Source organism: Suillus subaureus (assembly GCF_016647635.1).
Source record: "Suillus subaureus strain MN1 chromosome Unknown BJ212scaffold_47, whole genome shotgun sequence".
Lineage (NCBI taxonomy): Eukaryota > Fungi > Basidiomycota > Agaricomycetes > Boletales > Suillaceae > Suillus > Suillus subaureus.
This window is the reverse complement of record NW_024538603.1, coordinates 1-282,937: the sequence shown is the minus strand read 5'-3', so window position 1 is coordinate 282,937 and position 282,937 is coordinate 1. Positions and strand designations below refer to the sequence as shown.

At 43.9% G+C, this 282,937-nt stretch overlaps 58 protein-coding genes across 58 annotated transcripts; 26 read left to right on the top strand and 32 right to left on the bottom strand.

Moving 5' to 3' along the window:
• Positions 1-1,665: 1,665 nt before the first annotated feature.
• BJ212DRAFT_1485982 (uncharacterized protein) lies at positions 1,666-2,333 on the bottom strand (the record flags this gene model as incomplete). Its single annotated transcript, XM_041341060.1, has 3 exons — positions 1,666-1,781; positions 1,825-1,977; positions 2,042-2,333. The coding sequence occupies 3 exons, from the start codon at positions 2,331-2,333 to the stop codon at positions 1,666-1,668; spliced, it is 561 nt and encodes a 186-aa protein (XP_041187730.1).
• A 299-nt stretch (positions 2,334-2,632) lies between these two features.
• On the bottom strand, positions 2,633-3,717 carry BJ212DRAFT_1485981 (uncharacterized protein; the record flags this gene model as incomplete). Its single annotated transcript, XM_041341059.1, has 4 exons — positions 2,633-2,737; positions 2,784-2,867; positions 2,911-3,552; positions 3,625-3,717. 4 exons carry the CDS (start codon positions 3,715-3,717, stop codon positions 2,633-2,635), a joined length of 924 nt encoding a protein of 307 aa, XP_041187729.1.
• Positions 3,718-4,065: 348 nt separating this feature from the next.
• On the bottom strand, positions 4,066-5,731 carry BJ212DRAFT_1485980 (uncharacterized protein; the record flags this gene model as incomplete). Its single annotated transcript, XM_041341058.1, has 5 exons — positions 4,066-4,581; positions 4,642-4,946; positions 5,003-5,176; positions 5,231-5,618; positions 5,672-5,731. The coding sequence occupies 5 exons, from the start codon at positions 5,729-5,731 to the stop codon at positions 4,066-4,068; spliced, it is 1,443 nt and encodes a 480-aa protein (XP_041187728.1).
• Positions 5,732-13,658: 7,927 nt separating this feature from the next.
• Positions 13,659-14,104, bottom strand: BJ212DRAFT_1485979 (uncharacterized protein; the record flags this gene model as incomplete). The annotated part of the gene is made up of 3 exons (XM_041341057.1): positions 13,659-13,709; positions 13,760-13,912; positions 13,961-14,104. The coding sequence occupies 3 exons, from the start codon at positions 14,102-14,104 to the stop codon at positions 13,659-13,661; spliced, it is 348 nt and encodes a 115-aa protein (XP_041187727.1).
• A 107-nt stretch (positions 14,105-14,211) lies between these two features.
• BJ212DRAFT_1303731 (uncharacterized protein) lies at positions 14,212-14,584 on the bottom strand (the record flags this gene model as incomplete). The annotated part of the gene is made up of 2 exons (XM_041333475.1): positions 14,212-14,271; positions 14,342-14,584. The coding sequence occupies 2 exons, from the start codon at positions 14,582-14,584 to the stop codon at positions 14,212-14,214; spliced, it is 303 nt and encodes a 100-aa protein (XP_041187726.1).
• Positions 14,585-17,587: 3,003 nt separating this feature from the next.
• On the bottom strand, positions 17,588-19,860 carry BJ212DRAFT_1303730 (uncharacterized protein; the record flags this gene model as incomplete). Its single annotated transcript, XM_041333474.1, has 7 exons — positions 17,588-17,754; positions 18,157-18,353; positions 18,613-18,631; positions 18,709-18,992; positions 19,043-19,180; positions 19,235-19,374; positions 19,417-19,860. 7 exons carry the CDS (start codon positions 19,858-19,860, stop codon positions 17,588-17,590), a joined length of 1,389 nt encoding a protein of 462 aa, XP_041187725.1.
• A 4,590-nt stretch (positions 19,861-24,450) lies between these two features.
• Positions 24,451-25,087, top strand: BJ212DRAFT_1485977 (uncharacterized protein; the record flags this gene model as incomplete). Its single annotated transcript, XM_041341056.1, has 3 exons — positions 24,451-24,663; positions 24,715-24,788; positions 24,841-25,087. 3 exons carry the CDS (start codon positions 24,451-24,453, stop codon positions 25,085-25,087), a joined length of 534 nt encoding a protein of 177 aa, XP_041187724.1.
• A 9,698-nt stretch (positions 25,088-34,785) lies between these two features.
• On the bottom strand, positions 34,786-35,477 carry BJ212DRAFT_1303728 (uncharacterized protein; the record flags this gene model as incomplete). Its single annotated transcript, XM_041333473.1, has 5 exons — positions 34,786-34,837; positions 34,869-35,058; positions 35,112-35,140; positions 35,261-35,413; positions 35,461-35,477. 5 exons carry the CDS (start codon positions 35,475-35,477, stop codon positions 34,786-34,788), a joined length of 441 nt encoding a protein of 146 aa, XP_041187723.1.
• Positions 35,478-43,670: 8,193 nt separating this feature from the next.
• On the top strand, positions 43,671-44,207 carry BJ212DRAFT_1303727 (uncharacterized protein; the record flags this gene model as incomplete). Its single annotated transcript, XM_041333472.1, has 1 exon — positions 43,671-44,207. The coding sequence occupies one exon, from the start codon at positions 43,671-43,673 to the stop codon at positions 44,205-44,207; it is 537 nt and encodes a 178-aa protein (XP_041187722.1).
• Positions 44,208-46,353: 2,146 nt separating this feature from the next.
• BJ212DRAFT_1303726 (uncharacterized protein) lies at positions 46,354-47,558 on the bottom strand (the record flags this gene model as incomplete). Its single annotated transcript, XM_041333471.1, has 5 exons — positions 46,354-46,499; positions 46,527-46,540; positions 46,674-46,753; positions 46,812-47,149; positions 47,399-47,558. The coding sequence occupies 5 exons, from the start codon at positions 47,556-47,558 to the stop codon at positions 46,354-46,356; spliced, it is 738 nt and encodes a 245-aa protein (XP_041187721.1).
• Positions 47,559-59,667: 12,109 nt separating this feature from the next.
• Positions 59,668-60,294, top strand: BJ212DRAFT_1303725 (uncharacterized protein; the record flags this gene model as incomplete). The annotated part of the gene is made up of 2 exons (XM_041333470.1): positions 59,668-59,968; positions 60,095-60,294. The coding sequence occupies 2 exons, from the start codon at positions 59,668-59,670 to the stop codon at positions 60,292-60,294; spliced, it is 501 nt and encodes a 166-aa protein (XP_041187720.1).
• Positions 60,295-61,627: 1,333 nt separating this feature from the next.
• On the top strand, positions 61,628-62,360 carry BJ212DRAFT_1303724 (uncharacterized protein; the record flags this gene model as incomplete). Its single annotated transcript, XM_041333469.1, has 3 exons — positions 61,628-61,885; positions 61,937-62,068; positions 62,175-62,360. The coding sequence occupies 3 exons, from the start codon at positions 61,628-61,630 to the stop codon at positions 62,358-62,360; spliced, it is 576 nt and encodes a 191-aa protein (XP_041187719.1).
• A 2,399-nt stretch (positions 62,361-64,759) lies between these two features.
• BJ212DRAFT_1485970 (uncharacterized protein) lies at positions 64,760-65,208 on the bottom strand (the record flags this gene model as incomplete). The annotated part of the gene is made up of 2 exons (XM_041341055.1): positions 64,760-64,938; positions 64,986-65,208. 2 exons carry the CDS (start codon positions 65,206-65,208, stop codon positions 64,760-64,762), a joined length of 402 nt encoding a protein of 133 aa, XP_041187718.1.
• Positions 65,209-68,735: 3,527 nt separating this feature from the next.
• Positions 68,736-69,141, top strand: BJ212DRAFT_1485969 (uncharacterized protein; the record flags this gene model as incomplete). The annotated part of the gene is made up of 3 exons (XM_041341054.1): positions 68,736-68,747; positions 68,799-68,999; positions 69,049-69,141. 3 exons carry the CDS (start codon positions 68,736-68,738, stop codon positions 69,139-69,141), a joined length of 306 nt encoding a protein of 101 aa, XP_041187717.1.
• A 5,792-nt stretch (positions 69,142-74,933) lies between these two features.
• BJ212DRAFT_1303722 (uncharacterized protein) lies at positions 74,934-75,865 on the bottom strand (the record flags this gene model as incomplete). Its single annotated transcript, XM_041333468.1, has 7 exons — positions 74,934-74,984; positions 75,131-75,316; positions 75,388-75,421; positions 75,455-75,498; positions 75,533-75,568; positions 75,619-75,649; positions 75,792-75,865. The coding sequence occupies 7 exons, from the start codon at positions 75,863-75,865 to the stop codon at positions 74,934-74,936; spliced, it is 456 nt and encodes a 151-aa protein (XP_041187716.1).
• Positions 75,866-82,630: 6,765 nt separating this feature from the next.
• Positions 82,631-84,821, top strand: BJ212DRAFT_1303720 (uncharacterized protein; the record flags this gene model as incomplete). Its single annotated transcript, XM_041333467.1, has 8 exons — positions 82,631-82,666; positions 82,801-83,272; positions 83,364-83,383; positions 83,474-83,854; positions 84,016-84,122; positions 84,222-84,408; positions 84,460-84,570; positions 84,744-84,821. 8 exons carry the CDS (start codon positions 82,631-82,633, stop codon positions 84,819-84,821), a joined length of 1,392 nt encoding a protein of 463 aa, XP_041187715.1.
• Positions 84,822-96,702: 11,881 nt separating this feature from the next.
• Positions 96,703-97,326, top strand: BJ212DRAFT_1485962 (uncharacterized protein; the record flags this gene model as incomplete). The annotated part of the gene is made up of 2 exons (XM_041341053.1): positions 96,703-96,723; positions 96,778-97,326. The coding sequence occupies 2 exons, from the start codon at positions 96,703-96,705 to the stop codon at positions 97,324-97,326; spliced, it is 570 nt and encodes a 189-aa protein (XP_041187714.1).
• A 3,063-nt stretch (positions 97,327-100,389) lies between these two features.
• Positions 100,390-102,556, top strand: BJ212DRAFT_1303718 (uncharacterized protein; the record flags this gene model as incomplete). Its single annotated transcript, XM_041333466.1, has 10 exons — positions 100,390-100,643; positions 100,852-100,903; positions 101,167-101,314; positions 101,486-101,521; positions 101,570-101,634; positions 101,753-101,768; positions 101,825-101,891; positions 102,005-102,238; positions 102,311-102,428; positions 102,482-102,556. The coding sequence occupies 10 exons, from the start codon at positions 100,390-100,392 to the stop codon at positions 102,554-102,556; spliced, it is 1,065 nt and encodes a 354-aa protein (XP_041187713.1).
• Positions 102,557-113,931: 11,375 nt separating this feature from the next.
• BJ212DRAFT_1485955 (uncharacterized protein) lies at positions 113,932-114,528 on the top strand (the record flags this gene model as incomplete). Its single annotated transcript, XM_041341052.1, has 2 exons — positions 113,932-114,321; positions 114,388-114,528. The coding sequence occupies 2 exons, from the start codon at positions 113,932-113,934 to the stop codon at positions 114,526-114,528; spliced, it is 531 nt and encodes a 176-aa protein (XP_041187712.1).
• Positions 114,529-122,890: 8,362 nt separating this feature from the next.
• Positions 122,891-123,184, bottom strand: BJ212DRAFT_1282775 (uncharacterized protein; the record flags this gene model as incomplete). The annotated part of the gene is made up of 1 exon (XM_041331704.1): positions 122,891-123,184. The coding sequence occupies one exon, from the start codon at positions 123,182-123,184 to the stop codon at positions 122,891-122,893; it is 294 nt and encodes a 97-aa protein (XP_041187711.1).
• Positions 123,185-123,505: 321 nt separating this feature from the next.
• Positions 123,506-124,372, bottom strand: BJ212DRAFT_1282752 (uncharacterized protein; the record flags this gene model as incomplete). The annotated part of the gene is made up of 1 exon (XM_041331701.1): positions 123,506-124,372. One exon carries the CDS (start codon positions 124,370-124,372, stop codon positions 123,506-123,508), a length of 867 nt encoding a protein of 288 aa, XP_041187710.1.
• A 3,144-nt stretch (positions 124,373-127,516) lies between these two features.
• BJ212DRAFT_1485953 (uncharacterized protein) lies at positions 127,517-128,163 on the bottom strand (the record flags this gene model as incomplete). Its single annotated transcript, XM_041341051.1, has 3 exons — positions 127,517-127,552; positions 127,598-127,888; positions 127,936-128,163. 3 exons carry the CDS (start codon positions 128,161-128,163, stop codon positions 127,517-127,519), a joined length of 555 nt encoding a protein of 184 aa, XP_041187709.1.
• Positions 128,164-133,191: 5,028 nt separating this feature from the next.
• Positions 133,192-133,356, top strand: BJ212DRAFT_1219507 (uncharacterized protein; the record flags this gene model as incomplete). Its single annotated transcript, XM_041329354.1, has 1 exon — positions 133,192-133,356. A coding segment is annotated over one exon (165 nt), but the record flags the coding sequence as incomplete, so codon positions are not given.
• A 745-nt stretch (positions 133,357-134,101) lies between these two features.
• On the bottom strand, positions 134,102-134,434 carry BJ212DRAFT_1303714 (uncharacterized protein; the record flags this gene model as incomplete). Its single annotated transcript, XM_041333465.1, has 2 exons — positions 134,102-134,226; positions 134,251-134,434. The coding sequence occupies 2 exons, from the start codon at positions 134,432-134,434 to the stop codon at positions 134,102-134,104; spliced, it is 309 nt and encodes a 102-aa protein (XP_041187707.1).
• Positions 134,435-144,410: 9,976 nt separating this feature from the next.
• BJ212DRAFT_1485950 (uncharacterized protein) lies at positions 144,411-144,924 on the bottom strand (the record flags this gene model as incomplete). The annotated part of the gene is made up of 3 exons (XM_041341050.1): positions 144,411-144,440; positions 144,502-144,685; positions 144,761-144,924. The coding sequence occupies 3 exons, from the start codon at positions 144,922-144,924 to the stop codon at positions 144,411-144,413; spliced, it is 378 nt and encodes a 125-aa protein (XP_041187706.1).
• A 2,823-nt stretch (positions 144,925-147,747) lies between these two features.
• Positions 147,748-148,344, top strand: BJ212DRAFT_1282743 (uncharacterized protein; the record flags this gene model as incomplete). The annotated part of the gene is made up of 1 exon (XM_041331700.1): positions 147,748-148,344. A coding segment is annotated over one exon (597 nt), but the record flags the coding sequence as incomplete, so codon positions are not given.
• Positions 148,345-150,530: 2,186 nt separating this feature from the next.
• Positions 150,531-152,732, bottom strand: BJ212DRAFT_1303712 (uncharacterized protein; the record flags this gene model as incomplete). The annotated part of the gene is made up of 9 exons (XM_041333464.1): positions 150,531-150,824; positions 150,882-150,940; positions 150,998-151,087; positions 151,367-151,475; positions 151,527-151,579; positions 151,640-151,664; positions 151,698-152,122; positions 152,413-152,462; positions 152,524-152,732. The coding sequence occupies 9 exons, from the start codon at positions 152,730-152,732 to the stop codon at positions 150,531-150,533; spliced, it is 1,314 nt and encodes a 437-aa protein (XP_041187704.1).
• A 1,761-nt stretch (positions 152,733-154,493) lies between these two features.
• Positions 154,494-155,560, bottom strand: BJ212DRAFT_1303711 (uncharacterized protein; the record flags this gene model as incomplete). Its single annotated transcript, XM_041333463.1, has 3 exons — positions 154,494-154,711; positions 154,998-155,430; positions 155,477-155,560. 3 exons carry the CDS (start codon positions 155,558-155,560, stop codon positions 154,494-154,496), a joined length of 735 nt encoding a protein of 244 aa, XP_041187703.1.
• A 9,089-nt stretch (positions 155,561-164,649) lies between these two features.
• On the bottom strand, positions 164,650-165,401 carry BJ212DRAFT_1303710 (uncharacterized protein; the record flags this gene model as incomplete). Its single annotated transcript, XM_041333462.1, has 5 exons — positions 164,650-164,721; positions 164,743-164,832; positions 165,091-165,118; positions 165,158-165,222; positions 165,309-165,401. The coding sequence occupies 5 exons, from the start codon at positions 165,399-165,401 to the stop codon at positions 164,650-164,652; spliced, it is 348 nt and encodes a 115-aa protein (XP_041187702.1).
• A 3,154-nt stretch (positions 165,402-168,555) lies between these two features.
• BJ212DRAFT_1282724 (uncharacterized protein) lies at positions 168,556-168,933 on the bottom strand (the record flags this gene model as incomplete). The annotated part of the gene is made up of 1 exon (XM_041331698.1): positions 168,556-168,933. A coding segment is annotated over one exon (378 nt), but the record flags the coding sequence as incomplete, so codon positions are not given.
• Positions 168,934-169,424: 491 nt separating this feature from the next.
• Positions 169,425-169,854, bottom strand: BJ212DRAFT_1282787 (uncharacterized protein; the record flags this gene model as incomplete). The annotated part of the gene is made up of 2 exons (XM_041331706.1): positions 169,425-169,492; positions 169,545-169,854. Coding segments are annotated over 2 exons (378 nt in total), but the record flags the coding sequence as incomplete, so codon positions are not given.
• A 761-nt stretch (positions 169,855-170,615) lies between these two features.
• BJ212DRAFT_1282785 (uncharacterized protein) lies at positions 170,616-170,936 on the top strand (the record flags this gene model as incomplete). Its single annotated transcript, XM_041331705.1, has 1 exon — positions 170,616-170,936. A coding segment is annotated over one exon (321 nt), but the record flags the coding sequence as incomplete, so codon positions are not given.
• Positions 170,937-180,983: 10,047 nt separating this feature from the next.
• Positions 180,984-181,822, bottom strand: BJ212DRAFT_1282681 (kinase-like domain-containing protein; the record flags this gene model as incomplete). Its single annotated transcript, XM_041331695.1, has 2 exons — positions 180,984-181,499; positions 181,547-181,822. Coding segments are annotated over 2 exons (792 nt in total), but the record flags the coding sequence as incomplete, so codon positions are not given.
• A 1,162-nt stretch (positions 181,823-182,984) lies between these two features.
• BJ212DRAFT_1248984 (uncharacterized protein) lies at positions 182,985-183,214 on the bottom strand (the record flags this gene model as incomplete). Its single annotated transcript, XM_041329693.1, has 2 exons — positions 182,985-183,071; positions 183,125-183,214. Coding segments are annotated over 2 exons (177 nt in total), but the record flags the coding sequence as incomplete, so codon positions are not given.
• Positions 183,215-183,466: 252 nt separating this feature from the next.
• BJ212DRAFT_1282693 (uncharacterized protein) lies at positions 183,467-183,927 on the bottom strand (the record flags this gene model as incomplete). Its single annotated transcript, XM_041331696.1, has 3 exons — positions 183,467-183,586; positions 183,637-183,751; positions 183,803-183,927. 3 exons carry the CDS (start codon positions 183,925-183,927, stop codon positions 183,467-183,469), a joined length of 360 nt encoding a protein of 119 aa, XP_041187696.1.
• A 5,588-nt stretch (positions 183,928-189,515) lies between these two features.
• Positions 189,516-190,169, bottom strand: BJ212DRAFT_1485940 (uncharacterized protein; the record flags this gene model as incomplete). Its single annotated transcript, XM_041341049.1, has 4 exons — positions 189,516-189,576; positions 189,625-189,713; positions 189,770-189,813; positions 189,866-190,169. The coding sequence occupies 4 exons, from the start codon at positions 190,167-190,169 to the stop codon at positions 189,516-189,518; spliced, it is 498 nt and encodes a 165-aa protein (XP_041187695.1).
• Positions 190,170-190,307: 138 nt separating this feature from the next.
• On the top strand, positions 190,308-190,610 carry BJ212DRAFT_1207598 (uncharacterized protein; the record flags this gene model as incomplete). The annotated part of the gene is made up of 1 exon (XM_041329177.1): positions 190,308-190,610. A coding segment is annotated over one exon (303 nt), but the record flags the coding sequence as incomplete, so codon positions are not given.
• Positions 190,611-195,348: 4,738 nt separating this feature from the next.
• Positions 195,349-196,610, top strand: BJ212DRAFT_1303706 (uncharacterized protein; the record flags this gene model as incomplete). The annotated part of the gene is made up of 6 exons (XM_041333461.1): positions 195,349-195,386; positions 195,534-195,697; positions 196,091-196,246; positions 196,299-196,426; positions 196,487-196,527; positions 196,577-196,610. The coding sequence occupies 6 exons, from the start codon at positions 195,349-195,351 to the stop codon at positions 196,608-196,610; spliced, it is 561 nt and encodes a 186-aa protein (XP_041187693.1).
• Positions 196,611-206,298: 9,688 nt separating this feature from the next.
• Positions 206,299-206,616, top strand: BJ212DRAFT_1282715 (uncharacterized protein; the record flags this gene model as incomplete). Its single annotated transcript, XM_041331697.1, has 1 exon — positions 206,299-206,616. A coding segment is annotated over one exon (318 nt), but the record flags the coding sequence as incomplete, so codon positions are not given.
• Positions 206,617-214,639: 8,023 nt separating this feature from the next.
• On the top strand, positions 214,640-215,166 carry BJ212DRAFT_1303705 (uncharacterized protein; the record flags this gene model as incomplete). Its single annotated transcript, XM_041333460.1, has 3 exons — positions 214,640-214,888; positions 214,964-214,979; positions 215,039-215,166. The coding sequence occupies 3 exons, from the start codon at positions 214,640-214,642 to the stop codon at positions 215,164-215,166; spliced, it is 393 nt and encodes a 130-aa protein (XP_041187691.1).
• Positions 215,167-217,150: 1,984 nt separating this feature from the next.
• Positions 217,151-217,507, top strand: BJ212DRAFT_1303704 (uncharacterized protein; the record flags this gene model as incomplete). The annotated part of the gene is made up of 1 exon (XM_041333459.1): positions 217,151-217,507. The coding sequence occupies one exon, from the start codon at positions 217,151-217,153 to the stop codon at positions 217,505-217,507; it is 357 nt and encodes a 118-aa protein (XP_041187690.1).
• A 9,243-nt stretch (positions 217,508-226,750) lies between these two features.
• Positions 226,751-228,438, bottom strand: BJ212DRAFT_785104 (uncharacterized protein). Its single transcript, XM_041344071.1, has 5 exons — positions 227,926-228,438; positions 227,708-227,875; positions 227,451-227,646; positions 227,302-227,385; positions 226,751-227,238 (listed from the first exon to the last, which is right to left on the bottom strand). Exons 1-5 carry the CDS (start codon positions 228,392-228,394, stop codon positions 227,199-227,201), a joined length of 957 nt encoding a protein of 318 aa, XP_041187689.1. The 5' UTR covers positions 228,395-228,438; the 3' UTR covers positions 226,751-227,198.
• A 34-nt stretch (positions 228,439-228,472) lies between these two features.
• Positions 228,473-231,957, bottom strand: BJ212DRAFT_1389179 (glycoside hydrolase family 31 protein). Its single transcript, XM_041336946.1, has 8 exons — positions 231,142-231,957; positions 230,460-231,088; positions 230,135-230,404; positions 229,974-230,075; positions 229,716-229,914; positions 229,420-229,663; positions 229,222-229,363; positions 228,473-229,162 (listed from the first exon to the last, which is right to left on the bottom strand). The coding sequence occupies exons 1-8, from the start codon at positions 231,827-231,829 to the stop codon at positions 228,587-228,589; spliced, it is 2,850 nt and encodes a 949-aa protein (XP_041187688.1). The 5' UTR covers positions 231,830-231,957; the 3' UTR covers positions 228,473-228,586.
• Positions 231,958-232,001: 44 nt separating this feature from the next.
• Positions 232,002-232,806, bottom strand: BJ212DRAFT_1538538 (uncharacterized protein; the record flags this gene model as incomplete). Its single annotated transcript, XM_041341828.1, has 3 exons — positions 232,653-232,806; positions 232,368-232,604; positions 232,002-232,313 (listed from the first exon to the last, which is right to left on the bottom strand). The coding sequence occupies exons 1-3, from the start codon at positions 232,653-232,655 to the stop codon at positions 232,002-232,004; spliced, it is 552 nt and encodes a 183-aa protein (XP_041187687.1). The 5' UTR covers positions 232,656-232,806.
• A 2,183-nt stretch (positions 232,807-234,989) lies between these two features.
• BJ212DRAFT_785023 (uncharacterized protein) lies at positions 234,990-235,299 on the top strand. Its single transcript, XM_041344070.1, has one exon. The coding sequence runs from the start codon at positions 235,048-235,050 to the stop codon at positions 235,201-235,203; it is 156 nt and encodes a 51-aa protein (XP_041187686.1). The 5' UTR covers positions 234,990-235,047; the 3' UTR covers positions 235,204-235,299.
• A 2,154-nt stretch (positions 235,300-237,453) lies between these two features.
• Positions 237,454-238,161, top strand: BJ212DRAFT_1282772 (interferon-inducible GTPase-domain-containing protein; the record flags this gene model as incomplete). Its single annotated transcript, XM_041331703.1, has 1 exon — positions 237,454-238,161. The coding sequence occupies one exon, from the start codon at positions 237,454-237,456 to the stop codon at positions 238,159-238,161; it is 708 nt and encodes a 235-aa protein (XP_041187685.1).
• Positions 238,162-238,563: 402 nt separating this feature from the next.
• On the bottom strand, positions 238,564-239,125 carry BJ212DRAFT_1303700 (uncharacterized protein; the record flags this gene model as incomplete). The annotated part of the gene is made up of 2 exons (XM_041333458.1): positions 238,564-238,896; positions 238,949-239,125. The coding sequence occupies 2 exons, from the start codon at positions 239,123-239,125 to the stop codon at positions 238,564-238,566; spliced, it is 510 nt and encodes a 169-aa protein (XP_041187684.1).
• Positions 239,126-246,600: 7,475 nt separating this feature from the next.
• Positions 246,601-247,571, bottom strand: BJ212DRAFT_784925 (uncharacterized protein). Its single transcript, XM_041344069.1, has 2 exons — positions 247,343-247,571; positions 246,601-247,293 (listed from the first exon to the last, which is right to left on the bottom strand). Exons 1-2 carry the CDS (start codon positions 247,415-247,417, stop codon positions 246,769-246,771), a joined length of 600 nt encoding a protein of 199 aa, XP_041187683.1. The 5' UTR covers positions 247,418-247,571; the 3' UTR covers positions 246,601-246,768.
• Positions 247,572-251,914: 4,343 nt separating this feature from the next.
• On the bottom strand, positions 251,915-253,613 carry BJ212DRAFT_1538536 (uncharacterized protein; the record flags this gene model as incomplete). The annotated part of the gene is made up of 5 exons (XM_041341827.1): positions 253,362-253,613; positions 253,159-253,303; positions 252,678-253,108; positions 252,003-252,638; positions 251,915-251,953 (listed from the first exon to the last, which is right to left on the bottom strand). Exons 1-5 carry the CDS (start codon positions 253,467-253,469, stop codon positions 251,915-251,917), a joined length of 1,359 nt encoding a protein of 452 aa, XP_041187682.1. The 5' UTR covers positions 253,470-253,613.
• A 1,442-nt stretch (positions 253,614-255,055) lies between these two features.
• On the top strand, positions 255,056-256,277 carry BJ212DRAFT_1449432 (Lactonase, 7-bladed beta-propeller-domain-containing protein; the record flags this gene model as incomplete). The annotated part of the gene is made up of 4 exons (XM_041338692.1): positions 255,056-255,379; positions 255,451-255,689; positions 255,725-255,753; positions 255,802-256,277. 4 exons carry the CDS (start codon positions 255,056-255,058, stop codon positions 256,275-256,277), a joined length of 1,068 nt encoding a protein of 355 aa, XP_041187681.1.
• Positions 256,278-258,661: 2,384 nt separating this feature from the next.
• BJ212DRAFT_1580536 (uncharacterized protein) lies at positions 258,662-259,036 on the top strand (the record flags this gene model as incomplete). The annotated part of the gene is made up of 2 exons (XM_041342282.1): positions 258,662-258,795; positions 258,850-259,036. The coding sequence occupies 2 exons, from the start codon at positions 258,662-258,664 to the stop codon at positions 259,034-259,036; spliced, it is 321 nt and encodes a 106-aa protein (XP_041187680.1).
• Positions 259,037-259,103: 67 nt separating this feature from the next.
• Positions 259,104-260,109, top strand: BJ212DRAFT_784349 (uncharacterized protein). Its single transcript, XM_041344068.1, has 3 exons — positions 259,104-259,612; positions 259,668-259,915; positions 259,972-260,109. Exons 1-3 carry the CDS (start codon positions 259,360-259,362, stop codon positions 260,023-260,025), a joined length of 555 nt encoding a protein of 184 aa, XP_041187679.1. The 5' UTR covers positions 259,104-259,359; the 3' UTR covers positions 260,026-260,109.
• Positions 260,110-260,709: 600 nt separating this feature from the next.
• Positions 260,710-261,015, top strand: BJ212DRAFT_1201535 (uncharacterized protein; the record flags this gene model as incomplete). Its single annotated transcript, XM_041329080.1, has 1 exon — positions 260,710-261,015. A coding segment is annotated over one exon (306 nt), but the record flags the coding sequence as incomplete, so codon positions are not given.
• A 1,860-nt stretch (positions 261,016-262,875) lies between these two features.
• BJ212DRAFT_1485921 (uncharacterized protein) lies at positions 262,876-263,726 on the bottom strand (the record flags this gene model as incomplete). The annotated part of the gene is made up of 5 exons (XM_041341048.1): positions 262,876-263,209; positions 263,281-263,338; positions 263,397-263,474; positions 263,525-263,639; positions 263,688-263,726. 5 exons carry the CDS (start codon positions 263,724-263,726, stop codon positions 262,876-262,878), a joined length of 624 nt encoding a protein of 207 aa, XP_041187677.1.
• Positions 263,727-265,869: 2,143 nt separating this feature from the next.
• On the top strand, positions 265,870-266,307 carry BJ212DRAFT_1282769 (uncharacterized protein; the record flags this gene model as incomplete). The annotated part of the gene is made up of 1 exon (XM_041331702.1): positions 265,870-266,307. The coding sequence occupies one exon, from the start codon at positions 265,870-265,872 to the stop codon at positions 266,305-266,307; it is 438 nt and encodes a 145-aa protein (XP_041187676.1).
• An 8,158-nt stretch (positions 266,308-274,465) lies between these two features.
• On the bottom strand, positions 274,466-275,017 carry BJ212DRAFT_1282666 (uncharacterized protein; the record flags this gene model as incomplete). The annotated part of the gene is made up of 2 exons (XM_041331694.1): positions 274,466-274,687; positions 274,868-275,017. Coding segments are annotated over 2 exons (372 nt in total), but the record flags the coding sequence as incomplete, so codon positions are not given.
• Positions 275,018-280,342: 5,325 nt separating this feature from the next.
• BJ212DRAFT_1303694 (uncharacterized protein) lies at positions 280,343-280,681 on the top strand (the record flags this gene model as incomplete). Its single annotated transcript, XM_041333457.1, has 1 exon — positions 280,343-280,681. The coding sequence occupies one exon, from the start codon at positions 280,343-280,345 to the stop codon at positions 280,679-280,681; it is 339 nt and encodes a 112-aa protein (XP_041187674.1).
• Positions 280,682-280,690: 9 nt separating this feature from the next.
• BJ212DRAFT_1282726 (uncharacterized protein) lies at positions 280,691-281,385 on the top strand (the record flags this gene model as incomplete). The annotated part of the gene is made up of 2 exons (XM_041331699.1): positions 280,691-281,023; positions 281,074-281,385. 2 exons carry the CDS (start codon positions 280,691-280,693, stop codon positions 281,383-281,385), a joined length of 645 nt encoding a protein of 214 aa, XP_041187673.1.
• Positions 281,386-282,937: the final 1,552 nt, after the last annotated feature.

Sequence of the window (282,937 nt, the reverse complement as noted above, 5' to 3'; positions counted from 1 at the left end):
TATCAATTTGAGGCATTCCTCATCAACAATCTTGCACCACTCTGCTGCAACTCTCTCCCACAGCTGAAATAACCCCTATTGAGGATCTTGATAGACTGTAAGTGATATCTTGAGTAATTACCAGGGCTGTTTAATAAGGTTGAGGTCTGAGGACTGAACTTGCCATGATAGAACACTGATATCATAGTTTTTAAACCATTTATGGTCAACTTGAAGTATGCTTAGGGTCATTGTCTTGTTAGAAGATAATGTTTTCTTCATCAATTCTTAATTCTTGCATGCTTCTGAGCAGATACTTTTCCAAAATTGAAATGTGCTGCTTCACATTCATCCTCCCCCCCACCTTACAGAGAATTCCTACTCCATTCCACCCCATACAACACTATACCATCAAGTTTCATACTCCATATTTTAGTGTTTTCTTGACCTTTCTTTCTTCTAGTAGTTCTTCTGCATTTCATTACATATATTCCTAGCCATCTGACCCCATCCTATTGATTTTTGTCTCATGTGACCAGGTAGTCTTATTCCAGTCCTCAACAGTCCAATATTGAGGCTTTAAAGCAAAGGCTAATCTCCTTCCTATATAGGCTGAAGACAGGAAGGGCTTTTCTGCCTGTTTATAGCTTTAAGAATGGCTGCCTTAAGAGTACCCCTGACTATTTGAGTGGAGAGAGCAGTGTAGATGATGTAATTGATGAATTTGGTGGCTTGAGTAGCATTGGCAGCCTGCTTAGTTGGAATATTATGAACAAGAGATTTTTTGTTATATGATATAAGCTTGAAAGGACAATCTAGTTTGATATTTTTCTTATCTGGAATGACTTTTTATGATCCTAATGATAGCACCCAGCTCAGACCAGTTTTAGTAGCAATCTGCCTGGTATACAGATTAGAAGAGCTAATGATAATAACAATAGGGGCTATTTCAGTTGTGGGAGAGAGTTGCAGCAGAGTGGTGCAAGATTGTTGATGAGGAATGCCTCAAATTGATAGATAGTATGCATAGAAGAATGGCAGAAGTAATTAGAGCAATGGGAGGAAACACCAAGTACCAGAATTATAGAGATTGTGTTGGTCAAACTGAAAGTCAAAAAAGTGTCTCAATGAGCCACCAAATCAAATTGATCATATTCTCACTTGATGACATAATTGTCTCACACTAGAGGGAGCAAACATAAAGCTTAGAAGCTGAGCTTTCCCACACCTCCCTATGGCTTAGTCATATTCTCACACCCTAGCTCATAATACAGAAATTACACAAAAAGTCACAAACATTGAGACACTTTTTTAAGCCACTGTATATATTGTAATGAATGAAATTGTCATGTGGGAGTCTGGTGTTGCATTGGTCCAGCCAGTGTTGCTAGTGGCACCAACCAAGTCCATCCATCCAAACTCCTCTGTTGGTGAGTTCTACATGATGTGTACTGTATCTTGGATATGCCATCTTCCAAGGTCAAGTACTTTAGTTACATTATCACATTGTCTGCATGCCCATTAAACTTTATGTTAGGAGATGGACAATTTGGGAATCACCAATGCAAGGAGGATTGCTGTTCAGATGTAATTTTGAGACTGTTCGCTTACCATTACAAACAGAAAATGTATGCATACAAGGACAAAAAGGTGAACAGATAGTGATGAAACTCTACTCCCTATGAATCAGCCAAGCTGGCTGGTAATGTCATTGGTCTCCTGGAATTGCCTAAGTGTGCTGCTTCCATAGTGTCCTAGGTCACCAAGCTGCCTACATTTTCTCCTAGGTTTATGGCTGGAACCTGTTGGTTAGTGATGCAATTCTGATTTGGTGCTGTGGCTTACCAGGTCTTTCATAGTGGGGCTCATTAGAAGATGTTGAGGAGCTATGACAGTGCTTTTGAGCTTCTTTTACCATAGCAGAGCCTATGGTGGTGCAAATTTTTGGAGTCAGATTGACCTCCAAGTTGACACAGGTGTTCTTGTCTAGCTCAGAATCTTGTATATATGATTGTAAATAAGCATCATTCACTGTCACTGTAGGAGAGGAAGATGTACATACCTGAGGTAGCAGCATGAGGCACCAGATCATCACTGATGCTAGTATCATATCCATCAAGGCCCCAGTTGAGCAGCTGGGTGAGTGGAGGACCAGAAGGCACCTCTGTGCAGATATCCTCTAGAATCTGAGAGCTGTTGGTATCAGTTTTAACGCATCCCTCAGCACTACCAAGATTCTCTCCACATTCTCTGTCATGGCATTCCTCCCCTTCTTCTCCACCATCATATTCCTCCCTCTCATTACCTCTCTCTTTGTTCTCCCAGTATTCTGAATTGTCTCTCTTGTCTGCCATTCCATGACTGTCACAGGCCGCATCATCATCCTTTACCTGACAGGAGTTGTCTTATACAAGACTTTGAGTGCTTGCGCAGCAGAAAATAGCCAAGTAACCCACCATTTTCATTATTTGTGAAGTCACCCTCTCTCCATTGGCCCCTTCCCAGTATCCTCTGCTCTGTTCACTAGCTTCCACTTACACTCATGGGCCTTTGCCTCTTCAACAAGGTGTAGCTCATCTTCCTGTGAGGAAAGTATGATGAACTTTGTGTTTTTCATGACAGATGCATCATTGGCTTCCTCCATGTCAGAACACTAGTAAGCAGCTGCCAATGTCTCAGAAGATGGAACTTCATTCTGGAAGACCTGCTTTTTTGACTTAGAAGACTGACACTGTGTGTATGCATTGGCATTCAAGAACTGATGACAGTAAGCACTAGCATAGTGCATTATGGCTACAACTCACCTTCACCAAGTTTTCAAGTGCACGTTGCACCTCAGGCCTAAGGAGAGGTTGCTCTTGTACATTGACAGCTCCTGTGGTATCCTCCTAGGCTATGGGACTTTTGCATAGTGTTAACAATAGCCTGTACTTGATTGGACTGTCTTGAGCGCATGACATCATGCTTGTGTGCAGCTGACTCAAAGCCTAGATCAAAGGAATGCTCTACTTTGGTAAGCACATGTTGGTTGACTGCCAGCCCATCCAGCCATGTGAAATTAACAAGATGTGGGATCAAGGCCTTGGTGTTGGTGAGTGTTGTCTGCCTCTTTGCACCAGGAAATACAACATGGTATAAGGCAGTATTCTCCTCCAGAGCAAATCTGATTACAGCAGCCTCTCCTGCTAGATCCTCTAGCAGCTCTGGCCTATATGCATTGATGACTGCCTGTTCAGCTATTACCATGCAGGCCATAAGGTGCATGGCACGGGAGTGTGAGGCTACTAATTTTATCAACAACTCAAAGGTGTGGAACTGGATGAGCCTCATGCCTTGAAAAGTGCCCTCAGTGGCGTCACTAGAAATCTTTGACTGGTGAGTCCAAGGCTGATAGAGATTGCGTGCCTGCAAGATGTTGACTTTGGTCCTACCATTCAAGATCTTTTGAGTGTCCAAAGCCTCAATATATAAGTCCTGCCTGCACCTCCTCTCCTCTTCATGAGCTGTAGCCCTGTGCTCAGCATGTTCATCATGACTCCCATCATCTTTATCATCATCATCAGCATCAGAGGACTCTTCACCACTCAATGGCGATAAATCTTCTCAGTCATCCTCCTCTTTGCGGTTCTGCTGTCCCTTTGTCACCTTCTTTTTCTTCTTTCCCTTGTTACCCATAGGACTATCTCCAAGGCCAAAGGTAGCCAGAAGCTGCTGCTGGTTGGTAATGCATTGGGGCATATTGATCTTAGCCAACTGCCATTCCATGTTTATGTATTTGGCAAACATTGAAAAAAATGAATGGTGAATCTGAGGCAAATAAGTATGCTGTGAAAGATGACTAGTAGTGAAATCAAACCTCAACAACTGCTTCACACCTGCATATTGGGTTGAAATTTGGGTGTCCCATGATTGCTCATATCATGTGTGCACTTGCTGACCCAGGCTCCCAGTCTTTTCCATGTCCCTTTGCCATGTATAGCATTGGAGAGAACCATGAGGAGACCTATGAATATTGAATGCTAGGCTAAAATAAGGAATAAACACAATACTCACCTTAACAATTGACCTTTCAATCATGCTCATGTTTCAAACCAGAGTCGTGATTACTGAGTAGGACATGAATGGAAATGAGCAATAGTTGACCCGATTTGAGTTATATAGAACCAGGGCTGCCTTGCCAGCACACCCTAGCAGTGTGGAGCAGACATCCAAGTCCAAGTCCTTTGTCTCATTAGCACTTAGGACCTCATTGGCATACTCATCCATGGCGGTGACCACTGCATAGCTGTACTCCTTGAATATGGTTAACCACATCTCATCCTGATCATCACCAAATCTATATGAAGCTGGAGTATTGTTGCCCAAGTGAGTGTCAAAAATACTTTTCAGTTTGTCACATAGAGGATCAGAAATGGCATTGAGGACAGGCATAGCCCACTTCAAATCCTCTAATATTTCTTCTTTCTTGATCTTCAGTTTCTGGAATGATGTGCTGGTCTTGCTCTTTGCTTCTATTTTTTGATACTCAGCCAGGGTGTCAGACACAGTATTGAAGCACCAACAAAGCTGATTTTCAAGATGAGCAGTTGCATAGGCAATGAGCTGCATAAGTGACCAACAATGAGTGCTATAGTATATATGTAGAATCTAGAACATACACACCCCTCCATAGCCTGACAACATAACCTTGTGGAATTGATTCAGCTGCATCTCAGGGGAATGGATGTAGTAGGTACCTGAAGAGACAAGATTCTTGAGGTGACCAAAGACATAGTCCTGAGACAACAGCTCTGTCTGTTTGGCTGCTGGACCTTTGGCCATAGGGATGCATTCTATGTGCCATGATGTTTTGTTGTTTGCTTCTAACATCTTGTACCTCTGGATTAGGCCCTCCTTAGGAGACTGCATATAGATGTGCTTGGTCTCATTCCTGGAGATGTGTATTCCTACTAGATCATCTACCTGATCTATAGTGGAACATTCAGTAGCTGCTGCACTGCAGCCTCAAGAGTATACTACTCACTGGCATCAAAGACTATGACTATCCATTGGCCATAATACTCAAGGACTTCCCTAAGCCTGTGCAAACATTGTTTGACTGTGGCCATGTTGTCAATATTGTTAATCTCTGCTGCTACAATGTCTTCCACTGCCTGTTTTTCCATATGCCACTCCTCAATTTCAAGGGCATAGACATCTCTCTGCATCTTCAAAACCCATTTCTAGATAGCTTCAGTCTGATGACACCCACCAGCAGCCTTTATTTTCCAATCCTTCAGTGCCTTGTCTGAAATACATAGAATAGGAAGCTCATCCCTCTTCTTGTGGTCCTTCTCCATGGTGTCTTTAACTATCCATTCCTTAGGTAGGACCAAAGGAAATGCATGTATGGGGTTGAATCTGTTCACACCATTTATCAAGAATGATTGATACAGTGACTGCACCTGGTTTTGCATGAGAGGGCAGGGGTTCCAGCCACCAAAGGATAGGCTGTTGTAGTTTTCCATGAGATCAAAGTGGGCATACCCCACAATTGCCTTATTTGCACTCTTATCAAGCCTAGCATCCTCCTTGACATTATGATCCAGTGATGCAGTACCAGATCCCTGGTGGGAGTCCAGCAAGGCTGTGTTTCCAACCTGTTCAAAACAAATTGTATCAACATTATTTGGTGCAGGGTTGAATTACTCACCTTCTCTCTTCCAGCCTTTGTTTTAGCTTTTTCCCCATCCTTGGTCAATCTCAGAGGCATGTTTTGTCAATTTGGGGTGCTGTGCAAGCAAAATTGTTGTGGAATACAGACCAGGGATAATATCTGGGAAAAGCCTTGGACTGCTTGAAGCTGTTGAAGTCAGAGTCAGAGTGTCATGGGAAAACCTTATTTCCAAAGCAGTTTTCTGTTGTAATCAAAGTCACAGTATGTGGTAATATTACAATTATTCTCTATAGTCTGGTATATGCTTAGTATTTTCATCATATTGAAGAGAAAAGAAGTTGGCATCAGCTTACCACATGCAATCTATGTCCATTTACCTCAAGCAAACTTACATTGTTTATCCTACAAAACTCAAGGTATATTTTGTCATTTTGTTTTCTCTTATTGAACTAACATTCAAGAGTTTCCAAATTTGTACAAAAGAAAAATTATAGGCCATCATATGGGAGACCAATGATTTTGGAAATTTCGTTCAAGTTCCCCTGAGGTGCTTAACTTAAGTACCTTGAATAGCTGAACTTGTCATATCCTGTATGCCAGACATAGATCCCATCATATTCCCACACTTTCTGGACCTATTTCCAGACCCCATATCCAACTCATTCCTGGATCCCCTATCCTGTCCACCCTACACACATTCCATCCAGCAAGACATCTGGACTTTACCTCCTCTCAGATTCCAGACTACATCCACCACCTCACATATCTCAGTCCTGTTTCTGCCCTGCCTTCTGGATCCCCAGATCTCTGGACCTATTCCCACCCTCTGTCCAAGATCCTGCACCTATCCCCATTTAGGCATCTCTGCCTTTCTGGTTCTCGGTTATCTCTGTTTCCGTCTTGCTGATTGATCCTTGTATGAGTCTTCATCTCCGAGTTCATTTACTTATGTTCCATCTTACTTACTAATGTGTTTCCACATGCTCATACATAGCCTTACTCTGTTGCTTACTGATCCCCTCAGATATTCTCCAGTATATAACCCTTGTAGATACTCCTGTAGTTTCCTTAGTCTGAATATCATCTTAGATCCTGTTCTACTTGCCCAATCTTCTTCCAGACTTCAGTCGATCTGAGTCTTGTCCTTTTCCATAAGGCCTAGGGATGGATTCCCTAGGCCAGAATTCCAGACCTTCAGATTTGTCCCCTATGTCTCTGTCCCAAGTCTAGGGATTGCTTCCCTAGGCTAGAGTCTTGCCTTTCCAGCACTTACCCTCTCTCTGGACATTGGTCCACTTCCTGTCTCTCCGACTCTACCTAAGAGTAGTCTACCTCTGTTTGCTTCTACATCAGATAAAGTCCAATGTAGCCCCTATTCCTTCTGGACCCCCAGACATCCTGTCCTGTGTACCTCTGGGCATCCTGCCCTTCAGACATTCCACCCCCTGTACCTTCAGATGTCCTGTCCTCCAAACCTTCAGTCCTCCTGTCCTCCATACTTCCAGACCTCCAGACATCCTACCCTTCCATCCCATTTCCTGTAGAAGTACTACCCTGCAGTGGGGACTCTCCTGAGCACTTCCTCCATTCCTCCGGAAATCTCCTGCGCTCCTCTGGACATTTCCCATGCTCCTCCAGACTTCGTCAGACCATCATCAGACTTCCTCTAAAATGAAGGGCACATACTTGGGTAAGGGGCACAGCATACAAGCTGAGGCCAAGCCCCTCTGAGTCAGTCTCTCTCTCCTTTGAGCATAGTTCTTAACAGAACTGACAACTATGTGACAATAGATAGGAGGTTGAAGAGGGTGAAAGGAAAGAAGTTATGTCATAGAATTCGGTGACCATGTCATTGAAGTTATGGAAGTCTGTAGCTATTTGGGACAAGTTGGGTCAGTCAATTAAATTAAGGTGAGGCAAGTCAGTCATTGATCCATACTTTGTAAGCAAATCACAAGTCCTTCTCTATTGGTAAGTTCTCCCAGGGGTTTTACTAAGACTCTGAAGAAGAGAACCAAAGAACCAAAGGAAGGCAGCAAGAGAGGTTGGTTCTGAGCTGGTAGAACAGTGGAATGAGATTGAGAGAAACACCCTGCAACTGTGAGGGACTGGCAGGTCTAGTGTGAGCACTTGAATGGGGAGAGTGTGTAAAACTTTACAAAAGAGAACTGGAAGAGTTGATATCCCAATAGTGCTGATTTTCCCAGAATGCCATAAATTATCATCCCAGGATGACATTTTGATCAGCCAATTGCATTAGAACTATGTCCACTTACATTGAGAAAACATACACCATATATCATACAAAACTCAAGGTATCTTTGGCTCCTCCTTTTTCTTACCAAAGTAACATCTAGATGTTTCCAAGTTTGTATATATGAGTGGGCAGCCTCATATTTCACAAGAACATGTCCATAAAGCAAGTGCACCAGACCTAAAAGACTGAAATGCCAGCCTTGATTTCTTGGCACATCGCAAAGCATGCCAGTGAGCCTTGTGGTTGCAAGTGTAACCATAAGTGAACAGAAGGGGTAGCATATGAAAGTGCAAGGGGAGGAGGCAATCAACACTGAAAACAGAGGCAGCATGATGGAGGGTGATCTCCAGCCATTGCCAGCTAGTCTTTTTCTCAGTGGAAAGAGCATGTGTTATTTCACAAGTGACTATTTGAATGGTGGAAAGATGCTGAAGGAGAGGACCTGTGTATTTGAGCTCCATGTCATCCAGGGTGGCCACAATCTGTAAATACTGAGACAGTTCAAATCTCAATTCAAACATTTCCTTGGGGTCAGGATCTTTGTGCTTGAAATCCAATTTGACCTCAGTGGCAATGGGATACACTGTCTGCATGGCCAAGAAGAGGACCAAGTTGGTCTCTCTCAGGTAGAGAAAGTTGCAGTTGCTCATAGGTGATCTGGACTGGATGTTAGAGAGTTTGACATGGTTGGTGAGATCCATTACTTACATGGTTGTTGTGGAGGGAGCATGTAAGGGCTTGGGAAGTGCATTTGCACCTTGCTGTTGAGCGGATGTCTGCATCAAATTATGAAGCAAAGGTCTTAGAAGTAGACTAATATTGGACCTGTTGAACATGCTGGTTCAACAGTCAATAGCAAGTCCAAGTGAATGTCAAACAGAACATCTGATGTGGCAACAAAGTGAAGAGCAAGAAATGTGGAACACCAATATTTGACAAGAAGCAAGGTATGGTAGTGGGTATGTGCTTTTGATCATGCAGAAGTGTTTTCAAAGGACTTGAGTAAGACAATGCAAAAGACCATAAGTGGGATGTGGTGATCCTGGCCTTATATAATAATTGACACATTTTCTGGACTGAACATATCAAGATTCAACATAATAGTTGAGCTAGACTGACTTGCCTGACTTAAAGACAGAATCACCAATATTGAGACCTACTGAATTCACAGGTGATTGATATGATCAAAGTAGCAACCTGAATTAGTCCAGCAGTGAGCCATATACCTAGGTAATACAAAAAATGAATTTCATGAGTACACACATAACATGCTGGGGAATATCAAAATATACATGAAAAATGATCATCCATGTAATACATGTGCAACATCCAGTAATTCTGACCTACAATACCAGGGAAGTAAAAGTACAACAATTGAAGTGACAGCAACAAGGTCCCTGATGCAAAGGTCCATCAATCTGAGGATTCTATAGTGGGTGACTTTAACCCAAAGGCCTCTTCATCCATATTTGTATATAGTGGTGCACCCTGAAAGAATGTGATGAGGAGGTCAGAAGAGGTTAGGGTTTGCCTTGGAGAGTGTGGAGGAGTGTGGAGAAGACTTGAAAGGCTAAGGGGCAAAACATTTTTGTGAGCTGGTCATTTCGTCAACATCTGGTTCATACAAGAGGCAGACAATGGTGTCTTTCAGTATGGGAATTGAAAAGGTTATGAATGGAATCCCTATGTAAATATCTTGCAAGTCATCACCATCACATCTAATGGAGAGAAGGGGTGCTGCTTCTTGAAAGCGATGTCCATTGCTAGCACATATTTCCTCTATGGTCTGAATCTGGGTAATTGTCAAATGATGGGGTTCAATGATAGGGATTGGGACAACAATTGTCTGGTCTGACTTACATACTAGAGATCTTGGATCTAGGTAGAGTCAAGTGTTAGGTAGAGTCAATGCTTGACAATGACATAGTAAGGACAAGGAATGTAATGTTGTTTGTAAGCAGCACCTGACTATGTTCCATAATGTCATATGCCATTCTGGACCCTCAACTCTAAATCCACTTCTCCAGATATCTGGTTCCGAGATCTGGATCTCCAATGATCTAATCTATCTTTATCTTCCTTCTGGAATCCAAACCCTCTATCAGTGCCCAACCCCATTTAGACTTCCTGTCTCCAGACTCCAGTTAACTATGTTTCCCTTCTGATTATTGATCCATTACATGCATTTCATTTCTGGTGTTCATTATTTGTGATCCATCCTACTTACTAATAGACTTTGCATATGCTTCATACATAGCCTTTGTGTTTGCTGACTGATTCCTATATGATACCTACAGTATATAGACCTCCTATAACTCTCAGAAATACTTCAGTTCAAATATCATCTTAGTTCCTGCTCATTTCTGTGTCCTCCAGACTTGAGCCAAGTCTCTTGTCATATTCCGAGTCTTAGGATTGTATCCTAGACTACATCTCTGGCTCTACCTTAGGGTAGTATATCCCCTGTTAGTTTCTAGTCTGGACTTCATCTGGATTAGTCTTATCTGCTTGGCCAAGTAACATCCGGATATCCACCAGATTTATCTCCTGTTTCAGACCTGGACGTCCATTGTCCACCCTAGTCAAATCCCAGAAACTCCAGACAACTGTTCTAGCCCCTGGAAATTAAGGGCACATACTTGGGAAAAGGACACAGTGTATGAGCTGAGGCCAAGCCCTTGTGATCTGACCCCCTTGAGCACGTGACCTTAACACATAAGTAGATCACATGACTGACTCCAACTACCACAATGTTCTTTGTAAGCAGCACCTGGCTAATGTTCCATGAGTCACTGACTGACTTTCCTGACCTGAATGACCACCCTCCATAATTGGTATGGTGACTTAATTAACCTGACTGACCACTTTCCATAATTGATATCATGACCAACTGACCACCTTCCATGTGCTTGACAATGAGCAATATTGATGTAATGTGCTTCACATTATTCCATAAATACTATCCTTTACTATTCATGATGAGCCTGTATTTCATGAGTCACGCTCATGTCATGAATAGTAATGAACAGTCACACTGGCCGAATTTACAGTTCACTTGGCAGACATTAGATTTGTGATTCATGAACTTCAACAGAAATTGGTTAGGATGTTACTAATAAAACTTGTGAGATATGGTATGTATGGAGAATTATATAGAACCAAATTCAAATTATTAACACAGTGTAAAATATTGTTGAGGGAATGTATGTGGATGTGAGTATTGATACATAGATGGATCATGAAGTCTGTGACTAGATTCCATGGCTTGTGAGTAGAGATAGACTTCTTCTGATAAGCAAGGTAACAATGATGCCAATTCCTCCCAGGAAGCCTTCCACTAATCTCATTGACCCAGGAACATAGATCATGAGGGTACACAGTGCATGCAGCACCAGATTTGTGAGCCTGCCAATCCTTCACAGCATCCTCTTCAGATAACTGGAGGAGTTGCCATAACTTGGCATAATCCCTGCAAGATACATGCAGACCCTTGCTTTGGTCTTTAAGAGTCTGTCATGTGACCAGTACAATGAAATTAGCATTGGAGGAACTCAAAAAATACATATTCATACCTTGTGTACCCTTGCAGCTACTGAGATATTCTTGCAGGTGCCTGTTATGAACTTGGATAGAGTGTTGTTCCAATAAAGGAATCAAGATCAAGGCCAATCAAGGACTAAGCCTTATCAAGTCAATGCCTCCCTCAGGAGCGATCATCTAGACTCCTGCAGGATCTAGAGTTCAAATGGGACAGATGGCTAGCCTCCTTCCCAAGGAGCTAGAGTTCAAGTATCAGAGAGAACCGAGTAGATTCAAGTTAGAGAAAATACAAGTGGTAGCTAGGGTTTATATATGTAAACAAATTGTGCACAGACCAAGCTAGGCAAAGGGTAACTAGTAGTAGAAATGGAAGGTTCATGGGAAAACAGGGTGTGAGTCAGAGATAAGAGAGACCATGAGGAAGCAGCACAGTGAAAAGGAAGTGTTAGAAGTACAGCCATGTAGGGGTCTGCAGTGATGATGAGAAAAAGAGTGGGGCACTGTAACAGTGCCATTTGCAACATCCATGAATGCAGCCTGGATCTTAGACTCATACTTGTGGTCAGTAGATGACAACAGCTTGCCTTGGTGATGCCCCATGGCATGGCAATTGAGCCCTGCTCAGTGCTTACCACTAGCTCACAGAGTCACAGACTGCAGCTGCAATGAAATGCACTGTTAAAATTGAATGTCCGATGTCAGCAGCCATGGCAGGTGACACCAAATCATGATTTTTGCTGCTGTCACACTGAAAATGTGATCTCCACATTTTACAATGGATTTGTATCGTTTCACTTGGAGTATGCTAGTATAGTATGTAGATACTCAGTGAAGGAGCTAAGCAATGACTTTAAAATAGAGTGCTGTAGACAAAATCACAAATAGACCATAGGGGATAGTAGTAATGAGTATTATCCATGGACTGTGGTAATGTTTCAACAATAAAATGACTGACTTGGCTGACATAGGACTGACACTTGCCTGACGGAGTTGCCATCCTTGCAACAAGTTATGTATTCTGTGATCACTAATGACTATAAAAACCATTTATGCATGTGTGTTATACAGTCTGTGGATAAAAATGAACAAAGTAATAGGCTATGGTAATAAACAAGCTTGCTGCCCTAAGCTAAAGTTGTGAACGAACCCATGAAAGGATGCAGATCATCAACCTGTTTGCATAACCACCACACATGAGCCTCAGTTCCAGCTGTACTCTCTTCACTATATGCAATTGTGGTGTGTCAACAAGGTTTTTTGAACCAGTCAGCACAGTGGATGAACACAAGCTTACTGTGATTATGAATTGTGGCAATATGTTCCAAGAACTAGGTCTCCCAAGTCGGTGACCATTCTCCTTCCCATGACTGGTATATCTCAAAGAACTTCAGAGGAGGCCATCAAGAGTGGTTGTTACTGGTGAGGCCTATCAGAAAATTGATGTGATCTTCTGTCATTGTATTGTTGATGTCCATGCCATTGCGATCAATATTGCAGTGTATGGAAGCATCAGTGGATGGTCCAGACAAGGCAGATGAAAACAGGTCATTGGGCCCATAGTGCACTGCAAGCCACCACAGCAGACCACCCATTGTAAACACACACTGGGAAAATGGAAGGCAGAAAAAGTATTTGGCCCTATCCTCATACTGGGTAAACACATCGCTGTCCATATGTTGAAGGTGGGGATGTTTGGCATCGAGATAGATGGGGTGAGGAGCCAGGATACCATAATGAGGGCTGATGAGGTGATGGGGGTTGACAAAAACCTGCCAATTGAGTCCTTGAGAGAGACATTGAATAGTAAAATACCATAATGGTACGTCCAGATATTGCACTCTTCACAGATGCAGTCTTAATTTGGTCCTCTTAGAGACGACCAATCTACCATGAGAGATGACATTTAAAAATGTGTATGAAGGATTGCAAATGATGTGGAGAATGTGGTTTTTAATATGGCAGTTTGTCAGTGATGAGGAAAGGGGACTGGGAAGGTTGAACTGCTTGAGGCAGTTGGTATTCTTGATGATCCACTGAGTAGTTGTTGTCTCAGCAGGTCAACTAATGGACATGGCTTTGATTGGTTTGCGAGGTGCATTACCATGACTGACCATCAGAGGTCTGACTGCTGGCCTGTTTTTATGAGCCATACTGCAGAGAAGATATCTGGAAGTCAAATGAAGTGTTCAATGTTGTGTAAATGGATGACTAGCTGGAAATTACAAGCTAGATATCCATAGAGAGAGATCCCAGGCCAAAGTCAAATGAAGTGTTCAACTGTGTGTGTGTGTGTGAGAGAGAGAAGAGATCCAAGGGCGAAGTCAAACAAAGTGTTCAACACAAAGATAGGGAAGATATCCAAGACCAGAATGAATAAGAATATTGCTAGATAACGAGAAATCAACTGAAAAGGGTACTGGAAGCTGAGGGAGAAAATTGAGAGCAGGAGAGGAATAGAAGAATAGAACAGAATAAAATGCCTGGGCCTGGGTGTCAGTCAAGCATTTGTATATGTCACATAAGTATACATGAGTGAGCAGAAAGTTGAGGGAAGTCCCTAGGACCATGAAAATGCAACCAAGGCAGGCTTTGAGTGGAGGTAATGCAGAAATCAATATAATAACCCACTGATGAGAGGGCACATGCAGCATCCAGAGAGTATAGTAAGACATTGTCAGAGTCATATGATCCACCATACCTGGCCATAAAATGGGTGGATGAAATTCATGGATCAAAACAATCCAAACATGAAATAACAAGCAGAGATTTACCTGTGGAATCAGAGTGCAATACTGGTGCATAGGATGGTGTAGAACTGTCCTTGAAGCACTGGCAGCAGCTGGGAGTGTATGTAAAGAGAAGAACATGCTAGTAACAAGATGGTTAAAAATGCGAACCATGGAACTTACCCTTACCATACCAAAAGAGGTGCCCAGCACTTGTCTAAAGAGCAGGGAAGCCTCAGAATAATGAAGGTCATCCTCAAGTATTATTATAACAAGGTAAAAGAGCTCTGATCCAGAATAGAGTGAATCACCAAGCAAATATTGGAACCAGACTTGACTGACTTTAAAGACTGACTGGATGGACTCTGAGCCAGCCAAGATATTTCTCAAGACATTCATGCTGGGCATATTTGTCACCTTAGACATCTTTTCAAACAGGGGCCAAGGTCACTTATTTGTGCTAAGTGTGAGGAGGATGATAATTGTCATTATTGTGAATATTGTGCAATTTATACAGTGAGTGAAGTATGAGTATGTGGGGAGTGTAAACATCATGGTTTGTATGAATCAGATCAGATGAGAAAGTGCACATGATTGTGCTACCTCATATGCAACCAAGCTCCCAAGCAATAGCACTCCGCCAATGGATGTTCCTGAGGAAGAGTCAACTAGCATCATTTCATGAGGTGCCAGTGTCTGTCAAGGCACAGAGGGTATAATTGTTGAGAAGGTTGAGTGGCAGTATACTTGTGGTGGATTATCACCATATCTCCCAGGTAGTAGTATGGAAATCTTCCTGTAAGAGTCTAATCACACTCATAACTATATTATCAACATGTCAGCATTAATTGGCACCTGCCTGCAATATGTTACTTTGTTTTTGTCAGCCATACAGGGGATCCATTGCATGTCTCTCTGAATAACTCAGGAGCCATCCATGACAAGTTGCCTTGTAAGTTTGAGGTCCAGGAGGCAATGACAGACTGGGTGATGGAAAGGCCAAAGTCAGTGAAGTGAGCTGCACTGTACAGTGGCTCAAAAAACTGTCCACATGTTTTTGCATTTTTTACTATTTACAATATTGTGTGAGAATACATAAAGACCTCAGTGACATGCTAATACCATATTGTAGTGCTGCTTCAGGGCTTTGGTGTTAAGGTCGCGTGCTCAAGGGGGTCGGATCACAAGGGCTTGGCCTCAGCTTGTACGCTGTGCCCCTTTCCCAAGTATGTGCCCTTAATTTCTGGGGGCTAGAACAGTCGTCCAGAGTTTCCAGGATTTGACTGGGGCAGATAACAGATGTCTGGATCTGAGACATGAGATAAATCTGTCGGATGTCCGGATATTACCTGGGCAAGCAGATAAGACTAATCCGGACGAAGTCCGGACTAGAAACTAACAGAGGATGGACTACCCTTAAGGTAGAGTCGGAAATATAGTCTAGGATGCAATCCTAAGACTCGGAATATGACAAGAGACTTATCTTGAGTCCGGAGGACACAGGAATGAGCAGGAACTAAGATGATATTTGAACTGAAGTATTTCCGAGAGTTACAGGAGGTTTATATACTGTAGGTATCATATAGGAATCAGTCAGCAAACATAAAGGCTATGTACGAAGCATATGCAAAGTCTATTAGTAAGTAGGACAGATCACAAATAATGAACACCGGAAATGAAATGTATGTAATGGATCAATAATCAAAAGGGAAACATGGTTAACTGGAGTCCAGAGACAGGGGCAGTCTAAATGGAGTTGGGCGCTGATATAGGGTTTGGATTCGGAAGGGAGATAAAGATAGATCAGATCATTTGAGAAGCGGATTTAGAGTTGAGAGTCCGGAATGGCATATGACATTTGGATTGAGTACCACATCGTGAGAATCAGAGGAGATATGGTGGAGATACAAGGCTTACAAAATCATGACTCATGCGAACAGTTTTTTGAGCACATATTAAAACTATATAAATCATCATTTATGACACCATAACAATCATGCCACCATTAAATAAATTATAAAGTGGTGTCATTATGTCATTTTAAAACCATATCTAACTATACAAACCAAAAATTTCCATATGTCATGGTTATATTCACCATGAAAGCCACCCCCCCTGCTCAAAGGGATAATATCCTCTCTCTTTCCTATTCTGGCCTCTCTGCTTGTCAAATTTCCTCTAGAACTGGAGTATCTAAGTCCACTGTGGCCAAGTTCATCAAAGAAAGTCACACAGACAAGGAAAACTTCTGTGAAGGGTGTCTATCCAAGCTCGCCTCTACTTATAGGAGGGCTATTATTCAACATATCACTACAGGAAAGGCTGATAATGCTGTCCAGGTCACCTATTATATCAATTCCACCATCACATTCCCTGTCTCTTCACACACTGTGAGAAACATTCTCAAGTCTGTGGATGGTTGGATGAGACTTACACCAGTGAGGTCACCATGGACGATGTTGTTAACATGTACTGGCAATGAAAAATTAGGACACAGAGTAAGATGTGTTTACCATTGGACATACAGTATTGGAGGCCACCTACAACATCTCTGAGCTGAGAGTGCCATCAGCAGGCGGTCACAACAAGGGCAAGGAATGGTAAATTGATATAAAGCTGCTGTTAAGCCCCTCTTCCTGAGGAGTGGGAGCCAGAAAGTCTGATTCACTGTCTTGGAAACTTCTGTGGTAGTGGGAGTCGTGACAAATTTCATGGCTAAGCAATGGCAATCAATGAATCATGGTTGGTCCAAATTGAATCAAAATCTAGTATGAACACCATCACCTTGAAGCTAAATGTGACTTTTCATGATTTTTTTTTCCTTATCACACCAATTTTGACAGAAGTCCCATTTTCAGCATGCCTGATGCCTTCCGAGACTCATGTTCACTCTTGATATGGAGAAAGAGAATTGGGTATTGAAACCCATGAACTGCCCAGGTCAAGTATGCACCAATTCAGTTGGGTCAGTCTGAATAACTCTGAGTGAATGATGTAAGATTGAGATTGCTAATATTATGTAGAAGGTCAGTCAAGTCAGTCCAGACAACTCTGAGGCGATATAAGATTGAGATCACTATATGTAAAAGGTCAGTCAAGTCAATCTGGACAATTCTGAGGCAATGTATGAGATCATCATGTGTAGAAGGTTGGTCTGGCCAGTCCTGGACAACTCTGAGGTGCTGAAAGATTGAGATTGCAAATATATGTAGAAGGTCAGTCAAGTCAGTCAGTGGAGGCCCTGAAGGGGTAACTAATAATTTTGCACTGATGAACCTTTCTTATGAACAGGTGCAGAACCCACCCCAATATGCACATCCAAGCAGTTGTTATTTTTGCCTGTCCCCACAGATAGAAGATGAGATTGGCACACAATTTTATTTCATGCAATGCACCTATGGCCTTCATGGTTTCATGTTCCACCTTGAACTACTCACTCACCCCAACAACTATTTCAGCACCATCGAGACTTGGAACACTGTGGAAGACCAATTCTCCAAAGCACTTGATAATCAATTTCAAGGAACATGGCAAGTCAACCCTGGAGATGGTGTGTTCTATGGCTCCAAGATTGATGTCACCATCCGCAACATCCTCTACCGATCATTCCAGAGAATGTATTATAATTTGAATCTGATACCGCCATATGTACACACCAAAGTCAGGTCATGTGAGTGCCCACTGTCATTGAAACAACAAACAAATGCTAACTCTAAAACCATACAGGAAACCCTGGACTGAGTTCCATTGTTCAAACATGGAAAAATATGATGTTGGTCAATGTTTTGCATCAGTGCACAAGTACAGTAGGTCTGCTGTGCGAGACCTGGTCAAATGTCTGGCTGGTGGCTATTGTATACATTATTTCTGACATTTGGAATATAAGTAGTATAGGTGGTATTAGTTGTACAATTGGATGACAAGAAAAATGTAATCATCAAGTGAGAGATGTAACAGTTGAAGACATGATGAAAGTTCATCTTGTGAAACCAACTCACCTGGGTCACTTTGATTGCTGGATTGGTAGGATTGCTGCATTGTGGCCATATCCTTGTAGAAATGATGAATGATCACTGTGGCGATGGTGACCACTCTTTTGGTGCTCTCTGATTCAATGATTTTGTATCCCTGGTCATTGTTCAAAGCCTTATACTTGTCACAGTTGATCACCATCAGGCAGAGGCCAACAAGTGCCCTGTGATGTAATTCTTCAAAGCACTTTAAAACCACAATGCAAGATAATTTGGTGACTTACTGACATTAGATGAGAGTTGTGGAAGAGCTATCATCATCCTCTGGAATGTCTCCAGAGCATTGTTGTGCACCTGATTGGTAAGAAACTGTGCCTTGTGAGCATCAATGTAGTGGAAGCTCTCAGTTAGATGTAAAGATCCAAAGTTATGCAAGTGTCCACCAGTGGTGAATGATTTGTTAGGAGTATACACAGCACGAACTTGGCCAGCAGGTTGAAAACTTGAAATTATAAGGCAAACTCCAGAACAAGTGTCAAAGGACACTTATAGCAGGTCTCTGTCCAACAGTGTGATGACCTCTGCATCTGGCAAAGTTGGCAAATAACATCTGTGCCTTTTGAAGGACTGTTTGACTGAGCACATGTTTGGGGTGGAAGACTACCCAGAACTTGATACCCATTTTGATCTGGACAAATGTTATGGCACTATCAGCATTGTGATGAGGGTAGGACATGAACCCTGCCTGGTGAAGTAATATCCAGGACTTTGTGGTGAAGTTGTCTGGGTGCACTTTGCTGCTTTCAATGGGACAATCAACTGTGGTCTTGTTCCAGCCATATATGAGGCCATGGTCTAGAAGGCTAGAAAGTGGGCAGTTAGAAATAGTCATGAAAGGGAATGTTGAACTCACTGGAGCTCTGGTGGGAGACCTACATGGGAAAGAGGTATGTTGAGTATGTATTGGATTTTGGATGGGTTGTTTATGTCATCTAGGAATTGCTGTATTGTCCCTTTCATGTGGGAATGTGCGAAATCCATTACTTGTTTGCTGACATCTATTGGGAAAGTTGAATTGTAGGGTAAACAAAACAAGCAGACTGACCATGTATGGTAACAGTGTATCAGGGGCAATATCCTGAAATTAGTCTCTAGATATTCTACATCCAGTGCAGGGGCACTATCACTACCACTTCCCCAGATAATGACAGGTTTGTTATGGTGAAGGGCCTCACTGATGGATTGCTGTAATTGACATCTTGTCAAGCCATTGTGTTAGAGGTGAACAATGTTGTTAGAGGTGGGTTTCGATTCCAAAAACTTGGAGAGGAACTGCACCATGGCAACATCTGTGTCCTTGTATATGTTGATGCCTTTGCTCATGACACAGGGAAGCACTGTCCTGCACCCATCAGCCCAAGTGACCATTTTAGATTGTTGCAGTACTTTGACACTGAGGATGCCAGATATCAAGTCTAGATTGGGAGGAGATAGAGGTTGCAATGCATCTGAGATGCATTGAGGTGGATTAGTCATGACATCAGCATCTACCATATGACAGGGTGGCACAGGGCTCCTGAGTACAGGATCTATGAGGCTATCTTCGATAGATATGAATTGGGGAAGTGCAGGAGTAGAGTGCTGAACAGAGGGAACTCCAGGAGGTGTAGTCACTGGTATCTGCCTATGAAATTGAGGAGGTGGACCCTGGCCAGGGGACTCCTTTAACATTTTCTCATGATGTTGCTGAGCTCATTTGCTTGTGCGATTTTGCACCCTGATCCTTTCTGCACTCTCAGGATCTTCCACCTATTGGGCAAGCCATCTTCTTTTCTGTTATGCTTGCTTCTCTTTGGGGTCAAGGCCTTGCAAGTTGTATTTGAAGCATAGAGGCATGATTAAACTACATATATATTTAAGTTGATATTGTGGTGATGGTGGTGAGAACTTATCACATTTATTTACTGTTGTTTGTTGGTTAGTAATATGCTTTGTCAGCAACCAGAGGGGCAGGCACTCAGACAAACACATAACATGATGGTGTAGCCCCTACAACATTCGAAACATGTCTTACATCTACTTGCATGCGATCTTATTGGTCTTGACCTTTGGAATCATCAGACTAGCAGTAGCAGTAAACCCGATAAATATACTCACCTTAGGGTTAAGTGATCTTATTGGTCTTGACCTTTAGAATCATCAGACCACTGGCAGTGGTCTGATAAATATACTTCCCTTAGGGTTTTGGAGGGTGTGTTATTTGGAGATGGGCCAAACACTTACATTAAACAATGGGGTAGTGAGAGTAAAAAAATGCCAAATGTTTGCATTCAATGCAGGGATGGTGAGATTTCAAATACCAAATGTTGATGTTTGACAAGAGAATACCAAAAGGGGTAAAATTCCAAACATATGGTAATGAGTCACAAAATGAGTGAAGAGACTATCCATTTGATACCATTCCCACTCAATCTATAGTACTTTGTATTTATACTATGCTCCACTAATAGAAATAACTGGTCCATAGTATTACAAAACCTGGAAGCTATGGTTGTGCTTGCATCTTATCTGATGCAAGTTCCGATTCCAACCAAACATTAACATTTGACTCAGTGGTAGCACAAAAGGATTGGAGTTGTACACCTGACTAATTATGCACAGTTTCCCCATTGGGTCACTAGATTGTGAAATTGATGTCATGAATTCAGTAACTATGTCATTGAAGTCATGGAAGTCAGTCAATTAAGTACACTGAAGTTATCCATTGGTTCAAAGGTCAATCAAGGTCAGTCAGAGGTAAGGTCAGGCAAGTGAGTATCAGAAAATGTATTCATTCATTCATTCATCCATCCATCCATCCACATATATATGTAGCATTAAACAAATCATAAACACTAGAGTTTTGTAAGATCACAAGTTCTTCTCTATTGATAAACTCTCCTGTGTGTTAGACTATGACCACATTGAGGTTTATGAGGCCCATAATGAGATGCTGAACTTGATTAATTACACATTACCTAAAGTTCTCAACATCCACAGGTGACACTGCATGAACCCAATGTCTAATAATATCAGTATGAATGAATTGTGGCCACAGCTAGAACACACCTGATGCCTCCAGTACTAATGTGTTCTTTGATAATAGCAGAGCTAATTGCAAGTTAGGTATGCACAAGAAGAGATAATCATACTTTTCTTGTGGATTTAAAAGGGGACTTTGGTAGCCCTCTTTCAAACCCAAGGCAAGTGATCTAGGCTGTCTCTGAGTAGACTGTGTCTGATCCACTCTGAGATGAACCAAAGCAAGATTTGAGATGTAAGCCACAGCAAGTTCAATTCTAGGACTCAGATTACTCATGGTGAGTTACAACTTACAGTAAGCATGTGGAAGCTGCATGACCACCATGTGAGAGCTCTGTGGTAGGTGCCAATTACCTACTTGACCAGTTAAGAGAACTAAGTATTGATTCTTTACCAGTCCTTCAATGCATCACATGCCACCTACTGCTAATATCTGGACATCACTGTCCACTCAGACTATCACTGAGCTTATAGATTTGCTGCCTGAGATTATCAATTCTTATCTGTCATCTGGTGCCCCAACACATCTCTATGAATTCCTGTTATCAAACACAAAAGAGCCCAAATGTGAGGACCACCATATATCAAACCATTCTTCTACCACTACAGAGAGTCAAGAAAATCAGTCAGAGAGTATAGGAAATGAGATGGGGAGACGGCTGCACCCTAGGACCAGCATTCACCCCTCAGCCAGTGAGTTTCTGTCTATACCAATCTGTAACTTGTCAAATTGATTCTCTTTAGCCCCAAGCCAGCTGCACACATTACTCCAAGTTTGTCCTCCAGAGTTTCTGAATTGAAAAAGACAGAAAGATGCCAACCATCCAGAAGAGCCACAGGTGCTAAAAGCAAGTGCTGCCGCAGAAATAGAAAGAGAGTGGAACTTTTTGAGGGTCCTCCTAGAAAAAGGGTCCATATCAATAATGGTGAAGAGAAATCTGAAGAGGATATGGGCAATGAAGGGGAAGAGGCAACCTGGCAAACCAATGGATCTCCTCCTCTGGACCCAACAATGCTGACCAGAATTGCACAGTTAGCAAACCTGTCATCCTCAGATAATCTCAACCATATCCAGAATCTTCTGGCTGTTTGTCATATCTCACAATCCAGACTTACATTCCATAATATTCCCACACCTTCCAAGCCTACATCTAGACCCCATATCCAACTCATTGCCAGATCTCCTTCCGCTGTGTGCTTCACATCTCAGTAGGATTGATTCCACTCCAGATTTACCCCTGAGCTCTGGACCTCTGGATCCTCACTGCTAGCCTGATCCATACCACCCTATCCTGTCCACCCTATGTGCACTCCATCTAGCAAGACATCCAGACTTCACCTTGTCTTGGATTCAGGACTATATCCACCTCATCATATCCCAGTCCTGTATCTACCTCACCTTCCAGATCCTCAGATCTCTGGACCTCCGGATATCAACCATAACTATCTCTGGATGTATTCCTGCCCTCTGTCCAATATCCTGTGCCTATCCCCATTTAGACATCTCTGCCTTTCTGGTGTTTGGTTACCTCTTCTTCCATCTTGCTTATTGATCCTTGTATGAGTCTTCATCTCTAAGTTCATTTAGTTATGTGCTGTCTTACTTACTAATGTGTTTCCACATGCTCAGTACATAGCCTTGCTCCTTTGCTTACTGATTCCCTCAGATAGTCTCCAGTATATAACCCCTGTAGATACTCCTGTAGTTTCCTCAGTTTGAATATCATCTTAGATCTTGTTTTACTTGCCCAATCCTCTCTCAGACTTTGGTTCACCTAAGTCTGTCCTATCCATCAGGCCTAGGGATTGATTCCCTAGGCTGGAGCTCCACCTTTCCAGCACTTACCCTCTTTCTGGACTTAGGTCCAATCCCTGTCACTCCAACTCTACCTTAGGGTAGTCTACCTCTGTTTGTTTCTACATCATATAGAGTCTGATGTAGCCCCTATTCCTTCCATACCTTCAGACGTCCTATCCTCCTGTCCTCCTAACCCTTGGACGTCCTGCCCTCCTGTCCTTCTGTCCTCCATCATCCTGTCCTCCTGTCCTCCTGTCCTCTGGACCTTCAGACCTCCTATCCTTCTATCCTGTTTTCTGTAGAAGTATTACCTTGCAGTGGGAACTCTCCTGAGCACTTCCTGTGTTCCTCTGGAACTCTCCTGTGCTCCTCCAAACATTTCCCATGCTCCTCCAGAAGTCCTCTAGCACTCTACCAGAGTAGCCAGCCTCCGGAAGTCCTCTGGACTTTGTTGGACCATCATTGGACCTCATATGAAATGAAGGGTCCATACTTGGGTAAAGGGCACAGCATATGAGTTAAGGCCAAGCCCCTCTGAGTCAATCTCTCTCTCCCTTGAGCAGCATGGTTCTTAACACTATTATCCAGAAGAAAACATGCACCACTCTCAATCCTACCTCTGCACAAGACCTCACTTTGCAAAAGCTGATCTGCAAGTGCCAGACTAATAATGAAAACAGCCAATATATCTCCTTTATCTCCATGCTAGACAATATCCAGTTGGCATTTCATTTGGCTTTGTATGCTCTTGATTATTCCACCATTGCCTGTCTATTGACTTAAGTCTGTCAATTGGTTTTCAACTTTCACCCAACACTAGCTTTACCCAGCTGGAGAAAGATATGGGGCTATCCAGGGGGTCAGTCTCTGATATGTCAAAGCAGGGACAGCATCTAGCCTTTATTGCATGTGCTGGTGGGCTGTGTCTTTTTGTTTTCTTTCGGATGTATTAAGATTATCATTATCAGGGACACCATATATTCTGCTACTTATAGCAGTAGCAGGAATGGCTGGACAGCTTATTCATTGAAGCAAGGTGACTCATGATATGGTAATCATCTTTTCAAAGATTCTTTATTCTCCCAAAAGTATGTAATGTTATGATGTCATTTGAATAACTGCTCAGCCTACATAGTGTGGACCAAAGAAGATGGGACTGTAAAGCATGTGGCTACTATAGTCAGGCTCTTGACTAGAATACATGTTCAGTCTCAGTCTCAACTTTAATTCCTTATCTTTGCAAAGGGGCTGGACAGCTGCTCTAAAGATATCATTTTAAACTTCTTAGACATATCAGCATGTGATGATTTACTATCTACTCTCCCTTTCAAGTACACTTTCAAACTTGCGATTGATGGAGTCATCTAAAGATCTGATTTCTTCCAGTACATATAATCTTCCCAAACAAGACTTAGATATATGGTGTCCTTTACTGTCTCCTGATGTTTCTCTCTCCCAACTACCTCTCTTCTATTAATCAATCTTCTGTGGAGATGGCTGACCGTCAGCTTGTAAAGATTAAGTCACCTCTTTGCATGAGTGCTTTTGGTCCATCTCCTGTTAATAAAGAGAATTATTCCTGGTGGACTGGTCAGGAGAGACAGAAGGCTATGAAGACTACCAGGGTCATTGATCTATGTGATATTCAGCCCAAGGTAAGCTATCTTGTATAATGTTTCCAATCCAGCACTAAATTTTGGTATTAGATGAATGAACTCTTTGCTGGTGGCATTAGAAAAGACGGTCAGTATCTACACATCTCTCATGAATTCATCCAACAGTAAGTTTACTTACTCTAATCTATTCTCATATATTCATGGGAATGCTTTCAGCCAGGATGTCAAGTTTGTTGACAAGGATGGGAAGCTCCTAGGTCTTTTTATCTCACAAACTTCTCCAATCATCAATGACCATCTCAGACAGCTCAAGGATTATCTTAATTTGGAGATGCCTAGTCATATGGCCCCTATCGACTCTTCCCTCAACTCAGGTGGAACATTTCCAACGATGCACTTCAACTACTTTACCAGATATGGTGAACAGGTATATATTTTCTCTCTCACATCTGGTACAATCTAATTCACATCCCAGGGAAATGGAGCTCCTACCAGTGTAGAGACTTGCTCCTCTATATCACTGCTACTGGATGACATACCACCCCTTTCCACTGATACTCCGGTTCTGATCCTCTGGATAAGACACTCATGCTATTGCACACTGACATGCGACTGCTGCGTGCATGTGAACACACTTGCATATCCTGCATGCCCACTCTAGGTCCTCCGCTACAGTCCATCCACCCATCCATGTCCTCGCTAAAGTCCACTGGTGCATTTTTATCATACTCTTATCACTCTGACATACCTTCCAGGCCAATTATAGCACTATAAATGTGCAAGCATGGGCTCAAAACACTATTACATACAGATATCGCTACCTACTCACTTCACCTCCATGCAACAAGCATTGCCTAGCACCCAATATAGAGAAGGGACTGAGAGTTTTTTAAAGGACCTTATCCTAGTACCTCCCACCTCTGTGTAGTAGCAGTAGTTTGTGCATTTGAGCCAGTTTGAAAGTACTAAAAATTGGAACTTGCACACTACCTTCATAGATGCAATTGCCTCGATTCTCTCTCCACTGGATTTCATTTCCAGATAGCTCTAGCACCTACACTTTAGACCCCCATTGTGCATGCTCTTGCTTTCTATCACAGTAGCACGCTTCTGTGCATGTCTTCTTCACACTTTGCGCATCCTATAGCGCCCATTCAGTTTTGGAGTCTCCCTCAGTCATTTCAAGGACCTTCTCTCAGTAGCTGTCATTAGGGTCAAGTTCTGTCTCACATCCAGGTCTTGCTTTAGTTTCCCCCATAGTCCAAAGTCCTCACCTTCACTGGTATCCATCCAGACCTGCTACACAAGATGGGCAAATCCCGGGTCAATCATATACAAAGGATTCCCTATGCATCTAGTACCATCCATGCCAATCAAAAGCAGTACTCTATTCTGACAGAGATTGTTGGAGATATATGCAGGCTCATAGCACAGGCAATAGAAAAATATCCTCCTGATGTGTACTCCCAACTTGACTTAGTATGCTCACTGTTACCAATGGGTGAGCACCTGGTCACTGCACCCTATACTAGCTTAGTACTTAACATCCAGTGCAACACTGCCAGTCATTTGGATGCCAATGATGATTCAGTATGCTGTGTCATTTCCTTTGGTCAGTTCAGCAGTGGACAATTTGTCCAGTACAAGACTGGACTTATCTTTGATATTGTGCCAGGTGATTTGTTTATTTTTCCATCTTCGAAAATCACCCACTTTAACCTTCACTTCTCTGGTTTCAGAGGTTCCTTAGTATTACATCCAGACAGACTGACAGATTCTTGGGTGAAGGACAGAAATGGATGGAAGAATCATATGAATACTACTTTCAATCCCTCAATTCTACTCTAATAGGTTCTCCTACAAATTATGTCTGCATTGTCCTTGTCCATATCTAGATGTCAAAGAGCAAAGATATATAAGCAACCAATTCAATTGATTCCCTGGCTTACCAGGAAGAAATATATGACACTTTGGAGGACATTAATTACCCTTCTGGCTCTACCAAAAAATCTAATTGTGGCCCATTGATAAATGACTCTGACATGAAAGGCCAGTCAATCCCTGCACCAGTGTTTGAGAAACCTTCAGTACTTCCAGAGCAGGATTGGAGCTTGTTGATTGCAAAACTGACACTGAGTGCTGGAAAGCTTGGGTGAAACCCTGCAAAAGAGAACTAGTGGAAGAAACCCAGCATAAATTTATTGTTGATATCCTAATAGCACTTGTTTCCCAGAATGCCATAAGTTATCATCCCAGAATGACATTTTGATCAGCTAATCAAATGAGAACCATGTCCACTTACCTTGAGAAAACGTGTGCCACACATTACAAAAAACCCAAGGTATCTTTTGGCTTTCTTTTTGTTCTTATTGAAGTAACATCTATGTGTTTTGAAATTTGTGTTATAACATGTTTTGAGGCTGACTTGCCTGAGCTTTACCTTTTTCAGTTACTACATAACCAAGTCTCTCAATTCATGAGTGCCAACACAACACTGTTTACAGTGCCGAGTTATAATATCATGCCCACAAATAGTTCTTCCCACACACTAATCATAGTCTGAGAAAGTCCAGTCCACAATTATTATGTGAGGATGAATTCTTGTCAGTCAGTCAGTCTAGAATGAGTGTTGTGGCAATCTCATATATAGAAAGTCAGTCAGCTCAGTCAATTAACCAACTAACCAACTTATAATATTAACTACAAGACTTGTGCATCAGCAAATCACTGGGTTCCTTAACATCTCCTTATCCCAACTCATCTGCCTTGATTTGCATAATAATAAGATGTAAGAAAGCTCATTCACACTTAAAACAAGGAGAATAAGGAGGTCATGATTCTCAAGGTGGATAAATCAGAAAAGGCAGCCAAGCATACTATTATTCAAGACCTGTAATGAGAAAAAAAAGTAAGCTAAGGGAAAAAAATAAGGAGGTGGATGAGTCAAAGGACAAAAAGTAACAAATGATATCAAGGCAGTTCACGAGTGTAAGCAGGTCCAAAAAATATAGAAAAATGCATGATAAGTGCAAGTGGTAATTGTGTGAAGTTCAGAAAGAAATGAGTGTACATTGGCATTCAATGAGAAATATACACATCTCTCACATTGCCTCTAGTCTTGCCTGGGCTGTTTGCATGCACTATGTCATATGCCATTCCAGACTCTCAACTCTAAATCCACTTCTCTGGATATCCAGATCTAAGATCCAGATCTCAAATGATCTGATCTATATCTTCCTTCCGGAATCCAAACCCTATATCAGCACCCAACCCCATTTAGACTTCCCCTGTCTCTGGACTCTGGTTAACCATGTTTCCCTTCTGATTATTGATCCATTACATACATTTCATTTCTGGTGTTCATTATTTGTGATCTGTCCTACTTACTAATAGACTTTGCATATGCTTCATACATAGCCTTTATGTTTGCTGATTGATTCCTATACGATACCTACAGTATATAAACCTCCTGTAACTCTCAGAAATACTCCAGTTCAAATATCATCTTAGTTCCTGCTCATTCCTGTGTCCTCCAGACTCGAGACAAGTCTCTTGTCATATTCTGAAGTCTTAGGATTGCATTCTAGACTACATTTCCAACTCTACCTTAAGGTAGTCTATCCTCTGTTAGTTTCTAGTCTGGACTTCGTCCAGATTAGTCTTATCTGCTTGGCCAAGTAACATCTGGACATTCACCAGATTTATCTCCTGTTTCAGATCTGGACATCTGTTGTCCACCCTAGTCAAATCCTGGAAAATCCAGACAACTGTTCTAGCCCCCAGAAATTAAGGGCACATACTCGGGAAAGGGGCATAGCATATGAGCTGAGGCCAAGTCCTTGTGATCTGACCCCCTTGAGCATGTGACCTTAACACATCACTTGTGAACCAAAATTCAGATGTATCATGCTGCATTTAACTCTGATCATATCTCACCTTTAGCACCATCAGCACTGATCATCCACCTGGTGTCAAAAATCTCCAATATGCCATTCTTTGATAGAACAGCCATCACAGCCTCATCAGACTGCCTGAATGAGAGCAGTTTGGTGCCCATCTTAACAGAGTATAAGTGAGGGTGATAAGCATCAGGGCTGATGCAAGGCAGCAGCTCTTGTAAACATGAGTCAATAAGAGAAACAGCCTACTGGTGACACCCTAATACTTAAACCCGACTTGCATGGATGAACCTTTCTGCATTTGCCATTCAATGACTTTGAACCAGAAGTCATGTGATGCATGGGAAACCTTGAAAATGCAAATTTGCCCAAGTACTCCTTGTGTGCCCCTAGTGTCAGGAGCAGAAAGGAATTGGCAGAAGTAGGCAAAAAGTATTGTGAGCTCTTTTCAACTATGTTTCTACCATGGCAAAAATAGTTCTGACTACTACATTGAGGCTACACCTTCTGATGTCAAAAGTGCATTGATATTCCACCCTGATGCACTCTTTGAGCCTTGACTGAGTACATCAATCTCTTCAATGAAGCCAGTTGGCGTGACACCTTTGTCAAACCTCTCTAGCTCACTCCAGTCAATGATGCCGCCATCCAGAATGTCTGGTACATCACTGGCAACCAAACTACCACCTGCCCCATCATTGTCTTGCAGCTGGTCAGCTTCCCATGTGTTCAGCCTGTGTTGGTTACACCATCACAGGTCAGGTTGTGTGGGCATGGTTTTTGGCAGGGTTGCATACATTTTAAAAATGTCAAGTGAACTCTGCTGGGTTGAGCCTGTGAACTGAGCCTAGGAATTGAGCAGCCCTAATGTATCAAGATTTGTCCAACAATTAGATGCCCCTGAAAATTTGAAGTTTTCACCAGTAACAGAATGTCATGACAAAACTTCAAGTTTTGTCTGCAGATAAAATTAATTGCCTGGTCATCACCCACCCATTGCCCACCCATCACTCAATCATAGCCTGCTCATGGCCCAAACTCATTACCTGGTGTAGTATGGCAGTGTATTGTCATGTCTGGCTATTCAGGCCTTCAGGAAGTGAGTTATGGCACATTTTTGTACATACACACTATACAAACTATGTCAATAACATACCACTAATGCCCAAAGGTTTTTCAATAAAGAATAAATCATTGCCTGTGCCCATTCCTCATCACCAACTAGCCCAGAAACCTTCATAGTAGCAACCTCCCCTATTTCAGCAGGCATGAATGGACATAACCTTTCATCTCCCAGGAACACAGCACATGAGAACTTGAAGTGCAGCACAGAGTGACTTCAAAGTATCCCTGATGACTTCTATTGTAGAAGTAGACAGATCTGTACATAGGTAGGTTGAGGTGAGTGAGAGGAATATAACAATGAGGAGGAGAAGTGACAGTGAGAAGGAGCTGGCTGCATGAACATTATATGGAGTCAAGATTTAAATCCCTCTCACACATACTGTTTATAATTCTGTCACCCTTGGACATTTTAGAAATGAATGATGCATTGGATTCCAGGACAATACAAGCCAGTATGAGCTGCTAAGTGGAAGAAAAATCAACCCCCCATGTATACTGGACATGAGTCCCACGTCTGTTCAGAAGTGCTAGCTTGCCATCCTGGCACCAGTTCACACGTCTGACAGTAGTTAACCAGAACATGACTATTGCTGGGCCAAAGAGTCAGACAAGGATGAGGGATCGGATGAATTTGTTGGCACCTCTTAGCAGTATGAACTGCTGGGTGGTTGAGACTGGAGCAGGTTGTGGCCTGCAGAGTGGTGAAGTCCAATGGTCAAGAATGGCCTGAGGTAGTCCCCTGAGAAGTACTTTACTGACCCTAACTAGACATACATGACCATACATACAGTGGCTCAAAAAACTGTCTGCATGTTTTGACATTTTTCACTATCTATGATATTGTGTGAGAACAAACAAATGCCTCAAGGACATGCTTATAGCACATTGTAGTATGGCTTCAGGGCTTTCATTTGAGCCCTACACCGTGGGAATAGGTGGAGATATGGTGGAGACATAAGGCTTATAAAATGATGACTCATGTGAACAGTTTTTTGAGTGTATATTAAAACTATATAAATCATTATTTATGACACCACAAAAATCATGCCACTATTATATAAATTATGAAGTGGTGTCATTATGTTATTTTATGACTATATCTAACTATATAAACCAGAATGTCTCATGTATCATAGTCATGATCACCATGAAAGCCATCTCCTCTGCTCAAAGAGATAATATCCTCTCTCTGTCTTATGCTGGCCTCTCTGCTCGCCAAATTTCCTCTAGAACTGGAGTATGCAAGTTCACTGTGGCCAAGTTTATCAAAGAAAGCCACCCAGACAAGGAAAACTCTTGTTGAGGATGTCCATCCAAGCTTATCTCTACTGACAAAAGGGCTATTATCCAACATATCACTACAGGAAAGGCTGATAATGCTGTCCAAGCCACCCATTATATCAATTCCACCATCACTACCCCTGTCTCTTCACAAACTGTGAGGAATGTTCTCAAGGCAGCTCATCTCAAGGCAGTAACAAAGAAGAAAAAGCCTCTTCTCTCCATCAAACATAGGGAGAGAAGACTAGCCTTTGCCTTAGCTCATCAACACTGGACTGTAGAGGACTGGAAGCATGTTATATGGTCAGATGAGACCAAAATCAATAGGATTGGGTCAGATTAGAAGGTATATGTATGGAAAAAGAAGGGAGATGGCCTAACAGACAGAGAGGTTAATGGGACTGTCAAGTTTGGAGGAGGTTCGTTAATGGTATGGGGCTGTATGGGATGGAATGGTGTGGGAATGCTTGCTGAGGTTAAGGGGAAGATGAATGCTTGCTGAGGTTGAGGGGAAGATGAATGCTGAGCAGTATGTGGACATTTTAAATGACCACTTGCTGCCTAGCTTGGCAGAATCAGGGATTGATGAAGAAGATATCATTTTCCAACAGGATAATGATCCCAAGCACACATCTAGAAGAGCTAAGGAATGGTTTGAGGAACATAACATCAATGTTCTTGACTGGCCAGCACAGTCTCCTGATGTCAATGTCATTGAACATCTCTGGGGAACACTCAAGAAAAAGCTTCAAGCCTATGAAAACCCCCCTAAAGGAGTATGGGAATTTTGGGAGAGAGTAGCAGTGGAATGGGGGAAGATCACAGCTGAGGATTGCCAGAAATTAATTGAGAGTATGCCTAGAAGGATAGAGGCAGTAATTAAAGCCAAGGGAGGTCATACAAAATACTAGAATACCTGGTTATTATTGTAAAATACTTAAGTCAAAAAACTGTCTGCATGAGTCACCATTTTGTGAGCCTTGTATCTCCACCATATCTCCACCTATTCCCACGGTGTAGGGCTCAAATGAAAGCCCTGAAGCCATACTACAATGTGGTATCAGCATGTCACTGAGGTTTCTATGTATTCTCACACAATATTGTAAATAGTAACAAATGCAAAAACATGCGGACAGTTTTTTGAGCCACTGTACAGTCATGCCATGTGGAGGGGGGGGAAGACCATGGGAGACGTTGAACCAGGGATTAGTGAAGGATTTGGAACATTCAAGGCAATGAAATTGGGAGAGAAAGGTGTGGACGTGGCCATACAAATAGTCATGCTATAGGGAAGAAAGTGACTCAGAGCATGACAAGGAAGAAGGTGGAAGGACACCTATGACGACAAGCTCAGCAGTACAAACTGTTGAGTCTGTGTGTAAGAAAAAGTTAAGGTAAAGGATGAATGGACTTGGAACTTTGGCAATGAAAAAGCACAACAATGCTAGATAATGTATGTTTGGGATTTGAAAGTGCACAACAATGATAAATAATGTTAATGTATTATGTAATAATTCCACAATTCTACATGTCCTTCCTGCACTTCATTAGACTTACTGTAGTACTATTTCCATCCCCTGGTGTGACTGTATACCATCAAGTCCTTCTCCCTTGGCTATGGCACAATGATTTGTATTGTCATGTCTTCCTTCCATTCACCTGCAACCAACTTTGTCAGGGTGGCCATCGACACATGGTGAAGCTTTCATCACCTGGAGCTTAATGGTTTGTACCATCAAGCTCATAGCCTGAATCCTTGATGACCTTCTGATTGACCAAATCTTTGGCTACTCCCTGCTTTGCGGTCATTTTGCTCTAGAACAATTGTCATGTTGTATTTGGTCACCTGATTGTCCTCCAAACTTCAATTGGTCATATTGTCATATTCCCTTCTCCCCATCATTTTTCCCTGTCATTGTCATTACATGACAGAACACTGTACTATACAAATTTACCCTTGCTTAAATTTATCCTCAATCTAAAGAGTTGTGCCAGCCATTTATCGCTCTGCAATGCAATACATATATTCCTCGACTTCTTCAATTCAAGTTTAGTGGTCTTCATCCACATATTCAATTAAAACCCCACATGTCACTTCAGAGTCCACCCTCTATTGTTATGCTCCACTTCCACTTTTCACGCTGACCTCCATTGTCATCAATCCCTTATAATCCCAAGATTCAGTCTGCACTTCTTTTCCACCCACCTGTCACATTAAATCAGTTTGTACTGTTGCACACTTCCCTCGCTCTCACCTGCTTTCTCCGTTGTCTACCATATTGTTCCATGCGTCAACCCATAGCTGCTACTAGGTCTAACTCTTTGGTTCATACTGTTGTGGTAGTAATCTGGTCATAGTTTTGGTCTACCATGTCATTCTACAAGTCAACCCAACCCTTCTGACCCTTCCATAACTGCCGACCTCAAAGTCTTTGTGTGTGATGAGAAGGTCTTCACTTCTCTCACTGTGCACTTCCTGCCTGAAGTGATTCCCTACCAGCCTCCCTGGAACCCCTGCAATGATTGTGATTATTCTCCCAATGACAGCAATACACCACTCAGTCCTTGCTGGGTGTATACATTGTGTCCATGGTTTCCTGTTGTGCCTTTGAACCTGAGCTTCAATGGGCCCATCTTTGAATGCCTGAACCATACCAGGTTTTCTCTTTGCACAGAGGTCAATGCACAGGGCAAGCATGTGCTCCATCGCAACATCAGAGAAAGAAAGATGGTATGAGCTTGAGAAGAAATTGATCTAGTGCCAGGAGTGTTTGGATGCTGGGATGTTCATTCTGTGGGAGACTATACTTCCACCTACTCCAGCTACATTTGGGTATCTTTGTTCACATGAGAATGCCAAACTTGCTATAAAGGTTGCACTGAAGTCATGTAACACATTTTTATGTACATAGTCAATTCCTATCCCCATTGCATTATGACTGACATTTTTCTAGTAATTGCCACTGCCTGTACATGGCACATTATGAGTCATTGATATCATGGTTCCAATCGCCCCTGGATGTCTGTCTTGATTGATGACCACGAGTGCCCCATACTGGCTGAATGAGTTCTCAAGTTATTACATTCATTTGTGGGAGATCTGTCAGCCAATGTTCAATGCACTGGAGTGTTCATCTCCTCTGTCCACTGCCCATATTTGAACAGTTCTTGATCCCAATATGGGTCCACTGTGTCAGGGGGGCATCTGTCATTGACTCTATGTTGTGTCACTATACTCCCTCCTGGGAAGCTCTCACCTCTGTGACAGAGGCTCTAAAATGGGGCCAAACACCAGCTGACGGCACCTGGGGCCATACTAGCATATCAGGTCCCCCTGACAATAGGTGTCAGTATCTGGATGTCAGAGAAATGCAACCAAACACTAGAAGTTTGTGAACCATTGTAAGCACTTCACAAGTTCTTCTCTATTGACAAGCTCTCCTGGGTGTGTTAGACTCTGGACACCTGGGTGTTTATTGGGCCCAAAATGATACACTGAACTTGCTTTGTCCATGTCATTCCAGAAATGTTTGATGATCAGTTTAGAAATTGTGAGCATGGGCTTGGTTATACTTGTTGTGTAGGACTTTTTCTTGTCAGCACTGGCAGCCATGTATTTGTTTGCATTTATGACTATCATGCAGAGAGCAATGAGAGGCCTAGTGAATAGCCCTTGTGATAATTTTAAGATGGTCTATGCAGGGAGATAGATGCATTACTTGTGCAGGAAGATGCTCATGGTAGATAGAGGATCATTCACTCCAGTGTCTTGATTGAGTGTTCATGCACTTGGTTAGTGAGGAAATTTCCTTTATTTGCATCGACATGTCAAGATAGCTCAACCTCATGCATAAATTCAAAGTTTAAACAGTGAGCTCCCTTGGAAAATGAGGCTGTTGGCATAAAAGCTGCATGGTACTGTCTGGGAGGTTGACTCACAATAAGTCCCCCTCCAGAAGAGTGACCACCTCCATATCCTGGTTGGCCTTGACCTTGTTGCATTTTTCAAGAAGATTTGTTAGCTGTAAGGAATGTTCCAAGAATGTTGTGTGCAAAATCTTGTTTTTGGGGAAGGCCATAATCCACATTTTTTTGCCCAGTACTGGCTGGACAAAAGTGACACCTCTGTCTGAGTCATGGTGGAAATTTGTCATGACCCCAGGGTGATGGGCCAAAGCCCACCCATTGAGGAGGAAATTGTCAGGATGGACCTTGGTGCCAATCAGGTAGTTAGCTGTGGTTTGATTCCATCCATGAACAATACCATGATTGAGTTGTTTAATGAAACAAAGGTTGAGAATGATAATGTCAGGGGACAGACATGTGCTCACCACAAGTGTCCTGGGATTCCCGCTCCTGTATATGGAAGGTTGAGGATGAACTGTATCATGTTTGGGTTGTCCAAGTTGCAGATGAACTCTTCAATTGTTCCCTCAACTTGGGGGTATGTGTAATCCCTTGTGCATTCTTTGATGTCTGTTGTACTGTGTAAGATTGATTGCAAAGCAATGTATCCATAAAAAAGACTGACTATGTATAGAGACACATGCATTGGTCTGTTGGAGTTGGAGCTTCCACTTCTCATGTGATTTTCATTGGTCATTTCTATTTTTATCCCTGAGGCATTGTGCTTCAATGGGGTCTGACATCTTCTTCTCACACCATTTTCTTTTGCTCATGGTATCCTTAGACTTTGGAGAGAGGTGAGACAGTTCAGGATACTTGACTTGATGCAGCATTGTATTGAACCATTCAATGTTGGAGTAATGTATGGTGATCTAGAGATTAATAGCTAGGGGCCCAGAGAGAGATCCCACACCAAAGTCAAACAGAGCATTCAACACAGAGATAGGAAGATACACAAGGCCAGAGTCAAACAAAGCATTTGACAAAGAGAGAGAGAGAGAGAGAAAACAGATCAAATACTGCAGTCAAATGAAGCATTCAATGTTGTAGAAATGGATAATTGTATGTCAACACAGAATTACTGGGTTAAGATACAGCTGTTCAAAAGTACAAGGGACATAGTTAGTTGACAAGTAAAGTGTTAATCAATGAATATGGGGAAGGTCACATATTACATAAGTTGCCACTTAAGGTGGGTTTAGATCCACATCAGCAAATCACTGAGTTCTATTTCATACCTTATAAACTACTTAAGAATAGTATTAAGGGTGGCCAAGCAACATAAGGCACTGTTTTTGCAACTATTCACATCTCTGACTTGATGATTACATTTTTCTTGTCGTCCAATTATACCACCTACACTAGTTATATTCCAAATGTCAGAAATAATGTATGCAATAGCTACCAGTTGGACATTTGATCAGGTCTCACACAGTAGACCTACTGTACTTGTCAGCATTTGAAGTGCCCATGGCAGGCCATTGGCTGGCCAGGAAAGAAGACATGGCAGTTGGCAGCACCACATTCATATCTATGGCTTTTTCTCACCACGTGACAGATGGCTACTGCACTGTGATTGGTGAATCAGATCAAAGCAGATTACACTGTACTACACATCCAATATCATTGGAACTTTGCTCATCCTCTTCACCTTCTGCATCCAATTCAACAAGCTTGTAAAACTCCAGCTCATCATCCAGGGATGTCATGCCTATCCTCTCTGTCAATTTCATCCAGGTATCATCCAAGAAATTGAACAGTTGTTGTAGCATGATTTATTTGAATGCTAGGGTTGACTTGCCATGTTCCTGGAAATTGATTATTGAGTGCTTTGGCAATTGATCTTCCATGGTGTTCCAAGTCTCAATGGTGCCAGAATAGTTGTCAGGGTAAGTGGATGGTTCAAGGTTGAACTCAAAACCATGGAGGCTATATATGAGTTGCATGAAATCAAAATCTCATCTTCTATCTGTGGGGACAGGGAGAAATAACTGCCCCTTGGATCAGGGTGGGTTCTGCACCTATTCATAAGAAATGTTCATCAGTGCAAATTTATTAGTGAACCTTCCAGGCCTCCAGTGACTGACCTGACTGACCTCTGACTGATTTGACTGACCAAGCTACATATGGCTATCTCAATCTTACATCATTCACTCAGAGTTATCTGGACTGACTTGTCAGACTGACCCTTAAACTATATATGGTGATCTCAGTTTTACATGATCATTTCAACTGAGAGTTATCCAGACTGACTTGACTGACCTTCTACATATATTGGCTATCTCAATCTTACATGATTGTTCACTCAGAGATTTCCAGACTCACTTCACTGACCTTCCACATATATTGTGATCTCAATCTTACATGATCATTCAACTCAGAGTTATCCGGACTGACCTGACTGACTTTGTGCATACTTGACCTGGGCAGTTCATGGGCTCAATTATCTTTCTCTATGTTGAGTGTGAATGTGAGTCTTGGAAGGGATTGGAAATCCATCAATATTGGTGTGATAAGGAAACAAAACCATGAAAAGTCACAGTTCAGGTCCAGACAGCACATGTGTCACTGGGTTTCTTGAGATAGTTGGGCAATGTTGAAGTGCAATAGACTGATCAAAATATTGTCCTAGGACAATATTTTACATTACTCACCAGGAGTCCAAATTATATAAATGATTTCTAAAATAAGTGATTAATTAATGTGTCACTGTTGAACCTGAACTGTGAACTTGGCCAAATTTGGCAGCCTGATCATGCAAACCCCAACATTTGACAATGGGCCACCTGCAAGACCTCTGCTTCATAATATGACAGACATCAGTACCTCAGTCCAAACCCTTGGTTTGTTGAACATTCAGTGTTTGACTGTCCTGACTGCAACTTGTGTTGAACATCAATGTTTGGCAATTGTTATATGTGCACTGCTCTCATTGAATGTTACCTGTTTGATATTTAATTTCAATCCATGGCTTCAAAGTTATATTTGGATCAACAGGACGCCTTCACAACACTGAATTGGACAAGTATGAGTTTTCAAACTAGTCACTCCATTTGAGCATCATGCATGGCTGCCCTCTTGTCAAACATTGCCATTTGATGTTTCTCAAAAACAACTCTGACCACCCTCTGGTCAAATGTCTCTGTTTGATCCTTCTCAAAAATAAATCTGGCTACCCTCTGGTTAAACATCACCCTTTGGCTTTTCTTAAAAACTACTCTGGCCACCCACACCACTCTCATCAAACATTACCATCTGATATCTGCTCCTAATCCATGGCTTCAAAAGTTACACTCCATGCATATTTCAATCAATAGGACACCTTCATAACACTAAAGCAGTCCATTCGACACTTGTGCATTTCCCTGATGGTTAGTTGGCTCCAGATCATGCCTGATGTCCACTTGGAAGACCTTTATTTTGTAATATCAAAGTAGATGTCTCATCATCGTTCCACAGTTTTGGCAAGAGAGCACAATGCCCTCATTTCAACCTGAAGAAGCATGCAGCTCCATACATGACTTCACCAATCCACGACACTAAAACCTGCTGTCTCTGATAGGCTCAACACCTACACCCTGGTAAAGACATGATGTGTACCCCAGCAAGTCCTGGAACATCATGGCACAGGGTATATTCTAACTCTGGCAGATCAACCAGGTCAAGCATTAGATGTGCCAATACCTGGGGTAGCAGCTAAATGTGGGAAGGATGTCATATCCCATATTCCCTTGAACAAGGTCTGGCTTCAGCTTGTGCACTGCCCCTATTTTCCACTCACACTGTGTATGGTGACCTTGCAGCTGCACTTTGTAACACTTGTCTTTCCTCTGCACTTGGGCATGTCCAGCTGCTGACATATCCACTTTCACTGCTATCAGTCACCACTGGATTTACCAGGACTATATATACCCTGCATCATCATCACTTGCCCCAAGATCATTTTGGGACCATGCTTCACTTACTTGGATTGTCATCCATATGCCATGTCAGTAGTGCATTACAGTATTTCATACACATATAAATAACCATCTATACCTAGCAGTATTAATGGGCCCAAGGTTGTTCTGGGACCATGCTTCACTTATTCATCATCACATGGGGTATGAACTTTGCCTGATAAAGCAGACAGAAAGGGGGACCCACCAGTGTATGGTGTATGAGTCCAGTTTTGACATGGTGATGTCCAAGTAAATTTATTAAAAGGATAAAAATGAGTGAATTATTCAGCATGGTCACATATGAACATCAGTCTATCTATGTGCTCTACAATCACCACATTCAGCAAATTGTACACATAGAGTCATACAACACAAAATAAAACTCAGGAATCTACCATGCTACACACATGTTCAGAACATTCAAGGTGCCAGTGTAGATTGCAGGGCTTCAAAATGATGTAATGTCTTGTGGTGGATTGTCACACCAGATAGCATCTCCTTTACTGTGCATTGGTAGGACTGGCAAATCAACTTCGGACATTGTTATTTTAGCTAGATATCAGTCAGTAGAAGTGTTCCTGGCATTTCTGAGGGTGAAAGTGGTGCAAGTTTGCCTTTCTGACACTGATAAGTGTGCCAAGATGTCCCCAAACTGTATATATTGTATTATAACACTCATTCAACACAATTTTTTGAGAAGAAAAGTACATAGAACTATTCATTGACATTGCAGGACTATTTGATTCTGAAAGACTCAGTGAGGCGATTCATGATGATTTGTGCTGACTATGACAATGAGGACTTGGTAGTGTATGTACTACAGGTGTTTTGCTAGTGTCCATACAAATGACTTGTTACCTTATTAAGCAGGCAAGAAGTTCCTTCCTGTCACTTTGGTAAGTTGAATAATGCAGGACAGATAAGTCTTATTTCTATTGTTGCCACATGTGGATATTATGTAGATCATCTTGTCATTGTATTAGTCACCTTCATGAGTTTCATTTTGACTTGTAGTTGACTCACCAACAACCTCAACTCTGGACTTCTAGCTAGTAATTTCCAGCTAGTCATCCATTTATACAACTTCAAACGCTTCATTTGACTTCAGCCATGGATCTATTTTTTCTCTCTCTCTCTTCGTTGAATGCTTCATTTGACTCTAGCCTTGGATATTTTCCCTACCTCTTAAGTGGCAAATTATGTAATATGTGACCTTCCCCACATTCATTGATTAACACTTTACTTATCAACTGCACCCCTCACACTTTTTGAACAGCCATATCTTAACCCAGTAATTCTGTGTTGACATAAAACTATCCATTTCTACAACATTGAACACTTCATTTGACTTCAGCATTGGATCTACTTATTCTCTCTCTCTCTCTTCGTTGAATGCTTCGTTTGACTCTGGCCTTGGATATTTTCTCTATCTCTGTGTTAAACACTTCATTTGACTTCACCCTTAGATCTATTTTCTCTCTCTCTTCATTGAATGCTTCATTTGACTTCCAGATATCTTCTCTGTGGCATGGCTTGTGACAAACGGCCAGCAGTCAGACCTTCAACGGTCAGTCACAGTAATGCACCTTGCAAGCTGATCCAAGCCATGACTGTTAGTCAACTGTGTCCTGTTGAGCTGCCTGCTCTTGGTCAGTCCACAAAGTCATCCTGTATTTTTTGTGTCTAACTACCTGCTACAGACAAGAGCACAACATCATCCAAAGCTTCACCCTAGGGAGACACTGACCCATGGCAAAGCATGGAGCCCATTCCTAAGCATCTACAACATCCCCCTCTGCATATGTCAGCTCCACAATTCTTCATTCTCATCTAACATTTCCTGTTAGTTGTGATGGCACAGCCTGGTAAATTCTGGCCAGATGGACAAGAACCCCCCCTCACAGGCCAAAAAGTCAGCAAACGCACATTTGTGACAGACAGCAAAGGCAAGCCCAGCAAGGAGATAACTCACAATTACCCTGAAATAGGTCACCTCAAAACCACGCAGTGCTTGAAGCAAATATTTCACCCAAGAACTGGTGACATTCTGCTGTACCACAATTATTCCGACTACAAAGACAGCAAATCTGACTTTGATGATGAATACTTCCAAATTTTGAATGGTATTAAGATCCATGTTGCTCAAGGGGAAGAGAGACTGACTCAGAGGGGCTTGGCCTCAGCTCGTACGCTGTGCCCCTTACCCAAGTATGTGCCCTTTATTTCATATGAGGTCTGAGGATGGTCTAAGGAAGTCCAGAGGACTTCTGGAGGCTGGCTACTCTGCTGGAGAGCGCTAGAGGACTTCTGGAGGAGCATGGGAGAGTTCCCACTGCAAGGTAATACTTCTATATGAAACAGGGTGGAAGGATAGGAGGTCCAAAGGTCTGGAGGACAGGAGGACAGGAGGACAGGAGGGCAGGATGACGGAGGACAGGACGTCTGGAGGTATGAAGGACAGGATGTCTGAAGGTACAGAGGGCAGGAGGATAGGATGTCCAAGGGTTAGGAGGACGGAATGTCTGAAGGTATGGAGGGTGGAACATCTGAAGGACAGGATGCCCAGAGGTACGAGGGACAGGAGGTCTGAGGTCCAGAAGGAATAGGGGCTACATTGGACTTCGTCTGATGTAGAAACAAACAGGGGTAGACTACCCTAAGGTAGAGTTGGAGAGACAGGGATTGGACCTAAGTCCGGAAAGAGGGTAAGTGCCAGAAAGGTGGAGCTCTGGCCTAGGGAATCAATCCCTAGGCCTGATAGGTAGGACAGACTTGGGTGGACCAAAGTCCAAGAGAGGATTGGGCAAGTCTAAGTTGATATTCAAACTGAGGAACTACAGGAGTATCTACAGGGGTTATATACTGAACAATATCTGAGGGGATCAGTAAGCAAAGGAGCAATGCTATGTACGAGCATGTGGAAACACATTAGTAAGTAAGTCAGAACATAAGTAAATGAACTTGGAGATGAGGACTCATACAAGGATCAATAAGCAAGATGGAACAAGAGGTAACCGAAAGCTGGAAGGCAGAGAATGCCTAAATGGGGATAGGCACAGGATATTGGACAGAGGGTGGGAATAGGTCCGGAGATCTGGGGATCCAGAATACAAGAAGGTGTATATAGTCCGGAATCCGAGATGAGGTGAAGTCTGGATGTCTTGCTGGATGGAGTGCACACAGGGCAGACAGGATAGGGTTGTACAGATCAGGCTAGCAGTGAGGATCCGGAGGTCCAGAGCTCAGGGGTAAATCTGGAGCATAGTCGATCCTGCTGAGGTGTGGAGTACACAGCAGAAGGGGATCTGGGAATGAGTCAGATATGGGGTCCAGACATAGGCTCAGAAGGCGTGGGAATATGATGGAATGTGGGTCCAGATTGTGGGATATGACAGATGGTGTACATGTCAATCCTGGCCGAGCCGCTGATCTCTTGTTGGGTTCAAAAATCACTCTGGCAGGTGATGACACCAATAGTGCAGAAGTTAATGATGGTGTTGTCACAATGTCTTCCAAGGCAACCACCCATTGTCATCCACCAGAATCCATGCTCCTCATCCAGTCACATGCACTGCACACATCAGCACACCTTTAAACAGCTGGCCATTGGATCAATCAAGGAAAGAAATTCCCACCCACTGCACTGTTCACACCATATGCCCTCCAGCAGCTGTGCATGGCAGTTTTCACTGTTCCTATGCAGATACTAGCACCATTGCTCCTGCCTCAGGACATCTCCATTGAGGACCTGATTAATTTCCCCTTACCTGGCATTTCAATGTGGCAATATAGATGTGCTATAACCTTTGAAGACAGTTTACCTACAAGGCAGGATTTGCCTTCCAGGGAACTGCCTTGAATGGTGGACATTCAAGTGCTTTGTGATAACTTTGGACAGGCCCTCCTTGATGGAAAGTGCTTGATACTTGATCCTCACTTCAAGAATAAATTGCTGCCTTTGTGGGTGATCAAGTTCTGGTGGCAGTTGCACTGTGTATACACCAGCAAGACACAATGGGAAGGTGCACAGCATTGGCTACAGGATCTGGTAACTGCAAATAGGGATGTGCAGATGTTTCACGAGGCAGCAAAGCAATTATGCAGATTGCCTGCAAACAAGCTCCTCTGCAGTCCCCTGCACACTCTGGCAGATGCACTCATTTCCTCATAAGCTTTCTATTGATCTCCCAGTGGTTATCAGAGCCTGTCATCAACACCATGGTAGCCAATCTAGTCGCTCAGTTAGATGTCAATCAGTGTGACTTCGTTATCACCTCTACCAGCTTTATTGATGCCATCCTCTCCACAAAAGACATTTCATACCATGAAAAACCACATGACCAACTCCTAAAATTTGAGAAGGCTGCAAAGAAGTATAGATACCTTTGCGCTCCTGTGCATCTTCATCTGATAGCACATTTCATTGCTTTTGAAATTGACTTTCATGCCAGGACTTTTAGATATGGTGAGTATCCACATTTGTTAGACTTTTATTTCATGCAAACCAACTTTGATACAGGTGATTCTCTTTATCATCAACAGAAAAGCAGTTCAGAATATATTATGATGAGGCTCCAATGGTGGTTCAAGAAATGATTCAATGGCAAATTCACCAATTAATAACTACTGCTTGTGTGAGCTGTTTGTGATCAACACAATCGAGCATTGCATCTTTGTATATCCACTGGGTGTTCCTAACCCTACCTTTGAGAGAGCTAGGTGGTTCACCCTGATGGCAGAAGATCAGAATTAAGATTCAGAAATCTTGCCAACTCCAGTGACAGCACCTGTGTCTGGTGAGAAATTAGGGATAATGAAGCCAGCTACCAAGGGTGTGTTGCTGTCATGCCAAGTTGGTATGAAACAGGAGTCTGATATTCATCATGTCACAAACATGAAATTCTCGTATCTCAAGAAAGAAGCAAAATGGCAAGTGGTATGGAATGAGGCCTCAGCAGTGTCTGAGCAGGAAAGGTTGAAATGTGAACAGGCTGAGTGTCACAAGGCCCAGAAAATGGAGAAGGAGGAGATTGAGATTGAGAAGCTCAAGAGGGAGAAGATGGAACTTGACAGGATTGAGAAGGAGCAGGAGAAGCTGGATCTCAAAAGGATCAAGAAGGAGAAGATGGAACTCCACAGGATTGAGATGGAGAAGGAGAAGTTGAAGCTCAAAAGTTTCAAGAGAGAGATGATGGCACTTGACAGGATCGAGAAGGAGAGGATTGAGCTCAAGACTCTCCAACAAGAGAAGGCACTGTGGGATCATCCTGTGGGTGGTGTTTCCATGGATGATGGCAATGACATGGAAGTTGATGTGCCCCCCATGTCTCAATCTCTCAATATGGAGGTCGAACCTGGCAAAATTCCATCATACTCCAATGCCCCCTGTCTCCACAAAGGCAAAGGCAAGGCCATTGATCACAGAGATTGATCTCCTGATTTTCACCATACAGAACACCTGCGTTATTCAAAATCTCCTCACTATAGAGCCTCATCCTACAGGGACTCCAATGTTCATCAGCCAGTCTCTCTGCCTCATTGACCTTTGACCTACAGAGACTATTCATCAACACAGTGGCACCATGGCATCTCCACTCATTGTGGTTGATCATGTTCCCCAGTTTTCTCTACTTGCCACAGTCGTTCATGCTTGCCAGTTGGAGCTTGAGTAAAATATCAACAGTCCATGCATTACCAGAGTCTGAGCTGTTGAAGAATCCATCACTGTAAGTTTTCATTGACTTCCATGCTTATCTACGACTAACATTAATTGTTGTAGCACATTCTCCTCATTATGGCCATCTGGGTACAACACTCCAACAGACCATTGCTGTGAGTTTTTAATATCATTGGTCTGGCTATACAACTAATTGTAATGTGTGTAGCTCTTATCTCTGGGTCCTCTGTTGCAGGTCCCTCAGTGCAAGTATCATCCACTGTGCCATCAATTCCTACCCACTTCCATTTGCCATAAGTGTGATATTGAGTGCAGTTTTTGACTGTTATGGTCATGTATGCCCCTATTCATTTTCTCCTTACTATCCTTGTATTATGTCATGAGCTGCATGATGCTGCCACTAGATCTGTCTCATTTGTATTACATCACGATCACCATTGCCATTGCTAGATGACTCATTTCTTATCTCTGACTCATTGTTGACTTATGCCTGCCCTGAAGCATCTATAGTTATATATATAGTCAACAATGTACTTAGTAGTTCTTTACTTTAATCTTACTAGGTTTTCACCTGGACATTCTCTTGCTTAGGACCTCCAATCCTAAGTCATCTGAGCCAATATTCAAGCCGGAGACACTCTCTTTGTCTTGTCTTATGACCTTTGCATTTGCAAGGTCTTGACTATAACTTCAGCTGTTGCTCTTATTGAGCTGCTGTTGTTACAACTATCCTAGTTTGTAACATTGACAGGATACCACAGTACCCTGCTGAGACAACAACCACTCAGTGGATCATCAAGAATACCAACTGCCTCAAGCAGTTCAACTTTCCCAGTCCCCTTTCCTCATCACTGACAAACCACCATATAAAAACCACATTCTCCACATCATCTGCAATCCTTCATACACATTTTTAAATGTCATCTCTCATGGTAGATTGGTCATCTCTAAGAGGACCAAATTAAGACTGCGTCTGTGGAGAGCGCAATATCTGGACATACCATTATGGTATTTCACTATTCAATGTCTCTCTCAAGGACTCAATTGGCAGGTTTTTGTCAACCCCCATCACCTCATCGGCCCTCATTATGGTATCCTGGCTCCTCACCCCATCCATCTCGATGCCAAATATCCCCACCTTCAACATATGGACAGCGATGTGTTTACCCAGTATGAGGATAGGGTCAAATACTTTTTCTGCCTTCCATTTTCCCAGTGTGCATTTACAATGGGTGGTCTGCTGTGGCGGCTTGCAGTGCACTATGGGCCCAACAACCTGTTTTCATCTGCCTTGTCTGGACCATCCACCGATGCTTCCATACACTGCAATGTTGATCGCAATGGCATGAACATCGACGATACAATGACAGAAGATCACATCAATTTTCTGATAGGCCTCACCAGTGACAACCACTCTTGATGGCCTCCTCTGAAGTTCTTTGAGATATACCAGTCATGGGAAGGAGAATTGTCACTGACTTGGGAGACCTGGTTCTTGGAATGTATTGCCATAATTCATAATCGCAGTAAGCTCATGTTCATCCACCATGCTGACTGGTCCAAAAAACCTCATTGACACACCACAATTGCATATAGTAAAGAGAGTATGGCTGGAACCAAGGCTCATGTGCGGCGGTTTATGCAAACAGGTTGATGATCTGCATCCTTTCATGGGTTCATTCACAACTTTAGCTTAGGGCAGCAAGCTTGTTTATTACCATAGCCTATTACTTTGTTCATTTTTATCCACAGACCATATAACACATATGCATAAATGGTTTTTATAGTCATTATTGACAGAATACATAACTTGTTGCAGGGATGGCAACTCCGTCAGGCAAGTGTCAGTCCTACGACAGTCAAGTCAGTCATTTTATTATAGGTGATTTTTGTAAGTGGGTTAGGGTGAGGCACAGGTGTTCTTCCCAATTTTGAAAACATGAGTCACAAATATGTGAAGTCCTGGATGTGCAAGCCAGGATTCTAACTTGCTGCTCCGCAGCATCTGCCCTGGTATGTTGAATTCAGAGAAATGCCCTCCTCCATCTGGATATGCACTGCGATGTCACTCACCTTTTTTGATGTCTCTAAGGCCATGGAGAATGGTGTTGAGACCAATTCTCATGCACCCTCACATAATCTTGCAAGAACAGCACTTTTACAGGAGATAGTGCCTGACCATAAAATGCACTTGGCTGGCTCAGTGTCTGGCACAAATACTTTGGAATGGGGCTCCCAGCTCCCACAAAAGTGGAGAGGATTGTGATTTCATCTGCCTGAAATGGCCCAGTCCCTGGAAACTGCAGTATAAAAGTGAATAATCAGGCTCCCAATGGGATGACACCAACTGATATCCACATGTGCCACATCAATTGTCTCCAACTCCTCAATCTCAGCAATATCAATAAAACTCTGCTTGATTGCGCATGCATACATGCCCATCTTTTGCACATCTCCTCTAATATTGGCATAGTCAAATGCAAATGCAATAGGTAGGGTGGCCAGCCTGATGCTCAGATACAGAGGGTAGCATCTTGAGGTAGCAGGCAAGAAGTGTGTGAGGAGGATGTTTTGTGCATTCACGCTGTTCACCACAAGTTGAGCAAATGTCTGGGTGAATAGCAGGTGAATGCACCTCTTGCCTATGTCAATTGCCTGCCCAAAGGTGCTGTGCATCTTGGCACATGTCATGTCAACTTAATTATGAGTTGTAGTGGCTTCATGGATGAGCAGGGTAGCTCCAGTGCCTGCCTGCACAAGCTCTTGAGTTAAGGCTGTGTCATCCGAGAACCTGGGCATGTGGAGTCAGTAACACAACAAGTCAAGAAAAAACAATGCCATACATGATAGGTGGTATAAGGTCTACAAGGCTTTGGCTGTGCAAGAGTGACTACCAAGGGGAAACCACATTGGTATTCATGGCAGACAGTTAAGTTATAACTTACATGGCCATAGCAGATACATGAACCAAGTCCTCATAAGGTCAACTTGCTTGTAGATCTCTGGACATGCGCAAATAGCACAGGCAGTATAACGCTCAGATTTTTCACCACCAGTTTGGTGAGTATTCCTCAGCATCATGTCTAGAACCCTGGATGTGTCCATGTTGTTCACATGTGGTGGAGTTTTGATCTACCTGTTTTGCTTTGTCACTAGCTGGTCTATGATTTGTCAAACCTGCTCCACATAGGTTGCAGTGGATATATCAGTGGTTCACATAGACAGAATCAGGTTTGCTGATGATCTCACTCAGGTCGATTATATTGTTCATGGTTTGTGGTTCGCAGTGAGTAAGGCATGCTAGAGGATAAGGTATAAGCTCAGTTTTACAGTGGCAACAACAAAACCCAATTAGGAAATTTCCAACATCTTGATGACAAATTTCATTCTACTTATGCACATGGTTCAATCATTACTTTTCTCTTCTGTTTTCACAACTCCTCATGACATCTTCACTTAATGCCTGCTCTCACTTCTACTCACAAATGAAATCACCTTCAACACCCATCTGACCATATCACTCATATGGTCATTGTCCCCATCATCCTCCATCCCAACCAAAATGTAGATTCAGGATGTCAGCAATTCAACAACCTTCCAGCCCAATATATACCATTGTCAAGTCCTTTTTGCATACAAGTCCTACTGCTTCATTTTTGTGTGTTTGTGTTTGGCTCAATTATTTGATTCTGACACTGCTGTCTCTAGCTTCTACTAATCAGGACCAAATTACTGATCCCCTCCATCTGCAGCACATCTATTCCTGCTTCACAGGCCTGTGGTTTACCAACTGCCAGCAAGACCTCAGTTCTCTCACCTTTCCATCTGCAGGCAGCATTCTCAGTCAAGTGAGGACAGACTGGAGAATTCTGGGGATGAGTGACCCAGTGAACAGCTTGGCACTTCCTCCATATAACTGACATTCTCGAAGTATCATCATGCAGCAGGACAATATTTTATTGATGTAGGTGATTGGTCTTTCACTATCTATATGAGTTGAATCATTATGGGTGTAATGTTTTCCTAATAACAGTTTTACATAATTAATGACTGTCTGGTCCATAATCCTGACTATGATGCATAAAGCTTTAAATTGACCAAGGTAGTCTCTGAGGACATCAACCAATGCTACACCATTAAAGATGCATGTTGTGATAATTCTTTCAAAGTGGCTCTAGTAATGGTAACTACATAGCTAGGATCCAAGGGCCAAAGGATGATCAATGATCCTTGCTCATGGATAACTCACAGAAACATAGGTGGTACTTGGAGTTGTATCAGAGGAGGGCCTCCTACATGTTGACATTCCACAATAGGTCATGCATTTCATCTATGTAGTGACAGCTGATAGATGTGCCAAAAACTGGATCATCTTGCACTATGTGCAAGGACAATCATTCCCCTTCTCAGATGTGTAGGTTTTGGTATTGACAATTTTTGACCTGACATCATAATCATCCACTAAGTCAAATATACACCACAAGGAATACCAAGCAAGGCCAAGTTGTCAATGGATAATGGATCAGGACCTGGGGAACCAATTCTTTTTGTCACACTAAATGAACTCCATGTGTTCGGCTTCTTTCTGAGTGTCTTTGGGCACCAAGTTCAATAGTGTTTGCAGTTCTACAGAGTTCTTGACTGTCATATAGATGGTTCAGCAAGTCCTTAATGTGGGAAGATCAGTGTGCATGCTGGTTGATAAGAGGGGGCGACTCACCATAAGATTTCATGTATGGAAGAAAACCAAGAAAATGGCAGGCACAACTCCTCTACAATAGGGCAAATACCAGTGAAAAGTATCAGCCCATGACAGGATGCTGATTCTTGGTTCATTATTGAGACCAATTGAGAAGACATAAACAGTTCTGTCCTTGTGGTGGCATTGTCCAATGACACAGATTGCTGATATTCAAATTACCATTTCATTGACGTTATCAACCTCAGTGATGAACATTGTCTTCATCAGATTTGATAGGTATAATGAGTCAGTACTCAACTAAGTTACCTCCACCCACTGTGCTCTGGAGATCAGCTTCAATGCATCTTCCTTGAATCCTCTTGACTGATTATACTATTGCCACCTCAATCCTTGTGCTGGTGTAGGGATTTCATTTACTGTGGGCTTGTATAGGCAGATATTACTTAGTGTTATGTTCGCATTTTGGTGCTCACATAATCATCATAGTTTTCACTATCTACCAGTACCAGTCTGAGACTGAGAGTTATTAGCATGATTTCCTATCCTCTCTGAGTACTGAGCTTAGTCCAGAAACCCTTTATGGTTGAATAGCAGCTAGGCATAGCACATTTAGCCCAATATTAAAAGTCTACTTTCCAGTTCTCTTCTTGTTGTGTTTCCCACACCAGGGTCTCAGACTAGCATATTAGCACCCTGTGATATGAAATGAAGTCTGGATGGGCTGATTGTGTACAGTCCAGCCATAGCAAACTGGTACCTGTGGCCCTTGAATATAAGGAAAAAGACTAAGACATGAACAACACTAGTACTGCTGAGCCAGCCAGCCCTGTGACAGTCACGGCTGTGCCAAACAAGAAGAGAGAAGATAATGAAAAGATGCTTGACTCCATAATCCTTTAACATGGACTGACAAAAACTTTACATGTCACGCAGTCATTAGATCAGGATAGCTGAGTTGTGTGGACTTTACCTTTCTGGCCCAGCCAATTATTTGCAATTACCTGTGGTTAAGTGAGTATTTGTTATTCTCTTCCAGAACTGCAGGACAAATCTCAATCAAAGGTATGAGTAATAGTGCTTGTGATTGATGAAGAGATGAGGTTCTGGCAAAGCTGTCATATATTGTGTGACAGCTGACAGGTAGCTTTGTCATGGCAAGGGCTAAAACAGTCCCTTGCCATGACCAATTTTTCCTTTATTCTATGTGTCTGTAACTATGATCTATCATGTGCATCTCTTTATGTAATAGCAGGGCAAAATGTTCCTTGCTTTGCAAGGTAATACTCAGCCATTCCATGACTTTGTATACATTGCTCTGGGCTAATATTTAGTGCTTTCAGCATTGAATCAACCAGAAGCTCCTCCTTATGGCAATATTATGTTACTGTCAGGTTTGCTATCAGTAGCACTGACACTTTGGATGCTATAATATCAGTGCCATGGCAGACTTGACTAATAGATTAATTCATTGAATCTTAAACCTGCCAAAAATTTCAAAAATTTTGGTCTTACATGTATGGTATCATAACAAGTTGTTGCACATTTTTTAGCTTTTTACTGGTGAGTTTATCTAGGAACCCACTAGTATGATGTGCAAATGGTGCCAAGATGCATACCATTGTGATACAGCTTCCAAGTAGGTTCATCTGGAGGCACCTGCCAATTCTAGCCCTGGCTCGAACTCAGAGGACTTCAATGGTTCACTTGAAATCTGGTTATCCAATGGGCAGTCTATAGTGTGCTGCAAACGATCACATACTCCAGTGCACTCTTCTTGCCCCCTACCACCATCTGTCCCTTGTTAGCTGGAGTGAGAATGTCATTTTGGCAGTATGGTATTGTCTGTGACATTACTTCTAGTCTTGTGCCTGCTTCTCACCTGTCAGTTCACATGAAGCACCTCCACCACAGGCAGAAGTTAAGGAATCGGACACCTTCAGCAATTAAATCAGTTCTAGTTACTCACCTCCTCAACAGCCACTATCTTGCATCAACAATGCCCTGTCCTAGCCTCCCTAGTGATTTATCTAAGCCCATTCAGGGTCTTCAGCCAGAGTAGTCATCTTATTGTCCACACCTGGGGTGTCATCATTGGTATGCTGTAACAGCAGGGAAGTCTTCCACTAAGGGTCAGTATGCCCAAACCAGAGCACACATCACTGTAGCCCACCCTGAAAATGCCAAAACTTATCTGGCTGGGGTCTTTGAAATGAGATGGATCTACTGTTCATTTTGCAAAACTGTCAATCATAAAGACCCATTATCCTCAGTGGTCTGGCCTTTTATCAATGACTATGCTCCTATATCCTTGCTGCAAGCTGGTGTTGTGGTGAGGTCCTTTCACATGCAATGTACGGTTTCTGTCCATAGTCAATACTTCACAGACCTTGGGTGGCAGAAGTTTATTGCTAGCCTGGGCCTACAACCAGGTGTCCTTCATGGGTTGACTAGGCTTAGAACAAAGAAAGAGGCACTATCCTTGGAGGGAATGGAAAGGCAGTTTGAGCTCAGTCTTATTATCATTCAGAAGCTCTACAGGTCATATATTGTGGACATCCAGAGCTATCTATCTTCCAAAAATGATGCACAGTTTCATCAAGCAGTAACAATGAAGTGAGCACTCTTCATCTTCGTTTGTGCATAGCTCATAGTCTATTTAGCACCAAGGCACACTTCAGACCATTGGGCCAAGTGTCCTACTACACCTACTCTAGGCCTCTGTCTCACTGTGTCTGTATGCTAATCAGATGGACCCATGCTGAGCACACCAGGGCTTTGGCACCATTCAGTGCTCTTTATATCAGATGGAGTCTGGCCTAGGAGTATGCTACCAACATGCTTTATCATTACCTCATTCAAACTGAGGTTCCCCATCCTGCTGCACTTCTCCAACTTCTGCATCAACTGCTTGTGACCCTCATCAAGCAGAAATTTACGAACCTAGAAACAATGGCATGCCCAACAGACTAGACCCTATGTATCAGCTCACTAGCTGACAATGGTGGCTTTCTACTTGCTTCCACCACCATCAGGATCTGTGCTATGCTGCAGCACAACTTCTATTCCATTATCATTCACTCTACTTGACTTGAGGACATTGGCTACTAACATTTAATTCCATTTCATTTAGATAATTTCACCCTGGTGTCATATCCTGTATACCAGACATAGATCCTATCATATTCCCACGCTTTCTGGACCTATTTCTGGACCCCATATCTAACTCATTCCTGGATCCCCTATCCTGTCCACCCTACACACATTCTGTCCAGCAAGACATCCAGACTTTACCTCCTGCTCAGATTCCAGACTACATCCACCACCTCATATATCTCAGTCCTGTTTCCATCCTGCCTTCTGGATCACCAGATCTCCAGACCTCTGGATATTAACTAGTTACTATCTCTGGACCTATTCCTGCCCTCTATCCAAAATCCTGTGCCTATCCCCATTTAGGCATCTCCACCTTTCTGGTTCTCAGTTATCTCTGTTTCTATCTTGCTGATTGATCCTTGTACAAGTCTTCATCTCTGAGTTCATTTAGTTATGTTCCATCTTACTTACTAATGTGTTTCCACATGCTCATACATAGCCTTACTCTGTTGCTTACTGATCCTCTTGGATATCCTCTAGTATATAACCCCTAGTACAACTCCTGTAGAGTCCTCAGTCTGAATATCATCTTAGATCTGTCCTTATCACCTTAGATCTGCCCAATTATCTTCTGGACTTCAGTCCATCTGAGTCTTGTCCTTTTCCATAAGGCCTAGGGATGAATTCCCTATGCTGGAATTCCAGACCTTTAGATTTGTCCCCTATGTCTCTGTCCCAAGTCTAGGGATTGCTTCCCTAGGCTAGAGTCTTGCCTTTCCAGCACTTACCCTCTCTCCAGACTTTGGTCCACTTCCTGTCTCTCTGACTCTACCTAAGGGTAGTCTACCTCTGTTTGCTTTTACATCAGACTTCATCTGATATAGCCCCTATTCCTTCTGGACCTCTGGACCTCCTGTCTTCTGTACCTCTGGACCTCCTGTCCTTCAGATGTTCTGCCCTCCATACCTTCAGACATTCTGTCCTCCATACCTCCACATCCTGTCCTCCTGTCCTCCAGGCCTCCTATCCTTCCATCCTGTTTTCCTGTAGAAGTATTACCTTGCAGTGGGAACTCTCCTGAGCAATTCCTGCATTCCTCCAGAACTCTCCTGCACTCCTCTGGATGTTTCCTGCACTCCTCCAGAAGTCCTCCAGACTTTGTTAGGCCATCATCAGACTTCCTCTGAAATGAAGGGCACATACTTGGGTAAGGGGCACAGCATATGAGCTGAGGCCAAGCCCCTCTGAGTCAGTCTCTCTCCTTTGAGCATGGTTCTTAACACCTGGATCCTGTACCAGATACAGATGAGGCATCTCAGCCTATGGAGGAGCTGGTTGCTGCCCCAGATGAATGGAAAGGTGCTGATGATAGTATGGTAACATGATTCCTGGAAGTGGAGGAAGAGTTTGTAGATGGTCACAATGATGGTATAGATGCAAAGGAGGGAGAGTCTATGCTACCACATAAAGCTGAAGGCAGATGGGACTTTGAAAAAGAGGAACCTTCTCATTCTTACTATCTAAATGGTGACACTGCAGAGAACCTAGGTGAGGCATGAATTAAGGTTGGCATACAGTGCACTAATATGGGTGACATATTCAGACAAATATTATGACCTGCGGTCTTCTCTGCCAGCTCGATGATGTCCATCAAACTTTGTAGCTCAGGTAGATTGCAATCCTGGGTCATCATTGGTCTTAAGGTAAGCTCTCCTTTCACAACTGGGATTACACTTAGCTGCATGATCTAGCATTTTGGCAGAGAATTCACACCATGTTCAGCCCTTGCTTACCAGCCACCCCTCATTTGCCATACCTTACAACCAAATCAAGACTGTCTGGTTCCATTCAAGGCCAGTGTCACTCAAAGAAAGACAAGACTACAGTTTTTTCTTCACTGAAGACGGGACTGCCATTACCATGCGAGACAGTGACAACATCTCATGGAGTATCCTGTTTTCAGATATTGGGGTATTGGCCAAGACCATGATAGCAAATATATCAGATCAGATAGTCCAGTGCTTGCCACATAGTTGCAAAGATCTCCTTCAACAGTTTCATAGAATCTCCAGTCAGTTGGTCAACAACCTTACTAGTCCTGATGCTATTTTCCTTCAGCCTTCCAACCGCATTCTTATACAGCCATTGTTGGATGTGATGTTAAAGCATCTGTCTGACCCAAAAGAACCCAACCATCACATTATGCTTTTGCCCTCTGTGATTACCAAAGAGGCCACCAGAAAGTGGTTGGCCTTTGACAAGTGAATTCTTGGTCAAATCCTAGTCGCCTTTCTCCTGATATATGGGATACCTCCCCTACACTGGCAATTTCAGGACCTTTCAATTCCAGACAGATAGTGAGACTGGCATCCCTCGTAATCTCTATCTTCTAGGCTCTGAGCTTGTTATAGGTCACCTGGCAGCTATACAACTCAACCAGGTCTTGCAAGAGTGGCTGTGGGCCTTTCCTTCTAGTCTCATCCCACTTGTTCTGTTCTACCTTGCAATTATATAGCCTAGTGTCATTCACATCACAGGCCTTCTTCATTATGTTAATGACTATCACAAGACTCATATATTTACTCACACCTTTCCTACTACTTGCCTTGAATTTCCCTGAGTTTGGAATGGAAGCAATGTCAATAACTTGCTGCAGATTCACACATCCTCTCTCCCAGTTCTGTTATCATGTGGACTTCTGTGAAATGTGATATCCGCCATGTACAATCAACTCTTCCTAGCTCTTTCCCATGTTGGACCCTCAGACAACTCTATGGTAGATTCCCAAGCCCACCACACAAGAACAACAGGCAACATTCATTATGGACAGTCTGATCATGTTCCCTTTGCTTTTGGAATGACACTTGAACAGGCTTGCAAATGCATGGCCTCCAGCTAGGCATTGCATGCCTTTTATGGGTTAGGCAGTCTGTATCATCAATGGGCTGAGTGCTTACAAAACTCAGTGTTTCTGGCTGACCTGAGGAATGAGAGTCTGGCTCTTAAAGAAGCAAGGGTTCTTGTCAGAGAGACATATGACTTACACTCCTGTTGCTTGAATTACTTAAGATTGTCAAAGCTGTGGAGGAAGTAGAATGCGGAGGCCAGTTTGATTCCCTAAGACACATAGACATCAGCACGATCATTCACTTCGATGAAGTAGCAATACAAGTTCAAAGACATCTTGCTGCACTAAAAGATGACTTTCCTACATCATGGGTGAAACTATGCACCAACATCCATTGGCTCTATCAGAAGCCAGGATTGGCGAGAGAGATGTCTTGGGTTATAAGAGGAGTTCCTGGATGAAGCATCAGTAAATTGACAAGTCCTTGATATGGTAGCTGTGCAAACTATAGAATGATATAACTCAGCTCCTGCTAAGCATAATCATTTATAGTGTGACAAATTTGAGTTGGAAATACATAGCCATCAATGCCTAAAAACTCAGAGTAATATGAGCAGTCTATGACAATGTGATAACATTCCTCCCTTGCAGCCAAGGAGTGGTGGTAGGGTACTGGCGCCAATTATTTTGACCATTGCCATTTGGGAAGGTGCCTTTGGCACTCATAAACAAATGTACAATAGTGTGGGTCCAAGAGGCAGAGAAGGCAGCAGCTAATTGTGTGATTGTAGCATCATCAACAATAGAAAGCGAGATTGAAGGGGAAATACACAAAGCACGAGAGACCTCTGGACTGTATATGCATTCTAATTCTGCAGTGAACAATGTGGCACAATTTCTTGGGCAACCAGGTGGGAGTTGAACAAAAAGATGATCCAGCAGATGTTGGTCTGAAAAGTCTGAGAGGTCACATCATAGATGGGTGAAATGATGTAGAATAGCTTGGACACAGCTGCCCTTGAGGTGGATTTCTGTATGTGCACATTGCAAAGTTTCAGCAGTAGCCTGCAGTACCAGAGCAGCCAGGGCAGTCAAATTCTCTTCATACATTACATCTGGATATGAAAACTAATGAGGCTCCACATTTAACTGCGAAGGAAGGATCATCTCCACAGATAACGGGAGGCTGTGTGATAAGATAGAACACAACAGAAGACACTACAGTGTGTGTACACTGAATTCTCAAAATCCACTGGAGAAAATGACAAGTTCACACTATCAATACAAATGGAAATGGCTATGCCATTCAATAAAATGGACACAGGGTGTGTACAAGGCTGGCATCAAAAACATGACCTACTGTGAGATAAAAGAGTGCACTGTAACCATGAACAGAAGCCTGCACCAGTCAAAAATACATTGGGATGGTACTGCAGATAGTATAACAGATTATAAAACAGGGGATATGAGGATAATGCATGTAATTCATTGTGTGGGGGACAATCTTTAAAATCAAAAACTCGGCAGTATGTGCTTGTGAGTTTGTTCACAAACACCATAATCTAAGACTGCCAAAAAAAATCATCAGAAATAGAGTGTAATGAAAAAGAGCATGAACACACCAAAACAGAAGTGAAGGGCAGGCAGCAGGCAGTGAGAATGACAAAAGGGAGAAGAATATAATAAGGACCAAGGGGACCAATGAGGAGTGGTCTAATTGTGTAGTGAAGTGTTGCCCTTCTTAGACAGATGCATGTGAGACTGTAGTTTGAGACAAAGGCAATATGTTCTAACACACTGAAACAGGAGAAAAAGGCAGGCAGTGGGCAGTGAGAACAATGAATAGGAGAAGAATATAATAAGGAAGTACTGGGGGGAAGAACAATCTAATGTAGTGAGGCATTGCTTTTCTTAAGTGACAAATGCATGTGAGACTGCAGTAGAAGAAACAGCCAATATGTTCCTGCACTGGCAGATTTTCTTGTAGGCGCCTGGCTGTTTTCATCCTACATAACCCTATCTACTCCATAGAGTTGGGGATTATAGTCACTCACTGTACATCACATGCCCATAGCAAAGTGCAGACAGCCTGAGAGTGTGCAATATAGCAATAAGGTCCCACAGCACCCTCATTTAGATGTGCCTACTTGTTGTGAGCACTCTCATACCCCAATCCACTCAGGACTACTCTTCTCCCTTCCTACCTCCATTTGGGCCATATGGTTTTATCTGTGAGATCAGTTCTGCTCTAGTGCCAGTCTGCCTTCTAGGTGGCCATGTGGGGCATAATCACTATAAATGTAGGCTCCCCAACAGAACAACAGTGTATAGAGAGGGCCTAGTCAAGCATCTACTCGATAGCCATGGACTAGTAGCAACAACACCCTGTCCTAGCCCTACTAGTAACCTATCTGGCCCCATCCAGGGCCTTCAGCCACTCTGGTCATCAATGTGCCTACAGTGGCTCAAAAAACTGTCTGCATGTTTTGACATTTTTCACTATCTATGATATTGTGTGAGAACTCACAAATGCCTCAAGGACATGCTTATACTACAATGTAGTATAAGCATGTCCTTGAGGCATTTGTGAGTTCTCACACAATATCATAGATAGTGAAAAAATGTCAAAACATGCAGACAGTTTTTTGAGCCACTGTATGTCATATCCCATATGCCAGACATAGATCCCATCATTATCCCACGCTTTCCGGACCTATTTCCGGACCCCATATCCAACTCATTCCTGGATCCCCTATCCTGTCCACCCTATGCACATTCCATCCAGCAAGACATCTGGACTTTACCTCCTCTTGGATTCTGGACTACATCCACCACCTCACATATCTCAGTCCTGTTTCCACCTGCCTTCTGGATCCCCCGATCTCCAGACTTCCGGATATTAACTGTCCTATCTCTGGACCTATTCCAACCCTCCATCTGAGATCCTGCGCCTATCCCCATTTAGGCATCTCTGCCTTTCCGGTTCTCAGTTATCTCTCTTTCCGTCTTGCTGATTGATCCTTGTACTAGTTTCATCTCTGAGTTCATTTACTTATGTTCCATCTTCCTTACCAATAGTTTCCACATGCTCGTACATAGCCTTACTCCTTTGCTTACTGATCCTCTCAGATATCCTCTAGTATATAACCCCTGTACAACTACAGTAGAGTCCTCAGTTGGAATATCATCTTAGTTCCTGTTCATCACCTTAGGCTTGCCCAATCTTCTTCCAGACTTCAGTCCATCTGAGTTTGTCCTTTTCCATAAGGCCCAGGATAGACTCCCTAGGCTGGAATTCCAGACCTTCGGATTTGTCCCCTATGTCTCTGTCCCAAGTCTAGGGATTGCTTCCCTAGGCTGAAGTCTTGCTTTCTAGCACTTACCCTCTTTCTGGACTTAGGTCCACTTCCTGTCCCTCTAACTCTACCTTAGGGTAGTCTACCTCTGTTTGCTTCTATATTAGACTTTGTCCAATGTAGCCCCTATTCCTTCCGGACCTCTGGACGTCCTGTCCCTCATACCTCTGGGCATCCTAACCTTCGGACATTCCATCCTCCATACCTCCATGTCCTGTCCTCCATACTCCAGACCTCCGGACATCCTGTCCTCCTGTTCTCTGGACCTCCTATCCTTCCATCCTGTTTTCCTGTAGAAGTATTACCATGCAGTGGGAACTCTCCTGAGCACTTCCTGCATTCCTCTGGAACTCTCCCGTGCTCCTCCAGAAGTCCTCCTGCACTCTCCACCAGAGTAGCCAGCCTCCAGACTTTGTTGGACCATCATCGGACTTCCTCTGAAATGAAGGGCACATACTCGGGTAAGGGGCACAGTATACAAGCTAAGGCCAAGCCCCTCTGAGTCAGTCTCTCTCTCCTTTGAGCATGGTTCTTAACAGCCTACCCCTGGCTGCTCCTTCTGGTCCTTGATGCAGATATCGAGAGGTTCCATCAAGAGTCAGCAATTAGGCACTAGAAGCCATGTCACTTCAGTTCATCCTAACCATGTGTCCACTTATCTAACTGACATTTTTGAAACTCAATGGATTTATCATCCATTCAACAAAATTATGGATGCAAATGACCCACTGGTTTCACTTGTCTGGCCATTGGCTAAAAGGTGTACTCTGGTACTTGCCATAGAAGACATACAGAGACCCTCCCCCTTGCAAATGTCCTCGCATTCTACACCAACAACTCCTCTCTACCCCCAATATTTAATGGACCTCCAATGGCCCAATTTCATTGCTAGCTTTGGTGCACAAGTGGACTCTCTTTGTGGGCTGATAAAGCTTATGTCTAAGAAGGAAGCACAATCCTTGAGGGGAGCAGAAAGGCAGCTTTAGCTTGGCCTCATTACTGTTCAAAAGCTCTACAGGTCATATCTAGTTGACATCCAGACCTACTATCTTCCAAAGGCAATGTGCAGTTTTGTCAAGCAGTGACATTGCAGTGAGTACCCTCCTCATCCATTTATATGTAGCTCATGGATTACTCAGCACGAAGGCACACTTCAGAGCACTGAGCCAACTTTCCTACTATACCTACTCAAGACCTCTATCTTGCTGTATCTGTATGCTCATTAGATGGATCCACACAGAGCACACTGGGGCTTTGGCGCCATTTGGCACTCTTCACATTAGATGGAGTCTAGCCCAGGAGTATGCTGCTAACATGCTCTACCATTACCTGATTACAACCAATATTCCCCATCATGCTGCACTTCTCCCACTTCTGCATCAACTGCTTGTGACCCTTGTCAAGCAGAAATTTACAGACTTAGAAATGATGACATGCTCAACAGACTATTCCCTGTGCATGGGCTCACTGGCTGATAATGGCGGCTTTCTACTTGCTTCCACTAACACCAAGACTTGTGCAGTGCTGCAGCACAACTTCTATACCATCATCATCCACTCAGCTTAGCTTGAAGACCATGGTTACCAAAGTTTTATTCCATTTTGTTTATATAATTTCACTCTGGATGCTGTACCAGATACAGGTGAGGCATCTCAGCCTATGGAAAAGTCAACCACTGCTCTGGATGAAAGGGAAGGCACTGGTGATGGTGTGGTGGTTGTGCAATTCCAGGAAGTAGAGGAAGAGTTTGTAGATTGTCATGGGGATGATATGGACTTGGAAGAGGGAGAGTCTATGCTACTGCATAAAGCTGAAGATGAATGGGACTTTGAAAAAAAATAAACTTTTCATTCTTACTATCTAAACAGCAACACTACAAAGAACCTAGGTGAGGCATAAATTAAGGATGACAGATGGTGCACTAACATGAGTGACATATTCAGACTCATAATATGACCCTCTGTCTTCCCTTCCAGCTTAATGATGCCCAGCAAAATTTGTATCAAGAAGTAATCAAGCTCCTGGATCCTCGTCCATCTTAAAGTAAGCTAGTTTGTGATGATTATGACACTTACCTACTTTACCTACAGCATTTTGGCGGAGAACCTACCCTACCTTCAGCCTTTGATTGCCAGTCATCTCTTGTTTGTCACACTATACAATCAAATCATAACTGTCTGGTTTGCTGCAAGGTTGACAGCATTCAAAGAGCAGAGAAACTATGGGTTTATCTTTGCTGAAGATGGCAATGCCATTACCATGTGAAACAGTGATGATGTCTCCCAGGGTATCCTGTTTTCAGATCTTGGGAAATTAGCTGAGACTGCAATAGCAGATGTATCAGAATAGATAATGGAGTGCTTGCCAGACAGCTGCCAGGGCCTTCTTCAGCAGTTTCATGGCATTTTCAGCCAGTTAGTGGATGATGTCAGTAGTACCCATGCCATTTTCCTTCAGCCTTCCAACCATGTTCTTCTACAGCCACTGTTGGATGTGATGTTACAATGTCTGATGGATCAAGAAGAACTGAAACATTGTATCATGTATTCTTCCTCATTGATCAATGAAGAGTGCGCAAGTCAATGGCTGGATTTTGATGAACAAATTCTTGGTCCAACTATTGTTGCATTTCTCCTGACATGCAGTATTCCTTCTTATCACTGGCAATTTTGATCCTTACTATTCCAGTCAGATAGCAGCACCAGTAGCACTCGTAATCTCTATCTACTGGGCTTGGAGCTTGTTATGGGGAATCTGGAAGCAAAGCAAATCAATCAAGTTACATAGAGAGTGCCTGTGGGCATTCCCTCCTAGCCTTGCTGCATTCATCTTGTTCTACCTGGCTATAGTATGACCTTCTGTGATTCAGATCTCAGGCCTCATTCATCACATTAATCTAGCTCACCAGATGCATATCTCTTCTCATACATTCACTTCAACTTGCCTCAAATTTCCTCATGTTTGGAATAGTAGTGATGTTAATGCTGCACTGCAGGCACACACATTCCTCCCTCAATGTTCAGTTAACATGCAATCTTTTACAAAATGCAGTCACAGCAATGTACCACCAGTCCCCCCCACACTCTTGCAATCTGAATCCATAGGCACTCAACCAGTTCAAAAGGTGGGCAGCAATTGCCATTGACCTTCAGGATATGTTCCCCCTGCTTTAGGGATGACATTCAAACAGGCTCAGAAATACATCTCCTCCAGCCATACATTGCAAGTGTTGTATGGGCTGTGGTGTCCTGATAATCACCTAGTGGATGGGAATTCAGCCATTCTTGGTAACCTGAAGCATGCAAGCCTTGCTTTGAAGGAAGCGAGGCTTTGCATCCAAGGAGAATATGACCTATGCAATGCTCACTTGCCTGCTATGTCAGGGAAGGCAGCTGGCATCTTGGATACTGCACCATACATACATGTCAAAGAGGTAAGCAGGGAGCCCTGACTATCAGCTGAGTTCTCACACGACCTTACTCAGGGCATGATTGGTGATGAGGTACTTTGGTGGGTATTACATGTAGTTTTATTTGGTAATTTGAAACCCTCTGTTTTTGATTGTCCTCCTCCAGGAGGGTACCTGATTACTGATGTATCATGTGCAGTAGTTCAGGTGAGAGTTAAATTATTCATCTTTTCATAAGACTTAGGTGGCTCCCAAGATCATACAAGCTATTGAAGAGCAAGAGCACAGGTTCGAGTATGATTTGATTTGACAGACAGATGTTGATGCAATCATCCACTTTGATGAAGTAGAGAAGAAAGCACAAACATTTCTGGTGACACTAAAAAATGACTTTCCTAAGTCATGGACTGAGCTATGCTTCGAAGTCCATGGGCTCCATCAGAAAGCACCAGGCACAGATGGAGAGAGGTGTTGGGTATTGAGAGGTATTCCTGGATAATTGTTTTCATGTACAACTAGGACACTCACAATTTCACAATGTTAGCAATCCTTAGGTCATGGAGTTAAGTGTGTAACCTGTGCATGCAGTGGATCAAGGGAAAGATGTAGGAGTCTGGTTTTAAGGAAGCCCACTTCACAACAGCAAGGCTGGCAGAACTACCTCAAAATGGCATGCTCTTCTCTGAGTTTACCAGTTCAACAGGCATGTTTGGAAGGTTGTCACAATAAAATACATTAATGAACAATCAGACAACAGATAACATGGATGAGTGTATGAATTTGGCTGTGCAACAAGAGATAAGATACAAGTAGTCTAATTTGTTACATGTAGTAAGCATATGCTTACACCCTTTCCCATCCTTCTGATCTCTCATTCTACCAAATGTTCCAAGCTTTGCAGTCCTTCAAGTTGACGATGATTTGTTGCAAGCATGACATGGTCATCTGTCTGGAAGATAATCAAGGGGGCACAATTCTTGTTGACATATGCAGCCTGAGTGACTTGTGCTGCAAGTAAGTTGTCCTGTACTTCTAGTCATGGTGTCATGTTGTGCCTCTCAAGTTAGTTAATGAAGATCACTTCTTAGCAGCAAACAATGCAGCTCTTGAAGCTGTGCTTACTCATGAATTTGTTACTGAAGAGATCTGAGAGACCATCCACAGGCAAATGGATTGCTTGTAATTAGTAATCATCTCAGGTGCATGGCAATCAGTGTATGGATGCACCATGCTGGCACTCAGACTTGAGTGCTTGAGCTACCATCACTAATGGTCTCTGATATCCTTATCCTGCTCTGCAGCTACACTCCTCAAGAACTACTGCCTGACCTTCTCAATCTGCATTTCTACCCAGAATAAATGTGCACACTGTACATGTGATCAGTGAATTATCCTTCAGTATATCAACAAGATGGCCTTTCCTGGTTAGCTGTGTGGTTTGGCCTGTATAGATATTGACCATGGGAGGCTGGATGATGGGCACCATTGTTAAGGTCGCATGCTCAAGGGGGTTGGATCACAAGGGTTTGGCCTCAGCTCATACACTGTGCCCCTTTCCCAGGTATGTGCCCTTAACTTCCAGGGGCTAGAACAGTCATCTGGAGTTTCCAGGATTTGACTAGGGCAGACAATGGATGTCTGGATCTGAAATGTGAGATAAATCTAATGGACATCCAGATGTTATTTGGATAAGCGGATAAGGCTAATCTGGTGTCATATGCCATTCTGGACTCTCAACTCTAAATCTGCTTCTCTGGATATCTAGATCTGAGATCCAGATCTCAAATGATCTGATCTATCTTTATCTCCCTTCCGGAATCCAAACCCTATATCAGCACCCAACTCCATTTAGACTGCCCCTGTCTCTGGACTCCAGTTAACCATGTTTCCCTTTTGATTATTGATCCATTACATACATTTCATTTCTGGTATTCATGATTTGTGATCTGTCCTACTTACTAATAGACTTTGCATATGCTTCGTACATAGCCTTTATGTTTGCTGACTGATTCCTATATGATACCTACAGTATATAAACCTCCTGTAACTCTCAGAAATACTCCAGTTTGAATATCATCTTAGTTCCTGCTCATTCCTGTGTCCTCTGGACTCAAGATAAGTCTCTTGTCATATTCCAAGTCTTAGGATTGCATCCTAGACTACATTTCTGACTCTACCTTAAGGGTAGTCCATCCTCTGTTAGTTTCTAGTCCAGACTTCGTCTGGATTAGTCTTATCCGCTTGCCCAGGTAATATCCAGACGTCCTGTTATCTGCCCTAGTCAAATCCTGGAAACTCCTGGATAACTGTTCTAGCCCCCAGGAAATTAAGGGCACATACTTGGGAAAGGGGCACAGCATATGAGCTGAGGCCAAGCCCTTGTGATCTGACCCCCTTGAGCATGTGACCTTAACATCTGGATGAAGTCTGGACTAGAGACTAACAGGTGATAGACTACCCTAAGGTAGAGCTGAAGATGTGGTCTAGGATACACTCCTAAGACTTAGAATATGACAAGAGACTTGGCTTGAGTCCAGAGGACACAGGAATGAGCAGGAACTAAGATGATATTCAAACTAAAGTATTTCTGAGAGTTACAGGAGGTTTATATACTGTAGGTATCATATAGGAATCAGTCAGCAAACACAAAGGCTGTGTATGAAGCATATGCAAAGTCTATTAGTAAGTAGGATGGATCACCAATAATGCATATCGGAAATGAAATGTATGTAACAGATCAATAATCAGAAGGGAAACATAGTTAACCAGAGTCTGGAGACAGGGGAAGTCTAAATGGGGTTGGGTGCTGATATAGTGTTTGGATTCTGGAAGGAAGATAAAGATAGATCAGATCATTGGAGATCCAGATCTCAGATCCAGATATCTGGAGAAGCGGATTTAGAGTTGAGGGTCTAGAATGGCATATGACAACCATAGGCCATGGGCAAGCATTGCTTTTGCCTGTGCAGTTATGCCAGATTGTTCTTTCACACTAACAGACTCTGTCCATAACATCTTGTTTGCCAGATGGACAAGCCATCCCTTCTCTAGCAACATGTGACTGCCTCCTTCAGCCACTGCTTGCATGTAAGTGGCACCTTGTGTTGCTGGAGTGCCCAGACACCAAATTTGATGATATTGTCCACCAGCTCAAGGTCCATATTTCTAGTTTCTAAAGACTTGTCGGGGTCACCCATGGCCTCTTGCTCAAGCAGGCATCCAGCAGTAATCAAGATCTTGTGCAATGTAGGCACAGCCTTGTGGGCCTTGTTGAGGATGGCTGTGGCACACTCTGGGGTTTCAGAATGTGCAAGAGTGAACCAGAGCTCAATGGAAAGTGAGATCATGTTAAGGTCGCATGCTCAAGGGGGTCAGATCACAAGGGCTTGGCCTCAGCTTGTATGCTGTGCCCCTTTCCCGAGTATGTGCCCTTAATTTCTGGGGGCTAGAACAGTCATCCGGAGTTTCCGGGATTTGACTATGGTGGATAACAGACATCTGGATCTGAAACATGAGATAAATCCGACGGACGTCCGGATATTACCTGGGCAAGTGGATAAGACTAATCTGGATGAAGTCCGGACTAGAAACTAACAGGGGATGGACTACCCTTAAGGTAGAGTCAGAAATGTAGTCTAGGATGCAATCCTAAGACTCAGAATATGACAAGAGACTTATCTTGAGTCCAGAGGACACAGGAATGAGCAGGAACTAAGATGATATTCAAACTGGAGTATTTCTGAGAGTTACAGGAGGTTTATATACTGTAGGTATCATATAGGAATCAGTCAGCAAACATAAAGGCTATGTACGAAGCATATGCAGAGTCTATTAGTAAGTAGGATGGATCACAAATAATGAACACTGGAAATGAAATGTATGTAATGGATCAATAATCAAAAGGGAAACATGGTTAACTGGAGTCCAGAGACAGGGGCAGTCTAAATGGAGTTGGGCGCTGATATAGGGTTTGGATTCCGGAAGGGAGATAAAGATAGATCAGATCATTTGAGAAGCGGATTTAGAGTTGAGAGTCCGGAATGGCATACAACAGATCACCTCCATGGTACAGAAGAGTATGTGGGCATCCACAGCTGATTCTTCAAGGTTGACACTTTCCTGAACAGAGTTAGAAATATTCTCTAGTGCTGTGTAATGTAAATGAGTAGCAGTGGATTCGATGATAAAATGATATACATGAGTTTCTTCAATTAACATCATGTTCAAGGTCAGCTGCTGCAAGCCAGATCTTGATGCTCTGACTGACATGTTGAACAGCATTTGCAAAAATGACTTTTCTATCATTGTTATTCTATAAGGGATGTTAGTGACCAGGCAGAGGGTACCATGATTCACATACATGTAACCTTGCCACCCCAAACCATATGTTGTTGCTCTTGGAATGCTATTTGCAATCTGCTTTATGAGTTTCCTTGCAGCAACTGTATGGCTAGCATATTCTTCCAGACATGCAGCTGCAATCCAAGTGTTTAGGATTTGACTTGATGAGTGAGTCAAACAACATAAGGGCATGCTTGATGTTGCTGATTTCAGCTTCAACCTTGAGGACCTCTTAGTGATGTGAGATAGCCCTTTGGATCGACAGAGGTAACAGGGCGAGAAGTAGCAACTGTCCCAGAAATCTAAGATGCAATGAGTATGGTACAATGAGAACTATGAAAAGCAGAAGTACTTGATCTAGCTTCAAGGACAAGATCTTATCATGAGTTTGAGGTCATAGTGCCAGTGTCAGCAGGAGTCTCAGAGCCATTTGGCTTGCTAATGTTGAGTGTCCAGCAAATTTTCATATTCAGACCTGGATTGGTTGCTGAAAATGATACTGTCAGGAATGACAAAAGTCCTGTCTTTTTGGCACTTCTTCCTGGTGAGATTACCCACTTCTGGTAGGCTTCCCCATGCCTGGTCAATAACAACAGATAATGAAATTGTTCTAGATCAATTTTGGGCTCCTCACTGTGCAAAGGATTTGAACACATGCAACAACTTCTATAGATGGACCCTCTCTGGCAGCTCCGGTATCTGAATGAATTCTGAATAAATGGTGAATATGGAAGCACTATCATAGAATTAGGCCAGGGGATCCAATGACAGATGAGAGATACTGATCCTCAATCGACACCAGCAACATATGATGCCAGAGCAGGCATCAATTACCCATTACTGCACCAATGATAGTGAGTGTAGTGAAACATCGTCAGTGATGATGAGCTCATACGTGCGTGTCTGGCAGATGGAAACAAAATTAAGGTGATCAAGTGTTGTTTTGAGCATAGACCAGAGACAGGATGTCTTGTTGTATGCAGGGATGATCATCATCAGTGAATTCATGACTCCTTGGTATTGTAGCTGTGGGAATTACAGAAGGATGTAATTCTGCTGCTGCAAAATATAACCATACAAGTTGTTGATACATTGGTATGATAGTCTGCAAATTTAGACTACAATGAGGAGTTTGTGACAAGGTAACAACATCACAGTGGACCAGGGGTCTCAAGGGTAAGAGCCTTGCACCAAGAGTCAGTCAGCCTCTTCCATAGCTTAGTCAGCCAGTAGCCCGCAGATAGCTTACACAATCATCATCTCAGCCCATGATGTCATGTTATTGGAGGTAAAATTTGTTTTTGTAGGTTTAATCTGTGAGGCAATTTCAATGACTGTGACTACACATTGACATGGTCTGTGCACTGCTGTGCTTACATGGCTTCAAGTCCCTCTCTTGATGTATATCTGGGCACCTGCACCCAGGTAAACCACATCTTTTCTGCTTTACTGCCATGAAGCAGAAAAAATTTCACTAATTTGAACTTGCTTCCCTCATCATGTATCCATTAGGTGCATTGGCCATGCTACTGTTCATGAACACTGTTCTCAACATATCTTAGAGGTTGGAGTCATTAATCTCATAGCACAAACTGCATGTTTTGTCCCTTGCCATCTTCAATTCTGTGCTTTGCTGAGTAGGTGCAGGTGACAGTCAGTTTAAGGGTGTCTCAATTTTCATGTTTGAGATGCTTGAGACTGCTTCAATCCTCTGAGTAAGTAGCATCTACTCAAATATTTCCTTAGTTTGACTGAGCAAATCAATGTTAATGAAAGTTGCCACAGATCACTGAGTTATCATATACAGCAGTGTGGCCTGGGAGGGTCAAGGGAAGGAATGTGAGCAGTATCACAGAGCAGTGCACTGGAATTTGCAGGGAGTGGTAAAGTAAAGATAGATTATACAAAGGTGGCCTCTCAGCCCCAAGACAAGGGAATGGAGAATGAAAGAGTGGAATCAGGAAGATTGATCCTAGTAACACTAGACATGGTGAGTGGTGGGCTCAAGTAAGCATTGGAAATGAACAAACAATAATAAAAGACATACCATGACTGAGTGGCATGAGGATTGTACATGCAACTATGAAAGGTGCTGAGTTGCCATGCACAAAGGGGATTGTTGTTAATAGGGATAGGATTATCAGATAGAAGTGGAGGCCAGAGCCTTCAGGTAGCAACTTTGGGGTATGCTGTGCATTGCCACTGTTCTGGGGGACCAACTTAACTTCTTGAAGCATGCAGCACAACCAAATGATTAAATCCTTGCTGCTGCAGCTAGCAGCAGTATCATATGATGCCCAATGTAAGAAGCAAGTTATGAGCTCAAGTGCTAGTAGTAGCTGCATTATCACTCAATGCTTTTCTCACATGTCCGAGTCACTGGAACATGCTGAATCCATGCACCTAGTTGATTTCACATCTGGCATTGGGCCTGGGAATACTATATGAAGCTGATGCTTCAAATCTATCATATTCCCTGAACATGCAAATCAAAACTTTTCATTCTCTTGTCCTGATTTGAGTCATCTTCACAATGTCACAGACTGTAAGTGGTGTTTAGCTATCATTCCTCAGTGTGATGTTAACTCAAAATCAGGTGTTCATCACACCAGGGCCTGCTCACAATGGCACAAATATGTGCAATGTCATCATTTTCGGAGAAGCAGGAGCTGGTAAAAGTTCTTTGATTGATTTGATCACTAGGGAGCACATGGCATGGGTATCCTCCAATACTATGGGATGCACAACTGAAACCAATGCATATGAGACTGAGATTTTGATTCCATTGAAGTTGAAGGTAAAGCTTTTTGATACTGCCAGTTGGTCCAGTTCACTGCCTTTTGTAGCTGTTACTGAATGAGATTGCAGGTCTTGATGAGGGCCCTGAAGGTACAGTTCCTAATATGCAAGCTCAAAAAGTGTTAAGGATGCTCATTTAAACTCTGATAATGCAAGGTGGCATTCATCTCATCATGCACTGTATGCAGGGTGTTAAGGTCACATGCTTGAGGGGGTCAGATCACAAGGGCTTGGCCTCAGCTCGTACACTGTGCCCCTTTCCTAAGTATGTGCCCTTAATTTCATGGGGCTAGAATGGTCATCCGGAGTTTCTGGGATTTGACTAGGGTGGATAGCAGATGTCCAGATCTGAGACGTGAGATAAATCCGACAGACATCCAGATGTTACCTGGGCAAGTAGATAAGACTAATCTGGACGAAGTCCAGACTAGAAACTAACAGAGGATGGACTACCCTGAGGTAGAGTCAGAAATGTAGTCTAGGATGCAATCCTAAGACTTGGAATATGACAAGAGACTTATCTTGAGTCCAGGAGGACACAGGAATGAGCAGGAACTAAGATGATATTCAAACTGGAGTATTTCCGAGAGTTACAGGAGGTTTTATATACTGTAGGTATCATATAGGAATCAGTCAGCAAACATAAAGGCTATGTATGAAGCATATGCAGAGTCTATTAGTAAGTAGGACGGATCACAAATAATGAACACTGGAAATGAAATGTATGTAATGGATCAATAATCAAAAGGGAAACATGGTTAACCAGAGTCCAGAGACAGGGGCAGTCTAAATGGAGTTGGGTGCTGATATAGGGTTTGGATTCCAGAAGGGAGATAAAGATAGATCAGATCATTTGAGATCCGGATCTTGGATCTGGATATCCGGAGAAGCAGGATTTAGAGTTGAGAGTCTGGAATGGCATATGACAGTATCTCCCCCTTTAGGCCGAACCCTTGAGGCACAGGGGGTCAGAAATGAGGGTCCTGAAGAAATGAGTGTGAGACAATGGAGAAGTTGATGGGGGATTCCAGGGAATGGATTTCACAGATATAGTGTTGCCAAAGTGTCCTATTTGATTCTTACCCCCCATATTCTTCCATCAGCTTATTCACTATGTCTGGCAACTCTTCCAACCAATCTAACAAGCCCAAAACTGCCAGGGAGGAACTGGAACTGCGTCAGGCCCAGATGAGGGTGGAATTAGCTGAGGTGGAGACCAACATCCATCTGGCTGATGAAGCAGAAGAGCACCAGAAAGTGGAAGAGCTCTGGAAGGCGGAAGAGCGGAAACATCAGGAGGATGAGGAGAAGAAGCAGAGGGAGTTGGCTGAGATCTAGAAGGAAAGGGCTGAGAAGGCCCGGAGGGCGGAAAGGTGAGTTTCCTGTGGTCTGGACTGTTCTGGAATTGAAAATGTGCTTGTCCTCAGATGAAATATGATCTGGAGGCATGCAGGAACTGCATGACTAAGAGGAGGGAATGCTGTTGGGTTGAGGCTGGTAGTAGGTCCACTGTAAGTGTCTATTTTCTGACATCCGGATCCGGTATTTTGACATCTGGACAGATAAAGGCTTGCGATGCCTGCTGGAAAACCAAGGAGAAGTGCTACGGACGTCTGAAGGGCCCTGAGGAGAACTGGAAATACTTTGACCAGGCCTCATCTGCGTCTTCCAACAAGAAGAGGACTCGTCCAGGAGGGGACTCCTTCTCCCAAAGGCAAGGGGAAGAGACGTCAGCACAGTCTGGATCTGGATTCCGGAGATGAGGTGACCATTATCTCTAATCTGGCTACTATTATAGGGGCAGAAGAAGCAAATGTGGAGTATGATGATCAGGCTTGGGTTGCTGTGGCCAACAGTATTGTGGCTGAGTTGGTCCTGGACTAATGGACTTCTGGAGAGGAGCATTCAGGCGGCGGAAGGGAGTAGAGCTGCAGCAGGACCGGATGAGTATTGGTATGGCCAGATTCCTGGACCAGCAGAGGGAGTTCCAGAACACCCTTATGGAGTACATCTGAGGTGGATCCGGATTCCGGATCCAGAGAGGAGAGTGCTCAGGAGGATGAGGGAGTGGGAGAGGTGGAAAAGGAGGCTGGAAATGAGGCCAGCAGATCTAGAGATGACATGGAGACTGATGCCTGATTCTAGACTTCCACTCTTGCCCTCTAAATGTACTCATATATCTGCATGTATCTCAAAGTAGTGAAATGGGACTGGGTTTGTTTGGGTATGCAGAGTGAAAGTTGGATACTAATTCTGAGGCATTTCCGAGCTCTGTGGCAAGTAGCCAAGATGTTTCCTTGTCTGTTCCCTCATATCCGGACCACCGGATGAGGTATAGGAGCTGACAGTGTCGTCTCCAGCGGTCAAGTTTAGAGTCCAGAATTTCGGAAATTTCATACTCAGGCTCTCCGTCAACTTCCACTGGAGGTGGGGGTGCTTGGATGCAATTGGGGATGGTGTTGGGAGTTGCGGGTTCTAACTGGGAGACATGGAAGACAGGGTGGACAGATTTCATGGATTCCAGAAGACATAGGGTAAAGGAGTGGGATCCGGGATGGGATATGATCTCAAAGGGTCCTAAGTTCTTTTCTAAGAGTTTCTTTGAGGGTCTAGTGGACTAGAAATATTGTGCTTTGACGAAGACTAGATTTCCGACCTTGAAGTCCTGGAGCAGGGTTTCTGCTTAGCATCTGCAGGGCCCTGATAGCGCTCCTGCGCATGGGACATTTCTTCTCAGAGGAATTGATGAAGCTTGTTGAGATCTATAGCATAATCACAGGCACAGGCAGAAGAGAGGTCGCATTCCGGATGGACAGAAATGTTCAGATGGTATCTCTTGTTAGTGAAGAAGGGTGAAACTCTAGGTAGTAGCACTCAGAGCATTGTTGTATGTGAATTCCACCAAGGATAATAATTCTGACCAATTATCCTGCTGGTAGTTGCAGTAGATCAGGAGGTATTGTTCCAGGGTCTGGTTGGCTCTTTCCGTCTGTCCATCTCCTTCTGGATGATATCCGGATGTGAAGTGGAGAACCATATCCAGTGCTTTCCCTAGGGACTGGAAGAAGTGGGACATGAATTCCGTACCTCAATTGGAAGTGACATGGGATGGGATGCCATGCTTAGAGAATACATGGAGTAGGAATAGGCATGTGAGGTCCAGGGAGGTAATGGTGTCATGAGTTGGAACAAATATTGCTTGCTTGGATAGACAATCTATGATGACGAGGATGGCTGTAAAGCTGGATGAGTCCAGAAGTTGTTCTATGAAATCCATGGAAATGGAGTTCCACAGCTTTTCTGGGATAGGGAGCTGTTTGAGCAATCCATAGGGTTTATGTCTCAGAACCTTGGCTTGGGCGCAGGTAGTACAGGATCTAACATAGTCCCTAACATAGATGCGTATTCCGGGCCAGGTATATTCACGTTGGATGAGTTCTAATGTCCTGTTTTGACCAAAATGTCCAGATAGGGGGTGGTCATGAGTATTCTGGAGTACACAAAGTCATAGATCATTGGATTCTGGAACATATATATGATTGTCACAGCAGAGGAGACCATCAACATCCACCATCCATCTTGGATCTGAGGGTTCCAGAAGATGTATGGAGGCAATAGGGTCATTAGGGAGTGCGGTCAGGATGTCAGTCCGGAGTTGTTCTATATCCATTAATACAGCTGCTCTGAGAACTGGAGTTGCTAAGGATGAGGCTTGTAGGGACAAAGCTAGCTGTTCCGTAGTGAATACCAGACGGAAATTGTGAGGGTTAACTTGAGCGTAGTCCTTATCCCCCTCTTTGGGATAGACGTCCCAACGTCTAGTGAGGGAATCTGGTTTAGCTCCAAGTTTTCCAGGACGGAAGCAGATAATGAGGTTGAACTGATGCAGGAATTCTGACCATTGAGCCTGATGGCGGGAAAGGAGTTTTGTGGTTGAGAAGTACTCAAGGTTTTTGTGGTCTGTGACAAAATCCACAGGCTCGGAAGAGCCTTCCAGGTAGTGTCACCAGGTCCGGAAAGCTTCATAAATGGCTAGGAGTTCCTTGTCATGGGTGTCATAGTTGAGTTCCGGAGTGGAAAGCATACAGGAGTAGAACGCTACTGGATGAAGCTCTGAGTCCGGACATACAATGGAAAGTATTCCGGCGATAGCATAATCAGAGGCATCTGTTTCCACAACTATAGGAATGTCCAGCATCCAGTGTGTCAGCACCGGAGTGGAAGTGAAGGCTTTCTTGAGTGTTTCAAAGGATTTCCAGCAGTCCTTGGAAAAGTTCCAAGGGACATTCTTGCGAGTTAACTGGGTGAGTGGGACCACAATATCTGAGTAGTTAAAGATAAATCGACGATAGAAATTTGTGAATCTGAGGAATGATTGGACATCTTTGACTTTCCAGGGTTCTGGCCAGTCAGTGATAGCTTGGATCTTCTCGGACGACATTGTAAGGCCGTCTGGAGATAGGAGGTATCCAAGGTATTCCACGGATGAGGAATGGAATTCGCATTTTTCTGGTTTAGCATATAGGCGATGCTTCCGGAGTCGATGTAGTACTTCTCAGACATGTTCCTTATGGGTTGCAAGATCTTGGGAGTAAATGAGGATGTCGTCCAGATACACAACAACACATACATCCAGCATATCCGCAAAAATGCTATTGACAAAGTGTTGGAAAGCTGCTGGGGCATTGGTAAGACCTTCCGGCATAACCAACCATTCATAGGAGCCATAGCGCATCCGGAAAGCAGTTTTCCACTCATCTCCTCCACTATCTGGACAAGATGATAGGCAGACCAGAGGTCAATTTTGGTGTAAACTTTAGTGCAGCTCGGAGAGTCTAAGAGGTCGGAAATGAGAGGCAAGGGATAATGGTCTTTCTTGGTGATCTGGTTGAGGCCTTGGAAATCCACACAAAGTCATAGGGAGCCATCCTTCTTCTTTACAAACAGGACAGGGGCTCCGTGTGGAGAGGATGAGGATTGGAGGAGTCCAGTTGCAATGTTCTCATCAAGGAACTTGCGGAGAGCTGCAAGCTCAACTGGAGAAAGGGAATAGATAGTTCCAATGGGCGGATTAGCTCCTTCTTCCAAATCGATCTTCAGATCATATGGACGATAAGGAGGAAGTTGACTAGCTTTGCCCTTATCAAAGACATCTGCAAACTCCTGATATTCCAGAGGTATTCCAGAAAGGTTAGGGGCTTTGGACGAGAGTGAGGCAGACCGGAGATCCAGTCCAGAGGGGTGGAGATAGATGCTGAACTGCTTCGATCCTTCCATCTTGCAGGCCCAGCAAAAGGCAACTGCATTAATGAGGGAAATATGCAGACCGGATTTATCAGCAGAAGGTTCTGGTGTAGTCAGAGGAGGGATTTCTGCTGGAGGAAGAGTATCACACAGGCAAACATACCAGGTGATATCATGACACATCTTGATGACAAACTGAGGGAGCACATGATGCCCCAGATTGCTAGCTGTTCCACTGCACCTGGTCAGTATCTACCCTGTGTGTCATCCTGTACAGAAGCTAATTCTTTACATTATAGAGCCTGGCTATGAATTTGAGTTGAATGGTATAATATACAGCTTCTCCCATTATCAGTGTGGCCTCCCAGAGGCTTATATGTTCTAGCATTATGAGGTGCAAGTCCACCACTGTATGTAGCCCTGCCAGTCTGAAATCTGCACAGCATTTCACATACAGACAGGGACATATGCAGCATATGCACTCTCCTGGTACATTGACTGCCAAGCCAGAGCTGAAGGGCACAATAAATACACAGGGGATTCACACTCTGCATTCCTAGAGGGGGTGGGAGTTTTGTTGACCTTTCCCTGAAGGTTGCTGTTAGGCCAGCAAAAGGGACATTACTTGCATTCAAGCCAGAATACTCCCATGGAACTACCAAACTGCAGGATTCCTAAAGTTGTCACACTACTGCTGCTTTTTCAAACCACATTCTTCAAGCATATGAGAAGGCAAAGCCTGGCACACAGGTAGAGTCAGGGGAAGGAGCAGGGGTGGCAGCTAGGTCTGACCCTAGTGCATACTTCAGGTAATCTGCTGCATAATTGATTCTTTTGGGAAGCATTCTTCATGTCACTTTTCTATAGCTGACCAGGTTTACTCACATATGGCAGTGTATCACCTGTAATTTGCACTTTCACTCTCTGCACATGCAGTATACTGTACCATAGCTCCATTGCATGCTGTTGATTAAGAATGAGGTCCTGGCTCATTAAGTCTGTAAGATTGACAGGTATCCAATTGTTCTTTTTCTTGATACCCACTGCCTCTGCATAACTTCTCTGTATCCACTAGTGACCATCAGTTAAAGTCTGCTATTCAGGAGTAACACTGCTACTGCTTCCCATTGTGGTTGCATCACTTTCAAGATTATCTTGATATCAGTCCTGGCACACCTGGTTTGAAATGAAAACTAGAGTATAACATACTCTATATAGCTATGTTTGACATGTGCAAATTCCCTCAAGTAAACCTACAATACACACATGAACAGGTAGTAATTACACTCTTATATTCTCATCTTCCTCAAATGTGTCCTTGACCTGAAAATTATAGTCAAAATAAAATTACTTGAAGAATGCACAACACTTACTTTCTGGAGGAATGCATCATCAGGTAGCATTCTATACCACCAAACAAGCATTGTTGGATACTTCAGAACATGCAGCTTCTGTGAATCCTAAGGTATAGTTCCCACCATCTGGAATGGTCAGGCTTGCTTGCAAAAACAATTAGTATGGTTCATTCAGAATCTGCGCTACTTACAAGAACCAGAGTGAAAACCAGGTATCACTGATGTGAAAGAACTTCATTAGCAAAGGTCGCCCACTCCCAGTCATGGAGTTAGGTGCACAGTATGTGATATTCTCATTTTTGGTTTAAAGCATCAACTTCATTGCACTTTCCAGATGTGCAAAACACTCACAAAATCAGTAGAAGCACTCTTTATGCCCCAGTCATAATAGATAGGTGCATCATCCACTGCAATGGATGTATGGAGATTTATCTAACTCTCTAGCATCCTCATCTTGCACAGCACACCTCATCTCTACATATTAGCACTGCCATTCTTGCCCATCAACTCTGCACTATCCAGAACATTTTTTGCATGGTTTCTGAACACTCTTTGTGTGGCATCTGGACAGCTATTCAGACTGTGATTGCTAGGCACACTAGTGACATTAACTCATCATCATTCTCACTGGATGGGACTTGCATTGCAATTGGATCAGATGATTGCACTGCATGGCTATGGGATGCAGCAACTGGGCAGCCAGTGGGCAAGTCCTTGCTGGGGCACACAGAATCAGTTACCTCAGTTTGTTTCTTGCCGGATGAGACACACATTGTACCTGGCTCAGCTGATCAGACTGTGCAGTTGTTCTCCCTGAACAGAAGTGACAATTCTCATTTCATCATGAGAGATGAATCTATTATACTACTTGATTTTATGGAGAAAAATATTCCTCATGCTGAGTTTGTGTTCTTATCAGCATGTCATACTGCTGTCAGTGATGGGAAGATGGACACTCAACAAAGTTATTCACCTCCCAGCTGGACTGCAATTTTCAGGGTCCAAGAGCATCATTGGTATGCTATGGGAGGTCAATAATATTGTTGCAAATCATACAGCGCTACACATGCCATGAACGCAAAGGTTCCAATTCTCTCTTATTCCAGACAGTTGATAATTTCATACATAATGTCAAGCTCTACCATCAGGCTCCAATTGTGACTAGTAATAGACTACTACAGACCACAGTGACTATCTTACCAATACAAATAAAACTAGCCTAAACTACAGAAGTTGTAAACCTAGGGCCTTCCATGAGGACTCATGAGTGAAGTGAGCTATAGAAATTCTCTGTCCATCAAAAAATGCCTCAACAGTGTGGGGGAGGATATGTCCATGAAGCAGAATTATTATACCAGGCTCATACCACAGTCTAAGATTAAGCTGAGGTATAAAAAGATAACCACCCATGAAATTTCCTAGGGTCACTAACACTACCCAATACTGGGGGGGATCAGTGCTGTCAGGATACAGTGGTGTCTGCCTATTGAGCTGGATGGACCTACCCTCCCACAAGAGTCCATCAATGACAGACTATGCCTTAACATATGGGTACTTGTTGCAGAGACTAACCACAAACTCCTGCATAGCTAAGAATTGTGGGGGATCAATGACCTCCAAAAGAGCATTAAGTCTCAAGTTCAGAAGCTTGAGTTCAGATATAAGCTGGGTAGAGAGGGAAAATCATTGGCCACTGGCAATGACATCAGTGGAGATGACTGGCTCCTTTTTCTACATAAAACAGCACATTAGATAAATACCAGAACTGTTAAAGTGTATCACCTTATGGCCCACAGTGTGCCAGGCTGAAACCAACTTCACATTACCAGTGAGCTGACCCTCAACTATCTGATATGACTCTTCTCTATTTCATCCTTTTTTATCAGCACCTTTCCCCATTTTAAGTGGGACATTCTGTCTGAACCAGTACCACTGACTGACATAATGCCTCCTGTGGTTCATAATGAGTGTCTCAAAATGAATCAATAAATAGCCATACCTGTCCTCATCCATAAATGGCATTAGGAAGATGTAGGACTATAGGGATACCATCTCTACTAATAGCCAACTGAGGTTTGTCAGGATCTAGCCACTTACATAGCTCCTCAGATGATTCATTCCAATGAGCTGGAGTGTGGTGCTGGTGGGCCCTTTCTTTCACAGTGTCATGAAATTTGAAGCTGGAAAATTCAATCAATGTTCAACCATTAGCCCTAGTAAGAGAACAACATATAAGATTTACCTTGAGCAGCTTTTGCCTTTAGCACCATCCTTCCATCAATGATTGAAGCCTGGTCTGAAATTGGCTAACATCAGCTTTCTGGGTGCAACTACAAAGAAATCAGTAATATTGCAATGAGAGTTGAAACACATATACCATTTTTTACAGAGGGGTGGAAGTTTGTCACTTCCCTTAACTGTTTGGTCCTGGCCCAACTCATGGGAAGGCTCATCTCTAACAGTGGATAAGTTCATATCCACCTAGCAAATGTAAGGTTAATCCTTACCTGAAGGCTATAAATATATTTTCATCAGTCCAAACATTGCCATCAGTATCAGCTCCATTGATGTTGCTATACTCTTCTTCAGCAATGCTAGATGCCACCATCTAGAAACTCACAACAGCATCAGAGAAGAGTTATTGAGGTAGATAATATGAAAAAAAGAAACAGTACAAGAGGCCCGTACCACACACATAATGCCCAAATAACCTACAGAAGGCTGTCCAACCATATGTGGTACTGAACTAGCTCCTACAGAAGGCCAACAAGGACAGTAGGGGATGGGCCACAACAAATGATCAAAATAATAATGGTCAAAAACTTATGTTTTCTGGCTACCATTTGAGGTTTTCACACCCTCTGCAGTCACTGCAGGTATCAAAATGTGGATGTGGGTCATTGCAGAGTGTCCTAACATGGAGGTGGTCATCATGTGCGAAATACTCACATCTTGGTTTGGGACTGTGAAGGAGTAGAAGGGTGTGTTCTCGGCCTCATCAAAGTTTGTCAATTTCTTTTGCATTCTAAATTGCCAAGTGATTAACAACCTACAGCTGTGATGATCCATTTTACCATCCCATCAGTTATACATCAGCAAAACCCTAAGTTAAGGTCCCCCCTTTTACAGTGCTGTATGGTACTGTGTGGCACTGTGTGGTATCATGTAGTGCTGTAAAAGGGGGGACCTTAACTTAGGGTTTTGCTGATGTAGTCCAACCGACAAGGATGAAATCAATCAAGCAGCCACTCATGTTGCATACCTTAGTTCTACAGATGTTCCTCCTGTTGTATACTATGCTCCATCCATTCTGTTCCCTGCATCTTTGCTTTTCATTTTGTTGAGTTCAGTCACTTTGCCCATTGTGTACTTGCTGTTGTCTTATTTGTGCTGTCTTCCTTTCTTTCTGTTCATTTCTGATGTACTACCATGCACATGCTACTATGTCTTGCCATAGTCCAATGCAAGACTCAATGCACTCACATACTGCAAACAGTGAGCAACAACTCATTAGCATATCTTGAGCTTGAGAGAGAATCAATACACTCACAACCTGTGAACAGTAGTTGATGACTCAGATCAACATATCTTGAGGTAGAAGGGGTCTCTCTACAACATCAATGCCTGTGGAGTCATTCTCTCCAATGTAGTCATTGGCATGGCCTGCTTCTGTGGTGGTCTTGCTCAGCTTGTTAAGGGTGGGTGAGTTCTTTTTTCATTTTGTAAAGTCTCTGCTCACCTATAGTGCATGCAGTCACACCACTGGCTCAAAATATTATTGCATGATTGGATGCATTCTGTTGACTCACCAGTATATTCTCTAACTTTTGTCATATTGTTTTAGCTAGTCTTTGTTTAATTTGAACTGTTTCTTATTTTTCTTTTGGCACAACTCATGAGTATCTGTTCTGTGTGCTGAGTCTCCCTGTCAAAGCCTGATTGACTCTGTACATATATGCATTTTTTTTCTGACCTCAATCTTTCTTGGTAGCTAACACTATCAAATCTCTCAAAGCACCTGACTTCAAATGGAATGCTTCTACTGACCTCATTACTTTCAGCATCAATGCTCCTCCCAGCTTCTTTCTTACAACATCTTCCTCATCTGATACCTTCTCTGCCAAAGGCTCCACACCCACCAAGCCAGATCTCAGGCCTAGCAGTGCAGGAGAGGTGATGGAACCTCTGGCACTAACCATACCTCTTCTGACCCCACCTTCAATGAGAACAGTGCTTCTTCCTCTCCTATGAAGGACTCATCTTATCAAAAACACATGGCCTCATATGAAAAACTTCACCTCCCTCCCATTTTCAGTACTTCATTTGGCCCAGTAGCTCTCCCCCCACTGCAGGAGAGGTGAAAGAACCTCTGGCACTAATCATACCTCTTCCAACACTGCCTCCAATGAAAATGGTATTTCTTCCTCTCCTATGAACAAATCATCTTATGAAAAATACACACCTCATATGAAAAACTTCACTTCCCTCCTTCCACTCCTGATGACCTCCCTGTTCCTGATGACCTTCCCACTCCATTTCACATCAATCTTCTTTGTCTGACTCCAACAGATAGAGAGTGAAGTTTTATCGTCCAGAGGATAATCACCTTACCCTTCTGACAGTATACAGTAGCTAGAAAGGCACCAGCTTTCTAATCCTTGGTGCTACAAGAACTTTGTCCAGGCAAGAAGCATATGGCATGCACAAGATATTCGCAGGTAGCTAGTGGGCATCATAGACAGGTGTGTGCAAATTCTCGATGAGTTAATTTCATGACTCTGATGATCTTCTCTTGTACAGGCATTATGTTCTGTTGGCAGGGAAGGATTACAGCTGTGTGCAGAAGGTGATATATTCTAGTTTCTTCTGGAGCACAGTTGAGAAGGATCCTCAAGAAGGTTACAGGATGCTCATTCAAGGAACACCCATATATTTCATCCATCTTCTGCTCTCTTCAGCTGCACACCTGAATGGCCAGTCTATAACTGAGCTGGTGCTGACCACTCATATATAGTGTCATGACATCACTACTATAAGGCCAAAATGGCTCATGGAGGCTGCACCTCAGTTTTTCACAGCCACTAACACTAGTAAGATCAGTAAGCAGAAGAGGCAGGAAAAGATTGAACCATTGTACAGCAGGATATAGTATCACATTTATATGAGACATGCAGCTCATGCATTTACTAGTACAAGAAACCTGACAAATGGCAGCTATTGAAAGTCAAATGAAGTGCATGCATGGCATGCCTGCTTTGATTATGCACTGATCCTATCTATGTGTTGTATTACATTCACACCATATTTTATCCTTATCTTGAGGGCCTTACCCTGCTCACTTTGCCTATAGCAGATGCTCACAAGACTCAGACATTTTGGGCCATTTACAGCCTGGCCTGGAGTCATCAGATGGATAGATCAACTGCCTCCTCATGAGTACAGCATGTCTGTGGAATCCCAACACAAACCTAAAGCTAGACCTCCCCTCCAGCATGAAGAAAGGGTAGAATGCACCATCCTTTCAGCTGATGGAATAGTACTAGTCACTGGCAGTGGCAAAGATGTGTATGTGTGAAACATCCATGCCATTATTAAAAAGATGGCCCTGAAGACCTCCCACCCCTCCCTCATGTAAATCTTGTGGTTCTTCAGTAAAATACATGCTAATCTCCCACTCACAGGTCCTAGCTCAAAAGCTGCCATTGAACATATGTGATATGTTCCTTAATGTTTTCAACCATTTCAAAGTCATAACTCTAGAGCAGTGCTATGTGGTGTCCACCTATTCCTACCCTATCAAATACACCAAGGTTTTTTGATGACATACAGGGCAACATTCATGTGTGCTGTTGGTATTTTTTCATCTGTTCATGATCTCAGCTCTTACAATGAGTTTCTACATTCATCACCCATCCTCCTATCACATTTTTGCACTCTCTATGGGGAACCCACATGTGCTCCTTGTTCACACTCTGTCACTCTTCCACCACCCTCATTCCCATGCCAATGAAGCAACTGAACTCCAACAAACACAAATGCAAAGGCAAGGGATCTTCTCTTGTTACAGTCCTCACACTGTTGAAGTCACTGTGGTATGGGACAAAAAAGGTATTCATTCCTCACATGCATTTTCATTTACCATGGCTCAATAATTCCACTGTAGCCTAGAATTTGAATTTGGTGAGTGTCAGCCCAAATGCTATTGAGCACTTATTTGTGTGTTCTATTTGGGTTTGCAACTTCATATAGACCACAGATGTGGTTGAAGTCCATATGAAGTTCTCCAGTGGAATGTTATATTAGTTGGGCACTGGGTTACAGCAGTGATGAGCAGAGGAGCTGGGGTGAACAAGCATGGGTGGTTTATATTGGTATATTTCATATTGTATGTTGAAGTGCATCAATTTCAGTACATTTGAGTGAAAGAGAGAAAGATACAAAGAGGACATAGTTATACAGAGATGTACAGAATTCTATTGTTGGGTGTGAAATGAATAATGTATTACAGTGGCTCAAAAAAGTGTCTGAATGTTTATGCATTTTTAAGTAATTGGATAATAGCAAGCCAGCACCTGAGTACAATATAAGGGCATAGGGACAAATCTAAAGGCTTGACATCATAGCTATAATCTGAGGTTTTGACAATCACCCATGCATCACCCCAGACAAGGATAAGAGATGCCATACCACAGACCATGATTATATAGGATTTTTGTAAGTAGGTTTGCTTTTGGTACAGGTATTCTAGCCATTTTCACAATATCAAGTCTCATGTACACCCCATTCTAGATGCGCAAGTCATAACATCTATTGATATATATATTTGATTTTAAGGGTGCTATCTTTAACAACCAGTGGGATTAAGTGCTGATAAATGTATATACATTACATTAATGAATAGAAGTAATGGTGAAAACATGAGGCACTTTAGGGCAGGAGGAAGACAAGTGAGTTAGATGCATGTGTGTAATCAGATGCGACATTGTGCAACATATAGTGATTTACATACCACCAACATCAACTTATCAACATGCCCCACAAATCAAAAAACACAGCTGATGGTGGTGTAAGTGCCATGTGATTGCAATGCCAATACAGGAACTGATGTACCCTAAATGAACATCATTCTAGAGCAATATGTTTAAGTTGGACACACATCCTGTGTAAGCAGCATCACTAAATGATGATCTTACACATGAGAACCAAGAGTTAGATATTGCAGTGACAAAGGTGAAAATCAGAATTGGGAAAATCAATATTCTTGAGATTGCGAATAAATTGCAATTTGGTACTTACAATGACAGAGCACAAAATTTGAGTGAAGTGAACAAGATGATTATATTATTCAAGAAGCACAGACAACAGTGGTACAAGGAAAGCAATGCTCTCATGATTGTCATTGCATCAAGTCATCTCCATGCTGGCCAGGAGTTGAATGGGAGCTGGAATGATCAGGAGAGTTTGAATGAGATGAAGTTTGTCAACAGGAAGCCACTGATACTAGCATCAGGCCAACACTGGGTGGCCACACTGAAAAAGATGGTGCAGGCCTTCATTGATGAAGAAGCCATGCTTGAGAAGAGGATCACACACATTGAGGGGGTGAAAGACCCCAGTGATGATTCAGTGACAGAGCACATTGAGCTATGGAACTGCCTTGCCATAGTGAAAGGTGAACATTGAGACCTTGGAAACTGGGCCGTTATCCTGTATAACCAAGGCACATCATGTACAATATACTAGTGGTCTAGTTGTGCATCTAGAGTCATATCTAGATGTGCAGGTATGTTCCCTGTGCATCTGGACATGAGTCCAGATGTGCAAGTATACACACCTGTGCACATGTTATGTGTGCATCTAGATACAACTCTAGATGCAGGGACTTAGTGTGACATATGAAACTGACAACTCACCAAATATCATTGATGCCAGAATGGGTAACCTTGGCTTGCACCTAAGTCAAAATCAAACCTTGCACATATATGCCAAGACACAAGAGGAGGAATTGGTGTTGAAATTGCATGATTTTTATGATGTCTACCAAGAGGAGGGCAAAGACACTGCCTTGGAGCTGATCCAACAAGAATATGAGAAAGGCAAAGATGACAAGAATTTGAAACTAATAAAGATATGGAAAAATGAACAGCTTGTTATTACATTGATGTGTGACATCCTCCTGATGGGGGCACATTATCAACACCAGAGTGAGCTATTGGTCCACTGGCTGTTGGCCAATATCTCAGTGATCATGGGGGTATGTAAACATTATTTCTGAATTGCACGAAGTAATAAATGACATATTTACAGATCTATACCATATACATGAGGTGCAGCATGAGCATGCTTTAACAACTTGCATCAACAGATGAATTCCCATCTTATCATGAAGTATGCACACTCATTGAGAAATCTCAGGGGAGTAAGGACACATGTGAGTGGGTGCGAGAGTTGCATCAGAAGATACTCTCCAGCATGGCTGGTGAGTTCAAGACATTCATTCCCTATATCAAGGGGATCAATGAGTGAGCTGTGACATGTTTCAACATGTACGCTGGTAAACTTGGCACAGACACATAAATCTATGTTGCTGCCCTTGATAAATATTCCTGTGACATCTTGAGGCTCCTTGAGCATGGGCTGGGCCAGAAATCAGAATCAGAAGATGACAAAATATGGTCAGACCATGTGCTTGCACGCACATACATATACTTGTTGTCATTGGACATGATCCCAATGCTGTTGATGATGGGCATGGTGATGGACTGGGTGTGGAAAGAGTTAGATGATGTGAAAGAGGGTGATAAAGAGGTACAGAAGTCTAATTTGTATGGATGCAAAAGATCCTTACAGTGCATTCAGGTGTCCCAGTGGTATAAGGCCATGAGCGACACTATGAAGATCTCTTGCCCCCACACACACACCATTAACAACTACATGGAGGCATTGTGTTATGATCAAACTAAGTCTGCGGTGAGCAAATGAAGTGAGTGAGTAACATAGAACTTGGATTGGGGCTCGCACCAAGCCTGCTGCAACCAGCAAGCATTTGTAGGTATGAGTTCATAGCAATTGATCTAGCTGCAAGGGCTATGATCAATTATTGATGATTATGATGGCAAGTCATCAATCGTTCTCTTCACAAGGCTAGAGACATTGGCAGCGACAAGATCCAAGGAAAGTACTTGCTAAAGAGGAGAGCTTGCTTAGGGCTCAAAGGGTAGGCAGTATGAACCAAGTAGATTCAAGTTAGAGAATACAAGTGCTACCCATAATGTATATATACCATTGGAAGGGATAATGGCAGGTCTGCTGTATCAGTGGTAAGGGTAGAGGGTGAGTTGAGTCACAACAAGTCAAGATACCAAAGTACAGTGGCTCAAAAAACTGTCCACATGTTTTGACATTTTTCACTATCTATGATATTGTGTGAGAACAAACAAATGCCTCAAGGACATGCTTATAGCACATTGTAGTATGGCTTCAGGGCTTTCATTTGAGCCCTACACCAGTGGGAATTGGTGGAGATATGGTGGAGATACAAGGCTCACAAAATGGTGACTCATGCAGACAGTTTTTTGACTCAAGTATTTTACAATAATAACCAGGTATTCTAGTATTTTGTATGACCTCCCTTGGCTTTAATTACTACCTCTATCCTTCTAGGCATACTCTCAATTAATTTCTGGCAATCCTCAGCTATGATCTTCCCCCATTCCACTGCTACTCTCTCCCAAAGCTCCCATACTCCTTTAGGGGGTTTTCATAGGCTTGAAGCTTTTTCTTGAGTGTTCCCCAGAGATGTTCAATGACATTGACATCAGGAGACTGTGCTGGCCAGTCAAGAACATTGATGTTATGTTCTTCAAACCATTCTTTAGCTCTTCTGGATGTGTGCTTGGGATCATTATTCTGTTGGAAAATGATATCTTCTTCATCAATCCCTGATTCTGCCAAGCTAGGCAGCAAGTGGTCATTTAAAATGTCCACATACTGCTCAGCATTCATCTTCCCCTCAACCTCAGCAAGCATTCCCACACCATTCCATCCCATACAGTCCCATTAACCTCTCTGTCTGTTAGGCCATCTCCCTTCTTTTTCCATACATATACCTTCTCATCTGACCCAATCCTATTGATTTTGGTCTCATCTGACCATATAACATGCTTCCAGTCCTCTACAGTCCAGTGTTGATGAGCTAAGGCAAAGGCTAGTCTTCTCTGCCTATGTTTGATGGAGAGAAGAGGCTTTTTCTTCTTTGTTACTGCCTTGAGATGAGCTGCCTTGAGAACATTCCTCACAGTTTGTGAAGAGACAGGGGTAGTGATGGGGCAGGGGGGGAGGGTGCCACAACTCTGAAATATGATTTTTATGGAGGAAATAAGCATTGCCATCACATTCAGATGGTTAAATAGCCTTGGTCTCAAGTTCTATTTGAAGCCGGCCAAGTCACATGGAGGCTGAAAAAATCAATCATTTACACAAGCAAAAGTGGTCAATTCAAACACAGGGAAGCAACTTTGGAATACAACCTTGACAGATCAAATGGTTGTTGCTGCTGGATATATATTGGTTTAATCACCTCAGTAATTAGTCTGAGACCAATCCATGCAAGTCATATGAAGGCTGAACAGTTGACCTTGGGATGGTTTATAACTCTGAAGCATGATTTTTTGCACCAAACAAGCATTGCCATCACATTTAGATGATTAAATGACCTGATGTATCAGGTTCCATCTGAAGCCAGGCAAGTCAAATGGATGCTGAAAAAATCAATCATTGGGTAGGCAGCATTACAGGGGTGACACTGCTCACATAAGCAAAAGCGATTAATTTGGACACAGGTGGGCAACTTTACAACAACTTGACTTTGATGCATCAAATTCAAATTGTTGTTCCTCCTGGTTCAATTGCTTCAGAAGTAAGCCTGAGATCAAGCCATTTGAATCATACAAGGGCTGAAATTTTGACTTTGGGTGAGGGCCTTGGCACAACAGGAATTTATAACTCATAACTCATGGCTCATGGCTTTGGAACATGATTTTTTGCACCAAACAAGTGTTGCTGTCATTTTCAGAGGGTTCAATGACTTCTGGAATGAGTTCTATCTGAAGTCAAGCAAGTCAAGTGAAGGCTGAAAAAATCAATCTCAGAGGGTGAAGCATCATGATGGGGCAGTCAATTTTTGAACACAATTTTTACACATGAAATGGGCATTACCACTAGATTTATATTTTTCAGTGACCTCAGAAACAAGTTCAAGATCATGCCATATGGGTCATATGAAGTCCAGAAAAATCAGTCTTAGAGGGAAAGACAGCATGACATAGGTGGTTAACTTTAGAACATGATTTTTTGGACAAACTGAGCATTTCCAGTGCATTCAGATGGTTTTATAATCTTGAGAATGAGTCCTAATTAAAGTTGGATGACATGTACAAAGGCTGAAAAATCAACTGTAGGGTGAGGGCCTCAACACAACATGGAATTTATAACTTTGGAACATGATTTATCTGAAACGATGAGTGCTGCTGTTGGATTTAAAATGCTCATTAACCCATAAAACAAGTTCCATCTGAAGCTGGGCAAGTTGTGTGAAGTCTGGGTGCAGTAGGCAGGAGGAGGTAGCACGACTCTGGAACATGATTTTTTTGGACCAGATGAATGTTACCATTGTGTTCAGATAGTTTAATAACCCCAGAAGCAAGCTCTGTTTGAAGTTGAGCAAGTCATATGAAAGCTCAAAAAATCAATCATTGGGTGAGGCAGCATGACAGGGGTGACATTGCTCACATGAGCAAAAGCGGTCAACTTGAAGATAGGTGGACAATGGCTAATAATTTGGACTCCATTTATGATGGACAAATGACCACGTTTGGTGGTAATGGATCACAGGTGTATCACAGTCACTAAATGGGATTCCATGACAGCCTTCACTCTTGGATCAGCCAATGGGAAAACTGTGATTCCTTACATCCACTCACTAGGCTTTGGGATGGCATGCTCAAAAATTGAGTGAGACATAGATGGAAAGAAGAGGAAGTCTTTCTGACTCCAGGACAAGAAACCATGCTCCAGGAGCTACAAAGTGAGCTGAAGAAGCTACAACTAGTGACTGCTACCAAATCACCCATTCTTGCTGTAGAGGCAGAAAGAGGTCCGGAAATCCATTGTATAAGCAGCAAGAATGGGGATGTAAGCTAAGGGATGTGAAAGTAAGTGAAGCCTCAAGCCTTGCTCTGACTAAGCAAGTGAGGCTTTTGGATGAGCTGCTTGCTTTAATGGCACAATTTGATTTACATTGTTCAATTACCTTGGGAATAAATCTGATATCACACAATGCAAGTCATATGGAGGCTGATATAACTGATCTTTGAGTGAGGCAGCACAACTGGGAGTGGCAAACTTTGGAACATGGTTTTTATAGATGAGATGAGAACTTCTGCTCCATTTACATAGTTCGATGACAATAGATAAAATGCAAAGATCAAGTCATAAGCACAGTTTATCTACTCAAGTTGCCTGTACTGATGTAAATACCCCTTGGTATGACAATGGGTTTTTGCCCATTTGAGCTCTGTAGTTGAAAAAGACTTATACCAAATGGAGTCCTGGGGTGAGATTCACTTCAACCAGGTAAATCCTTCCTGATCATGCCAGGGCTTAACAACTATCTTATCTCTGACTTGGAACAGCATTCTCCCCTCCTTGTTCCTATTTCTTGAGCCAGGGCCTAGTTAGAGACACTTTAGGGTCAAGCACCACCTCTTTAGGCATAGCAACTAGGTGGCCAAAGACCAAACATTAATCTTCCCCTCTACAGATTTGTTGTTTACCATACCACTATCAGTAACACAACAAGAAGAGAACTAAAACAATCTTCTAATGTTGGATGTCTTCCGTCATCCATGAGGGTCAAACCATTGTTATTTTCCTTTGTACATGGAGCATGCAAAACTTGAGGGACACCCACAATTGTCATATCCCACAATCCAGACCCACATTCCATCATATTCCCACGCCTTCCAAGCCTATGTCTGGACCACACTTCATATCCAACTCATTCCCAGATCCCCTTCCGCTGTGTGCTCCACACCTCAGCAGGATCGACTATGCTCTGGATTTACCCCTGAGCTCTGGACCATCGGATCTCCACTGCTAGCCTGAACCATAACCCCCTGTCCCATCCACCCTATGTACACTCCATCCAGCAAGACATTCGGACTTCACCTTGTCTCAGATTCCGGACTCTATCCACCTTCTCATATCCCGGTCCTGTATCCACCTTGTCTTCCAGATCCCCAGATCTCCAGACCTATTCCCACCCTCTGTCCAATATCCTGTGCCTATCCCCATTTAGGTATTCTCTGCTTTCTGGCTTTCGGTTACCTCTTCTTCCATCTTGCTTATTGATCCTTGTATGAGTCTTCATCTCCGAGTTCATTTACTTATGTTCCATCTTACTTACTAATGTGTTTCCACATGCTCATACATAGCCTTGCTCCTTTGCTTACTGATCCCCTCAGATGCTGTTCAGTATATAACCCCTGTAGATACTCCTGTAGTTCCTTAGTCTGAATATTGACTTAGACTTGCCCAATCCTCTCTCAGACTTTGGTCCACCTAAGTCTGTCCTACCCATCAGGCCTAGGGATTGATTCCCTAGGCTGGAGCTCCACCTTTCTGGCACTTACCCTCTTTCCGAACTTAGGTCCAATCCCTGTCTCTCTCACTCTACCTTAGGATAGTCTACCTCTGTTTGTTTCTATATCAGACTTTGTCCAATGTAGCCCCTATTCCTTCCGGACCTCCGGACCTCCTGTCCCTTGTACCTCCAGGCATCCTGTCCTTTGGACATTCCATCTCCTAACCCTCAGACATCCTGTCCTTCTGTCCTCCATCCTCCTGTCCTCCTGTCCTCCTGTCCTCCTGTCCTCCTGTCCTCCTGTCCTCTTGTCCTCCTGTTCTCCTATTCTCCTGTCCTCCTGTCTTCCTGTCCTCCTGTCCTCCTGTCCTCCTGTCCTCTTGTCCTCCTGTTCTCCTGTCCTCCAGTCCTCTGGACCTTCAGACCTCCTATCCTTCCATCCTGTTTCCTGTAGAAGTATTACCTTGCAGTGGGAACTCTCCTGAGCACTTCCTGCATTCCTCCGGAACTCTCCCACGCTCCTCCAGATGTTTCCCACGCTCCTCTGGAAGTCCTCTAGTGCTCTCCAGCAGAGTAGCCAGCCTCTGGAAGTCCTCTGGACTTCGTTGGACCATCATCAGACCTCATACAAAATGGAGGGCACATACTCGGGTAAGGGGCACAGCGTACGAGCTGAGGCCAAGCCCCTCTAAGTCAGTCTCTCTCCCCCTTGAGCAACATGGTTCTTAACAACAATAAATAAAACAGGACATTGAAGGGAGTGGAGCAAATTAACTTGGTATCACAAAAATAATTTGGGTCACACAAAATTATAAAGTTTTTCTGCCCAGCAACAGAGAAATGACTGTGCCAATGAGCATGCCAGCATTTTCCCGAATCGCCAGAAGCTTAGTATGCATCTCTGAAGATATGCACCAGCCTCCAGGCTCTGAAATGCCCCAATCACCACCTAGAGGCCAGGCAGTGGCAATCCAACTGCCATCCAGGAACAGTCAAGTATTTGGCTGCTCACTGGCAGGAATGTATAGTTGGTACGGCCTCAAGTTGTCCCAGTGATCTGGAGTGGTTGACCAGTCATGGTCTTGGAGGGCTTTGTTGCTGAACATTTTGTTTGTTCTCATGTTAGGTCATGGAGGGGCTGGTCCTACCCTTGGGTGTATCGCATTGATGGCTACCCAAACATACTCCTAACCATTGGTTTTCTTACTGGTCACTCTCCACCACAAAGATTGTTTGTCTACCAATCACTGAAGTAGTGAAGATTGTCCTCTATGCGCATTGGACATCATGATAATGTCAGGGAGAATGAAGTCAACAAATTCACAACAAGTCACAGAAAGCCCAGGAATGTCATCATTCCAAGGTTATTGACAGGAAGGCTATGAAGCTTGGCATGAGGGAAGAATGAAGAAACAAATTCGCAATGAATAACTGAAAGCCCAGGAACATTGTCATTCCAAGGTTCTCAACAAGAAGCTATGAAGATTTGAGGAATGTCATCAGTTCCAAGAGTCTGTGTAAAGGTGAAAGGTAAACTGAAGGGAGAGTGAAAGGCTTGCAGTCTCTATATATATCTTGCTCAGGCAATTGCCAGTGAACAATACTTGTGGAAGTACCACAATGATTTAGATCAATTGAAAGTTATATTTGGTCAGCTAATGAAGATCCATAAAAATCACATGACTTATGAGTGACCTACAGTGGCTCAAAAAAGTGTCTCAATGTTTGTGACTTTTTGTGCAATTGCTGTATTATGAGCTAGGGTGTGAGAGTATGACTAAGCCATAGGGAGGTGTGGGAAAGCTCTGATTCTAAGATTTATGTTTGATCCCTCTAGCGTGGGAAAATTATGGCATCAAGTGAAGATATGGTTAATTTAATTTGGTGACTCATTGAGACACTTTTTTGACTTTCAGTTTGACCAACACAATCTCTATAATTCTGGTACTTGGTGTTTCCTTCTGTTGCTCTAATTACTTCTGCCACTCTTCTATGCATACTATCTATTAATTTGAGGCATTCCCTCATCAACAATCCTGCCCCACTCTGCTGCAACTCTCTCTCACAGCTGAAATAGCCCCTATTGTTATTATCATTAGCTTTTCTAATCTGTATACCAGGCAGATTGCTACTAAAACTGGTCTGAGCAGGGTTGCTATCATTAGGATCATAAAACAGTCATTCTGGACAAGAAAAATATCAAATTAGATTGTCCTTTCAAGCCTATATCATATAACAAAAAATCTCTTGTTCATAATATTCCAACTAGGCAGGCTGCCAATGCTACTCAAGCCACCAAATTTATTCATTACATCATCTACACTGCTCTCTCCACTCAAATAGTCAGGGGTACTCTTAAGGCAGCCAATCTTAAAGCTGTAAACAGGCAGAAAAGCCTTTCCTGCCTTCAGCCTATATAGAAAGAAGATTAGTCTTTGCTTTAAAGCCTCAATATTGGACTGTTGAGGACTGGAATAGGGCTACCTGGTCACATGAGACAAAAACCAGTAGGATGGGGTCAGGTGGCTAGGAATATATGTGATGAAAGGCAGAAGAACTACTAGAAGAATGAAAAGTCAAGAAAATACTAAAGTATGGAGTAGGAAACTTGATGGTATGGTGTTGTATGAGGTGGGATGGAGTAGGAATTCTCTGTAAGGTGGGGGGGAGGATGAATGCGAAGCAGCACATTTCAATTTTGGAAAAGTATCTGCTCAGAAGCATGCAAGAATCAAGAATTATTGAATAAGACATTACCCTCTAACAAGACAATGACCCTAAGCATACTTCAAGTTGACCATAAAATGGTTTAAAAACTATGGTATTAGTGTTTTATCATGGCAAGTCCAGTCCTCAGACCTCAACCCTATTAAACAACCCTGGTAATTACTCAAGACACCACTTGCAGTCTATCAAGATCCTCAATAGGGGTGATTTTAGCTGTGGGAGAGAGTTGCAGCAGAGTGGGGCAAGATTGTTGATGAGGAATGCCTCAAATTAATAGATAGTATGCATAGAAGAGTGGCAGAAGTAATTAGAGCAACAGGAGGAAACACCAAGTACCAGAATTATAGAGATTGTGTTGGTCAAACTGAAAGTCAAAAAAGTGTCTCAATGAGTCATCAAATTAAATTAACCATATCTTCACTTGATGCCATAATTTTCCCACGCTAGAGGGATCAAACATAAATCTTAGAATCAGAGCTTTCCCACACCTCCCTATGGCTTAGTCATACTCTCACACCCTAGCTCATAATACAGCAATTGCACAAAAAGTCACAAACATTGAGACACTTTTTTGAGCCACTGTATGTACTGTTGCCAGTGTGGCTGGCTGCCAGGCACTGCTGACAGCAGCAGAGACTTGGGAGTGAGAATATGTGGAAGGTTTCACTTTGTTGGGTTGGAACCAGTTATATCAATTGTGGTGTCTCATACAAGCATAAGATTCTGTGGGTTTACAACATACTTAGCTACTAGAAAGGTACATTGAAATGTGTCTGTACATTTAAAATACATTAATGTGTCTGAGTCATTGGCATTGTCAGATGTGTGAGCACATTTCTTCCCCTTTGCCTTGCTTCACACTGCAGCTTGATCATTCTTTATCTTCATTTTCATGACTTGCCTGCAAAACACAGATGCAGCCCCCCTCAACATTCCAACATCACTAATGTAAAAATCAGAGTCAAAATCAACTGCAGCTGTTAGATACATGATCCCTTGATGGCACAAAGTGCTCAAACACTGATTGAAGTTCATTGCTGGAAAACAATGGTTGAGAATGTTGATCACATCATAAATTGTCAGCTGCAACTCATCATCAGATTCATCATCTGTCTCCAGCACATTATGTGCGAGCATTTGACACTAGAGTGCACTTGATAGTTTTGACTGGCTGCATCACTCCCACCAGTGAAATGGATGTGATTGTGAATGATTGGACTTGGCAGGGTGACTGGGCCAGTTGAAACATCAGAGGGGCTGCTTCTGCTATCTGTTTCTGCTCTAACCCTCTTTGAGATGCATTTCTAGGAAAGAGATATCATGTTAGAATGACCTCATCTCATAGCAGAACAACATACAAGGTTCAATATCTTGATGTTCATGACTTTTTCATTCCTGCCTGAGTACTGCTTTGCTCTCGCTGACTTGAATGCATTTTCAAGGTCAAAAGAAGTCTTCAAATGAGCTGGGAGATCTGAATGACAGTTCATTAACAGTTGCCAACCAACTTCACTGTCCTGGGGTGAGATATCCATATAGGCATGGATGTGGTCAAACATGTCAGAGAAAAGGGTATTGTCTGCAAACCCAACATCAACATAAGCAGTTGCAATGTCAGCATTGGTTGTATGCTGGGGAATGCAAAAATTATCTGGTTATGAACATACATTGGTACACATTGAATGATTGAGCATGAAGCTTACACATGAAACCCTGAAAGTTGGCATGCACATCAGGGACATCCTCAATGTAGAGCTTGGGGGGTTCTTGTCTGGCCCCAAGCAGATAAGCAGTAGTCTGTGCTTGTCTGTGTTGTGTGGAGTTGTAGATGGCTTCAATGGTTTCATCAAGGCTTCAATTTGACAGTATTTCCTGGTCTAGAGAATTTATAGGGGAGGGTGACTCAGACATCGTGCAACATTATTGATCATCCTCAAGTTGCCCCTCTGTTATATCATGAAGTGGTGTAGTGATGACGCATGTCCAAGGTAAGATCAGCTCCACTTGCACTAGAGGTCCAAGAGTGCTGTAAGACTGTTATGTATCGCCAAGTTGTCGTTTTGGAGTTGTTGCTGGTCACATGGGCAAGGTCCCCACCCTCCTCAATCAAATCTGAATCTCAGCATTGTCATCTTCTGGTGTCAAGTGTGGAGTGCTGCTGTACTTCTGGTAGAACAGCAGAAGTTATTGTTGCTTTTGCAAAAATTTAATCAGTCACCACTCAAACTGACAAATCTGATCTCAGCTTTTAGTGGCACATAGAGCCAGACTACCAGGTCCCAAGGAGGTTGATCAAAGACACATCCTGACTCTGATGAAGCGAAGGACACAAAACAAAGGTAGGATCTCGTAGAGAAGTAGATACACCACTGTTGTAGTTGATGGGCAATAAACAAGACCTCTGCAGCCTGCAGGGCTGAAGAAGAATATAGGAACACCAAGTTCAATGCAAAGGGATGGGCTGTAGGGAAGGAGGCATCTGTTACTGAAGCTATCCTTGACTGCTTCAAATATGTAGGTATCCATGTTTGTACAACAGGAAGTTGGAATGAGCTTAGAGTGAGGATTGCAATTTTATCCATTCATGATGGCTATGGAACACCCCAGTTTGTGTTTGAGATGGCTATTTGAAGACAATCAAAGACCCTGTGCGGAAAGCCTAGCCTCTCAAACATGGTCAAGAGACTGAGTTGAATGTGAATGATACAATGCATGACGAGCACCCCTCAAAGATTCAGCATACTTGAAGCTTGAAGCTCCAGGACTGAAGGTGATCCTAGCAAGTGGTGTGGTAAGAGGTGTAAAAGTTGATGCTGGTAGATACATCAGATGCAAGGTGGTGCGCACATGTAAGATGTCTGAGGGACTGTTAAGGTCATACTCAAGGGATAACTGGATCCAAAGGGCTTCGGCCTCAGCTCATGTGCTGTGCCCCTTACCTGAGTATTGCCCCTTATTTCAGGAAGGCAAGACTAATGCATCCGGAAGGTTGAACGAGTATCATAACAGATCCAGATGACTTCCAGATGCAGGATAGGTATTGTAGGGCTAATCCGGATGAGTCCAGACTAGAAACTAACGGTAATAGACTGTTGGAGACAGAGGCAGATACAAATAGACTATAGGAATCAATCCTAAGTCTTGGAGGATGGGAATGAGTAGAACTAAGATGATATTCGAACTGAGGTGCTACAGAGAGTTACAGGAGGTTATATACTATAGGTATCTAACGGAATGATCAATCAGCAGGGTCCGAGGCTATGTACAAAGCATATGGGTAGTCTATTGGTAAGTAGAAATGGATCATGAATCATGAAATGGAAATGAAACATAGGTAATGGATCAGGGAGCAGGATGGATATACAGATAACCGAAATACCAGAGTTAGGGGGTTACCAAAAGGGGACAAGCACTGGTTGTGGATTCAGATGAGTTGTGGACCAGACTAAACAAGTGGACAGATTGAATGACAAGATGTTGGAGGGAGATAAGATGTGGATAGGATCAGAGATAAGATGTGGATCTGAGATGAGATAAGGGTCAGATCTGAGATCCAGATATGCAGATATGACAGGGACCCAGAAACACCTGGCATTCCAGGGGGTTTCAGCAAAAGGGAAGTGTGCTGAAGATAATGCCTTTGACTTATAGTAAATGATCTAGGAGCAGTGTTCATAATCAAAGCTATCCTTAGACTGCTTCAGATGGGTATGGTCCTGTCCATACGATAGAAAGTCAGAAGGGACAAGTGCATGCAAGATCTGCAATATAATAGTACTAACACCTCTGTGACAGTCATGGAGCACAGATTGAGTTCATGCTGAGTTAAAGACAATAAAGGACCCCATGCAAAAAGCCAGGCCTCTCACACAAGGTCAGGATACTGAGTTTACTGCATATGTAATTATATAGGTGGCACAAGAAGCCAAAGAGCAAGCCGAGAGAGAAGCTGCTCAGGAATCCGGGAACATTGTCATTCCAAGAATCCAAGTCAGTCATGGAGGAGTTGGTTAAGGAACCCCAGGTCAACATCAATGTTACATGTCTGAGGAGGTTTGAGGAGGAAAATTTAAGAAGAGAAGTTGAGAGAGAAGCTACTTAGGAATCCAGGAACATTGTCATTCCATGAATCCAACAGAGTCATAAATAAGATCCAACCACATCATGAAGTCGGAAGAAGTCACTTTTTCAGCTATCACTGCTGCATCATGTAAGTGGCACATGTCTAGCTATTTGATATTATTATTGCCAACTAACCATTTCCTATGCCAGTTGAGGCCTCATAAGGTGTTGTTTAGAGTATATTACATGCCAGGGGATTCAGGTGTTTGGTGGTTTTGATGATATATGTAATATGTAATCTGGCTGTATTATGTAGTTGATAGTTGTAGGTGCCAGTGAACACCTTATTATCTAATTGCCACATGTATCACAACCACTGGGTGCAAAGAGAAGTACGAAGGTTGAATTAGTAGTACTGTCTGATTTGGCACTTGGCTAATCCTCCTAGTTGTGATTATCACTGAGATCTCAGCCTCAAGTTGGCCTTGAGTCATGGAGTGTAAGTAGCACAAGCTGTGTGGTGAATGGGTGCAATAAAGAATTATGGCTCAACTTGGGCTTTTCTGCCAGCTGACACCCACTTAGTCCCTGAATCAGGAAAACATTCAACAATGGCATGGTTATGAATGAGGAATCAATGCATGATGAACCAATTTAGTTAGCTTCCCTGAATGTTTCCACAAGGAATATGGGTGAGAACAGGTGAGAACTTCACACAGTGAATTTAATTGATTGCTACTGATCAGTATCCAACTCTCCCTCTCCTCTATACACCCAGTGTACTTCTAGCCAAACTGTCTTCTCGCATTCACAATAGTTTCCAGAAACCACTGTCCATGGGCATTGAGGATGTCACCAGCTCAATACCCCTCAATGCCCAATGGCGTCTCTTGTTCCTAGTGCAAACCACGACCAAGATCAAGGTTTGGGGCAAGACTGTTGGAATTCCAGACCTGTTTTTAGAATTCCAAGACACCAATGGTGATGTGAAGGCATTCTGGGTCATCAAAGTCACCTTCACACAGACCAACAAAGACATTATGACAAAAATCCAGGGTTACATGAAAAAATGCAAGGATCTTGTCTCAGTGACCATCATTGATGCCTGCAAGTTACACCCTTACCAAAAACCCAAGGACACATTGGCAGTGGCAGCGTGGGCCCAGGAGAGAGATGTGCTCACATTTATGGAATGGTGCAATGATGATGACATTCCAGCCTATGGGCCAGTCATGTCCAATGTCCCATATCAGTGGGCCTCACCATTGACAATCACAATTAAGATATGGGTATGAACCCCTGCTGGCGGGTTCTGCAATGATGAGGAGTATTATGGAAGTGTAGTATATTGTGCCAATACTATTACCAGTTGCACATTTGAAGTGGACTAACACTGACACCACAGCAAATCTGTCCATTGCTAAGTGATATGGACCACTTAAATCATCTCAACTCAGTGCATGCTAGAGGCATGAAAATGATTCAAGATAAAATTCTTGCTCACATTGAGGAGTGCTGTGAGCTGGAGGAGGATTAAATTAGGTATGATCCATCTTTGAGCTGCAAGGACCTACCCCACCAACTTCACAGTGCCCTGCAAGATTGGACACCTGCAAGTTCAATGTTTGAATGAGACCATGTTATGGATCACATGTCCAGTGTGGTGTGGCTCAATGGGTATGAACATTACAGTGAATGGCATAGTAACTTCCTAGGTTGAAGATCATGGAGATAGGGGTATGGAAGATCATGGAGAAAGAGATGTGGGACTCCTTGATGCACTTGGGTGATGAGGTTTGTTTGCCTGGTTATCTCCATCATACATTTGTCCTTGTCAGTGGCTTGACTAATGCATGTAATTGCAATCTTCCTATAATGTTTGTTGTCATATTCATCTTTGTGCCTATTGGACAGGACACCTAGTGTTCCTCCAATCAAGTGCTGGTTTGGAACCAGCTGAGACAGGCCCCTCAGCTGGAGACAGCCTAGCTGTCACGACTGAGGGCATAGACAGTAGTAGCAGCTACAAAATAGTGATTGCACTAATGATATGCAGGGACTAATATTCAAATTTCAGCTGCTGTAACATTGGGAAAGCTGGAGAGTTAAGGACAGCTGAGCTGTCCTTCCTCTCAATGATTGTGCCCATTGGATGGGACATCTGATGTTCCTCCAATCGAGCACTGGTTTGGAACCAGCTGAGATGGGTCCCTCAGCTGGAGACAGCCTAGCCATCACCACTGAGGGTGCAGACAGTGGTAGTAGCTACAAAATAGTGGTTGCGCTAATGATATACAGGGACTGACATCTGAATTCCCATTCCCACAACATTGGGGAAGCTGAAGAGTTGAGGACAGCTGAGCCGTCCTCCTTCTTGACAACAAAGAGTTTCATTGAAGTCGCTTTTAGTCCAAGTTTCAGTTTATGTAATCCCTGACAAACACAAAGATTCCCATCACCAAACACATAGAAAGCTGTGCCAGATTTTTCCACAGCTCAGCGCTTGAAGTTGAACCCACAAATTGACCATCATCTGGTTATGGTATAGTTATTGTCACTTAACTTTCTTCCACAACTCCAATTCCCATACCCATACTATCATTTGAATCTTGGAATGATGATGTTCCTGGGTTTTAGACTAGCTTTCCATGATGATCTTATCTATAACTCTGTTGGATTCTTGGAACAACAATGTTCCTGGATTCCTAAGTAGCTTCTCTCTTGAACACTCCTCCATGACTGACTTGGATTCTTGGAATAATAATGTTCCCGGATTCCTAAGTACCTTCTCTCTCAGCTTGCTCTTTGGCTTCTTGTGCCACCTATATAATTACATATGCAGTAAACTCAGTATCCTGACCTTGTGTGAGAGGCCTGGCTTTTTGCATGGGGTCCTTTATTGTCTTTAACTCAGCATGAACTCAATCTGTGCTCCACGACTGTCACAGAGGTGTTAGTACTATTATATTGCAGATCTTGCATGCACTTGTCCCTTCTGACTTTCTATCGTATGGACAGGACCATACCCATCTGAAGCAGTCTAAGGATAGCTTTGATTATGAACACTGCTCCTAGATCATTTACTATAAGTCAAAGGCATTATCTTCAGCACACTTCCCTTTTGCTGAAACCCCCTGGAATGCCAGGTGTTTCTGGGTCCCTCAGACATCTTACATGTGCGCACCACCTTGCATCTGATGTATCTACCAGCATCAACTTTTACACCTCTTACCACACCACTTGCCAGGATCACCTTCAGTCCTGGAGCTTCAAGCTTCAAGCATGCTGAATCTTTGAGGGGTGCTCGTCATGCATTGTATCATTCACATTCAACTCAGTCTCTCAACCACATGTGAAAGGCTAGGCTTTCCATGCAGGGTCTTTGATTGTCTTCAAATAGCTGTCTCAAACCTGCACACCATTTTCAACCACCCTTAGTCTCCCAACCCTGTGTGAGAGGCTAGGCTTTCCATGCAGGGCCCCTGATTATCTTCAAATCACTGTGTCAAATATGAACTCAACCACTCCATAGCCATCACAAAGGTGTAAAATTGTGGACCTCACTATAAGCTCATTCCAACTTCCTGTGGTATGAAGATGAACCCTACATGTCTGAAGCAGTCAAAAATGACTTCAATTACAAATGGTTCCCTTCCTCAGTACTGTCCCTTCAAGTTTATGTTGAACACCAGGAATGCTCAGTGTTCCTGGATCCTTCATATCCCCCATCTACAGAAGTTTTTGGGCAATATCCCCTTCATATAAATTATAACAGGAGCATGTCTAGTTCTCTACAAGAGGTTACCATCCTTTTGTCCTCCAAGGTGAGTACCCCAATGATCCTTCCATCATGCTTCTAACTAAAGGGGATTTCTTGCCATTGATGAGCTCCTATTTTTTCATGTGACTGTAGCAGATGCTGTAGATTCAGTTAGATGAATGATTGCCTAAGCCCAAGATAATTAACTGTGGATGCAAAACCCCCATATTTCAGCAAGGTAAATGAGTGACCACATTCACCCTCACCCACTAGAAGGATTTGAACTTAATTTATTCCTAGTGAGGGAAGGTCCAGGTGCAAGTTGGTGACCCAGAGTGAATCAAATGAAACTATGATCCTTTGTTCAATAGAGGAAGCACCACCTTCCTGATTCAAATGCCTGATGCCATATGGCAACCAATGTAACATGTTTATATTGTCTGCCCTCATCTCTATTGGGTGTTATGATCTAACCTCATAGCCATGTATTGTGGAGTGCCTTCATCTTAGTCTGGCATCAGGGTTGTGCATCATTGCCATCTTACCAGGTATAAATGTTGAGCAAATAAAAGTATCGGCATATCTAATATCTGACTTGATGTCTCTCACTTGCTCCCTGGAAATGCTGTCCCAGTATATGGATGATAGCTACACTGGCCCAGGTTCTGTTCTTTCTGTACACATGCAGTTCCCAGTACCCAAACTGCCATACATGAAGGAGTTTGAGAATCTGAAGAGTAAGCTGCACTGCTCTGAGCACCAAGGAGAGAGCATGTTCTGCTGGGTAGACACCTCACAGAGGGGTGCTCCACACTACCCGATGTGCACTCAAGATTTACAAGAGTGGGCAAGGTACCTTGTACATATATACTTCATTGTCTGCAAGTTCATGCTCATAAAGATTAGTGCAAGACTGAAGATCCTGATGACTTGTGCAACACTCTGCCTGGTATTCTTCATTTCAATGAAATTCAAGAGATATGTCAGGCATGAACTGCATTGTCACTCATACATGTACCCACTGAGCCAATCATTCACAACCATATTCACCTCTCACCAGATGTTGTCAGCAACAGGGTAATGTCTGGCAGAGTATTTGCCAGACAGCCAGAGTGAGCCAGGGGCCTTATGCCTCAACCACTCAAGAGGACATATGCCCTTTTCATAGAGTGAAGTCATTACAGAAATGAAATTACAAGTTCGCACACCAGCACTGAAGCTGCATAAAGCTATACCTCAATGTAGTCTATACTATGTACTCTCTACACTCATCATGGGATCTATCTGTACTCTACATTCATTGTGGTTCATTTGATGTACACCCCTACTGAGGAGTAACAGGACCTAAAATGTTTGTGTAGAACTTTTTCCACAGCCTACTCTTGAGGTTGAATCAAAATGCTTCTACCCCAATACCACCCTGTGGTTACAATCAACTTACTCCCTCAGATTTCCCCCACCCTGTGCTAGGCTTTGCACCCTGTCACACTGTGTCATTGTCTTTGGCAGCAGAGTAGGTTACTGTGAGTCTTGGAATGAGTATGATGGCCTCTCAATAGCCATCATTGATGCACTAGTATAATGGGAAAAAAAACTTCCTGACAAAGGCATGTAATGCACATGGCAACCTACCACTAGATCCACATCACTGGCAAATTTGGTCTCAAGTTTTTCAATACTTTGTGTTCCCTCAGCACCACCTGTTGATCTGGAATTTGCCAATCCAGATGGTCAGATCTCTGCCTATCAGTGTGATTGTTTGCTAAGCCTTGTAATAGATTTATGCAAGCACATCATTACTGCCCTCAAGGAAGACTTGCAGGATGGTGTAGATATATGCATTGTATGAATCTAATGATGAAGCATTCAATTGTCATCTCAACTCTTTCTTCTATTACAGAGATTCTCCAATATTTCCAAAGCTGATTGTGATTATGTTATGCATGCTGTCGCATCACAAGATAAGCTTGTTTGAAGGTGGGCTACACTCACAGTTAATGAAATTGATACTAATAATGAGAACCTTCCCTTAGACCATCATATGCCCCCAATCTTCAATGATCCATTGCTGTCCAATGACCTTGCCACATTCATGACAGTGTTCTCATGTCAATGCACAAGTTGATGGAACTTACCATTGATTCACTACCCATCAATAAGCAATGGGGCCTTTATTTACCTGTGCGAATGGCAGCTTTTCTCAATGTATGTAGTAGGTGGTTAGGGGTACCTGACACTCTTCTCGAGTTGCAAGGTCCTGCTGGAGTTGTGCTGTTGTGGTGCATAGACATTGCCTCCTCAGAGGAGGGGGAGGAATTGATGTCGAAATTTCACCATTTCATGGAGAGGTGCAAGGACCTCCTCATGGTCACCATCATTGATGTCCACAAGTCGGCCCCTTACAAACAACCCAAGGATTTGTTGGATATGGAGTTGTCAATGGAGGGGTGAGATTTGCTTACATTTAGGGAGTGGTGCAGTGATTTAGATCAACCAGCTTTTGGGTCAATTATGTCTAGCATCCTGCATTGGTGGGTCAATCCACTGAAGATCACTATCAAGACCTGGCTCCATCACCCTGAGGGACAATTCTCTTTCAATGTGAAGCAAAGTGATAATCAGTATTATGCATGCTCTGTATGTTGTACTCCTATTAATAACAGTGTTTGGACTGATGCTGAACCCTACAGCAAATTTGTCCATATCCTACAATGGACACTGGGCATCTTGACTCAGTGCTCAAGTGGGACATGATGTTAATCTGAGAAAACCTTGTCAGTTACATTGAGAAGTACTGCAAACCAGCAGACGATCTCAGGTATGACCACCCTACAGTTACATAAATCCTTTGGTGATCAGTCTGATAGTGCCATCCGCAAATGGACACCCCTGGCTTGTGTCTTTGATTGAGACTTGATGATGAATTGTGTTTACATGGCCTCACTTCACAACAGGTATGACCAGTACTGTGAATGGCATGTCACATTAAAGCGCCAAGCATCTGGTATTGCGGAGCCAGGGACCCAATCCAACAGGTCTAACAAGAGGCTCAGGAGATCTTGATGGAGTCCCAGGATGAGTGAGATACAGCATGTTTTTCATTCCCATTATATTTTCATTTCCATATTTCTTATTGCCCTTGTTGTAACTCCATGGATGTTGTACAGCATGTAAACCAGTATACAATACTGTCCTACCAGTACTCTGACCTGTTATGTCTGCTCCATTGGTGTGATGATGATATGAAATACTTATACTTACAGTACAGAACAATGCAATGGGTTTTCATTTGAACTACTCAATCTGATGTGTATTTTAGCAGGACTCAGAGTATGCTTCCCCAACACCCAACATTGGTTAGTGCCAAGTGTAAATTTCATTGTTTAAATCAATTTAGTGGCATGACTCAGGTCGGCACATGCTTACATAATGCTGTCATAATGAAGGTTCTTGCTATATGCAGTAGTCATTTTTTGTTCATTGACAGGATGTGACTGTCCCTAATTCTTGAGCCTGTTCCCCAATGACAACACTATCACATCTGAATCAACTTCTACAATTTTGGCAATAACCTCTTCTACTTTGTTGCCAAGAGTAAGGACAGCTTGGCTGTCCCTAACTCTTGAGTTTTACCAACATTGCAGCAGTGGGAAGGGATATTGACTGAGATCAGTGCAGCCTCTCACTTTATAGCTGCTAGTACCACCACTGTGCCTTCTTGTAGTCGCAACAATTATCAGGCTGTCTCTGACTGCAGAGTGCCGCTTCTCAGCCCCCTGGGCTCAATTGGGGGGATGCCAAGCATTTTATATAATGGGACATGAACATGAGAATAGCTAGTTTTGTCCCCTCCTTAGCTTCCTAGCCTGAAGAGATCAATGGATATCTAGGCTGTATTCAACTGCACAGTGCCTTCTCAAGCCACTCTAAGCTACTGGGGCCCAATTGGAGGAATCCAATGCTACTTATCAATGAACCCTTCACTTTTTTTGCAAGATATGGATTTGCAACCTAGACCATATGTCCCCACATCACACCACCCTTCACATGGTCATCATACCATGAGGATCTGTTCAGGATAAGTTGATTTGGCCAACTTCTGAGCCAACTTCAGATTTTTTTCAATGGAACCTTCGCACTCCATGATGGAGCTTTGCACAGCATGACATAGACATCATTACTTGCTTATAATGGTGAGATCAGGTGCTGCCAGCCATCATGGCTCCAGCAAAGCAAAAGAGGACTTCAAACAACAGTGTCTGTGTTATGAACTAGGATAGTTCACTCAACAGACAACTCAATAAGAGTTTTAGGACTTCTGTTGAGATTTTACACAAGACGATAAGTCAAGTGTTCGATGTAAGCTAAGTCAGAAGGAGTGCTTCTAACTTAAAGTACAATTCAGGTGACAAGAAATTGGAGGTCTCAAGTGAAGGATATTCCAGGAAAAACCTAGTAAGATTGAAGTAAAGAACTAAAGCATACAGGAGGACTATTTATAGTGAACTACTGTGCTTTAGGGTAGGCATGTGAATGGATGAGTCAGAGATAAGGGATGCATAAGTGATAGCAAGAATAGGTCATCTAGCAACAGCAGTGGCGATTGTGATGTAATACAAAGTAAGAAAAGGGAAAATGAATAGGGGCATATGTGGTTGTAACATTACCCCTTGGTTAGGAATAAAGTCACCGACTTTAGTTATCCTGATTAGCCCAATAGATTGGGTCAGTGTCATAGTTAGAGTCCAGCAAGTTGTTTTGTTCCTCTGTAATAGTAAACAATTTATCAGCTATCTCGGCAGCGTGATAAATAGCATCCTGCTCAATCTCCCAATGAGCAAGGGCTTCATAGAAACCAGTGTCAGTCCAAACCAGTGGAATGACTGCTTTGCCCTTCAAGTCTTCACAAAAGACCAACAGATGCCCAGGTGCATATTCTTTGCAAACCTGGCAATGGTACGCTGGACAGTTCTTATGGTGATGTCCAGCAGTGCGACAATTATGACACATGACGTTGTTGATTGTTGCGGTTTTTACAGTGGTGACAGTGGACAATTGTGCTGGTGGGGAAGGGGATCTGGATTGTCATTTACAATTTCTGTGTGGAGAGGCTGACACTATTCATTTGGCGATACAGGCAGATCTGCACCTGGTGGGGTACTGACATGTAGTGGGTGCGATGGGGGCAGGAGAAGGAGAAGCTGGTATGTCAAGTACAGCAATAGGAGGGATACCATCATCCGAATGCTCAGTGGTAGCTGTCAGAAGAACTGGCAGTGGGATTGGAATGGCAATGTGTGGGGATGGGGGTCACACAACTGGGTTTGTAGCGATCCATTCAGTGACAATGTGAATAGCCTCTCTGATAGCCTCCTTAGTATCATCAGGCAACAGATGGATTGCAGTATTACAAATGTGTATATGAAGATGGTAGAAGATGGTCTTGTGGCAGTCATCATCAAGAAGGTTAGCGGTGCATTCAATAAGGCTAGTGTCTCTGATGATTCAGATAATAAGTCCGCTAGAGATTGCCCCTCTTTCTCCTAGGAGATGATCTATCTCAATAGCGTATTGTTGGGACGTGATGGCAGATTTGAATAAGGCACTGGTCTCAATTTTATCAATGATTGTGAAGTAATCAGTGAGGGTAGAGTCACTGGTTAAGGTAGAGTCGGTCAATGGTGGGGAAGTGACTGGGGAAGGTGTGTTTTCAGCAGTGGCGAGGTTGGTGATGGTGGCAGTCTGGTAGTCAGTAGGGGATAATGGGTGAGTGATGTTTTTGGATACAGTGTTCATAGCAGCAGGGAGTTCTTTGATGTGTTGGATGCAGAGGTGTAAGTATTCAAGAGACATTGTTCTAAGATTACAATCGATGGGTCTTTTTATATGTGGAAAGGACATCAGCGGCATTATCGAGGTTCTCTTCCGGAATCCATTCATTACTGGTGGAGGAGTATCCTTTCCAGGACACTAGATAGTGTCTCCATTTACTTGTTCCTTTGTGTGATAAGATCACATCAATCTCATATTCTTCTTCATTATCAATGACATCTGGGGGAGGATCATGGAAGTTCGTGCCATGGATTTCTGTCTCATGATAGGATGATAGCTCGGAAGCATGGAATGTGGGGTAAACTCTCCATTGCAGTGATAGTTGGAGTGTGAACATGATGGGTGATAGCATGGCGATGATAGGGAAAGGGCCATATCACTTTGGCATAAGCTTCTGTGATGGTAACTGCATGATTAGGTTCTTTCCTGATAACCCAACCTTATCTCCTATTTTCTATGGGTGGTACTTCTGCCTGTGCGTTTGTTCTGCCATTCACTGCATAGCAAGGTCGTGGCAAGAAAGCACTTCTTCTCTTGATTTCTGAAGTAGATGGAGTTGATCTTCCACAGCAGGTACTGTAGAATCAGGAAGGGTGTGTGGGAGAGCTCTGGGTTCATATCCCATCATAAGGAAGAATGGGGATGCATTTTGTGAGTCATGTTTTCAGTGATTATGGACAAACTCAGCCATAGGAAGGTGCTCTACCCAATCCTCTGGGTGATTGCGGCAGTAAATGTGGAGATAAGTCTCTAGTTCCTGGTTGAGATGTTCAGTCTGTCCATCAGTCTGAGGATGATAAGCGGTGGATGCAGCAATGTCGTATTTTAAGAGTTTAGCAAGGGCTTTGGAGAACTTTGATACAAACTGTGGTCCTCAATCAGATATAACTTTCTCATGAAGACTGAAGTGGCAATAGATGTATTTGAAAAACTTTGAGGCAACACCTTCAGAAGTGATGGTTTTTGTACAAGGGATCAGAATTACCCCCTTCATAAGGCCATGGTCAACCATGACCATGACAGAGTCAAAACCTGCGCATATGGGGAGATTGGTAATGAGATCAATGGAGACTTGGGCAAAGGGTGCAGAGGCAACTGAGGGGATAGGAACAAGTGGGGGGGTCACAGGGTGCATGTCAGATTTCATTTGCTGGCAAAGAGTGCAACCATCAACATATTTCTGAATATAGGAGCCCATAGAAGGCCACCAAAAGTCATGTTTGACAAGCTCCTCTGTCTTAAAGCAGCCAGGATGACCAGCAGAAGCATGGTCATGACATCACTCCAGAATCAGGTGTCTTCCAGTGGGGCGGATGTAGGCACGATCTTTGTAATATAAGATGTCTTCTTTAATTGTCCAATCAGTGAGTGCAGATTTCATAGGGGGAAGCGATAAGCCATCGAGGGCATCTGCAGCAGTGTGGAAGATTGGGTTGGGATCAGAGGGGTCAGGATTTGCGAGTGTGGTCATAAGCTCCATGTCAAGAAGTCATACAAACATAGAGTCTGGGTGGAGAGTGACATCATCATTGTCACCCTGTCCGGTTCCATGATCAGGACGTCTGGAGAGTGCATCAGGGGTGGTGAGTTTAGTTCCAGCAACGTGATGGAGTTCTATGTTGTAACAGGAGAAACAGGAGAGGAGGAGCTGCCAACGTGCTTGGCAATGAGTCAATTTCTGTGTGGTACAGAAGTAGAGCAAATTCTTATGATCCATAAAGACAATAACTGGATGAGGGTTTCCTTTGAGGTAATGATGCCATTTGGTGAGGGTGTGGATAACAGCGAGAAGTTCACGATTGAAGATCTGATAATTTCTTTCAGCTGGGTTCAGGGTTTGGGAGAGGTATCCACATGGATGGTAGACTCCATTTTCATCAGTCTGTAGCAAAACTGCTCCAGTAGCAATGAGTGAGGTGTCAGTAGTGATGGCAAACTGCCGACTAGGATCAGGGTTCCGTAATACTGGTTGCTTCAGAAAGCATTCCTTAAGCATGGTAAATGCCAAGGTACATGGGTCAGACCAATGGAATACTGTATCTTTCTTGGTGAGGTTGATCAAGGGTCTAGCAATGTCAGAGTAATGAGGGACAAAATTGTGATAGAAGTTGCAGAACCCAAGGAACAACCAAACTTCTTTCACCATAGTAGGAACTGGCCAATCTTGAATACCATCGGTTTTGGCGATATCCATAGTGACACAACCAGGACGAATAATCATTCCTAAATATTCAACTTCTTCAGCATCAAAGGTGCATTTTTCTGGCTTCAGGAATAGACATTCAGCATGAATTCTTTCTAGGATGCAATGGGTTCGAGAATGGTGGGAAGGGAGGTCGTTCAAAAAGATACAGATGTCGTCCATGTAAATGACCAACCATCCTTCATTTATTTCTTGTTGGAAGGTCCAATTCATGTATGCCTGAAAGGTAGTGGGCAAGTTGCAAAGACCAAAAAACATGACATTAGGTTCGAAGAGGCCATACTCAGTGGTAAATGCTGCTTTCCAATGATCATCAGGGTGAATTCAGATGTTATTATATCTGGAACAGACATCCATCTTTGTGAAATATTTAGCACCATGTAATCAAGCAACCAGGGACAATGGGAGTGGGAGAGGATAAGCATTCTTCACTGTCCAATCATTAATATACCAATAGTCCTGACAAGGGTGTAGGTCACCACTTTTCTTTCCAACAAAGAAGAATCCACTAGCTTGTGGTGATTTTGACTCGGAGATGAATCCTTTCTGTATGTTTTCATTGATGAATGCTTTGACAGTGGTTCATTCTGCTTCTGACAATGGGTAGACTTTGGATGTTTTCAGGACAAAACCAGGTTTAGTCTCAATGTGATGGTCAATTCCAGGATGTTCTGGGGGTAACTGATTTAGTCTGTCTTTGGCAAAGATGTCGGCAAAGTTGTGGAGGTAAGAAGGGATGAGTTTTTCGAATGATTTCTTCTTTTGTTCAAGCCCAGCTGCTAATGCAAACTGCTGAGCTTTGTTACTGGTTTTGACGTATTTGATGGGCCATGACAAGGGTGTGACTGTGGGTTTTTGTTCTGCAGCACTGGTACCATCTTTGGTTAATGGGGTGTCCATGGGAATGTTGGTGATGACATGGAGCTCGGTAGCATTGACAGGGTATTCAACCAAAAATTCATCATTATTGAGATGATACATTGCGAGTTTGTGTACAGGTGGTGCATAGTCTGAAGTCCATACATTGTCTTTGGTATCAAAAGAGTCATTGTCATCATCAGGGATGGGGTCAAGGTTGGGTAAAACCGGGGATGCTTCTTTGTCAGGGATTTCTTTGATTGTTGTTTGAGGGAGTGGTTCTGGCATGGGTCACACAGGAGGTGCCTTTGGCAGCACTATGACTGGCATCTCTTCTTTCTTCAAATGGGAGTTCTTCCATGTTTTATCGATCAGGGTTTTGATGGTTTTCTGAAAGAGAGGAGGAAGGTTATTCTTCTTTTGTTCAGTGTCAATGTCTTCTTCTATCAAATCACTTTTCTCTGTCCAACTGAGTTCTAGAGTCTCAGCTTTCCACCAAATAATTGGGTCCATGGCATGCAGCCAAGGGATTCCTAACAGAATCTGATCACGATGGCTGAGTTTCGTAATGTTGAACTTTCCAAGCATGGATGATTCATCAATTTTCACGATTAGGACACAGTAGTGAGTAATTGCACCTCCTTTCGCATAACTTCCATCTGCTGTGGTAACTTGGAATGGTTTCATAAGTTTATGCATTCGAATTTGATGGAGCTTAATGAAGTCTTTGGAGATGAAAGTTCTGGTGGCTCCAGAGTCAACAACAGCAGTTGTTTCGACAGTTTTTAGACAGGTTTTGGAGATAAGGGAAATGGGAATGCAAAGTTCCTTTCTGATTCCTACACCTCGAACAAGTCTAATAGGTACATTGGAAGATACTGATGTCAATCCAGTCTTCCACATCAAAAATCCTCATTGATATGACAGACTTCCTCTTCATCTTCTTTGGCTGGTTCAGTGCGACACACTGGAGCTTTGCCATTCTTTTTCTTCGGGCAGTTACAGGAGATGTGGCCCTTCTGATGACAGTTGAAGCACTTGCCATTTTGGTAGTGTTCTGTCTTTTCTTCCTCTGTGAGGTGGTCAACCTCCATAGCATTGGGGTCATGACAATCAATAGAGGGTCTGGAAATGTAATGTTGACCAGTAGGTTTTGTGGTTGTGTGATTGTTGTTGTGGAATATTGCACCATGTTGCCAGTTACCATCAAGTCTAATTGCGGCTTGGACATATTTGTCGAAGTCCATAGGGATGGTTTCCATTTGATAAATGGTGTTACCAATTCCCTTCTTGAGTCCATCATTGAAGAATGTAATCAGGATGGCATCTTGCTTTACAGCAGCTTGTGCAGCAAGGGTCCTGAAACTGGCGATATAGGAAGTGAGGTCGCCCATCTGCTTCAGGGTTCAGAGTTTATTCATAGCAGTACCAATGGCATCTGCCAGTGCGAATGCTTCTTTGAACTTGGCTTCAAAGTTCATGAATGTTCTGTAGGATTTTGAGGTGGAGTTGTCTACTTTGGTGTAAAATGTTAATGCCCAGCCCATGGCACTATCTTTAGTCATATACGTGAGTGCAGTAATAACTTTTTTCTCATTGGTGTTGTAAACTGATGCGTTAACAGCAAAGTATGCTTTCACTGAAAACAACCATCTTAAAGCATGGTCAGGGCTTCCATCATAGTTTTTTGGTGTTCCAGCTTTAAGCTTGGATGAAGAGCTGGACATTCTGATACTGGGATGTGCAGAAAGATTTCGGGGTAATTGTTCTTCTGGGAATCTGTCTGCTGATGTGGTTGAATGTTGGTCAGGTTCTGTGGTTACAGGGGATGGTATCTGTCTCTCTGTTTTCTGTGATATCCAGACCTTTGGCCTCGTGATATTCTTCTTCTTCTGGTTCTGTGGGGATGTCATTTGGATCACTCTCCCACCAATACTTTCTAACCCAAGGGGTTGTCTTGCTTTGAGCTACTGGGGCCTCCCTGGATGGAGAGGTTTGATTGGGACTTTAATCTTTTGTTATGAACTAGGATAGTTCTAACAACAGATGACTCGATAAGAGTCAGGACCTCTGCTGAGATTCTACACAAGATGATAAGTCAAGTGTTCAGTGTAAGCTAAGTCAGAAGGAGTGCTTCCAACTTAAAGTATGGTTCAGATGACAAGAGATTGGAGGTCTCAAGTGAAGGATGTTTCAGGTAAAACCTGGTAAGATTAAAGTGCAGAACTAAAGCATACAAGAGAACTATTTATAGTGAACTACAAGTACTTTAGGGCAGACATGAGAACAGATATGAGTCAGAGATAAAGGACGCATAAGCAATAGCAAGAATAGGTCATCTAGCAATGGCAATGGTGGTTGTGATGTAATACAAGGTATGAGTCAAAGATAAGTCTAGTGGTGGCATCATGCGGCTCGTGACATAATACACAGTAAGAGAGAGAAAATGAATAGGGGCATACATGGTTGTAACAGACACCAATGAGCACACCTTGAAAGCCTTAAGATGGATTCACCATACACACTACATCACAGCAATGTATTTTACACTGAATCAGCCACATGTCAACAATTGCGAACACTGATACATTGAATGCATCTTTGATGATAGAACAATAAGTTCCTGCCTCAGGCTATACATAGCCAACATTTATATACATCATTTCTGATGACATTGGAGGATGATGGTGTGGTGTGGAATGTCTTGTCAGTATTGTACAATGGCATATGAGGAGTATCAATGACATCAAATCCTACAATGCAGTAAATGGGACCAACACTTGGATGAGTGCCATTCATGTAATAAGTTCTCCTCTTTCAAACTGATCCCCTTTGTATAGCAAGACAGGGATGGACTTCTGATTGGTGACTCTGAGATGTCCAGAGATTGCATGTGCTATTGCAGCGCTGATCCCAGCTGTTTCCATATCTACCACAGATGATATTGAGCCATTCTTCACTCTATATGCCTTCCCTTGAGTGACCATAACACACAAGGTGAGCAATGATCTCTTGAACAGTTCTAATCATCAATTGTCAGTGATAAATTTATGTAAACAATAACATACTGGTCTTACTGATTTGAGGTGACAAGTGCAGTATGGCAAGCATCATGCATTGCACAGTTATATATACATATATATTATCAATGTTGTGACATTTACATCTAACTTTATAGAACAATGCCTGCTTGCCCAAGAAGAACATGCTGAGGCTGCTTATCAGGAACTTGATTGGCAATCCAGTCAGGCATGCAAGTCTATGCTCCAAGCTGAAGAACTGGATGAGATTGCAGGTGATCCAAATGCAGGTGATGATGATGAGGATGATCTAGAAGAAGTACAGCATGGCAATTTTCAAATGCAGCTGCGAGGTGCATCGTGTATAATTACCAATATGAATCAGGCTGACTTTCAGCAGTTTCTGAAGACCCAAACCAGGATCTAGAAATATGACATGACTCCATAGGTCCTGATAAGGGAGAGGGGGAGGATTCTGATGGTGCTCTCAAAGCTCAACTCAGAGCTGAATTGAACACTGAAGTCAGAATTCTCAAGGCCCATTATGTTAAGAAGCTGAAGTCAAGTATTGGTGGGCCAACAGTCAGTACTGTCCTTGTTTGTCATAGCATTTTTGCTGACATTCACAGTTTGAGGCATACACCCCAACAGTTTTATATTCCAAACTGCCTCAGGCATGCTCATTGACATTGTGCTCACAAGCCACACCAACACTTCTGCACTTGTTACCTGCTGTGGCACCCATTCCAAGTACCCCACCCCATACATCACACCATCATAGTTCAAAGCCTCGAATGTTATCAGTAGCATTGTTAGCCAATCAAAATTGTTTATTTGTCATCATTGGTAACGAGCATGATCTTGATGAGGTAAACTATATATGATGCTTGAGGTGGCAGAGCCAGCCAATTAAAATCATTTATTAATTATCACTATCATATTTATTCATAAGGGACAAATAAGGGACAATAGATCTCGAGTCATGTCTCCAATTCACACTGTGTCTCAGTTTGACCACAGTCCACTTCACAATGATTTGGCCATAGCTGGCATTCAATATAAGGACCTTTATCAATCATCTTCTGCCAACAATTCTCTTTGCCATATCCCTGGTATCATCAGAATCTTGGAATGACAATGTTCATGGATTCCAAACATCTGTTGCCCATACCAATAATATTCTCTTAATTTTGGAATGATAACATTCCTGGATTCTACACTTTGTACCCATACTATTGCCTGAACTTTGGAACAACAATGTTCCTGAGTTCCATTTGAAGACATACCTATGAATTGGATGTGCATTGTGCAACCTTCCTGTTTCCAGTGGCTAGTGACAGCAAAATTGGCACAGTGGAATGTAGTCACCAGAACAGTGCCAGGACAGGCATACCTCTGGGTAGTGATCAATAGTGATGAACCCATGATAGGTCCAGTGCCACCCCTGGTCTTGAACAAGAATGATTGGTCTACAACAGTTCATTACTGGTTGGGCAATTGTCCATACTGTGCTTACATCCCTTGAAACCCTGGCAATAATGTCAACTTCCCTGTGGGTCATTGGGTCTCAGATTGGGGTGTTTGTAATCACCGCATGCATTGGAATTTAATGTTAGATATGGGCAAAATGATTTTTAGGATACGTGAGGAAGTGCAAAACATAATTGACACTCTCACCTTCACCTATAACCTCAAGTGCACCTTTCCCCCCACTCTCTCCTTATGCTGGTTAGGTGATCAATTCTATACAGAGGAGGCATTAGCTGCAAATGCTGCAGAAGCCTGATATCACATTCTGGAGTAGTATGGGTTCATAGTGTTTCACATCAAGAAACATCCTTGCTGGATAATGCATCCAAACTTATCAACCATCAGGGATTTAATAATCAGCACTGGTCTCGCAGAATGCACATATTGAGGGTGCATAGTAGACTTCAAGAAGTTGCCTTTTGAAGATTTGTTCATGCTTGTTGAACACCAAGTCCCAATCAACTACCAATGGTTTCCTTCAGATGCTAGCTCCTTTGACCCAAAAAATCCCAAGGCTAACAATTATGACGAACTTAGAAGACTGAGCAGTGAGTCTTCCCCACCGGAGGAACATTGAGTTAGTAGCAGCAGAGATAGGACCATGATCTCTAGGAGAGAGTACAGATGTTGGGCATACTGGTGCAAGACAAAGTGTGAGCAATTACCCTCAGGCAAAATATTTTTGTTATTCCAGGACATGTCAGATGATGCTGCCAAAGCCACCATCACCAATGTGGATATGGCAGTGGTGAACACTGAGCTCTCCCAAAATGAAGGGGAATTGTCCCCTGTTCATGTTGTTGAGGAATACACCTTTGTATCAGACCACAGCACACACAAGACCTTGCAAATTGCCCTCTCCCAGGAGGAATTAGACCTTGCAGGTAATTTTCTGCATGACCTGTGCCAAGAATGCCTTTCCTCTACCATAGCTGAACTGGCGCCACAGACTGTGACACACCACAGTCCATGTGCTTCTTCCCTGCCTGGTGATGAGCAAGTGATGCTCCAAGAAAGCAGTCCTTTCAGGAAGCATACACTCTCTGCTAGCGCTTCTTTAACTTCTGAGGCCAAGAGATATTGTGGAGTCTGGGACAATCAATGACCTGCCCAATGTGAACAACTCACCAGTGAGCCACCGGCTCTCCTCCAGGACCATCCACTACCAGATGTTGGTATGTCCCCCTCATCTGCCCCAGAGGTCCTGGAGGACACTCATTCATCAATGGATAGGATTCAAAATGCTGTCACAGTTTCATCCACACCCATACCCCAACCACTTTCTCAGTTATAAGTCTTAATATTTTCTTATGAGACCTTGCAGCACATTAATGACACTTACAGGATAAATGAGTTACAACTCACCAGACCACCAGTCTTCATGACCAGTGTCACTTTCCCCACCATTCCAGCCCAGTGTATGGGCCAATTAATCATAACATTTCGATCAGCCATATGCATTGCCTATGACATGTCCATCAATCCCAGCACCTCCCCAGCAAATTCCATACCAGGCCTGCTTAGGTCTGGAGCACCCTACCAGATCAGGGTACCATTTGGAAACATGACACCTCAATCGCCTGGCCCCTGACCAGCCTATCTAGCCACTTGTGATCAGTACATAGGCTTCAATCTTCAGAACCCCCAGTACTGGGACACTTACACACTGAGAGTCATAGAGTTGCTCAAGAAACCATTCGCTCATTGCTTTTTGTCACTCAGAGGAATATTGTGGCAGTTAGCTCTTCAGTTCAGTCCAGCCAACCTTATCACACAGGCATTAGTAGGCCCTTCTTCATACACTACTGCCTGGCAAAGAATGGACATGTCTGGCAGCCTTTGTAAAGACATTGCAATGCCAGCAGAAATAGGCATCCTTCTTGGTTGCAATCATGCAGGAACAGTCTCTTGTTGGCCCCCTTATGATTTCTGGAATGCATCCATTCAGTGGAAAGGGTCCTGGTCAGACAATAATGAGTTGTGGTTCCAATCACACCCCTCCAGTCTCTCAGCTTCCCACCCTGATGCCCTCCAAAACTGCCAAGAATGGAGAAAGCACTTCAAATTGGCTCCAGCAAGCATGTCAGATGATCTGGCCTATCACAGGTCTAATGCTGTCACTTGTCACATGTTTGGCCAACTGGGGTACCCTAGAGATTGTGACCTCTGCTGGGACCTGGCAAAATACAATGCTTAGCACTGTGTACTGTTTTCAAATCTGTGATGGTCTTGGAAGTTGTATAATGTTACATACAGTGGCTCAAAAAACTGTCTGCATGTTTTGACAATTTTCACTATCTATGATATTGTGTGAGAATGAACAAATGCCTCAAGGACATGCTTATAGTACATTGTAGTATGGCTTCAGGGCTTTCATTTGAGCCCTACACCGTGGGAATTGGTGGAGATATGGTGAAGATACAAGGCTCACAAAATGGTGACTCATGCGGACAGTTTTTTGACTCAAGTATTTTACAATAATAACCAGGTATTCTAGTATTTTGTATGACCTCCCTTGGCTTTAATAAGACAGAGAGAGGATATTATCTCTTTGAGCAGAGGAGATGGCTTTCATGGTGATCATGACTATGATACATGAGATATTCTGGTTTATATAGTTAGATATAGTCATAAAATAACATAATGACACCACTTCATAATTTATATAATAGTGGCATGATTTTTGTGGTGTCATAAATAATGATTTATATAGTTTTAATATACACTCAAAAACTGTCCACATGAGTCACCATTTTGTGAGCCTTGTATCTCCACCATATCTCCACCAATTCCCACAGTGTAGGGCTCAAATGAAAGCCCTGAAGCCATACTACAATGTACTATAAGCATGTCCTTGAGGCATTTGTTCGTTCTCACACAATATCATAGATAGTGAAAAATGTCAAAACATGTGGACAGTTTTTTGAGCCACTGTATATATATTAACAAATACCAATGCTACATTTGGTAAATGATAATGTTGGTTTTACATGTAAAATTTTGCTGATGGTCTGACAGAGCTCTCAGCCACCCTTAAAATCCTGAGATTTCAAGGTAAAATAAGGTTGGGGCTCTTTATAATTACCCAGTCTTTTCTTATAAAATCCCATGCATAGCATTTCTGGTTCCCTTCCCTTGAAATGTAGCTGAGAGCTCTAACTCTAACCCTACATTTCAACATTTATATTTGCAAGGGGTGCTTCCTAACAAGGCAGTGTGACCACTGACCATTGAGTCATCACAATCATGCTGCTCTTTGTCCAACTTTGTTGTCCCTTCCAAACTTGATGAGCATTTACCTGGGCAGACTCTCATGATAGTGAGTCTTGACTGTATATTCAAGCTCATCTCTCATTCTTTGCAGAGCCATTGATCATCAGTGCAAGCACTTCCTTTGCTGCCAGGATGCAGTTATGAGATACTACCCAAAGTTACCACCTGTCCTAAAGGGCTTGAGTATGTCCCTCTTCCATGGCTCCATGCATATTGCATTGTTGCCAAGTACTTAACAAGAAGCTTTGGACACTCTTCAATGGTCTTACACAGACCCACCATTGGCACATCCCCAGTAGATTCCTCCTCTCTTCACCCAAGCGAGTGTCACAAGTTGTTGGGATATCTCAATGGTCTGTTATCATCTAGTTTTTCAAGTGACAACTTAATTGATCCCTTGTGCAGACCCCAACCTCCAGTCAATTACAACGCATACATGGATGATTGCCTGTATCTTGCTTTGCAGAGGTATGTAGCACTCAAATGATGTTGAACAACCCCTGATTGTGCAATGCTGCAGCTCACTGGTGTCAAGCGCACTTTCGACAGGACAATGGCCTTTGGCTACCTGAAGAGAGCTGAGGTGACTGGCACTGATGGAAATGCCTCATACACATACCTTGGAACAATGATGTTCCTGGATTCTAAACTTCTGTTCCCCATACCCATAATATCATCTGAATCTTGGAATAATGATATTCCCACAATCCAATTAGTCTCTCTGGACTTCTCTTTGGCTCCTTGCAACATTCAAATTTGCAGTTCAGTCTGTCTCCTGACCCCATGTGAGAGGCCAGGCTTTCTGCACAGGGTCCTTGATTGTCTTTGAACAGCCATCTGGACTCCAGGAATTCCAAGTCATTGAATACCAATCCAACCCCTCCATAGTCATCACAAAGGTGTAGAGTTGCAGACCTCGCTCTAAACTTGTTCCAAATTTCTATTGTACGGACAGGATAGCGTCAATTATGGACAGTCCTGAAAAAAGTACTGCCCCTTTGTGCTGAACACCAGGAATGCTCAGCATTCCTATTCAAACCTCATGTTTTATGAGAAGTTCATCCCCCTAGGTAATTATAGCACCCCGGTGATCCTCTTGTCATACCTCACAACTCCCAATCATTTGTGTGACAGCTTACAATCACCCGGACCCAAGAGAGACATACCATGTCATATAAGTGAAGATGCAGAGCCCTAGCATTTGACTCAGGTGAACAATCACTCATTAGAATGGTCACAATCTGTACAAGGCTTTCTTGGCAGTAAACACATGGATCAAGGTTGTCAGTCAGCCCACTCATTCATCTCCCTGTTTGTACTAAGCCACTGGAGGCACACTGTTTGGATCGTCAGAAAAACACAAAGTAGGAGGGTGGGTTCAATGTTGCACACAAATTCTCCATCTGAAATGATCCCTGTCACACTATATTGTTGAGACTCAGTTGGATGCTCTATGACTCATGAACCACAAATCCCATGTACATCTCAAATTCACTCTATTCCATCACTCAAGGATCAGGTGCTTTGATGATGATGTATAATTCAAGGCTATCTACTGGCATCAGAAGCCTTGCCTCCAATGATGCTGCCATTAATGCAGGCAACAGCATGAGTCATATGAGGCAGATGGACCATGGACCATCCAAATTCCACATCCACATGCATTGTTCACTTGCAATTGCTAAGCAAGATATATATATATAGGGACTGCAAGCCTTTTGCTCTTCCTTCAGTTTACCTTCCACCTTTACACAGACTCTTGGAATGATGATATTCCTGGAATCTTTGTAGCTTCTTGTTGAGAACCTTGGAATGACAATGTTCCTGGGCTTTCAGTTATTCATTGCGAATTTGTTTATTTATTCTTCCCCCATGCCAAGCTTCATAGCCTTCCTGTCAATAACCTTGGAATGATGATATTCCTGGGCTTTCTGTGACTTGTCATGAATTTGTTGACTTCATTCTCCCCAACATTATCATGATGTCCAATGTGCATAGAGGACAATCTTCACCACTTCAGTGATTGGTAGACAAACAATCTTTGTGGTGGAGAGTGACCAGTAAGAAAACTGATGGTCAGGAGTATGTTTGGGTAGCCATCAATGTAATATACCCAAGGGTAGGACCAGCCCCTCCACAACCTGACATGAGAACAAACAAAATGTTCAGCAATGGAGCCCTCCAAGACCATGACTGGTCAACCACTCCAGACCACTGGGACAACTTGAGGCCATACCAACTGTGCATTCCTGCCAGCAAGCAGCCAAATACTTGACTGTTCCTGGATGGTAGTTGGATTGCCACTGCCTGGCCTCTAGGTGGTGATTGGGGCATTTCAGAGCCCAGAGGCTGGCACATATCTTCAGAGATGCACACTAAGCTTCTGGCAACTTGGGCAAATGCTGACATGCTCGTTGGCACAGTCATTTCAGCTTACAAGCCTCAGTACATTATCCCTGCAGAGTTGGGGCAGGGTTGGATAGACTTCTCATTCCTGTCCAAAGAGACATTAGCCACACAAGTCAGTGACACGCACCAACATATACTGGACCAGTATGGGTTCATAGTCTACAACTTGCATCAAGACCTGCATTGGCACACACACTCTGGCTTGTGGGGGCATATACTCAGGGTGACCAACACTGGCCTTGATTCCTGTTGGCCCATCAGATGCATCATGGATTTCAATAGGATGGATATTTCCGTCTCAGGATTGCATGATCTCATCTCTTGTGGTGTTCCTGTACACTACCAGTGGTTTCCCACCAATGTCATCTACTCCCACAGTCGAGAACATCGAAATTGATAAACACATGAAGATGGTTTCTGCCCTATCAGCAGCAATGCCAGCCCTGATGACAGGGGAGTCCTCCTCACTGCTGAATGAACCCATACCTGCCACAAAGGATTCTTTTCCAGTTGTAACATCGAATGTAGTGATTCTGGAGTGGGGCTCAGAGATGCATGTTGTATCATGGTCTGATGTTATGTTGCAGCATTGCATGTATATTATCATTGAGTGAGTTTATGGGTGAGCTGGACAATACCTCTGGGGTGTATAACCCCTTCACCTGTAAATTTATGAATTTATGAGTGCACCAGGTGACACTTATGTGATGGACATCCCCTTTGACAGCAAGTTTGTGTGTGTGCCAGGCAATTCCTACATGGTGTATAACCCCTTCCCTGGGCCATACCACCCAGATTATCTCAGCCATAATTTGACACTGCCAAGCATGGTAATAACCTGGTATGTATACCTCAAGGTACACTGTCCTGTTTAATCACCAATTTCATGGTGTCCAGTATGTCTGGACGAATATTGCAGCTCTGGCAGTGACATCTTGCTGATTGACTTTCATTGCCTCTTGACATAGCATGTCTCACAGGCAGGATTGTCTTCATTGGTGGTCTGTGACTTGAGAATGTCATGGCATGACATATAGAATATGTAAAGCCATGCAGTATTGTCTATTGGCATTTACATATCACAGTGATGTCTTTCTGCAATCCCATGTCTGCACCTCAACACTTGGCCAAAATTCATCCTGGTATTTGCTGAAGTTGGTCCCATTGAATTTCTCAAGAATGAGATTTTTACTGCAAGGCCTTGCAAACAATCTGAATCAAATATACTAATTCACAAATGACTAGATATATGCCAGTGATATGATGCATGCTTATTCAGTAATATATTCATCAGCAAAGGCATCCATCTGTGAGCCAAAGTGACCAACTGCTGATTGTAATGTCATGCATCAATGCAGGATGGTCATCTAGTAGCATGTACATGAATATACTTGGTAACAGACATACAGATCATACAAAACAGAACAAACAATGTGAAATATGCTCCTGGACCGCACTACTCATCTGTGGGATAAGTAATGGACATCTCCTATGCATTATCATTATGGGAATCCTAGTCAATGACCTGGTCAGTGGGATCCACCTCAGGATCTCATCAGTAGAATCATCTGAGTTGTCACTGGAGTCATTGTGTATCAGAATTGGCTTCCTTGATCTGTCCACTGAACCCCAGCCAAAAAACACTTGATGAGCTCATGGTCTATATTGTGTTCAGGTATATGAGGAAGAGCCATGAAATCCCTGATTCCATTTTCAAAAGTGCTGTTTGAGAAGCAATGGTGCTTTCCTGTGTGATGTCATCAATTGAGATCACTATCTCATAGTGGCCTGGATGTACTGACTGTGGTTCAGGCCAGGCATGTTCATCTTTTTGTTGGTGAGTTCCCAAAGTAACATGGAAGCATTGCCAAAATGATCCCATGCAAACCCTTGTGCAGGTCCAATAATAATACAAGGGTCTAAAATTTCATGGGATTAAAGGAACCTTGCACATGCGTGGTGACCCAGTGCATGGAACACAAGGACTTTCAAGCTTGCATGTTGGAGAAGACACTTTACCATCCTCAGGATGTTCAGACTTGAGTTGAAGAAGTCAAACCAAAGCACCAGATGGGTCAACTGGGGGAAGGCTCCCATGTCAGCATGCCAAAGCATTGCTTCATCATTGATCTCAAGATGTGTGAGTCTAGCAAATGTGCTAGCCATGACCATGGAAGACTCAGTAAGTGATGAGCTGATCTTCAAAGAAAGTGCTGTGAGTGGGAGGGTATCCAGGACATGGTGTATAGATGTCAGGTCAGGACAGATGTTGTCAGCATTGTTGTGTGATGATATGGAAAGGTTTGTGATGTCTTTGCAGATTGACAGGATGTTGATGATGATATTATATTTGATATCATTGCAGAGCAACATAGCTTTGGTTTGGGGTAGAGGCTTGATGTGCACTTCCTGAATGTGATAGCATTTCACAAATCAGGATGCATGATCTTCATTCACCAGGATGACCTTAGTATATGTTAAGAACCATGTTGCTCAAGGGGGAGAGAGACTGACTCAGAGGGGCTTGGCCTCAGCTCATACGCTGTGCCCCTTACCTGAGTATGTGCCCTTCATTTCATATGAGGTCCAATGATGGTCCAATGAAGTCCAGAGGACTTCCGGAGGAGTGCGGGAGAGTTCCCACTGCAAGGTAATACTTCTACAGGAAACAGGATGGAAGGATAGGAGGTCCAAAGGTCCAGAGGACAGGAGGACAGGAGGACAGGAGGACAGGAGGACAGGAGGATGGAGGACAGAAGGACAGGATGTCCAGAGGTACAAAGGATAGGATGTCTGAAGGTATAGAGGGCAAGAGGTCTGAAGGACAGGAGGATAGGATGTCCAAGGGTTAGGAGGACAGGACATCCAAAGGTACAGAGGGTGGGACATCTGAAGGACAGGAGGATAGGACATCCAAAGGTATGGAAGGAACAGGGGCTATATTGGACTTCATCTGATGTAGAAACAAGTAGAGGTAGACTACCCTAAGGTAGAGTTGGAGGGACAGGGATTGGACCTAAGTCTGGAAAGAGGGTAAGTGCTGGAAAGGCAGAGCTCTGGCCTAGGGAATTAATCCCTAGGCCTGATGGGTAGGACAGACTTAGGTGGACTAAAGTCTGAGAGAGGATTGGGCAAGTAGAGCAAAGTCTAAGATGATATTTGAACTGAGGAACTACAGGAGTATCTACAGGGGTTATATACTGGACAATATCTGAGGGGATCAGTAAGCAAAGGAGCAGGGCTATGTACGAGCATGTGGAAACACATTAGTAAGTAAGATGGAACATAACTAAATGAACTCAGAGATGAAGACTTGTACAAGGATCAATAAGCAAGATAGAACAGGAGGTAACTGAAAGCTGGAAAGGCAGAGATGCCTAAATGGGGATAGGTGCAGGATATTGGACAGAGGGTGGGAATAGGTCTGGAGATCTGGGGATCTGGAAGACAAGGTAGATACAGAACCGGGATATAAGAAGTGAATATAGTCCAGAATCTGAGATGAGGTGAAGTCCAGATGTCTTGCTGGATGGAGTGTGCATAAGGTGGATGGGACAGGGGGGTATGGATCAGGCTAGCAGTGGAGATCTGATGGTCTGGAGCTCAGGGGTAAATCTGGAGCAGAGTCAATCCTGCTGAGGTGTGGAGCACACAGTGGAAGGGGATCTGGGAATGAGTTGGATAAGAAGTGGGGTCCAGACATAGGCTCGGAAGGCGTGGGAATATGATGGAATATGGGTCCAGATTGTGGGATATGACACCTTGCCTCCATTGATCACCTGTACCTCACATCACTTCACCATCTTCACACAATGAGGTGAACACACCTTTGTGAATAGATTATTTAGCTCCACACACCAGTCAACCCCATGGAATTTACCCTTCTTCCCTGTGGGGTTGATAAGGATATGATAACAAACCGCGTGTCTACAAATTGTAAGTCAATGTCTCTGTTTGATTGCACTTAACTTGACTCACTTTAAACCTTCAGGATATACAAAGTGCACATTACATAAGAACTCCAACATCACATTGGCATACTTGTGTTTACCAGTAGCCTTGAACATCAATATCCATGTAACAAGGCAAGTCTCCAGTTGTCTGATATCACCAAAGTTCATCACATATGACAACTCTTCATACAGAAGCACATATTTGTTTAGATGGAGGCCATTTTCGTGTTGCTGGTCACACTCTGCTGCTGACTTGTTCCACATATGTTGAATTTTGTGATCAGCAACATAATGCCATGCAAGTGAGTCTGCCATCTTTTGTAGTTCTTCATATGATGGCTCTGATGCTGCAAATGCCCCGAGATCTGTACAGTTCATGTCATGTTTTTGGGCCTCAACTCTCCAACAATCAAGATGGTGGCATATGCCATCATACCCAATCAACTGATGCATTTGCTGAAACCCTGGTTTTGTCCCATGAAGGCCCATCTCCTTGGGATGCAACACACCCACATCTCGCATGAGACTTGTCTCATTGAGATGCACTGCACTAGATTGCAGAAATGTTCGCCATATAGAGTCTGCCACTGCCATCTTCAAATGGAACATACCAGGGATGAATACAACATGTTGAAATCAATCCCAAGGTGTGTTTTTGATTGCAAGGTGCTGCTGTACCACTTGGAGCCATTCACCTGTGCCCAGGTCACCATGGAACAGAACGACATACTCTGAGATGTCAGGGATCTCAGGATCATCAAAGGTGTCAGGTTCTGTGATTCTGCCTTGCTCAAGTAAGTTGATAACACTCTGTATATTGCCAGCAACAGTGGAATTGCTAACATCCATTGCTAATGCAGCTATAGTGGGTGTTTTAATGACGGGGATGCCTTCAACAAGCTCCAGTTCATGCAGCCGGTCTTTAAACTGCATGAAGTATGGAGGTCCATATGTTATGAGGTCAAAGAGAAACTTCCACGAATTGAAGTGGTCATGACAGGTAAGTCCTGATGAATTTGGTGTGTCTGGTTGAAGGCTGAGCAAGTCCTTCCACCCCCATTTCAGCAACACTTCTGCTTGAAGGTTGAGAGATGACTTTAGCCATAGCTCCTTGGAACATTTGAGATCTTCTTGTGAGGTGCAGTGCTGCAGAGGGAACATTAACCTGGATGTAAGATGTTTCAGTGATTTGTTTGAGTTTTCAATTTTGTGCTCATGAGATTTCAGGTCAATGTCAAAGTTGTCATATGCATAGGCAACAAGGAGTGATTGTCCAAGCAAGCGGAGTGTGTGGTGAGTTTGTGCTGATAATGAGCGTGTGGCTGCAAATATTGCATTAACAGATACAGAGACTCTCATTTGTTTGAGCATTTCGATTACTTTCTGTGGGGAGTGTGTGGACTGCAGGAACATCCCCATTAAGCTTTGCAAGGTATTGGATCTCTGGTTTGTGCTTCTCATCATTATACTCATAACCATTACTTTTCTCTGTAGATTAAGCATCAACTTCAATGTCTTTGATATCAAAGGCTGAATACATACCAGCAAGGCTTTTGCTTTCCACTGATTCTCGACACTGGATTCTGCATCATTGGTGAGTCCAGAAATAATTCCTTTGAGATCTCCTTCACCAAGCTCCTCCCAATAAGCTTCTTTGTCACTATCCATGCCTGCCTTGAGCTGATGCTCATCATGGTCTTTTCCTGTACATATTTTTCAGGCTGTTCTCATGGATGAAGCTGTATCAAGGAAGTCCCATGTTACAGGTGCGAGTTTCTCCATGTCTTTAGCTAGTTCCTTGATACTGAAATCCTCTAATTGCTCTGGTACTGTATGTACCACATTGAAATGATAGCCACTCTCCTTCACTGACAGGACCACCATTTCGCATGCACAGACATCCTTGATGAGATCTGTCACCCATTTAAGCTCAGTACTCAGAGAATCCTCTGCACTCTTCAAAAGAGCATCAAGAATTAACTGTTTATTTTGTAGGATATCTTTCACTGCAATATGGTTAATATACTCCTTGTTGGCAAGCAGCTCAAGCAGAAAGTTAGATACTGAGATTCCAACGAGCTGAAGAGTGTCGAGGACTTCATCTATTGGTGCACACCACAAAAATCATGCCACTATTATATAAATTATGAAGTGGTGTCATTATGTTATTTTATGACTATATCTAACTATATAAACCAGAATATCTCATGTATCATAGTCATGATCACCATGAAAGCCATCTCCTCTGCTCAAAGAGATAATATCCTCTCTCTGTCTTATTAAAGCCAAGGGAGGTCATACAAAATACTAGAATACCTGGTTATTATTGTAAAATACTTGAGTCAAAAAATTGTCCGCATGAGTCACCATTTTGTGAGCCTTGTATCTCCACCATATCTCCACCAATTCCCACGGTGTAGGGCTCAAATGAAAGCCCTGAAGCCATACTACAATGTACTATAAGCATGTCCTTGAGGCATTTGTTTGTTCTCACACAATATTATAAATAGTGAAAATGTCAAAACATGCAGACAGTTTTTTGAGCCACTGTATATATTCTACTACTTTTCAGACTCTGTTTGACACAGCTGCAGTGGCTAAGCTTTGTTTACAAATGCTTTGTGCTAGCTACTGCTGGAGAGGTTGAGGAATAAGGTTATGCTGGGTTTGAATAGTCATGTGGTATCTACTACTACAGTTTTTTGTACACTGTCCTCAAACCTCTCCAGCTGTGGTTGGAATGAGCCTAATGTATTGATTGCTTAGAAGAAGAGGTGAGGTATCAGAAGGCACTCCTTGATGTTATGAGTGAGGACATAGATCAGCTCAAGGGCAAGATGGAGAACCAGAAGAAGCTTCAGGAGGCCTGCAAGTACACATATCAAGATGCAATGGAGAGGAAAATGTGTGTTGAAGTACTCAATAAATATATCATTGATATTGTTAGTCATGTTCACTTGTAGCATCAGCTTTAGAAATGTGAGCATTTCTTGTCTAGTCCCATATTAAAGGATGTATGCCCAAAACAAAGTCTTTGGTTTGCCTCAAATATTGAATACCTCTTGCCATTGCATATGATGCAATACAAATGTTACATATGCCAGGTAAGCACAATTGCATCAATTCTGTCTTGCATACCACCTATCTTCTCCAAATGATGGTGTGTATTTAGTATAAACTGCATGTGGTTGTCTGAAGTCATGCAAATTTGTGGAGCTCACTTAAACACACCCCAAAACTATTCTTGTTGACATGCTATTTCAACTTCATGGAAAGTTCAATCTTCAGCCAGTGCAACTAGTTCCACAACAAATCACTGCTTCAGTGGTGAGTGATGCATGCGATATTGAGCATAGAATAACAGACAACCAAGTTATGCATAACATCCTGAGTACACATTCTCCATAACACCAATTCCATAACTCTGTTTTCTGCATAGATGTTCTACAACTGTAGTGATTGTGTCAATACATGTCAAAGGTTCTCCCTGTCCACAAGATCACCAGGGATGAACTGATCACTCTGGTATAGGATATGTGCTGCTGATACCCACTCAGATGCTCCAACATTTGATTCCAGCTATGCATGAGCCCATGATCAATGTTCCTGAACAATCATTGTGATGTTACAAGGTGTTAACACAGATAATTGTCACACTTACCTGAGAGATTTTGGCATCACTGCTTGCACAAGTGGCAGGTCAAGGATGCATTGGATTTTTGTTGGGTCATCCATTGACTCACAGAATGACTTTATCATGCCAGTCATTGTGGGGTGTACATGGTCCATCAATCACAACATCACATCTACAATCTTGATTAATAATGCACTATACATCAGGCCTAAATATAATGTTCACCATGAATGCACACAGGATGGTGTGGAGAGATTGTGAAGTGTTTGTTGATGGAGTCCACTAATAGGTTTCCATTGACCATATCATGGGCCACACCTCTGATCACAACTGGCATATTCAAGCCCAGCATGTTCCTGATGACATCCAAGATCTCAACTCACCCAAGTGCTTCTTTGGTCAGATGTAGAATGTTCTTTGATGTTGAAAGAGAGGTTAGAAACTCAGCCATGAACTTGATAATAGGAATGTCAATGGCCTCGCAAACATTGATACTTGTGTCAGTGCAAACCATAGGAAGAATAGTAGTATGACCACTCTTCCATGTGATAATCTAGCTTTCCATTGGGACCTCCTTTCCCAGTAGCCCAGTGGTCAGATCAAGACCTGTAAGTGACATGAGAGAGAAAGGTAGCATTGAACATGTCCAACAAATGTATGAAAATCTTGTTATTTACCTGATTTAGCTATATTACAAGTATTCAGGCACCACAAATATGACATATGACACAATGCATCTGTTCAATGGGCAAGAATTGAAAGACCACACCTCAATAACAACTCAGTTGAAGTGTACATATTTGATTGGTCATGGCATCAATGAGAAACAGAATAAAGGTAGAAACACATCTTCGCATGCCAATTAATGCACATTCACATGACTTTCAACACTATGATATATCAACACAATTCAAATACTAGGTGGGGACATCAACAAGTGCAAGATTTGTATTGTGCTATCATCTAACCAATCTTTCTAATGGTGCTGAGTAGCAATTGATTGAATTGTATGCTTAGCCAGGTAGAGAAAGCATGTTTTCAAGCCAGTCCTACAGAATTGGTGTATTGCATCAATGAATGACAAATCAACTCACATGAGCATTTTCAGTGGTTATAGATGATTCCATGACAGCACAAGAATGTATGATGACCAAAGGATCGGCAGAAAGAGAACTGAACAATTGTTCATCATCAATATCACCAACAGCATCAATGTCGTCGTCCACTCCACTTGCATCACCAATGTTGTGTGTGGTGGTGGCCAAGCCCTCAGGCTCAGGTGTCATTTGAACTAAGACAATCAGTGATTGGATAGTGGGAATTGAAGAAGATATTGATTTCACAACTGCCTTCAGATGCTTCAATGGTCCACAACCACCATCCTTCTGGAAGGTGTGATGATGAGATGAAACATTAAGACAGAACAACTCACCTTTGGTGGCAATGGCTGAGAAGATGTTCTCTTGTGCTTGACATCATTGTGGCTGCTCTGATCAACTGACCCATCTGATGGGACATCATCATCATCAATTGCCATGTCTTCCATGGCATGTGTGACTATTCCTTGCTTGTCAGCTGTATCTGTAGCCTTGTCCTTGTGCATCTTGCTTTTGAGATATAACCATGGCATAGATGTATCAGGCATCATATTAATGCTCATGTCAGTTATATATACATATAAATTGATCAGACATACCCAATAGTGACTGCTGATGGTGAACCTACAGCCAGGGGACCATCACCATTGTCTGCTGATGTGATCAACTGACCAAGTCTATGCATGAGATGTCTCATGTATTGAGGGTATGTTTCCATATGAGCAATAGCAGAATACAATTACTCCATTCCAAGAGCCTCATAAAAGTTGTCCTCACTATGAAAGTTCATTCCTTGTGGACTTTCCAGAATAACCAGGCCATCGAGATTGGTGTCCATGGGTGTCATTGTCAGCTGGCGAAATCAAAGAAGCATCCACACCCTGTTAAGAACCATGCTCAAAGGAGAGAGAGACTGACTCAGAGGGGCTTGGCCTCAGCTTATACACTGTGCCCCTTACCCAAGTATGTGCCCTTCATTTCAGAGGAAGTCTGATGATGGTCCAATGAAGTCTGGAGGACTTCCAGAGGCTGGCTACTCTGGTGGAGAGTGCTAGAGGACTTCCAGAGGAGCGCGGGAGAGTTCTGGAGGAATGCAGGAAGTGCTCAGGAGAGTTCCCACTGCAAGATAGTACTTCTACAGGAAACGGGATGGAAGGGTAGGATGTCCAGAGGTCTGGAAGTATGGAGGACAGGAGGACAGGATGTCTGAGGGTTAGGAGAATGGGATGTCTGAAGGTATGGAGGGCAGAACATCTGAAGGATAGGACACCCTGGAGGTGCATAGGACAGGATGTCCAGAGGTTAGGATGTCCAGGTAGGAGTACTGGAGGTCTGGAGGTCCAGAAGGAATAGGGGCTACATCAGATGAAGTCTAATGTAGAAGCAAACAGAGGTAGACTACCCTAAGGTAGAGTCAGAGAGATAGGAAGTGGACCAAAGTCTGGAGAGAGGATAAGTGCCAGAAAGGCAAGACTCTAGCCTAGGGAAGCAATCCCTAGACTTGGGACAGAGACATAGGGGACAAATCCAAAGGTCTGGAATTCCGGCCTAGGGAATCCTTCCCTAGGCCTTATGGAAAAGGACAAGACTCAGATGGACTGAAGTCCAGAAGATAATTGGGCAGATCTAAGGTAATATTCAGACTGAGGACTCTACTGTAGTTGTATGGGGGTTATATACTAGAGGCTATCCGAGAGGATCAGTAAGCAAAGGAGTAAGGCTATGTACAAGCATGCAGAAACACATTGGTAAGTAAGACAGAACATAAGTACATGAACTCAGAGATGAAGACTCATACAAGGATCAATCAGCAAGATGGAAACAGAGATAACTGAGAACTGAAAGGTGGAGATGCCTAAATGGGGATAGGTGCAGGGTCTTGGATGGAGGGTGGGAATAGGTCCGGAGATAGTAACAGTCAATATCCAGAGGTCCAGAGATCTGGGGATCTGGAAGGCAGGGCAGAAACAGGACATGTGAGGTGGTAGATATAGTCCAGAATCTGAGAGGAGGTAAAGTCCAGATATCTTGCTGGATGGAATGTGCGTAGGGTGGACAGGATAGGGGATCTAGGAATGAGTCAGATATGGGGTCCGGAAATAGGTCCGGAAAGCGTGGGAATGTGATGGGATCTATGTCTGGCATATGGGATATGACACACCCCCAACTTCAAAAAAATCTCTGAATATCCCTCCTTGAATGTGACATGGTTCTAACTCTCCCAATTTTCTAAACCGGGAGGGAGGAATGTATCATCTAGCTCCTCCACACAGTCCTGCAACATGTCAATGTCAGTAGCATTCCAGTGATTCTGTCCCACAGGTACCTCTGATGTGTTTCCATCATCCAACTCAATTCCATTGTGACCTGCTGCAAGGTCGCTTGCAGACAGCTTTGCAATCAGTGTTGAGTGATCTTCTTCCTCATCTTTGGACTCTATGACATGCTTTCCTCCTCTCTTCCACCCTGAACTCCTTGCTGTCAGGTTTGCCTTGGAAAAGTCCATCAGTTCTGTATTGTGACATGAGAAGAATGGATTGTAGAGAAACCTACATCCATTTCAATACAAGCAGGAGTACGAGCGTCCATATTTTGCCCCTCCTCAGACTCAATCTCATGTGCCATCTCTTTTTTCTTCCCCTTTCATGTGGAATGCTTGCCTTTCAGACTGGCCTTCTGGGGTTTGTGTATCTTCTTTACATCTTTCTTTCTTTCAAAAAGATTTATGACTTGTTCAGATTGGCTGTCCTATGGTGGATCATGTAGTTAATTGAAATGTCAATCAAGAATGTCACACCTCCTCATTGGACACCAACACTGAAAGTCTAAGCTCACCACTACCCAATACCAGTGCCATAGACATGCAAAGCCCACCTGATTTTCTGTGCTTCACACTGGATACTCATGTTGGTGGATCATTACCAATATCCTGCAGGTCAAACTCCATGTTGTCAAATGAGTCTTGCACATTGCTAACAGACCATGCTGTGGCCTTTATATTCCTCCCCTTTGATGACTTGGACTGGGATACATCAGTTGCATTCTGAATAGGCTTTTTCCTGATTTCCACCAAAACCGACAGTTTAGGATTGTCAAAGCATACTACCTTCTCCTGTTTTATTGCAACCTGTGGCTGAGATCAAAGGGCCTGAATGGTCTTGGCAATTAATTGGGACTACTTGTGTGTGTGCTTGAATAGGCCACCACACATGTTGTTGCCATTCAGGCAGAAGGCCTTGTGCATTCCAGCACCTGTAACTGGAATAGATATGGTATCACATTCTTATACTTCGATGACAAGATGATAGATGGATCACTCACGGGTTTGTACCTTTTTGTACATTTTCTCCTCCCTGAAGTGGTTCCAGGAGCACTTGATCATTTTCAATGTGATTGCCTGTTGCTCCTGTGTAAATGCAAATGCACTGACCTCCACATCATGATGGAGCTCATTGCATTGTCTGTCCCAAGCTCTCCTTTGAAGGCAGCTACAATTGATGCTAGGTATGCAGCAAGAGAAATGTAGAGGTGCAGCTCATTGTGAATAGCTTCTGATTGCAGAAGTTCCTGCAAGACCTTCATGGTAGATTGGTACAGATGGAGTTGGTGGATGACAAGTCTCAGTGCATTGATGCATGCATCAGGAATCTCGAGCTATGTAATCGACAGTTGAATTTAAACCACACTAATCAGGAGTATTGACTTTACCAGTGTCAATCCTTTGGCGACTGTTAATGAAGTCCTATTGCTCTCAATATCCAACAATGCCTCATACAATAAAATGACATTGGTGACAGTTGGAGTGTAGTCCTTGATTTCCAAGATGAGTGGATTTGATGTTGGGAATTTATTTAATGCATGAGAGGCAGTGTTGGAAGCCATCAAGGATTTAATTGCTAGTGTTCAAGAAGGTACAAGATCATCCAGTGTGTTGTTCTGGCATAACTTGATATGCAGATGTGGGGACTACTGACAAATCTTCCATTGTGCATGCAAAACCACACAATAACAATCTGGTCAATGATCCAGTGGGCTTGTGGAGTTAATCTGGTTGCAAAATGCAATTCAGTACATTACATTATTGATGTACAATTATCTCACAACTTTGATAACTATATTGTGGCTACAGATGCAGCAAGACATTTGCTAGCTGGCCATGATACTGTGAATACATTATATTATGACACTCAAATATGATAACCATAATGAGACAACACTAATTCATGTCTCAGTTCAGTAATATATCCTGATAGGGTCACTCATGTGGGAAACCAGGTTGATTTTTGTTTGTAGCCACACACCATTCTGTCCTTGTGAAAAATGTTGAATTCAAAGCACTTTCAGGTGCCACATGCAGGAAGTGCCTCAGCAATTGCACAAACACAGACAATGTCATTGGCAGCATCAGGGCTGTCACATAGAATGAGAAATCAGCCAAGCACTACATAACAGGCAACATCAACTGCAAAGCACACTCACCCAAAGTCTGATTCACTTGATGCATCATATGTATGATTGACTCCAATCATTGATAATAATGGTACTGCAATGGACATTGATGATGAACATCCATTGAAAAGGCAACTCCATCACTTTACCAATACCGTCAAGGATCCAACACTTGTATGTTGCTATGAAGTGGAGATATTCACATTACTGACATCCATATCTGGCATAGTTTTGTATCTATTGTCATGATATTGGATTGTTTATATGGAGGTGTAATGAAAAAGGTTGCAATATTCCTATTTGTGTTAGTAAGGGTGCTGGAGATCATGGGTGTATAGATGCATCCCCAGATCAATCATCAGGAGACCTCAAGGTGATGAAGGATACATTCCTTTGCCCTTAATGCCATCATGCAGCTGGAATCCTGATTATGGTGAATCATAAAACTATTTAAATTGTCTATCTGCTGCTAACTGGGATTAGCAGTACAATGTTCAAGGATACTCTGTCAGACAAGACTTCTTGCATTGAAATTACTTCCCACTGCTTGTAATATTCTTATCTTGGAGTGGATTCAGCAGCACGTATGCCTCAAATATCGTGACAATATCACTCATAGAACATTTCAGTCCTGATCTGACCAGAGTATGTGATTTTAATGCTTCTTGATGAATCTATTGTTCACAGGTGTATTCCTCAGCTTCATCTGGCATTGTGATCCATTAAAGCTGGAAACAATCACCTGAGCATCATGACACCACATTTTAAGTGGCTAGCAAACCTCCAGTACAAGGGAAACTTGTTAATTTTTATCAACAGTCATTCGGATACTGCAACAGGGAATTTAGTCATGTCTGGAAATGCCAAGAACCCAGTAGCAGTGCCAATCCATGAGGTGAGCAGACATCCAACAAAGGAAAGGCCTTCATTCAATTGCATCATGGCTCCTACAGCTGCTGTCAAGCTACATAGGAGATGACAATTTGAGGCCTGTGATGCAGGCAATTGCAGCCATTAATAAGGGATCTGGAGCAGGGCCATGCATTCATGGGCTAGTAATATGTTACTGTGGCTCTACAGGTAGACTGACCAAAAGTGCAAATCTATTGAAGCACTTTGTTGAGCTGTCTGTCATTTTTTATTCTCATGCAAGTATTCTTGAATCTGATATAACATTATGTAGTGATGTGTTCGACTTTGTCCTCACTTTTGCGGGCATATCAACAATTGATTCCATAGTCATCCCAGCATTACATCATTTCATCGAAAATGTCTATGTATTTGACATGCAAATCTGGGATATGATGGAATAATCATTTGGGGAAGACAGGCATGCACTAAACCAGTCTCTGGTTTTTATCTCATTTGCAACCATTTATATCAGTCCTGATGATGTGTGACATTGTGTCATGGATGCAAGGGTATTAGCATACTCTAATCTGAGGGATGGTCAGCCTTGGGGCCTGGATATATACTGGTGTTTGAATGTGCTGTGTCAAGCACCAACATACAACATGATATTTCATCTGGGTGGAAAACAATATTTTGGACAATGCTAGGTCGAGACAAAGCTCAAGTATATATGCCTGCAATGCTGACTGACACAAAAGGCTATTGCATGTCCATCATGGATTCATGGGGCATGATCCCATAATTATGGATGCATATGGTACCAGTGGCCACTCACCTGAGCACAGAGAAGAGAAATAGGTATCATACAGTGAACACTTACTTACATGGCTCCAATTGATGTAACACGCAGATGTTGCAGATTATCTTCTAATTCATTACAAATGAGTGCCTTTAGATTTCAATGAGTCATCTCACACACATGCAACCAGTGAAGGTCAATGCTTCTTCTTTTTCTTGCTCATGTGGGGTGAGTCTTCCAAACCTTCAATGTAATCAAGCCTTTGCAGCAGAAACAATCAGCCATGCACATTAGTGGGTAGACATCATTGGATTTACCTGAGGGAATATAGCAGCCACCTTCCTGCAAGCACCTCTGCCTGTGACTCTGGTTACCTGCTCTGCACCCTTCACAGTGGCTATTCACTTCTTGTCTGCTGCCCATACCTTGGAAAACACAAAGGAGAGCCCAGCCTCCTTGGTAACTGCCTGTTGATCACCCTTCACTTCAGTCTTCTCGATGAGTTTCTCAACATCATTGTCAATGTCTTAAAATGGAATTTGAGGCCTACATCCAATGATGGCAATGATGTAGGCACAGGATATGTTCTTTGAGGACTCATCACCTTCTTCAAACATGGCTTTAGCTTCAAACATGATGATCAACTGGAGACCTTTGCCAGTGTTGTCATAATTGTTGTCCATCTTCTGAACAATTAAATGGTCAAGAGCAAGCTTCTTCTTCACCACTAGCATGATCCATTCTGGAATACTCTGTAAGTGTCAACATGAAAGTTAACTGCAGATTCATGCCTTCAGGCAAATATTTGACCTAGGATAGGTCTGTGATGGCTGTCACTACCATGTTTGGATTTAAATCATGTCTTGCGAATGCTAAAGCACAAGGTGAAAGCAACAGTGATATGTAAAACCAAGCTCACCTCATTTCAACATGTAACAATTGGGGTTTTGTCCAAACTTGTCTGTCAAACTGTCCTATTCACATGTACTACATCCAGTCTTCACAGACACTACCATTTAAGGTTTCAGACTCCAATTGATAATCACAGAAAAACCCATAGTCTGTGCACAGCCAGTGGTGGCATGAGAACATCATGTTATTTGATGTTCAAATTCTTTGTGAATGCATTCCTACTCTTTCACTTTTACCCTCATCATCATGGGTTCCATGCCACATGAGCATTTTATCTTCATTGACAGTGACCTGCCCATCATGGTCCCAACAATTTGTCAACATGGTGTATGAAAATCAGTTAAATCATGTTCAAATGTCATTGAGGTAAGTCTTGCTTTCCTCCCTTTGTGTTACATCTGCAGCCTGCCTTGAAAGTTCTGTGCTTCTGTTCCCCATGGGAACAATGAGCAGCTTGCTCTGATGCTTGTGGTGCGACTGTTCTGAATCCTTGCTTATGATGATCTTGCGTTCCTGTTTCCTATGTGGACAATGAACAGCTTGCTCTGATGCTTTTAGTATGACTTCCACATGCTTATGTTGTGTTGCCTAGGTATAATACTATCATTTATCCACTGACACCAACCAAATTGTAGCATTATCTGAGAATATCCTGCTTTTAAACTCTACCTTTAGATGGCAACCTTTTGTCTTTTGACATGTAATGTGAAGCAGTTCAGGACGTACATCTAACAATTCTTAAGGTATGGTGATGAGAGTATGCAGGGTTTGGACTTTGTAAGACAAGATACGCTTTGCCTCTATACTGCTCCACAAAGATATTTAACATAGTGAGATGAAGAGTAGATATACAATAACAAATAAAAACCTAATGGCTTGACACATAGATCTCAGCCCATGCGCACTGGTACATCAGTATGCTTCTTTGAAAACATAGACAGATTCTCTTTACCTCATGCTTTCATCTTCCCAGTTCTCAGCACGATAATTTTATACATATTTTCTTGCCAATCCTTCAAATTGCCTCAAGTCTTTATCAATATGACTACCTCTAGTCCACCTGCTACCAGATCCTTTCTTGGCCAGACTGAGTCCATTGTCCTTTTATTCATTTCCACTATGGTCAAAACCAGCATTTGCTCTGACTCATTTACCAACATCCATCCACAATTTCCAATACCACCATGTATAATGTATATTACTGTTACCTTTTGCAATGTGACACAATGTCTTCCTCTAATGTCTCATGTTTTGTGGGGTTCTGGTTCCTCAAAGAGTCACTTGACTCATGTTTGAGCTGCACTCATTCAGTGGTCTGGCCTCATTTCTCTTATTGTAATCCCCTTCATCCTGCATCTCAAGACTAACCTTTGCATGCTCAAAAGATTTGGCTTGTTCCTTGTGTGGCCCTCTCATCTTTGTCTTCTTAAGCACTGGACTCAAAACCTTCAGACCACACCTGCAGCTATGGTCTAGAAAACCAGACCTTCCCCACCGACTATGAAGCCTTTGAAGCTTCACAGTCCAAACACAACACATTTAGATCTCATCTTTAATGCATGCTCTTACTTGTATTCAACAATCCAATCTTACCTTTGCTCACTAAACTCTTGGATTCTCTCCCTCTGGTCTGATCTCCTTCATGCAAGTACAGAAACCCTAAGACTGCAATTAGTCTATATCTCAATATCTAATTGTATCACTAACTCTCTCCCAATCTAAGTGCACCTCGTACAAATCCTTGTCTTCCATACATGTGTGATCTTGTAAGGTTTCAAGTATGACAAATGTGTTGCTTATGTAATCTACATGTGAATATACTCTATGTGCTCATTCTTCTAACTCTCACTTTAACAATCTTCATTGACATTCTGTCTGCTGATTCCCCATCTTAATTGGCATTCTATCTACCAATTTTACTATCTTGATTCATAATGTGCTTCTCTGCCAAGAAATGTTGTGCATTGCAGGTCCTTTCCATGTCCAAGCTGAGCAAGCATGTCCAACATGATCCACTTGTGGATGAGACATCTTATTGTGTATGTACTGATTCTGTATCTCTGTCTACAATCAAATCTAAAACATAGCAGGATGAGCAGGATGATGACATTACCCATCTGCAATCTCCCAGCCCACAGTTGAGTATGCATTGGTATGTGCTCCAGGTGCTCAATTGCATCAAGTATCAGGCCAAGTACCTGCTGGAGGAATGTGAGGAGTCATTATCAACGTGTTTTATTGCTTGTGTCTGTGTTCATACAGTCAATCCCATGTCTGAAAGACCCTTTCACAATAACAACCAGATGATGAGCAATCATGATGACCCACCCTTACAGGATGCAAGTTCAAATAAAGACCATGTGGCCTCCCTCTCCTAATATGGCCAGGACCTTCTAGCAAAGTTGATCTGCACATCTTGCTGGTGAGTGATGAGATTCTCTCACTCCACCTGGTCACTAATAAAACACATTTGCCATGTAATTTAGCCAGGTTGAGCCATGGCCATTCCATGCATGCCAGCATGGCACCATCCATGTGTCATGCAACACATGGTGCCCTGTTGTAGATATATAACCCTTAGTTGTAAGGTGAAGCTGGTGTGTCTGATTAGTCATGAGCTGACATTGGACTTCTCTACTAATATTGTTATTGATTCATCATGTCCAGATTGCAACACCACACTATCTATGTTCCTGTAGATGATGGTGAGTTTATGATTTAAGTTCAATGTGAATATCATGTTGATTTGAATTTGAAAAGAATGATAATGATGTTATACCAGAGTTGCAAAGTCAAGATGGAGATGGTGTTGTGAATTATGATGTTGAAGGTTTGAGTTGTGATTATTGAAGTGATAACTGTCTTGAATGGCTTTTTTTTTGTAGGTGGTGATGTGATACCATTGAAATTTCTTGGGATCACAGATACAGAACTCAATAAATTGCTGTTGAATGATTTGATGAAGTATGTGCTCATGAATCTGGATGCCAATGGAGGATATGCTGTTCATCATAGTCATGATCCTGTTTCTGATTTTGCTCGAGACCAAAAAGGAGAAGAATCTGAACAAATAAATCCATTGGCCACTACATATCCAAAGCTCTCCCTATAGAGTCAGAGGAATTGAAGCAACACATACAAAAACTGTTGGATTTGATGAACATATTTGATGGACATTGCAATACCATGATTGTCGGTTCCACACCCATCACTCATTTCCCTTTGTCATTTTCAGCATCATGCAGAAACATAAAGCACTTCAATCTGCTCAGATTCAGATGTAATGAAAAGATTTTGAATGTGATGCATTCATAATCAACTCAATCACACTAGCAGATCTTAAGCAAGCAGAAAAGGAGGAAGCCAAAAATAAATTCATATCAAATCCTTGAGCTCATCTCCATCGAAAACATGTATTTGCCACATCAAGTTAAGTTGTCAGTTCTGATCATTCCCATGCATGGTACTGTGGACAATGAGCTTGACTCATTCATATTTTCAATTCATCATCACCAAAATGAGGTTGGCACAGAAGTCAATGTAGCAATTACCTGTTAGAGCATCCCAAGTGTCTAACTCATTGTTGTGTTGTCCACTCAGAAGGTCACAATACATTGCCAGACATCATTGGTCCTTTCTTTCCATGAAATGATCCAAAACATTGAGAATTGTATTGTGCATGAATGTCATATCCCACAATCCGGACCCACAATCCATAATATTCCCACACCTTCAAGCCTACATCTGGACCCCATATCCGACTCATTCCCAGATCCCTTTCCACTGTGTGCTCTATACCTCAGTAGGATCAACTCCATTCTGGATTTACCCCTGAGCTCCAGACCTCCAGATCCTCACTACTAGCCTGATCCATACCACCCTATCCTGTCCACCCTATGTGCACTCCATCCAGCAAGACATCTGAACTTTACCTCATCTCAGATTCAGGACTATATCTACCTCACCTTCCAGATCCTCAGATCTCCAGACCTCCAGATATCAGCCATAACTATCTCCGGATATATTCCCACCCTCTGTCCGATATCCTGTGCCCATCCCCATTTAGACATCTCTGCCTTTCTAGCTTTCAGTTACCTCTCATTCCATCTTGCTGATTGATCCTTGTACGAGTCTTCATCTCTGAGTTTATTTAGTTATGTTCCATCTTACTTACTAATGTGTTTCCACATGCTCATACATAGCCCTGCTCCTGTGCTTACTGATCCCCTCAGATATTGTCCAGTATACAACCCCTGTAGATACTCCTGTAGTTTCTCAGTTCAATATCATCTTAGATCCTGTTCTACTTGCCTAATCCTTTCTCAGACTTTGGTCCACCTAAGTCTGTCCTATCCATTAGGCCTAGGGATTGATTCCCTAGGCCAGAGCTTTGCCTTTCTGGCACTTACCCTCCTTCTGGACTTAGGTCCAATCCCTGTCTCTCCAACTCTACCTTAGGGTAACCTACCTCTGTTTGTTTCTACATCAGACTCCATTTGATGTAGCCCCTGTTCCTTCCAGGCCTCTGGATGTCCTGTCCTTTGGACATCCTGCCCTCCTCACCTTCAGGCATCCTGTTCTCCTAGTCTCTCAGATGTCCTATCCTCCTGTCCTTTGGACATCCTACCCTCTGTACCTTTGGACATCCTATCCTCCTGTCCTCTGTCTTCCTGTCCTCTGGACCTTTGTACCTCCTATCCTTCCATCCTATTTCCTGTAGAAGTATTACCTTGCAGTAGGAACTCTCCTGAACACTTCCTGCATTCCTCGGAACTCTCCCATGCTCCTCCAGAAGTTCTCTAGTACTCCACCAGAGTAGCCAGCCTCTGTAAGTCCTCCAGACTTCATTGGACCATCATCAGGCCTCATATGAAATGAAGGGCACATACTCAGGTAAGGGGCACAGCATATGAGCTGAGGCCAAGCCCATCTGAGTCAGTCTCTCTCTCCTTTGAGCATGGTTCTTAACAATCAATACTTGCTTTATTGTCTCCATAGTGCTCTATTAAGGATCTGAGGAACAAATTTGAATCATGGGATGATACATTCACTGATTTCCTCATACACACCTCCTCACAAAACAAAGATGTCATTGCTGGTATACAGTACTATTATGACTACAAGATTGCAGCAGATGATTCTCATATTCATGAAGATGAAGAAACAGGGTCTGTTCAACAGCATGAACCATGTTACAAGAAAACAGTGTCTATGAGAGATGAAATAGGAAAATGAGGACTTACATGCTTATGAAGAATCACAAAAATATCATTGTGAGGAGGTATATGTACTTGTTGCAGTTGCTGTTAGACATTTGAAGGGATTTTTTTCTGAGGAAACAGTGTTGTGGAGCATTGGAGTGTCAAAGTTGGTATGGCAAGCAGTGATGCTTACTGCCAGCTTGGGCAATGGCAAATGGCAATGACTGATGAAGCAAACAAGCTTGACAAAGAAAACAATACAGTCACTACTGTGAACAATGGCAATTCTATTGGAGATGTTATCATGCTTGATGATCTAGACTGTGACATCAGTATCAACGATGGTGAAATAACATATTTACATCTAGTAATCCAAAACACTCAGCTATTCACTGCCAATCCTTCATGCCTGTTGAAGGATCAAAGGTGTGCATACAACATCATCAATTGACATCTGTCAGAGACATTAGCAGGACAAAGCCCTCCACAGTTACTGATGCAGATCCCTGGAGAAGGTGGAGTTGGCAAGTCCTATTGAATTGCTTCAATCCCTCATACTCACAATTCCAAATATCCACCTACTGATTTCAATTCATCACCATGGAATAATGTTGTTCTGGTTACCCCTCATCATGCTGTTCATCACCAATGAAATTCTAAAGTCACCAAAAATTACTGCCAACAAAGTCACAATCAGTTATTCATTTGTTGGGCATTGGACATGGCACAAGGACAGAGACTAACATTGGAGGAAAGTTTTGCAGTTGCTATGAAGCCAAGGGTTTTCAAGCTACTGTTAGTAAACACACATCACTGTTGAACATCATAGAGATTGCAGTTGGTATGAAGGTGATGGTAACTTTTAACATCAACACAGATCTGGACATTGCAAACAGAGCAAGAGGAGAATTAATGGAAATTGTCTTGGATGAACAGGAGTCAAATTTTTCACCCACAAAGGCCATTGTGGAGTTAGAGTATCCTCCAGTGTATGTTCTGATCAAATTGGATTGCACAAAGATCAAATGTCTTGAAAATCTGGAACCTAGAGTCATACTAATTGTATTAATGTAATGGACATTTCATGTCATGATTAGTGGTCATGAAGAAGTAATCACACGAATGCAACTACCATTAACACCAGCATATGCATTTACAGATTACTAAGCTCAAGGTCAAACAATCAGTACAGCTATTATTGATATCAGAACACCACCTAGTGGTGAACTCATTCCATTCAGCAGATACATTGCATTATCTTGAGCATGTGCTCAAGATAATATTTGTTTGCTTCAGGATTTTGATGACAAACTATTGATGAATCATCCCAATGAATACCTTCATATTGAGGCTCAGTAATGCTGAAACTTGACAAGGAAACAGAGAAATGGTGGACAATACATGAAAATTCAAGTTAGACTTGGTAAGAAAATACATTTCAAAGACAAAAATTGTCTCATAGATTGGTGTTCCCTGCTGATTTTGTTTCTATTAGAATGGCACAGACATAATTAGATACAATTTGTATTGGTAGGCTCTGGTTCAGATGTGCATTCATTAAGCACATCAATAACAAATGACAAAGGTAGACATCTGTGCAATCTGAGTTGAAGTTTCCAGAGGGGTTTGAGAAACAGAACCTCCATCTTGTCACAGAGAGGTGTCTGAGTTTAGTAGAGCAGGATTACAGCTTCAGTGAACATGACAGCAGACTTCCCAATACCTGTCATGTCATATAAGTTCTCTTCTTCCAATAATCAGTGGATGTATTCAAGATCCACCCAGGTCATTTCAGGTGGGCCAGACATTCAGGAGAGTTGTATTGAGCATCCTGGACAGCAACTTGGGACAGCCTCATCTCCTTTGAATAATGAAAGAACTGTCAAAAAGATCAGAAAGCAAGAGATGGATAAGAATGAGAAAACTGACATTGTTCCTTACTCATTCACAAAGATTGTGATATGTGTGATGAAATGGACAATTTAAAAGTACTAGCTGGGTGTGGTTGTAAGGAAAATAGACATAATACCTAGATGATGAGAGTGAGTCAGTGAACATCCATTTGATGAAGTGCATGAGGGACTTACTGAGGCATCCAGCGAGCAGGTGTATTACAATCTCTGATGCACTCATAGAAATGGCTGAACCTTATCTATATCTGTAGGTTATTGCAAGGTATGGGAAGCCTCAAGCAGATAGCATCACTGGACAGGTGTCAGGGACAGGCTAGAGACACATGATAGGAACTTGCAATAGGGACTTGCAACATTGAATATGCAATGTAAAAGATGAGATCATGCATAAACTGCAAGCAGGACCAGGATAAACAAGTGGTTGTACACCAAATGAGGTCCATTCCATGTAAAATTCCATCTTGTCATAGTACAATGCCATGATCTTGACCAAACACTTGAAAGCACAAGAATAGTGGCAACTTCAAGTGTGGCAGGAGTGCACCATGCTGACATCAACATTAGTGAACTGTAGGGTTAAGAAGATTAGTTAAATAAGAGGACAAAAGAAAGGACTTACCAGACACAACTCAGGTTTGAGCTGTGCATATTCTGGCTAGGAACAAGCATTAGATGAAGAGAGTTTGGAAATCATGTATGAGATGGGAAAGTATGAGCTCCACCTATTTACACTGTTTGCCACCCAGCACACCAAAGGCAGTTATTAAGTGAGGAGGGTAGAGCTACAAGCACTATCCACACCCTCATGCAAAAGATAACACTGAAATCAAAAATTGAGTGTTTCCAGGGTGTCCTTTAGTGCCTAGGGACCTAAGTGGCACAGTGGATGGTCACAGATAACACCTGAGCAATTGAATGTGTCCCATTAGGGGGAGCTGTGCATTGTGTGTGCAGTAACCGTGCTTATGTGAATCAGAAGAAGAAAAAAATTGCTTCACCAGTTCAGGGTTTAGAGCAACTCTGGACACCCTGGCCAGCCCAGGTAAAAAGAGAAGGTGCAGGAACAAAAACAGGGAAGTTCAAAATTTTCTATCATCACATGACTGACAAGTCTCTTACCTATTATGGATGCATGACACTGACCAATGGAGCACAGCTATCTGGCTTTCCATACAACTTGAACACTTATAAAACAAGGTTGCTGCTGGTGAAGTTCAGCTTTATTCTAATACCAAGATCAAACCCAGACAATTGAGAAGATCATCAACTGTGTGTGGCATTCAAATATCACAGTTTATGATCATAATCACATAAATGGTTGTGTTTTCCCAGGTATTTTTTTGTGGTACACACAGCCACAATTGTCAGTTGAGAGTGACCTTGTATTCACTTTGGTAATATTTTGGCACTCAGGAGTCAGCATGCTACCTAGTCACATACAGGGAAAGAAGATCCCTGTGGCACTGGCAAAATACACTCTATTGGCATTTCAAATTAGCCATGTGTCTCCTTTTATTAAAGAAGAGCTATAGTCAGGATTAAGTGCACCTTCAGTGGTCAATTAAAAAATGGTCAGGTGTTGTCTGTTCATTTTTCAAGCTGAATTTATATATATTGGTTGTTTAGATTCATTCCATAAATCAGCAATGCTATGACACATCAGATATCAACACTCAATCGTATGATGTGTGCATTCACAATAGTATTGCAATGTTGCATGTTGCTCACTCAGGCTTTGGGCTTCAAAGCCTCATGTACACTGATTTGTAATTTAAGAGACACTCGCTTACACACATTCTGGTCACAGTATGAACACTGTACTTATCACATGTGCTAGTAATGTACTACAATTACTATGCAGAATTCCACATGTCATTACTAATTGCATTCCAAAAAAATTATATTTGTAAAGGACATGCACTTGATAGAAACATGTTTTTATTTGGGGGCACACTATAATATCCCACTGCCCTCTTATGGATACAATGGCAATCTTTCTCAGCCTGATAGAGATTGTCTTCATTTGACAGGAATGATTTGATTCAACAATTCAAGATCTTATACAAATAAATACCCTCTGCTGATCAAGATCAGTACATGGTTGGTCTACTATATCACAATCAATACTACCACAGTCCCAACATTCCACAGCTGCTAGGTGTACTTCAATTCTGCCCCTCTCTAACTTCACTTGCTATTGCCATGATGCCACAAAGCTGGCAGGCATCAATCTCAAAAGTCCCAACAGTGAAAACCTTAACATGTATCTCAATGACCTCACTCTTGGCAATTCATTGATAGCTTCCCACTAAACATAGCTCTCATTCTTAGCAGTATCTTTCCCTGCCTTGAGCAGGTCAATCTTGATTGTTGGAACATGGCTCCAATGAATTCATTATGGTCAGCAATTGAGAAGAATTCGGTGATGGAGAAATGGGCATCCATTGATAGCCTTCTTCATAGTTTCAGCATAGTAAGAGAGTGTATCATAACTTCATGAGTATTGTAAAATTACAGTAGTGGGTTTCCTCATCACCAGGAGACATTTGCAAATTTGCACATGTAATGTACTGGCCAGTTGTACAACTACTATGAATTCCACAACATATGTTTCACAAATCACATAACAGAAAAACACAAGGCACATGCAAGGAAGCAATATGTGAGACAACCATGTCATACTTTCATTTGGATGTGTGCAGAACAACAAGGACCTGTAGCCAGTTGTATCATGTTGTTTGGGCCTGAAGGTCAAGTTATTCTTGACGATGATACAATAGAGAGGGGGGATGCTGTAGCAGATGAAACATCTTTGGGCATCTCTGGGGGGAGCTGAGAGAGCCATTTATGGAAGAGCATAGCAAGCTCCTCATAAGATACACTGGATGGAGGGCCATTTTTTTTACTTGCAGCCTCAGTGGCTGCAAGAATCAAAAAGCACCACTTTTGAATAACTGGACTAAATGACATAAAGAACAACATTGTTTGTGACATTAGTGACTGATCACTAGAATGTGAGAACACCAATCCTTACTTTGGAACCCAGGAATTGTCACCCATGAGGAGCCAGTAGTCATACCACATGGGCTTCCTGGTCTTGTCTTTGGTCATGGCATGTAGCCCATTGAAGGTGGTCACAAATTCAATGAAGATGTAGAATAGTGACTCCAGGTCATCACCAGCTGTGTGAAAGACCATTGCTTCATTCCTATTATTACTACCCTCTCACAGAAGGTGAATTGACATATAGGGCCTGGTACCCTTCAAACAATGCAATCAGTCATGTGTAAGCAGCAAAAACTCCAACCTTACTGTGCCCTCTAATCAAATACTGTTGTTATCAGTGGTGATCCCAGCATGATCGAAATTGATAAAGTATACTTGACCATCATGAAGAATAAAATTATTCGGACTAAGGTCTCCATACAGGATGTGGCAGTCAGCTATAAGCTACAATCTAAGAAAAATCTGACCTCTCCACTTCTGTATCTGTCACTGTGGATACTGCCATATTCATCTGCAAACATGGTCATGTATTTTGCACCTTTTTCCTCTGTTTCTGCACCCTCAGCCTTTGGTGGCCTTGGTGTTCACCAACATCCTAGGTTGGATGTTCCTCATACCAAGTTGCCATGTCCTGCCTGCACCCCTGCCAGCAGGTATGAAAAGAGGTACTCCAGTACTTTTCCTTCCTGAACTAGACTTGAATGGTTCATACTAAATATGACTGATATCTTCTGGGGTGAAATCAGATTGTATGAAAATGGCATTCATGATGGACTGAGCATCTTGGGGTGGAGAAAAAGGCTGGGTAAAGGATGACATAGGTGATGTGTACTGGATTATGGCTGTGTTATGGAAGAGTTGTGGTCTTTTTTCACACAGAACTGTCTGCTATTGCATTAGAAGTGAGCATGGAATTGAGTATGTGTTGAAGGACTGTTGGGTTGATGCAGACTGCTTAGACAATGAAGTCACATTCCTCGAGGCCATCTGTGGTATTCCAAATGTCATTCAACTTGTGACATATAGGATGTCAAGTTTAATGAAGAGATTGACTCTACATTGAATATCCATGCACATATTCATGATCACCTCCAGAAGCCACCTATTGGCAAAATTTATTATCGCATGCTATTGATGCCCTGTGGATTGCCACTGACTACTTTCAAATCCATCCCCGAGCTACTCAATGTTTTTCAAGACATTGTGGTTGATGAGTTCTTGTTTTCTTGCTTACATCAATTCCTTGGTAATCACCAATAATTGCAGCACATGAAACCATGATCAGCAACTGCAATGTTCTACATGGTGACCTCAGCCCCAACAATCTAATTATTCATGAAGGAAATGGGTATTTTATTGACTTTGACATGCTAAGTTCCTCACAAATAACAAGGTGTTAGAGTCACACAGTACTGTGAGTTAAAATCCTGTTTTTGGTGTTCTTGCTTTTGATCTGATGGTTTAAAGGGAACTATCCCATACATGTCTTGCCACCTTCTCAAGCTTATCAAAGATTTTCTATCTTTGACCACAATTGAACACAAAGCTTCAGACGACCTGGAATCACTCTTCTACATCTTCCTCAAATTTACCCTCATATATGAGGGACCTGTGGGCAAGATAATGGACTAGGGAATACATCCTATTGATGCCCCCAGGTGGCATAAAGCTTACATTGCAATGGATGGGACCAGCAGAAGCCTGAAGAAAGAATTCATCACCAATCAGGATCCAAATTACCAACCTGCCCCATACTTCCAAGCCTGCTGCCCTGTCCTTGAAGAATGGTGCAAGACAATTGCAAATGTGATAGCCAAGGACAAGGATGTCTCTCATGGAGAAATTCATGAAATAATCAAACAGGGGATAGAGAACTTACCTTCACATCCTCTCCCAGCTCCATCACTCATCCCTGCCCCCAAAGTACTATCATCTATCATCCCTCAACTAGCTTCATCCTCTGTTGCCCCTCCATTGTTTTCTCCCCCCACTCCTCTACTCATAACCCAGGAGTTTTCTTTTCAACCTTGTCACTCCTTGTGGAAGAACCTACACCTCTTCCCAGAATGTACCCCCTCCTGTAGTTTCTAGCTCAATGCCCCAACAGCCTCCACCTGAGTCTCATTATTCCTCCCAGAAGAAGCAGCCCAAAATGTAACTCATCATTATTTAAGTTTAAGATGCATCAGCTCCAATAAACATTGTGTACAGAGCTTGAGAGAGTTATCATATTTGTTGTATTCATCATCACCTCCATTATCATTATTTTTTACTTTTCAAGATATTTCTGTTGAAATTTAACATACATCAGCTATGGCCCACCTAAGTGTTTGAATTTTCTGCCTTCCTTCACATAAGGTAAACCTCATGTGAAGAAAAATTAGTCATGGAAAGGGAAGGCTCAATTGGGTAACTCAGGTGATGTGATGATACAGTGACTTTCCATTACAATGATAATGTTTGTATGACTGCATGAGATGGGGTGTGCATGAACTGGTGGTAAGTAATGGTAGTACTATCTTGCCTCATGGCTCTCACTCAGATTCAGTCCCTCACCCAGCTCAAACATCATGAATCTGAGGGTTTACATTTACTACAAAAGCATGATTCCCTGTACCTATTCAACAGTAACATTGTGCTTACAGCTCCAACCAAGTCTGGTGGAACAACTGTATTTCAGGTCCACCAATCAATGCTGTCCAACAATTTGCCTATCTTTGCAAATATGTTGAAATCTGCTGCCACAAATGAAATCCAAATGTATGATAGCACTCAACTAGTGCGCCTGACTGAGGATGCTTAGGAGATCAAGTCTTTGTTCAAATTGATATACATATATTCCATTGTAAGTAAGCCATCTCTAGCAAATACAGCTGTTGATTTGTGATGCCTCTCTAAAGCCCTCTGGTACTCTCTCAATACCTGAGTGGACATGTACCTCCAATAGTGCACCATGTTTTGAAACTCTTGAACAAATACAAGATGAGCAAACTTTGCCAAATGGTTGTTTAGCTGTTGAAGACTCAATGGCCAATGTTGCTAGTGCAGTGGGATCAACTTGAAGGTGAAATAGCTGTCATGGCATGGGATCAAGATTGTGACCCTATACCACTTGACCTTGATAGCAGCCTACCAGAACCTGCTCTAGAAATAAAGCTAGGCAGAGAATTCCATGTTCCAAGCATAATGCCCACTGCTTTCTACCACCTATCACATCTCTCTATTGGTCACCTGCTTCATGTCCCAAGAGATGTAGTGCAACAATGTACTGCTGACTGGAACCTTCTCACAGCAGCCAACTTAATTTGCCTAATTATGGGAAAGGAAGGTCTGTTGATGGTGGCCCTTTTAATGTTAATACTGGATTGTTACAATGATGAAACTATGAAGACCTGTAGAGGATGCAGAAGGTTGGAAATGGTGGAGCAAATTCATTGGGAGTGCAAGTGCATGTTGGATGTTCTCTTGACTCTTTATCAGTGCTTAATGATGGAGCCATCACTGTTGTCACCCATGTGTGAAACATGTTCCCGCATCATCAAGAACCAGTTGAGGAAGATGTGCCAAACACTATGGACTATGCTACCTCTTCTGTTTCAGTTGGAAGTTTGACTCAATTTTTTGTAATACAATACCACATTTTGCTCTCCAATATGCTATTGCCTATGTTCAAAAGTCATGGACCAACCACCTTGTCTGAGGTCTGAGGGTAATATGTGGCATTGTGTCTGCTGCAAAATTTCTCTTAGTTCACTTTGAAACTCCACTTATACCACAAATAGTACTTTCAAGTCATTTGTCTGATGGCATGGAACAAAATGACTAGCACACTTTATGTGCATCAGTTCTCAGTTCAATGTCTTCCTGAATGGTTATCAACTTTGGCTTTGGCCTCAATGTCAAGCTGTTGTCTTCAGGATTTGCAGTCTTGGTTAATCAGGCTACCTCAGGCTCTAATCTTTTAAAGGTAAGTATGCATTAAACACATCTTTTGATACTGCAACTCCTTTTACACTAAAGTAATTCCATATATTGGATACTGTTAAGAACTGGTTTGCTCAAAGTGGAAAGAGAGACTGACTCAGAGGGGCTTGGCCTCAGCTCATACGCTGTGCCCCTTACCTGTGTATGTGCCCTCCATTTCAAAGGAAGTCTAATAATGGTCTAATGAAGTCTGGAGGACTTCTAGAGGCTGGCTACTCTGGTGGAGTGCTAGAGGACTTCCGGAGGAGCACATGAAATGTCCGGAGGAGTGCAAGAGAGTTCCAATTACAAGGTAATACTTCTACAAGAAATAGGATGGAAGAGTAGGAGGTCCAGAGGACAAGATGTCTGGAGGTACACAGGACAGGACATGGAGGTATGGAGAACAGGACATGGAGGTATGGAGAACAGGATGTCTGAGGGTTAGGAGGACAGGACATCTGAAGGTTCAGAAGGAATAGGGGCTACATTGGACAGAGTCCAATATAGAAACAAACAGAGGTAGACTACCCTAAGGTAGAGTTGGAAAGACAGGGATTGGACCAAAGTCTGGAGAGAGGGTAAGTGCTAGCAAGGCAAGACTCTAGCCTAGGGAAGCAATCCCTAGACTTGGGACAGAGACATAGGGAACAAATCCAAAGGTCCAGAATTCTGGCCTAGGGAATGCATTCCTAGGCCTTATGGAAAAGGACAAACTCAGATGAACTGAAGTCTAGCAGAAGATTGGACAAGTCTAAGGTGATATTCAGACTGAGGACTCTACTGGAGTTGTACAGGGGTTATATACTAGAGGATATCTGAGAGGATCAGTAAGCAAAGGAGTAAGGCTATGTATGAGCACATGGAAACACATCAGTAAGTCAGATAAAACACAAGTAAATGAACTTAGAGATAAAATTAGTACAAGGATCAATCAGCAAGATGGAAACAGAGATAACCAAGAACTGGAAAGGTGGAGATGCCTAAATGGGGATAGGTGCAGGATCTCAGATGGAGGGTGGGAATAGGTCCAGAGATCTGGGGATTCAGAAGGCAAGGCAGAAACAGGACTGAGATATGTGAGGTGGTCAATGTAGTCTGGAATCTGAGAGGAGGTAAAGTTCAGATGTCTTGCTGGACAGAATGTGCATAGGGTGGACAGGATAGGGGTGTATGGATCAGGTTAGTAGTGAAGATCCAGAGGTCCAGAGCTCAGGGGTAAATCCATAGCAGAGCTAATCCTGCTGAGGTGTGAAGCACATGGTGGAAGGAGATCTAGGAATGAGTTAGATATGGGGTCTGGAAATAGGTCTGGAAAGTGTGGGAATATTATGGGATCTATGTCTGGCATATGGGATATGACAGATACCCTCATAGTGACCTACCAACTAGGCCTAAATTAACATGTCCATGGTAGGTAATAGATGCAACTGCTAGCTTGCATTGGTTCACTTCAAATGGTGTATGCCAGTGGTAGCCTTCCTTGGCAGAGCATGAAGTATTAAGGTCCATACTGCAACCTCAAGCAAATTGAGTAGCTGGCTTTCCAAGCTAGTTGCCATCAGCCATATCGGGTAACTCATCTCATCTACTGTTGGCAGTAGGTCTGGAAAATACTTGAACATCCTATCTTGAAGTGCCTTGGTAGTCCAACAGGTCCAAACCATGGGCCTGATCACATCCATCATTGTGCAGGGTGCATCCATAGTATTAAAATCATGTACATCTTTGATCTAGCAAGTTGTGTCAATTAGAGTTTGGGGAGCCTTATGTACACTTACTTGAGGAAGGCCACATGTAAAGTAATGATTTGGTAGGAGCATCAGGACTCTCTTCTAGCGATGGGATGCAGCATTAGCAAATATTATTTCTTGATATGATTTGCATTGTGCCATGCCATGATAGGGCACATCATCAAGCATCCAACAAAGTCTACAAATCTCCTCACCAGAAACAATATCTTTGAAGAGGCTCAACCCTCTCAGTATGTCACTTTGATGACAGTAGGTGATAGCCCATGTTACCAGTGTTTGATTCACTATCTGGGATATAATGGTAGCAGAAATCTGAATAGCAGTACTAGGTGCAATGCTGCCAGTGCTGCTATTGCCTGAACTGATCCTGTGAGCCTAAGTGACATAGATTAGCCTACTCAGTCATACAGAAATGCATGGCTTGATACTGACATTGTCTGGTGGCTGTAGTGTCTCCTCACAGACATCACAGATTTGGCAACTTGTAATGTCTATGCAGCAGCCATTGTCTTCAAAACTGGGAAATGAGCTTAAAGCCAGGTGCTGACATGCTCTTTTCAGCAGCCACTGTTCAACATTGCCAGCACCCATCAGTTGAGCCTCAGGTTCATCCCCATCCCAAGCTTTTGGGTGAGGCCCTAAATTAAAAAAGATAAAGCTATAACTGGGCCTGTCATCATTGTGCAGCAAAGAAAGTATGTTGGCATAACAGATAAAGTTGGATGGTTTGTGATAGTGGATCACCACCCAGATATCTAGAGTAGTGAGGTTGGGTGGAAGGGCAGTGGAAGAGAAGAGAATATGATGGTCACCACCTGCTGTCCTCCAGCCTTGAAGTATTGCAGCCCTGTGGTCCTAAGCTAGGTGTGCATGGATAACATTCTTGGAGAATAATGTTACCATTCAGTCCACTTCACCTTTGGTTGGGCATATGACCAGAATTAGTTCTGTCCCCATTGTGAGATCATGAAGGCTCCTATTGAGACAAGCTGATAAGGGGTCTTCAAGATTGTTACTCAGAGGGGTCTGGAAAGCAGAGAAACAAATATTCTGAATGTTCATATGACCAGGACAGACCTGCATTGTAAGGGGATTCAGTTTGAAATGTGCTAGGAGGTTCAGGGCTGCTACTAGTGCCATGGTATAAGTCAACAGGATAACAGGCAACCCCAGCCATTGGAGATGCTCACAATTAGCAATTGCACACTGATATTCCTAGGATTGGAAGGCATATCCTGCTTGACTCACAATTATCCTCAAAAGGGAACCCTGTGCACCTTCCAGGAAAGTCCAGAAGCTTGTATTCTCTAGGCTCTGGCAATTGACCAATAAAACACAAGCACCTTGATTATGAAGATCTGGGGACCAGATCACTGCAGAAAGGTCTTTCTTATCAAATTGGGCCTTGAGCTCCTGAATGCACTCTGATTCTGGTAATATAATAACTGATGTGAGACTAGCTTCCTTGGGGCAGATTGCAGGAAGTAGGTAGAAAAAACTCCTGTCCTCTCTCAAACCTAGCATAATGATGGTATGGACCTTCCTTCCTATGAGAATCTCCATCACTTCTGCCTGATCATAAGATTGAAATGTTGCCTGGGGACCCATGAGAGCCCAGAGGTCCCTGAATCTGTTGGGACTAATTGAAACCATCTTCTCTTTGGCAACTCTGGCTGTAGGTAAATTGTCATTGAGTGATATATTTGAGGAGGGTTTGAGAAGGGAGAGCAAATGACCATGCCATTAGCAATGGCACAATGGATGAACAGGAGCATGGAAATGCTAAGATAGGGCAAGATGACACAGGCCAAAGAGCCAAAGTCAACCTGCTGGGTGTTGATTCCAGAGGATAAAAGGTGAGGGGGAGATACACAGCCTTGTGAGGGAGTGGCTGGAGTGGCTGGAGAAAAGAGAAGGGCATGCTGAGTGCAGCTAAGAGCTACAAACTTTTGCAGGTGCTCACTTGAGGTGATCAACCATATAACCTCTTGCAACCTTTCCCTAGTACCTGCTCTACTCATTAATGTATTATTCTAGGTCCAAATCAGCTATAAGATGCTTGCAGTTTTTTCACATGATGATAATGAGAAGATGATGGATATTGGTAAGGCCCATGGAATGACCCAGTTCACCCTCAGAGACTGGTCTACTGGTATGGGCAACAAGGATATCAGAAAAATTATCTGAGTCCCATGACCCATACAGCCTGTTAAACAGGTGGTTTTCATATCCAACAGAGAACTGAAAGTGTTTCCCATTCAGGTTGAGGTAGAAAGCAAGCATGGCTAAAGTCTTTAAGACAAAGATCAGCTACAGTTTGGACATGTAAAAATTTGACCAGAACTTTTGAGACAAACATGAGATTAACTGGGCAGCTTCTGGAAGCATGCTTTGCAAAATGACCTGCTCCTTTTCCTGGTTTGTCTGAGTCTTGTTATAATGTAACATAAAATTCAAATGGCCAGAAAACTAGTAGACATTCCTAGGGTGAAGGTTGGTGTTTTGCCAGGACATGATAGCAAGCTCAGTGCCCCAAGCAGGTTGTCCAGAGCCCAGATGATATAGAAGAAAAAGCTTCTGAAGGCAGTCCTTGCATTCTCTTATCCAACATCTGACTTGGCCCTGGCTCCATACCATGCCACTAGAGTTGCACAACATGACAAAATGCTCCAAGAACATTGATGTCATTTCTTTCATTAGTGCTGATCCATGCTTCCAAAACTGGTTCCTTCTGTCTGATAGAAATGAGTAGCCTAGTTCAAGATTGCTTAAATCATCATAAATGTGCTCCTGGCTAATACTCAGTAAAGCAGCCCCCAACAGTACAACTTCATACAGCTGAACCTTTGTCTCCTCCATGAGGATGCAATAAAGGTGTACAAAGTTGGTGATGAGAATAAGTTGTCCATCAAAACTAAGAGCAGAGCCTTCAAGATCTGCCCACATCATTCAGGGAAGCAGAGATGTGTTGGCAGTGACAAACAAGAGAAAATGTCCTATCTCCAGCAGGTTGCCAAAAAGATTCATATAATCCTTCCAAAGCCACCTGTGTACTTTTTCAATCAATCTGTTCATCAACTTGAGTCAGTCATCTGTCAAAGCCAAGAGAAGGGTAACACATACACCTGTGGGTTGCTCTCTACAATGAGAGCAGGAGCATTTTTGAACAACAGACAGATTTGATAGAAAGCCCCAGCTCTCAAACACCATCTCAGCTTGCTCAGAAACAGGTTTATGTGAATAGGATCCAGTATTTGACCTGACAGCTTGATGCAGCTGAAGACAAGGAAGAGCCTGCCTAGACATTCCAGGAGCATCACTAGTGGATACTGTGTCACAAGTAGCACCATGACTAGGTCATGGGCAGCAGAATAAGTGGCCTGGTCTTCATTCATGTCAGCAAGAAGCTGCTTGTTACAGCTCTATATCTTGATTGCCAAAGCTACCTTTTGAGCCATGGAATTGCTGGCATGATTGAGCTGACTAGCCCTCACTCAAGATACAAATGCAATCAACTTTGCAAATGTTTGCATGTAGCACTGGACCATTTGCTATTGCAATGGTGCTTTGAAGGGTCAGTTATTGAGATCATGGCTGGGTTATGGAACTGTCAGCCAGAGATGAATGAATAGATGAATAAATGCACAGGGATTTTGTGGTGTTGACCACCTGGAGTATCCAAGTCTTGTGCAGTGCATTCTCATCAGTTAGCAGCCTGATTATCTCACCAAAATAACACTGAAAACACAGCAAGATCCTGCACAACTCATTTTCATCTCTCTTAGACATCTTTATCCAGTTGATGATATCAGAAGGTGACTCACCCTTAATCACATCTGACTGGTAATACTTGGCCAAAAAGGAGTTCAGGTGAGCCCTGTCCATAGGCTGTCCTAAGCATCCCTTGTGCAAAATGCAGTGCTGCTCATAGAATTATTCTACCTGACCAAGTAAGTCTTGAGATCCTGATGGAGCAGTATTAAGTGCAAGGGGTGAGTGAGAAATGATCACCAGGTACTTTCTTTGCATGCTGGCATAGAGAGCCTATACAACACAGCTCTTCCAATTGTTACAGGTGCAATACTCCCTGTCATGAGCTTGGATGCACTGCTTTAAGATGGTGGCAAAGCAGCAGCCCTGAAATGTGCACATAAATCCATCTTGATAGGGAATCCTGGGAACAATGGGGCTGGCATTGTCCCAGTTCTCAAAGCTGTCCAACTCATAAAGTTTGTAGGCCTCCAGGGCTGAGATCTGTTTGGCTGTAAGCATAGGCACATTGTAATGCTTCTGTCAGTGAGCAAAGAGGCACTTTGTGGCAATATCAATCTCACAAATTATGCATATAAGCAAGCCAAGGGATTTATATATGATGCAGGCAGTCATGTTTAGAAACACTGATGTGAAAATGGATGAGTGACTGTAGGGAATAGCAAACATGCCCCTGCTATCAGCAGGCTGTAGGCCAAAAACTTGAATGTCAACTGTGTCTGTGTCAAGAGTTAGCCTAGTATCTTGAATGCATGAAGAAATATAAATAATGCTGACCCAGAACAGTCTTTGGCCATGCTGGTATTGGCTTAACCTTAGGATTAATCTTTATGAATTGAGATGGAGGTGGTGCAGTGATCTCAATGCTATTATCTTCAGTTGAACTCTGCACCCTGTGATGTGTAAGGACAGGCATTGATAGCTGCCAATGTGAGGGCCTCACACCCTGATCATATGAGTCCTGACTGTCTGGATGATACTGGGTAACTGGGATGGCAGGAGGAGAGGACTCAGGAAAGGTGAGCTGGGTATACATATTTTCTAGTGGTGATGACAGATCCATCTTGTAGTTTTCATTTGCAGGTACCAACAAGGAGTCATCAATGTTGTCCTCTTCATACATCCTGTCTTCAGCATCTTTGTCTTTGTCTCTGTCTTTGTCTTTGTCCTCACTCTCATCTTGAATTGAAGAAGTAGAAGCAGCCTGAATCTGAAAGTCAGATCACCCACACTCCAGACTGTCATGTGCCATCTACCTGTGTTTCAACCCACTTGGCTACCAAAGTCTTGTGCACTGGACCCTTCACTCTCAACCTATGATTATGCATCTTTTTGTACATTGCATATGTTTTGAAACATGCTGGGTGCTAGAAAGTGCCATTGTCCTGGTGGGCAACAATGACAGGTACTCCAGGATGCTCAATGAATTTGAAGCTGCAGTGCAATGAATGGAATTGCACATGATGCTCTTCCAAGTCATGGACATCTATGCAGCAGATGCTGCAATAATCATTGCTCACTGGCATCTTCTGCAAGTAGATTACTTGTGAAGAAGAAAATGAAGAGGTTCATACCTTGAAGGTTGAATGCAAGACTGGAGCCTCTTCAGTGACAAACTCCATATTATATGGATCACCTGACCTACATAATATCCTATATAAGATGGGCCAGTGGACTATGGGCTGATGTTAATGGGTGGGCCCATCTATGCTAATGTTATAAATATCCTCAATGATGGCAGATGGACCAGAAGAAATATTATTACTGATGGAGATGGGTGGGCCTATCTGGGCAATATGTAGAGTGCTGGGCTGAAGAGATATGTATGGCAGGTATTATTATATAGACAGGTGGGCTGAGGTGGGGGTATACAGGGCTGATGGGGCGGTGAAATATGTATCATATAGATGGGTGGGCCCAGATACATATCATTTAGATGTATGGGCCAAGGTATTGGTATAATATCCCTATATGAGTGCATATACCTACCATTGACCATGGAAACCCAAAACCTGAAAGCCTGAATACCCCATGTCTGACATTCACCAAGTACCAAAACCCAAAACTCAAACATCAAAATTCAAAACTCTTCACTATGCCAAGTACTGAATGCCAACACCTGAAGTTGCATGTTGGGTGGGTCCAGGTAGTTGTTATCATATACACATGTGGGCCCAGGTAAACAGTGCAATAAACATAACTGGGCTGAGATAGTTGGATAACATAGGAATCAGTGTGCTGATGTAGGCACCAGAGAATTGAGCACATGGAGTACATACCCACTATATGAGTGCATATACCTACCATTGACCACCAAAGCCCAAAGCCCGAAAACCTGAATAGACCATGTCTGACATTCACCACTCACCAAGTATCAAAGCCCAAAAGCCTGAAAACTGAAACCCAGTGTGCAACACATCTATTTTTCATTCACCATAAATCACCAAGTCTTGAAACCTGAACACCTGAAACCTGAACACCTGAACACCCAAAACTCCAAACTTGAATCTCACAAAAATGTATATAACATGTAAAATTTTTATTCCATTACACAAATCACTGAGTGTCAAGTGCCAAAACCCAAAACCCAAGGCCCAAGGCCTGAAACCCAAAACTTGAGACTTGAAATCTGAGATGTGAAAACCAAAAACCAAAAACCAAAAACCAGACACCAAATCTTGAAAAGATGTATATAACATGAAATTATTTTATTCCATTACACAAATCACTGGGTGTGGAGTGCCAAAACCCAAGGCCCGAAACCCAAAGCCTGAAACTAAAGACTTGACACCCAAAATTTGAAAACCAAAAACCAAACACCAAATCTCAAAGAAATGTATATAACATGAATTTCTTTGATTTCATTGCACAATTCACTGAGTGTCAAGTGCTGAAACCTGAAACCTGAGGCCTGAACCCTGAAACTCAAGACTTGACACCTGAAATTTGAAAACCAAAAACCAAAAACTGAGAACCAAAAACCAAACACCAAATCTTGAAAAAATGTATATCACATGAAATTTTTTTATTTCATTACACAATTCACTGAGTGTCGAGTGCTGAAGCCTGAAACCCAAAACCCAGTACTACTGACTTCTGAGTGTTGGGACTCAGGACTCAGTAGTCAATATAGGCAAATGATGATGAAATAATGAAAGTTGTTATTATGCTTAACTTTCTTAACAAAGGTTGTTGTCCAAGTCAAGGTGAGTGTCTTGGTAGTCTTTCCTTGTCAATTGGTTATCATTTGACCAAGATATAAGCTAAAGAAATCCAAAACATCAGCAGTAATGAAAAAATGAAAATCATTATTATGCTTAACTTCCTTAATGAAGGTTGTAGTCCAAGTCTATGTGAGTGTATTGGTGGTCCTACTGAGTGTCAGTACTTAAGACTTGGGAATCAGTAATTGGTACCTGGGAGTCAGTAGTTGGGAACTTGGTACTCAGTTCTGATGCTTGGTACCTGGGAATCAGTAGTCAGGTACTCCAGCCAACAGTCCTGAGTCCTGAGTACCAACACTTGGTATTCAGTGGTCAGGTTTGGAACTTGGGTTTCAGGTCTTGATAGTGGGTTCTCAGGACTTGGGACTCAGTACTCAGGATTCAGCAGTCAAGACTTGGTAGTTGATATTGGTAAATCACTCTCCCTCAGGGATAATGAAAACAATGACAGTTGTGGTCTAAGTCTAGGTGAGTGTATTGGCAGTCTTTTCTTGTCCATTGGGTATCATTTGACCAAGATATATGCTAAAGAAATTTGAAACATCGGGGATAATGAAAAAAATGAAAGTTGTAGTCTGAGTCAAGGTGAACATATTGGTAGGTGATATTAGCACTTGGAGCTTGAATACTGACTACCAACTATTGAGTGTTAGGACTCAGTACTTAAATGGTTATAGCATGTATCCATAAAAATACAAAGATGTTCCTATGTGTTTATTTCTAGTGAATAGACTTTGAAATTATATCCCCATCATCTATTCAGCAATAGAAACAATATATCAGGAGCTCAGGACCATAGGGTAATCCTTTATTGTATAATGTACCTCCCCCTCTCCTGGTGGTTCACTCCCTGGGTATTTTTTCCCTGCAGGACCAGACCGTAAGGACAGTAGGGAGTCTATTCCTGAGCATATTTGGAGTAGATATATCATATAGCTAGCCCAGGACACACATGATCCTTCTCTAGGAACAAAGCATAGACAATTGCACTTTTGACATTTTTTACAATTTTCAGTATCTTGCCCTTGCATCCATGATCTAATCTTTTAATATATAACAAGCATAGCTTATATTCTTGCTTCTTATGACCAAGATCAGCTCACAATAGGCTGGAGTTGTGAGCTAGTGTGTATGCTTGCCATTTCTACTGATAAGGGGCCATACCTTCAAGACATTGAATCTTAATAATCAGAAACCTGGAGTATATTGAAAATACAGTGGCTCAAAAAAGTGTCCCAATGTTTGTGAATTTTCATGTAATTGCTTGATTGTGAGTCAGGGTGTGGGAATATGACTATGCTGTAGGGAGATGTCAGAAAGCTCTGCTTCTTTGTGTTATCTTTGTCTACTATAGTGTGGGAATCTGATACTATTGTGTGAATATATGGACATTTTAATCTGGTGCCTCATTGGGACACTTTTTTGACTTTGAATTTGACCAATACAATCTCTATAATTACAGTACTTGGTCTTTTCTCCTGATGCTCTAATCACTTCTTCCACTCTTATAAATACACTGTCTATTAATTCCTGTCATTACTCATTACTGATCTTCCCCTACTGTGCTGCAGCTCCCTCCAATGGCTGAAATAGCCTCTATTCTCATTCTTGGCCCCTCTCATCTATCTACCCAGCAAACTTCTACTTAAACTGGTCTGAGTAGGGATACCATTGCTAGGGCTATCAGCAATGCCATTCCAGACAAGACAAATATCAAACTATATTGTCCTTTTGAGCTCACACCATATAGCAAAAAATCTCTAGTTCATCATATTTCACTGGGCAGGCTGCTAATGTGATCAAATCATCAAATTCATTTATTCTATCATCCACACCACTGTCTCCACTCAAATAGTGAGGAATTCTTTCAAGGTAGCCAAGCTTAAAGTTATAACTAAGAAGATAAGCTTCTCATATCTTCAGCCTATAGAGGGAGGAGACCAGCCTTTACTGTAAAGCACCAGTATTGGACTTTGAGGACTGAAATAGAACTAACTGGTCAAATGGGACAAAAGTCAATAGGATGGGGTCAGATGACCAGGAATATGTATTGAAAAATGCAGAACTACTAGGACACAGAGAAGTCAAGGAAACACTCAAGTTTGGAGGAGAAAACTTTGTGATATAGGAGTGTATGAGATGGAATAGAGTAGGAATTTTCTGTGAGGTGGAGAGGAGGATAAATGTAGAGTAGTGCATCTCAATTTTGGAGAAGTGTCTGCATAGAAGCATGCAGGAATCAGAAACTGATGAAGAAGACACTATCTTCTAATAGAATAATAATCTCAAGCATACTGCCAGTTGGCTACCAAATGGTTTGAAAACTATAATATTACTATTCTATCATGGCCAGCACAGCCCTCAGACCTCAACCCTATTGAACAGCCCTGGAAATTGCTCAGTAGATTACTTGGAGTGTGTCAAGATCCTCTATAGGGGCTATTTCAGCCATTGGAGGGAGCTGCAGCACAGTAGGGGAAGATCAGTAATGAGTAATGACAGGAATTAATAGACAGTGTATTTATAAGAGTGGAAGAAGTGATTAGAGCATCAGGAGAAAAGACCAAGTACTGTAATTATAGAGATTGTATTGGTCAAATTCAAAGTCAAAAAAGTGTCCCAATGAGGCACCAGATTAAAATGTCCATATATTCACACAATAGTATCAGATTCCCACACTATAGTAGACAAAGATAACACAAAGAAGCAGAGCTTTCTGACATCTCCCTACAGCATAGTCATATTCCCACACCCTGACTCACAATCAAGCAATTACATGAAAATTCACAAACATTGGGACACTTTTTTGAGCCACTGTATTTTCAATATACTCCAGGTTTCTGATTATTAAGATTCAATGTCTTGAAGGTATGGCCCCTTATCAGTAGAAATGGCAAGCATACACACTAGCTCACAACTCCAGCCTATTGTGAGCTGATCTTGGTCATAAGAAGCAAGAATATAAGCTATGCTTGTTATATATTAAAAGATTAGATCATGGATGCAAGGGCAAGATACTGAAAATTGTAAAAAATGTCAAAAGTGCAATTGTCTATGCTTTGTTCCTAGAGAAGGATCATGTGTGTCCTGGGCTAGCTATATGATATATCTACTCCAAATATGCTCAGGAATAGACTCCCTACTGTCCTTACGGTCTGGTCCTGCAGGGAAAAAATACCCAGGGAGTGAACCACCAGGAGAGGGGGAGGTACATTATACAATAAAGGATTACCCTATGGTCCTGAGCTCCTGATATATTGTTTCTATTGCTGAATAGATGATGGGGATATAATTTCAAAGTCTATTCACTAGAAATAAACACATAGGAACATCTTTGTATTTTTATGGATACATGCTATAACCATTTAAGTACTGAGTCCTAACACTCAATAGTTGGTAGTCAGTATTCAAGCTCCAAGTGCTAATATCACCTACCAATATGTTCACCTTGACTCAGACTACAACTTTCATTTTTTTCATTATCCCCGATGTTTCAAATTTCTTTAGCATATATCTTGGTCAAATGATACCCAATGGACAAGAAAAGACTGCCAATACACTCACCTAGACTTAGACCACAACTGTCATTGTTTTCATTATCCCTGAGGGAGAGTGATTTACCAATATCAACTACCAAGTCTTGACTGCTGAATCCTGAGTACTGAGTCCCAAGTCCTGAGAACCCACTATCAAGACCTGAAACCCAAGTTCCAAACCTGACCACTGAATACCAAGTGTTGGTACTCAGGACTCAGGACTGTTGGCTGGAGTACCTGACTACTGATTCCCAGGTACCAAGCATCAGAACTGAGTACCAAGTTCCCAACTACTGACTCCCAGGTACCAATTACTGATTCCCAAGTCTTAAGTACTGACACTCAGTAGGACCACCAATACACTCACATAGACTTGGACTACAACCTTCATTAAGGAAGTTAAGCATAATAATGATTTTCATTTTTTCATTACTGCTGATGTTTTGGATTTCTTTAGCTTATATCTTGGTCAAATGATAACCAATTGACAAGGAAAGACTACCAAGACACTCACCTTGACTTGGACAACAACCTTTGTTAAGAAAGTTAAGCATAATAACAACTTTCATTATTTCATCATCATTTGCTTATATTGACTACTGAGTCCTGAGTCCCAACACTCAGAAGTCAGTAGTACTGGGTTTTGGGTTTTGGGCTTCAGCACTTGACACTCAGTGAATTGTGTAATGAAATAAAAAATTTCATGTTATATACATTTTTTGAGATTCAGTTTGAGTCTTGAAATTTGGTTTGTGGTGTTTGGTTTTTGAGTTTTGGGTGTCAAGTCTCAGGTTTCAGGCTTCAGCACTCAACACTCAGTGAATTGTGTAGTGAAATAAAAAAAAATTCATGTTATATGCATTTTTTCAAGATTTGGTGTTTGGTTTTTGGTCTTCAGTTTTGGTTTTTGGTTTTCAAATTTTGGGTGTCAAGTCTCAGGCTTCAGGTTTTGGGCTTCAGCACTTGACACTCAGTGAATTGTGCAATGAAATCAAAAAAATTCATATTATCTGCATTTCTTTGAGATTTGGTTTTTGGTTGTGGTTCTCAAGTTTCAGGTTTTGAGTCTCAGCACTCAATACTTGGTGATTTGTGTAGTGAAAAATTCACATGTTGCATACTGTCATATCCTGTATGCCGGACCTAGATCCCATGGTATTCCCATGCCTTCCAGGCCTATTTCCAGACCCCACATCCAACTCATACCCAGATCTCCTTCCACTGTGTGCTCCACACCTCAGCAGGATTAGCCCTGCTATGGATTTACCCCTGAGCTCCGGACCTCCAGATCTTCACTACTAGCCTGATCTGTACAACCCTATCCTGTCCACCATATGCACATTCATCTAGCAAGACATCTGGACTTTACCTCCTCTCAGATTCCAGACTACATTGACCACCTCACATATCTCAGTCCTGTTTCCACCTTGCCTTCCAGATCTCCAGACCTATTCCCACCCTCAATCTGAGATCCTGCATGTAACCCTATTTAGGCATATCCCCCCTTCTGGTTCTCAACTACCTCTGTTTCTGTCTTGCTAATTGACCTTTGTGCTAGTTTCATCTCTGAGTTCATTTACTTATGTTCTGTCTCACTTACTAATATGTTTCCACATGCTCATACATAGCCTTACTCCACTACTTACTGATCCTCTCGGATATCCTCCAGTATATAACCACTGTACAACTCTTGTAGAGTCCTCAGTCTGAATATCAAATTAGACTTGCCCAATCTTCTCCTGGACTTTGGTCCACCTAAGTTCTGTCCTATCTATCAGGCCTAGGGATTGATTCCCTAGGCCAGAGCCTTGCCTTTCTGGCAATTACCCTCTTTCCAGACTTAGGTCCAATTCCTGTCTCTCCAACTCTATCTTAGGGTAGTCTACCTCTGTTTGTTTCTACATTGGACTTCGTCTGATGTAGACCCTATTCCTTCCAGACCTCTGGACATCCTGTTCCTTGTACCTCCAGACATCTTGCCCTCCAGATGTTCAGTCCTCCTGTCCTTTGAACCTCCTATTCTTCTATCCTGTTTCCTACAGAAATATTACCTTGGGGTCTCTCCACTTCCTGTGCAATGGGACCTCCTTTGAGTATTTCCTGTACTCCTCTGGAACTCTCCCATGCTCCAACTTTGAATTACTACCTCCTTTGATATTGATGATATACAACTACCTAAGCTCTGTCATGTCTACAATTATCATTCACCCGGGCCCACCCATCTATATTATATACCACCCTTGGCCCACCTGTCTAACATAATATATTATTGCCCTTGGCCTACCCATCTAATATAATATACATCTGGACCCACTTGTGTATGTGATAACAAGTACCCTTGGCATACCATCTATCTGATATACATCTACATTGGTACACCCATCTACATAATATCCAACTACCTCAGCCCATCTGTCTATAGAATATTCATGTCCATTGGCCCACTCATCTACTGTACATATCCCCCACATGGGCCCACCCACCTCCATCAGGAACAATATCCCTCCCAGCCCATCTGTCATAGTCGGGGATATTTATACCTTCAGCCCATGGTCTGCTGGCCTGTATCATACAGGATATTATGCATGTCTGTTCACTCATATAATATGGAGATAGGTCACTGCAATATGTGAAGACTGGCAGTTATGTATCATTACAGCTGAGATGCTTTCATTTATGTCCATCTATTGACAATTCCTATGACATAAGTATGTTGGTCCACTTCTGACCAAGCTCCTGCACACCAATCACATCCTTGCAAACCACTGCGATCTGCAGGGAAATGCATGAGCAGATCTGGCTTTGGCAGATATGGATATGGTGTGCAGTAGCAGGGTTATCTCAGCATCTTTCAATCCTTGAACATTCGCTGGAATTGTCAAAAATTGGTTTACAAAATAACCTTACATGCAGAATGTCCACCACTCCTGCATACATAGTGAATTTTGAACCATGACAATATATACACTGCAATTTACCAATCATGCTGCAAGATCATACCCATCATATGGCTATGATGCACATGACATATCTGTCAGGTCAAAGAAATGATACCAGCCAGGTCATCTAAGTCCATCTCTGACTGTTTCCTAGAGCAAGAGGGCAAATGAACTTGTGTGACACATGTGTGGGCAGTGATAGAAAGTAAAAGCCTAGTGAAGTATGGTAAGAAAGTATAATAAAGAATAACAATCAACAGACCTTTGGCATGGCCATCATCACATTTGTCTGTGTTGCAGTCATGGTATAACCAGTATGCAACTATGTACATGCAATGGTTGTCAATAAGCTGAGGTGGAGTAAAGAGCAACAAGTTTGGCCAGGTGAGCCCATGCTCTGCACTCAAGTTCAGAGTTGGAGTCCTCATTCACCTGACAAAAACACTTCAAACTGCTCCAGGTGTATCAGTACTAAATCCAAGTGCGTCAACAAGAGCTTGGTGTTCATCATGGAAGTCACAAAGGAAGTGGATCTAACAATGGACTTTGCTCTTGACAGGTGGCTTGAAGAGGCCTTGAGACTCTGGATGTGTGCATTGAGATTTGCATGGCAACAGTGCTCAATGTGGCATTAACAAGATGACCCAAGATGTGGCTGGTCTCTGCCATTTTCACAGTTGCATTAATAGAATCTTCTCCTGTGATTGTGTCAACATACCTCCACTTTCAACTAATTCCCTGTTCCCTTTTCTCTAGGGCTCTCACTGGGCATGATATCACTGATCAGATAATGTATGTGCACCTGTATTTAAGTAGACACTACCTTTGAAATCACATTCTTGATGATACCCTGAACAAATCCAATCACTTCTGGAACATATTCAGAGACCTGGTCCATGACAGTCTCTTTGAGCTATGCACATCAATAACTAAACTGTCATAAATAATCAAGGACAGTAAGACAAACCACTTGACTCTCTTGTCAAGGGTGGATGTGAGATTGTCCACCAGTCCCTGGGTGTATGATGCATTAATCCTGTCAATTAGAAGAGTTTAGTCTTGCATTAACTTTGCTTGTTACAATATTGTGAATACATCCTGGGCCTGAGCTGAACATCCTGTACAGGCTTACTGCATAAATGAAGGAAAACAAAGATGCCTGCACACATACCTGTCTTACATAATGCAGCTGCGCATTGCTGATGATGAGCTCAACATCATGATATCTCACTTCTTACCAACCAAACTTCTTGATATCATTTTCATGACAATCTATGCTATGATTTCTTGTATCCCCACACCCCTAAAAAGGAGCAATAACATGTTCTTGTTCATACTAATGAAGAACTGCTACAGGAAATGCATTGTCCCTCCCTTGATTGTACTCACTCTGCTGTGGTCATGGTGTATGTCAACGATTGTTAGTGTCTGGGTGATAACTGTATAGTGGAGGTACATCAGGTATGACACATCCCCATCCATTCCAGTCCAAAGCTCCAATGGCTAAAACAATATTGGAGGATGCACCAATTGTGGGCACTATGTTCTGTGCTGCTGTCTTAAATGGCACTGTCGTGCATGGTATGGAGTTCATACCATGATATATATAAGAAGAATGAAAGGAGATGATTAGGAGAATGCATGAGGATATATTTCTCACTCATGAGCTTAGTGATCTATTTCCCTTTATTTATTTACTTGTATTTATAGTTTCAGCCACTTGATTACATCAGTGAACCACTCAGATATGTTTGTAAGCATGTCATGTGACTAGTAATATTCTGATTTGTAAGGATAATTTCCATGACTTATCATGTTTTGCCATGATTTGTAATATTTTACTCATGTACTTTAGTAAGCAACTGATTTAGCACACCAAAAGGCTTAGTTTGTAAGCATATTTTTATCAATCCAGTGATGAGTCATTGCTTAGTAAGGATGGTTTTTAAAATGTATATAAGGACTCCATTCTCACATAATCAACAAGTTTTTCCCTCTTCTTTCTTGTCTCAAACCATGAGATTTGTAAGATTTGAAGTGCAGGAGTTTTCCCTCTTTCTGTCTCAATAGTGTGAGATTATGAAGAAAGTGAAGGCCTCAAGATTGCCTTTGAAAACTATAGTATTTCTAGTCTAGATTGGTTGTATACTATCTTACAGGGATCACCTATACAACAGTCTATCATATTCAATTCAGCAGAGGTCCATATTACCTACTAGGTTTAAGCTAACCTGACAAAATATATACTTCCCTTTACCATCAAGAAGTGATCTAGCAAAGAAGTAATTTATTACCCTTTGGCCACCCATGAACAACACATTATCAACTGAGAAGTAGAAAATCCCTTGACTGTGAACTTGAGGAGCTGGCACCTTAGTCTTATTGAAGTACAATTGTGATAGTCATTGTATTTCACCTCAACTTATAAATTAAACAGTCTTCTGTTATCATTTCAGTCAGCCAAGGAACTATATAGTTGAGCTGAAATTCTACCCAGTGGACCACACTGGTTGTCCCAAGTCATTCCCACAGTACATCTGATGAAATTGCCTGTCATTTTGTATTGGTGCAATCCCCTAGAGTACATCATGAGTATTTTAAATAACCCTTTCTTTCACAATCAGATAGATTTTACACCTCACAGGGTGTATACTACAGTGCAGCAATTCTGTTACATGTACTCTGAATGGATGACTGCTGACTAGGCAACTGCATGGGTGAACCTGCAGGTGCCAGAAGACATACCTGGACCCACAAGGGGGGTATCGAGTATCACAGTGGGTAGAGTGTATAGACACCTGGAGTATTATCTATGGAGGGTATACCTGTGGGTCTCACATATAAATACCTAGTGTAGGAACAAAAATGAAACAATGTATTCTACAACACAATAGCATCCCACCCATCCTCCATAAGCATCTCATCACCTTGAACATTAGCAAGAGCAGCACTGGACTGCACATCCTCCATCTTGACAAGGCCAAGCTGGCTCCAATAGCTGAGACAACCATGGCTAAACAGCCATTTAACATCAACAGATGTTGCTGTAAAGGAAAATAAATTATGAGCGATGACAAAAAAAAAACACCTGGAATTATGAGATAATCTAATGCCATTTGTGCAAGATGAGGGTAGAGTGTGCAGCATTCATTCCACCATGTGAGTGTGTTGTCAACATGTTCAACATCAGTGCTGAGATAGCAATCAAGTTCATCCCATAGGTCACTGTTTACTGGTGGGGCAAGTATTGTTACAACCATGTATGCCCCTATTCATTTTCTCCCTCTTACTGTGTATTATGTCATGAGCCACATGATGCCGCCACTAGACTTATCTTTGACTTGTACCTTGTATTACATCACGACTGCCGTTGCCATCGCTAGATGACCTATTCTTGCTATCGCTTACACGTCCTTTATCTCTGACTCATATCCATTCTCACATCTGCCCTAAAGCACTTGTAGTTCACTATAAATAGTTCTCTTGTATGCTTTAGTTCTGCACTTCTTACTAGGTTTTACCTGAAACATCCCTTGCTTGAGACCTCCAATCTCTTGTCATCTGAACTGTACTTTAAGATAGAAGCACTCCTCCTGTCTTAGCTTACACTGAATGCTTGACTTATTGTCTCATGTAGAATCTCAGCAGAGGTCCTGACTCTTATCAAGTCATCTGTTGTTAGAACTATCCTAGTTTGTAACAAGTATGGGAATGTTATCAAAGATATTCTATACAAGACAGTCAGTGAGTGTGTAGTACTAGAATAAATAATTTGACTTACAGTTGAGGATACCACAATGCTGGCATCAGAATTATATCCCACATTATCCATCTCCCTATTAGCATTGTCAGTCGAGTATGAGCAGTCAAACTCTGTGCACACTAGTGTATGCACCAACTCAATCTAACCTTCCTCCCATTTTGTGCATTGGAAATTAGCTAATTTGTGACATGGATGGAGAACTATAATATATGTTAGTTGGTAGGTACTGAAAATAAATACAATTGGACTCGCTCATTGCAATACAGTAGACATCAGACCTGTCAGTGAGCTCATAGTAACAATTTAGAGTTTTCTTGGTGAGTCCTGAAGCAGTGCTAATTGATGGAAGCAGTTGTTTGTTGAGCATGTGAGTTGTGAGTGTCTCATCAATAAAATCCTTGCCAGGATCACTGTTGCAAGGCTTGGTGTTGAGTGTGAAAAAAACATGGTAGCATCTTTGAGGATCTAAATTACATTAGTGAAATCAAACAACTCCACACAGTGTGCATGATGCCAGCTTCACTTTCAACACATTGCGGAGTTGCTCAACTATACTCCATTCATTGTCACTCAACTCAAATGCCCTCAATCCCAATTTGTGTCTCTGCAACACTGTGTCTATGACCTTGCAATGGTTCAGTGTGTATTCCAACATGTTGTATGTGGAATTCCAGCATGTCGACACATCTCTTGGCACCACACTAGGCTTCATCTGCAACTCACTCAAGATGTTGTTCCAGGTGGGGAGAAGCTTTGTGGTGGAGTGGATGATTTTGAATCTGAGTTTGCAATGTGCAGTCAGCTGTGAGTTTCTTTATATTGTTGCAATAAATGCACCTTTACTAGTGCTAACTGAACTGGAACTATTATATTTCATAGTTCTTCTTGTTCATCACTTGTCAGTAGCATAGTTGCATCCACCAGACCTTCAGTGTTGTCCCCCACATTGCTGTCATCTCCTGTGATCTCTGCAATGGTCACATAATCTTTCAGCTCAATATTCTTACTCAGTTCCTCAAGCTGCTCCTTCAGTTGACTTTCCTCTGCTGTCAATTCAGCCTCATCATCTCTGGAATTATCCTGCTTCCTTTTCAACACATCAAACTTGCAGATCACCAGTTTTGCCACGAGATTAACCATGTGCAGGAAGCACCTGGTATGCATCACTTGTCCTCCAAAATCTGGCATGTCAACAGCCAATTCATCAATCATAGCATCATTGTTGGACACATTGTCACATGTGACACAAAGAGTCTACACCTTTGTAAGTTTGAATGTCCTATCTGTTTCATGTCTTTGCTTACCTTTTCATGTGCTCCAAAATCTTCCAGGACACCCTGAAATGCACAAGCAAGTTCTTCACCTGTGTGGGACTATTGTGACCATTATATTGGTATCAGCACTTCAATGTTTGTAAGTGATTTTTACCTTTGGAACTCTAACAGCAAGCACAGTGATTCACCTTTGAACTCCAGGTGTGCCAATACTGCCACAAGGGCTCTATCATTTGGAGATGTCCACCCATCAGTACTAAAGTTAATCCTTCATATTCCTGATACATTTTTCAGTCTTTAAATCCATCATAATTGTGTAACTTAGCTTACACTTGTCATTTTAGCAATGTACTGACAGGTCCTTGCAAAAATGAGGTGGACATCTCATGAGACAGTCAAAGGGGACAGTAAGTAATATTCTGGTCATCCAGTCTTCATTAATGACTGAAACCCTCTATCTTGAATGATTTAAAATGGATGCAGGTTTTCTAACACCCAATGCACAATTTCTGCTCTGTCAAGTATGTCAGGTCCTGCTCAAGACACCATTGAGAGTGCTATACCTTGTTTCAGTGTGGGTATGCTAACAGTGAGAGTATGTGATGTTTCCTTTACTCTTTCTTTCAAATGACACAGTGATTGATCTGTTTTGTAGGACACTGCCAACAATATTCTTCCAAACCTTGTCAACATCTTTCACTTCATCTGCAGCCTTCAAAATGTCTTCTCCCCAACATGAGCCCACATGTTTGCACAGGTTTTCTGTCGAATGTGCATCACCTTTATCGAGGTAATGCCTCACAGTGGCTTTGCAACCCTTGCCTTGGCACCTGAATTCATGCACACACCACTCATTCTGCTCACTAATCTTGGGAATTAGATGAAAGAATGCATACACTTATGAGTTCCACTCTTGCATGAGTCATTCTGTTGGTGTCCAATAAATTGATATCATTTTTGATAGGTTTAAACCCACACTTAGCTCATCTTCAGCACTTTCTTCTTTGTTCATGGGCACCACAATTTCAATATCACTATCATTTGCATTGTTGTGCAACTCCTCCTCTGTTCACACAAAAGCTCATCGACTTGGTGCAGTTGCTGCCTCAGACAATGTTGTGACCTTCTCAGTGGAGCCACTATCTTTAGACAATCCTGTGACATTCTTGGGTGCTATTGCCTCAGTACTTTCAGTATGTTGGTTCATTTTTGCCTTCTTTGGCTACACCTTCACCTTATCTTCATTGGAATTGGCCTTCCATTTCTTCAAGTGCAGCTTTGGCTTTGACAGAGATCTTCAGAATTCTTTTTTCAGTGTTGGACTGGATTGTGTGAGTGGATGTTGGGTGAGTTATGCTAGTGTAGGTTTGTGAAATATTTCATAGCCTTTGCCTGATTGTATTGGAGTTCAACATGTATAATACCTCCAAATGTCATTTTTAGCTATATCTTCTGAAAACCTGGGCTAAGAGTATGGGTATGGGTATGGGTGCTTTAATGTCAGACCCCTACCCCTACCCCAAGGATACCTGGACCCTGAACCCACATGGGTTACCCATACCCATGCAGTTGCCTACTGCTGATGATGCATGGAACATGCAGGTGTGTTTTTCTTTCTTTCTATGTGTTGCTGTACTCACTTTTTTCAAATAGTCAGCCCTGCCAAGAGGTGCAACACTCCTTGGGACAATTTTGTCATCTGACAAGACCAATATCTCCATGATGATGGGTGACACAGTTGCACATCCCCTCCTCATCAGCCTTGCTAATATACACATATCCATGCAGCTGAAATCATCATCTAATGCTTTTGTTCTTACTGCCCTCCTCCCCATACTGAAATTTATTTATAAACAAAAATGTATGCAAGGTGTACTTGAAGATCACCTAATCCACGAATGCTTGAATATCATGCTATGTCCTCTCAAGCAGGCTGCTTGTGAAGGAGTCATGTTGTCTGATCCTGTTGGGCACAGTTAATACTCTTTCACACCACTCACAAGCTACATTGTCAATACTCCAGAGGTCATGATGCTGGCTAGTGTTGGTGGGAAAACCTCTCTGGTTACTATGGCCATGTATAAGCAGTTAGGAGACTCTTTCCACCATGAGCCTCAGACCAAATCAACTACACTGGCCCAGCTATGCATCATCCAGACAAGGGCTGATCTGAATGATATTGAAGTATTCTTTTGTGAAGCCCAGAAGTTTCACTTAAACAATGTATCTGATGTTACGGCAAACCGTAGGTCGACTAGGATGGGCGCGACGTTAGGTACTCAATAAGAGCACGCCTAAGGCCGGATCGTGTCCTCACAAATGTAAGGTTCTTAAGACAAGTCAGAGAGAGTGTCTCCGGCTCGAATATCAGTTATCAGACGACTTAGGATTGGAGGTCCTAAGCGAAGGATAGTTCAGGTAAGACCTAGTAGATTAAAGTGAAGTCTATCTAAGTACATGACCGGGTTTATATAGACGTAGACTCTTTAGGGCAGGTAAGTAGACGTCATCGGTCGAGTCAGTGATGAGTCATCTAGACATCATCGGTTGAGTCAGCGATAAGTAATGAGTCACCTAGCAACAGCACGTGGCGATCGTGATGTAATACAACAGATATAGAACGGAGTCAGAGTCTAATGATGGCACAGCGAGGTGCGGTCATGACGTAGTACATGAGTAAGGAGAGAAAGAAAATAGGGGGTAGTCATGACTGTAACATTACCCCTCGTTTAGCGATGAAGTCACCGACTTCACATATCTTGGTTAGCCCAGTAGATGGGGTCTGCATCATAGTTAGAATGAAGGAGGTCGTCCTGTTCCTCCATGATGGTGGTTTGTGCCATTTGCTCAGTGTGAGCGATGGCGTCTTGCTCAATCTCCCAGCACGCGAGTGCGTCATAAAAGCCGACGTTGGTCCATACCAAAGGGATGACTGCTTCTCCTTTTAACTCTCTGCAAAAGACCAACAAATGACCCGGTGCATATTCCTTGCAAACTGACATTGTCGACCAGCGATGTCTTTACGACTGTGACAGATGAGGATTGGTTTGGGGGGGACAGTGACCTCGACCGTTTAAGAGGTGCCTTAGTGGGGGAGATGGATGCAGCTCGTTTAGTGGCGAGACGTGAGGATCTTCGTTTAAGTGGGAATCGTCGTGTGGTGCGTGTGATGGGGTCAGGAGAAGGAGAAGTCGGTACATCAAGAGTAGTGATAGGAGGGATATTATCATCCTGATGCTCCATGGTAGCTGCAACAGGAGCTGGCGGTGGTACAGGAACGGCGATGTGAGGGGATGGTGGTCGGGCAATGGGGTTAAGAGTGATGCGCTCGGTGACGATATGGATAGCCTCTCTAATGGCGTCTCTCATCTCCTCAGGTAGGAGGCGGATCGCTGTGTTTCTGATGCGTATATGAAGGTGTCGTAAAATGGTTTGATGGCGCTCATCGTCAAGGAGAGCGGCGGTGCGATCAATAAGGCTGGCATCTCTGATAATCCTGATAATGAGACCACTAGATATCGCTCCCCGTTCTCCAAGAAGACGGTCTATTTCAATAGCGTATTGCTGAGAGGTAATGGTGGATTCAAAAAGGGCACTGGTTTCTACTTGGTCGATGACTGAGAAGTAGTCGGTAAGGACGGAGTCGTCGGTGAGGGTTAGAGTAGAGTCGGAGGCTGGTGGTGATGGTACGGGGGATGATGCGTGTTGGGTGAGATTGGCAGCAGTAATATTCTGATAGTCAAGAAGTGTCAAGGGGTGGGCGTTTCCTTCTGCGACGGTGTTCATAGCGGCAGTGAGTTCTTCGATGCGGAGGATACAGAGGCGTAGTCGTTCGATGTGGGACATTGTTAGCATCTCTTACAGTCCATGTGCTTTCTTATAGGCAACAAGGGTGTCGGAGGCATTAGCGAGATTTCCTTCTGGAACCCACTCATTGCTAGTGGAGGAGTATCCTTTCCAGGATACAAGATAGCGTCTTCGTTTACCCGTTCCTTTGTGCGATAAGATCGCATCAATCTCATATTCTTCTTCGTTATCGATGATGTCAGGTGGTGGGTTGTGGAAGTTCGGCCCATGAATCTCTGTCTCATGATAGGATGATAGTTCAGAAGCATGGAACGTGGGGTGAACTTTCCATTGAGGCAGTAGTTGGAGTGTGAATGTGATAGGGGACAGGACGGCGGTGATTGGGAATGGGCCATACCGCTTTGGGGCGAGCTTTCATGAAGGTAGCTGCGTGATCAGGTTCTTCCCGGATAACCAAACCTTATCTCCGATCTTCCAGGGGTGATACTTTTGCCCGTGAGTTCTTTCTGCCATTCGTTGCATCGCAAGGTTGTGGCAAGAGAGCGCTTCTTCTCTAGACTTCTGGAGTGAGCTAAGTCTGTCCACTGCTGCGGGAACTGTGGAGTCAGAAAGGGTGTGTGGAAGGGCTCGTGGTTCATATCCCATCATTAGGAAGAATGGTGATGCGTTGCGAGAGTCATGTTTTCAGTGGTTGTGAATGAATTCTGCCATGGGGAGATGTTCTACCCAATTTTCGGGGTTATTCCGACAATAGATCCGGAGATATGTTTCCAACTCCTGGTTGAGTCATTCAGTCTGACCGTCGGTCTGAGGATGGTAGGCGGTCGACGCCGCTATGTCATACTTCAGGAGTTTGGCAAGGGCTTGAGAGAATTTGGATATGAATTGCGGGCCACGGTCAGAGATGACCTTTTCGTGTAGGCCAAATCATCGATAGACGTATTTGAAGAACTTGCTGGCGACTCCTTCGGAAGTGATGGTTTTGGTACATGGGATGAGAATTACCCCCTTCATAAGCCCATGGTCGACCACGACCATGACAGAATCAAAACCTGCACAGGGAGGAAGGTCGGTGATCAGATCAACGGAGACCTGAGCGAAGGGTACTGCAGCGACGGAAGGGATAGGGACAAGGGGAGGGGTCGTCGGATGGGTATCAGACTTCATTTGCTGGCAGAGGGCACAACCCTCAACGTATTTACGAATGTAGGTGCCCATAGCGGGCCACCAAAAATCACGTTTAACCAATTCCTCAGTCTTGAAGCATCCGGGGTGACCGGCAGTGGGGTGGTCGTGGCATCGTTCCAAAATAAGGCGCTGGCCAGCAGGGCGGACATAGGCGCGGTCCTTATAGTAAAGGATATCGTCATTGATTTTCCAATCTGTAAGAGCAGATTTCATAGGAGGGAGAGACAGGCCATCCAGCGCATCGGAGGCAGTGGTGAAGATGGGGTCGGGATCAGAGGGGTCAGGGTTCACAAGTGTGGTCATGAGTTTGACGTCAAGAAGTCGGACAAACATTGAATCTGGCAAGAGGGTTTCATTGGCATTATCATCTGAGGAATCTGGCCCATGATCGGGGTGACGGGAAAGGGCATCAGGGGCAACAAGTTTGGTCCCCGCAACATGGTGAAGTTCAATGTCATAGCATGACAGGATTAACTGCCATCGAGCTTGTCGGCGAGTCAATTTCTGGGCTGTCCTAAAATATAGGAGATTCTTGTGGTTGGTGAAGACGACAATAGGATGGGGATTTCCTTCCAGGTAGTGACGCCATTCAGTTAATGCACGAATAACCGCAAGAAGTTCACGATCAAAGATCTGGTAGTTTCGTTCTGTGGGGTTCAGTGCCTGAGACAGGTATGCACATGGGTGATAGACACCATTATCATCAGTCTGGAGCAATACTGCTCCTGTGGCGACAAGAGATGCATCAGTGGCAACCGCAAATTGTCTAGAGGGATCCGGGTTTCGAAGGACCGGTTGTTTCAAAAAGCATTCCTTTAGTTTGGCGAAGGCAGATACGCATTGTTCTGTCCAAAGGAACTTGACGTTTTTCTTGGTAAGGTCGATCAGCGGTCTGGCGATGTCGGAGTAATGGGAAATGAAGTTTCGGTAGAAGTTGCAAAATCCCAAAAACGACCGGACTTCCTTCACGGTAGTAGGAGCAGGCCAATCCCGAATACCATTGGTTTTGGCATCGTCCATTGCTACGCATCCAGGACGGATAATCATTCCGAGGTACTCTACTTCTTGAGCGTCAAACGTGCACTTTTCCGGTTTAAGGAAGAGCTTCTCTTCGCGAATTCTGTCGAGGATGCGTCAGGTACGTTCATGATGGGAGGTAAGATCGTTGGAGAATATCAAGATGTCGTCCATGTATATGACGAGCCATCCTTCGTTAATCTCCTGTTGAAATGTCCTATTCATGTACGCCTGGAAGGTGGCTGGGGAGTTGCAAAGACCAAAGAACATGATGTTTGGCTCGAAAAGCCCGTATTCCATAGTAAAGGCAGCTTTCCATCGGTCTTCCAGATGAATACGGATGTTGTTATATCCAGACCAGACATCCATCTTTGTGAAATATTTAGCACCATGTAACCGGGCGACCAGGGAGAGCAGTAGTGGGAGTGGGTAGGCATTCTTAATGGTCCATTCGTTGATATACCGATAGTCTTGACAAGGACGGAGATCTCCACTCTTCTTTCCTACGAAAAAGAATCCGCTGGCTTGCGGTGATTTTGATTCGGAGATAAATCCTTTCTGAATGTTTTCATCAATGAATGCTTTGACCGCTGCCCACTCTTTCTCGGATAACGGGTACACTTTAGACGTTTTGGGAATAAAACCGGGTTTGGTCTCGATTCGGTGATCTATGCCAGGTCGTTCTGGTGGTAGTTGGTTTAGACTGTCTTTTGTGAAGATGTCGGTGAAGTCGTGAAGGTAGGAGGGGACGAGTTCTTCGAATGATTTCTTCTTCTGTTCGAGCCCAGCGGCTAACGCAAACTGTTGTGCCTTATTGCTGGTTTTGACATATTTGGTAGGCCGTGACAGGGGTATGACCATAGGTTTTTGTTCCATAATGCTGGTACCATCTTTCGTTAAAGGAGTATCCATCGAGATGTTAGTGATTACCCGGAGCTCGGCGGCATCAATGGGGTATTCGACTAGGAATTCATCATCTTCTAGATGGTAAGTGGCGACTTCCCGCACAGGTGGCGCGTAATCCGTCGTCCATACGTCATCTTTCGTGTCAAAAGAATTGTCGTCATCATCAGGGATAGGGTCAAGGCTTGGTGGGGCTTCTTCGTCTGGGATTTCTTCGATCATAGCTTGAGGCACCGGTTCTCTGGGTGGTAATATAACCGATTCTACAGGAGGCGCCTTCAGCAGCACTACAACTGGAATTAGGTTGGTTCTTTTGTTCGTCTGTTTCGTTTTCCGAAACAGAGGAGGGAGTCTGTTCTTCTTTCGTTCTTTGTCGACTTCCTCTTTGATCTGGTCACTCTTCTCTGTTCGAGAAAGTTCTAGCATTTCCGCTTTCCATTGGATTACTGGGTCCATAGCACATAGCCAAGGGATCCCTAGTAGAATCTGGTCTCGTCGACTAAGTCGCGTGATGTTAAACTTTCCGATCATAGATCGGTTATCTATCTTGACTATGAGGACACAATATCTGGTGATAGCACCCCCCTTTGCGTAACTTCCATCCGCAGTGGTAACTCAGAATGGTTTTGTGAGTTTGTGCATTCTAATCCCGTGGGTTTTGACAAACTCTTCGGAGATGAAGGTTCCAGCAGTGCCGGAGTCCACAACAGCTGTTGTTTCGACGATTTCCAGATGAGTTTTAGAAATGAGGGTAATGGGGACACGGAGTTCCTTTCTAATCCCCATACTTTGTACAAGTCTGATAGGTACATTGGAAGATACTGACATCGATCCAGTCTTCCACATTAAAAATCCTCAGTAATACGACAGATCGTTGTATCTTCTTTGCTGTCACTAATCTCTTCTCTGTGGACAGGGATCTTCTTCTTCTGCGGACACGCTCTAGTGAGGTGACCTTTCTGGTGACACGTGAAGCATAGTCCTTTCTTCATGTGGTCACTTCTCTCGGCTTCAGTGAGCCGGTCTACCTCCATGGCGTTTGGGTCATGCCGATCAATGGAGGGTCTGGGTACATATCGTTGTCCCGACAGTCTGGTGGTGGTACAATGGTTTGATCAATATGCAACCCCTCTTTGGTAGTTACTGTCTAGCTGGATGATGGCGGCGACATACTTGTCGAAATCTACTGGAATGGTCTCCATCTGATAGACGGAGTTAACGATTCCTTTCTTCAACCCGTCATTGAAGAACGTAATGAGGATGGCGTCCTGCTCCATGGAAGCTTGTGCAGCAAGTGTTTTGAAAGTGGCGATGTAGGATGTAAGGTCGCCTGTTTGTCTCAACGTTCGGAGTTTGTTCATGGCGGTTCCAGTGGCATCGGCCGGTATGAAGGCTTCTTTGAACTTAGTTTCAAAGTTCGCAAAGGTCCCGTAGGTTTTAGCAACGGAGTTGTCGACTTCGGTGTAGAAGGTCAGCGCCCAACCCATAGCGCTTCCTTCTGTCATGTAAGCAAGGGCAGTGATGACCTTCTTATCATCAGTGTTATAGATCGTAGCGTTAAGTGCGAAGTACACCTTAACCGCATACAACCATTGTAGAGCCTGGGAGGGGCTTCCGTCATAGGTGGACGGGGCTCCAGCTTTTAGTTCTGGGGTGTTTGGGATGGTGGACATCCTGAGCGTCTGGTCAAGTGATGTTTCTGTTCAGGGGAACGTTCTCGTTCTCTCGCTGAGTTCTTTTTCTGAGTTCTTGAATAACCTCCTCGATGGGGAGGGTTGGGATTGACTTTAATCTTTTGTTACGGCGAACCGTAGGTCGACTAGGATGGGCGCGACATTAGGTACTCGATAAGAGCATGCCTAAGGCCGGATCGTGTCCTCACAAATGTAAGGTTCTTAAGACAAGTCGGAGAGAGTGTCTCCAGCTCGAATATCGGTTATCAGACGACTTAGGATTGGAGGTCCTAAGCGAAGGATAGTTCAGGTAAGACCTAGTAGATTAAAGTGAAGTCTATCTAAGTACATGACCGGGTTTATATAGACGTAGACTCTTTAGGGCAGGTAAGTAGACGTCATCGGTCGAGTCAGCGATAAGTAATGAGTCACCTAGCAACAGCACGTGGCGATCGTGATGTAATACAACAGATATAGAACGGAGTCAGAGTCTAATGATGGCACAGCGAGGTGCGGTCATGACATAGTACATGAGTAAGGAGAGAAAGAAAATAGGGGGTAGTCACGACTGTAACATCTGAAGCATGATTTGAGGATTGGGTGCTGTCTGAACTATCTTATTCCCTTACTCCTGAGACACTCCATCACATTCATCAAGAGTCCTATGGTCACAATGTGAAGTGGCTTATTTGTGTAGTGGGAGACTCTGAACTTGATTTTCGCTTTTCTGTGCTACAGCCCATCACAGGGTTTTGCCATTTTCAGGGTGGCATTACAAAACTCAAACAAGTTACAGGGTAGTGTTGCTGTGGCTTGGCTAGCCAAGAGCCAGCTCAGCTTCTACCAGCTTCACATCAGCTCATCTATTTATAGTGAGCCAAGCCATTATATCTGGCCCAGCCTGCCGTGGCTAGCCATACGAGTCAGCTTTAGCTAAGGCTCATAGAGCCACAGCTTGAGCTGGCTCAAACCGAATCACAGAAGGCTCAAATTCACTCATATTGTTGTGGTCAGGTAGTTACATGACTTTTTGACATACAAACTAGAATACAAAACAGTAAGACATGAGTTATTGTGTGACATAGACCTGCAGACCATTTAAGTCAACAACTTGATGAATATATAAAAATAAGTGTACTCACATTTATTGAAGTAGCACTCATTTCTGTACAGTCCAAGGGCAGCAGTTGCTGTGCAGGGAATACATAGGGCATGGTGAAAAAGCTTGCACCTTCAAACAACATGAGCGGCGGGGCATGGTAGAATCTGCATTGCCAATGGGGGTCTTGCAAGGTGCAGGGGAAATGGTGGACCAGTCGGGTACATGATCCTGCTGGCAAGACTCAGATGTACAGTGGCTCAAAAAACTGTCCACATGTTTTGAGATTTTTCATTATCTATGATATTGTGTGAGAACTCACAAATGGCTCAAGGACATGGTTATACCACATTGTAGTATGGCTTCAGGGCTTTCATTTGAGCCCTACACCGTGGGAATCGGTGGAGATATGGTGGAGACATAAGGCTTATAAAATGATGACTCATGTGGATAGTTTTTTGAGTGTATATTAAAACTATATAAATCATTATTTATGACACCACAAAAATCATGCCACTATTATATAAATTATGAAGTGGTGTCATTATGTTATTTTATGACTATATCTAACTATATAAACCAGAATATCTCATGTATCATAGTCATAATCACCATGAAAGCCATCTCCTCTGCTCAAAGAGATAATATCCTCTCTCTGTCTTATGCTGGCCTCTCTGCTTGCCAAATTTCCTCTAGAACTGGAGTATGCAAGTCCACTGTGGCCAAGTTTATCAAAGAAAGCCACCCAGACAAGGAAAACTCTTGTGGAGGATGTCCATCCAAGCTTACCTCTACTGACAAAAGGGCTATTATCCAACATATCACTACAGGAAAGGCTGATAATGCTGTCCAAGCCACCCATTATATCAATTCCACCATCACTACCCCTGTCTCTTCACAAACTGTGAGGAATGTTCTCAAGGCAGCTCATCTCAAGGCAGTAACAAAGAAGAAAAAGCCTCTTCTCTCCATCAAACATAGGCAGAGAAGACTAGCCTTTGCCTTAGCTCATCAACACTGGACTGTAGAGGACTGGAAGCATGTTATATGGTCAGATGAGACCAAAATCAATAGGATTGGGTCAGATGGGAAGGTATATGTATGGAAAAAGAAGGGAGATGGCCTAACAGACAGAGAGGTTAATGGGACTGTCAAGTTTGGAGGAGGTTCTTTAATGGTATGGGGCTGTATGGGATAGAATGCTGTGGGAATGCTTGCTGAGGTTGAGGGGAAGATGAATGCTGAGCAGTATGTGGACATTTTTTTTTTTTAAATGACCACTTGCTGCCTAGCTTGGCAGAATCAGGATTGATGAAGAAGATATCATTTTCCAACAGAATAATGATCCCAAGCACACATCCAGAAGAGCTAAGGAATGGTTTGAAGAACATAACATCAATGTTCTTGACTGGCCAGCACAGTCTCCTGATGTCAATGTCATTGAACATCTCTGGGGAACACTCAAGAAAAAGCTTCAAGCCTATGAAAACCACCCTAAGGAGTATGGGAGCTTTGGGAGAGAGTAGCAGTGGAATGGGGGAAGATCACAGCTGAGGATTGCCAGAAATTAATTGAGAGTATGCCTAGAAGGATAGAGGTGGTAATTAAAGCCAAGGGAGGTCATACAAAATACTAGAATACCTGGTTATTATTGTAAAATACTTGAGTCAAAAAACTGTCCGCATGAGTCACCATTTTGTGAGCCTTATATCTCCACCATATCTCCACCGATTCCCACGGTGTAGGGCTCAAATGAAAGCCCTGAAGCCATACTACAATGTGGTATAACCATGTCCTTGAGCCATTTGTGAGTTCTCACACAATATCATAGATAGTGAAAAATCTCAAAACATGTGGACAGTTTTTTGAGCCACTGTATGTTACAATCATTGTTACCCCTATCTCTTTTCTCCTTTCTTCCTACTTGTGTACTACACCATGACCGCACCCATTGTGCCATCATTAGGCTGATTCCTTATCTGTATTACAGCATGACCACCATACACCGTCACTAGCTGACTCATATCTCTTATCTCTCTGACTCATCGATGACGTCACTAGATGACTCATTACTCTTATCTATGACTCAGTCAATGACATATGCGTACCTGCCCTAAAGTACCTATGTCTATATAAGCACGGTCATGTACTTAGTTAGACTTCACTTTAATCTACTAGGTTTTACCTGCATTATCCTTCGCTTAGGACCTCCAATCCCAAGTCGTCCGATATCGATATTCAAGCCAAAGACACTCTCTTTGACTTGTCTTAAAGAACCTTACATTTGTGAGGACATGATCCGGCGTTAGGCGTACTCTTATCGAGTACCTATCGTCGCGCCTATCCTAGTCGACTTACGGTTCGCCGTAACACTGTACTGTTGATGCGCTGAAGAAGGCGACATAAGAATGTGTAGTCCGGTTTCTGGTCAAACAAGAGGGAACATGAATAGGTGAGGATCTGTTCAACCTCTTCAGGAAGGCCTTGGCACAACTTTGTTGTGTCATACTTCATCTCAACAACTTGCTCGTCAGAGATCCCGCTACAGTGGAGCCAAGGTAGAGATCCACGAAATAAGTAAATCAAGAGGTATGCAAGGGACTCGATATCATCACGACGTCCTAGCTCCATGCCTGCATGGCTATTGATGGACATGAAAGCCGGAGTTCCTGTCAAGGAGGTGGTTTGTTCAAATGCAATGTGGAGGTGAGTGCGCAGGTATCTGTATTGTTTGGAGATGCCAAAGTCAACAAGATAAATCTTGTGCGTGTCCTTGCCAGTTCCAATAAGGATGTTGTCAGGCTTCAAGTCACAATGAATGAAGTATTTTGAGTGAATGTACTGGAGGCAGCAGACCTAGTGAAATTTTTAGAATCAGTAAATGTAATTTAGGAAATACTTACAAGCTGATGGGCTATGAACACTATAGTGTTGCGGCTGAAAGAGTGTTGATATGTCTTGAATACACTCTCAAGTGACTGTCCAAGACGATCAAGGACTAGGGCATCATAGTTGTCCTCACGTCCAAACCAGTGGACATGGGGGATGCCAACAGTGTCACCAAGTTGCCTGAGCATGTTATACTCATGCTCCAAGCTGGTGGTGGAGCCAGTGATACATTGGAGCTTGACAACCACATCACCATCACCAATGATATCATTTGCATGGTACACTTCACCTGTCTCAAAGTTCAGTCCTCACAGTGAGATGTAATAATAATAAAAATTCACTTACCATAAGCACCCGACCCTATTTTTTCTTTCAGTCAATACCTCCCATTGACACAAGCAGGAACCATTGAGTACTGAGTATGATGTACACGGAGGACAGATATGATATGGCAATGATATGCACAATAAACAAGACTTAATATTTCAACACATACATGGTGCCATGGTGGCAACTTCCGGAAGATTGCAATACAAAACTCATACATACCAGTCACATAATCTGTACATGTGCAAGAACAATAACTGGGCAGTTGGGACGCATATTTCCATCCAGAACGTGTACCCAAATGGCGGCAGCTGCCAGACCTTTCTATTTCATGCAAATAAATCGCTCATCCCCCATCCAACTTTTGTAGTCCTACTGCTAGGTTTGCTATTGATCCCAGAGACATAGCACTGCTGCCTGTCAATGCCAATGATCCAACTGGTGCATGTCACATAATGAGTAACCATGTTGAAAGCTGCATAGCACATCTTGAATTATTGTGAGACAGATTTTTCACAAAAAGGGCACAGCTACCATGAGGTCACTCATCTTGCTCACCCACACAAAGCTGTGATTGAGATGCTGCTCTCCAGTAATCCTGACCAGAGTGTTAATGCCGACTATGTTTTGATAGCAGAATACACACTTGAAGCAGTGAGCACAAGTATCAAAATCTTTAAAGTGACCATTAGCACACTATGATTGTACAGACGACCATTCTTACCTGGACAATTGACACATTTCTAGATTATCATGAGCGCTAAGGAAGTGCGATGAAGAAAGCAAACTCATGAAGTGATGTTTTGGTGAATGGCGGACATGCTTTGATCAGGCTCGACACCAATGGACTCAGTTCCAGTAGACTGAGAGTTGTGAAGTATATGGATGCAACTGGACCAGTGGGTGACATGAACATGCAATACCATGTCCAAACATAGTATAGTACAATGGGAAGGCGATGGCGAGAATGAGGAACGTGTAGCCTGCCCAGGCTGTGGGGAATCCAATGGTCCAGTACCAGCAGAAAAAGAACATCGCAGAACCTGTCACGTTCCAGGGAAGCTCAGTGACAAGCTGCGACATGATAAGAGCAGTCCAGTTGTACATCCTACTAGGACGTTCGCATATCTTGTACACTGTGCGAATGTCAATGTAGACGGCCATGATCTGATGGGTGAGGGGAACACAAAGCACAAGAGCGAGGAAGATTGACTAAAGAGAAGTGAGATTAGCATGAAACTAAGAACCCAAATTGATATACTTACGAACAGCTTGTTTTGGGTGCCCTGCAAAGAATCATTTGCCTGGAAGAATGTAAAGCCCACAAGGAGACCGCCAAAGATGTTAAGCACAAATTTAGCATGGATGTATGTAGGATTGTGCCAGTATGCTTGGAAGTTTTGGTGGGTGAGCATAACAAACTGGTGCCACCATGAGGTAGTGAAGACAGAGTGCTGGACGCTCAGCTGTGGTGGGTGAGTATGACCATGTTCATGCAAGTTGTTGATCTGCTCTTGAAGCTGCGCCGCTTCTGGTGAACGCTCCTGAAGGTTGGTGAATTCTGGTACAGCTCATAAGCATTGAAAACCCACACGCAAAAATGGCACTCATGTGCAGAGAATGGCCTGACCACAATCAGCAAGCTCACGAAGGACATGGACAATAGCCCAGGCAGATTGTGAGTCTAGGCTGGACATAGGCTCATCCAAGAAGAGTAGAAGTTTGGGCTGTTGGTCTTTTTAGCACAGCTGTAGCCTCAAGAAGTTTGGATTCAAACCTTGGCAGCGAGCTCCACTGCGATGGTGGTACATTTACGGCACTCAACCCCGAGAGAGCCAACAATAGTGTCAGCATACTCCTCTAGACCACACATTTGAAGACATTTGTCAATGCTGCAGTAGAAAGTTAAGTGTGGTTTGATCATGTGCAAAAATCATACACACTATGCTTCCTTTTCAGCAAGAGGAACCAACTGTGGCTGGCAAAGATTAGCAGAGAAAAGGAGCACTTCATGGACAGTCGCCTCAGGAAGATGGGTATCAAGTTGTTGGCAGTAACCACTAAACATAACAGTCAGTCAGATAAGATCAGCATATGTAGGACGATACTAATGTCTGAGCCTGGAAATCTATGGGGAGCGGTTGTCCACTAAAGAATTGCTCACCAGTTACCACACCAACACCACCGACACATTGTGCAAGAACATTCAAGAGTGTTGTCTACAAGTATTTGGGTAAACGACATGTGTGACTGGTGTGTCATAGGAAGGTATACCTTTCCAGTGCCAGATTCACCTATTAACGTGAGAAAGCACAAAGGACAGCAAAGTTCTGCAGTGATGATCATGAGATATTCACCAAGTGTAATGTGATGGGCCTACCCTCCAAAGTTGACTATACCAAAAGTCAAATGTTGAGACTCTGTGGGCACTTCCACAACTGATGGTGTAATGGCAATTGGCGGCATAACTTCACGCTGCTGGATGATGTGAGTTGACCCAAAACAGAACATGTGCATAGCACCAGATTTGGGAACGGCTTGGACACTAGCAGATAGTTGAGCAAAGCAAATGATTTTGACAAAATAAATTCTTACAATGATGTGCCATGAGCATTTCACACATCCATAACAGCTTCCAGAGAACTCGTTCCTGCAGACATGCCACCACTCTGATGAAGGGGGTTCTGTTGAAGCGTTTGTTGGATTGCACGGTGCCTCTGACGATGTGTGAGGAGCCTCATTGGATGCTCCTGCATCAACAGGGATCTGATGATGGAATGTGTCAACCTGCGCTGTAGAATTGTACCCAGGGCCAAAACTATTGACCATGTTGAAACATTTTTGGTGATCTCTTGAAAGGGACCCATCAGCAGGCAAGTGGTATGGAGAGATGGCATTACAGAAACAGAGAATGGAGAATAGGTGGGGTGTGGAGGAATGGAAGTGTGATACTCCACCAATTGGCCTTTGGGGCAAAATGGCCAAACCAAGGTGTCATGGGGGAGGGGTGTAAAGAGAAAAATAAAGATGTGTGTGGAGGAAGGGAGATGTGATACTCCGCCAATTGGCCTTTGGGGCAAAATGGCCAAACCAAGGCATCATGGGGGAGGGGTGTGTTTGAAAAAATAAAATGAAAAACTCACGTTGGATGCAAAACAGCGACACATGAGCCCACCAAGCTCCGTTGGTGAGTGGTTTCAGTGCTGAGTGGTCCTCCAGTGTGCGTCCTGCAATGGGAAGACAACAGAAAGGAAACACGAACAAGGACAGATATGAGAGTTGCTGATTCATCAGCAAGGTCACATGCCACAATGTTCAGGTAAATTCAGTCAAAAATCAACATAGTATTGATCAGTGCATAGGTATAGTAGTACGCAGATCACAGTTCAGAATGCAATGTTGTAGGTAGTCTCTAGCCTCTAACCAGTCCAAGATGAAGGCTGTGGAAAAATATAAACTTTGTCTAGCACATCATGGGTCTCTTCTGATGCAATAGTAGCTAGTATATCATCAGTAGGATCCTGAGATTCATTTGATTGTGCTCCATTTGGCTTGTCAGGATCATCACCAGGAAAGTCATGCTGTGATATAATGAACTGTTGAGTGAAATTGAACCGTTCTTTTTTCAGGCCATACTTTAACATCTGTAAAGCCTCCATCAACGTCTCACTGATTCAGTTCCGTTTTTTTGTGTCAGTTTCTGCACTCAATGAGAAAACTCGTTTGCATGGGACTGTGGAGGCCTGAACAGGCAAATAGTCCATGGCAATTGCAAATAATGTTGGGTATGTCTTCCACTTCATCTATCAAAAGCAGGGACCATTAGTACTGCAGTTGAAAGAATAAGACGGTGTGACCTACCTCCCAGAATTTGAGTATGTCAATGCCTTCATCCCAAAGGTCACCATTAACATAAGATTGATACTCTTGCTCAATAGTCTGCAGGCCTTGAGACTGCTGCAGACGCTTCATGTGCATATCTCCAAGGCCATAGAGTTGAGCAAGCGAGTTGATTGTATCAACCTTGGAGGTGTGAGTGGTATTTGATTGCTGGGAAGCCTCAGGTGAGATTTGGTTTCTATATTCTACCATCTACACAATCAGATTAGCATAAAAGCTTAGAGAGCCATCAGATGGTCAATTAGTACTTATGAGGTTGCATATCATACTTTCAGCGCACATAATCCAATCATCCTCCCAACAGTCCCTGATCCATGTGAGTCTTACTGACAGATCGATCACTGGTAAGCATTTCAATTAGTAGTTATTGTCAAAAAATAAAAATAAAAGAACTTACACATTGCTATAACATACGAGTCTGTCAGGTCCATGTGAACGTAGTATGATTTAGCCCAGTCCAAGCTGACATTGATAGAGGGATGAAGTCAGGGAATTCTTGTAGCCAGGGATTCCCATGCCGTCATGAAAAGCTCGAAGCAGGGAACCACACTACCCAACCGGGGCATGCACTCAGAAGACATGCACTGCTGCACTCTATGAGGTACCTGTAATTTAGTAGCGAACAGAATTAAAATTGAAGATAATGAAGGGTGGATGTTGTATATGTACATCTAGAATCTTTTCAAGGTCTTCGAGAACTTGCCAATCTGAGTCAGTCATCTTATGACCAGAAATGTCCTGCTGATTAGGCATGCTAAGGAAGAAGTCTATGGCCTGACACAAGAATGTATAGCATGAGTGAAAATAACAAGTATTAGACTTACTGGATGCATTGCTCACAAGCGATTGATCATGAAATACATTGAGTCCCATCTCATGCAGACATCATGAAGCAGTTCGACCTCAGGAACAGTTACCAGCTTATTCGAAGGGGATTTGAACCATTGCTTGGCATTTCCGGTTTTGACGACCTCCATGAATTTATCGTGACGCAGTCCAGATACTTGGATCGCTTTGATGGCAGACCAGCCCAGCGCAACTGGGTTTCTTGTGATAGCTGCAAGGTAAGTTTTTTTGTCCATCACAAGGCCATCAATTGTTGCATCCCATGCCCATGAGACTTCTTGCGCAGCAACAATGGAGTTTGTGAAATGATCAGTGACGTGCTGTACACATATATTCATAATGTGGGGGAAACACATGACCCACCTGTCAAGTGGGTCAAAAGTGATGTCGTGTTGTTCCAGCAGTTTGGAAAGTTCTTCCATACACATTGCATTGTTGCCTGCATTGTCCATGGTGAAATGTCTGACCTAAATTAATATAAGCGAAAGTCAGTATTTGAACAGGTCACCACACCTTCACAGTGATATCTGCACGATCAAGTAAATACAACATTGTCTTTGCTAGGTACTTTCTGGTGTGATTCCCTTTGATCCAGCGAAATGTGATCAGCACTGCCTTCAGCTCAAGCACTGCCTTCAGCTCAAGCACTCCCAACTTCTGGTTCTCTGCAATCCAATGAGCTGACATTGCTAAATATGCGCCTAGAGCCTGTGCCGACCAGATGTCAGCAGTGAATAAGATTGTCCCAACTGCATTCTAAGTATGATGAGAATCTGTAGATTATGGAGATAAAAAAATATGTACAGCCATATCATCTTTCAGAGTCACAAAATACTCTTGCCAGGCCTTGATTATTTCTGCATGGATCTTGGTACGGTGAGGAATATCTTTATCTCAAAGTTCTTGGCAGAGAAGTAAAAGGAGGCATCAAAATTCAGGACACTCAATAATGTTGATGGACTGTTGACTGTTGTCAGTAAGAAATAATGAAATTGTGCAAGGGCTTGCCTGATCATCAGCAACAATGAAAGATACAAGGTGTTGAAGGAAGGTGGTGTGCATGAACTCTGGGATCGAACCTCTATCACAGGGGCCAGCTAAGGTAGTACTACTGGCTCCAGCAGTGCGCTTGGGAAGGTTAGATAGTTTGGTGCCTCCCTTGACAACTTTACACATTTCAGCTAGTGTGTATCCCATTTCAAAGGCCAGTTTGATGCTGATGACGAAGATGGACCACCCACATTCTTCTGTCAGAATGAGATAGAGGAGCAAATGAAACCTCTCAACGTGTCCACACAATGGTGTATTCCCAGTATTGCTCGAGTATTCCCATTTTCGTTTTCCATGGCTCCCATCCCATGTAGCTGGATCTGGCTTTCGCTCGGCCCTAGAAATGTGAATAGTTAGTTAGATGAATCAATAGTGTACACTAGCAAAGACTTACTCGCACATGACACAAATAGTGTCTTTGTCCTTTTGCTTTTGAAAGAAATAGTTAATGTCATTGGATGTTGCAGTTTTTTGAGATGCCTGCATTTGAAGGAGAGGATCTGGTGGTGCATCAAAGTCCAAAGGTACACTGGCAGGTGCCAGCCCTTTCTTTGTCTTCTTGTTGGCTTTATGTACTGGAGGTGCTGGGTCAGTGTCATCACTGGATCCAGATACATCAAGGTTAAATGATTCTGAGTCATCAGCCTGGTTGATGTTGATGTCGAGTGTGGGTGCATCCCAAGATGCAGGTGGCACCAATGTGGGCTTAGGTACAATGCTGGGCACTGGGTGCCATTCCCTATGAGGACAATGCATGCAATGAAGTGAAGGCTCTGAAGAGTGCTATAAGCTTTAACTCCAGAACTTCAGTTTATATACAAGCATAGTAGTATTGAAGAGAATACATTCAACAAAACAACATGATTCATTATACATGAGAAAGTACGTGAAAGCTTGAATACATGAGCTAGGGAAAGCGGATATAAAATGATAGATGAATGAGGCATGGATCAATGGACATCACCCAAGAGGCTTGGATCGCACACCTGTGCAAGGCTATGAATCAGATATTAATTGTCTTTGAGAAAAGGAGAACTTACACTCAAACATGCGCCTTCAGTTGCCCACACTGCAGTTACTAATGATGCCTTGATCTCCTTCCACCTGATCACCTTTGCAGGTGGAGTCCATTGATGTACATCATCATGGTCACCTTCTGGATCAAGTAAGACAAGGTGGTGGAGTATTACGTCTCATATCTTTGCTACACCTCAACCAATCATTGCATCCATATCTTTGGTGTTCTCAATGGGGAACAGACTCTGCAAGTGCATGCTCAGGCAAGGTGAAAATGTGAACAAGTCATCACTCACCCCTTTAGAATACATGGAAGGGTCATCATTCTCAAGATTGATTGCACTGTCTTCTGGTGCAATCCATGTATGAAACTCAATCTTCGAGAGTTCAACCCAGCTGTGCCCCTCAGATATGACAGGGCCAAACTGGTTGGATTGCATCCTCAGGGGCGTCCACTCTTCAAAAGACATCACTGGTTTCAATCGCAAATGCTGTGCAATCTCACTGCCTGGGTCCAGATTAGCATATCAGTGTGCTTTGATCATGTTGATGAGTGAAGCCAATAGGATCCCACTTTCATTAGTGATGATGCGACGGATCTTGTCTTGACCCACACTTTCCATCTGGGACAAACAGTTCTCCAAAATCCAGAGGGAGATAGACTTGTTCAGTACCCCAATATCAATGAATGGCATGCAGATGATGTGAATATCAGGGTCTGCATGGATACTGTCACCTGAAAAGCAGCTGTTTGCATGCACATGGACTTGGACAAGCACATTGTCATGGCCGATTGATGTAATAGCCGTTTGAAAAGCAAAGTTTATTTGTGTGATGGGTTGCTCAGTAAGCCTGGCTTGGCAGTGTCACTATGAACGTCTCCAAGTCTGGGTGATAGACAAATCTAGGAAATTGTGTTAGGTATAGCAAGATATTATATCAACACACCCACCTTCCTTGAGTCTCATCATCTTCGTCAATGAACTGCATGATGTATGCATGTTCATCATCTGTGATTCTGGTGAATATGGTTTCCTCCTCCTGTATGATGTGTCATTAATCAGGAGTCTGAACACCATTTCACTAAATTGACTCACCCGATCATCACCTTGGATGATTTCTAGAAGATTCTTGCATTTAGCTACATACGTAAAAGTCAGTGGAGAAAACAGAACAATGATGTGGTCCCCTACCCAATTGTTCCTCGTCATCATAGATGGTCTGATTTGCTAGGGGTGACTTGGGGGCAGATATGACAGTTTCAGGACTAGGTAAATGACCATTGTCAGGTGCAGGTGGTGCAGAAATAATATTGTTTTTGACTGCCAGTGGTGGTACAACGCTCTGTGGTATTGTTGATGGAGTTCTTGTATGGCTAGAGCTGGGGGGAGAGACTGAACTTGATAGTAAGGGACTGTGATAATTAACATGGCTTGATAGTATAAATTGCAATGGGCGATGGTGATTCCTAGCATCTCCTCCATACAGAGATGTCATGATATGTACATGAGTTTCTATGTAGCCAGCTCGCAAGCCAGAGCTGCAGCTCAAGCTGCCACATGTGGGGCCAGCTTTTTCCCAGGCTTGGCTTTGTCAGGCTCAGCTGTAGCTGGTAACAGTCTTTGGCCAGGAACTGGCAAAAGCTGGAGCTACGGCAACACTATTACAGGGTGTGCTCAGCGTGACATCCAGCACTTAATCATTGCAGTTAGTGCAGATGTGGTTCCTAGTGCTGTGATCACTGTCATCCAAGCTCTAATGGACTTCTGTTATCTCATACAGTCACCTCAAATTGTCAATGTTGATGTCAAGTGCCTTTCTGCAGCTCTCAAAGCATTTCATGCCAACAAAGATTCAATTTTAGTTGGTGCATTTTGGTGTGGTCAGCATGGTGCAGTTATTGATAACTGGTATATCCTGAAGATTGAGCTTATGCAGAGCTAGTTCCAAGTATCTGAAACAGTGGAGTTATCATACAGTGGACTGCTGACACTACAGAACATGCACACATCATCAAAATCAAGGATCCCACATGCTTGAGCAACAACCATGACTATGATTCATGGGTCTGTCAACATCTGGACTGCGCTGACAAATGCTGTTGCTCTGAACTCACCATAAATCTGCTAGACAATATGCCAGGCTCAAAGCAACAGGTTGACACAGATCATGGTGATGCTGTTGATGATGACATTGATTTTGATGTTGACAACAATCATGACACCTCAGTAGAGCTTCTTGCAACCATTGGATGTCCCAGCCATTTACATTCTATCACCAATCAATTTGCAATTGCAAAGCTCCTCCAGTACAGGGAGGTGGGAACAGTCTCTGTACCATTGTGCTTATTCTCTGTCAGACACACATCATTTCATCTCGCCTATGCCCCATCCATCAGAAACATTTCTGTTGATGACACTGCTCTCAAGTTTGGCCTTCCTGACCTATGACCAGTCATTACTGACTTTCTCAGTCATGAAGCTGCTCATGGGCATGATTTTGTTTACACCATTGGGGGGACTGGGAAAGCTAAACTTACTACTCCACTTCCATTTGAAAAGCTCCAAGTCTGGTTCAAGCTTCAATTGTAGGATACTGATTTTCATGACATTAGTATCATATGGCCTGCCCAGATTTTGAATTGTTCACCACCTTCTGACATCTGGACCTGTGGCTGGTATGATCTGATTGTTGTTAACAATGATGTGAAATGCACATGGCCCATTGATGGTCTTCATGGTACATTCTGCTCTTCTTCCATGCTTTCTATTTTCATTATCAAATACTAGGGCATACTGTTGGTGAAATAAGGCTTATTATGTGTCCTGTTGGCAAGGCTGGTACAAATTGGTCATGGAAGGACCATTTCCTTGCCTATGTTTATTGCTTTGACTTCATTCTGCAAGATAGAAGTGATCATGAGCTGAGTATACAACTGCACATACTCAAATGAGCAATGCATTCAAATGATACTTGAGTGAGTGATATTGTACCAGTCACACAGCTTAGGGCACCTGTCAATCTTGTATCTTGTTATGGTGCAAGTGCAGACCATTGTCTCACCCCATATAACAGTATGGAACATTCTTCAGAATTCTGGCTTAATAAATACTGGGATAAAAACACATTCCTCCCACTTCCCATGTACTAGCTTTTGCAGATAGCTGTATCAGTTTTTTCACTTCACACTATTTTCAGTATTAATCACTATTGGCTAGAAGTCATTTTATAATTAGTTCACCTGAAACACTGAGCTTCATTGGCACTATGCAGTGCATGATAAACATTTAAATTCATCTCCAGTGGTCCCACCATTGTCATAATTAGTGTAAATGTCCCAAAATGGCTTTCTTTTTCAGGACCATTGACAACAAAATCAAACTTTTTTCCCTATTGTCCATCCCTGACATCAGTGATATTCATGCCATGAATAAAATCACCTCTGACAGACTCAATCATTTGGTTACACATGAGGATCCACCAGAGGCATCACAACTGCTAGGACATTTGCTGTCTCACATCTTCTAGCCTTTCAAAATCCCTCTCCCTGATGTATCTGACCTCAAAATTTCCTTTAGAAAAATAATTTATCCCAATGAACACATCAGATTACAATACCAGGATTTATCACCAGATTCCCTAGTGCCACTGTACAACATTGCAACTCACACTTGGAACTGGGATCTTCCAGTTAACCCTCCTGGAAATGAGTCAGACTCAAATACTGGGAGTGCCACTTACAAAGAAATTATCACATCCTTTATGAACACTCTTGCTAGCTGCTTATCAGCATTATAACCCCTGCTTGAATGCAAGTGCTATGCAACTCATACATGGAATGCAGCCAGTGCTCACAAGGTGTTGCCTAGCAGCAACATAAAGTATAAACCTGATCTTGTCCTTGCTGATGATATCACAACAAGATGGGGAAACATCAGGGTATCTGGTGAGCTAACACACAGTCCTTACAAGCCTGCAATGTGACTTGGGAAGGCTGCAGACACCCACACCTACTTTATGATGAGTGAACAGCCCTGGAGGCACTTTGCCCTCATCTTATCATTCACCGATGCATATCACTATCTCAGAGTCCTCATGTATGATCACTCTGGTGGAGCTGTATCTACTTGCTTCAATATCTACCAGCAACCAGATCTACTCCCTCATATTATTGCTGCTATCATTTTTGGCAGTCTAGAATATGTTGGGTATGATTCAACAGTTTCCTTCATGAAACATGTTTCACCACCTCTTTCCATGGACATTCATGTCTATTATCCAATCAAGAATATTCCCACATGATGTAGCAGTTCAGCAGACCCTGCTACTTCCACCTCTGAATCTCTTACTAAGCTTTTTGTTTCTGAAAGCCTATCATCTGATGATCATCTTGAGTCTATAGTCTCTGACTCTGAGGAATGCTCAAGTAAGGACTTGCTTGAAGGGAGCTCAAATGATATGACTACTCAGTCATTTGCACATGAAGAATTTCCCCCATCTCCCTCTCACACACAACCTACTATGGTATCTAGTGCCCCCCTTCTTAGCCTCACATCCCAAATGCTCCAGGACTTGACAGAGAGTATATGTTCTGTCATGCCCCATCCTTCCTAATTTCCTTATTCTGTACACTCATCTGAACCTCATGGCAAGATCTGTGTAGGGGATAACATATATACTATCAAGAGATTTCTCTTTGTAAGTTAGGGCCTTGTTGGTTATGGGACTATCTGCTATCTTGCCAGTTTGAATAAAGAGGACTACATTGTGAAGGACCATTGGGTTCTCAGCAAGCAGGATGACATCTTCTTGAATGAGACCAATATGCTAAAATTGATGCATAGTATCCCTGGCATTCCAGAACTGGTAGATTATTAGCTTGTCACAATATCAGAGGGTGAGGTTGACAACACTCAAAGTTATTGCAAAAGAGAATGCTGGAGTATACTATAGCAATGCTGAAGAAGTCTGCCACTGTTCTCAATAGTATGTCCAACTTGAAACATGCTGCTTCAATATCTTTGCAGCCTGTGGGCCTAGGAATGCTAAAGTGGAAGAAATTGGATGATATCTGAGTCAGGCTAGCAAATATTTTTTTTTAATCAATATGTGTCATTGTGGTAGTGTTGGAGGTAGAAATATTTTAGGGTGAGTTCTGCCAAAAAAAATGACAGAACAGCAATTGACAGAAATGTTTTGCATGTTTTTGCCTGTTTCTAGAGTGGTTCAAGATGGCAGCAAAAATGATCTAAGCTATTGCATAGGTGCTACACCCTCCAATGACAATAGTGTGTCAATGTTCCAGACTGCTTCCATGCCATATAACCCATGGCCAACCACATCAATTTCCTCAATAAATCCTGCAGGTGTAATTCCTTTATCAACCTTTTCCAGCTCATTCTAATCAATAACACCTTTGTTAAAAATATCTGGGACTTCACAAGTGCCTTCAAGTTCTTGCAAGCCATGGCATGAATCCAGCATCTCATTTTTGAACCTGCTGAATTCTTTGAGCAGCCCTTCATCTGTTATCGACTCTGTGCCTGCAAAAAATTCATTGTCCAAGTTGTGAGAGTCACAAGTGAGTGGAGGCACCCATGCAAAAGACCTTTGAAGTTCATTTGCTAAGGCTATGTCAAGTCTATACTCTGGTTGAGTATGCATATGGGTGTGTTTGCAACATGTTGGCTTACCAGCTTTGTGATCTACCTCGTGCAAGAAATTTGCATAGCTTGTTCAGAGTTTGCTAAGAGACTTGAAAGTCTGAACTGATAGGTTACAGCACTTCACAGATTGTACCCTACCCAGGCCCAAGAAATAACGCTCGACATCAGCAGCATGAGGTGTGATCAAGTGGATTATGATTGTGAATGCCTTCAATGGACAGTGCTCAGCATTGACTGGGAGGGTTTCCCATCAATTGAGTGTATCAGCTTGTCCAACAGTAGTTGCATTTGCAAAAATAATGATTGGATGAATTTGGGACTTTTTGCTGTTGGACAAGGTGGTTGGTGATGATTTTTTGAGTGGGGCAGCCCTTGGACTTTTTTGATAACATTCTGGTATGCAGAGAGGCTCATATACACTTTTTTGAACAACAATCATATGCTATTTACTTGTAGTACCAATAAGATTCACATTGATTTCTGCTGACTTCTACCCAAGGCCCTTGACCTACTGCTGGCAATTGTCATTGGCAGAATGGCAGACTTCTGCCTACAACACTACATTGTGGTACTATCTCTTACATTGACTCATGATATGTATCACATATTTCCAGAAAACTTTCATTGCTATCTGTCACCCATACTACTACTGACATGTTATTTGTCTTGCATCTGATGGACTCATTTTGCTTATATCATATGTTGACTCAAATATTTGTATGACATCTGAACTTTCTTTCATGCCTCACCACTCATAAACCATGTAGCAGTACAACTGCACATTGACTCAAAGGTGCAAACATTATCTCACTAACAAAGGCATGGTCTTTCATTATCTCCATCAGCAATGCATCCTGCATACAATTGAGGCAAATACACCACATGTTTACAGTAGCACTCAAAGAAGTATAATTTTTCTCAAGGCTGCTTGAATCTTTCTACCAAGATGGGTATATAATGGTGAGTCTGATCAATTTTGTTTTTTGTCTTGCTGCTCTCTGTATTGCATCATGTCTCCTTATACAGTAGCCAGTCCTAGAAAGAAAAGGTCCAAACACAAAGCTTCTGATACTTCAAAGGCTACTTTACCAAGGAGGCATCATGCTACAAACCTCTCCAAAATTCCCAGCATGCTGCTCATGTCTCTCAGTCTCACTAAAGTTGATGTTACAGATACTGCTCCTTAATATTCCAGCCATCCTAATGCAGGAATAGGGGGTAGGAACACCCAGCTAGAGAAGATTGGGGTAGTTTTAGAGTCTTGGTCCTGGAACCAGAAACCTAGGGGTGCTACATCTCTTAGCACACTTGACCCCATGAATCCTCAGGCTCCAGAACTACCTCATAAAGGCTGGAAGAGTCATCCAAAGATATAACACAACTTTTGTTATAGATAGTGCTGATTGTGCATTTAGGTGCAGCCTCCACCATATAGTCCTAAGTCCATGAACCTTAATGTCAGTACTCTAGTTCCCAGCTTTTCATCACAGAAAAGCAGTGGGAGGTTTGGATTTGTAGCTTCAACCACCATACCTATTATTCCTCCTGGTGTGGAGCCTAGTCCTCAAGCCTCTAATGACTCATATCTCATTATGGGAATGACAGTTACCAAACAACACAATATGAACACTCTCATTGATTATGCTTGGAGTTTCCAATGTCCACTTACTGCTACCTTGTTAGAGCATAACCTGGATCCAGTCCTATGCAAGGAGGATGATATTAGCTAAACACTTTGTGCAAGACTGGTAGGATCCAACCCAGAGGACAGTGAATCCAGCAGTAGTGCTACTGATATAGATAACATTGATGATGCAAAAGATGAAGAAGATGGAGATGAAAGAGATAATAATGAATCACAGCAGTTTGGTTGGAGGGAGGCTTGTTGGCAGCACAAAGAACATCCAGGTAAGAATTTTATGTTCAAAGTACCTTCACTGACTGAGTCTTATATTTATAGGATTTTCAGCTGAAGAACTACCTACTCAGGCTCAAATTGCTCACCCTCTCACACTAGATTTCAAATTCCAATACTCACACAATGAAGATGATAACACTTCCTGGATAGATCTCAATAACACCAACCAGGTATGACTTTCATTACTCATTTAGATTATACTTACAGTCTCTTGCCTTCTAAGTCTCTAGGCACCTTACCAGGAGTACAGATGGAACAATTGGGCCTTCAGGTGAGGGTGCAAATTTGTTTTAGATCAAACTCATGGTTCTTTCTTGTAGACTACTACCTGGAACTTCCCCAATAATATATTGAAGTGCCATCATGATAAAAGTGGTCAGCCCTGCCTTCCTAACCCTGAATTGCTGCAGCTGCTGAATCAAGTGGTGGAGTTGGTCAACACTGGGAGTCTGTTAAGAACCAATAAATCCAAGGGATTTGAAAGTTGGCTGAGACCTGACCAACTGGCTTGGTATGGGCCATGCTGGAAAAGTTTCCTCGAGGTTCAAGGAGAGTGTTGTGCTTAGCATGCCCTGGAAAACCCTTTTCCACCTTTAGTCAAGGGGATGACAGGAACCATCTCTGAGGTTCTAGTTTCATTTTTGGTTACATGGGACAAGTGTGGTAGATAATTTGAGGCTGGTATGTGCTTGTTTTTTTGCTGAACTAATCCATTTCATACCTTGGTGCAGGGGTTTGGGCAGAGTAGCAATACAATATGACATGATTGGTATGTGGATTATTTATGTTTATGCTGATGCCTCAATGAGTTTGAGAGTATGCAAACACAGGTGCTGGTTGTGGTTGCTTTCACCAAAAAGTTGGATCAGCTGGCCTTTGGCTCACAGTCAGTGGATGGCTTCATTGTTTGAAATGTTGAATGCACCCTCTAAGATTGTCAAATCTGGGTCTTGGCTTTTCAGGAAAAGGGTGTTAGAAGTGGAGCATGACAAAGTGTACTAGTAAGTCCACTTGCAGTGAGGATGATAATATGAGCTCACTTTTTTCTTCTGCCTGCTTCTGTCATATGCCACTCCAGACCCTCAACTCTAAATCCACTTCTCTGGATATCCGGATCTGAGATCTGGATCTCCAATGATCTGATCTATCTTTATCTTCCTTCCAGAATCCAAACCCTATATCAGCGCCCAACCCCATCTAGACTTCCCCTGTCTCTGGACTCCAGTTAACTATGTTTTCCTTCTGATTATTGATCCATTACATCCATTTCATTTCCAATATGCATTATTGGTGATCTGTCTTACTTACTAACAGACTTTGCATATGCTTTGTACATAGCCTTTGTGTTTGCTGACTGATTCCTATATGATACCTACAGTATATAGACCTCCTGTAACTCTCGGAAATACTTCAGTTTGAATATTATCTTAGTTCCTGCTCATTCCTGTGTCCTCCAGACTCAAGCCAAGTCTCTTGTCATATTGTGAGTCTTAGGATTGTATCCTAGACTACATCTCTGGCTCTACCTTAGGGTAGTCTATCCCCTGTTAGTTTCTAGTCCAGACTTCATCCAGATTAGCCTTATCTGCTTGTCCAAGTAACATCTGGATGTCCATCGGATTTATCTCATGTTTCAGATCCAGACGTCTGTTATCCACCCTAGTCAAATCCCAGAAACTCCAGATGACTATTCTAACCCCTGGAAATTAAGGGCACATACTTGGGAAAGAGGCACAGTGTATGAGCTGAGGCCAAGCCCTTGTGATCTGACTCCCTTGAGCACATGACCTTAACAGCTTCTAGCTAGTACAGTGTCCCTCTGTCAGCTCTTTTTTTCTGTATCCTTGTGAGCTCACCATTCTTCTTTTTCATGTATTCAAGACTTGAATTTGTAGTACCATGTCACAGTTGTCCTCATTTGCAAAGGACTCTGAAATAACTACTGAGTATATCAACAAAATTTAACTCAGGAAAAAGCAATAGCAACTACTAGTAGTCATGGAATCATGATGTATCTATTTTTTTGTGATGGCACCTTTGAATGATATGAGGGCTACCTTTCCATTACCTACAGTATACAACAAAACTGTTGTAATGTTTGTGTGAGATTGATTACTTTGGCTATATCATCACAGAGATAGCAGCTATGAAAATGTGAATGAGATCAATATTGTAGCCCTATATCCAGGCTATAACAGTTGTACTACATTGGAGATGTGGAAATATTTTCTTAAAAGGATATAAGCAATTTACTACATGGTATGCATTGCAATAGTTTTGTTGCCGATATTTTTAAATATCAAAATCTATCAAAAGATAGCCACCTAGTGGGAATATGATCATCACACTGGCTTGGGGGAAGAGGACACTATTTCCCTGTAGGCTAGGGCTTGGTCTATGTGGGTGAGTCTTGCACCTTGTATATCAAAGCTTGGATGGATGGATGTGTCTAATGGGTTGCTAATGTTTCACTTCACTCCCATACCTGCAAGTCTGTCAGCTTCTTCATTTCCTTTATTTCTATTGTGACCTTTCACCCATCTGAAGGTTATTGGAGCTCATCTGGTCCTCAGGTTGTAGGCTGTTGCTTGGAAGAGGTGTTAAGAACCATGTTGCTCAAGGGAGAGAGAGACTGACTCAGAGGGGCTTGGCCTCAGCTCGTACGCTGTGCCCCTTACCCGAGTATGTGCCCTTCATTTCATATGAGGTCTGATGATGGTCTGAGGAAGTCCGGAGGACTTCCAGAGGCTGGCTACTCTGCTGGAGAGCACTAGAGGACTTCAGGAGGAGCGTGGGAGAGTTCCGGAGGAACGCAGGAAGTGCTCAGGAGAGTTCCCACTGCAAGGTAATACTTCTACAGGAAACAGGATGAAGGACTGGAGGACTGGAGGGCAGGAGGACAGGAGGACAGGAGGACTGGAGGACTGGAGGGCAGGAGGACAGGAGGACTGGAGGACTGGAGGACTGGAGGGCAGGAGGACAGGAGGACAGGAGGACAGGAGGACAGGAGGACAGGAGGACAGGAGGACAGGAGGACAGGAGGACAGGAGGACAGGAGGACAGGAGGACAGGAGGACAGGAGGACAGGAGGACAGGATGTCTGAAGGTACAGAGGGCAGAACATCTGAAGGTACGGAGGGCGGAACATCTGAAGGAACAGGATGCCTGGAGGTACGAGGGACAGGAGGTCTGGAAGGAATAGGGGCTACAGCAGACGAAGTCCAATGTAGAAACAAACAGAGGTAGACTACCCTAAGGTAGAGTTGGAGAGACAGGGATTGGACCTAAGTCTGGAAAGAGGGAAAGTGCTGGAAAGGCGGAGCTCTGGCCTAGGGAATCAACCCCTAGGCCTGATGGGTAGGACAGACTTAGGTGGACCAAAGTCTGAGAGAGGATTGGGCAAGTCTAAGTTGATATTCAGACTAGGGAACTACAGGAGTATCTACAGGGGTTATATACTGAACAATATCTGAGGGGATCAGTAAGCAAAGGAGCAAGGCTATGTATGAGCATGTGGAAACACATTAGTAAGTAAGTCGGAACATAAGTAAATGAACTTGGAGATGAGGACTCGTACAAGGATCAATAAGCAAGATGGAACAAGAGGTAACCGAAAGCCGGAAGGCAGAGAATGCCTAAATGGGGATAGGCACAGGATATCAGACAGAGGGTGGGAATAGGTCCAGCATTAATATCCAGAGGTCTGGAGATCTGGGGATCTGGAAGACAAGGTGGATACAGGACTGGAATACAAAAAGGTGGATATAGTCTGGAATCCGAGATGAGGTGAAGTCTGGATGTCTTGCTGGATGGAGTGTGCATAGGGTGGACAGGATAGGGTTGTACGGATCAGGCTAGCAGTGAGGATCCGGAGGTCCAGAGCTCAGGGGTAAATCAGGAGTGTAGTCAATCCTGCTGAGGTGTGGAGCACAGTGGGAGGGGATCTGGGAATGAGCTGGATATGAAGTGGGGTCCAGATGTAGGCTCGGAAGGCGTGGGAATATGATGGAACATGGGTCCGGATTGTGGGATATGACAGGAGCATATCTGCTTGACCATATGTCAAATACTTGAAAAATGCGAACTGATTTATGTTTTTTGAGAGATATGTATGAATTTAACATACATCAGGAAAACACTCTGCTGCAAATTTAGACTAAGTATGTCAAACCTTCTCTAATTTATGATAATTTCAATAAAATAGACAACTTAGTGGTTTAGAGAGACTTTGTTACTGCCCCATGAGCATTCTTTTATGCATGCTAAATTAGTGATAATTAGTGATAATTATGTTCAACTTGAAGCAAACTTACAACCAAGAGTGCTTGACTATCAGTTTGAATGTTCATGCAGGCATTCAAGTTGTTTACAAGAACAAAATAGAGTTTGATTAAATGAGGGTATGCAAACATAGGTTGTGCATAATTATAGCAACCAATAAATGAGAGAGGATGGAGCATATTTATAGTGAAACCAATAAGCAGCATGTAAAGTGAGACCACAACTAGGACATCCAAAGCTACTTGTCATTGTCCATGCCATCAAGGTCAAGGAAAGTCATCACATCTCCATGTAATGCTGCAGCAGCACCATTAGAGCAGAGTTTCCTTTTGAGATAAATTAGTCAACACAGCATATTCAGAGCATAATGAACTTACTGGACAGCCTCAAAAATGTTGGCCATCAACTTGTGGAACTTGCTTGGCATGTTCTCCTCCATTTTGCTAAGAAAGTTCACATGGAATGCATAGACCTCACTAAACTGGTTCCTGGTGAAATTGAACTTGGAGCAAGATTTGCTGGACTTCCACAAGAGTGCACACATCATGCATCTTAAATATATAATGCATCTTCAACCTTGTTTCAAGGCAAAGAGTTATGAAAGTCTGAATATAAATCAGACAATCACTTGTATGGACATGTGTATTTAAAAATATATGTGGGATTTATATTACACTTTGAACCATCCAGTACTAACACTTTTTTCACACAAATTAAGATGATTAAATTGAAAGCTAGCAGTGCACCAGGTATCAATGGTATCCCCTACAAAGCCTGTAAAACACTATATGAAAAACATAAAGAGAATACAGCAGCTGACAAACCAAGTTTTGACATCATCAAAGTCTTAACTTCTGTATTCAACAACATTCAGGATCATGGGATAGAGAAAGAAAGAAACTTTGCCTTGGGCTGGATGTGCCCCTTGTACAAAAAGAAAGACTGTGGAAATAAAAAACTACTACCTTATCAAGCTACTCAACATGGACTATAAAATTCTCACTGAATGTTTAGCTATGCTACTTGTGAAAGAGATTCATACCTTAGTTCACCCAGACCAAAGCAGTTTTATACCAAAGAGATCAATCTTTGACCCAATAAGATTAACCCAAATAATGATAGTGTATGCTGACATGATGGAAGAAGATGGGATAATTGTAGCCCTAGACCAAGAGAAGGCAAATGATAAAATCAGACATGACTACCTAAATGAATCCATACAGAATTTTGGACTTCCTAACAGATTCACTAAAACAATACAAGTGCTATGCAAAAATGCCTATACTAAAGTGACCATCAATGGCTGCCTCAGTGACTCATTCCAGGTAAAGAGAGGAGTATGCCAAGGTGACCCCCTCTCCTGCCTACTTTTTGACCTGGCCATAGAACCCCTGGCATACACATTAGGAAACTCAGAAAAACTGAAAGGATACAACCCAAATCAGCCAAACCAGGCAGGAGAAATAGCTGCAGTCTTGATAGGAATACAACTGATTAGTCCTATGACCCCTGTGCTAATAATCACAAACTCAAGATACATCATTGACAGCCTCACAAAATACTTACTGGAATGGGAAAACCAAGGATAGATAGACATTGCAAACAGTGACCTCTTGTCATATCCCACAATCCGGACCCATGTTCCATCATATTCCCACGCCTTCCGAGCCTACATCTGGACCCCACTTCATATCCAGCTCATTCCCAGATCCCCTCCCACTGTGCTCCACACCTCAGCAGGATTGACTACACTCCTGATTTACCCCTGAGCTCTGGACCTCCGGATCCTCACTGCTAGCCTGATCCGTACAACCCTATCCTGTCCACCCTATGCACACTCCATCCAGCAAGACATCCAGACTTCACCTCATCTCGGATTCCAGACTATATCCACCTTTTTGTATTCCAGTCCTGTATCCACCTTGTCTTCTGGATCCCCAGATCTCCGGACCTCCAGATATTAACTCTGGACCTATCCCCACCCTCTGTCCGATATCCTGTGCCTATCCCCATTTAGGCATCTCTACCTTTCCGGCTTTCAGTTACCTCTTGTTCCATCTTGCTTATTGATCCTTGTATGAGTCCTCATCTCCGAGTTCATTTACTTATGTTCCATCTTACTTACTAATGTGTTTCCACATGCTCATACATAGCCTTGCTCCTTTGCTTACTGATCCCCTCAGATATTGTTCAGTATATAACCCCTGTAGATACTCCTGTAGTTCCCCAGTTTGAATATCACCTTAGACTTGCCCAGTCTTCTTCTGGACTTCAGTCCATCTGAGTTTGTCCTTTTCTGTAAGGCCTAGGGATGGGTTCCCTAGGCCGGAATTCCAGACCTTCGGATTTGTCCCCTATGTCTCTGTCCCAAGTCTAGGGATTGCTTCCCTAGGCTAGAGTCTTGCCTTTCTGGCACTTACCCTCTTTCTGGACTTAGGTCCACTTCCTGTCCCTCCGACTCTACCTTAGGGTAGTCTACCTCTGTTTGCTTCTACATCGGACTTCATCCGATGTAGCCCCTATTCCTTCCGGACCTCCGGACCTCCTGTCTTCTGTACCTCTGGACACCCTGTCCCTCATACCTCCGGGCATCCTGTCCTTTGGATGTTCCGCCCTCCATACCTTTGGACGTTCCACCCTCCATACCTTTGGACGTTCCGCCCTCCATACCTTCGGACATTCCATCTTCCATACTTCCGGACCTCCTGTCCTCTGTACTCTGGACCTCCAGACATCCTGTCCTCCATACTCCAGACCTCCAGACATCCTGTCCTCTGGACCTCCTATCTGTCCATCCTGTTTTCCTGTAGAAGTATTACCTTGCAGCAGGAACTCTCCTGAGCATTTCCTGCATCCCTCCGGAACTCTCCCATGCTCCTCCGGACATTTCCCGCGCTCCTCCGGAAGTCCTCCTGCACTCTCCACCAGAGTAGCCAGCCTCCAGAAGTCCTCCGGACTTCATTGGACCATCATCAGACTTCCTCTGAAATGAAGGGCACATACTTGGGTAAGGGGCACAGCGTACGAGCTGAGGCCAAGCCCCTCTGAGTCAGTCTCTCTCTCCTTTGAGCATGGTTCTTAACAGCTCCCTACAATGATGTTGTATGTATGTACCACATGTTAGAAGCTCAGGAAATAGGACCATTCCTTATAGTACTGTAACCTTGTCTTCCTCAAGGACATGTTACAGTTATGGTTACCCCCTATCTCTTTTCTCTTATCTTCACTCGTGTATTACATCATGACCGCACTTGACTGTGCCATCACTAGGCTAACGTCCTTCTATATCTGTATTACAGCATGATCGCCATACGCCGTCACTAGCTGACTCATATCTCTTACCTCTGACTCACCCATGACGTCACTAGCTGACTCATATCTCTTACCTCTGACTCACCCATGACGTCACCAGCTGACTCATGTTTCTTATCTCTGACTCGACTGATGACATATGTGTACCTGCCCTAAACATACCTACGTCTATATAAACCCAGTCATGTACCTAGATAAACTTCACTTTAATTTACTAGGTTTTACCTGCATTATCCTTCGCTTAGGACCCCCAATCCTAAGTCGTCTGATATCGATATTCAAGCCAAAGACACTCTCTTTGACTTGTCTTAAGAACCTTACATTTGTGAGGACACAATCCGGCTTTAGGCGTACTCTTATCGAGTACCTATCATCACACCCATCCTAGTCGACCTACAGTTCGCCATAACAGGACACACTGAAAGAAGTGTTTCGCATTTTTGAGTGTTTAAGTTTATAGGCTTCAAAATATAATTTCTAACATCTCTTCATTAGTATACACCATACATGAGGAGCATAGGTCCATAGGGTCAGCCCCTGGGGTTGTATATATTTATATCCTCCTGGTGGTTCACCCCCTGAGAATTTTTTTCCTGCAGCTCCAGCCCTCCAGGATGGGAGGTGGGCTGTTACTATGCATATATATAATATATTGATTATATAGATATACCAGGACAATATCAGAATCCTTGTCTACAAACCAAAGTCTCCTCCTGCCTACACTGTACCATATTTTCGCATTTCTGAGGTTTTTCAGTACATTATTATTTGATAGACTACACAATCTGTTCATATATACCTTATGGCACATATATAAAGCCTTCCCATGGCCATGATCAGGTAGAAATGTGTCAGAGTAATGATATCAAGCACATATCTCTTATTCTCACTGATAAGAATTCTCAGACATGAATATAGTGAAATATTATAATCAGACTATCAAAGGGTATACTATATATACTGCCCAATACAATCCTCAACTACTAGAAGGATCCATGAATAATTGACAGCAGGGGAATCCAATAGATAAGAAAAAGGTCATGGGAAAGTCAAAAGTCCAAACATTGAAAAGGTGCTTGTGTACCAACAGTTTATGCATGGGTGGTCTCACCATAATAATGCAACAAATTGAGATTACAATACTTCCACATCACCTTCAGCCTTGTTCAGTAACTGTCATATAAGCAAAATTTGCAAAATATGAGTTTTGGTATGTGGTGCCTGCACATTGGCATGTAAGTGGAGCTTGAACATGATCAGCAAGATCATCAACACCCAGTAGTATACACTATAGTTTGATGACTTGATCCCAACTTGAACATTACCAATTAATTAGTGTCATGGATGGGCCTGTTCAGCCCCTTCATCAGCACCTCCTTGGTCCTTTGTTTCCTCACCCCTTGATTCCACATCAACATCTCCTTGCTGCTTACCACATTCAGCTAACTCAGGGCCAGCATCTGGCACACCTGACAGTCTACAAGTGGATGTTTCATTACATGGTACTTCTTATTAGCATTCTTGTTGCTACTACCACAGGTGGTTCTACAGGCAACACAAATTCCCAGAGTCCCTGAGCCATATCACACATCTGCACTATCAGGCCATGAATGGGTCATAGAGCTCATTGTTGGTCATCCAAAATGCATCCACTGCAAGCTCAGGATGCATGTTCATGTGTTTGAGAATCTGATCAATGAGCTCCATTCCCTTGGTCATACAGATTCATGATACATCTCACTTGAAGAGCAACTTGCAATATTCCTCTACTCCTGTATTACAGGGTTAACAATTTGCCATGTTGGTGAATGCTTTCAGCACTTAAATAACACAATTTCTTGGTATGATTAGTTTGTATTAGCAAAAAATGTTAGTTCTGATGCCTTTATAGCTATTTTTGCAAGATGCTTGACATATTCACATCTTGACCATTTTATAATAAATACATATGTTTTCCTGCTGATGGTGATCCAATCCCTACCAAAATACGCATCAATCCAAAATGCTGGCTGTATTTTAAGGATGCTATAGGAGCAGTCAATGGTAGTCATATCCACATGTTCCCTCCTTCAGCTAAGTACCACATTTATCACAACTGCAAAGAATTTCTCTCCCAAAATTACCTTTTTGCATGTGATTTTGATCTGATGTTTACATATGCATTGACTGGGTGGGAAGGCTCTGCAACTGATGCATGGCTTTGGGATCAAGCACTTGAAGGTGGCTTGAAATTTCCTCCCTGTAAATATCTTCTTGTGGATGCAGGATGTCTGTCCTGTGAAGAGCTCTTGACTCCTTATCACAGTGTTCGATACCACCTCACTCAATGGGGTTGTGCCAGTGTGAGGTAGTTGTTTCACTCATGTTTTTTTGAATCAAACCAATATTATATTTTTTCAGACCAGTTAATAAAGAAGAACTCTTCAATCTTTGTCATGCCTCAGCATGAAATGTCATTGAACAAAGTTTCAGTGTCTTAAAACAATGCTTTCACATTCTCCTCTTATCCCTGGAATACAAGATTGAAATTCAAGCTCAGATTCCTGTGGCACTATGCACCCTACATAATTTTATATGGCTTCATGACCCATCCAAGGATCCTTTACCATTGATGAGTATTGTTGAAGACAATCCAAGCCATCAAGGAAATCCTGTAGCAGCTGAGAGTGGACCATATGTCCAAGCTGCTAATGCATGCTATGATTGCATTGCAGCACACATGTGGGAGGATTATGAGGCTTACTTATGTGAGATGTCAAAGAGCTAGATTCTGATCTTGATAAGGAAGATAAAGCTGAAGATGATCTTTATGATGGGTGTGAGTTTGACAATGACACTACTGCAGAATAGATCTATGTTTTGTAGCTATAATTGAAAGTTTTATGTGAGCATCAAAGCTACTTGTATAATAGAAAGAAGTACAAGGCTAGAGCTACAACTAAGCCTACAAACAAAAAAATGAGCAGGAAAAGTAGGAGCTACATGGTAGGGTTCTCTTGTTTGGCACAGATAATCAGACTCTAAAAATGCCTCACATAGCTCAGGATCATCAATGTCTAAGAATGTGTCACATGCTGCTACATTTGTCATGAACACATGCATGAGAACCACCTTATCGTCCTGCAAGATCCCTGCAGGTGACTGCATTAACTTCAGTGTGTGTGACCTATGATCAGCTACATGAGCCTCATCAGTGATGGAGGCAGGGTATGTGATGCCTGAGGCACTCACAAATACTTTGGGGCAAGGAGCAATCAATATCAGTCTGCATGACCCATGACTGAATGGAGTGACTTACTCAACAGCATGCACACAATAGACCTTAGGTCTTTTCATGACCTAGCAGTGTTAAGAACCAGTTTGCTCAAAGTGGAGAGAGGGACTGATTCTGAGGGGCTTAGCCTCAGCTTGTACACTATGCCCCTCACCTGAGTATGTGCTCTTCATTTCAGATGAGGTCTGATGATGGTCTGATGAAGTCTAGAGGACTTCTGGAGGAGTGTGGGAAATGTCCAGAGAAGCATGAGAGAGTTTGAGAGGAATGCAGGAAGTGCTCAGGAGAGTTCCCACTGCAAAGTAATATTTCTCCAGGAAATAGGATGGAAGGATAGGAGGACAGGAGGACAGGATGTCTAGAGGAATAAAAAAACAGGATATCCAAAGGTATAGAGGGCAGGAGGTTCAAAGGACAGGACACCTGAAGGTCCAGAAGGAATAGGGGCTACATTGGATAGAGTCTGATATAGAAACAAACAGAGGTAGACTACCCTAAGATAGAGTCAGAGAGACAGGGATTGGACCTAAGTCCAGAAAGAAAGTAAGTGCTGGAAAGGCAAAGCTTTGGCCTAGGGAATCAATCCCTAGGCCTGATGGATAGGATAGAACTTAGGAAGACCAAAGTCCAAGAGATGATTGGGCAAGTCTAAGTTGATATTGAAACTGAGGAAACTACAGGAGTATTTACAGGGGTTATATACTGGAGAATGTCTGAGGGGATCAGTCAGCAAAGGAGTAGGGCTATGTATGAGCATGTGGAAACATATTAGTAAGTAAGACAGAACATAACTAAATGAACTTGGAGATGAAGACTCATACAAGGATCAATCAGCAAGATGGAACAAGAAGTAACTGAGAGCCAGAAAGGCAGAGATGTCTAAATGGGGATAGGCACAGGATATCGAACAGAGGGTGGGAATACATCTGGAGATAGTTATGGTTAATATCCAGAGGTCCAGAGATCTGAGGATCTGGAAGGTGAGGTAGATACAGGACTGGGATATGATAAGGTGGATATAGTCCTGAATCTGAGACAAAGTGAAGTCCATATGTCTTGCTGGATGGAGTGTGCATAGGGTGGTACAGATCAGGCTAGCAGCAAGGATCCAGAGGTCCAGAGCTCAGGGGTAAATCCAGAGCAGAGTCGATCCTGCTGAGGTGTGAAGCACATAGCAGAAGAGGATCTAAGAATGAGTTGGATATGAAGTGGGGTCTGGACATAGACTCAGAAGGTGTGGGAATATGATGGAATGTGGGTCCGGATTGTGGGATATGACAGGCAGCAGCATTTTGCAATAGAGACTAGAACTGCTACAGTATACAATCCACTAATCTATATTAGGATCCTGTTATGACATTGCATATACAATATGATAGGGAAAGGAAAATGATAAAACCATGCTTCAGGATCTAAGTAGTGAATTTCAGACAGTCAAAACTCCAACAGAATTATCTGGTAGCCACTCAAATGCTCAGACCCAGAACCTGCTCAGCTGGTTAGGGCACTCCTGGCAGATTTCAATTCTCCCACTCACTACTTAGGCCTTGAAACCTTGTTGCAGGTTCTTTTCTCTTGCTATCATCATTTTATTTCCCAACATTAAATTTAGCTGGTAACTTTGCATAGTAGTTATAGTTGTCAATGTCAATGTCAATGTCATTGCTATTGTCTTGGTACTAGTACTTGCTCCATGAAAAAAAAAGATCCGTCTGTGTAGTTATTAACTTTGCATAGTAGTCATTCATTTTGTATGATAATAACATTAACAACAAGGTAGTCACTTTGACACTGGAACAAACTAACAACTCATATAAATAGTGCATGTCCTACTGATCACAAGAGTGAGTGAGCTTATATTTACTTGCTCAACAAGTTTGTCTAACTGAGTTTTGCATAAGCAATACGTACAATGATTATCAGTACTTTCCCTGCTACCTTGAAATGAAGGCAGAGTCACATAGGTCTTTTTAACAACCTGATTCAAATGCCAGTATACTAGTATCTGTCGATGTTAATGTATCCCCTGCCAATGCAACAGGCTGTTCAAAGTAAGTGGAATGCCATGTAAGCCCTGAAATGCAATATCATTGATATTCAACCTTCACAGAATGTCTAGCCTACAGATGCTAATTCCCTGGAATTCTTGAGGATTTCATCTCCATTACTTGCATCCCAAGAAAGTCATTCTCCATGATAAAGCAATCCATTGGGCTGATGGACAAGACAACCCTGATTCATTTCCCATAGCAGTTTATGTCACACAATGCTGGTTGCCTTCCAAAAGTGGATCAATTTCATTTCACTCACTAGGATAGGACTTTGGACAGGTGAGTTGGCCCATGATATCATTGTTAATCATTGCCTTCACAATATACTGCATCCATTTGCTCATTTATTTTTGTTTAGTTCATTGCAGTCTGCAAGTGGGTATGCCTATTGCTTAGCCAGTGAGTGGGCAACTGTCTGCTTGCAACTCACAATAAATACTTTGCATAATTCTGTGTCATTTCCCATCATCCTCTAGCTATGGAGACCACACAAAGGTGTACTCTCTCCTGTTCATATGCAATTGCTGACCTTACTGTAAGTTAAATTATTCTCTGCTGCTCCACACCTGCCTCATTCTCCTCTATTTATAGGTCCCCTCTGTGACTGCAGATCTACCACACACAATCCTCAAAGAGTGTTCAAAACACAAAGCATACACAGACATACCAGATGATTTCCTTCCTCCCAGTCCTAAGAGACATCTGCCCTTGTGTGCTTATGTGGATGCTAACCTCACCATGAGTTAAATCATTTCCCAGTCTTCCACACATGCCTCATTTCTCCTTTCAGACTTGCCCATCAACTGAAGAGCACAGTCCAGTGCCTTTCCCTTTGTACACACAGTGGCTCAAAAAAATTTCTCAATGTTTGTGACTTTTCATATAATTGCTGTATTATGAGCCAGGGCATGAGAATATGACTAAGCCATAGGGAGGTGTGGGAGCGCTCTGCTTCTAAGCTTCATGTTTGATCCCTACAGCGTGGGAATATTATGTCATCAAGTGAAGATATGGTTAATTTAATTTGGTGACTCATTGAGACACTTTTTTGACTTTCAGTTTGGCCAATACAATCTCTATAATTCTAGTACTTGGTGCTTCCTCATGTTGCTCTAATTACTTCCACCACTCTTCTATGCATACTATCTATCAATTTGAGGCATTCCTCATCAACAATCTTGCCCCTCTCTGCTGCAACTCTCTCCCACAGCTGAAACAGCCCCTATTATTATCCTTAGCTCTTCTAATCTGTATACCAGGCAGATTGCTACCAAAACTGGTCTAAGCAGGGTTACTATCATTAGGATCATAAAAAATTCATGCCAGATAAGAAAAATATCAAACTAGATTGTCCTTTCAAGCTTACAGCATACAGTGGCTCAAAAAACTGTCTGCATGTTTTGACATTTTTCACTATCTATGATATTGTGTGAGAAGGAACAAATGCCTCAAGGACATGCTCATACCACATTGTAGTATGGCTTCAGGGCTTTCATTTGAGCCCTACACCGTGGGAATCGGTGGAGATATGGTGGAGACATAAGGCTTACAAAATCATGACTCATGTGGACAGTTTTTTGAGCGCATATTAAAACTATATAAATCATCATTTATGACACCATAACAATCATGCCACCATTAAATAAATTATAAAGTGGTGTCATTATGTCATTTTAAAACCATATCTAACTATACAAACCAAAAATTTCCATATGTCATGGTTATATTCACCATGAAAGCCACCCCCCCTGCTCAAAGGGATAATATCCTCTCTCTTTCCTATTCTGGCCTCTCTGCTTGTCAAATTTCCTCTAGAACTGGAGCATCCAAGTCCACTGTGGCCAAGTTCATCAAAGAAAGTCACACAGACAAGGAAAACTTCTGTGAAGGGCATCCATCCAAGCTCACCTCTACTGATAGGAGGGCTAGTATCCAACATATCACTACAGGAAAGGCTGATAATGCTGTCCAGGTCACCTATTACATCAATTCCACCATCACATTCCCTGTCTCTTCACACACTGTGAGAAACATTCTCAAGACAGCTCATCTCAGGTCAGTAACAAGGAAGAAAAGGCTGTCCTCTCTATCACACATAAACAGAGATGACTAACCTTTGCTTTAGCCCATCAGAATTGGATTACATGGACTGGAAGCATGTTATATGATCATATAAGACCACAATAAATAGGATTGGGTCAGATGGCAAGGTATATATGTGAAAAAAGAAGGGTGCTAGTCCTCTCTGCATATGTGTGATAGAGAGGACAGCCTTTTCTTCCTTGTTACTGACCTGAGATGAGCTGTCTTGAGAATGTTTCTCACAGTGTGTGAAGAGACAGGGAATGTGATGGTGGAATTGATGTAATAGGTGACCTGGACAGCATTATCAGCCTTTCCTGTAGTGATATGTTGGATACTAGCCCTCCTATCAGTAGAGGTGAGCTTGGATGGATGCCCTTCACAGAAGTTTTCCTTGTCTGTGTGACTTTCTTTGATGAACTTGGCCACAGTGGACTTGGATGCTCCAGTTCTAGAGGAAATTTGACAAGCAGAGAGGCCAGAATAGGAAAGAGAGAGGATATTATCCCTTTGAGCAGGGGGGGTGGCTTTCATGGTGAATATAACCATGACATATGGAAATTTTTGGTTTGTATAGTTAGATATGGTTTTAAAATGACATAATGACACCACTTTATAATTTATTTAATGGTGGCATGATTGTTATGGTGTCATAAATGATGATTTATATAGTTTTAATATGCGCTCAAAAAACTGTCCACATGAGTCATGATTTTGTAAGCCTTATGTCTCCACCATATCTCCACCGATTCCCACGGTGTAGGGCTCAAATGAAAGCCCTGAAGCCATACTACAATGTGGTATGAGCATGTCCTTGAGGCATTTGTTCCTTCTCACACAATATCATAGATAGTGAAAAATGTCAAAACATGCAGACAGTTTTTTGAGCCACTGTATGTGCCCTTCATTTCATATGAGGTCCAATGATGGTCCAACAAAGTCCAGAGGACTTCTGGAGGCTGGCTATTCTGCTGGAGAGTGCTAGAGGACTTCCGGAGGAGCGTGGGAAACGTCCGGAGGAGCGTGGGAGAGTTCCGGAGGAATGCAGGAAGTGCTCAGGAGAGTTCCCACTGCAAGGTAATACTTCTACAGGAAACAGGATGGAAGGATAGGAGGTCCGAGGGTCTGGAGGATAGGAGGACAGGAGGACAGGATGATGGAGGACAGAAGGACAGGAGGACAGGAGGGCAGGATGATGGAGGACAGAAGGACAGGATGTCCAAGGGTTAGGAGGATGGAACGTCTGAAGGTATGGAGGGCGGAATGTCCGAAGGACAGGATGCCCAGAGGTACGAGAGACAGGAGGTCCGGAGGTCCGGAAGGAATAGGGGCTACATCAGATGAAGTCCGATGTAGAAGCAAACAGAGGTAGACTACCCGAAGGTAGAGTCGGAGAGACAGGAAGTGGACCAAGGTCTGGAAAGAGGGAAAGTGCCAGAAAGGCAGAGCTCCGGCCTAGGGAATCAATCCCTAGGCCTGATGGGTAGGACAGACTTAGGTGGACCAAAGTCCAAGAGAGGATTGTGCAAGTCTAAGTTGATATTCAAACTGAGGAACTACAGGAGTATCTACAGGGGTTATATACTGAACAATATCTGAGGGGATCAGTAAGCAAAGGAGCAAGGCTATGTACGAGCATGTGGAAACACATTAGTAAGTAAGATGGAACATAAGTAAATGAACTCGGAGATGAGGACTCATACAAGGATCAATAAGCAAGATGGAACAAGAGGTAACTGAAAGCCAGAAGGCAGAGAATGCCTAAATGGGGATAGGCGCAGGATATCGGACAGAGGGTGGGGATAGGTCCAGAGTTAATATCTGGAGGTCCAGAGATCTGGGGATCCGGAAGACAAGGTGGATACAGGACTGGGATATGAGAAGGTGGATAGAGTCCAGAATCTGAGACAAGGTGAAGTCTGAATGTCTTGCTGGATGGAGTGTACATAGGGTGGATGGGACAGGGGGTTATGGTTCAGGCTAGCAGTGGAGATCCGATGGTCTGGAGCTCAGGGGTAAATCCAGAGCATAGTCGATCCTGCTGAGGTGTGGAGCACACAGCGGAAGGGGATCTGGGAATGAGTTGGATATGAAGTGTGGTCCGGACATAGGCTCAGAAGGCGTGGGAATATGATGGAACGTGGGTCTGGATTGTGGGATATGACAGATAGAAGGTCCAAAGGTCCAGAGGACAGGAGGACAGGGGGACAGGAGGATAGGATGTCCAAAGGTATGGAGGGCAGGGTGTCTGAAGGACAGGAGGATAGGGCATCCAAAGGTATGGAAGGAATAGGGGCTACATCAGACTTTGTCTGATATAGAAACAAACAGAGGTAGACTACCCTAAGGTAGAGTCAGAGGGACAGGGATTGGACCTAGGTCTGGAAAGAGGGTAAGTGCTGGAAAGGCAAAGCTCTGGCCTAGGGAATCAATCCCTGGGCCTGATGGATAGGACAGACTTAGGTGGACCAAAGTCTGAGAGAGGATTGGGCAAGTAGAACAGGATCTAAGATGCTATTCAGACTGAGGACTCTACAGGAGTTGTACAGGGGTTATATACTAGAGGATATTCGAGAGGATCAGTAAGCAACAGAGTAAAGCTATGTATGAGCATGTGGAAACACATTGGTAAGTAAGATGGAACATATGTAAATGAACTCAGAGATGAAACTAGTACAAGGATCAATCAGCAAGACAGAAATAGAGATAACCAAGAACTGGAAAGGTGGAGATGCCTAAATGGGGATAGGTGCAGGATCTCAAATGGAGGGTAGGAATAGGTCTGGAGATAGTAACAGTTAATATCTGGAGATCTGGGGATCCAGAAGGCAGGGCGGAAACGGGACTGAGATATGTGAGGTGGTGGATGTAGTCCAGAATCTAAGAGGAGGTAAAGTCCGGATGTCTTGCTGGATGGAATGTGCATATGGTGGACAAGATAGGGGTGTATGGATCAGGCTAGTAGTGGGGATCTGGAGGTCAGGGGTAATTCCATAGCAGATCTAATCCTGCTTAGATATGGAGTACACAGTGGAAGAGGATCTGGGAATGAGCCAGAGGTGGGGTCTGAAAATAGGTCTGGAAAGCGTGGGAATATGATGGGATCTATGTCTGGCATATGGGATATGACAGTGAAGTTGCATGGGTTGGGATACCCCCTCAAACATATATATGTATGTATGTAGGAGCAAAATTAATAACATATTGTGAAAAAAATTGGTTTATATGAAACATAAGATGCTACTGAATTGTGTTAGTGGGATGGGGATCACCTGCAGCTGTACTCACACCTGTCTGATGGTCTGGATGGGCCTTAATCTGCATATTAAATATCAAACAAGTTTTTATATCTTCTTTAACACTTTCTTACCCTCAACTATACCATGGCTTGTTGTGGTCCAAAGCCTTGGACAACAGTGGAAGAGGATGTGTTTCTCAAAGCTTTACTACCTGAGTTTATCAGAGCTCAGCATCTGAAAATGTTTGTGAATGTTTGGGCTGATACCTTCTGCAGTTTCTTCTATCAATGGCCCAAGTGTACATGTCTATACCACAATAGTGTCCCTGTTGAAGGAGACCTTACCCCTGATCAATTAAAAATTGTCAAGCTGGCCATCGCTGAGCATAGGATAGTGAGTCACATCAGCACACATAAATGGTCACTTCTTAAATTTTCTTTTACCATAGGTCATCAAGCATTGGTTTAGATGACAGACCAATACAGTGTGTCTCGTGCATTCAGGAAATTCCTGTGGTGTGCTCAATCTCAATGACATATTCAGTGGGGGAGGTCAATGAGCTCAAAGAGTCTCAAGCACCACAAGAAGTCAAAATTAAAGAAAATGATGGAATCACTCTCTCATCTATAAAGCACAAGGCCAAACTCACCAATCAACACATCAATAAGTAAGTTTTCTTGCAACATCATAGTTGTCAAATAAAGACTTACAGCTCATAGAAAACAGAAGTGCAGTTAGCACTTGTTTCAGGTATATTATATCCATACATATCCTATGATAGCATGGTTTTTGGTTGGCAGTCAAGATACCCCTTCAATTTCATTTGATAGTCACCAGTTGCTTTATATCTATCCCACCCCAGTGTGTCCATTCATTCAAATACCTTTTGACATCTCCCAGACTAGCTTGTGATTTTTTGGCTTATGTTAAGGTCGTGTGCTCAAGGGGGTTGGATCACAAGGGCTTGGCCTCAGCTCATACACTGTGCCCCTTTCCTGAGTATGTGCCCTTAATTTCCAGGGGCTGGAGCAGTCATCTGGAGTTTCCAGGATTTGACTAGGGCAGACAATGGATGTCCGGATCCGAAACGTGAGATAAATCCGACGGACATCTGGATATTACTTGGACAAGCAGATAAGACTAATCTGGACAAAGTCCAGACTAGAAACTAACAGAGGATGGGCTACCTTAAGGTAGAGTCGGAAATGTAGTCTAGTATGCAATCCTAAGACTTTGGAATATGACAAGAGACTTGTCTCGAGTCCAGAGGACACAGGAATGAGCAGGAACTAAGATGATATTTGAACTGGAGTATTTCCGAGAGTTACAGGAGGTTTATATACTGTAGGTATTATATAGGAATCAATCAGCAAACATAAAGGCTATGTATGAAGCATATGCAAAGTTTATTAGTAAGTAGGACAGATCACAAATAATGAACACCAGAAATGAAATGTATGTAACAGATCAATAATCAGAAGGGAAACATAGTTAACCAGAGTCTGGAGACAGGGGAAGTCTAAATGGGGTTGGGTGCTGATATAGGGTTTGGATTCCAGAAGGAAGATAAAGATAGATCAGATCATTTGAGATCCAGATCTTGGATCCAGATATCCAGAGAAGTGGATTCAGAGTTGAGAGTCCGGAATGGCATATGACAGCTTACCAGACTTGAAGAATATCAGGCTTCTATACCATCTGCAAGCTGCTCCCAAAGATGTGCTATTGTGTCTGATGTATGAGTCTCACTTGATGGTAAACAAGATTATTATTGACAATATGAACATCACATATGAGTCCAAAAAGCCAGAGTAATAGTAAAAATAGCATACACAATGACATTGAAAGAAGTGTTGCAGAAAGTTCTATTGTGATATAAGTAAGTGTAATGAAAGGTGTCAAGTTATGTTTCATTTCTTCTATGGTGTCTACTATCTTGGGATGTCACATGATGCCTCATACTGGTTTGAAATTTGTTCCCTATGCAAGTTGATGTCAATCAAAGACTTTCTGAATCTTCTTGTAGTGGGCAATGTGAGTGATGTCTAATGTGACACTGAGCCTGGAGGAACAGTCTTTCTGACCTGTGGCAAATTCACCTGCAGCATTGTGAGAATATGTTAATCAGATGAAAGAGAATTTATGACTTACATGACTGGTACACATGGTGAGACTTTGTGTTCTAAGCAGTCTGGCACACACTTTGTGCCCATGGGTCCAATGGATGATATCAAGGTTGTGTGACTCCAGAACAGCGAAGATTGCCTGGTTAATGGTACTGACCCAAAATTACTGTCTGGCTCTATCACCAGTTTGGATGGTACTAATGAATGAAAGTGGGGTGTGAACAATATATTCATTTGAGCAAACTCAACACTGCACCTTCATCAATCTCATGCATCTCCTCATTATGCAACACACAACTGGGTAAATGCATGTGATTCACCCTGGGCACTTGAGGGGTTATCTCCTGGAAATGTTTTTCTGTAAGGAATTTTGCCAATGGTCAAGTTGGAGACTGGGAGTGGTCTGCAGAGTTGTAATGATCAATTAGATTCTCAATGATGCAGGTTGCCAATGGCTTCTACTTATCTTGAAATGTCCAAATCACATGAGTCAAAGGCCCTAGCAAGGAGAAGCTGAGCAAGGGTATACATGTACACTGAGCCCAATTATTTTAGGTTCATGGACTGGGACATGCTAATGTGCTTTCACTTTGGTCTTGGAATAGGACATGCATACTCACACCATTGCCAGGGAGAAGGCAGTGCAGCACCTGTATCATTTACTCATGATATTGAAGGCCCCGGGGAAATAGATGAAGATGAAGATGAAGATGAAGATGAAGGTGAAGGTGAAGGTGAAGGTGAAGGCCAAGATGACAGTGAAGATGAATTTGATATCAAGGGCGGATCAGACATTGAGCAGTGGTTCAGCTCCAGCAATGAATCGTTGTTGGATCAATTCAATGAGATGTACAATAGTGAAGTAGACCTCAATTACAAGAACTAGATCAATAGCACAAACTTGCCTGTAGGCATAACCTTGCAGTGCAAACATGACTTATCACCACCTTGCATGTTATAACTAAGATGGCATTGTAATAGTGGACAGTCTCATTCTAGGTCAGACACACCCCCTGTACATGTAATAGCTCAGCAGCACTGAACTGCACTGAATCGCACTGTTATGTCTGTCCATTTTTCTTTACAAGGTTAGCGATTACATTTAAAGGCACCTGTTTTCCCTCTTTGAACTAACAATGTCTTCTGCAGACAATATGCCAACCTTCCATTCATACTTTTTCCTAGATGATGTCATATCCACATATCTGGATCTCAGATCTGATCCTTATCTCATCTCAGATCTGATCCACATCTTATCTCTGATCCTATCCACATTTTATCCCCCTCCAACATCTCATCATCCAATCTGTCCACTCATCTGGTCCAGTCCACAATTCATCTGAATCCACAATCAGCACTCATCTCCTTTTGGTAATCCCCTAACTCCAGTATTTCAGTTATCTGTATATCCGTCCTGCCCCCTAATCTGTTACCTATGCTTCATTTCTGTTTCATTATTTGTGATCCATTTCTACTTACCAATAGACTATCCATATGCTTTGTACATAGCCTTGGACTCTGCTGATTGATCATTCTGTTAGATACCTATAGTATATAACCTCCTGTAACTCTCTGTAGCACCTCAGTTCAAATATCAACTTAGTTCTGCTCATTCCTGTCCTCTGGACCTAAGTACCACTACTCTCATCACCCTCTGAGACTTAGGATTGATTCCTATAGTCTATTCATATCCACCTCTGTCTATGACAGCCATTACCACTAGTTTCTAGTCTGGACTTGTCCAGATTAGCCTTACAATACTTATCCCGCATCTGGAAGTCATCCAGATCTGCTACACTACCTGTCTGACCCTCTGGACATGTTAGTCTTGCCTTCCTGAAATAAGGGACAATACTCAAGTAAGGGGCACAGTGCACAAGCTGAGGCTGAAGCCCTTCAGATCCATTTAGCCTTGAGTATGACCTTAACAGATGATCTGTCAAGCCTTCAGCCTGTATCAGTGTGTGTGTTTTTTGGCTTGTCCACTCAATGTTGCTCGCTCAGTTTTTCAGGGTAGCCTGACTCTCTTACAGAGACCCTTCTGTTTTACAGAATATCTGGTGATTGGGCCCCAACCGATCCTCTATATGCTCTATGTAAGTATTTGTATTTTTTCAGAGTTTTTAGGCATGTCTCATCATATGCTGCAGTGCTCAATCATGCACCTTGATGCTGTAGGTGGTTCCCTCTGTGGACATCATATACTGAATTCCTCTATAGCTCATGTCACACATCAAGGTCATAGCATATGTGTTACTGACTACTCTGCACAATTCCATATGTGAACCAAATGTAGAGGTACCTATATTCATCAAGGTATTGAATTGGATCTGGACTGCACTTTGCCTTCACACTTATCAGCCTTGTAGATCAATGCCCTGCACTTGGAATTGGACTTGGAGGCCCTGTGGTCAAGGCCAAGTGACAGTGGCAACCTGCATCATGTATATAGATGGGTAAGTTGACCCTGCAACCCCAAATCTGCCTCATTTAACAGCATCATAGCCTTTGGCAAACAATGGCCATAGCACCATTCTTATGGATGCGATATTTCCATTTGGATACCAGCCTCAATCTTTCCCACAGTTTGATCCTGATGTTCTTGCAGAGATGTCGACACTGTTGGAGTCATATGAGAAAGGTTCAGTTGTGCCAGAGTCCTTTAGGCACTTCTCTATCACACATGGTCGCAATAATGTTCAGTCCAAAGGCACAAACACCTGCACCAACAAAAACAGCTTGCACCATATTCAGTTAAGGTACCCAGAATGGCAACTAGTTCTGGTTTGCATGTGGATTCTCATGAGAATTGCTATTTCTTGCGGAGAGCCCAGGAACCCCTTCATACTTGCCAAATCAAGTAGTGATGATCACAAGGCTCATTTCATTTCCAATCTCTTCATGTGAGGCCTAACTGAAGTCCACTTGTCACACAATGACCTGAGTTGTGGTGTAGAGACTTGCTCCTCTATATCACTGCTATAGGATGATATACTACCCCTTCCCACTGATACTCTGGGCCTGATCCTCTGGATAAGTCACTCACACTATCACATGCACATGAACGCACTTGCACGTCCTGTGCACCTGCTCTAGGTCCTCCGCTACAGTCCATCCACCTGTCCATGTCCTTGCTAAAGTCCACTGGTGCATTTTTATTATACTCTTATTGCTCTGATGTATCTTTTGGACCAATTATAGTGCTGTAAATGTGCAAGTGTGTGCTTAAAACACTATTGCATACAGATATCGCTACCTACTTGCTTTGCCCCCATGCTACAAGTGTTGCCTAACACTCAATATAGAGAGGGGATTGGTAGTTTTTTAGAGTACCTTATCCTAGCACCTCCCACCTCTGTGTAGTAGCAGTAGTTTGCGCATCAGAGCCAGTTTGAAAGCCCCAAGAATTTGAACTTGCATGCTACCTTCCTAGACACAACTGCTTCTAGTCAGCTTGATCCCTTCTTTACTGGATTTAGTTTCCAGATAGCTCTCACCTCTATGCTTTAGACCCCCATAGCACGCACTGCGTTTCCACGCATGCGCTCTCGCTTTCTATCACACCAGCACACTTTCATGCATGTCTCAATCATGCTTCTTTCAGTATTCACACTTCATGCATCCTATAGCGCCCATTCAGTTTTGGAGTCTCCCTCAGTCATTTTGAGGACCCTCTCTCAGTAGCTGTCCTTTGAGTCAAGTTCTATCTCACATCCAGGTCTTGCTGTAGAGTTCCCCTAGTAATAGTCAGTTTCTCCCATAGTCCAAAGTCCTCACCTTCAGCAGTCAGTAACTCATTGATCCAATACCTTCTGCACATACACACTCTTCCCCAGTCACATCTGTTGATGAACAGACTGAAGTGACCAAAGACAAAATCTTAGTCAAAGTATGTTTTCTCTATCATTTTCATTTACTTGTCTCACCTAGGATAGGCCAGTAGATGGGTATTGACATTACTCTCCAACATCAACCATTTAGCGACACTCACAATCTCAGATCCCCATCTGGGTTTTACCCTCATGGAACTGTGCCCCTGAGTACTACTCATTGAGAGATGTGTGAGCTTGCTGTAACATTTCATGCTTCCAGATTCAAGTCATTTGCCAATTGCAATCAGTTTTCCTAGTTTGTTCTGGGTGTCAAAGTCTTACCATTTACTCCACAGGATAATGGCTTTGTATGGTTGCTGAACATGGAGATCACAAAATCACTTGTTTTCCATCTCATTTTCTGGCACAGTGTATCAGCCAATATCCCAATAATCATGGCTGATTTTGCACCAACTATCTTCAGGGACACCCCACACCCACCCACAGAGACATTAGCATTTGTGGGGGCCTCTGTAAGTTTATTCCATTCTATGAGCCTTATTCATTTAAACAATCCCACTGTATAAGTGCTATAGTGCCATCCTCAAATGGCTGGCGGATATTCTGAAGCTTATGTCATCAGAGGGGGAATCCTCAGCCATCCACCTATTGGGATATCCACCGGTCAGCCAGGTCTATGAAGAACTTCTCCAAATAGTCACTGTCCTATTCACACAGCATGATGATCCAGGATATGTGACATTTGCAGCCCACATGGCAATGTTTTGTAATATCATGTAAGTTCACATCAAGTTTATTTCTGTGCTACTGCTAATGGAAATGACTTGCACAGTGACACTGATGTCTGTCAGATTTACCATAAATAAGCCTTCCAAAACAAATTACCTTCCATATGTTGTCCATGGGTCTTTTGAAAATGTACAAATCTTTGGGTTGCAAATTTTTCTGCAATAAGCATGACATAGCACTGCACGCTGTAGGGAATGAGATTCCTCTAGGCATATATCACCCATATTATGACTCACCATCTATGACTTTCCCGCAAAATGTGCCAGAGGCACGACACTTTCCTGCATTATGCAACGCATTCTCACACACACGCTTAGTGTGCTCTTCCCACACTCAATCGCCCTTTGTTGCGCAGCATCCCAGAGCATCCATCCATTGTCCAACCAGTTCCCTAGTGAGTCCTTCCTTGTTTATTCTCACTATCAGATCATATTTAGCATCATATGATATCTTATTTCGTCATGGACCCATTATTTACGTCATTTTACATACATAGAGCACTCCCTATTCGCTTCCAAGCCCTGGGAGCGCACCTAGGCACAGCTTACCTGTTGCATAAAAAGTTTTCATACACCAACCACCACCAGAGAATACAACAATGACCATCATGTCACTTAGTATCTCATAGTGAGAATCATCATCCTCAGTCAGCATGCTTCAGTCATCACCCTAGTCATCAGCAGTAGTCAATTATCATCAGTCCCTCCACTCAGCAGCCTCAGTTCATGTCTTCACGCCATCTTTCAGTCTTTACATGTCCATGCACCACATGTGCTCTATTCCCATGCTTTGCACACCTATGTGCTCGACATTCCTGTGCACATGCTTTCAGCACACTTCACCAGAGTTGATCTGGCATCACCCAGTGGATCTTGCTTTCTTTGCTTCCCTTAAAGGTCGAACACATCACTTGGCACACTTTGACCAACATTTAGAGAGTCAGTAGGCCTTCCTCTCACCCCAGAGGTAGAGCCCTCTTTCTTTCTTTTGCTCTGCAGCCTAGCAGAGCTGTTGAACCTTCAATGCATCTAAGTCAGAATGTAGAAGATAGTAAGTGCTATGTGCTTTTGTGTCAAGGCCTGCTGATATTGAGTCACTCCTGAATGCTGTGTATGGATCTTACAACTTTCAAACAAGGAATCACACAATTTGATGGAATTGTTCATTGGTGTATGTAACATTCTAGGCTCTCATGGTGTCATTTGATTCATTTAATTATTTGATCTAGTGCACTGTAGTGTTTTATAGACTGCTACCCTCACACAGCCACCACTACCCATCCATATATGGACCACTGTTGGATAGACACCACCAAACCTTCTTGTATATAAGCCTTCAATAATTGTCTGAACCTCCCTCAAGCCTCTTATTATGGCCCCACTTCAACATGTTAAATAGTAGTTCAGTGTTGCCTCCTGTCTCTAACACTCCTTCAACACAGCACATTCCTGAGATCAAGCACACCGATAATGCCCTGAAATCTTGGCTCCAGAAATGGAGATGTAAAATTGTCAGTGAATTTACATATTTTTCATATTGGTCTCTCACAACATCAACTCCAGCTTCCAGACTCCCTCTTCATCACAGTTTCTGTGCTGTTTGGATGGGTCAACCCCCTCAACCTTATAGCTGTCCTATGAGTGAGCCTTAGAGTGGTTGTGATGGAAATTCAGTTCCAGCAAGAAGAGCCCACTTGTATTTCATTCCTTCCACAATGCTACATGGAGGAGCGAATGTATTGTGCCCAGGTGAAGGTTACTTTGTTCAGTACAGCTATTGTGAATCTGTGTGAAGAGCTGAATACAAAAGGTTGCCCACATATGTCTTGCTATTCAAGAGATGATGCCTGAGTTTAACTTCCTTCCTAGCTACAGCACCACTCCCAGAGAACAATGGGTATATAGGAGCATACCAAGCGCCTCACTTGGTCAATTTTGATGGCTTTTGGCCTCAAAATGTTGCTCGTGTCAATTTGTGCAAAGAGCTGGACATGAAATGTCACCCACATATGCCTTGCTGTTCAAGAGATGATGCCTGAGTCTAACTTTCTTCCTAGCTACAGCACCACTCCCAGAGAACACTGGGTATATGGAATCATACCAAGCACCTCACTCAGCCAATTTTGATGACTTTCAGTCTCAAAATGTTGCTCACATCAAATGCCAGAAATGGCTTTCCACGTTATCAGAGTTTCTAGTAGATTTCCCACAAATTCAAGAAATTTCTCAGCTTTGCAAACATGTCTTAAGGGTGAGTGTTGTGTATGTTATGCAAGACTCAGTCATCTGATGTTGTGTAGCCCAATGGTCACTTTCTTTCCCTTCCTTACTTAATGAAGCCTTGGGTTGGTAGCATCACATGCCATGCCTACATCAGCACATCCTATGCAGACTGTGCAGACTCCAAGCTCATAGGCATCAACATCAGTGATAGCCTTAAAGCAAAGAAGGAGAAAATGCTGGATGTTCTCAAGTCCAATTTTCATACTCTGGAATTGAAGAAACATCATGCTCAGGCCAAAGCAGAGATGTTTTCTGAAGCCATAGCATGCACATCTGGTTCCCAGTACACTAATAGTGGTAAGTTTTGCAGCTTTTGCTTCAGTTGTCTCACTAAGATAAATGTAGATACAGTGACTTGCAAAACTGTTACAAAGTTTTATTCCCAACCATTGCTACTATTTCCTTAGGGGGATGCTCATACTCTGCAAGTCTCCTTTTGACAAGGTCCCAGAGATATTCCAATGGGTTAAGGTCAGGAGATTGTGCAGACCACACCATAGTCCTAAATTCCTGCCCATCTAGTCACTTCTTGACCTTTTTGCAGGTATACTTAGGGTCATTGTCTTACTGAAAGATGACATCAGAAGCATTAAGATCATAAAACTCCAGGAAATTCTGAAGTTTATCCTTCAGAATTTGAAGGCAAAGATCTCCATCCATTCTACCATCAATCTTAGCAGCATAGCCAACTTCTTCACAGGTCATACAGCCCCATATCATCACAGAACTTCCATTAAACTTGATAGTTCCTTATACCAATCTGTCACTATGCCCCTCTCCTGACTTTTTCCAAGCCCATTTGCAACCATCTGACCCTAGGTGATTGATTTTGGTTTCATCAAACCATATGACCAACTTCCAGTCCTCCAAAGTCCAATTTTTGTCAGTATAGGCAAAGTCCAAGTGTGCTTTGCAATATTTGGCAGACAGTAGACAGTATTTGGACTTGACTACAGCCCTCATCCCAGCTTTTCCAGGTAGCAGCAAGTGGTACTTGGGTTGGGGGGCTAATTGACAATATTTGAAAAAGATTTGATCACTTGGATAGCAGTTTCTGCCTGCTGAGTGAAGATGAAACAAATAGGATGACAAATATTGACTGAGGAAAGCTTGGTTGAATGACCACCAGTGAACTTTTGCAAGTAGGAACACTCTTTTTAATGAAGCTTGGAGATAGTAGTAGTGCTGACACCAGTTGTGGAGGCAATAGAGTGAATAGAATGACTGGCATTAAGCTGAAAGAGAATGGTATTCTTTTAAGTAGTAGAGAGAGATCCTATGATGGTAATGATTAAGAATAAAGAAGCATGGGAGCAATTTCAAACTCAGACATAATATTTTTATGTATATTTTTATTTGTATAAGCAAATAACAGTAACCATCCTCTGATTTGACTGAGATCCCACCATCTATATCAACAGCTACAAAACCATTACAATGGTATCTCTGTCTTAAAATAGGCATATCTTCACATCCCCTCAGCCAAATGATGTGATCCAATTGTCAGTCTGTAGCCAAGGGTTTGTAGTTCACACGCCCCCACTAACACTAAGCATGATTCCCATGTGCATAGGTGCTATATTGTGTATACTGAAAAAGTACTAAACATTGTAACAGTTTTGCAAGTCACTGTATGTCAGATATGTGTGACATCATGACAATGATATCTAAGGCTAAAACACAACAGCATCAGGGTGATATTTTTCTGGCATGGTCATATCATAGGTTAGATATGTGTGATACCATGATAATAATATCTAAGGCTAAAACATGACATGTAATAATGTTTTTTGATTACCAATTATATCTGGTCATATCAACTTCAGGTTGATTTCCTGATGGAGTGATATAAGTGTGCTCATCATTGTAGATGATGAGCAGAGGCTGTGGGAATGTTGGCACCAGTGGCAGGACACCTGTTCATGGCAGGGTGATGCATAACCATGGCTGATTACAGTCATCATGGTTATGCATGGCTGTTGCTAATCCCTCAATGCTTCCCTTTATGCATAATGGTGCCTGCATCATATTGATCCCATAATGGTACTCAGCTACTACATTCGCAGATTATTCCCATACCTCACGCATTTTGGCCACCTAGCGTGGGAATTTCTCCACAACACCCAAAACATCACCCATTTTTGGAATCTCCACAATATCAATTATTCTCACACCCTCCCCACCTCACTGCAGCTTCACCATTACACTACAATAAGTTCCCTCTTGTATCTAAGTAGTAGTTTGGTATATACATGTATAATATAATATAATCAACCACCTCTTCTGTGTATTTATGTGCTTGCTCCTCCTCCAGGGGCCATTCAACATAGGTTAGGACACAGAACACCTTCGCACTTTTCCCCCTCTGATAGGGAAGTGTTCTATTATATTCAGGACATGTTTTGGAGCATTCATAAAGAGATTCCCATCTTTATTTGACCTCCTGAAGTGCCATACATCAATAGATATAACATACACTCATGAAAATACAAAATATGTTCCCATGTATATGATCCTAGGTAAATGGACTTGTAAAAATGATTCCCAGCATCTATTAAATAGTAGAAACAATGTATCAGGATCTCAAGACAATAGGACAAGAACTTGTTGTGTAATGCACCTCCCTTCCCCTGGTGGTATACCCCTGTGAAAAAAAATTCTGTAGGATCGGACCTCAATCAGGGTATGGTGTCTATTTCTATGTATATTTGGAGTAGATATATCACATAGCTAGCCTATGACACATATAAGATCCTTCCACAAGAACATAAATATAAAATATCGCATTTTTGACATTTTTGATGTATTTTACTCCCTTACTCCCACATGAATGATACACACTGCTCATATATCATTACTGGTAGATATATCAATGTGTTATATGCCAAGGATCAGCTTAAAATAGGCCGGAGTTTTCAGGTAGTGTGCATACTTGCTATTTCTGCTGATAAGGGGCCCATACATTCAAAACATCGAAATTCAATGATCAGACACTTGGAGTACAATTCAAGTATATTCAGTATCATATATTTACATTTTCAGAAAGATTCAACAAGAATTGAGTGCTGATGAGGTGAAATAGATAAGAAATTGAGTGTGAGAAACAAAAGACCCAAAACAACGAGCACGGGAGGGAGTGCCTCTTAATGCACATGGGTGTGAAGGCATCTGTTTTCATAGCGGGTGCTCATATTCATGATGCATAGGTCATAAAACTTCTTATCTCGGATACCAGTGAAAGCCCGTAGCATTTCGAGGTACACAATACTATGACGAAGCTGTCGTGACCTTCCGAGCTACACTCTCCGACTTGGACAATGCTCTTGACACACGCAAAGTAAGCCTGGGATAACAACAGACGACTTTGTACCTTCGAAATTCCCCACTTGCGCGCGCCACATATCGTCCCCAAAGTTTTTTATCCCAGCGTTTCAATCGCCCCTTTCATCTTCCTAACTTCCTGTCACCGTCCTCTTTCTTCCCGCCATCTTCCTGCCGCCGTCCTCGACTACATCATCGGCCAGAGGTCAAGTCCGGCAACACCGCGCACGTCAAGAATGACATTGTCACTAATCAGAGACAGGTTGACTGACCTGACCGGGGGTAGCGTTATTTTATCGTCATTTGAAGCCTTGTAGTTAGGGTGCCATTGCAGTCTACATAAACAGTGTTGCTAAAGCAAATCAGACCAAGTCAGCCTGAGTTCGAGGGGACTCGCAAATTACGACAACGTAAACATGATGGTGCTACGAGGAAGATTAAGGAAGAACACTCACTCATCCATTGGCCAATCATCTGGAAACTGCCACAGAAATCCAGACTTGGCTTCCTTATCTGTGATATGGCCATGGTGAAATGATCTGTGTATTAGCGAATAATAGTAAACTTCGTATGCTTTGGCTATGAGTGGGAATAATAGACCTACTCCTCGGTTATAAGAATGCCCGATGTATGCTGTACCAAGCGTAGATGTTTCGGGGTATCTGAGCCAGGTGGCGGTTTGTTGGACTGAATCTGAAGTACGGCATTTGGATGTACTGGCAAGCTATGTCCAGAAAGACAATACTCAATGCACCACTTCCCTTTCTCCCCCATATAAAGACGCAATGCCCATATACGTCCTTCGTGGAATAAGGTATTTGTATCAGCATGAGGAACAGGCCAAAATCACGGACCACATACCCCGGGCAACGAATTCTACTTCGAATTTCTGTGTAATACGCAGACGTTTCTGGAACATCCTGAAGACGAAACAAACAAAGAAGCGGTTTTGGTCCATGTCATCCCCTTCATAGACTTGAATATCATCTTGCGGACAACGCAACATGCGTCTCAAAGACCTGTCCTTGGCTGATAGCATGCGGTGAAAATCACTCAAGATATTATGTACCTGCACTTACGATTAACAATGTCTCCCAAATTTAGTAGCATAAACGAATCGTGATCGTTGACTGTCATGCACGCAAGACGCAAGTCAGAAGAGCAAGCAGGCGAGAATTTGAGAATGAATTTAGTAAACTCCAAAAGGGTTTCTCGCTGGTTATTGACAATCGCCCAATACAGGGCTGAGTGATCCTCGATATTGGGTTTTTGAAGGAGGTTAGAGAACTCTGCTGCTGGGAGAGCAGCAGCACAGGATTTGACAATTTGTGCAACAGAGGAAGGGGTGAAATCAGGAGAGGAGACAATTGCATGGATGCGAGATAATACTAAGGCACGGCGGCATTTTTGCTTGGATTGTAGGAATGAAAACACTGATCGTTTACATTGGATGGAATTCGTTGATACGGGCATATAAATTGCATCATACGAGGGAGGTGGGTCGAAGATGCCAGACGCGCTGTCATTGAAAGGTATGGTGGCCATCATAGAGGAGCAAAACGAGAGTAAGGTTGATTATTCGAGAAAATAGGGGCCTGCCAAGCATTAATCTCGTAATTGGGCAATGTGACTTTTGATCGACCATGTTCGCGCATGATATGATAGATCGAAACAGGAAAGCATTGCATGGACATTCACAACACAAAGCACAAATGATCTGAATATTATCAATATGGTATCTCACTCCAACTTCACAACGATAGCCCAATCATCCACCACACGCACTGCAGGATCTTTAACAACCAACACTCCACCCTCCGAGGCAAACTCCCACTCAAGCTCCCTTCCGCCATCCAAAACAACGTTCAAAGGCTTCTTCCCAAGTCCAAGAACAATCAGCTTCTCCACCCTCACATCACCCACACTACGCGCGAACTCGTTCTTGGGGTCGTACGCACCCACCTGCGTTCTTGCGGCAAGATCAGCGGATGAGATGCGCACCGTCCCAATCCCTTTCCCCTTTCCTTTCGTGCTCTCCGCACCGAACACACGCCAAACAACATCCCCCCTTCCATACCCGTACGTCTCGCCATCATCAAGATACACCTCCCCGTGCGCATTCCCGGAAGTATCAAGCGCGATGCGGAGTGTGAACGGATCGTGTTTCATCAGTGGCGAGGAACGGCGCGGACGTTCGCGTGTGGGGATAATGGAGCCTCCGCGAATGAGGAGGGGGATTTGGTCGAGGTTTGCGGGGAGGGTGATGTGTCGGTTTTTGGTGCGGTGGGCGTGGTTGGTGAAGTAGTCGTAGTAGACCTAGGTAGTTGGATGCGTGTAAGCGTCAGGGTGTGTGGAGGACGAGGAAAAGAACGAACCTGATCCTCAGCAATATACACGGAAACCTCCTTTATCCCCTTCTGCGTCACAGGCTTAACAAGTAATCCAGACGACCCGATATAATACTGATCGTCAATCCCAAACCCAGCTTCGTCCCCGGGGAACATCACATACTGAGGTCTGCGCATTCACGCACACATCGATCATATCGTCCAACGGAGGAAGAAAAAACGCACCGGAGGATAGGAACCCCGCTCTCACTCGTCTCCCTAAATGCAGTGTACCACACAGGAAGCATCGAATACCTCAACCTCAAAATATCCCTCAACAAACTCTTGTACGGCTCCTCAAGAAGGTATGGTTCTCGGCGCTTCGTGTCGATATGCGCATGTGCACGGAAGAAAGGCGAGAATGCGCCCACTACATACCAGCGCACTAACATTTCCGGTTCGGGGTTTCCGAAGAAGCCGCCAACATCGGCTGTGAGCAAGTGAATGATTAGAAATGAGGGTGAGGGAGAGGAAGGACTTACACCCAGCGAAAGGCATCCCCCCAACTCCATTCGCAAGCACCATCTTAACCCCTATGGTCATATGCTCCCACGTACCAAGATTATCGCCCGTCCACATCGCACCGAAACGCTGAGAACCGGCATAGAAGGCGCGGGTGAGGACGAATGGGCGCCGTGGGGGGTCTGTACGAGCTTCTGCTGCTTGGAATGTGTGGTTTGCCTGCAGGGGATTGGTATCGTAAGCTTGACTAAGACTCGGAAAGAAGATGAGAGACGTACAAAGAGCATTCCGTTGATGTTATGCACGTCTCTATGCTCCCAACCGCCGTAATGGACATTATCTTTCGGCATCGTGATTTCCGGTCCGTTAAACACTGACGGCTAGTATTTCGTTTTCACCAATGAATAAACAAGTTACTCCAACATCAAAAAGAACACACCTCATTCATGTCGTTCCAGACACCGATGTTATTAGTGCTCTCCGTCCAACTCCACTGACCATCGATTGTATTCGTCTTGAACAGCGAGATCCAAAAGTCCCAAGAACCAGGATGGAAAAAGTCGATCCATGAGCTAGAGCCGGGCCAACACCATCCTTCGTACTCGCCCTCGCCGCTCTTAGGTTTGACGAGGACTCCTAGTTCTGATGCGCGTTTGTATACTGGGTAGTCGTTTGAGCGTTTTAAATGCGGGTCGACGATGACTACCATCTGGGACGTATGTGTGAGCGCGAGAAAGATGAAAGGATGAACAAAACAGACAGACCTTGCGCTCAACAGCCTCTACGTCCTTCGTCATCTCCACCGGATCCGGGAACGTCTTCTTATTCCACATAAAATACTTATGATCTTCTGCATACTCGATATCCAACCAAAACACATCCACCGGGAAATCCTCATCATCAAACCTATTCTGCACACCGCGCACGTCGTCTGAACTGACGTAGTTCCAGCGGCACTGGTGATAGCCGAGTGACCACTGAGCTGGGAGGGGTGCTGTCCCTGTTAGGTGTGCGTATTGTGTGAAGACGTCAGTGGGTGTTGGGCCTGGGAGTAGGAATACGTCTAGGATCCCGGACTCGGATATCCAGTGCGTTTCTACGCCGCCTTTCTCCACATGAGCGATATCGATCCATGTTTCGGATGCAAGCGCATTGAAAACGGCGACTGTCGACGTTGCAGAATGCGCATGCATGAGCGGGATCGAGCCGTAGAGAGAAGTCGGCGAATCTGAGAGGTATTCGAATACATCTGCATTGTAGAGACGGAAGGGGTCTGTGTATTTTGCGGTGGGACCTGTTGTGCTTGGAAGGGAGAGGTTCGTGGCGTGTTGGGGGATTCCGTAGACGTGGGCGTGGTTGGGGAAGGTTATGTCGAGGGAGAGGGATTCGGGGCCTGCGGACGTTGGTGGTCGTTGTCTCAGTGATGATGGCGAGTGTAGGACGTACCTTTGGGTTTTGTGTCTGTCCATGTAGAGAATGTTTCTTCCCAGAAGGCGTCTTGGGTGTCGCCTTCGAACCATGCTGCAGGGTTGACTTGGAGGACGGATTGACCCTCGCTTTCGATATGTTCAGCTAGTTTGGGGTCCTCCTTGGTTCTGAAATGCTCCATATGCAGTAAGCCGCGCCCGTTCAATGTGACCTGTTCCTTGCCACCCCGGAAAAGCGTGATTTTGAGAGGGTTAAAATCGACGACGAGCTCCATATCCTTCTTCGGTCCATAAACAGCCTTGGCTTTGCCCCCCTTGGTTGTCCAGAGAACATCATTACTCAAGGGAGGTTCTCCAATGAGCGCCCACTGAGCAGCTTCGTTATATCGTTTCCTTAGTCCGTTCTCTTCGTCCATTCGCACACGCACAATGCCCTCCTCATGTATCATAACATCAAGCACAAATTTGACATTTGGATGGATGGAGGAATGAACGCTTGTGGTAAACCCTGGTTGACGAGGGCTAAGTTCTGGGGGGTCAATTGAGTATGGGGAGTGCCATGATGATGAGGATTCTTGTGCGCGTGCCGCAAGGGCGCGTCCTCTGCGACAGAAACCGGACTGGGAGCATATTTTAAAGTCGGATTGTTTGAAGGCGAGGGCTGCTGGGAGGAGAAGGAAGAGTAGGAGGGCCCCTGGGGACCGCATTCTCTTGGTTATGATGAATGAGTGGTATGGCTTCAAGCAGTGTGGAGACGTGTGAGGAGGTGGTCTGTCGATTATGTAAGAATGGCACGCGCTTATCACACTCGGATTGTACAAGGTGCTATTGGTATACAGCATATAATACGACTACATTGGTGAATAATCGCAGTACGACTTAATCGTCGAGCTCCCATTTCGGAATTACAGGCCTCTGAGTCAGTTTCTTCTTTTCTTTGACTTGTTCAGGAATATCCTTTACGATGACCGACTGCCCCAGTTTGTAATCGTCGGAAGCACTCAAGTCACTAGAAGCTGACTCTCCTGAGTCAGTTGCACGAGATCGAGCTTCAGCATCGGCAGCTTCTGCTTGTGCAAGCTGAAAAGCACGGCGCACGGAGTGCCTAAATCCATTGAAAAACTCGGCAGGTGTTAGAGGAGTCGAAACCAGTGAAGACGTCAATGGGTCCCAGAATTTCCTACCCGGAATCTATCGTGAAGTGGTCAATAAGAGTACAGCTAATTATGTAAATGCGATGCGCACTTGTGGACTGTACTGGGCACTCCTACGTCTCTCCTTCAAACGCATTCGATTACGGCGACGGATGTTATTTGGATCAAATTCAAACATTTCCTCTTGGCCGAGGGAGACCTCACCAAAAGCAGTGAGTGTGTGCTCGTCTTCTCGGTCAGCGGCATTGTTGGTGGCGTCTGACTCGACGCAATCGTCCTCAAAGAGGCCGAAGTGCAAGCTCGTGTGCGAGGGTGTGGTAGAGTTAGGCTGAACGATCGGTCAGCGGAGAGAACACCGGGAAAGATCACTGCTCACCATTTAATTGCAGACGGGTTAGCAGTGAGGAGCCCAACGACGTTCTGCACATTTATACTGCCCGTGTCTTCCGTCCACAAGCATTGACCTGTGTACGTACCGACTAGCTACTGAGGCCACAGACAACAATGGCTGTCCCTTATCCACAGTGCATGTAAATTAAGCATTATCCAGTCAAAGGGCGGCTAAGTGGCAACTTAACAACGCGGTGGTTATCATCTACGGCATGAAACTTCGATGTCTGTTAGCTAAGGCAGTGATAACAAAGTTTGTATGACATACTTTTTGAGCATCTGAGGCCACTGGTGTATCTCTACTAGTTTCTGGCTGGGGACTGCAAGTGAATACTAAATGATAGGTCAGATGCTGCCAGTGGTGAGGCTTCATCATATCGATAAATTCTGGATCTCAAATTTTGTACGAACGATTCTGCGGCACGTTGGATTTGAATTACTCTCAATCATGAATATCGGGACTAGATACTGGTGCAGTAAGTGTTGTGGTATTGCAAGACGAAGTCGAGACAAAGTTGGGATTTACAAGAGTGCATATCCAAATGCACAACGGCATGTCCACGTGATGCCTCGATGTCACTCCGAGTCGGTCACACACCAACTCACGTCCACTAGCCTCGCAGTTCTACTATCATATCATTATCCTTCTGGGTACGAGAAGATAGAAAGTGCTTATCAATTCGTCACAATACTGATAGCTCGAAAGGCGTTCATGTTGCATTTCCAGGTGTCAAGCAGGCGATTCATTTGACTGCTCAAATGAAGCGCCCACTCGGCACCCCTCAATCCGGGAACTTCTACCTAGCTTCCGCTGAGTCGCTAACATCATATGAACTAGACTCGAGCCTACAGCACACGAGCATCTCCGTTCCTTCAAACATATCCTTTGTTACTCAAACTTGCCTCCACTGGCAGGAACACATCCATGACCTCCGCATCGTACCTGACATCCTTGCTCCGGTTGGGCCCGCACGGTAAGTGAAGCTCACCAGGTGTGTGTTTATCTGTTATACATCTTCTGGACACTAATATCTACTTAAAGATCAACCGAACCCTCGAGCATTTACTTGAGGTATGCTCATTAATTCTCCACTGACGGGAAGAATGATCATTGTAGTCTAACATAGCAATGTCTCCTTTCATACGATCCTTCGCCCTATATCCCCAAGACATCTGCCTAAAATAGACCCACGGCGTTTGTTTTCGTTCCCCACCTACGCAAAATTCTGCACTTATCACCTCGCACGAACGCAGTCCCTTCTATTCATGCGATCCTCTACATGCCCGTGTCTTTATCTTGTTCTCCCGGCAATTAACTCAACGATTATCCTATAGTTCCCTGCTACAACAACAGACTCAACCATGGCGGCTGCGACAAATGAACCAACACCTTTTTTCGGGTTTGGAGACTACTCTCTCGGCTGCGACTCTACCCCTACTCAGCCCATTAATGAGTTGGACGAATACCTTCAGCAACCTCTCGAAAAAGTGGATGACGCCTTGAAATGGTGGTCTGTGCAACAAAAGAAGTATCCTAATCTATCCCGCATGGCTTTGGATTACTTGAGCGCTCCAGGTTTGTTTTTAAAAAATAAGTTTCATATCTTTGACACTAACTTAATACACAGCTTCCTCAACTGCAGTCGAACGCGTGTTTTCACAAGCACGACAACTTTTACACTTCACACGCAACCGGTTGTCTCCAGCTTCCATTCGCGCTTTCTTATGCCTTGGTTCCTGGTCTCGCCATGATCTCATAGATACGCAGGACTTCCTCAAGGTGGTGATGAAGACGAAGAAGAGGAAGCACAGTAGTTCTACTTAGTAAGTTACTTGTGTATACAAAAGCCCATCTCAAAATACTATACGACCCGCGGGTCTGTGAAAAAACCGCGGTATACCGCAAACACCGTTCATACCCGCAAAATTGGCGGGTCGGTGTACACCCGTACCGTGGCGGGTGTGGTGTTTGCGGGTACGGGTACGGTGTGGCTTCAGCGACCCGCGGGTTCACCCGTACTCAACCCTAGCTAGATCCTAACCCCTCCTCGACACAAGCCGCAAATCAGACGTATTCAGGTGCTCGCGGGAAAGTGAGTGTGCCTTTTCCTGCGATTATTATCATCGCATATGTATTTTCAGTTCGACGTACACCGGCGCCACCCACCTATTCTGTCACTACACCCATCGTCTTCTAACCCTGCATATATCGCCCATTAACCCGGTGGCCTTTTCGTGCAGAACATTCACCACTTCCCATAGTCGATGTTTCCTTGTGCAAAGGGTAGACGTGTGCGGTAGCTTGATTTTTATCACTATCTGCGAAATCTCACGCATATATTTGCAGCGCAACATTGCAGCTGGTGCTTTCAGCTCTGACAATGGCTGAATACGTGACGAAGACCATGGTACTCCCTCGGGCAGCATCATTTGTGATCATTATGTTGGTCAATGGATCTGCCAGAAGGTGTCCTTCTTGCGGCAGCAACCAGTCAATACTGACATGTTGCACATCACTTCCATGTGGGCCTAGGTAGACCGTATTAACCACACACTGCGCGTCACAACCGCCGCTTATCGTTTGAAATTGCGTAGTTCAGAAACGAATTGCCTCGAAAAATGTTGCTTTACCACCTTGTCTGATGGGTTTGAATGGTCCCTTCCGGTATCTAGAGGGGAAACACTGGATCCTCGACATTGAACACCGACACTTCATTGCGTGTATGCACGAATTCACAGGATAGTATGGAACAACATTAACATTGCGACAGGCCTCTGGATGTGACAATAATATGGAACGATATACCTATGGCTACGTGATAAATTGCTGGGACACATCCAAGGCTATCCTCCCATAATTTGCTGATAACTTGTTCTGCGGGACCGCACATCATGTCCTGCGTGACCAAGTACGCACTGATCTATTGTACAGTGAGTGCATGGTGTGCGGTTATCAAATACCTCAAAAATAGCAGGTCAAAGAGGGCAATATTATTGCCGCACGCGAATATATGTCAACTGATAAGTCATGCACAGCGTGTCGAAGTAAAGAGTCCTCGTACTTGACGAGAAGACGATCGTGAAAAACATGAGTCGAGCTTTAAAGTAACGACAATATGTCAAACTCACTGCTCGGGAGGCTGCGTTTATCTGCTGGTTCTAGACAGACGCCAGAGACTTGAGGGAGGAATGCTCGATATCGACGAATGTTAGCCGCGGTGGTAGAAGGATATAGTAAGCCGATTCATATGTGCTTGCAGACATGTGGGGCACAGAAGTCTGGAGGGTGGACAGACACGTTTCGATGACCTGAAGAAGGGGGGTCGACCTAAAAACAAAGACATATACCACGCGCGGGTGATAAAAGGGATAACTGACGTCATTCAACGTACCGACAAGCTGAGACAGGGCTTTGTTATCTACCACAGCCTTCAAAGTTAACTTGAAGTGAGGGCGTATGCTGCGCAACCATCGAACCGTGACTGAGCGAGGAGGAACTTATTTGATTGAAAGTAGCGACTCACCTCTACTAGGAATTAATGGTATGAGGTCCCCACCACAAGAATTAGGTGGTCATCCAATTTCTTCCACGTGTACAAGGTACGTGATACCAGTAGCTATATTGAATCTGAGACCTGAGCACTGGGGGTTGAAATGTTGCAACGTTTGGCGCTTCAGCCGGAAAAAAACCAAAAGTCGTTGACGAATGCTCTAGGCTTTCACTTCAATGGCTCTATTTGCTTCTATTTACTCTAGGTTATCATCAGAGAATTCGTGAGTGTACCCAGGGTGCTTTACGTTGATTGCGGTGGTTTTCCGACGTTCTACATGGCTTTATATGACTTTATATTCCAATATAAAGAAAATCTTTCCTATATATGATCATATATCGGCATATATGACAATATCTTCGGTTCACGAGTCCTCTGATGATCATACTCATTTCAATCATGAGGTTGAGCGTTGCGTTTTACCGCATAGCTTTGAGCTCAATTAACAAGCGACCATCAATAGATCTCTGATTTATGGCTTCCTATCAGCAGGGGCATGTTCTTCCACATGCACTCGGCGCAACACATTAGAAGCTATGTGATAACTGTACAGCTTGTTGGCGACATAGAAGCTTCTGGTATTAGGTCTGATTCGTGCTGGCCTCATGTTTGTCTCGGCAAGTACTATAAGACCCCACTCGCTACTTGTATCCGAATCATCCACCCTCCCTGCAGAGTTCTCATTACTGTATCCATAGCACTACAACTCATCGAGGTAAGCGAACCTTCGAGCTCCGCAGCCTATAGTCAGTTAATCTCGGTCTACTACTAGTAGGTCGCACCGCACGTAGACGGAGAACACGTTAGCGCGCAGCCCTTCTCAGTGTCAATCCCCCCCCTCTTTTTTGTTGGCGCAGCATGTACCCAGATGCTGCTCAAGGCCTAGGTGCTATTCTAGGCGTAGTAGGTGCTCTTGCAGACTCGGACTCAGGTGGTACTCCGAATCCCCACCCACATATCCCTGTTCCAGGACCCGTCCCGGCCTCACTTCTTATTATATCTTTGGGATACAAACTCTGGGTAACAAGAAGGGAGCTAGCCACAACGTCACAATCACTTAATACGGCGAGACACAATATTGAAGTAGAAAAACGAGCCAGTGGTGCTGCAAAAAGAACAGCAGAAAATGCACAGAGGCGTCAGGAGGAAGCTGAACGGGCGAGGTCCGCAACAGAGCGTCGGTGGTTTGAAGGAGTTCGCCCCGAGTGCCGTCCGTCGAAGGAGGATATTGTTCGGATGAAGGCAGCTTATCATTACAGCCCAGACTTCCTCCACATCGCTGTCGTTGGCTCTTCTGGAGGCGGAAAGTCATCCTTTATTAATGCCGTCCGGGGCCTGTCCAACAATGACCCCATCGCCGCTCCTACGGGGATTGTTGAAACTACCGATGCGGTCACGAGATACACTGATCCATGCCAAGACTCCAAGATCTTTTGGTATGACGTTCCCGGTGCGGGCACTCCGAATATGCCTGACTGGCAGTACTTCAATAACTTGGGCCTCTACATCTTCGACTGCATCATTGTGCTAATCGACAATCGTTTCTCGGACTCAGACCTCGCAATTCTCCAGGCTTGCGAGCAGTTCACCAACATTGAGGTGTTCATTGTTCGCTCCAAGTCAGACCAGCACATCAACAACATGGTGTTGGACAGGATGCCACGAGGGTTCGACCCTTTTCATGCTGATGACGAGTCACGCTCTCGTTTCCAGCAGGTCAAATCAGAAATTCGGAGAGAGTTCATCGACAAAACGTACCAGAATGTGCAAACGAACCTTGAGAGCAACAATATCCCTCCCAAGAGAGTTTACATTGTTTGCAAGGACGCTGTGCATGCGATATGGAATAACTCGCCTTCACCCATGGCAATTGACGAGGAAGAGCTTCAAAATGATGTTGCAGAATATGTGCGTAGGCGTCTGCATAGGAATGTTCAAAATTAGGTCAGATCGTCTCGCTCGATCGTCTGTTACGCAGCATGTTATCCCGATTCCCTTTGATCTTTGTTGGTTTTTTTTATTTTTTTATTTTCTCGTCAGACTGCACACCTGTGGATGTGGGTGCATGTGATATCACATTCTCCGAACGTATTCTTTGACCGATTCAGATTCCTGTCTACTACATGTACCATATCGTAGCGGCGTACCAGTATCCAATCAACTCGCTATCGTATGCGAATAAGGGCCGAACTCATGTTACCCAGGCTCTGAGGAAGTCAGCCAATCAACATGTAAGGATGGCGCTCATCCCTGGACCTTTCATTGCACCCTGGAGCCGGGTATGAAATGATAAAGTGATACAGCATGTTAATAATACAAGTAATAAGTGTTCTACGGGAGGGGGACTCAATCATCGACATCCCACTTCGGAATCGGCAACCTAGGAGGCAGTTTCTGCCATCCAGTGGCTGCCTCAGCAACGGCAGGAACATCCTTTACGATCATCGACTGCCCCGGTTCGTAGCTGCATGAAGCACTCAAGCTACTAGCGATGGACTCTCGCGAGTCAGCTGCACGAACTCGGATTTCTACCTCGATAGCATCTGGTTGTGAATGCTGAGCAGAGCGTTGCTTGTCTGGTCGCAAGGAGTTCTTCAGAGCATCGATAGAAAAGGATGGGGACAAAGGAGAAGGGGCCGGTGAAGACCCTGATGAGCCAAAGAATCTCCTAGCTGGACTCTGTCGAAAACCGTCACTCAAAGTAAGATTTTCTATGCAAAACGATACGTACCTTTGGACTGTACTGGACACTCGGCCTATTCTTGGGAAATGGCGTGCACTTCACCTTTAAACGCAAACGGTTTAGGCGACGGATCTCGTTTGGAGCCGAATCGAGCATTTGTTTTTCCGGTAAGAGATTCGTTGCTGAGAGCAGTGAGTGTGTGATCATCTTCTGAGTTGGAGGCATCGTTGGTGGCACTCGACTCGGCGCAAACGTCTCCAAAGGATGAGAAGTCAGGAGGAAGGTGCAAGCTTACGTGCGGGGGTGCGGTAGATTTAGGCTGGATAGTAGACAACTTGTCAGCGAAGAGGAGAGAGGGCCAGAGAGGAATGCTCACCATTGAGCTGTAGAGGGTTTAGCAGTGAGGAGCCTAATGAAGTTCTGCACATTTATTATACTCCCCATGTCGTCCATCCGTGGCTGGCTGTGGACTGTGCACGTACCTAACTAGCCACGAAATCCATAAAACACAATAGTCGTCCCCTTGGCAAATCTAGCAGCATCGCGTCAAAGGGACTCAAGCAAAGCAACTCAAAGGCGGAATAGAGACGCGTAATAAACAAACATAAACAATCGATTGGCGCAGAACTTACATGGAATTCAACAGTCAGGGGACCCAAACCGTCCTCGCGATGCCGAGTCCAGCCTTGTTCACCTTTTTATCGAAGCTGTTCTCAAAATTGCCACTTGGGGGCCCATAGAAGCAGTCAGGATTCAGGATGGAATGTTCAAATCTCCAATATCACTGCCGCAAAGTAAGCACAATCGTCAAATTACACTTCATTCTCGTCTCATCCATACTTGCTTCTCAAATAGACCGTCAATGTCATACGAACATGTCTTGGCCCGAAAGCTGTGCTCAAGGGTGAGGCTAATAAACGATGGAAACATGATTCTCTTTGAATTGATGTTACATACCTTGCAGCAGACAGCATGATCGAACCAGTTGTACTACGAACGAAGAATGCGGCGATGTGTTATCATCCCAGGTGTCTTCTCAGTTCTTGAAATCATATTATTTTCTAATCATCCCGTAGCGAGAAAAATCCTTAGGTAGTCACTTTTTTAGCACAGATGCGACATCCACCCTGCTGTGGAGTTCTTCTGGTGACCTACACATCATGAATATGAGCACCCGCTATGAAAATAGATGTCTTCACACCCCTGCGCATTAAGAGGCGTTTCCTCCCGTATTCCGCTCGCTCTGCTGAGTACCTACTTCTTACTCAGCAGGTTCGTTGCATAGTCGTCTGAACCATTGGTCAACATTGTCGTTTACATAAGAAAAGTCCAGCAAGATACCCGTTCTTGTTTTAATTGATCGAAATGAATACTTATCGTCGCACGAAGCCAGGTAGAAAAGGAAATTTAATCCGGAGGCCTTTGAATGAATCAAACTTTAGGTGGTTGTGAATTTGCACAGTAATTTGAAGCGACATGACGGTGATGATGCAGAAGGTAGTGCCCAATGATCAGGTCTTCAATGTCTGCTTTGAAGGGTATGGTGTATAGGTGTATACAGCTACATGGTAACAACGCAGGTTTGATCATTAAAGCACAAACGAATACCAGTCAGAAATACCTGGTCTTAGAATATAGCTAGAGTATTTCTATGGTGCCTACGTCCACATTGTCGATGGAAGTAATGTCTTCGATTCGTGCAACGATGTTACGGTCCGACGCGATCCTCTTGTATTCTCCGATATGCTGCTGGGATAGCAAAAATGCGTCGAAAGGCTGTTCCAGGCGAGCCATCAACCAAAACGCTTGTGAGCCAGACTCCTCTTCAACAGGCGAACCGCCGGGTAACTTGTCAGCGTCATCTATCGGAGACCCGGGCTCGGTGCAATCTCCCATGCTGTCCGTATTGCCTGTGAATTCAGGCTGCTCTGGAAAGTCAGGTACCCCGAGGAGATAACGATCCCATGGACAGACAAGTAAGAATGTCTGCCGAATGGGTTTTGCCCGCGAGAACTGAACTAGGGTCTCTTCAGTGGTGATCAGCAGGTCATGAAGCCCGTCTGCCTTGATTTCATGTGTGACGGAAGTCTCTTGGGCTAGGCCGCGCCTCCGTCTGACTTCCGTGACACGGAATAAAATGCAAGGCAGATGAAGTCTGCAGTTTGCGAAGCGAGGAGCTCTCAGCTGTTCAAGCCAGTCATAAAATTTCAATGCGAGATCTCTAGGTACGGTTTGGCGGAGCGAAGAGACCTGCGTGTGAATATGATCTTCGGATAACGATGGAAGGGTGCGTGGAGAAGTGGTGTAAGAGATAATATGGTCCGGAAGACAGCTATTGAACTCGGAAGGTTGTCCGATCCAGTCAAGGACAGTGATGTCGCCCGACCGAGCCACGATCTCCTGCAGGAGCCGCCCGAGCGCGTTCTGCTTCTTTTCACCATAAATGACAGGTAGGGTGATGCCAAAGATGCCAAATAATCAGTACGCAATGTCTTCCTGCAAAGTTGTGACGCGCTTCGATGCCTATTGCAGTTTCTCTCGGGCGCCGCTCATACTTGGACGGAAGGAGATCAGGGTCCGTGCATCTATGCCTGTCGCATCCTCCAACTCCTTCATGATTGTAGAGGACTCTTTGTGGTTGGGAGTGCGATCACCGAGATATATCGACCAATCCTTCTGATAAAAGATAACAGCTTTCGGAGCGACAAATTCTTGAAAGGTCCATCCTCGCTCATTCCAAACACTTCTCGCCAGTGCACTGGGCTGGGATGAAGTAGGGACATCGCATAGGTAGACGGTGGTAAGCGCTGAGTGGCGGTACCAAACGAACATAGAGTTGGTCGATTCTTGAAGTTCGGTATTGCTATTCTTGTCAATGCAGCATGTATCCATCCATGCCCAGCAATATCCAGCATCACGAGCGATTTTGCAGAATGACTGGAGTTTTACGATGCTTTCAACCCGTACACGACCTTGTCCTGGATGTCGTGAAGTAGCATCTCCGTCTCTTCCCACCTGTGTGATAGCAGGACGCGGCGGAAGTACCTCGCCACCGTGTCTTTGATGTGTTCCGTTTGGAAATCTGAATGCTTCGTTGTGGATGAAAGAAGTTCCTTGTACTCTGAACTCATTTTAAAGGAGTTTATCTGTGCCGCTCGGTTGCACAAGAGACCCGTGGACGTGTTAAGCAGACGAAGCGGGGCATTTTCGAGTTCAATCCAAACGGCTTTTCGAATAGTACCTTCTGCCTCGGATGGAGACATACTGCAGATGCAGGTCTGCGAAACAGGATAAGCATCTTCGAATTGATGGATGGATATCTTAGGACTTACTTCGTATCTGCGCTTCGGGAGTATTGTCCAACTTGTCCAACATGATTGTGAAGGCCTCGATAGCTTCGTCGTGACGTTGCATGCCACGCAGCGCTGTATGTGTCAACTGGTATCCAACGTGAGATGAAGGATTGAGTTCGGTAACCTATGCATCGCCGAAGTCAACATAGGCTACGAAAACATAGACGCTATCGCACCTTCTGTGCGTCGAGGAGCGCATCCTTCCATAGCATTTTACCTAACTTTGCCTTGCTGCGACTTGCAAAGACGGAATCGGATGTAGAATCCAGGTCGATCGCCGCCGAGTATAGGTCAGTAGCCCTGTCATACTTGCTTGCAGGGAGGGCAGCATCTCCATCGGCAAGACAGAGCGTGCTGCATTCTTGCTTAAAAACTGAGTGAAATGCCGGTAAGGATTGTAGCCTGCGCGACACCACGAACTCCAGACTTGCCATTGGACCAGTTAAGGCAGTCAGCCTTTGTATATTCATCACTCCAATCCATAATGTGTTGGTATGACCTCACGGCAGATATAAGGTCACCTGCCAAACGGAGTGCATCGCACTGTTTCTGGTGTGTAGTAAAGCACAAAGATTTGAGGTCCCAGACGAAGAGCTGAACAAGGGACTCAGTTATGAAAAGCATTTTACATGTATATTAACGTACCACCACCAAGTCCTCGTACATAAAATGAATAGGTGATCTCCATGATAGATGGCTGAACTGGAGAGTGGTGGTGAAGTGGTCAGCGGCTTCACCGTGGCGTGCGCCATCCAAAGCTGTTATTCCGAGTTGAACACGTAGATATGTCTAATATGTGAGGTTGCAAGGGACCAGTTAGTGTTGATGACCCTGTGTGGCTGCATGATACTTACTTCCACAATATGACATGCGCGAGTGTCGGCATTCGGATAACCAGCAGTGAGTTCTTTGAGGAGCAGGTTTGCCTCGTCATGTTGATCTGCATTGAAGAGGGCGATGGCCTAAAACACATGATGAAGCGGAGAGTATGCGAGACAAATGTGAGTCACACCTTGATCAAGAGCAGAAAATGAATGGTTTCTGAATCTTGACCCGTGTACATGAATGCAACATCAAATGCTGCCCTCGCATGCTGGATGTATCCTTTTCCGCAGAGGGCGATGCCCTTGGAGATATAGCCTGTCAATGAGGGCTGAATGCTGATGGACTATCTCACCATCGAGTTAGCCTTTTGTAAGGGGGTCATGATGGGTCGGTGAATCTCACCTTGATTGCATCCCGGAGAGCACGATCCCAGTCGTGTTTTCGCGCCATAACAAATGATCGATGAGCGTAGGAAGTATGGTCGTTTGCATTGGTGCTGAAATCTTTTGTGAGTAGTCCTTCAGCGGTAGATAGGTCTCCGTCTATGCATGCATCGCGGACTGTCCTGATGACTAGGATCTACACGAAACATGCTCGAATTGTAGTATATGAGCCAAGGACGAGAACATGCCTTTGGATGAAAACCCTGAGGTGCTCACTCCGAGATCATTCCACTGCAATGTCCATTGAGGATGTGGCTGCTGTTCACGGAGAAAGTGACACATGTCACTGAAAATGAGTATTTGAAGATGGCAATGGTTCGTCGATCTGAGAGTCGCCAGATATGGACGTGGTTGTTATCAGATGCGGAGGCGACAAGTGTGCCAGCAGGATTCACGGCAATGGCTTTGATAGAATCAGTATGGTTCATCCAGGGATCACCGACCTGCTGCCAGGTTGTTGTATCCCATTCGCGTATGGTAGGATTATTGCCGGCTGTGAGAAGGCGTGTGTCATCAGGTGTCCATGCGAGTGACGAGTTGACCGTCTGACCAATCTGACCCTGGAAGGATGCAACGCATTCTCTCGTGCTCGGATCATAAATTTGGACATTACGATCTTCTCTGATGGCAAGAAGTTCACCAGATGGCGAATACCGAACACAGATGACCAAACCACTACACTTTATTGGATCTCCTTGTTGCTCCCAGGCTTTGGTATTCCACAATTTCGTTGTTTTGTCCCATGAACCAGTGGCCAGCACTGTTCCATCGGGAGAAAAATCCAGCGACTTGGTCCAGTTAGGGCGGGCTCTGACGGGTTGGGTGAGCGGTTCGCCAGTTTCTCCGTGCCAGACGATGACCTCTCCATTCTCATCACCACTTGCTATCAATTGGCCATCTCGTGATACAGCCAATGCCCACACCCAGTGGCAATGCCCCTCCATCTTCTTCAACACAACACCTGTCTTCAAGTCCGACATACAAAGTGTCCTGTCGAATGAGCCTGTAGTAATTATCCGTCGTTTATCGGGGAAAACTGCGACTGCCGTTACGATTTCTTTATAGACTTTGAACTCTCGCAGGGGTGTAGTGATTGGAATGAGCTTCGGGATTTTACTGGAGATTGATAGCGTCGAGGTGGATTTTGGAGGGATTGTGGGTCTTTTGCTCTCAGCTGCAGAGGTGTGTGTATTAAACGTTCTATGTTGCTTCACTGTCTTCCTCGTTTATATAGACGCCCAGGACATGAGGCTGTTCGCTTCCATCACTGTCATGGCAAGAATGCACCCTATTGCCATACCCGGCGGCCGTCCTCGATCCCAGCGCCTCAGTGCATACATATGTCCGGTTCTTCTCTTAAAAGCTTTCAGAACGTATCCCATGGCATCCAATCGAGCAGTCGGTGTTTCCCGGCGCTCGAACCTGACTATCTATCCTACATGAGTGCATGAATATCGTTGTTTTTCGTGTCGAGCGACTACTCCAGCATATCACCATGTCACTCCTTCAAACACAAGCATATAGCTTATTTCAATATCTCATCGACTCCAAAGATCTGCTCACGCACCGGACGCAGCCAAATGCTCTCTTCCAGTATCTCAAACTCATCGCCAACTCTGTGACGGAGAAACACTTTACTTCCAGTGCTCTGCTCGTGATTTATCTCTGCTTTGAGCTTCGCTCACTCCCGGCCCAACTGGTTTCAGCTCTGTCATTCTCCAATCCCCTCCCAAGTTCATCGTCATTGGAATTCCGCACCACGCAAGTACCAGTGCAACATGCTCGCTTACATCAGTGAGTCCCCCCACCGCAGATGCTACCGAGCCCTGCATTCAAGAGACTGTCATCGTGGGCATTTGGGAATGCCATCTGCCATGGAATCAATAGTCCCTATACCTGGACCGCCGAGAGACCAAGTGAGGTACACACTGGTCCTTTCACCATGTGCCAGGCACTGCGTGATCGATCTTTGATTGACTGATAATTGAATGTCGTGTACTATCTCCGTGAATGAGAATTAATGGTCTGGCTGTAGATCGACGGGGCCTCCTCAAACCCTATCAGCACCCACATCACATTTTCGCCTACAGCTACGGCTCTGTTCTGGCAATGTTGTAATGAGTTAACTCACAGCCCAGTCCTTGGGCCGTTTGGTATTGAGGTGCCTCGCTAACTTCACCTAAGCAGTTCAACAGTGACTCAGACTTCGAAGTCGACGGCCACCTCCATGTTTTCAGTCTGGAACGTGTAGCTTCCTGGGTAAATTCCTATGGACTTCAACTTTAGACTATGTAGTGGGAGTAAGTATCTGATCCAATTCCACTTTGACCGTCTGTACAGTGGTTCCGCAATGGGTAGCATACTTTTAACCGATCACATTGCAGGGAGAAACTGCGGGATCATTGACCTGTGCATGTACCGACTAGCCACTGAGGCCACAAACCACAGTGGTTGTCCCCTCTCCACAGTGCATGCAAATTAAGCATGACAGTAGGACGGCTAGGTGGTAGCTAACTTGAGTGAAAGCTTGGTGATTGTGGGCGTCATAAAACTTTCGGATGTCTGTTAGCAAAGGCAATGAAAACAAAATTTGTCTGATGTACCTTTTGAGCATCTAAGGTCACTGGTGAATCTCCACTAGTCTTCGAGGACTGCGAGTAAATACTAGTTAGATGCTGGTGAGACGTGCACGGGCCACATCATATCAAAAAAATTCTCAAATTTTGTACGAACAATATCACAAACACATTAAATTTGAGATATTCCCAGCTAGTAATTTAGATCACGAATGTCGGGATGAGACTGGGGCGGGAAGTGTTGGGGTATAAGAAAAAGTCAAGACATGGGTGCAAGAGCGTAGATCATGTACGGTTACTGCGGTGGTGGCGTGGTAGAAGGGTGCAGTAGACTGTTCACTGATATGGTAACATAGGCAGGGGGAAGCACGACGGTGATGAGCACATCAATAGATGACTATGTATGGTTCGCGAATCCTTATCCTCTCCAATCTCAGGTAGTAGATATCGAAACTTACCAACCTGAAAGATGAGCCGAGCCGAGACGCTGAGAGACAACCACAACAGCTATCAAACAAATGTTAGAACGTACGAGAATACACATATGCCAGTGTAGGCTATACCTATCACGAACAGACGACTCGACGAGCACAAAACCAAGAAAGGAGAGAGCGAAACATGCAAATACTACTGAACTACAAAGAAGGAAAATAAATCCAAAGTTACAGAGCTCATGACAGAATTAAGTCAGGATAAGGCCAAGGTGGAACAGGAAGCACATAACACACGATACCCTCTTCGGTATAACCCAACTTAGCAACAGCGTTGCTCGCCTCCGACGCGGATGTGGTGTAAAAGTGGTCGGTACCACTGGAGCTGTAGAGGCGATACAAGGCAACGCTTCCGCATATGTTTGTGTTATAGACATATGCAGAAATCTCCTCGTAATCGTAACCAAGGCTTTTAGCGCTCTGCACCTCAGAATATGAAGTGGTGTAAAAATGGTCAATGACTTTGGGGTTGTACATGCGATATAATGGGACAGTGGAAGGCCGACGGTCTGGGGGGAGATACCATGGAAAGACATATGCAGCAACTCCCTCGCCGCTGTACCCAAGGAAGAAGACGGCATTGTTTGTCTCACTGGCATTAGTGGTATAAAAGTGATCCACATATTTTGGCTGGTAAGCTCTCAGAAAATCAACTGCAAGTCTTGAGTCGAGGCACCCTGCTGAAGGGACGTCTCCGAGTTTGACCTGTTGCGAATTAAGATGTCAACATCAAATGGTCATAATTTGAACATACCTGGGGAGTTGAGGTCAAGGCTCTTGTAAAAGCGACAAATAGAGCAAAGAAAGGGATTGAGCCTGAGGCTTTCATTGCGGTTAATTAGCTGAACATACACTGGGGATAAAGGCAACGTATTTATACTCAAAGATGCTGAGGCTCAGGGTAAGTAATGGTCCGATGTCCGAGCCTCATCAGTGTAGTGCTGCCGCAGTTCGGTCCAGAACCTAGGTTCGAACCCGAACCTTTGCGGACCAGACCTATGGTTCGGTCACAGGTCCAGACTTTCTGTTGGACCGAATCCCTTGGTAAGTTCGGGGTTCGGTGTGTCGTCGATAAATCCGGACCGGTTCGAACCTGCTGACTCTTGCGATTTTCGAAGTCAAAGCCTCATGTTTTTGGCGAGGCTTTCTGTTTAAGTATCGTCCTTGCCCTTCTGTTCACCGTCTGTGGACTGGTGAGGTAAGTAGCTCAAGGCCAATATATACAACTTGGGAACGTTGAGCGCTCAGAAGGCCATATACAACGATATGTAGTTAGTATGATTGGACGGGAACCTTGAGTGCTAGCACTGACCCCTGAAATATACGTCACAGTAAGCTCTGGAGCAGGCCCCATGATGCATAGTATCGGATCTGATCATATGGACTCCATCAGTCTTGTACCCTTCCATCACGTCCAGCATCGTCCCTGCACGGAGATGCCAAATTACCTGTTTGGTTCGGAAATGACCGAATAAGGTCCATTGGTGAGTGGGTCTAGGGTCTCAATGTGCTAAAGGCCGCGAGACTTGAGGTCAGAAGCTTATGCTCCCTACCCCCCACTAGCCCTCCCCCAACCGTAAACTACCCTGCTGGTGGGTCATGATTACTGGATACAACTGGCCGGTTGTTGAACGCAATTGCAGTTGTGCGACAGAGCCTGTACTCCAACTAGGTAGTGATGCATCGGGCCCAGCTTGGCCTGAAAGCCAAGGCTCGGACCTGGGCCTGGCTCGGGCTTGGCTCAGGCCTGGGCCGGGACTTGTGACTCTTGTCAGTAGGGAGCTGCATGAGCATACCCCTAGGTATCAGAGGCCACATACGCACTCATACAGAGTTTACCCGTGAGTACTGTATACAAATAATCAATTTATTAGATACAGAAACAATGAAAAAACTGCATCTACATTATCGGTTATGAGTGCAAATGAACACAATGAATAGCACGATGAACGAGTGCGAACGAGCACGGACAAATGAACACAACGGAACAAGTGCAGACAAGCCAAGGCGAGTGAAGACAAGCCCAGTCAAAATGTGTGCAGATGAATGCAGACAAGTCAAGGGGAGTGAAAACGAGTGCAGGCAAGTCCAGACGAATGAAGTCAAGCCAAGTCAAGTCAAAACGAGTGCAGACAAGTACAGACGCATGCAGGTGAGTCTAGATGAGTCCAGACAAGTGCAGGCATTGAAGTGCAGGCAAAATAACTCACCAGTGGCGCACATCATGATGGAATGTGCCGCCAGCGTTTCCAAACTGGGAAGCCTGGGCCAACTCACAGGCCAGGCCCAATGCATCACTACAACTAGGCATATGCATCAGACTTACTACTAGAATTATCCTAAACAGAACGAGAAGGTCGGCGTGATCAGGTTAGTGTGGTAGCTCCCTGATGAGAACTTTCGCAGGTTCGAAACCACTGCCCTCCCCGCCACCCTGGCATTCCTCAAGTTGCCCCTATAGCTAGCATAACCTTATCCTAGGAGAAGGGTGACTGCAGCGGGTGCTAAGACTGTGGTTTACCATGCAACGCTCTGCTGTACACTCCCCGGGCTTGGGTTTTGCTTATCCAAGCCAGTTGCCAGTCTCTTGTACATTTTAGGGCTCCATGAAAAACTACGCTCGAGGTGTCTGTCATGTTTTTAACTCAGACCTATCCTCAGAGGGTCTGCCAACCAGTCTGGAAAATGGTTGTGCCTAGTCCTCAGCAGAACTCACATGAAAGAGGGTGGCAGAACCTGGTTGTTTTGCAAAACTATAGGCAGGCTATGTATTATAATACTAGTCTAATGCATGTACAACGTTCCTAATGATGACTCTATCAATGTTGCCTCGTCTCATCCATCATGCACCCTCACCATTGTAATCAGCCACCTCAACCTCATCTAGTATAGCCTGTGGTATTACTGAAACTTGTCAAAAACAAAAGTACTCAAGCACTTCAACTTCGTTAATATGAATTCTTCAGTCTTTTTCAACTCCTTGAGAGCTGCAAATTCAGCAGCAATATCGTTGGGTGAGATACTCTCTGGACCAGTGAGCAAATAATCTGCATCGCGAGGCTCGGTCGAGGGTTTGGAACTTTGCATCTCTTGATGGGAATGATGGCGGCAGTAGGACTTCCAGAAGCAGATTGAGGATTCAAAACAGCCGAAGTAAGGAGAGCATTCGAATCAGGCCTCAGGGCACAGGTTGCCTGTCTTTTCCATCACAAGCAGGCATGCTGGGCGCAGAGGAGCAGTTACGTTGTTACAGCGCTTGATAAGATCATTGGTTCGGTAGATTGTCATCACGACCCTGGATTGGAGTACCTGATGGGTGATCAGTGTCCCCGCAATGTTCACATCTCCAGTAGTAGTGATTCGGGTTGTTGTCAACTCGTTCCAAGCGCTCAAAATTGTCATTGATCAGCGATGCGAGGGGGCACCTTCCAGCATGCACCATTTACTTTAAGGACGTCGATTTTCGCACCCCCGAACCTGGAACCGGATATAGGTTAATAAAATACAGCATATTTATAATGTAAGTAATAAGTATTCTGCAGGAGGGGGACTCAATCATCGACATCCCACTTCGGAATTGGCAACCTAGGAGGCAGTTTCCTCCATCCAGTGGAGGCCACAGCAACGGCAGGAACATCCTTTACGATCATCGACTGCCCCGGTTTGTAGCTGCATGAAGCACTCAAGCTACTAGCGATGGACTCTCACGAGTCAGCTGCACGAACTCGGGTTTCTGCCTCAATAGCATCTGGTTGTGAATGCTGAGCAGAGTGTCGCTTGTCTGGTCGCAGGGAGTTCTTTAGAGCATCGATAGAAAAGGATGGGGACAAAGGAGAAGGGGCCGGTGACCCTGATGAGCCAAAGAATCTCCTAGCCGGACTCTATCGGAAACTGTCACTAAGAGTAGGATTGTATATACAAAACGATGCGCACCTTTGGACTGTACTGGACACTCGGCCTATTCTTGGGAAATGGTGTGCACTTCACCTTTAAATGTAAACGGTTTAGGCGATGGATCTCGTTTGGAGCTGAATCAAGCATTTGTTCTTTGGTGAGGGATACATCGCCGAAAGAAGTGAGTGTGTGATCGTCTTCTGAGTTGGAGGTATCATTGGTGGCACTCAACTCAATGCAAACGTCTCCAAAGGATGAGAGGTCAGGAAGAAGGTGCAAGCTTATGTGCGGGTGTGCAGTAGATTTTGGCTAGACAACTTGTCAGCGAAGAGGAGAGAGGAACATAGAGGAATGCTCACCATTGAATTGTAGAAGGCTTAGCAGTGAGAAGCCTGACAACGTTTTGCATATTTATACTGCCCATGTCGTCCGTCCACTGCTAGTGGACTGTGCAGGTATGACTAGCCACAAAATCCACAAAACACAATAGATGTCCCCTCGGCAAATCCAGCAGCATCACGTCAAACAGTCAAAGGAAGGCTCGGGCAAAGCAACACAAAAGCGGATTAAAAGGGCATAAACAAATATAAACAATTGATATGGTATACAGTCCATCCGGGATCTCTAGAACTTTTCAAAAATAAAATACATACTGCTACAATATTTCTAGGGTCCTAATGTCCATCATATTGTGAACAGAAGCAGTGTCTTTGACTTGTGCAATGATATCACAATCTGATGCAATCCTCTTGTATTCTCCGCCGCGCTGCTGTGCAAGCAAAAATGCACCAAATGGTTGTCGAAGGTGGATGACCAATCGCAATGCTTGTGAGCAACACTCCAAATCAATCCGCTCCTGTTTTGCAGAACGACATGAGTGATTTAATGGAGATCTAGGATCAGACAAATCAACTGTGTCATCATCGAAGGCAGGCTGCTCTCCAAAGTCAGACAGCTCGAGAAGACGACAGTCCCATGGACGGACAAGCAAGAATGTCTGTCGAGTAGGCCTTGCCCATGTGAATTGAACCAGTGTCTCTTCAGTGGTGGTCAACAGGTCATGAAGCCCATCCGCCTTTACTCCGTACATGTTACGCTCAGCATTCATAAGAACAGCTAAATGGTCACAAAGAGTCTAAAGCATACACCTATGTACAAGTCATGCGAGTTAAGCAGTATATTGCAGGCCCTGGTCTGCGTAGGTCAAGTTAAAGAATACAAGCATAAGAGATAGAGTATATATAGAGGGATTAAAGCGGAGCTTTAATAAATGAATCAGAGTTGGAAAGTAAATAGCGAATCAGAAAAGAGAATAAAGAATCGTATGATGGAACATTATAGAATGTCTGAGAATGATTAGTTAATCGTGAATAAGTGAAGAGGTGAAAGGAAAAAGTGAGACTGTAACAGTACGTGGATTGAGCTGCTTGGGCTAGATCCTGCCTCCGTCTGACTTCTGTGACACGATGCACTATGCAAGGCAGATGCAGTCTGCAGTTCGCGAAGCGAGCAGCGCTCACATTGTCAAGCCGGTCATAAAAACTTGAAGCCAATTCTACAGCCACAGTATGTTGCAGCGAAGAGACGGCAGTCTGAATCTGGTCTTCAGACAAAAGTGGGAGGGCGCATGGAGGAGCTGCGTATGATGAAATGTCGGCTGGGAGACAACTGTTGAACGTGGATGGTTGTCCGACCCAGTCGAGGGCTGTAATGTCCCCCGATCGAGCCACGATCTCCTGCAGGAGCCGCCCGAGTGCATTTTCCTTATTCTCGCCGTAAAGGATAGGTAGTTGGATGCCGAAGATACCAAACAGTGAGTACGCAATATCTTCCGCCACAGAAGTGACACGCGTAGACGCCCATTTGAGTTTCTCTCGAGCGTCTCTCATCCCCTGTTGGAAGGCAACGAGGGCGCGAGCATCTACGCCCGTCGCACCCTCCAGCTCATGCATAATCTCGACTGACTCCTTGTGGTTGTGAGAGTCATTGTCGAGATATAGAGTCCAATCTTGTTGGTAGAAGAGAATGACTTTAGGAGCCAGGAATTCTGGGACGGTCCACCCTCGGGTGTTCCAAGCACTCCTTGTTAGCGCGCCAGACTTGGACGAAGGCGGAACATCAGAGAGGTAGACGATCGTAAGCGCTGCATGGTAGTACTAGGCAAATATGAAGTTGAGCGATTTTTGGAGTTCGACATTGTTGTTCTGGTCGATGCAGCACGAATCAACCCACGCCCAGTGAAACCCTGCCTGGTGCGCTTTCTTGCAGAATAACTGCAATTTTCTGAGACCGCCGGTTGCCTCCAGCTGGAACACGGCCTTGTCCTTGATGTCACGCAGCAACGGCTCCTTTCCTTCCCATCTATGTGATAACATGACACATCCGAAGTATTTCGCCACTACATCTGTGATGATCTCCCTTGGGAGGTCTGCGTGCTTCATAATCGATAGCAGAAGCTGCTTGTACTTTGTGGTCGTTTTAAAAGCGCTTATCTGTGTTTCTCGATCACATAGAAGCCCAGTGGTGGTGTCGAACAGACGAAGCGGGGCGGTGTCAAGCTGAACATTTATGACCTTTTGAATGACATCATCTGCTTCGGAGGGACTGGCATACTGTTCACGCAGCTCTAAGGAAAGAGTTGAGCATCTAGACAATGTGTTGCTCACTGAGGCTCACTTCGTATCTGCATATCGTGAGCATTGTCCAATTTGGCGAGCATCACTTTGAAGGCCTCGATAGCTTCATTGTAGCGTTGTGCGCCATGAAGCGCTGTATGCTTCAACCGGTATCCAATATGCGACGAAGGGTTCAACTCGATTACCTATGTGTGGTCAAAGTGAGCGTTGGCTAGGAAGTTATTTGAATAGATGACATCGTACCTTTTGCGCATCGAGAAGTACGTCCTCCCACAGTGATTTTTCCGAGTTGGCCATATCGCGGTTTGCAAAGACTCGAGCCTTGACATTCAAAGATATGCTATATGACATGACGAAGGGGCAGAAAAATAACAGTAAAATACCTTTGATTCAGGCCAAGCATCCTTGGGCACTGCCCACCCCGATATCATCCTGTCGGAACCTCCGCTGAGGATGTGCTTGCCATCCACGGAGAAAGTGACGCATCCTACCCAGCTTGAGTGCTGGAAGATGGCGATGGTTCGCCGATCTGAGAGTCGTCAGAGACGAATATGCCTGTCATAAGATGCAGACGCGACGAGTATGCCAGCGGGATGAATGGAAATGGAGGAGATATCTGAAGTGTGGCCCCTCCAGGGATCACCGACCTGCTTCCAGGTCACTGTATCCCACTCCCGTATGGTCGGATCTTTTTGATCTCCTGCTGTGAGAAGGCGTGTGCCATCGAGCGTCCACGCGAGTGAAAAGTTGTATGGAATCTGGCCCTTGAAGTCTGCGACGCGTTCCCTCGTGTTTGAATTATAAATTTGGATGTCGTTGTATGTTGCAATCGCGAGAAGCTCGCCGGACGGCGAATACTGAACGCAGCGGACGCAATTTCTACGTTCGATTGGATTTCCTTGTAGCTGCCATGTCATCGTGGACCATAGCTTGGTCGTCTTGTCTTCTGAACCACTGGCCAGTATTGTTCCATCGGGAGAAAAGTCCAACGCGTAGATCCGATTAGAGTGGGCTTTGGTGGATTGGGTAAGAGATTCGCCAGTTTCCCCGTGCCAAATGATGAACACTCTTCTTTGATCACCGCTTGCTATCAACTGCCCATCTCGTGATACCGCCAATGTCGTCACCTTATCGCGATGCCCCTCCATCTTCTTCAACATGGCACCTGTCTTCAAGTCCCACAAACAAAGCGTCTTGTCAAACGAACCTGTCACCATACGTCGACCATCAGGGAAAACTGCTACAGCGCGTATGGCTTTTGTATGATCTTTGAACACTCGAAGGGGTGTGGTGTTTGAGATGAGCTGAGGCATTTCACTGGAGGTTGACGGTTTCGAGTACGGCCGAGGCGGACTGGGGAGAGTACTAAATAGTCTCCCCTAGTCAGATCTATCGAAGGACTGTGGGTGTGTACAGGTGCGAGTACCGCATAGACGCTCAGCTACTAATTAATCATGAAGGCTGTTCGTTAAATTTCACACACCAGTGTGCTTTGTACGATGAAGGATCTTGCGTCGAGATATATCACAGCTTAACTCTGCACCAGAGGGCACAGCGCATGAAAAAGTGCATGGCATTGCTCGTTGGAGTTCCTGTGCAATGAAATGGCAGCTAAGTACCCTCCAAAGTGCTTTTCATTGAGAGCGGGCTCCTACATATCATAGACGACGGAGCAGCTTGGAAGAAAATGTTCGCAGATGCTCATATGATCAATTCCCTGCTCATCACACAAAACCAGGCCGCCGATGACGACACTACCACCATTTCTGAGCCCCGCGGACATTATTGTCTGCTTCCGAACATCATCCCGGTCGAGCGACAAAAAACCGTGTCACGTTGATTTAGCAGTGTTTTAAGCACACGAAATCCCACAGTCTATCAAATTCTTTATCAACGATCTAGCTCTTTACATGCAATTATCTGCAACCGAGACCACGATGGCACCGCTGACGATCCTTGTTGCTTCATACACTGACTCGATCTACACGCTGTCCTTTGATCCAACACCATCGACAGGATCTCCGACACTTGAACTCCTCGCCCGAACACCCGTTGGGCACCATCCGTCATGGATCGCATCTCATCCGTCCAATAGATCCCTTATTTATACAGGGCTCGAACAGGCAGATGGAGAAGTCGTCGCGATCAAGTATGGAAAGGGTGGAATCGTCGAGGGAGGAGAGGTGGTGGCCAGGGCCAAGAGCGGTGGTGCAGACCCTTGCACCCTTCTTGTCACGGAAGACGAGCTTATCATTGGAAATGTAAGTCCCCGCAACGTCGGCTTCACCTGTTCTAAGCGTTTTTCCTTCCTTGCACTTGTGTCTGCACCCAGTACTCCTCGGGCACAATCGCGACCCTTCCGATATCAACATCCGCCCCTTACATACTCTCACCAAACACATGGACGCTTTCGATGCCCTTTGAGCATGTAGGTCGAAACAAAGCTCGTCAATCTTCATCCCACCCCCACCAAATCATCTTCAATCCACTGAACCAAACGGAGAAAGAGCTCCTTGTCCCGGATTTAGGTGCAGATAAGGTCTGGAGACTCGCCAAACGAAGCGATGGCAGGTGGACAATCTGTGGTCATATTGACTTTGAAGCAGGGGTGGCCCACGACATGTCGTAGTTCGAGGTGTGTCATTAACTTCGACTCCTGAAATCTTGTTGATTGTTGCAACAGGAGCTACCCTTTACACGCTACTGGAGCTCACCTTAAAGCTTGCTGTACACACTTTCCCTCCGCTTCCGGCGCCCCCCACTCCTCTTACATCTCTGTTCACGCTTTCTGGGTTACCGATACCGGATACCATGACGGCAGCGGAAATTCTGCTGCCCGAACCCAATGCATCCTTCCCTGAAACATTCATCTACACGTCGAACAGAAATGACCCTCATTCGGAGGGTGACACTATCGCAATTTTCTCTCTCGCCGCCGGAGAGGGCCAGCCAGAACTCGTGAACGAAGTACGCACGGGGCTAACCCATGTCCGTGGGATGGCGTTTGGAGGTGATGAAGACAAGTATCTGATTGTGGGTGGTGTGGAAGGTGGTGGAGTGAAGGTATTTGAGAGGATTGATGGTGGCAAGGGACTCGAAGAAATTGCGAAGCTCGGTGAAGACGTTGTAGGATGTCCCACTGGCTTCTTGTGGTACTGACATATGTCGTGAAGTCACGATGTGAACTGATGGTCTGCCCGCCAGTTTGGGTGTAATATTTACGGGTGTCTGCTCCAGGATACCAGTTGTGCAATGTATGTTTGCTATGTAGTGCCCGATCGAATGGGCTTTTATGGATTTGTACATCAAGGAAACCAATATGATGATGATCTACAACAATCATGATTACAACAGAACCAGATGCTACCTTTTATCATATGCGTAGTCCTGGACAGTATGTACATTGTATCCACTAGTTGTATCTCCACAGCTTCCACTTAGTAACCCCTCGTATCCGACTGTGATAGTGCGTACCAGGCCCTGTCAAATATCGTCAGTGTCACGAATGCCATCTATCCTCGGCTGCATGAACAAGGTTTTTTTTACAGATATTTTCAATACCCCTGCCTTCGCTCAAGGAAGTGTGGATATAAGTATCATCTCTTGTCTTGTGCGCGGACTTTTGCATTGCACCGCACCAGAAAAAACATAGAGAACGTCTGACGCTTTCCAACGAGCTCCTAATGGATACGTTGGCAATCCCGCGCGGTCGCCCAACTCCAAGACAAAAAGGCATGGGATTAAGCCTGAAGTTTCGGGCATTCTAACGTCAATCTGTGAGATAGAATCAACCCATCCAATGAGGCACGTTCTAGAGTTATACGAACGGTGATGCCTTGAATGTCGTCCATGGCGAATATCGCGTGCTCGGGTTGCTGTTGACGAAGTTCTGAAGAATGGAAGTGTAACTTGTAGCAACGAACAGGTGGCTTACCCCCCGATGACTATGGAATGCAGCCGAAGAATACACGCAGCAAGACCAATAAACTTATGCGAGAGAACGCAGCTGCACTACCAGCCTAAATATTATTCAGCTGAGCCTGCACGGTGATTACTCGAGAGGTCACCAACGAGGAGAGATGAGGTTCATGTAGAATATTGAGATGGCTCGCGCATATAAGTGGTTGATTTCCGTCTAGTATGCGTGATTTATCCGCGAAGCTAGAACGAAGATGCTAGACCGTCTCCATTAGTCAGCGTATTCACTCTAGTTTCGTGCTGAGACGTGATGATGGCCGTAGTTATGTGCTGTATGGGCGGTAAGGGACCAGATGAGCACTGACGAAATATAATAGCTCGTGGTGGATCAAGCAATCTCGATGAGATGACACACCACTACAAGGTATTATATGTTGGACGCGAGGAAGACACAGAAAGTAGATGGTGGTAGACGATCGTGTTCGCCAGCGTTGAGTACGGTGACCTAGAACAAGCGAACCAAGTTAGATCTGACACGATTCCATCAACTTCGTCCCTACTGTGGTCCCTTATTCACCTTATTCATTTTCTTTAGGATGCTGTGTGATCGCCCTGTGGAGCCGCAGCATGTTGATCAATATCAGACGTGACTGAAGGTAAGTGCCATGGAGCGCATGAGTAAATCGATCAAGGACTAAAATCGGGCAGAGGCGTTAAAAGCATATTTAAATTAGTGAGCAATGTCCACTCACTGCGTCTCGATTCCTACTCCCATCCGGCAAGCACTTCATCACATCAGGAGTCAGTGGTCGAATTGATTAAGTCTGAAGTCGAGCCAGGAACCCCAACGTCAGCATTGAAAGTCAACTCATCCAACAAAGCATGTACTAGAACTAGAGTGGCGCAAACGCGGAGCCCACGGAGCTGTTCCGAATGGTGTCCCGTCCCCGACATGCATCGTGGTATCGAGAGGACAGATATCGGAGGGCTTAACTCACATGGTCAAATCCGAGAAGCGTACGTGCAGGATCATTACCACTGCACGATAGAGCCACGGAGGGACCATGTTGTCGCTATGGGAGGGGTCACGGTCACGAACGAAGAAAAATGAACTTTCTGTAAAACGTTAAGATAGCCATAAAGTTGGGAATATGGGCATGCCAGTGAGACCTGCTGCTCTGAGAAGAGGTTGAATACTTGTAAGTGATGCAGCCGGAATATTGAGCGGGTTCTACTACTAGTGGTGAATATTCAACGTTCAATACTGATAGTACTGGCTGCCAGTACTTGATACCTATGGTGGATGTTCGCACTTGTCGCCGTGACGCTTCAGACTCTTTATGTCACGTGACCCGCAACATTCCGCGACTTTTCAGAAGCAACTTCGCGATGGACTTTCGAATCCAGTGGACATACCACTCAAGTGGCATAAAGCTGCTGCCGCCGCCGAAACCCTTCCCCTTCAACTGGTAAACACGTGTCTGAAGTGTTTTAGATGACAAATCATGTCACGCGCGTCCGCCATCTTATAAGTTGCTTCGGTTTGGATTATTTTGTACTCTCACTGTTCGAACGAATAACACTTTGAACTCTTCCCAGGTTGCACGTACTTTGCGAGTCGCAACATGCAAACAAGTAATTCGAAAGTCAATCTTTTGACGGTCTCGGATATCATTGCTGCGCTGCAGATCATCGTGGGTGCCAAAGTTTTAGACACTCCTCTGCGAATAACAACTATTCGCATCAGCTATGTTCACAAGTAATCGTGCGTCCGTGAGGATATTTCATTCGATGCATTATTGACCATTAGCAGCCTGAGGTACTCGACCTTGAAACCCCGTACTCCCGAACCACATTCCCTAATCCCAATCACTGCAATTGAGCTCAAAGATCAGAGCATCCGTGCCATTATCACCGAACGCCAACTAGGGTATAGCACGGGTATGGGCCACACCGCGGGTATGGGGGTCACGGGTATGGCGGGTACGGGTACGGTGTAGAGATTTGGCACCCGTGGTCATACCGTACCCGTTTGCACGGTATACGGGTATGTTCACGGGTACTAGTAGCCGCGCTATCTCCGAATGTTCTCCGCGGTGTTATATATTGGACATGACAAGGATTCACCACTCACTACGATCCTTATTTTTCGGAGGGTCGTTGACTGCAACAGTGACGGTTGGACATGACAAGGATTCGCCACTCACTACGATCCCTATTTTTCGGAGGGTCGTTGACTGTAACAGTAACCCGCTGCACTCGGCGATTCAACAGTATAAAGTGAGGTATGTAGACTCTCAATACCATTTATTCCATCATCATCATGGTTAATCAGTCTACTGTCAATGACACGGCCTCGCTCGCTGAGTCTACCTCAACATGTTTAAATATATCGTCATCTCCGCAGCCCATAGTGGACAATGTTGCAAAACGTGTCAAGCTTATCCTTGCACAGGCCACAGCAACCCCCTCTGAGTTGCACTCCGCTGCTCCGGAAGTAATTGATGTTGATGTTGATGTTGATGAAAATGATGTGGCACCTCCTGCCGCCGAACAGGATGACGAAGCTGATCTAAGTACGTGAACTTATTGCTCGTGTTTGCGTGGACCTTGATTAATTTTCGCTCACAGATACTCTCAAGAAAACATGGCGTTCAGCAGTCTATTCGTTTTTTAAGCTTGACGCTGTGGCTGTCCAGTATCACGATGGACGTCTAGTTCATTTCTTCCCTTGCGGGGCACACAAGTGCAAACTCCCTTCCGGAGGTGTCCGCCGCTTCCAGGACTCCAGGGACAAGTCATCGACTACGAATCTAAGGCATCACGCCAATGGCTGTTGGGGCAAAGAGGCAGTTGATCTTGCATTTAGTGGCGGAAAGGTACAGGCCACGAGCGGATCAGTTTTCTCTGAATCTCGTCCGAGAAGAGTACATAGATCGTTACAAAGACCAGGTCTCACCTTCAACTCCAGCTGCACATGTCTCAGTAGAAGACAAGGTACGACAATGTGCTGATGACTTTGGTGACATATTTCTTGGCACAGTAGCATCTCTAGTAGATGAGCTTGACGACTATTTGAGGCAACCAGTAGAGAATACCAAAGTCCCACTGCAATGGTGGGTCCATAATCAAAAGACGTATCCGAATTTGCACCGGATGGCACTTGATTACCTTAGCATTCCTGGTAGGTTGTGCATCATCGCTCTCGCTAGCATCACAGCTTATGTGTTACACACCATAGCTACCTCGACTGCAGTCGAACGTGTATTTTCGCAAGGCCGGCACCTTCTGTACTTCACTCGAAACCGCTTGTCTCCGTCATCGACTCGCGCATGCCTCTGTCTTGGCTCGTGGCTCCGCTGTGATCTGGTAGCACTCGAGGATCTTACTAAGATCATGAAGTCTGTGAAGAAAAGAAAACGAGAGGACGAGAGTGTTGGGTGAGGTTATTAGACCTACAGGCTACGTAGTGTTACTATTTCTTGTATGTGTACCCGCGGGTAAATGCAACACCGCGGGTAAGCTGCTATACCGCGGGTTAGTACGGGTAATACCGTACCCGTACCCGTACGGGTACGGTGTTGACGGGTACGGGTACGGTGTTGACGGGTACGGGTACGGTGTTCATCTTCCGACCCGCGGGTACACCCGTGCTATACCCTAACGCCAACACCAGTTGGACAAAGTTTTGCACGATATCTCTGGTTTGCAAACAGTCATGGATGGTATCCACACACTTCAGCAGCAACTCGTCGAGCAGAAGAACAAAATCGTCGAATCCATTAATTTGCACAAGAGGCTCGTATCACCCCTCTGGCGCTCGCCAACTGAAGTCCTATCCCAAATCTTTTCTCACTGTCTCCCACAAATTCCGAAACTCGATAGGTTGCAGCTCCCATCAAAGCTAACCGCACCTATGCTGTTGACCAGAATATGTCGACAGTGGAGGGAGGTTGCTGTGGGCACGCCTAACTTGTGGTGTGTACTGTTTGTGAGAGTTGACGACAGAGACTGGCAGCAGGCAGCCTCCTTCTACGACTCTTGGCTGAAGCGAGCACGAGGACGTCCACTCTCATTAAGACTCCAGTTCCACGCAGATCATCACCCGACCAAGTTACAACGCCTTCTTCGGCCTTACATCAATCGAATCTCATCACTCTCTGTCGATTTTTACCATCCCGGCACACCTGAACTTAATATGTTCACAGACTTCCTAGCACTAGAGGAGATGTTCGTGCATATTTACGAGCACATCTCTGGTGGTGATATGCCAGCTAATATTTCATGCTCTATCTCACAACTGCCGTTCACTCTGTGCAGTTTCGATGTATCAGGGTGGTTACTCAACTTCAATGACTTGTCCTCTTGCCATCCCGTATGGGCCCATCTGACAACACTCAAGATCGGGGTATCGGAAGCAAAAGCTGTTCTCTTCTTGCTCCAGCTAGCTCCCAACTTATCCTCATTAATGATTCGCATAGTATCCGAGGATGTCCAAACGTTGAGGCCATTCACACACACAAACCTTCAAACCTTAGACATCAGTTGTGAATGTTTTCTTGACCCAGGATCCCAATTCTGCCACCTGCTTAATGCTCTCTCACTCCCCACTCTACGCGTACTCGCTGCTTACGATGTACGAGGGTGGCCTCATGAAGAGTTCAAGGTATTCCTGGCACGGTCAGAGTGTCCGCCGGAGAGCCTGATCATCAGCAGAGAGGTGACAGATGAACAGCGAGTAGAATATGTTGACCTTGTTCCTTCGCTCCGAATTGTATTGCGTTGATACTCTGCATCGTTGCAGATTTTGTGGTATATGATGGTCAGTCGTGCTACTCCGTATACTATATGTTACCGCTGCTGTATACTACCAGGCTCGTTTAAGATTCTTGTTACAACTTTGAAAGATAGCATCGCTGCAGATCATGCCTTTTGTTTGTGGCGTTTGTAAGCATACCATCCGTTATGACTTTGTCCCTGCTTGTCATCATCGCACTGATTTTATCAAGAGCATAGGCATCTTAGACATCCTCGTCCACGGCCAGGGCAATGAACGTCACTTTGCCTACCATTTGATTGACACGTTGCCACAGATTGGCTTCCTGAAAGACGTCTCCAATTTTCTAGGTTGCCGAGGGTAATTGAAACAAGTCGACCATCGCAGGCAAGATGTACTAAACCCCGGCCGCAGCTGCTCACGTTCACTTTCTATGATGTTTTCGATTTCCACCTCCTTGCATAAATTTTCAACGCTGCTTCCGATATGTTTTTCGGTATTTTTTTTGTCGCGCTCTCATATTGGATATTTTAGAGCAGGACTAGTGAAGCGTGTTTTTAATGATTTCTAACATAACAAAATCATATCCAAGCATAAACACCCTAAATGAACGTATTCAGCGAGGGAATCGAAAGTAGCCATTAATATGCGCCAGTGTGACGTCTCGCAAAGAAAACCTAAGGTGGCATTAAAGGCTTTGTCCCGTCTTATTCCAGATATGCGAATCGCATCCTCAACACATCCTCAGCCAGACCTTAACGTATCATGCTACAATGGAAGTCAGTTTTGTGTAAAGGTCTGAGCAAGGACGAATCCGATCTCACCTGGAGTGCATCATCGAGTACTTGGTCCCGGTCGATGTATGCGCCGTAACAATTGAGCGTTTGGCGTGCGAGGCGTGCTAGTTGTGGACGATTGGACCGGACCAAAGAGGGTCATGGCATCCGGACTCGACGATCGAATGCTGCGAAAAACTCTTCTAGTGATACACACGCCCTCCGCGTTGCATGCACTGCAGGTGGCCGTATCATCGATGGGGACCTGGCATAAAGCATGCTCGAATTAGGTCACCAGAGTCAATGAATGATGGAAACATGCCTGTGAATTAGCATCCTCGGGTACTGCCCACTCTGATATCACCCCATCCCCACCACCACTGAGGATATACTTGCTGTCTATGGAGAAAGTGACGCACATCGTCGGTGCTGAGTGGTGGAAGATGGCGATAGTTTTTTGATCTGAGAGCCGCCAGATACGGACCTGCTTATCAGCAGATGCGGAGGCGACAAGTGTGCAAGCAGGATTAATGACGATGTCTTTGATATGGAGACTGCAGTGGCCTGTCCAGTGACCATTACCGACCTGTTGCCAGGTCGATGTATCCCACTCCTGCATTCTCAGAGAATCGTCGTGAAAGGCCGTCGTGAGAAGGCGTGTGCCATCGGGTGTCCTAATCTCGGCACTGACAGATAGGTGGCCATGGTAGTAGTATCAGAAGCCCTGTAATTGTAGTAGAGTTCTGTAGCTAGATAGTATAACACAAGTTAGAAGGTAAATTTTGAGTGTGGTGATATTAAACATACAGTTGTTTATCCCTTTCGTGTTGACGAGGTCATGCTTCCTCTCAGCGGATATTTGACTCCAACCTATTTCTCCAAGTGCTGATGATAATCAGCAGAATTGCCAGTGGTAGGCAGAAATTTGAACACACCTCGAAATACTTCATTTGCAGTTTGCCATTTTGCCATGGTTTCTTTTTGGACCTCCTGCTCAGCCTGCAAATTCCCTAACTGCCTCTTCATCAACTCTATCTCGTTTTGAAGGTCCTAAGCCCACCAGATTAATTATGCACTTTTTAATATTTTGAAACTTACTTCAGGGGTCTTGGTTTGTGAATGGTACTTCACATTCATAGACTGTCCCCACACACCAGGCCTAACTCTGTCAATGGTGTATGATTTCAGGTTTTGACAAGACAAAGAGAGAATTTCTTTGAGTGTCCTTCCAGATCTGCTGATGGAAATGTTCTTCTCAAGAGCTTCCTGGAGGTTAGATTCAGGGGAAGCATTAGGCAGTTGGGGAATCTTGGTTGGATCTGAGGCAACCTCCTGTTGGCAATAAGAAGAGAAGTCTGTGTCCACACATTACGAAACCTGGGGGATTAGCCTCTGGGTAAGCTTTCGTCTTCCCTTTTTCCTTTTTGACTCTTATTACCTCTTGGCACCTTTGACACCTTAGGTAGTCCTCACCATTGTTGTTATAGCTGATTGCTTCTCTCTGTCTTGGACTTCTTGATGCCTCATACTTATATCTTTCCTCCTGGACAGTTTACCTCAGTGTTTCTTTCACGTTTGCTGAGGTATGCCCATTATTGTTGTTACTCATATTCAGTCTTGCTGACTCGTTACCTAGACTTAGTCTGTGTCTAGGTAGTTATCAAATATAGCATTTCTTTCACGTTCGCTGAGACTTAGTCTGTGTCTAGCTTGCAGCAGGTTATGAGCCCTGAGCTCTAACGAGCTCAAAAATCAGCAAACTTACACTCTTTCCTCACAAATCAATACAACGTCTCACTTGTCACTCAAATACCTCATCATCATGGGGAAGTATGACCACATAATTGAACTAACTGGTGCAGATGAATATCCTTCCTGGCATCATGCAGTTGTTCTCACTCTTCAGGGAGATGGATTATGGAACCACTGCAGTTCTGGCACTGATCCAAACAACTTTGCCGAATACACCTCAGTTATGCCGTCGCCGGCAACTGCTGGATCTCCCACTGCCACAGAGAAACAAAATATGGTTGACTGGATAAAGGAGGACACCCAGGCGAAAGGTATAATCTGCAGAAAGCTGTCTGCAGTAGTCCAGGGGCTTCTCAATGAGTCCTGGACTGCGCAGGAGCAGTGGGATAACCTTGCGACTCACTTTGGGTGACTTGATGTCACATCCCAGTTTGAACTTCGCACACAGCTCTTCAGAGAGAAACTCAAAGACCCAGAGGACACACCTCACTATATTAGTGCATTTGAAAATGCAAGGTGTCATTTCGCAGAGATGAACATGGTGGTCATGGAGGATGAATTAGTATTCCTGTTACTTCATGGCCTCCCCGCAACCCCTGAGTGGCTGATTTTCAAACGTATGATGATGAATCTCTACAGCACATCCATCATGACCTCATTGACCATGGCACTGTCCACCACTGCCAGCTCAAGGATGACTTTCGCCGCAGTTGTGAAATCCCTTTCTGAAGAAGCCAATCGACTATGAGGAGAGCTAAAGTTAAATGGCCCTGGTTTGGAGTACACCAATGCCACTTCGTTGAGGACATCCTCAGATGCAAAAATGAATCCCAAGACAGGTGTCCGGATTCACAAGGCCAACCCCAAGGGGGTGAGCTGTGACAACCCTCTTTGCACCAGGCAACCATGCTCGCTTATGCATGACCGGGAGCATTGCTTTCAGCCCGGTGGGGGCATGGAAGGACAGGGAGGTAATTTGAGCAGGAATTGTGATCGGAAGCTGAAAAAGGACATAGCCATGGCTACAAGCAGCAGTGAGGCTTCCTCTCCCAGTTTGCCTGCACCTCCTACTCCGGACACCACCAGCGCTGTTGCTGATGAGTTTCACAACCTGACTTGTGCCCTGATAGAGGATCTTGAGACCGACCCTGAATCTCTCCCCAGTTTCGACGACATCGCTTGCATCATACAGCAGTCACTATCCACCATCCTGGACTCGGGTACAACCTCCAACCTCATTGTAGATTGTAGCTACTTCTGGACTTACTCAGAAAGCTCTCTAGTGACAGTCAAAACTGCCAATCATGGAAGGTTGGCAACTTCTGGATGTGGAAATTGCATTGCAGATCTGACTCTTGGGGGACGTATGTTCAGAATCACATTCACTGAATGCTTACATGTGCCCAGTGCAATGATCAATCTTTTGTCCATTGGGCACATGCTCAAACAGAAGTGGTCATGCAACTTCGAACATTCGCCTCTGCGTTGTGAACTCAAATACCATGGTGAGATCCTAGGGCAGATCCCAATGACTGGGAACTTGTTCTTTGTTGATCTAAAGTTCATCCATCCAAATACCACATCACTAAACTGTGCTCATCAGCCTCCTCATGAGATCTCTGCATTCGTGCACCTACCTCTATTGCTTGACCTATGGCATGCCCGGATGGGCCATCCAGGTGGAGATGCCATCAAACACCTAGGACGCATTGCCACTGGTATCAAGCTTGATACCACTGCACCCCTTCAATGCTGCAAGCCGTGTATCATGGCGAAGCACCTGCACAAGCCCTATCCTCCTTCAAAGGAGCCTTGTGCCAATCAAATGCTGGATCTCGTTCACTCGGATTTGTGTGGTCCTTTCCCTGTTGCCACACCTGACGGCAAGCTCCATTTTAGTCTTCCTAGACAATCACACAAATCTGCTGAACATTCAGCTTCTTGTGACCAAAGATCAGGCTCTTGAAGCCTGGTGCATGATCAAAGCATGGTGGGAGAATCATTCAGGGCACACAGTTAAAGTTTTTCGATTGGACAATGGCAGGGAGTTCCTGAGTAACACCTTTTCTAAGGCACTTAGAGAGGCTGGGATTGAATGACAACTTTCTGCACCATACGCCCATCAACAAAATGGAAAGGCAGAATGTGCCATCTGTACTATTGAGGGGTGTCTGTTTGCAATGTTGGAAGCAGCAGGACTTCTGTGAATCTGTGGGGAGAAGCTGCCCTGATGGCATGCTATCTTTGGAACCAAAGTGCTTCCAGTACCTTACCTCCCAATGTCATGCCATATGAAATGGTAAATGGCCATAAGCCAGACCTTTCTCACATCCGAGTGTTCGGCTCACAATGCTTTGCATGGATTCCCACCAAGCTACAGGCGAAACTTGGTCCACACTCACATCCTGCCATGTTCATTGGGTACCCAGAAGGCACAAAGGGTTATTGGTTGCGTGATGCTAATGGCACCTTCTTTGTTGCAAGAGACGACTGCACCACTGCACAGCAGGGATAGAGGATGAGAGCGCAATGAGGAAGATAAGCCGGGCAGAAACCCACAAGTGATGTGTATCTTTCCACTTCTTCTGCAGCATGCACGCATGCTCATTTTTACCTTACTTATCTCTTAGGCACCCAGGGGAGTAGGACCGGAACATAGGACATGGACATGGGATATGGAAACCGGACACTTAGGACTCAAGGCGCACACCCAAGGATTCCAACTGGTCAAAACACTTCCATTTGGCACTATCCAAGGGTATTCTAATGTACATGCACATTGATTCAAGTCAAAAGAAAAGGAAACTATCTACAGGAACCACCTTCTCTTCTTGTAGTGAATCACGATAACGTCCAACTCATTCATCACCTCCAACATCATCCCATGCATAGTGGAAGCCCTAGCATAGAGGGTGCGCACCTGACCCTCCATAAGCAAGTCTTCATTGCTCGTATTTGCATCAACAAGTGGGTTGAAGTCTTCCAGATCTTCACCCTCAGGCAGCTTGTGCTTCTCAACGCGCACAGGAGAATCGGGTTCCTCATCCTCAGAGACTGTAACAGGGGGTTCGGGCAATGAAACCAGGTGGCGCATAAGGACATGGATATCCTCAGAGGAACTGGCAGTAGGGCTGGAACCAGAAGTCAAAGGTGCCTTGCCCGCGGCCCTGAGGCTAGGCTTGGCCACAGCCTGGAGCTGGGCTTGACGCACTAAGAAAAGAAAGGTTAGATAGAGAAGAAAGACCTAAGGGAAAAACTTACCACTGCGCCGATGCGTAGCATGCTTGCAGCTGTGCTTGGCTACCTGGCAGGTGAAGCACCCCATACCGGGCATACCTTGGCAAGGGATATTGTGCTTAAGGCACCAGTCACACTTGTCCTTATGTGAGACATGGGCCTTGGGAATGCTCATACATCCTACCATCTAGCAAGCAAGATCAGCAAAAACGACCAAAAGAGAAGGCAGAGGATACTCACGCATTTTGCCTTAGTAAGGACAGGCTCTATGGCCTTAAAGTCCTTATGAATCCCAGAATGCGCAGGGCACTTGGGAGTCTCTGGTCCCTCTTCCTCCTCATCAGCCTCTCCCGCAGCATCTTCACCAGCCTCTTCCTGACCATCATCCATCGCAAAGTCTTCTCCAGCAGCCTCCTTCTCCTTTCCCTTGCCTTTTTCCTTTGACTGCTTCTTCTCTTCTAAATGCGCGCATTCCTCGGCCTGGCGTTTAAAGTACGGATCATTAAATCCATGTATATCGACCCATCCGCTCTTACTCTGGTCTGGTCCTAGGAATCCGTCCTCCCATGTCCTATCCATGTCCACCTATCTCCGCTGATGCATTATTTTCCCAAATGTCATTGCTAAACGAGCTGCAGGTCTTATTACACGACTACTCACATTCCGCAGTGCATGATGTTTTACTACCTATAGACTCATTGCGCGCTCGCTAAACCACACTACAATTCTCACCTACACATTCTGGACACTCACGCACTATGATATAAACGACCACAGTACATACAATGAAGTAGTTTTTTCTTCCCCCGGAATCAGTTCTATAGGAGAGTGATTCTCGCGTTATTTTGTAGACCTTGCGCTATCCATCTATTTTGTTCCTTCCTGACAATCCTGCGCAATTCGACCATTCTGAAGTCCGTACCACTAGGAACTTACCCTTAAGCTCAGCAAGAATACTCGACCTGCAACCAGTAGTTTAGCGCTATTCTTCACTTGCACTATATCCCTTGCGACTGGCCGCTCCATAGAGCACGGTTGATTTTTATTAACAACAGTCAATTTTGCCTGCGCTCCTGGTCGATTCCTTGGTATAGGAATTCAGAGGTATACCTACGGCCGGCATTCAAGTCTCTTAGGCCGATATAGATTTTAACCCCTTCGCTCACTTACTTCCCTCGCGCATAATTGAAGGAAGTGCTTCAATAGCAGTCCTCTCGGGCCGATCAATTAAACTTGCGCCTCTTAAGGATAAGTAGTGCTAGTTGCTAACAGCCTAGTACCTATTACTTCTTCACAACGACTTGAACAGCTACATGTATTGCAGGCTAAGTGAGCTACTGCACCTGGTTTGTCAAGTGAGGGGGTGATAGAGGATAGAGAGGAGGTGGAGGAGAATGAGAACAAAGAGAACCTGGAGGCCATAGAGCTGAACATCGATGTTCCTGAAGTCTTCGCAAATGTCCTGATTGAGGAACAAGCACACATCACCATCCGCAGCAACCACAAGCACAATCCTAACAGTTCCGGATAGGACATGAAGATCCCTCCAGCTACATATGAGGAAGCGATGCTACACACCAATCGAAACGAATGGCTGGCTACCATGAAGAAAGACCTTTGTATCATGAATGAAATGCGCATGTACCAACTCTCCCCTCTCCCAGAAGGACGTAAAGCAATTGGTAATCATTGGGTTCTGGAGTTTAAAGAGGACAACAAGGGTGGTCTGGTTTATCAGGCACATGTTAAGAACCATGCTCAAAGGAGAGAGAGACTGACTCAGAGGGGCTTGGCCTCAGCTTGTACGCTGTGCCCCTTACCCGAGTATGTGCCCTTCATTTCAGAGGAAGTCCGGAGGACTTCCAGAGGCTGGCTACTCTGGTGGAGAGTGCAGGAGGACTTCTGGAGGAGCGTGGGAGAGTTCTGGAGGAATGCAGGAAATGCTCAGGAGAGTTCCTGCTGCAAGGTAATACTTCTACAGGAAAACAGGATGGAAGGATGGGAGGTCTGGAGGACAGGAGGACAGGATGTCTGGAGGTCCGGAGTATGGAGGACAGGAGGTCCGGAGGTATGGAGGATGGAACATCCGAAGGTATGGAGGGCGGAAGGTATGGAGGGCGGAAGGTACAGAGGGTGGAAGGTATGGAGGGTGGAACGTCTGAAGGACAGGATACCCAGAGGTATGAGGGACAGGAGGTCCGGAGGTACAGAGGACAGGAGGTCCAGAGGTCCGGAAGGAATAGGGGCTACATCAGACTTCATCCAATGTAGAAGCAAACGGAGGTAGACTACCCTAAGGTAGAGTCAGAGGGACAGGAAGTGGACCTAAGTCCAGAAAGAGGGTAAGTGCCAGAAAGGCAAGACTCCAGCCTAGGGAAGCAATCCCTAGACTTGGGACAGAGACATAGGGGACAAATCCGAAGGTCCAGAATTCTGGCCTAGGGAATCCATCCCTAGGCCTTATGGAAAAGGACAAACTCAGATGGACTGAAGTCCGGAAGAAGATTGGGCAAGTCTAAGGTGATATTCAGACTGAGGACTCTACTGTAGTTGTACAGGGGTTATATACTAGAGGATATCCAAGAGGATCAGTAAGCAAAGGAGTAAGGCTATGTACAAGCATGCAGAAACACATTGGTAAGTAAGACGGAACATAAGTAAATGAACTCGGAGATGAAACTAGTACAAGGATCAATCAGCAAGACAGAAACAGAGATAACCGAGAACCAGAAAGGTGGAGATGCCTAAATGGGGATAGGCGCAGGATCTCGGACAGAGGGTGGGAATAGGTCCGGAGATAGCACAGTTAATATCCGGAGGTCCAGAGATCTGGGGATCTGGAAGGCAGGGCGGAAACAGGACTGAGATATGTGAGGTGGTGGATGTAGTCCAGAATCTGAGAGGAGGTAAAGTCCAGATGTCTTGCTGGACAGAATGTGCATAGGGTGGACAGGATAGGGGATCCAGGAATGAGTTGGATATGGGGTCTGGAAATAGGTCCGGAAAGTGTGGGAATATGATGGGATCTATGTCTGGCATACAGGATATGACAGCACGTCTCGTCGCACAAGGATTCTCACAGATACCTGGGGTGGACTTTGGTGCTACCTTTGCGCCCATACTGAAAACAGCCTCACTATGCTTCATAGCCACTCTAGCCTGCAAAAACGATTGGGAGCTTCACTCGTTCAACACCATGCATGCATTCCTTTGGGGAGTGCTCAAGGAGGAGATTTACATGCATCAGCCCAAAGGATTTGAGGAAGGGGACTGGAAAGTGCAGGTTTGGCGAATGCTTCACACAATCTACAGATTGAAGCAGTCCATGATGGAGTGGTACAAGCAGGTTTGGGAAATTATGGAGGAGTTGGGCTTCACTCGCTGTGCTGTCGACTATGCAATATTCCTTTTCAACAGTGACACTTCTAGCAGTCATGTGATCTGCATTATTGGCTTTCATGTCGATGATGGCCTAGGGACATCAAATACGCCTGCTTTCCTGGTCTGGGTCAAGCAGAAGATCCACCAATGGTTTGGCATCAAGGACATGGGACCAGTCTCTAAGTTCATCAGCATCCAGTTTGAACGCAATCGCAGCAGCCATGAACTTTGGATGCACCAAGGTGAGTACATCACCTATCTACTCAAAGAATACGACCTCCTTGATTGTAACCCTGTCCGTCTCCCACTCGACTCACATCATCCTTTCAGAAAACCAAGCAACTCATATGACACCTTACCCAACCTCCTAACACTTTATTGCAAGCTCATTGGAGAATTGCTTTACCTCACTGTCTGCACTCATCCCGACATATCATTCACTGTCAACTCACTCACTCAACACAGTGCTAAAGCACTCCCTGCTCATTATGCAGCAGCAAAGCAGCTGCTCCGCTACCTCTCTGGCACTATCAACCTGTGTCTTCATTACAGGGGTGCCAACATAAATGATGGCCTGCATGCGTATTGCGACACTGACTGGGCAGGCTCTCCCATCAATTGTTTATCAATCTCAGGCTACATATGGTTTTATGCCAGGGGAGTCATAGCTCATGTTTCAAAGAAACAAGCGACCCATGCCCTCTCCTCCACCGAAGCTGAGTATATGGCGGTCACTCATGTCATCCAAGAAGGACTTTGGATCAAATCGCTCATCATTGCCCTCCATGTTCACCTTCCTTTCCCCATCCTCATCTATATGGACAACACTGGCGCCATCTCTTTGTCAACTGAGGCTTGCAATCACATTCACTCAAAACATATTGACATACGATATCATTTTATAAGGGAGCACATTAAGAGAGGGACATTCCTACTCAAGTGGCTACCTTCCCACAACAACACCGCAGACATTTTCACAAAGGCCCTTCCTTGCCCTCTCTTTGAAAAGCATTGGCCGGGCCTGCAGTTGGTGTCTCGGTGAGGGGGTGTGTTGGCAATAAGAAGAGAAGTCTGTGTCCACACGTTATGAAACCCGGGGGATTAGCCTCTGGGTAAGCTTTCATCTTCCCTTTTTCCTTTTTGACTCTTATTACCTCTTGGCACCTTCAACACCTTAGGCAGTCCTCACCATTGTTGTTATAGCTGATTGCTTCTCTCTGTCTCAGACTTCTTGACGCCTCATACTTATATCTTTCCTCCTGGACAGTTCACCTCAGTGTTTCTTTCACATTCACTGAGGTATGCCTGTTATCGTTGTTACTCATATTCAGTCTTGCTGACTCATTACCTAGACTTAGTCTGTGTCTAGGTAGTTATCAAATATAGTGTTTCTTTCACATTCACTGAGACTTAGTCTGTGTCTAGCTTGCAGCACCTCCCTGCATTTTTTTTCAGTAGTGATAATTTTGAGAATAGTCCTATCAAATCTATATGATGTAGTTGGGGCCATGGTGTTGCGAGAACAGGCGAGCGAATGATGGGAGAGGGAGCTAGAACACAAAGGTACGCTACATTTTTGGTCAGTAAATGCTGACATACATGTTTCCAAGTACTCACATCTCAGTTTCAACTAGAACTGAGATGTGCGCATCTGATGGGTGCTTGGTTTTATAGGAAGGTAAGTAAGGAACACAAAGGTGAAGTTTTCTGACATGTGTATATTGCAGGGTGCAAGCTGATGTCATTTGGGCGCAGCCTATTGGCCAGTCTGCCTCATGCACTTGGACCTCTCTCTCTCGCTCGTACCTATCATGTCAGATCCTTCAGCTTCCTCACTCTCTTTCTCTTCGGATTGTTCGGACTTCAACACATGGTAGTGACTCGGAAGATAGGAAGCTGACTGACTGCTGAATGCCGAGAATTCACTCCAACCAAAACATCACGTGATCTTGCTACTTGTGGGGCGGCTGATCCTCACGATCCTCACAAGGGCCTGGTCGACAAAGGCAGCCGCTATGAAATTGATTCTGACACCAATAACTTTGAATGGTCATAGAGAATGGACTCGATCCTTTCCAAATGCCAGTGGTGATCTCGCCGAGTGTTCTACTCCAATCATGGAGAAGTTCGTTCTGGACAAACAAAAACAAACAAGTGATTCTTGCTTCCCAATGTCCTTGCTGAGGCCAGGGTACACCAGATGTTATCCCGGTTCTGGGATGCTTTCTCGCGAGCATCAACTGCTTATAAGCTCCGTCATCGATCTCTTGATTCCCACCCTCGTCGCATCCACCCAACGCGATATCAATTAATGTCGCGAACCCTTTCTACGCCGCCACCGCACCCTCTTACTCCACAATGTCACTATCAGCTCCTCTCAAGCTACGACACATCAAACTTCGCAGACATCAAGTTGCTTCCCTATTAACATGCCTGTGGAGCAGAAGCGAAGACACGGTTAGACCGACCCTCTTGTTTTTTGCGTTGGAGAGGATAAAGTGGATGACGGAAATTGTCAATATGCACCACCCAATAACTACGATTTGCGACCAAGGACTCCGGGCCTGCGTGTGTTAACTGTATTATGAAAGCCCTCTCAACAGCTTCGTGAGTCGCAGTCTACTTCTCTTAGCTTCGTGTAATACCACGCATGTATCACGAGTTCAATGCAGACTTACAAAACTCAATTGTAGTCGTTAGACTAGATCTTCCTGTTGACTCTCCAGAAACCCACTATCGAAGAGCTCTTTGACGAAGACACCCGTTGTGATACCTTGATGCACTTGCGTCCAATATCACCCTCAATTCAATGTCATCTATCGTGCCGGAACATGTGAGCTCCTACTCTTCGTATCGCCCCACTTTCGTCCCCCGTTCGCTTGCTCTTGCCCTATGCCTTGTTGCCTCCAGCTGTTTTTTCATACCTCACAGTTCACAGTATCCTTACACGCATCGTTTTCATGGTGCTCCTGTTCCCATCGCCTCCGTCGTGGGTATCGCGATTACATGCTGCACCATGGAGTGAACACTTGCAATAAACTACATATTTGGTTCCACCCTATTTTTAACCCACTTTGAATGTACTCGGTGCAGTGGGAACTCAAACGATCACAAATGACCGCAGCGATGATGTCTTCTGTTTAGCTTCTCAGTCCGATATGAGGAAGCACCGATGCTATATACTTCGACACAATCTACGGCGCACACACAACCACATCTCTGATGGGATCGGCATGACTTGTCCGTCGTTACGTGCTCTCACAAACTAGCACTAACATCATGAATGCCATACGGTCAGCTTGAGTCGTTCGCTTGGACAACCCTAAACTGGAACTAGGTGCTGGATATAGAATTGAATACAAAGTATGATCCACTGTACACTCGGTCACATCTAAATCGTATCTGAAATCTCCATAATGGATGCATTGCTGCGGTCATCCTCGGTACTAAGCTCTACAAGTGCAGATTTTGGTAAGTACGAGGAACAGAAAGGGCTGTGAAGAGACTCACTCCTCTCGGCACCTTTGCCAGTGTTGTCCATGTGCCATGCGGCTTAAATCAAGCTCGGGACCTCCTCTGGGTATCACTAATAAAGTACCAGGGCTATAAAATGGGTTTCGAGAAGCGGGTGGTACCCAAAATAACAGCCGATGTTTAGGTCCTACCATCCATCCACTGTCACGATTCAGGCAAAAGGGGGTCGAACTGCGGTCGTCATGGGATGCTCCCTCCGTTAACTCAGAAGGGTTGCGCAGCGCATGGATGGAGTTGGATGAGAAGGAAATGAGGTGATTGTTCCAAGTGTTCAATGACATGGTAGTTGTGGCCTCGATGGTGCGATGTTCATCTGAGAATGCTGAAGGATCCAAGTCTGACACGGCACACTGTTGCGACGGCAGGCTCATCACTACATCCCACAACCGAACAGTGTGATCCCTTGAACCAGTGACGATGCGAGTGCCGTCCGGCGAGAACGAGACCGACCAAACTGAATCAGCGTGCCCCTGCAAGGGCTCCCCGACTGGCTTCCCCGTCCCTGCATCCCACAGCCGAATGGTCCTATCCCAAGAACCAGTGACAATGCGAGTGCCGTCCGGTGAGAATGAAACCGACGAAACTGAATCAGTGTGCCCCCGCAAAGGCTCCCCGATTGGCTCCCCCGTCCCTGCATCCCACAGCCGAACAGTCTCATCCTCCGAACCACTGACGACGCGAGTGCCGTCCGGCGAGAATGAGACAGACCAAACTGAATCAGTGTGCCCCCGCAAAGGCTCCCCGACTGGCTCCCCCGTCCCTGCATTCCACAGCCGGACAGTCTTATCCTCTGAACCAGTGACAATGCGAGTGCCGTCCGGCGAGAACAAGACCGAGTTAACCCAATGAGTGTGCCCCCGCAAAGGCTTACCGACTGGCTCCCCCGTCCCTGCATCCCACAGCCGAACAGTCCTATCCCAAGAACCAGTGACGATGCGAGTGCCGTCCGGCGAAAATGAGACTGATGAAACTGAATCAGTGTGCCCCCGCAAAGGCTCCCCGACTGGCTCCCCCGTTCTTGCATCCCACAGCTGAACAGTGTTGTCTTCCGAACCAGTGATGATGCGAGTGCCGTCCGGCGAGAATGAGACTGACAAAACCGAATCAGTGTGCCCTCGCAAGGGCTCACCGACTGGCTCCCCTGTCCCTGAATCCCACAGCCGAACAGTCTTATCCTCCGAACCAGTGACGATGCGTGTGCCTTCCGGCGAGAACGAGACTGATGAAACTGAAGAAGTGTGCCCCCGCAAGGGCTCCCTGACTGGCTTCCCTGTCCTTGCATTCCACAGCCGAACAGTCCTATCCGAAGAACCAGTGACGACGCGTGTGCCGTCTGGCGAAAACGAGACTGAGTAAACTGAAGAAGTGTGCCCCTGCAAAGGCTCCCCGACTGGCTCCCCGGTCCATGCATCCCACAGTCGAACAGTCTTATCCCAAGATCCAGTGACGATACATGTACCATCTGGCGAGAATGAGACCGACCAAACTGAATCAGTGTGCCCCCGCAAGGGCTCACCTACTGGCTCCCCTGTCCCTGCATCCCACAGTCGAACAGTCTCATCATCCGAACCAGTGACGATGCGAGTGCCGTCCGGCGAGAACGAGACTGAGTAAACTGAAGAAGTGTGCCCCCGCAAGGGCTCCCTGACTGGCTCCCCTGTCCCTGCATCCCACAGTCGAACAGTTTTATCCCTTGAACCAGAGACGATGCGAGTGCCGTCCAGCGAGAACGAGACTGAGTAAACTGAAGAAGTGTGCCCCCGCAAGGGCTCCCCGACTGGCTCCCCTGTCCCTGCATCCCACAGTCGAACAGTCTTATCCTCCGAACCAGTGACGATGCGAGTGCCGTCCGACGAGAACGAGACCGAGTTAACCCAATGAGTGTGCCCCCGCAAAGGCTTACCGACTGGCTCCCCCGTCCCTGCATCCCACAGCCGAACAGTCCTATCCCAAGAACCAGTGGCGATGCGAGTGCCGTCCGGCGAGAACAAGACCGACGAAACTGAATCAGTGTGCCCCTGCAAAGGCTCCCCGACTGGCTCCCCTGTCCCTGCATCCCACAGCCGAACAGTCTTATCCCTTGAACCAGTAACGATGCGAGTGCCGTCTGGCGAGAACGAGACAGACAAAACCGAAGAAGTATGCCCCCTAAGCACGGTCTGAACGGCCGGCCAGTTTATATCACGTCCAGATGCCACACGAAGAGTATTCGGAAACCATGCAGAAAACTTTCTCGATAGCGGAGAGTTGGCAGGCAGGAAAGGGAGTGCTGATACATACAGATGTGGCGTGCTGTGTGAAATGATGCTGCCGAAGACTTGAATGAACCTCTGTACATCCATTGCAGTGGACGAAACATCTTTGAATTCGGAATCACCCTGTGGTTGCGCATGAGCGCTTTATCTGACACCTGGTAATAGTATGCTCACATTCAACCACTGGGCAACGAGCGGAAGGGCAGAAACTGCGCCGCTGAGGGCATCGATTAGGGCGAGTAACTCCACCCAGAAGAACAGCCGCTCATGGTTGAAGAACAATTTCACTTCTTGCGCGAGCTCCTTGTCGAAGGCTGTGGTTCGTACGTGCGACGTCCAAAATCGAGAGGAATATGACAGATGTGGGGCGATGCATTTTTGAACTCGGCCTTGCAGCCCAGGATCTTCGCTATTAGGCAAATATGACGACTTCAAATCACAGATATTGAAGCGAAGACCGTCTTTGACGTCTTTCATCGCTCCAAGTGACGCAAATGCAAGGTCGCGTTGCGCCTTTGACAGGTCGATGAAAAACTCTTTACTGGACTGTTCGTCCGTCAAGAAATCACGGAAGGATGCGTGCAGGGGTCGAATTGGGGAATCTGGGTTAGTGGTGCCGCTGAGGAGGGAGCCCATGCTTTTTACCACAAGCTCCACTTCACATTTGTCCTCTTGCGTTGGAAAATGGCGCCTCATAGCTTTCAGGGTAGCTAAAAGAAGGGGTTCAGCTGTGGCTAGTATTTGTCCCATCACTGAGCGAAAACTCGTTAGCTTCGTCGAACGCAGTGTTGGCGGATCCGAAGATGTAGTATCCCTGGGAATGATATTTGTCAAAATGAGGTCATACATGTTGTGCAACAGCTTGCTTCTCTCAGCAGGATTGCGTGACACCACAGCCTCATAGTAAGCCTTTGGAGATACGAAATCGGACTGTTTGATGTATCCACAGGCGAGACGCGCCCACTCGAAAAGTCCATCAGCTTTCTCAGCGAGAACTGCGAACTCCCTATCCTGGAAATCTAGCTCTTCCAACTCCTTGGATATGTAAGCACGGATGTCGCGCTCTGCAAACTGTCGTGGAATATCATCCATCGACATCTGTCGAATATGCTGAACACCACAAAACTTGTCTTTGATGTCAGGAAGTGGGCGAGAGGTAACGATGAAGCGGAGGTTGCTAGGAAGGTCTGTGATTTTGGGAACAGCGGGTTTTTGATATTTCCCAGCTAGAATGCTGAGGAGGTCTTTCCGTGTCTCTACTCCACCGCTCTCGTCCAGTGCATCGACGACGAACACGATGGGTTTCCCACTTGACCCAGATAACTTCTTCAGTGGTTCAATAAGAAGCTTCTGCCACTGCTGGATGATATCCGGCGTCTTCTTGAGCGAATTTGCGACCCGAACTGCATCTGCCAATGCCCGCTTCATCTCCGGATCACGATCAGCCAGGTCACACGCGATCGTGGAAAAGATCTTTTCATGACGATGATCTGCTTCTCGCTGGCGGTCAAAACAGTAACACGAACCAAGCCCTCCCACATCGTTGACCGATTTAGCAATGGTGTGGGCGATGGCCGATTTGCCCCCGCCTGCAGGGCCAGATAGCCACAGCACGCGTGGAACGTCGTCCCCAGTGCTGTTGACCCATTTCATGATGTCGGAAAGGATTTCCGTGCGCGTCCCTGGGAGGCATTCTTTTCTGGTATCTAGTCCCGCGCCATCTGCATAATTCATGCCGCTAAAGTTCAATGTTTCTTCTGAAAAGGTATGAATATATGTCATATCACAAGGGCGTCCGAACCCTTACCCATATGGTGAATGTGTACGACTACGTCGCGAGCAACCTGGTCCCGGAAGTTTTGCATGAGTGTATCGAACACGTCATTGTACTTTTGGATTGTATCATCCGTTTCCGAGGCGACGTTCTTTCCAAGTCTCTTCCCTGTAATGGTGGTAGAAGCTCGAGATGGTACAGAGGGCAATAGCTTATAACACTCACAATAATTCTTGGTCTCCGAATAATTTGTGATAAATTGAGCACATTCACGGGTCTGCTGAGAAATGTTGCCAAGGACAATGCGCATCGACGAAATTCTGCCAAGCATCTCGTCTTGTGTTATGAGGCTGTAAACTTCATGTATCTTCTTGAGAAGTTCGCATATCGCTTTGTCGCGATGCACCTGCGCTAGAATAGTCTGCACAAATGATTGCTGAACAACGCTGTGAGATAGGGAGAGAAAGTGAAAACATACTTTGGCTGCACCAGACAACACACCCAGTGCCATCTTTGCATACGGATGTACCTGTGGAACTAAATTAGTTTGGTTCCGATCAAGAGCCTCGAGGGTCTGCATACATTCGCAATCTCTCCGATAATCGCAGCGAATATCTCAAGGGGTTTGACATATGTGTCATAGAAAGTGTCAACAGCATTGAGATCCTCTTGTGCGTCTTGAACAAAAGAAGCTATGGCTGTCACAGGTCCCGGAAGTGAATGCGTGTGCTCATCAGCCTCTCCAGCATTCTGAAGTGCCGATTTGGTATCAGCCACTTCCAGAGCCGGCTGAACCTGGGCGACCACCAGAATTTAGATGGCACCGAGATTGGAGGGCAAATATGAGAACCTACCGAGGTTGATGAAGCACTGACATTCGGGGGAACAGGGCTGCGTGAATCCACTCGTGGAGTTACCGAGATCTTGAACTTCCCCAGAAACCGACCGACTTTGCCACGGGGTCGGTTCTAGACGAAGGATGCATCAATGGAGTGAGGTGAACTAAGTGATCCTCGTACCGTTGAAGCCGTTGCTTCGGTGTCTTGAGTCGAATTATTCGATGAATTGCCTTTGCTTTTGCCTTTATCTTTGGGCATTGTGAGGCGAAGTTAGTTGGTTAGAAGGGCCCTACTGGAACCATTCATCAGCAAACTGGTGAGACTCAGATATTCCCAGATTTGTACCTGTTGGCCATACTTTTATTAATACTAGCTTCACACCCGTTGTGCCTTCGGCACAGGAAGCAAACGGAGCGCTTCGCGCTCCTTTTTGGCTTCCTGGCCTTGGCTGTATCCTAGCATGTGCAATTATTTATTGACATGTGCTGCACTCGAACGGGCAACAGTATCAAGTCGGAGCTCGAAAACCCGTGACTGGGCCACGCGAGAAAGCCACGCGAGATTCCCAAAAAGAGGTTTAAGCGAGCTAAGCGTTCTTAAGCGTTCTTAAGCGAATCTAAGCATCCCTAAGCACATCTAAGCACGTCTAAGCGCATCTAAGCGCTCCTAAGCGCTCCTAAGCGTTCCTAAGCGCATCTAAGCGTATCTATGCGAAAGCCACGCAAGCTGGCGAGACGATTCCCACCCGTCGCATCCTACTTTATAGATTAGTACAAGCGATCAGGTGAGAGAATCTAATCGTCCAATAATCTAATCTTGGCTCCAGATCCTAGGCAGGCGGAGATTGAAATCGGAGGCAAAAAACATACACCAAAACGCACGCAGCAGACCTGCCTAGGATCTGGTGCATTTCGTAGAGAAGGGGGTAGATCGTAGCCAGCCCAGAGTAGTTACTGTACTGGTACTTTACTTACCACCTCAATGGATGACTTCAAACATCTTTTCTATCCTGAGTTGGAGTCGTTGGAAGATAAGGATGATTGCAAAAACACTTGCACCTGCCCTGGATGTCTCTTGTTACACAAACCTAGTGATAATGAGGCTACAATGTCTGATGAAGAACCTGAGCCACAGGCTCCCATACAACTAGAGCAAACTAGACAGAAAAAGTTGGTGCTCGAAGTACAATCCCTTGCGCCCAAAGTGCTCAAGATTCTCGACACAATCTCGGAGCAGGGCATGACACTGTCCCTCTTCCTTGATGCTCTCAGCTGGGGGGATGAAAGTTGTCATTCCAATGACAGAATCCGGTTTGCATGAACTGGCTTGATGTTGAGCAAGGAACTACCAGGAATCCTTGAGTGCTGGTACCATCCACCAAGAAACCAACACAAAGGCCGAAGACCTGTGGGTGCCTGTCAGAACCTGCAAAAATTCACCATTAAATGCATGGCAGACTTACTGGAGTACGAGATAGAGCATATTGCCCCACTCTTCACATCACCACCTGACAAGCTCTCTCAAGCACATCTGACAAGTTTCAATTTCAAAGACTTCATCAAAAAAGTCTCCGCTGGTGCACCAGTGCTGTGGGATGTACTTGAACATCTCGTGTTCAGTGCAAAACAGCAAGCACATAACACACACAAGAGGCCAGCAATGGTGCTCCTCTTTAATACTCTGAAATGCAAAGACATTAATATGTTTTACAGGTAATTTTGCACTTAATATTGCAGGCGCAATATACACGATCACATCGTTGGGGACGTGTGACAAAGCTGTGGGCAATCTACTTGAAAGCATGTGGGTTATCAGCGCATGCCTTCGATGCCCTTCACAGACTTGGCATTGTAATGAGCCATAAATGGGCAGCCAATGTGTATGGTTCATTGTCGAGCCGTGCTATGGAGGAGGTCAGGGAAGATATTCAGCGCTTGCCGTGGGTAATCTCACACGACAATGTCAACATACCGATGCGTGTGTTTTCCCAGCGCTTGCACAATAAGAGCCACTTGAATTGGTAAATCAACAAACGCGATGACGAGCGCGTTTCATAGCACACGTGATACGACATACCCCCTTCTATACGAAATGCACCAGACGTTCTAGGGCACACTCACACACACAAATCGAACATGTTTTTTGCCTCCGACTTGAAACTCCGCATATGTGGCTGTGCTACATTCTCATGTGCCCTAGAACGTTGGGAACGAGACTACGGGTGTCCATGTGAGTAAATGATTGAAGTTGTACACAAAGTGAGATTTGTAATTATCCCCCATGTCTACGACACATTCCCTCGTGTCTGATTTGTAAATTTTGAGATTGCTGGTTGTCGCGATGGCAAGAAGTTTGCCAGATGGCGAATATCGAACGCAGTTGACCCAAGTACTGGATTCGATTGGATTTCCCTCCATCTCCCATGTTGCCGTGCTCCAGAACTTCGACATCCAGTCCATGGAACCACTAGCCAGTACTGTCCCATCAGGGGAGAAGTCCAGCGAGAAGGTCGTATAGGAGTCGGCCATCGTTACTTGGATGAGATACTCCGCAGTTTCTCCATGCCAGATGATTTCTCCCTTATCACCACCGCTTGCTATCAATTGCCCATCTCGTGATACCGCTAATGCCCGCACTTCATGGTGATTCCCCTCCATCTTATTCAACATAACGCCTGCCTTCAAGTCCCACAGACAGAGCATCCTGTCGTACGAGTCGGTGACCATTCGTTGTCCTTCGGGGAACACTACGACTGCGGCTATGATGTTTTCATGATGTTTACTAAATTCTCGATTGGGAACGAGATGCGACATTTTGCTGGGGGTTGATGGTGTCGAACGTGGAGGTGGACTGGGCGGTCTGGATCTAAGCTGTAGAGTTGTAGGTAAGTATTGTCATGTTCCAAAAGACGCCCATGACATGTCAGTGGCAGTCACACGAGACTGCGCATCCACGCCTCCATCAAAGCTGCAGAAAGAATCCTCTATATCAGTATCATTCTTCCTCGGCGGTATAACCTTCCTATTTTCAGCTCACAGGTTCAACTTCGAACTTCCACAGCTTCTAACATCATGCACGCCTCCGCCTCCCCTCGCATAGTTGATGCTCCCTGGCTCCAATCTGGCTGATAGCCCTCAAGACCTATTGAATGTCATCAATGTCGCGAATGCCATCTATCCTTGACGGTCGCATGTATAATAACTTGTGTGTCATTTAGTAATACCGCTGCTGTCACTGAATGAAGTGAAGGTGGAATCTTTCTCTTTTGTCATGTGCACGGGCCTCTACTTCGTGTTGCGTCAGTTTAAAGCCGAGAAGAATGTCGAAAGTTTTACCACAAGCCATCAATGCATGCGTTGACAAACCCTCAGCGCTATAGCGTCTGCTTTCCACTCTGTCTAATCGATGACTAAATGCCGTTCACCTAACAGCAGTCGGACTCGTAAATGATTTGAATAACAGTTGCCAGCGATGCTTATGGTGGATGTTTGATGGCGGTCCGATTTGCCGTCATGCCGCATATAAGTCGGTCCTTAGTCCACTTGTAGTCCACTGTATTTATCCTAGACTCTGATC

Coding starts and splice junctions, on each gene's coding strand:
- BJ212DRAFT_785023 (XM_041344070.1), top strand. CDS start 235,048: ATGGCTGAATACGTGACGAAGACCATGGTACTCCCTCGGGCAGCATCA.
- BJ212DRAFT_1389179 (XM_041336946.1), bottom strand. CDS start 231,829: ATGCGGTCCCCAGGGGCCCTCCTACTCTTCCTTCTCCTCCCAGCAGCC. Junction 230,405..230,459: donor TAGAGGCTGTTGAGCGCAAG/GTCTGTCTGTTT, acceptor CATACGTCCCAG/ATGGTAGTCATCGTCGACCC. Junction 229,364..229,419: donor AGCGGGGTTCCTATCCTCCG/GTGCGTTTTTTC, acceptor GTGAATGCGCAG/ACCTCAGTATGTGATGTTCC.
- BJ212DRAFT_784349 (XM_041344068.1), top strand. CDS start 259,360: ATGGTTAATCAGTCTACTGTCAATGACACGGCCTCGCTCGCTGAGTCT. Junction 259,613..259,667: donor GGATGACGAAGCTGATCTAA/GTACGTGAACTT, acceptor TTTCGCTCACAG/ATACTCTCAAGAAAACATGG. Junction 259,916..259,971: donor TTGCATTTAGTGGCGGAAAG/GTACAGGCCACG, acceptor AAGAGTACATAG/ATCGTTACAAAGACCAGGTC.
- BJ212DRAFT_784925 (XM_041344069.1), bottom strand. CDS start 247,417: ATGAAAGCCTCAGGCTCAATCCCTTTCTTTGCTCTATTTGTCGCTTTT. Junction 247,294..247,342: donor CCTTGACCTCAACTCCCCAG/GTATGTTCAAAT, acceptor AATTCGCAACAG/GTCAAACTCGGAGACGTCCC.
- BJ212DRAFT_785104 (XM_041344071.1), bottom strand. CDS start 228,394: ATGATGGCCACCATACCTTTCAATGACAGCGCGTCTGGCATCTTCGAC. Junction 227,386..227,450: donor GGCATTCTTATAACCGAGGA/GTAGGTCTATTA, acceptor GCTAATACACAG/ATCATTTCACCATGGCCATA. Junction 227,239..227,301: donor GATGATTGGCCAATGGATGA/GTGAGTGTTCTT, acceptor GTAATTTGCGAG/TCCCCTCGAACTCAGGCTGA.